Source organism: Pholcus phalangioides, unplaced genomic scaffold, assembly GCF_987345545.1.
Source record: "Pholcus phalangioides strain wild (caught in Gottingen) unplaced genomic scaffold, Ppha-v1.0 ptg000007l_1, whole genome shotgun sequence".
Classification (NCBI taxonomy): Eukaryota; Metazoa; Arthropoda; class Arachnida; order Araneae; family Pholcidae; genus Pholcus; species Pholcus phalangioides.
Window position 1 is genome coordinate 431,077 of NW_028301600.1, and position 288,358 is coordinate 719,434.

Here is a 288,358-nt window from a genome sequence, read left to right on the forward strand (position 1 = left end):
TTGTTTTAGTCTGCATAACTTGGAATTCCAGGCTGACGCTTGTATTTATTCGGCATCTTTCCAGTTTGGAAATGAAAACTTGAAATATGAAAGAAATTTAAAAAATAAATATAACTACACGATGCATAATTTTGTTTTTAAGTGTACCTTACCTCGTGAGCAGAAAATGACCGTGGTGCGACAAAAATGATCAAATACCTTACAAACAAATTACCAGGAAATGCAAGTGTGACGTTTTTCGGCTCATCAAAATGTTGGGACAAAGTACGGTCGTATTTTCGAGGTTATCGAATGTAGGTTATCACGTATTTTGAGAGCTTGAATTTTCAATAATTGTTTTTGGAAAAAAGGAAAGATTAAACGCGAAATTTTAATCATACTACGTTTAAAAGTACTGTATTTTGAATTGTGTTTTTAATTAGGCACCTACCCAACTTGGCAAAGCTGGATTACAATAACTATTATTACAATTTGGCTTTGCAGCATTGTCTTGTATAATGCAATGAAGCTAGATATACAAACCACTGTTTTTTTCTAGCTCAGATGCCAAAACGTAAGCTCTCGAAAGAATGAATTGTAGCGTCCTTCAGTTGACACAGGAAATTTTATAAGAAATTTCAACCGATAGGCCACTTGGGAAAAAGGGCACTCAAAGCAGAATAAAATGTGAATAGCGGGTGAATTTATGTTTCACGAATCAAACTATAATTTTTTTCAAGTTGAAAAAAATTGCATGATTCAAGAAAAACTATATAGGAGCAGATCTAAAAAGCATTTTTTCTATTGGTAGTTCCTTTCAAAAAAAAAAAAAATTCTCCCACTGGGTGATGAAAACTACGTTCCTTCTTGTTAATATTATTATCACCTCTATTAGTCAATTACACCCCTGACCGAAGATGTCTTGGCCATGCATTAGGAAGGAAGGTTTTGTGTTTGGCTAAACTGCAAAAAAGGAGCTAAGGAAAAAAAGGGGAGGGGGAACAAGGGGTCAGGCGGAAATGACTACTGCTCCCAGGGAAAGGAGTCGCGTGCTCAAAATTGAGTAAAATAATAAAATAAAACCATGAAGCTTCGTTTCTGACTCACTTGCTGGAGGTAAAAGGAAATAAATGTCACGAATGGGAAAAAAGGGACAGCTTTTCAAGGGTTCAAGTTGGGGAGAAAGAAAAAAATATCTGAGGGTATAACGCAGTCGTCTTTCAGTAATCGAACCCTTCCTTTGATCAGGGTATCGACGGGGTTGTTAGTTCGCAGATGACGTGAAGCAAATGGAAGTACTCGGGAGTCCAACGACGAATAGGGACATGCTTCACACAAACTTGAATATGATTGTAGCATGGACTAATTAATGGAGGTTGATCTTTAGTGTTGATACGAACATGGTCGCTTATTTTGGTTCTAACAACCCACGTTTCACTTACGAGTTGAATGGTATTACTATCCAGGATGCAACTAGGATCACCGATTTGGGAATTCTCATTCACGAGCACCTTAGGTTTTCTGAACATTGTTCAGAGGTGGTCAAAAAATCGAATAGAAGCTTGGCTTCATTTTCATAAAAGTCTCTTCGCGTTCTTCTAAAGTAATTCTTTCGCTTTCCCAAGGTTTAGCTCATCCTGACTGGAGTGTGCCGTACGGTTTTGGAGACCCTACCTACAGAGGGACGTAGACTTGGTTTAGGGGTGCAGAAAAAAGCTACGCGTGGTCTTGTTGGCACACAAGGCTTGAGCTATGAAGAAAGACTTGATTTCTTGAATATGCTTACATTAGAGGAACGCAGGTGTCGGGGATATGATTGAATTGTTTAAAATTTTCAAGGGGATGGATGGACCATAGTTTCCTAAACGTTTTGTTCCCCATCGCCCCTTCATCAACATTTTTTTTCTCGCATCGCCACCCAACTCAAGTGAACCCATAGGATCCTATGTTAAATCCGTAGTTTCTACCGCCCCCTTGGACCATTCCATCGCCTGCCAGGGGTGCGATATTGCCCACTTTGAGAAACACTGGGATAGAACATGCGTTATTAATATACCATCATTCACCTTCTTCGACAAAGGAACACCAGTATCGTTTAGTAAGGGACAATCCAAGTTGTGGTGTCACGGGCAGTTTTCCGCCAATACGGTTGTTAAGGGGTCGTGAATTCTAACACAATTGACACATTTAAAAAGAAGTACGATGAATATAATTGGATAAATCGAGAAGCTATCCATACTTAGATTAAGACAAACCATAATCTTTTTATGCGCAATGTAATACATAGTACTACTTATTAGTTTTTCCTTTCGTGATACAGTATTACACAAGGGGAAAATATTATTTAGCCGTAAAAAAAGAGGTGACCGCATCTGAGACGTGTCCGTTAGGGGGGGGGGGGGTTTACTGTATATTACTGGGACGGGATTCACCTGAATAGAAGAGGGTCTAGGAGCTTTAGGATAATTTAGATCAGGTTTTCTACTCCCACACCGGGTAGACGCAAATGTGGGTTAGATAATGATATCAGTATTGACGGGGAACTACCTGCTTCTGACTTGGATGACTTCTCGATGTACAGTACCCACAACTTTTAACCGAACGATGGCGATATCTTGCGTTCTAAAAGTTGTAGAATGAAGCGATTTCCACCAAAATTTATGGTTCGTGATTTTCTACCCGATTATGTGTAATTCGTCTTGATGAGGGGTCATCTACATATTTATTATTGTTCAAAATTTTCAATGTAAACCCTTATTTTTTTCCATATTATCTAATTTATCGCATTGCACTTATCCTAAAAATAAAATTTCATCGCCGTAAGTATAAAAATGAGAGAGGTATGAGTGAAAATGTGTTTGGGGACGCTCTCAACATTGAGAAACTGAATTTCTCAAGGTTGATTGCAGGGGGAAAAACACACACCAAACAAGTTTCGAACGATAAATACTGCATATGTTACGCGAGTGCTTGGATTTAGTGCTGCTAAAAAATAAATAGCTTTTATTTTATGGAGGTGAAAAACAAACTTTTTTTTTATTACTCTTCATTTTAGTGACTTTATATCCGTGATTGAACGAATATTCATACCATAATTATTTCAAACGATGTGTGTCACAAAGCAATTGTTTGTGACGACAATTTCATCAATTCAGAAAAAAGAATATAAGAATTTTCCGCTGAACATTGCACTATTTTATATTATAATTTTGTTTCATTTTGCAATTCCTCAATTTTTAATAATGCTAAAAAAATACAGATGAAACAAAATGCCGTGGTTTTAGCAGAAACGACTCCAACAATAGACACTACCCTACACTTGGCGCACACTAAGATGATTTACGCTATTGGGAGAACCGTTATTTATTGATTATTATCTCCATAAATATTAACATCAATCTAATTGTATGGTATTAATTTGTGAATTCTTTGCACGTTATTATATTACCATTTCAGCTCATGAATATTGTCTAAGGAATGAAACGAAATTCTGAAATAGTGAAAATTTTCAAAATTTCATTGTTTATTTGTTTACTCGAATTTTTAAAAAGAAAAAAGAATGTTTGAAAAAAAAAACTGGATGGATGACTTATTTATCGTATCACCATATACTTAAAAGAATAATTACCCATTTCAGTAAAGTTATGAGCTTCATATTTAAACATTTCCGCATAATTTTTCATGAGAAATTTTTTAATGAGCTTCAAATTTATATCTAGTATATGGTCCCTAAAAGTGGTAATTTTCATATAATCGCTCATATCTCGCGAAATAGAGGTCAGATTGGATTGAAAATTGATTCTGTTGGATTTTCGACTATGCCGATTCGAATGAAGTAAAAATTAATGTATGCTTCTATTCACAAATTTTTAAAATATGTTTTAATAATTCATAACTCATATTTAAAAAAAAGCCAAATTCAAAATGAGTAACAAAATTATGTTTGGCTCGTTAGAATCTATCATGTAAAATAAAAATTAATGAGATACCTATATTATTGCAGCAATTATGCTCAAAAACAAGATGTTTCTGTTTAACACATTAAGTCACTCGTTTTTCAATAACTAAACTAACTGTGACTAACTGTTCGTTCGAAATTGATGAAATTTGGTATTTCGGCATTTCTTGAGATTCTAAATCCAAATATGGAAGAAAAAAATGGGGTTACTATTGAACTTTCAAAAGTTGGATCTTGTTTCAACATCTAGATGACTCCTTAAGAAAAAATTAACTTAGTACACTTATGGAAGATCTTAAACGAAGAAGAATGCTACTTTTCTTTTTTTTTACAACAAATACAACCCAAGATATCGCCATCGTTCGGTTAAAAGTTGTGGGTACTGTACATTAAATCACAAGGAAAATTAAAATGTATGCTAATAAATACCAAAAGCTTGGGTAATAAGAAAGATTTTTTAGAAAATATGATAGCTGTGAGGGCCTGGACCTTATAGCCATTACAGAATCTTGGGTAAACGATGGCGATGAATCTTTCTTACACATCTCGGGAACACCATGGTGCTCTCTGAACCACTCGGAGTGCTCAACGATTGTGTCCGATTAGGTGCTCGTGAGCACTTGATCAACGTTCCAAATAACACCTTATAAAAATTGCATTCAAGGATTGAAATTATACTGATTTCATGCATTTGTACGTCAAACATGCCGTAAGGGTGCTCTTCTTTTCATGATGAGTATAGGCAGTGCTCACCACTAGAAAAATGTTGAAGACCTCTAGTATAGAAAATGTAACGTACAGAGGAGTGATATTGAAACTATATGGATTGAGTTTAAAAAACAAAGCGTCACAAGCTTATTGTATGAGTTTGCTAATACTCACCGAATCGAGATCCAAACTATACCTCCAAGCTTCATGAAGAAATTTCGTACATGTGTAAACATAAGAGGGTAGTAATATTAGGGGATTTTTTAATTATCCTGGTATCGATTGGAATAACCTATCGACTAGGGATTATGAGAGATTATTTATTTATTCAAGTCATAAAAAGTACATATACAATTGAAGAGTTGCCACTACAATACCAACTACACTTTTTCCATTACAACCTCTACATTTTTTTATCGGTTGTCCGATCGTTTAATCAGTGGTCTGGGACCAGCGGACCGCCAATGATTTTGAACGCTGATACAGTTGTTTATATGGTTGCTTAAATAAATATTTTGCGATAATTAAATACTTACGTACCCCTTGCTATTTTTTGGTGGTCGGCTGAAGTTGGTTTTCTGTGGTTCCCAACTTCAAGGCGCAAATGCGAGCCGATCTCCCCGTTAAAAAGTCTCGCCACAGAGAGCAACAGTCCTACAACGATAAATCATTCAATCATAACACTTCACTCATAGTTAGAAAAACTGGTGGCAGATGACAGCACTACACATAACAAGCATTACACAGAAACAAACTTTACGTCAGGTTGCACTACACGTACACGCACATTCCCGCATGTACCTATTCGTTGGGTGTTCCGCGGGGGGGGTGTGGGTGGGGTGCATGTGTGGTGTAGCAGTAGCAGGTAGGTCCTCCAAAAAATGGCTCGGGGATCCATGATGTTCTTAAGTCAGCCACCTCGTTGGGCAATTTGCCTGTTGTGGCGTTGTATTTGTGTTTGTATTAGAAGTTCCACAGAGGAATATGGACGAGGTACATGTGTGGTGTAGTAGTGGTACTACTTTACATCTTCCATGCGATTTTTTCAGAGACTCTAGTCAAAATGTGTCTCACTCAGATTTCGTCCTGAGACTTTGCAGAAAGGTGTCTGAACTGTGTCCAGTTCCTTCTAGCCACCATAGTTCAGCCAGCCAGACATACCAGCCCAGCCAGCCATCCATCCATCATCTTCAAGATCTGATGAAATGAATATCATTGAAAGGCACAGCAGCAATTTAGTTAGATCATCTCGGTGAAATATTTTTTGACATTGGCTTGAAAGAATGGAGTTACACTGTAATGAAAACAACGGTAGAAAGAGAGTGTGATATAATAATTCACATGTGGTATATAAGGACGTTAGTCCTGACTGCAGCTGGATTGCCAGAACCAATCATCAAGGAAAGCACATCTCAGAAATTAACATATCAATTTGATCAATAAATATGCAAAAAAAAAAAATTCATGATATAATTTGTCTTATTCTCATTTGTTTTATATCAACAGCAGCTAACAAAACGAGCAGTAAAACTCTTTGAAGCCAGTAAAGTTCAGGTTCTCAAATCAATTCATCACTTTGTGGTCTGCATGATTAAACTTTTATATACATATTTTTCTCGATTATAATATATGGTTAGAATCAAGGGGGGAATTTATGAAACAAATGACAACATATCTTTAAATGCATCCTCATGCTACCTCCTCCTTCCACCATCTTCCCTTGTTACTTCCTCTCCGTCGGGTTCCTTGGTGTCTTGGCAGTCCCTTTATTTTCTTCATGACGCCATCTTCCCCAAGTGGGTTCTTTTGATAGATCTGAACCTCAAAAAGCCTTAAATTATATTGATCCTCTGAAAGAAATAAAAAATGCAGATCTGGATGCTCTCACACAGAATGCATATTTTTTTCCTAGACACTTTTATCTGTATTCATTTAGAAATTCCTATTGAAGAATTTTTTCATACGAATAGGTGTATATAACAATTCTTTTTTCATTATACATGTATTCATCAAAGTCTGAAAAAAAACAAAAGTTCGGAAACATGTTTTTGCTCATACATGTGAAGTTTATGCATTATAAAAAGGAGATACTCAATACTGTACTTGGGTGATGACCTTGAAGAATTAAAAAAATTCTCTTTATTAACTGAGCAAGATAGCCAAATATTTCCAAACAGAAAGGTGAGCATCTTTTAATTAGTATGTACCCAAGATGGTGAAAAATTAAGAGTATGGATATAATAATGTTGCAAAAGTTACAAGTTTTATATCCTTCGTCGGGTGTGATGGAAAAGATCAGTATTGACAAACACAACCCTTAAAAAAAGTATTTAATAATGGGACGAGGAAATCAAAATGATCAACAGAAACATCACAAACTAGTGAATGAACGAAATGAAATTTATAGAATAAGAGTGAGAGCCCTGAAAATGATTTCGAATGAGTTCGAACCCCACAGTGGTGGTCGGCTGAAGTTGGTTTTCTGTGGTTCCCAACTTCAAGGCGCAAATGCGAGCCGCTCACCCCGTTAAAAAGTCTCGCCACAGAGAGCAACAGTCCTACAACGATAAATCATTCAATCATAACACTTCACTCATAGTTAGAAAAACTGGTGGCAGATGGCAGCACTACACATAACAAGCATTACAGAGAAACAAAAGAACTTCACGTCAGGTTTCACTACACGTACACGCACATTCCCGCATGTACCGATTCGTTGGGTGTTCCGCGGGAAGGGGGGGGGGTGTGGGTGGGGTGCATGTGTGGTGTAGCAGTAGCAGGTAGGTCCTCCAAAAAATGGCTCGGGGATCCATGATGCTCTTAAGTCAGCCACCTCGTTGGGCAATTTGCCTGTTGTGGCGTTGTATTTGTATAAAGAACGCAACTTTTTAGAAAAAACACTTTAGATATTCTTAACTGTGGTGCACAGCTGTGGACAAATTTCACCTAATTTATAAAAAAAAACCAACAGAGTTCAATTTTGGTAGGACCCGAAGATCATCGAGTACGAATACATAGATTCGAATCAAACCTAACTGAATCTGAAGAAAACACGGAAAAAAGAACAGATATTACTTATAGAAACATAGAATTTTTATATAAGATTCTGCATTTAGTATTTCATGGTACAAACAAAATGAACAGGATTTCCAGTCACACAAAACAGGAATTCATAGTATCTCTATCAAAAACATACGAGGAGAAACGTAACTCAGGTAATTCGTCATACTTTATTTTTAGGGCAGGGGTTTTTATAAAAAAATTCCCTTGCTATTTTTTTGGATTTACGTAAAAATTTAACAGCGTTGACCACAAAATACTTTTGGACAAAATTTAAAAGACTGGTATAAGAGGAAAAATACACGTTTTCAAAAAATACAAGTTTTTTTAACGAATAGATAACAGGCAATTAAAATTAAAAATGAAGCAGGATCTTTTATGCAAGTAGCAAGCGGTGTTCCACAGTAATCGGTACTCGGAGCGAAACTCTTTTCGATTTATGTAAACGATATACAGGGTGGGCAAAATGTCCGTAAAAACTTTAAAAATTTATAAAAAATGGAAAAATAACCGAAATAAAAAACGGTTTGCAGAGTTAGCATCGCTAGGTCACGGGAATTTTCTAAGACAGGAAAAAAATAACTAAAAAAATAGCCGATAGGTGGTGCTGACGTACACAAGTCACAGAAAAGATATGCAAATAACGAACAGAATGCTTCCAAATTATTTGTTACAGCAGTATGTGTTCCACGTGACCATCACCACAGGCGATAACACATTGCAGGTGAGTCATAAATCCAGCAACGGCAGAGTGCAGCAGGACCGGATCTATACATGACACCTCTCGGAGGATCGCATCTTTCAGTTCCGACAGATTGGATGGACCGGATCGATACATCCGGGATTTCAAATATCCCCATAACCAGAAGTCTGCCGGTGTCAAATCTAAACACCGAGGAGGTTAATGATTTTGTCTTCCCCGAACGTCTGTATCAGGAATGCCTTGACCGGAGTAGCAGCGTGACTAGTTGCTCCATCTTGCATAAACGTAACGGTAGAAAGCGCATCTCAAAATCGCAAACATGGCACGACCTTCTCGCGCAGAAGCGTTAAATAACGCTGCGCACATTCACCGTAGCCGTTTTATATTTATTATTTATTTATTTATTCCCGTCTCAACAGGCAAGGATTGCCCAATTACAGAGATGGAAGAGGGAAGAGAAATACAAAAACACAAATACAACAAACTACACAAAAAAAAAAAACAAAAAAAAACGGGTGGAACAATAGAAAAAAATACATACGGAAAAAGCATAATAACATGAATATTCAATACTCACATATAACTTTTAAGAAATTCTCTTATAGTTGAATTGAACATATCGGGTTTCACATCGCACTGATTATATAAATTGCACATATATTGCACAAAATAGGGAACCGTCGTAAAATATTTGTTCGGGGTTTAGGGAGGCAAAAAGTTCGCCGAACAGGCCTATTTCCAATTGGCACAGAAAATTCAACAAGTTGAAGAAGGTAGCAGTCATCAATTATATTATTGACAATTTTATACAAAAAGCGAAGGTAATTTCTTCTTCTTCGGCATTTCAATGATCGGAAATCCATTCATTTTACTGGGCACTGCGTTTCAAAGAAGGGTCCTATGATGAACGAACCTGCTAATTCACACCACACTGTCACTTTTGGGGAATGGAATGGTTTCTGCCTGTACTCACGTGGATTAGACGTCACCCAGATGCGACAGTTATGTGTGTTAACGTCGCCATGAAGTGAAAAATGAGCTTCATCTGTCCACAAGATGTTGAAGACCCAGGTGGAATTCTGTTCGTTTTTGGAGAAAGCCCACCTCGCAAATGCTTACCACTGTACGGTATCCGCTGGTAAAAGTTCATGGCACGACTGCAATCTGTATGGGTACAGATCAAGGATTCCATGAAGAATATTGCGTATCGAGGATGGTAAGCCCAAGCGTCTGGCAGCTTCACGAGCACTGCTGGTCCCTGCAGCTGATTCGGACTCTAATGCTTCCATTTCGGCTGCAACACGTGGTGAACGTGCCTTCCTTGGCACGTTCCTTGGACTGGTCAAACATGGTCGTCCGGCTCTCTTACACGATGTCTCAGTTTCCTCAAACCACTAAACAAGCTTTATGAAGCCTGTCGCTGTTAAAGGCCCTTTTCCAGTCCTCAAATTCTTCTGAACTCAGAATTTACGCAAAGCAATGGTCGCCGATTCCTGGTTCACGTAAAACAACTACACCAGCAAAGCGTTATTCCTCGCACTCAGCATCCTTGTTCACATACACGGTTTACAACGGTGAATTGATTGTGGATTAGGAGCGCAAGTTCTTATAACCGTCTCATTTCCATATTCCCCTCCCCCCGAATTCGCTCGTACCAGCGCCATCTATCGGCTTTTTAGTTAATTTTTCCAGTCTTAAAAAAATTCCCGTGACCTAGCGATGCTAACCTTGCAAACCGTTTTTTATTTCGGTTATTTTTCCGGTTTTTATGAATTTTTAAAGTTTCTACGGACTTCTTGCCGACCCTGTACAGCACTTACAAATGAATGGAAATGTTATAAGTTACGCAGATGACACAGTGCTATTTATTTCCGATGATGATATTCTAAACCCCAAATATAACGTTGAAAATGACATGACTATAGTTTCACAATGGCTAACATACAATAAATTGACTCTTAACCTAAATAAATTCATGCATTTGCAATTATACGAAAGTTTTTAACAGCTGGCTGATGCGAAGATATCTTTAAGGAAAAATAGAAAATTCAACTGCTTTGCGGGGAATCGATCCCACGTTCTTTCGTTTTCCGGTTGAACGCACTAGACTACAAAGGCAATGAATATCTCAATCTTTCCTTGGAACTCGTGTGCACTGAATGAAACCGCGCATGGACGGTCGGACCTAACTCAGGCCAAAGCTCCCAATTGCTGACACTGCCAGCAGATGGCGAATTATCCAAGGATGATGTCACTCTCCGCTATCCATACGAAGGTTTTTAACAGCTGGCTGATACTAAGATATGTTTTAGGAAATGAAAGGATGTGGGCAAGGGCAGTAGAATTTTCTCTTTTTCCTAAAAGATATCTTCCAGCCAGCTGTTAAAAACCTTCGTATGGATAGCAGAGAGTGACATCATCCTCGGATTTCCAATTATATAGGCCTAATAACAGAAACGTAGAACCAATAACAATAGAATATCATGTAGGACATTGCTCACGTAATAATTGTCGCTGCATCGAAATATCTGAATCCGATGAAATAATCCGATATCTGTTCTTGCAGTCACATAGAAAGAGAAAGAGAATATAACTATTTAGGTGTAGAGCATCACTATATATATATAGGTTATACAAGACGATCTAAAATGGAATATCCATTCTATCAATGTCTGTAATACGATAAGAAAACAAATTGCAGCTAAATAAATAGCACTGTGTCATCTTCGTAACTTATAACGTTTCCATTCATTTGTAAGTGTTGTACAGGGTGGGCAAAAAGTCCGCGTAGAAACTTTAAAAATTCATAAAAACTGGAAAAATAACCGAAATAAAAAGCGGTTTGGAAGGTTAGCATCGCTAGGTTATACAAGACGGTCTAAAATGGAATAGCCATTCTAACAATGTCTGTAATACGATAAGAAAACAAATTGCAACTTTATATAGATTAAGAGACATTGTAAGTCCGGAACTCCTTAAAACAGGATTCAATGCTTTGATCCAATCAAAAGTAACTTACTTGTGGGGAGGTGCCTACCACGATAACGTCACGAACTTAATTAACATCTATAATCGCATAAAACGTAAGGTAATAACATTTAATAATCCAGATCTACTGAAATCAGAAATTTTAATACTTGATCTAAGGCAAATTTATGTTTATAAAATGATAATTTTTATGACTAAAAACCATAATTTATTTCTTAAAACTAATAACGATAGAATCTCAAATAGATACAACTTCTTGTATTTAACTCCAATAACAAATAAATACCTTGTTCAATATATATATATAGAATTTTTTTAAGCTCTAGAACGGACCAAATGGGTCCTTAAGAGCTGTATAGTGTATGTTTTGTCTTTTGTTCTGTTGTCTTCATTTATTTTGTATATTATTCGTATTCTGTATTCATGTATTTATGTGTGCTGTTTTGCAATAATTAAAAAACAAATAAAAATTATCTAGGAAAAAATCGTTTTTGATAAAAACCTTAAATGGAAGTCTCAAGCTGTGATAATAAGTAATGAACTAAAATACAGTGGAACTTTGGTTAACTAGCAATTCGCATAACGAGCAAAAAGTTTGAACAAATTTTGACTCGGTTTACGAGCGATGATTCGCATTACGAGCAAAAATTTCGTGCTTTATTTATTTTTACGTTATCGGAACTGAGATGACGGTTTTTGCTTTCGACCACACACGTGTTAATGAATTGTGAGTAATATTCTCCCTCAAAGTCTCCGGTAAGCGTGGCTCATTCTAAGAATTAACACACGTGCGAGTGAATACTTTCACGATACAAAACTAGATGTAGCATTGTAGACATGCGTATGTGCGCTTGAAGTTATTTTTTAAATTTTGCTTGGAGAGAACTGTGGGCTGATTGCATTATTGAACGTGGACATCTTTATGGGCATATTTTTCCACAGCCACCTCGGAGGGCATTTTGCCTCTTGTGGCTTTGTATTTGTGACTTTGAGGGTCTAGCTCATGAAAAAGAGCCACTACTTGTCGAAGAGATTGTGTACTTGGAGGAAGATCATGGACTGGAGTGCATGAGTATGGCATTCAAGAACTAATGGTGAAAAATGTCTTGGAGTTGACGGTAGATGGAGTAATGAATCTTTTTTGCACGCCCCAGCATGAGTTTATGGACGGTATCTCATGTGAGGAAGAGAGAAGTGTCTCACATAAAATGAAATTAGAAAGATGTGTAGAATGTGGGGGAATCTGTCTGTGCAAAACTCTGTAGAAAAAACACCCAAATAAAGCTGTAGCAGTGTGCGAGCAATGAATCGGCCCAACGAACACTGCAATTTCCCATTTCCTAGAAATCCAAAAAAATTAGGCAAAAGCAAGCGTGATTTCATAAGGTTCTTTTTGAAAGTCACGCAAAAACAGAATAAGTTTGCAAACAACAGTGAGTCTTAAATCGTCCTAAACGGTAGTTTTCCTCTCTTTTGTCGTTTAGAGTAAGTTGATTTGTAAACATTAGCGTATTGATGTTTATTTATGGCGTTATTTATATTAAACTGAAGAGCCAAAAAAACTGGTATGCAAATAAAGAGATATGGAACCAATCACAGTACGGCGCTGCGGTCGGCAACGCCTATATAACACAACAAATGTGTGGCATAGTTGTTAGATCGGTTACTGCTGCTACAATGGCAGGTTATCGAGATTTGCGACACCCCACACGTCCAGAATTGTTACAAAGTGGCTCCAGGAACACTCTTCTGACTTCAGACACTTCCGCTGGCCACCTAAATCCCCAGACATGAACATTATTGAACATATCTAGGATGCCTTGCAACGTGCTGTTCAGAAGAGATCTCCACCCCCTCTTACTCTTACGGATTTATGGACAGCCCTGCAGGATTCATGGTGTCAATTACCTCCAGCACTACTTCAGACATTAGTCGAGTCCAAGCCACGTCTTGTTGCGGCACTTCTGTGGGCTCGCGGGGGCCCTACACGATATTAGGCAGGTGAACCAGTTTTTTTGGCTCTTCAGTGTATGTGTATTTTATTGTAGTATATATATTATTGTGTTTACTTATTGATTGAATGCCGTTTTTATTAGTCATTTTTATGTGAATTGTGACGAATTATCCGAGTTTCCATTATTTCCTATGGGGAAGTGCGATTCTAATAACGAGCTATTCGTATAACGAGCACGTCGGTGGAAAGAATTAAGCTCGTTAACCGAAGTTCCACTATATATCAATACCAGGATTTACAGCTTGAAAAAATATCACTATCCTCTAAATTTCTTTGTACAATTTATTTCGCATGGATTTTGCCAGTCATACAATATGGTATATCGGTATGGGGCGGTGATTATGATTCAAATAAAAATATAATAAGAAACAGTCTGGGAAAAAGGTTGTAAATAATATATCTAAAAAAATTAATATAATCCAAGACTGTCACAATGATTATAGATTTAACACATTAATAAACTATATATTTACAAAATATTATTTTTTATTCAGAAAAATCTCGATTCGTTCGAAATCAAACGTCAACGGAGACGAACAAGACCACATGGAGTTCAATATGACGTACCTAAACCAAACAAAACAAAAACAATTCGTATACATAGCACCTAAGGAATATAATAAATTCAATGACGAAATAGAATCAAAAAAACTGCACAAATTTAAAAAACTACTAATAAACAAAATCAACTAAATCGAATAATGATTTATATTTACATTGTTTTTTCTCTTTACGAATGTAATGAGGACTGAATATTACATCATTGGTCTGTGTCAACCCCTAATATATATAGTATCAATATGCCTTGGACGGATTATGTAATCCCTTGGGCTAATACATAAATGGTAATATATATGTTTTTGTATATTGTGTTTGTATTGTATATGTATTTTGTTTTTGTGTGTACTATTTATGTTATGTTGTATATGTGTGTGTGTAATAAATTTCAAATTTAACTAGGGAACTTTTATGTATCTTAATGCAACCAGAAAAAATAACTTACCCATTTTTTAGAATATTGTATGAGAATGAATGTTTTAGATGCCCATCAAATCGAAAAAAATTTTCTTATAAGAAAAGAAAACCCCAACAAATTACGTGATACCGAACGTACGCGAGTTATTCAATTATATTATTATCCATACGCCTGTAGTTGCCTCATATCAATTGTTATTATATCAAATGCTACTGTTATGTGAACATGTATTTCAGTATAATTGTTACAAAAATTTATCCAAATTCATTTTATTATTTAACTTTATTTTTTATTATAAGTTTTGTGTTATTTTTTGTTTCTTTCGTCTTTACCTTTAATTAGTTGCTCTGTACAGGCTCAGGCCTCTAGAGCAGTGGTTTTCAACCGGGGGCCATATGGCCCCCTAGCGGTACTGGGATACTTCAAGGGGGCCACGGAAGAAAATTTAGAAAGGGTGACAGGTGGTTTGGAGGGCTGCAGAGAGCCGAGAAGAAAAATTAAGGGGTGAAGAAATAAAGCTTTTATATTAGTGACTATACACTTACAGAATCCAACAAAGCCATCCATAAAACCGGGACCGTCTTAGGGCGTGGACCCACCCGGGCCTCACCACTTACATTTTGCAGCAAGTTCCCTAGGATGGGGTTTTTCACAGGCCCCTCCTCTATATTAAATTTATAGTGTGAAAAACAAAAAATGATGAAAGCCCCGGGCTGCAGCTCTGTCAGTCCCACTCTTGTGAGGGGTCATGCCCGGGGGTCTCATGTCCATAAGTGACCCCCCTTATGATATTTTGTATAGTACAATAAATTTTGAAAATAAGTAGGAAATATGTAGGCTGTTTATTTCCTGCTAAGTATGGGACTACCATAGCATCACTATGCCTAGGGGGGCTCATGCTATTGGGACGGTCCTGAATAGAACTCGGATTAGCGGGGAGCTCAATAAATTCTAGGCCAGTGGTCTGGAGGCCAATCTTATTTGCAAAATTTTCATTCAGTATAAATTCACTGGAAAAATCAAATATATATGAAGGATCTTGTTTGTAGATGAGGGTCGAACACTCTGGGTAAGACAGGGGGGCCACGGGCAAAAAAAGGTTAAGAAACGCTGCTCTAGACGACAAACATTGTGATTTGACTGTTTCATGTATTATTTAACTTTGGAAACAAATAAAATATAAAAAAAACGTGAAAGAATCGTATACGTAGGATTGTTTCTTAGCTGACAGTGCTCATGTTTAAATAATGTGAAGTGTGTTATCGACAAAAAATTAAAGAATGAAAATCCGGGATTCAGAAATTTGTAGATCAATTTTCGCATGCAAAATTAACCGATCGATTAGAACGATTAACTTCTAATAAATTTGTTTGTTTTTTCAAATCAAATCACTTGAGGAAATTTACTTTTATTTTTGTCTCATCATAAAGACAGCGAGATAAGTATGAAGAGGTGATATATAATACACAGAGAGCAAGTGAGCCTAATTTTAAAGCTGAATAAGGAAGATTTAGTCGTGGTGGCGCGGGCAAGTTCTTCGCATCCATGGCAACGCGGGCGGGCGGGCGGGCGGGCGGTCGCCAGATGCGGCTACAAACCGCCATGACGCTCCAGGTCGTCCTGGCCTTGTTCGAGGGAAGTGATATGACCCCCTGTGTGTGTCACGCAGGGGGCCTCGTCCAAAGATCCCACCGTTGACAAAGAGACATCACATTGGATTAATGTCATTGTCATAATCTACCGCTGAAAGGTAATTCTTCAGGTAAGTTTAATAGCACAATCGTTTCTTCTTACACCGTTCATCTTTTTTAAATTTATTTTAATTATACAACGTGCGTAGGTAGAGTAATTCTCGTATACGTCTCCGATTTTTGGTGGCGCAATCGCGTTCAGGCTCGCGGGTCAACTATTGAGTGAGATTCGTTCAGAGCTTACCTGAATGAATCTCGCGCTGTTTTTATTGAGTGGTGTATCGTCAACCGAGAATCGTCTCAACATTTATATTTACATAACCAACAGATCATAAACATTTTTTTTGTCATTCAGTGACATTAGTGAAACATATTCCTTGGGAAAAAAATAGTTTAACTGCATAAATTAGGATTTACATTTCCTAGCTTCACAGTGAAACATATTCCAACACACGTTTAACATTTCAAGATGCACAAAAATTCTTTCAATTTTCACTGTCGTAATGCAAATTTTTGCAAAAGGAATGTTCTTATGCATCAACAACAAAGCTTTTTCGATTCTTATCACCAATGTGTAGTAACCTCACTTTCGAGAATGAAAATAACTCTTTTGCCGACGATAATTATCCGTTACTTTTATTGAAAAAATAAATTCAGTAGTTTGTATTTATTATGGAAAATTTTTGTATTAGGATAAAATAATTTCGTAACATAACCTAAAAGTTTGTGTTGCGAAATATTGTGAGAAGTTGAAAATTAAGGCACAAAATTTTATTTGGAAGTTTCTGTATTCAATAAAAATTGTTTATCCGCGTGCTAGCAAATAATAATTTTTGAAACTTTGAAGTGATGCGAGATTAAAAAGAAATCGTGCACATAATACAAATGCAAAGGCTACAACAGGCAAATTGTCCATCGAGGTGGCTGAAAAAAGATGTTCAAAAGAATATGGATGTCAAATATAACTAAAATACAGCAACTCAGTATAAGAGCATATATCAGAAAAAACTAATAATTAATAATATAAATGTATAATACACTGTCCATAAAAAAGATTATGGTTGCCTTATCTAAGTATGGATAGCTCTGGATTCCCCGTATTATAAGCATCTTATTTCTTTTTAAACGTGCCAATTGTGTCAGAATTTACGACCTCTGGAGGTAAGCTATTCCATTTATTCAAAACCTTATTAGAAAAAAATTCTCTGCGACACACACGCACCACAACATGGAGTTGTCTCTTACTAAAAGAAACTGGTATCCCCTTGTCGAAGCAGTTGATTAACGGTGTATGAATAACTCTGGGGTTCCCAACCTGTTCTGCGCCAAAGATATCTTGGTGCTCCGCGAAGAGATCAGAAAGTTAATAAATCATTTTCCCACAAGCATTTTAAAAATTTACCTTTACACCAGGTTAAAACTTATCTCCTTTTTTGCACCAACGAAAACAAACGTTATTTTTAATACGGTATGATAAAATCTATTGAAGCAAACATCGGAGAATTTTCGGTTTTTGAACTAAACTGCATTTATCCGACCAGGGCGCGAAAAATTTCTTCCCGGGTTAAGCCCATGCCTCTGCATCATGCCATCATCGAATCACGATGAGTTTGTACGATTTCAATGTGGCATGTTGGATCATAGTTTCATGCTGGCTCCACCCAGTGCCGCTCACTTCACTTCATGGCCCCCACATGGGGGGGGGGGGTTGCTGACAGGGCTCCAGCCCGGGAGTCAAGGGGGCCCATGGGATGACCTTTTTTTTTTTCCTTTCAGATATGTCCCATAGGAGAAAACAGAGGACATTTTAACATCAGTCGTATCAATTTGCATGCGTATCAGCGGATATCTTTAACTAAGTATTTCTATTTCTATTCTTTTTATTGCAATTTTTTTAACATGTATACGTAACTGAAGAAAAGAACAATTTACACGGCACCGCTCTCTCGGAGTTCTTCTCCGAGGAAGGAAGAAAAGCTATTCTGTGATTATATCGTTCAACGAAGGCTACTGATAACCGCAGTATTTTCCCTACACCAGCATCGGGGGGGTGTGTGACCTCAGGGCTATAATGTGACCCCTGCTGTTTCAATGCGTAGAATAGAAGGCCATAATGAAATGAAAATTTCCATGAACACAGATGTCCACAGTTAAATGCCTGTTGATGCCGATAAAGCACATGACACTCCCCCCCCCCAATCCTAGAATAGGGCCTCCCTCTAAAGTGAATACATAGTATGGAAAATCAATCAATCCCACTCTCATAGTCGTACCATGATAAAGCGACAGCTTTACTGCAAGCTTTTGTATAACAACACCCTCCCTCCCCCAGTCCGAAAAAAGCAAGGGGTTTCTTTTCCTTGTTTCTGAAAAAATGTTACATTCCGCATCGGTCTTTTTTAAGGCACTGTACTATTTTGAGAACGTATCTCCCCGCAAAACTTCTGGGTTGAACCGAAAAATATTTATCGTTCATATCTGACATTGGATTGTTTGAAATATTTTAGTAAGTTAGTTGTACGTGGAGTGCGTACATAAGAATTAATTTTTTTCCACGTTAATGAATTTTCAACATGGTTTCTTCTAACCCAAAGGAACGGTAAGCAACACTGAAAATATACATTTTTGATAAATTTTATTTTGAGCATCTCTAGTTAATCTCTAGTGACAACAAAAGACTGGTTCCTTGTTTTCGAAGAACTAACTTTGATGTTTTGAGAGGAAGGTTAGCGGAAGTTTTCAAAGACCGGTTGGAATCAGTAGGGGTGGTAAGTCAATGGGAAGAATTTAGTACGAAGGTGTCCTCTGTTTTGCACGACGCCATACCCTTTGTTCGAAAAAAGCGTGTTTGTACATCGTACCCTCTATGGTTCACGGATAGCGTGCGTAACCTTTATCTTGAAAAGAAAAGAGCATTCAGAGAGTATAAAAGGGGGGGGGGAGGTGACCTATCATTGTTTACTGATAAAAGAAGAGTGTTGAAGAAAGCGATAAGGGATAGTAAAAAGGAAGTTGAATCTAGGTTGGCAGATAACATTGGCTCTGACCCAAATAATTTTTTCGATACGTCAATAATGGATGTAAGGGAACAGTTGGCCCCCCTCTCGATAGGAGGCTCTAGGTTAGAGAGCAATGTAGGCATGTGTAGTGCTTTCAATGACTTTTTCGCGTCGGTTTTTAATGGAGATAATGATATTCGATATACGGGTGTTGCATGGGGTAATAAAACCCTCAACGATATTCAAATAGAAGACGTGGAGGTCCTAAATCTTCTAAGAAATGTATGTGCAAGCAAAGCACCAGGACCAGATGATATCTATCCCAGGGTCCTCAGGGAATGCGCTAATGAATTGTTGGGTCTTTCATCTAGAGATCAGTATGAAAGAGAGTTTCTTAAGTTGGTGCTCGAAAATAGTTTTGTATTAGCATTTATCAGAAGCCACTAGGGGTACTGCTGTTTTGGATTTAGTTCTCACTAGTTCTGAGAATCTTGTTGAACATGTTTCGGTAGAGGATGAGTTTTCTTCCAGTGATCATCGTATCGTCAGATTTCACTGTAACTTTTCCTCGGGTAAGGTTGATAACAAAAGACTGGTTCGTTGTTTTCGGAGAACTAACTTTGATGTTCTGAGAAGAAGGTTAGCGGAAGTTTTCAAACACCGGTTGGAATCAGTAGGGGTGGTAAGTCAATGGGAGGAATTTAGTACAAAACTGTCCTCTGTTTGGCACGACGTCATACCCTTTGTTCGAAAAAGGCGTGTTTGTACATCGCTACCTCTATGGTTCACGGACAGCGTGCGTAACCTCTATCTTGAAAAGAAAAGAGCATTCAGGGAGTATAAAAGTGGACGACGTGACCTATCATTGTTTACTGAGAAAAGAAGAGTGTTGAAGAAAGCGATAAGGGATAGTAAAAAGGAAGTTGAATCTAGGTTGGCAGATAACATTGGCTCTGATCCGAAATAATTTTTTCGATACGTCAATAATGGATGTAAGGGGACAGTTGGCCCCCTCTCGATAGGAGGGTTTAGGTTAGAGAGCAATGTAGGCATGTGTAGTGCTTTCAATGACTTTTTCGCGTCGGTTTTTAATGGAGATAATGATATTCGATATACGGGTGTTGCATGGGGTAATAAAACCCTCAACGATATTCAAATAGAAGACGTGGAGGTCCTAAATCTTCTAAGAAATGTATGTGCAAGCAAAGCACCAGGACCAGATGATATCTATCCCAGGGTCCTCAGGGAATGCGCTAATGAATTGTTGGGTCTTTCATCTAGAGATCAGTATGAAAGAGAGTTTCTTAAGTTGGTGCTCGAAAATAGTTTTGTATTAGCATTTATCAGAAGCCACTAGGGGTACTGCTGTTTTGGATTTAGTTCTCACTAGTTCTGAGAATCTTGTTGAACATGTTTCGGTAGAGGATGAGTTTTCTTCCAGTGATCATCGTATCGTCAGATTTCACTGTAACTTTTCCTCGGGTAAGGTTGATAACAAAAGACTGGTTCGTTGTTTTCGGAGAACTAACTTTGATGTTCTGAGAAGAAGGTTAGCGGAAGTTTTCAAACACCGGTTGGAATCAGTAGGGGTGGTAAGTCAATGGGAGGAATTTAGTACAAAACTGTCCTCTGTTTGGCACGACGTCATACCCTTTGTTCGAAAAAGGCGTGTTTGTACATCGCTACCTCTATGGTTCACGGACAGCGTGCGTAACCTCTATCTTGAAAAGAAAAGAGCATTCAGGGAGTATAAAAGTGGACGACGTGACCTATCATTGTTTACTGAGAAAAGAAGAGTGTTGAAGAAAGCGATAAGGGATAGTAAAAAGGAAGTTGAATCTAGGTTGGCAGATAACATTGGCTCTGATCCGAAATAATTTTTTCGATACGTCAATAATGGATGTAAGGGGACAGTTGGCCCCCTCTCGATAGGAGGGTTTAGGTTAGAGAGCAATGTTGACATGTGTAGTGCTTTCAATGATTTTTTCTCGTCGGTTTTTAACAGAGATAATGATATTCAATATGCGGGTGTTGCATGGGGAAATAAAATCCTCAACGATATTCAAGTGGAAGATGTGGAGGTCCTAAATCTTCTAAGAAATGTATGTGCAAGCAAAGCACCAGGACCAGATGATATCTATCCCAGGGTCCTCAGGGAATGTGCTAATGAATTGTTCGGGCCAGTCGCACAGATATACAGGAGTATTGTTGCTGAGGGTATCGTCCCAAGAGATTGGAAACTTGCTAACGTTGTTCAGATATTTAAGAAGGGTAGTAGAGAAGCGGTGTCAAATTATCGTCCAGTGAGTTTGACGAGCTCCCTCTCGAAAATTTTGGAAATTATCATCAAAAGGCAGTTTGTGAAGTGGATAGACGAGAATATTGTATTGTCAGATAATCAGCATGGGTTCAGGAAGGGGAAGTCATGTGTAACTAACCTCCTTTGCTTCTATGATCACGGGACTAAGGCTTTGGGTAAGAGCAAAAATGCAGATGTTGTTTACCTTGATTTCCAGAAGGCATTCGATCGGGTCCAACATGGTAAACTCTTGAAGCGTTTACACGAGATTGGAATTGGGGGCAACTTGATGAATTGGATAGAATCGTGGTTAAGAGATAGGTCACAACGAGTTATGGTGAACGTGGAATTCTCTGGTTGGACAGGCGTCACAAGTGGAGTTCCTCAAGGAAGTGTCCTTGGCCCCATTCTTTTTGCACTTTTTATCGATAATTTCGATCAGGGTATCGATAGGATTACTAGCAAATTCGCAGATGATGTGAAGCTAATGGGGGTAATCAGGAATCAAAGCGATAGGGAGTTGCTCCAGACCAACTTAAACAGGATTGCAGCATGGGCAAATGAATGGAGCATGACGTTTAGTGTTGATAAGTGCATGGTCGCTCATGTTGGTTCGAACAACCCACGGTTCTCTTACGAGTTGAATGGTGTCACTATCCCGGATGCAACTAGGGTCACCGATTTGGGAATTCTCATTGACGAGCGGCTTAGGTTTTCTGAACATTGTTCAGCGGTGGTAAAAAAAAAAGCGAATAGAATGCTCCTAAAGTCATTCTTCCGTTTTTTCGAGGGTTAGTTCGCAATGGACTGGAGTATGCTATAAGGTTTTGGAGACCATACCTACAGAAGGGCATAGACTTGGTTGAAGGGATGCAGAGAAGAGCTACGCGTATCCTTATTGGCACAAGGGGCTTGAGTTATGAAAAGAGACTTCATTTTTTGAATATGTTTACATTGGATGAACGCAGGTGTCGAGGAGATATGATCGAAGTGTTCAAAATTTTCAATGGGATGGATAGGATGGACCATGAACTTTTTATACCGCCAATCGATTGCTTTTACAAGGGGACACCAGTATCGATTGGTGAGGGACAACGCAAGGTTATGGTGTCGCAGGGAATTTTTCTCTAATAGGGTTGTTAATGATTGGAATAGCTTACCCCCGGAGGTAGTAAATTGTAACGCTATTGACACGTTTAAAAAGAAATACGATAAACATGTTGGGGTAAATCGAGAAGCTCTAGAATAAGACAACCATAAGTATTCTTAGTGGGCATTGTATAATATTTTATCACGCGTATATATTGTTTATAATTTTTATTAATTGCACTTTTAATTGGGTTGCTGTTTTCTTGAAATATACATTATGACATCCATATTTTTATGGGCATCTTTTTCTTAGCCACCTCATTGGGCATTTTGCCTGTTGTGGCGTTGTATTTGTATTAACTGTGATAAATCTACGGCTGGAAAGTTGAAGTGTGTTTCCAGAGCCACAACTGAGGGGGGGGGGATATGAGCAGTTGGGATCTGGTGCCCTTGGTGGAGGCGCAAATTTGACACTTTAATCTCTCCTTCAACGTTTTAAGGGAGCACCAACATGCGTTCTTGTCCCCGCTGACCAAGCATCTAGTTGCGGTCCTGTGTGTTTCATAAAGTATAAAACGTTTATTTACAATAGGCCATATCTACAAATTAACAGAATTGTCAAAAAGCTAGTGCTTAGCTGAATAGGTAGAGTGAACATAACTTATTATTATGCTAAACAAATGTAAATATTTGTGGCGGCCCCATTCGGCTCGGGATCAAGGAGCAGTGCCCCGGTTGCCCCAGCCTATTTACGGCCCCGCCATTTACTCTTTAATTCAATAAATTCATTTTTTTTTCTGGACGCTTATAGCGAATCGCCTGGCATAACGGAATCGCTTTGTTTTATCCAAAAAAGCATTGTATAGAAAATTCACGTATAAGAGGAATAAACTTTGATTTTTTTCCTAAATCAAAAGAAAATTGAAAGTTTGGATAGAAATTTTGTTTTGTGTAAAAGACGGTTCAAAGTGGTTCGTTATGTAGAGACTCTACAGTTTCATGCATGTGTTAGAGGGTTTCTCTCCCGTTATTAATAAAATGCAACCGGAAAACTCCCGGGAATCTGAACTCATTTTTCGAATCCCTGAATACGGTTGAATCCCTGAATCCCTGAATACGGTTGAATCCCTGAATCCCTATACGGTTGAACTAGATTACATATTTCTATACACAACAACTGAACTAGGCGTACCTACACAATTTTTATCACCAGAAGCTTGCATTTTAGAAGCTGCAATCATTAAATTTTGAATAAAATTTATTGTGCAAGATTTACAGAAAACTGAATGTTGTGAATCTTGTAAATCTTGCATTAACAAGTGAAGAGCGATATCATGTCATATAAAATAGATCTTATTAGATAAATTATTAAATTGCACACAATGTCAAGGAAATATTTTCTGGATATTATGATGGGATGAACTCGTAAAGAAAAGTCATCTTGTCTCCGCCGGGACTCTCGAACCCAGGCCCTCTTGCATACCAGTAAAGTATGCTACCATCGACACCGCTGGAGACACGACCCGCCTTCCTTATTTCACGCACTGTGCGCACTGTGGCGTAAGGTGCTGAAGTAGAAGCATTAGCAGCCTCTCTTAACTTCAGGAAATGCCCCTCCTCCCTCAGGTGGGACGGTAGAAAAAGATAGACAGCTTTTTTCAGCCCAAGATATCAAGGAAACATATTTTCTGGATATTATGCTGAGGTGAACTCGAAAAGAAATGTCATCTTGTCTCCACCGGGACTCAAACCCAGGCCCTTTTGCATACCGGCGCACAGTGTATTTAACCTTTTTTGCGGCATTGACGAGATGTTTAGTGAATCTCTCTCTTTTCCCTTATTTTAGCATTGACAAGCCCAGACATTTTGAAATGTTGAAAAAATTTCTATTAATTCGATGGGCAGTAAGAATCTGGAATAAAATAAATAACTTGAATTAGGTCTTTATTTTTCATTCATTTGAATTCATTCATTAACTAGTGGGCCACCGTAAGTTCAGGACGTGAAACCTTTTTTTTTGCAACAGCAAATCTCTGTTTCAAAACTAAGTCAATAAAATGTTTTGTTTTTTTAATTTTGAAATATAAAATGTGCAGTGATCTGATCTCTCACTTAAGCGTCGGCGCAAGAGAACAAGAAAAAAAGTCGCATAAGTGAGAGAAGCGTATAATGGAATAGCATATCTGACTGAGAGCGCAGAAAATCCTCTTATTATTTTTTTTTATTGAACAAACATCACAATGGACAAAACAGGAAAAAAAAAATTATAAACGAACACTTTTCGACCCAAAGGGATATAAAAACCTTCCATATATAATTTTGGTCGTATTAATAAATTACATAGAACCAGGGTTGGCAAGGTTTTGGACAGTACTGTCCAAAACCCTCCTGTCCAAAACTGTCCAAAACCTCATATTTATAACTAAGTGAAAAACTTTGCAATTTGATGAAGAGGTAACTTCCTGTAATCAAATAATAAACTTTATTTTATATAAATTATATTATAATATTAAAATTACATAAAATATAAAATTTTGAAATTCAAAACAGTATGTGCAAAGGGTTATATGACTGATATCAGGTTATCAAACGATTGAAACTGAACTGTCTTGAGGTTAGATATTAGATTTATGAAAACATGAAAGATACAAGAATGGGATAAAAAGTTGTTGCATGGAAATCAGAAAAAACAATAAATATGACTACAGAAGGAAATTAAACTTACGTAATAATCGAGCACTAATAATCAAGCGCAGCTGCACCTTTTAACATTCGATATAACACATAAATAATTTAGCTGCCCTATCTGTTCCAAAATGATTTCTAAGATAACAAAATTTGAAAATATTCTTTCAATTGATGCATAAGTTGGGCGACATGAAAATAAAAAAACGATGTGTTAAAGACAGTCTTTTGATAAGCCTTCTTCCAGTGTTCTTCGTATTGCTGTCCCCCATATGATAGAACTGTAAATATAGCTTGAATTTATTCGGTAAAATATTAACTTCTAGCCTCATAACCGCAGCAATTTAAATTTAACAAAAACTTTGGGTCTTGAAGTCTTTTATCATCATATAGGCGTAATCAGTGTTTGTGAAATTGTATAGTCATGAGTAGGTGCTACATAGTGGCCTCATTTTCTTCAGATATATTTTCTTTTATTTATAATTAGTTTTTAAAAATTGAGAATGTAAAATAGAAAGATCAATTTAAAATTGAAAAAAAAGTTTGAAAAGTCAAAACAGAACAATTTGCATCAAATAAACACTACACCATTGATATATATTCACATCATTATATTGCTATCTAATAAAAAATAATATTTATTTTGAGTTTCACAATAATGCAATGATTATAACTGTGGCTATGCATATTTGGTACCTTCAATATAATATATTTTTTAAAGGAAAGTGTTTGGAGAGATTCGGCAGGGTTTTGGACAATCACTGTACTAAATACAGTACCTGCTTCATAATCATACATGAAAAATAAGATGTGAAGTAGAAATAACATTTATGACAAACTAAAAAACTGAAAACAGTGTTTATATTTAAACAGTTATATACGTGATATTAATTTACTATCAGATTTCCAACTTAAAACCATCAATTTGGTGAGAGTTTACTTAGGAAAAAAAAACAAATGACACCTTTTTGAAATATTTTTGATTTAGTTTTATTTTCTGCTAGTATTTTTTGTAATATGTTAGTATCATGAAAAAAAACAAAAAATCCAAAAGGTTTCCACATAACATTTTGAAACTTGGAGGTTTTAGACAGTTTCAGACACTTTTGGACAGTTTTAGACAGTTTTGGACAGTTTATCCCGCGTGTCCTGTCCAAAACCAGTTTCGGACGTCCAAAACCCCAACCCTGCATAGAACATTTCTGGGCAACATACAAAGGTATATTTTACTACAATTGCTGCAGGCAAGTCACACCAAATATATTGCTTTCAGATGTTATACTATTGTCTGATGTGTTACATTACAGATATATTTTCCTACAACAAACATATAAACAAACTTCACTCCTTAAAATTTACAATTTCATTAACTATCGAATGAAACGATTTTTCCAGTACGATCCAAAAATTTCCAGTATACGATCTTTTATAGCCTTTTTTAAGATATAAAATGATTGCTGCTGTCTAATAATATCATCAAATTCTCTACATATTCTTGGAGCAAGAAAACTGTTTTCTTGAACAATTTTCAAAAAATCAATATGTTTTAAACATATTGATTTTTTGAAAATTGTTTTTTTAGGTAACGGTATATGATATAGATATTGTGATCTCATAGTGCTTCTTTGCATATTCACTCTGGAATACCAATCGGGGTTCTTATGCATGAATAGTAAAACTTTATACAGATAAAGTTGACGTATATTAAATTGGATTAATGATACTCTATTGTGTGAAGAACTGTTGGTTTGCCGAATGTCACGTCGAAAACAGTCATAAAGATTATCTATAGTATAGATTGAATTTTTATATGTTCCCCTCCCCCCCCAAACTTGTAGTCCATATAAAATATGTGGGAACACCCATGCAAAAAACACTTCTCTCAAACTTTGGTGTGAGATGATAGCCTTCAATTTATACGTCATTGCTGTAATTGCACGTAATTTATTGACATTTTAGCCGAAATAATAATTCCAAGATATTTATAATGCTGTACTCTTTCAATGTATGAACAGTTGCATACAGTATTTAAAGGAAAGTCGTTACATTCACGAAATTTCATTAAATCTGTCTGTGTGCTTTTTATTTATTGTATAGATGTCTTTTTCCAAATTTTTTACCAGTTCCTCAGTTGTTTCAGCGGAGGAAACCAGAACTGTATCATCTGCGAATGAAACAAGTTGACCGGAAATATTGATATTATGAATTTCATTAATGTAAATAGAAAAAGTATTGGGCCCCAGGACCGATCCCTCAGGTACGCCTGTATCTGTTGCCTTTACCCGACTTATCACATTGCCTACTTAACAGTCTGTCTCCTATTTGTTATAAAAGATCTGGACCAATCGACCGGGAGCCCTCTTACTCCAATATTTTTAGTTTTCCCAATAAGATATCCCAGTTTACGTATCAAACGCTTTACTGATATCTATAAATACAGCTGCTACTTTTTTGTTTTTATTTTGTATATAGTCCATTAATTGAATCTCATAGCCATTTCAGTATTCCTTTTTCCCTGAAACCAAATTGATGATGTGACTAGTAGGCAATAGCGTGTAAATAACTATTAAGTTGTTGTTTTACCCATTTTCTCTAATATTTTCGACATAATAGGTAAAATAGGTTTATAATTTGTGTTAATTGCATTTTTAATTGGATTGCTGTATTTTTTAAATATATGACATCCATATTTTTATGGGCATCTTTTTATCAGCCACCTCGTTGGGCATTTTGCCTGTTGTGGCGTTGTATTTGTATTTGTATTTAATCGAAATTGGTCTGTGATTGTTCATGTCATCTTTGTTACCTTTCTTGTATATAGACGTCAATCAACTTTTTTAATTCATTATAAAATATTCCAGTATCTAGAGATTTATTAATCAGATGGGTTATTAGTGATGGGTGGTGACGACAGATAATTTTAATCATTCTTGGTGTCAGACCATCACTTCCTGCTGGCTTATTAATATTAATTGAGTTAATTAAGCTTCAGTTTGTGGTAAGTCAATTTCATGAAGAACAATGGAATTGAGATGAAAACTTTCGTTATTTACAAAGTCATTTATTTGATTGTTTACTTCAGTATCCTTCGTACAATTTATGAAATTATCATTAAAAACGTTAGCTACAGTCGGCCCCCCGTATTCGCGGGGGTTACGTTCCGGGGGTGACCGCGAATACGGAAATTCATGAATAACCGAAACCATAGGTTTTTTTACATATCTTGTTTATTGAACATCATAAGAAAGAGCAGGGTGACACAGAGGTAGAAGGGAATGTAAAAGAGGGTGTCGCAATTGTTGGCTATATTTTCTGAAAGAACATTTTGATTTCTGTTTGCCATTACTTCATATCATCAAGTATTTAGACCATTCTCAAATCTCTCCCACTTCAACATGTCGACTTCTTCTTCTTACTTGTCCCACAAGTCTTTTTCACACTTCTTTCGAAATCCCAGACTGCGGTCTCCGGCCCTTATGTGCCACTGGGCGCACGTGCAATTCTTTCTAGTCATTGGGTTCAGCTATCCATTTTAGTCAAATGGCTAGTACGCTACATCGAGTTGATAGCTGTCTTCATGGGGAGAACGACGCGAGTGATTTGATACTTGCGAGCACGGGGCTGGGGGGGGGGCACTGTTACAAATCTTTGCTAACTTTTACCGACACAACACTGCCTCTTTTGAGGTAACGGATTAAGTTGCTTTGCATCAATCTGAAGTTGCGAGCGGCTCTATCTATCTATGAAAAACCACCCTTTAGGTGCATAAAATTCTGATGAAATCGACGTTTCACCCGATCTTTCCTTTATAGAAAAGTACATTTTTTTCGGCTTTTCCGTTATAAAATCACAATCAATTGGAATACCTTTTTTGTAGCAATCTTGTACTCACAAAAAAAAACAAAAAAAACCACAGAATTTTCTGTACGAGAAAAACATGGATCCCGTAGGCGATGCAATGTTTTCGCTGACAAAGGTGTAGCTACAGCCACGGTTGCTCGAATTTCAGATTCCTTTTTTTTGATACATCTTACCGTAGATTAGTTGATTCCGTAGGCGAGCCACAGCAGCAATTGACTTACTTTCGCCAAGCATAGTCAATATATCCAATTTTTCTTGTAAAGTTTTCCCTTTTTTTAGCCTTTCCAAAGCATTATCAGTAGCACTAGAAAAATGAGCCATCCTAAACACGCACAACTCAAATTTTGTAAGCGAAATACGTGAATGAAGATTGCTGAGTGTTATACAAATACAAATACAAATACAACGCCACAACAGGCAAAATGCCCAACGAGGTGGCTGATAAAAAGATGCCCATAAAAATATGGTTGTCATATGTTTCAAAAATACAGCAACCCAATTAAAAATGCAATTAACACAAATTACAAACAATATATACACATGATAAAATATTATACAATGCCCATAAAGAATACTTATGGTTGTCTTATTCTAAGAATGGATAGCTTCTCGATTTACCCCAACATGTTTATCGTATTTCTTTTTAAACGTGTCAATTGTGTTACAATTTACTACCTCCGGGGGTAAGCTATTCCATTTATTAACAACCCTATTGGAGAAAAATTCCCTGCGACACCATAACCTTGCATTGTCCCTCACCAATCGATACTGGTGTCCCCTTGTAAAAGCAGTCGATTGGCGGTGTACTAAAAGTTCATGGTCCATCCTATCCATCCCATTGAAAATTTTGAACACTTTGATCATATCTCCTCGACACCTGCGTTCATCCAATGTAAACATATTCAAAAAATGAAGTCTTTCTTCATAACTCAAGCCCTGTGTGCCAATAAGGACACGCGTAGCTCTTCTCTGCACCCCTTCAACCAAGTCTATGTCCCTCTGTAGGTATGGTCTCCAAAACCTTACAGCATACTCCAGTCCAGGACGAACTAAGCCTCGAAAAAGCGGAAGAATGACTTTAGGAGAACGCGAAGAGACCTTTTTGAAAATGAGACCAAGCATTCTATTCGCTTTTTTGACAACCGCTGAACAATGTTTAGAAAACTTAAGTCGCTCGTCAATGAGAATTCCCAAATCGGTGACTCTAGTTGCATCCGGGATAGTGACACCATTCAACTCGTAAGAGAACCGTGGGTTGTTCGAACCAAAATGAGCGACCATGCACTTATCTACGCTAAACGTCATGCTCCATTCATTTGCCCATGCTGCAATCTTGTTTAAGTTGGTCTGGAGCAACTCCCTATCGCTTTCATTTCCGATTACCCCCATTAGCTTCACATCATCTGCGAATTTGCTAGTAATTCCATCGATACCCTGATCGAGTTTGTCGATAAAAAGTGAAAAAAGTATGGGGCCAAGGACACTTCCCTGAGGAACTCCACTTGTGACGTCTGTCCAACCAGAGAATTCCCCGTTCACCATAACTCGTTGCGACCTATCTCTTAACCACGATTCTATCCAATTCAGCAAGTTGCCCCCTATTCCAATCTCGTGTAAACGCTTCAAGAGTTTGCCATGTTGGACCCGATCGAATGCCTTCTGGAAATCAAGGTAAACAACGTCGACATTTTTGCTCTTACCCAAAGCCTTAGTCACGTAATCATAGAAGCAAAGGAGGTTAGTTACACATGACTTCCCCTTCCTGAACCCATGCTGATTATCCGACAATACATTATTCTCGTCTATCCACTTCACAAACTGCCTTTTGATGATAATTTCCAAAATTTTCGAGAGGGAGCTCGTGAAACTGACTGGACGGTAATTGGACAAAGCTTTTCTACTACCCTTCTTAAATATCGGAACAACATTAGCAAGTTTCCAATCTCTCGGGACGATACCCTCAGCAACACTACTCCTGTATATCTGTGCGACTGGCCCCAACAATTCATTAGCACCTTCCCTGAGAACCCTGGGATAGATATCATCTCGTCCTGGTGCTTTGCTTGCACATACATTTCTTAGAAGATTTAGGACCTCCACGTCTTCAACTTGAATATCGTTGAGCGTTTTATCACCCCATGCAACACCCGTATATCGAATATCATTATCTCCATTAAAAACCGACGCGAAAAAGTCATTGAAAGCACTACACATGCCTACATTGCTCTCTATTTTTGAGCCTCCTATCGAGAGGGGGCCAACTGTCCCCTTACATCCATTATTGACGTATCGAAAAAATTATTTCGGATCAGAGCCAATGTTATCTGCCAACCTAGATTCAACTTCCTTTTTACTATCCCTTATCGCTTTCTTCAACACTCTTCTTTTCTCAGTAAACAATGATAGGTCACGTCGTCCACTTTTATACTCCCTGAATGCTCTTTTCTTTTCAAGATAAAGGTTCCGCACGCTATCCGTGAACCATAGAGGGTGTGATGTACAAACACGCTTTTTTCGAACAAAGGGTATGACGTCGTGCAAAACAGAGGACAGCTTCGTACTAAATTCTTCCCATTGACTTACAACCCCTACTGATTCCAACCGGTCTTTGAAAACTTCCGCTAACCTTCTTCGCAAAACCTCAAAGTTAGTTCTCCGAAAACAAGGAACCAGTCTTTTGTTATCAATCTTACCCGAGGAAAAGTTACAGTGAAATCTGACGATACGATGATCACTGGAAGAAAACTCTTCCCCCACCGAAACATGTTCAACTAGATCCTCAGAACTAGTAAGAACTAAATCCAAAATAGCAGTACCCCTAGTGGCTTCTGATACATGCTGATACAAAAAATTTTCGAGCACCAACTTAAGAAAGTCTCTTTCATACTGATTTCCAGATGAAAGTTTCTCCCAATCAATACCCGGGTAATTGAAATCCCCTAGTATGAGAACCCTCTTTCGCTTACACATGTAGGAAATTTCATCATGCATTTTGGCGATGTAGTTTTGATCCCTATTCGGTGGATTGTAACAAACCCCAACAATAAGCTTATGACGTGTTTTGTTCTCAACCTCAACCCATATGGTTTCAATATCACTTCTCTGCACGTTACACTCTCTAGCCTTCAAACATGATTTCACGTATATCAACACTCCACCCCCTTTCCTATCAGATCTATTTCTCAAAAAATTATCGTATCCGGAGATGTGTAAGAAAGATTCATCCCCATCGTTTGCCCAAGATTCTGTAATGGCTATAAGATCCAAGTCCTCCACAACTATCATAGTTTCTAAAAAATCTTTCTTGTTACCCAAGCTCCTGGCATTTATTAACAAACATTTTAATTTGCCCGGTGGTTTGTTGTCAATCGAGAAGCCATCCAAGTCAGAGGTGGGTAATTCCCCGTCAGTACTGTTGTGATTATCATTAACTAACCCGCATTCCCGACTACGTGGTCTGGGAGTAAAAAATCTAACCTAAGACTATCGTAAACCTCCCAGACCCCTCTCTTATTTAGATGGATCCCATCCGAACGAAGCCACCTATCGGTAAATGCAGGAAGCTCCAAGAACGTGACCCCAAGTGAGGAGCAAATGTCCTTCAGGCCTATATTGAATTGGTGGATCCTACTTCTATATCCCCTACTACCCCTTGGCAGCACTGGAATCACTATACCATAAAAAAAAAATTCCAATAAAGGGGAAAAAAAACCGCGAATACGGGGGGGGGGACAACTGTAGTTTGTTTTGATCATCATAATTGGGTAATTTCATAATTTTTTGTTGTTTACAAAATGGTTTATGAATTTCCACTGTTTTCTTTTATTTGATCCCAAATTGATAAACTTTTTCCTAAAATAATCTCATCTTTCTGTTTTTGATTACTTTCTTTAAATTAAAATTATATTGTTTATATTTGATTTCATAATCATGTCTGAATGGATTTTTACGATGCTTCATATACAGTTTTTCCTTAATGTTTATCATTTTAATTAGGTCATCCATATAATCCATTCATTAAACTTTGCCCTATTTCTATCTTTAAACTTTTTTTTATAAATAAGTTTGAATTTAATTTAAGGATGTCAATAAAAAAAATACAAATACAACGCCACAACAGGCAAAATGCCCATCGATAACCCGCGTGAAATCAACACCTCTAATAACTCGTTCAAATAATTCATAATTTATCAAGTTTTTTCTATATAATTTAAATTGTTATCATTATTATATGGTGAAAATTTTCTTATGTAAGATCTAACCAATTAGTGGATGATGATCAGTAATTCCCGCATCATATACGCCCATTTTACACTATAAATTATTTTTTAGCGAACGGTAAAAAACATGGTCAACATCAGTTGAATCAGTAACTCCGATTCTTGTAACACATTTTTCAAATGAAGAAAAACCATTTAAACAGAATAAATTCAAATATTCATTAATATGTATGTCATTATCATCGAATAGGTTAACATTCATGTCGCCCATAATTACCATATGCGAGTTTTTAAATTTGTTCAAATATATATTCTAAGTTCATCATTAAATTATTCAATGGTATAATTATGAGATCTATAAAATAACGAAAAAATAATATTGAAATCACAAATTTTTAGTGTTAAAATTTCTGCTGTCTGAAATTGACTAGAAATTAAATTAGCTTTTATACCTTCTCTAATGTATATATAAACCCATCCTGATTTGTTATATCACGACAATTATAAAAACTATAATAACCTGGGATTGTATACATATTCACTTCACATTCCTTAATCCAGATTTCAGTTACACATATGACATCAAAATCTTCATTAGTATATTTTAAAAATACCATAAAATTATCAAAGTTTTTCCTCATACTTCTCACATTACAAACAATATATTTCAGTGCCTTATCACAAGCTGTTTCATCGGCATTTATAAAGTCTTTTATAGAATTAGGCGAATCTAAGACAGTCACTCTCTCTACCGTTGTTCATTTCTATATAGTTTTCAGTTACTAAGTCAAACATTGTTTACAAGCATTTTTCCAATTCTTGTGTTTCTTATCCTTAATACTCTGTGGATGTTTCCGTCTGCCTTAAAAACACCTTCCATTTTTTAGTCCAGGCAAACTGGTAGTTTAGTTCATACTTGAATTTCCTTACAGCATAAAACAGTTGCTTGATGTGTCGAGTCAAATGTTCGTTGATGTAAATTCTCTGAGAAGTAAAATTATTATTGATGATATCAGTATCTAAGGATGGGTGCTTTTTAACAGCATCAATCCAAGTCGTCTTTGATGATTCCTTCTTGAATCTGACAATAATTGGATTTGGTTCCCCTCTTTGTGAATGATAGTACCCTATGTCTTTTCTGAATTTCGGTATCTTGGGTGATGTTGAACACATCCTTTATGTTGTTCAACATTTTAACAATGTTTTCATTTTTCTCTTTAGGAATAGGCCTACCATTTATTTCGATATTATTTGCTTTACTCCTATATTACAAGTCTGAAAGTGATTCTTTTAGTTCAAAAATGTCTCTATGCAGTTGAATATTTTCGTTGTTTAATTGATAGTTTTCATCTCGCAAATGGGCTATCTCATTCGGTAAATTTTGAACCTTGTCTCCTTTAATGATTCTACACTGGTGTAAGAAATTAAGAGAATTTGCAGACTTGGTCGATTATCTCTAGAACTACTGTACCGATTTTAATGAAATTTGATATGTACATACATTGATACAATACAAAACAAATAACCATTCAATAATTGTAATACACACGCATGATCGTGCGTAACACTCGTTGGAGTCGGAAGGTATGAAACAGCGATTGCAGAATAAACAAAAAAATGGGTTAATAGGGGGTGTGGTCCCCCCTTACAGATATACAGGTCTCGCAGCGTGATTTCATACTTGAAATAAGGCAGTTTATCATTTCCTGTGGCAATTGGTCCCACTCGTTCAGCAACGCTGTTTTCATTCCCTGGATGGTTAACGGAGGGGGGTTGCGAGTTGCAATTGCCCTCCCCAGAGCGTCCCAGACATGCTCTATAGGGTTAAAGTCTGGAGATCTGGCTGGCCAATCCATCCGGCGAATATCCTCACTCTCTAGAAAATCGTCGAGCAGAAGAGCTCTATGTGGCCTCGCGTTTTCGTCCAGTAAAATGAACTCAGGGCCAACTGCACCCCTGAAAAGGCGAACATAGGGCTCCAAGACCTCATCCCTATACCTCACACCAGTCACAGTGCCTCTTTCAAAGACATGGAGAGGTGTGCGGCCATCCAACATGATGCCTGCCCAGACCATTAAACCTCCTCCGCCATAATGGTCGATTTCGCGGACATTGGAGGGTAGGTAGCGGGTCCCTGGTTCTCTCCATATGAACGTACGGCGAGAATAGGTGCTTAGGCTGAACCGGGACTCATCAGTGAAGAGAACGGTCGCCCATTGATCCATACTCTAATCTCTATGCTCTCTGCACCATGATAAACGGATTCTCCTGTCCGTAGAAGTGAGCGGGACGCAAACAGCAGGTCTTCTTGCAAACAACCCTCTCTCATCAAGTCTTTTGGAAACAGTCACCCTTGATACACGGGTTCCTGTGGCTGCATACAAGTCACGAGAGAGCTCAGAAGCTGTAGCACTCCTGTTACGCCTCGCTATAATCGACAAATGGCGATCTTCTCTGGCCGTCGTGGATCTTGGACGAACCGGATCTGTTTCCATAAGTTACACACGACGCTGGGCGTTAAATTGAATTCTCTACAAATCTGGACTTGAGATTGGCGTGCTTCTAGCCTCCCCACAATTCGCCACCTCATTCCATCATCAAAACGTTGGTGGTTACTCATTTTTACTGTTACAATTTGAAATTAACCGATTGCTGCAAAATAACACCAAGAAATTCGCCGAGGTGTGCTAGCGAACGAAATGCGTCTTAACTTACGCGCGCTTATAAAGCCTGTTTCTCTACTGGCTCCGCCTACTACGTATTTGACGTACAAGATTTGCATTTTTGTCTAGAAGCAGTGGTTATACATTCAGTTCAGTTCTTTTCATGAAATTCGATAAAATATGCAAATTCTCTTAATTTATTTCATCAGTGTATATGAAACTCTAAGCTTTTATATAGTAATGTCGCCTATATCTTTTTTGCATTCCTTCATGGTATCCCGAATTGAAAGCCATGTTATTTGGGATCATAGTTTCCATCTCTTGCTTAATTGATCCAAGACGTTTTTAACGTTTCGATGAGTACCCTCAGACCCCTCACTGGGCTCAACACAATTTTTGCATACATAATTTTTTTCGACTCTTTGTTCATTTTACTGAAAGCAGCTTCAGTTTTCCCTATGCAGATTGGATGGAATAATTTTGAACAGCACTTGTATTTCAGCACCTCACTAATATCATATATCGTTAGTGGCAGAGCAAACGTTGCAGTTCATCGTGCAATATTTTTTTCAAGTGTTTATTTTTTTTAAATATAGATGGCGACTTAATCGTTTGTCATTTAGATTTAGGGTTAAATCCAATTTTATTTATTTCATTTGCATCTTAATTAACGCAGCTAATTGTACAAACGATGTTAATTTTCATTTATTGACATAGTTAAATATATTCTGCGTCACTCACCGTATTTAGTAATCGAATAAAAAAGTAATCGAAAAATTTTTTTAGCAGCGTCACACGGGCGTTTGTAAACAACAGTGACTGTTGCCACTGAACAAGTTGCCACACACATAACCGAGAGAAACGTATAAGTGAGAGGGTGTATAGGTGAGAGATCACTTACCTCTAGCTCAAATCGTTTGAAAAAGATTGTTCTATAAATACTGAAATTACTCCGAAAGAAAAAAAAATCGATTTTTCTCTGTAGTTAAGTAAGAGTTTTTCTAAATAATTGCTTTTTATAAAATTAGATTATTTCCAACAATATTGCAGAATAGTATGAGTATACTTGCTTGATGAGCAAAGAAACTGATTAGATGCTGTGGATATCTTATCTGAGAGAAACTAAGGGTAAATTTGACACTGTGTATATTCATAATAAAACTAAGTGAAATCTCGATATACAACGATATTCTGTGGACGAAGAAAAATATCATAGTAGAGCTGTTATCGTTAAATTGAAAGACTTTGGAGTTGAATACCGACCACCAGGGCCGCAACTAGATGCTTGCCCACTGAGGCAAGCACACATTTTATCACCTCCATTTAATGTTCAACGAGACGTTAAACGGTGAAATTTGCGCCCCCTTCCCCTCACCCCACTTATGGCCCTGTGACCATGGACCACCGGAAACTTCCATACTATAAAATGATTTAGTGCACAGCCCTTTTGTGTACTACAAACATTGTGTATATATTGTTTACAATTTTTGTTAATTGCATTTTTAATTGGGTTGCTATATTTTTGAAATATATGACATCCATATTTTTTTATGGGCATCTTTTTCTCAGCCACCTCGTTGGGCATTTTGCCTGTTGTGGCGTTGTATTTGTATTTGTACACAGAAAGTAGCTTCTCGGTAATTCAAACACTTTCGAAAGGTAGATAGTGCAAAATACCAATGTTTATTAAACACGCTCGAAAGAAAAAAAAAAACTGTTGAAAAATTTAAAAATATATAGCAGGGGAATTTGGAGCGAAATATAAAAAAAATATCTTTGTATATATATATATATACTGGTTTTTCAAATTCTATAAAACTATATCGTTATAGAGGGGATTTATTGTAGTGCAGGATATCTCTGTATCGATAGTTGAACATTATACTAGGCAATTCCAAACAAGATTTAAAAAATATCATTGTAGAGGCATTTAATCATCGAGTGTCGTTGTAGTGAGGTTTTACTGTGTATACAAACTTCGTAGCGTACGTAGGATTTTCTCATCGGGGGGGGGGGGCATAGGAGGAGATAGACTTGGAAGTCTGGGAGGGCACGATGATGATGATGATGTCAATTCATATATACATTAGATCAGTCGACTCCACCTTTAACACCCCACGCCCTCCCGTATCTCCCCCATGGGGGGGGGGGTACATTCAATCAGCATTTTTTTCCTTCCCGAAAGAGGTTTCGTTTTTTTTACTGTAAAAATAAACCATAATGTCAGCTCAGGGGGGGGGGCGAGGGGGGCCCGTGAAAAATCCTGGCCTGGGGGCCCCCGGCACTAGCATGTGGGGGCATGGCGGTCTTAACTCATGGGCCCACTCGGGCACCTCGATTGCAGAGGGGGGTGGGGCATCATTAAAATGAGGTCTCGCTAAAATTTTTGAATGTTACGTTAACGTTGTCACACAGTTGGGGGCCTCAGAAAAATCACTTCAGCCACGCAACAGCCTAGTATAGTTGGAAATGGGACTAGTCATTTCATGCTCTTTGCTCCTAATTGCCGATTCACCGATAGTCCGTTCACTATGTTTTCTAGCCTATAGCTCCCAAAAATTCCCATTATAAGCGTATATATTAGTCTGGCTCAGGGTAATAAGAAAAATCTTTCTTATTACCCAAGCTCTTGGCATTTAAAATGTTCAGTGCGATTACTTGCTTTCAGCGAAGGTACCCTTGAATTTGCGGCTCCTGAATCCCATACGGTAAAGTGTACATCACATGGTCCATATACAGACTATCCCACTGTACTCCTCATTCAGCTGGGTGGTAATCTGATTTGAATGACTGACGTCGATAACAACGTACGATCTAGCTCAGCGATTTCCGATAGCGATCGCCCAAGGCTACTCTAATTGTACGACTCTGATTTTCCCCACTCGTTTCATCTACTCCCCGAAACACTTGCCACTGCCGCACGAGAAAAGCCCAGTTCTAGATACTAATTAGTAACTCAAATGTGTAGGCAGAGTGCTGGATCGTCATTGTGAGGATCCAGGTTCGAATCCCGTTTATGACACAATGGTAGTCGGCAGAAGTTGGTTTCCTGCTGTTCTCCAACTTTGAGGCACGAATACATATGGAAAAGCAGAGCCGTACAGTGAACGGTGCAAAACAAACACATAGGGTGAGGGAGCAGCATAGAAAATCAAATATCAAAACAAAATGCAGACATACGGAAGAACAAAGCAGTACAGGGGACGGCCGCTGTGATGGCCGAATGGTCATAGTGACGGTTTCACACCGTGAGGACCCAGGTTCGAACTCCACCGGCGTCACAATGGTGGTTGGCTGAAGTTGGTTTTCTGTGGTTCCTAAAGTCTTGCCACAGAGAGCTACAGGCTTACAACGGTACAAATATTCAATCATTACACTTCATTCACTTCACTTCTGAAATATAGATGGTAGCACTGAAAAACCAGATACAACACTATATGCGCACTCAGACTGTTAGGTACACACACACACACTCCCACTTCCGGCACAGTTCACTCGGTGGCAAATTGCTCATGGCGATAGACCGGTGTTGTGCATAACAAATGCACGAAGCCATAGACAGTTAAAGAAGAAGAAATGGTGCAAATAAAAAAGACGATATTTATTAATGGGGGGGGGGTATAGGAGAGGGGAGCACAGAAAATTGTACATCAAAACACAGTGCAGACATATGAAAAAATAAAGTAGTACAGAGGATGGTATATAACAAATATATGCAAGGGCCACAGAAAAATGCGACTATGGAAGCAAAAGCGTCCCACGTAAGTTGAGAGACATACATGTCAAGTAACTCCGTCGATCTCTCTCTCATGCCCTTGTGTGGCACCACGGGGCCACCAGTGAGTCAGTTATGTCATCGTTGTCAGTGAAATCTTCTGTATCTTCATGCTCTGGCAACGTGTCTTGGAAGGTTGGAAGGGAGGGACCGGTTGTTTATCATGAACTTAGTCTAGGTTTTCCTGAAGAAAGCTCGTGGGATCCTTCAGACCAATCTTAGTTGACCGTTGATCCCTCGCCATCCTGTGGTATCATTCCACGATTAATTCGATTCCCGATTCCTCGGTTTCATCGAGTAGAATTAGATTGCGTGTGGGCATACACTTGTGTAATGAAGTTGGCTGCCCACAGCCCCGCACTGGCATTTGTTGTAGCTAGTCTTTTTAAACTGCTCCAAGTAGGCAATGGTGTGAGAGAAACAGAATTTTTTCTCTGGCTCATTCCACTGGTTTTAGATTTACCTTTGGCAGCACTAGATGAATGACCCTATCCTTGGTCTCCAGATCATCTCAGAACTTCTGCCACCTTGTCGACGTCCTTCCACAAAAATGTTGCGGAAACCCTCGAATATGAAGTATTTTTTGGGAAAAAACAGGTAGAATTTTTGTATGAAAATTGGCGCAAAAAACAACAACTTGTCAGTACAGGAAACGAGCAATTCAACAAATAAAAAAAAAATCATTTAATTAAATTACTTTAATTTTCCTGAAACGGGATATTTTTGTTGAAATCAGGACGCATGATCATGACACGTATTAACTTCTGGCGTCTCTGTGAGCGTTAGTGCTCCACGATGAACTTTTCGCTTAAAAAGTGCTCCGTGACTTGCCAAGTCTGAGAAACACTGGAATAACCCATAACCTATCCTATTCATTCCGTTGAAAGTTTTAAACACTTCGATCATGTCCCCCAACACACCTGCGTTCCTCTAATGTAAACATATTCAAGAAATCAAGTCTTTCTTCATAGCTCAAGACTTGTGTCAACAAGAGCACGCGTAGCTCTTCTCTGCACCCCCTCAATCAATTCTATTTCCCTCTGTAGGTATGGTCTCCAAAACCTTCCAGCATACTCCAGTCTAGCACGAACCAAGCCTCGGAAAAGCGAAAGAATGACTTTAGGAGAACGCGAAGAGACCTTTTCAAGAATGAAAAAGAGCAGTCCATGCTCTTGACAATGAGCGACCATGCACTTTCCAACGCTGAAAGTCATGCTCCATTCATTAGCACATGCTTCAATCATTAAAGTTCGTCTGGAACATCTCCTTATGGCTTGGATTCCCGACTACTCCCGACTCCCATTACCTTCATGTCATTACCGCGAATTTGTTAACAATCTCATTGATACCCTGATCAAGTTCATCGATCAGGAGAAGTTTACAGGATGTAGTCGTATCTTTATACACCTTTTATCTTTTGAACCGTTGGTGATAGAAATACTTTCAATTAGAAAAAAATACTCAAATAACGTGAGTTTTTTCTATTCATTTCACTTCATAGATTTGCCATTCATTTCACTAGAGTCGTATTTACACTCAGCTACAGAAATTGATTTTTTATAAGATCCTCTGTCCTCTAGCTCCCGATTAAAAAGTTTTTGCGTTGTCTCTCATAAGCTTAAAAAAAAAACAACGTGTTTTTAATTTTTAAGTGCAATATTCACTGAGATATTGTTGACTGGAAGTAAAGGAGGAAAGTTGGAAACGTTTTAATAAGTTGCCACTGCAAAAGAATGTGTTTAGAATTTTTTTGAATTTCTCTTAACATATGCTGCTAATATTGCGCTTAGAACGTGGACTCTTTTGTTGGGCTCAGGCAACACCATTTATAGCAGAAGGCCTCCGCAAGAAGCTCGTGACGTCACTGAAGAAGGTCATCTCACCTATAGCCATTGTATTATTTTATATTTATATATCTATCTTTACCCTTTTTGTAATATATCCAATGGCTATAGGTGAGATGACCTTCTTCAGTGACGTCACAAGCTTCGCGTGGAAGCCTTCTGCTACAGATGATGTTGGCTTAGGAGAGATAGGACAACAAATTTTTATTGGATGTTAGAGATCAGGGGGACTGTATAAAAATCAAATTTTCTATCTCAGTACATATACGGCCCCTAGTAGAAGAAATGGCATAACTAAAATTGATAGGTTATTTTTGAGTACGTTTTTGATTTGGAAGTATGTTTATATCACCAACAGTTCAAAAGATTGTGGGGTTTGCCACCAAGTAAAAACCCGACAGATGGCAGCACGGATACTGGCAGAAGGAGAAAGTCTTTCTATGAGGACACAATATATCTGTCGACACCACAAATCTGCGAACGTTGATAGTTGTTCGTCTTCAACCGTTGAGTTCACAATGTGCCATCAACGCCGTCGCATTTCTTTTTCTGTGTAAATATGTTTTAATAAATAATAATATTCATTCCCGTGCCGCTCTCGCCTCAGTGGTGACCACAGGACTCGAAACACGTACCATCGACATCAATGGAAACGACATTGAGGCCAAGACTAGAGGACAATTTGTGAAGCCAATTCACGCGGGAACTCGCGTCAGAACCATGTATAAAGGAACTTTAAATTTCCGTTTTACATAAAGTCGAGGTCCTCGCATATATTATTTTATTACGAAGTTGTGTATATTGTATCATTCTTTCGCTATCAGCAATATGCCTGTCACTAACGCCGAGGGTGCCGCTGCTCAAATCGATTGTATAGGTCTAAAAATGCGACCTTTTTGGCGTCAGAACATCGCTTTATGGTTTTCCCAAGTCGAGGCGTCGTTTCTTTTAATACAAATACAAATACAACGCCACAACAAGCAAAATGCCCAACGAGGTGGCTGATAAAAAGATGCCCATAAAAATATGGATGTCATATATTTCAAAAATACAGCAACCCAATTAAAAATGCAATTAACAAAAATTATAAACAATATATACACATGACAAAATATTATACAACGCCCATAAAGAATACTTATGGTTGTCTTATTCTAAGAATAGATAGCTTCTCGATTTACCCCAACATGTTTATCGTATTTCTTTTTAAACGTGTCAATTGTGTTACAATTTACTACCTCCGGGGGTAAGCTATTCCATTTATTAACAACCCTATTAGAGAAAAATTCCCTGCGACACCATAACCTTGCATTGTCCCTCACCAATCGATGTCCCCTTGTAAAAGCAGTCGATTGGCGGTGTACTAAAAGTTCATGGTCCATCCTATCCATCCCATTGAAAATTTTGAACACTTTGATCATATCTCCTCGACACCTGCATTCATCCAATGTAAACATATTCAAAAAATGAAATCTCTCTTCATAACTCAAGCCCTGTGTGCCAATAAGGACACGCGTAGCTCTTCTCTGCACCCCCTTCAACCAACTCTCTGTCCCTCTGTAGGTATGGTCTCCAAAACCTTACAGCATACTCCAGTCCAAGACGAACTAAGCCTCGAAAAAGCGGAAGAATGACTAGGAGAACGCAAAGAGACCTTTTTGAAAATGAGACCAAGCATTCTATTCGCTTTTTGACCAACGCTGAACAATGTTCAGAAGCCTAAGCAGCTCGTCAATGAGAATTCCCAAAGTGGTGAATCTACTTGCATCCGGGATAGAGACACCATTCAACTCGTAAGAGAACCGTGGGTTGTTCGAACCAAAATGAGCGACCATGCACTTATCAACGCTAAACGTCATACTCCATTCATTTGCCCATGCTGCAATCCTGTTTAAGTTGGTCTGGAGCAACTCCCTATCGCTTTCATTCCCGATTACCCCCATTAGCGGGTATTTATACCCATTGTACCCATTTGTACCCATTTATCGGGTATCACGCGAGACGAAACTAAATATGCCGCGCTCATTGCCTCAATCGACGCAGATACTTTATCTCACGTTTCTGATTTCGTTTTCCAACCTCCGGAAACAAACAAATACGAGGCATTGAAACGAAGATTAATCTCAGAATTTGCTGATTCGGAAGCCACACGAATACGTAAACTTTTGGGGGACCTACAGTTGGGCGACAACAAACCGTCATTTCCGCTCCGTCAAATGCGAGAGTTATCAAGGGACAAAATTGACGATGACTTTTTGAAGAACCTATGGCTCCAGCGGTTGCCTACGACCACTCAATCTATTCTTTCCACCTCCACCGAGGAGTTGACGCAGCTTGCCACGCTGGCAGATAAAATCTACGAAGTTGCTTTTGATCCACGAGTGACATATTCTCTCGCGACCGATAACAAATCTTCAAATGCTGTTGCCGTGATTTCGCCTCCCATAACGGACTTGTAAAAACAAGTTTCCAAATCGACAGATCAGGTTAATCATCTAAAATTTCGACGCTCACGACGCACCTCTCGCGACCGACGTTCATTTTCTAGGGGCTCCAATACGTCGCAACAGCCACGTCAAAATTTTGCATCGGAACTGAACGACGGACACTGTTATTATCATGCCCGTTTCGGAAATTTAGCTCGCAAATGCAGAGATCCTTGCACTTTCTCGAAGTCGGGAAACGAGTAGCAGCTGCCACTCAGCAGCCAGTGGGTGGTAGCTTACCTCTTTCCATAAGTCACAGGCTACACGTTTACGACAAGACCACAAATCGTCGATATTTGATCGATACCGGCAGTGACGTATCATACGTTCCGGTAGGTCGCAACTCGCAAAATCACAATCCCGATCCACTCGAACTGTATGCCCCAAATCAATCCAGGATCAAAACTTATGGTACCGAACTCATTAACTTAGACCTTGGGCTCAGGAGGTGCTTCAAGTGGAACTTGAAGAGCGCAAGTAGCCGTTCCCATAATTGGTGCTGATTTTCTTCGACATTTCTGCCTCTTGGTCGATCTCAAAAAGAAACGTCTGGTCGACTCTATCACCAACCTCAGCATCTCCTGCATATCTCAAGCTTGTTCCCAGTGTTCGTGTGATTGACGACTCCTCTCGCTACCATACCATTTTGAAGGAGTGTCCAGAGTTAACTAATCCATCTGAAACTTTTCGCTCTGTGAAACACAACACCGTTCATTATATTCAGACCACTGGCCCACCCATACACAGCCGGCCTCGAAGGTTGAATCCGCAGGTGCTTGATACAGTTAAAAAAGAATTCGAGTACATGGTAGAACAGGGCATTTGCAGGCCTCCCCATTACACATTGTGCCGAAAGCTAATGGTGCAATTCGTCCTGTTGGAGATTATCGACGGCTGAATGCGCAAACCGTCCCTGACCGTTATCCGATACCTCATCTCCAGGACTTTTCACATGCTCTTCATGCTATGAACATCTTTTCAAAATTAGACATCTTACGAGCATACTACGCTATTCCAGTCAACGAACCGGACATTCACAAAACCGCTATCATCACTCCTTTTGGACTGTTCGAGTTTCCGTTCCTGAATTTCGGTCTGTGCAACGCTGCCCAGTCCTTTCAACGTTTCATTAATGAAATTCTCCGTGACCTTCCGAACTGTTTCGCTTACCTGGATGACATACTCGTTTTTTCAACCGACGAAGATTCGCATGTATCCCATCTCCGACAAATTTTTCTACAGCTAGACCAATATGGTATAAAGCTCAACGTATCCAAGTGTGAATTCGGAGTGTCGGAACTTTCGTTTCTCGGCCATAAGGTTTCTGCAGCCGGCATTGGACCTCTATCCGAAAAAGTACAAATTATCCTAGACTACCCGTTGCTGAAGACCATCAAAGATCTGAAACAATTTCTAGGACTTTTAAATTTTTATCGAAGGTTCTTTCCACACGCTGCACACAAGCAAGCCAGATTAACTGCTTTTCTCAAAGGCTCTAATAAAAACGAAAAAAAGGATATACCTTGGACAGAAGAAGATGGACAGGTGTTCACAGAAACCAAGCAGCAGTTAGCTCAGGCGACACTACTCGTGCACCCTAATCCAGACGCTCAGATAGCCTTGTGTATTGATGCATCGGATTACGTTATTGGGGGCGCACTTCACCAGATCAACAACAATAAAATCGAGCCACTCGGTTTTTTCTCGAGAAAACTGAGTGAGACAGAACAAAAGTACAGCGCCTATGACCGAGAATTGCTTGCTGCGTTCGCTGTTACGAAACATTTCCAGTTCATGCTTGAAGGAAGGCAATTTTGCATATTCACAGACCATAGGACATTAACGTTTGCCTTCAATCAAAAACCGGAAAAAACTTCTCCTCGACAAACACGACAGCTTTCGTTCATTTCACAATTTACGACTGACATTCGTTACGTGAAAGGTTCTGACAATCAGGTTGCTGATGCTCTCTCCCGAATAAATGCGATTGAAATTTCCAGCCAAATCGATTACGAAGCAATTGCTCAAGCACAGACGACCGATCCAGGGTTGCAGATGAATTCTTCATTGCAGCTTCAGAAACTTCTCCTACCTGGAACTTCACCGACGTTTTATGCGACATCTCCGACGGAAGAGTCAGACCGTATATACCAAAGGACTTTCGACTACAAGTCTTCAAGGTAACTCACGGACTCTCGCATCCAGGAGTGAAAGCAACGCAACGACTCATTATTGAGCGCTTCGTCTGGCCGTCGGTCAAGAAAGACTGTAAAACATGGGTGACATCATGCATACCATGTCAACGGGCGAAAGTGCAACGTCACACGGTCAGCGACTCCGGAACATTCTTGCTGCCGAACGCAAGGTTCGACCACGTACACATCGATATCATCGGACCACTTCCACAAAGCCAGGGCAACCGATACGCAATAACGATGATTGACAGATTCACACGCTGGCCGGAAGTAGTGCCTGTTGCAGATATCTCGGCAGAAACCGTTGCAAGATCTTTTGTGTAAACTTGGGTTTCCCGATTCGGCGTACCTAGCAAAATCACCACCGACAGAGGTCGACAGTTCGAAGCACAGTTATTCCAAGAACTGGCGCAGCTGCTAGGAATACAAAAAATTCGAACGACATCATTTCATCCTCAAGGCAATGGCCTTGTCGAAAACTTCCATCGGCCACTAAAGGCAGCTCTAAAGTGCCAAGGGGTGTAATGTGATAGGCTTCCTCGTGGTGCACTCTGGGTAACGCCAAATCTATCACACGTCATTGTCTTCGCATATTTGTGCTCATATCATTCACATTTCAATAGCCTTACATGTTAATTTCCATACACCTTACAATACTTGTCTTGCGTCTGTCTGTCCTGTACATGTCCTTGTCTTTTGTGTCCATTGTGGTCTTGTCTATTGTGGGCCCCGCTCAGGTGGGGAGGGGTCCTCCCGGATGGGGCATTGCTTCTAGCGTATGTCCCATCTGGGACGCTGTCTACCTGCGTGTTTGCCGTGCGTGGAGACCCGTAAGGCTGGAGATGGGAATCCTGGTTAGCCTGATGCGCTAGCTTTGGCCTCGGATTCAGTCGAAGCGGGAGGCCTGGATTAGCCCCGTCTGGGTCAATCGGCTGGTCGCCTCGGTGGCTGAAGGGGGGGGGGGCTACACTACTGGGCAGGTAGAGGGGCCGGGCCTGCCGGACTTCGTGAGGTTTCTTGGTGCTGCTTCACGTCGCTCTTGGATCTGAAACGCGTCGGCTCGCCTGTTTCGGTGGTGTATAGTTCCTACGTAACCTGGCGTTGCCACTAACCTTCATCAGTTACGTGTGCGCGTCCCCTTGTAGGGCTCCATGGTGGGCATGGTCGGTAGGGGCCGAACAAATTATCTCCGAAATGGGGGAAAATACAAATGCACCAAAACGTCAACGTATAGCTATGAGCGAAACAATTGTCACTGAACCTGCTCCTACTGTTTCATTTTTCTTCTTGCATTCTTCTGACGCTGATAAACCTCTGACCAAAGCATCACCATTCTTAATAGATAAAGCTCTCTATGGTGCAATAGGCACATCAAAATCAGTGAAGGCTCTTCGTTCAGGAGACCTTCTAATTGAAACTAACACACCGAAACAATCCGAACTCATTCAAAAGCTCACATCTCTCGGAGACATTTCAATAACGGTCAAAATCCATCCCACGTTGAATTATTCACGTGGTGTAATTTCAGATACTAACTTGATTAACATGGATGAAGAACTACTAACAGAAGAGCTGGCGTCTCAAGGCGTAACATCTGCCAAGCATATCATGAGCCGCAAAGATGGCAACCCAGCTCCATCACGTAATATAATCCTGACATTCTCATCACCAACATTACCGGAAGATATCAAGATCGGTTATTACAGTCTCAAAATCCGGCCATACATCCCTAACCCTGTAAGATGCTTCAACTGCCAGAAATTCGGTCATTTACGAACGGCGTGCCGAGGTCAAACCACCTGCGCAAAGTGCGGTGAGGAGGACCACATTTCGGACAGCTGCACTAATTCACCATTCAAGTGCGTCAATTGCGGTGGCGAACACTCCGCATTTGACAGAAAATGTCCGAGATGGAACGAAGAAAAAGAGATCCAGAAGATCAAGGTCCTCAATAACATCTCGTATATCGAAGCATGCCGTCGTTTAACCTCTAACCAAGCTCCAATAGTTGCAAGATCATACGCGAATATGGCAAACACACTATCATTAGCTAAGACTAACAATGTCACCAAAGTATCCATAACAACTCAAACCGAACCCATAGCTGAAACATCAACTCAAACATCATCTAACCAACCATGTAATAGTTGTGGCTACTGTTGCTCTGCTGGATTCCGGAGGGTGTCCACTACCTCCGAAGAAGAAGCGGGACTAGCAACAGCAAACACATTAAAGATCTCTACAGGTACTAAACCTAAAACTATTTCTAGTAATAAAACAAAAAAAAAACTTATCAAAACACTGGATATTCCCGAAAAGCAATACAAAGAGCGCTGAAATATCCATCAGTGAAAAATGTGTCATTAATTGATGACACATCAATTGGTGACATGGAGCTTGACAATCGATCCGATTCCGGTACAACTCGCCGTAAACTAGACCGGAATAAATTCAAAGACCTTGAACCGTCTACTTCTATTTAATTCTTTAGTTTATGGCCAACATAATTCAATGGAACATTCGTGGTCTTAGATCCAATTATGAAGATCTCAAGGATTTGATCAATCGTTATCATCCTGTTTGCGTGGCACTCCAGGAAACTTTCACGAAGCCCTCGGAGACATGGAACATCAGGCAACATTCCCTGTTCCGTATTGACTACGATGACGGGAGTATGGCTTGCCGCGGTGTTGCTCTGCTGGTTCCTCATCACGTGTCGTCGCGCGTTTTAACGCTGCGCACGAACCTGCAAGCCATCGCGGTGGAAATCTCTACAGGCCTAAGAGTTACCATCTGTTCCATTTATTTGCCACCAAATGACATCATCTTACAGAGAGATCTAAAGGAACTGATTGATCAATTACCACCGCCATTTTTTTCTTCTTGGAGACTTCAATGCACATAATATGATTTGGGGTTCTAACAGTAACACAGTAAATGGTTGAACGACTGTTAGACGACATGGACCTCGCCATTATGAATGATGGCAGTTTTACCCATTTCCATGCCCCAAACAATAGTTTCACTGCAATAGATCTATCCTTATGTTCACCTACACTCTTGCCCAACTGGTCTTGGTCGGTTGATCCGGATCTCCACGGGAGCAATCATTTTCCTCTAGTGGTTAAGTGCCTTGATCGACGCCATAGCATACCTGAGGGACCTCCCCGGTGGAAGCTTGTGGCCGCCCGTTGGGCTGACTTCACGATCAAGGCAGAAATCGCAACCCGACGTCGACCACTGTGTCGACCTTGTGACCAGTTGCATGATCTCTGCAGCAAATGAAACAATTCCGAAAATCTCCTCGAAACTTCCTAAATTTCCTAAACCTTGGTGGAACCACGAATGTAGTCTTACAATTAAAGCGCAAAAGAAAGCATGGAGAGATTCCGGCGGTACCCTACCCATGATAATAAGTTGGCATTTTTAAAAGCAAAGGCGATAGCAAGAAGAACCAGGCGCCGGGTTCAACGTGAGTCCTGGCAAAAGTTTACGACGGGAATCAATTCATCAACTTCATCCAAAATCATTTGGGACCGGATCCGAAAAATCAATGGTCATTATCAGTCTCATCCACTCACCATTCTAAATACCAATGGCGCTATCATTAGCGATGTGAGGGATATTGCGGACACCATCGCTGCCCATTTCGCCGCTGTTTCCAGTGATGCGAACTACCCCCCATCGTTTCATCCCATTAAATCATCAGTCGAACGTACATCATACACCTTCCGGCCTTTTACACCGGAGGGGTACAATTCATTGTTCACCCTTCATGAACTGACGACGGCCTTACAGCGAAGTCCTGACTCGACTGTAGGGCCCGATGCTATTCATTATTCCATGATTCGGCATCTCTCACCAGAATCACTGTCACATTTACTCATTTTATTTAATCGGATCTGGGTCAGTCATTCATTTCCTGACACCTGGCGAGCAGCCATAGTTCTTGCATTCCCGAAGCCTGGCAAAAATCCTCAACAGTTACAGACCTATTGCTTTGACCAGTTGTTTATGTAAGCTCCTGGAACGCATGGTCAACTATCGCCTTATGCACTACCTTGAGGTTAACAATATTTTATCGAAACATCAAAGCGGCTTTAGACGGCTCAGGTCTACAACATGCAATCTGTTACGCCTTGAGACATCAATAAGACAAGCGTTTGTGAAGAGGGAGCATATGCTAGCCATATTTTTCGACATAGAAAAGGACTACGACCGTACTTGGAGGCACGGAATTCTTTCCGACCTCTATAATTGCGGCTTGCGGGGCAACTTGCCCATTTTCATTAAGAACTTTCTTGCTCGCCGCATCTTCCAGGTACGGATCGGAAGCACATTATCAGCTCCCCAAATTCAAGAACAAGGTGTACCTCAAGGTAGCATTTTAAGTGTAACACTTTTTATTTTAAGACTCAACGGGGTGCTGAACCAACTCCCATTGTCTGTCACTGGCGCACTCTACGTGGATGATCTGTTGATATCATATCAATCAGTGAATATGAGGTCAGCCGAGAGACAATTGCAAACCGCTCTCAACAAGATCAGCAAGTGGGCTCATGATAATGGCTTCTCTTTCTCCGCCGACAAGACTGTCGCTGTGCACTTTTGTCGGCGTCAAGACCTTCATGATGACCCACAATTGTTCTTAAACAATAATCAAATACCAATAGCAGAAAACACTAAATTCCTCGGCATCACATTTGACAATAAACTCACTTTCAAACCTCAAATTGCGCAACTAAGAGCTCGTTGCATGAAGACGATGAACCTCTTGAAGGTCATCTCTTCTACATCGTGGGGAGCTGACCGTACGTCGCTCCTTCACTGATATAAAGCTTTAATAAGATCGAAGCTCGACTACGGCTCCATTGTATACGGGTCGGCACCTCGGAGGTATCTGAGTGTGCTCGACCCAGTTCACCATCTCGCTTTTCGGATTTGTTCTGGAGCTTTCCGGACGTCTGCAATCGAGAGCCTGCATGTCGAATGCAACGAGATATCACTGACATCAAGACGCCAGCAACTTTCCTTGAAATATTTTATCAAGATGAAGTCTTTTCTAGATCATCCACTTCATCGTGTCATTTTTAATCCCTCATTTCATCGACTTTTTGCTACTCGCCCTTCATGTGTTCCATCTTACGGTCTTCGTATGAGGGCACTTGTGGAAGAACTACAATTAGACATCAGTCGTGTGGCCCCAGTTGCTTGGCAACTGGCACCATGGGAGCAGTCTCTGCCAGATGTCTCTCTTTCGTTATCATTATACCCTAGAGCCACCACAGCAGATGTCATATATCGACAGATATTCTTTAGGCACAGGGGTAGATACAGCAGGTACTTCCCCATATATACCGACGGCTCTAAGAGCCCTGGGCATGTCGGTTGTGCCTACATCTGCTGTGAGGAGACAGCTTTCAAACTTCACGACACATTCTCTATTTATTCGGCAGAACTGTACGCAATCCTTCAGGCTCTACGTCATATAAGACGCAAACGCCACCGACGATGCATTGTTTATAGTGACTCTCTCAGCGCATTGCAAACACTGTGTTCCTTCAGTTTTCACACGCATCCATTCATTCATACCATTTTTCATGAACTGCATCACCTCATCCATCACGGTACCACAGTAAAATTTTACTGGGTACCAGGTCATGTAGGAATACCGGGCAACGAAAAAGCAGACACCGCAACTCGAACAACAACTAACCTTGACAATAGCCTTTTGGTTCCTGCCAGTGACAACTTCTCAATCCTCCGGGAAGTGATGCATCGCCGCCGGCAGGATCATTGGAATAACCAAGTAAATAATAAATTACATGGCATCAAGCCCACACCTGGCCATTGGCGTTCGAGCTGCAGGACTAATCGAAAGGAGGAAGTTCTGCTTGCCCGGTTACGCATAGGACACAGTCGCCTCACGCAATCATATCTATTATTACGGGAGAGTCAACCAGAGTGCTCTCATTCTCAAAGTCCATTGACCATTGCTCATGCTTTTACTTGTTCACATCACCGTCATCATTTTACGACCGCTTTTGGTCATAGTCATCTTTCACTTCATGACATTTTAAATGACGATAGCGATGCATCTCGCATTTTTAAATTCATCAAGGCCATTGGTTTTTATAACAAATTTTAGTTTTACAATTCATGTCATTGTTTTACGTTTCATGCTGCTTTTTATCAAGCGCCTTTTTAATTTTTTGACATGACAAAAGGACAATCTTTTTTATAATCATGTGTTTTGGCGCAGTTTGACCAAACTGGTCCTTTCGCCAATAAACCTAAAATCCAATCCTAAAGTGCCAACTCACCGATCGATGGGTGGATGTCTTACCAATTGTTCTCCTTGGCCTCCGCTCAACCCGAACTCAAGGCCACATGTGCAGAACTGCTCTATGGTGCCACACTGCGGTTACCCGCGGAGTTCTTGGTTCCGAGTACCGAGCAGCCCACGGATCCGCTAACATTCGCAGCGCAACTAGCGAACACCATGCGTAATATTGCACCCGTTCCTACTGCTAACCACAATAAACTGAAGGTCTTCATTCATCCAGCACTTCAGACATCGACTCACGTGTTTGTGCGCAGAGATGCCGTGAAGCCTCCGCTCCAGTGCGCTATGATGGCCCGTTTCAAGTCATGATGCAGACGCCCAAATACTTCGTGTTACGGATTAAAGATAAACATGAAACGGTGTCCATAGACCAACTAAAGCCAGCATTTTTGCTGCAGGAAGAAGTGCTACCACAAAACTTTCTGCCAGTGAAAACGACCACCGAACCTACCACTCGTAGTGGGAGAAAAGTCCAATTCCCTGATCGCTATAAATCGTGACTGAAGTCACTGGTGGGGGAGTACTGTGGGGTTTGCCACCAAGTAAAAACCCGACAGATGGCAGCACGGATACTGGCAGAAGGAGAAAGTCTTTCTGTGAAGATACAATGTATCTGTCGACACCACTAATCTGCAATCTGCGAACGTTGATAGTTGTTCGTCTTCAACCGTTGAGTTCGCCATGTGCCATCGACGCCGTCGCATTTCTCTTTCTGTGTAAATATGTTTTAATAAATAATAATATTCATTCCCGTGCCGCTCTCGCCTCAAGATCAAGGGTGTTGAAGGATAAGACTTCAAACCCTTATATAGATTTATTTAATAGTGATTTAATTATAGCGATACAATTCACTAGATATTTGTTATATCAAACTCTAAATTTCATCTGGTTTTAGTTATAAATTGAAAGTCCATGCTGTGTTGAAGTTTATTGTATCTCAGAGTATAGAAAACAAATTGTGGTTGGTTATCCAATAAATTACGTACTTTTTACAAAAATAGACCTGGCAGGAAAGAAGGTGGGGGGGCCTTGATTTACGTGATATGTTTGCAGGCTCGAGAGTGTAACATGCAGAGTAGGGATATTGAAAACTACATGGGTTTAGCTTTAAAAAACAAATCGTGTCATAAGCTTATGGTAGGAGTTTCTTATAATCTACAGAATAAGGATCCGAACTACATCTCCAAACTTTATGAGGAAATTTCCTACATGTGTAAACATAAGAGGATAGTAATATTAGAGGATTTCAATTACACGGGTATCGATTGGGAGAACCTCTCGGCTAGAGATTGAAATGAGAAAGGCTGCTTAAGTTTGTGCTCGATAATTTTTTGCATTAGCAGGTATCAGAAGCCACTAGGGGTGTACTTCTATTTTGGATTTAGTTTTCACTAATTCCAAGGATCTTGTCGAACATGTTTCGGTGGGGGACGAGTTTTGTTAAAGAGATCATCGTTTTGATTAGTTTTCTCTGTAACATTTCTTCGAGCAAAGCTGATAATAGAGGAATGGGTAATTGTTTGCGAAGAACCAACTTTGATATTTTGGAAGATAGTTTTCAAGACCGGTTTGAATCAGTTAGTGTGGTACACATGAATGGGAAGAATTTAGGGCAAAACTATATTCTGTGTGCATGACGACGTCATAACCTTCGTATGTAAAAAACACGTTTGTTTGTCGCACCCCCTCTGGTTCACTGATAACGTGCGTAATCTTTATCTTGAAAAAAAGGACATTTATAGAAGCACAAATTACCTGAAGCACAGGTGACCTATCAATATTTACTGAAAAAAAGAAGGGCATTGAGGAGGGTGATTAGGGAAAGTAAAAAGGAAGTTGAATCTTGGCCGGCAGATAACATTGGAAAACCATTTTTCAAGTGTGCCGGCAATGGATGTAAGGCGTAAAGGGACAGTTGGTCCCCTCTCGATAGAATGATCTAGAGTAGAGAGCAATGTGTGTAGCCATGTCTGTTGCTTTCAATGACTTTTTCGCATCGATTTTTAATAGAAGGTGATATCCAAAGTACGCGCGTGTCATGGGGTGAAAAAGTCTTTCTCGATATTCCAGTGGACGATGTGGAAGTTCTAAAACTTCTAAAAAATGTATGTGCAAGCAAAGCACCAGGATTAAGGTTTCCCGGTGAAATTCCCGCCCGTTCTTGGGAATTTTTCACAATTTCCAATTCTCGAAATCCCGAGAAAAACTCCCGAGAATCGGTGGAAAATACTGTTACAGCACAATAATACCTGCAATGGAATATAAAAAATTTTCAAAAAAAGGGAAATATTCGTTAAAAAATAAAATTAATTTTCTCTAGCATTGCTTGGAAAAGAAATAGAGGAAAGAAAAATACATGGGAGGAGGAGTTCCTGTTTCCGATTCTAAAAACTGTACAAGCACACAACCGTACCTACTATAAAATCCCAATACTGAAAGAACTACAGAAAGAGCCTGAAGCAAAAAGTCCCTATTTCCTCTTTCATTTTATGACCCTTTTCGGGAGATGTCGTGCCCTGTGCGACCGTGCTCTGTGCGATCCGTGCCCTGAGCGGCCAAGATGGATATCGTCGTGCCCTGAGCGAGCAAATCCTTCTCCATTCTTTACTTGGACAAATCCTTTCTTTTGTGATATCTTGGTGAATAGAGTAAGCTTTCGATTATATTTCCTTTCTTCCTTTGTATTGAAACTTCTCTCATATCGGTTACGTGCCCTGTGCGACCGTGCTCTGTGCGACCAAGGAAAAATCGTGCCCTGTTCGACCAAGATAAATATTGTCGTGCCCTGTGCGACCAAATCCTTTTCTATTGTTCACTTCCACAACAAGGGGCCATCCCTCATGTCTTGGCATTATAATTGAATTGCTATTCTATTTCTGTAATCCATTTACTATAGAGATTATGTAATATTTAGTTTAGATGGCAGCAAAAATCCTTTTTTTAGTTTATTTAAAATCGTTTTTATATTTTTTCATACCGTTCAAATCGTATGAGCTAATTTAGTTCATCGAGACGGAAACTTGGATATCCAATTGATAAAATAAATACACTAACAGGGTTTTCGAAAAGGGAACCGCTGTGTGTGCATTTGAGGGTGATACGAAACATCTTGAGAGTAACATTATACAGTAAGACTTCAGTATAACGTTGACCACGTTTAACGTCATCCTACCTATAGCGTCAGTTTTTTTTGGTCCTGCTAGTACAATTTGTAAAACATTTTATTCGAAGGGGGACGTTATACCGAATTATGGCTGTAACATCAACTAAGACAGTAGTTTCCAACGGTATGTCGCGTGTCACGTTAGGCCCTCCTCACACGGGGAAACTAAAATCGAGCTCGAGTTGCTTCAACTTGAGAGTTGAGTTGACTAGAACGAGTCGAGTTGGCCGTTCTCCCTCACACGGCGCTACTAAAAAAATATTCAAAGCCCGGGAAACTGAGTAAAAAAACAGCACAGTCTATAGTTTTCCTTCTTATCTTCCGGTACTATCTTGTTAACCGGTAACCAGGTTAGGAAAAATCGAAACAAATAAATAAGAAAAATAATTTATAATAAATGTGAAATTGCTACAGAATTTCAGCTCACAGGTAAATACAAAATTTCATTATTTAAATTGATATCATTTTGAAATGACAATAAAATGGTAAAAATTAGATAATTTTTTAGTATAATTTCATTTCATTTGGAAAAAAAATCGTCTGTTTTTCCCTCTATAAATGTGCCTTTCAGTACCTATATATGTTGGATTTAATATATTTTTATTTTTTATTAGTTAAAATATTGTCACGCAGAATTTTAAGTAGTTTCATGAGATGAAACGACGAAAGCTGGTTCCCAGAGGCAAAAAATAAACTATGGGCAAAACTAGAGACAAACAACACATGAATTGTTGTTATTCTTTTGGTGGGCAATTAATGCTGTTTTTTCCCAACTATCCTCCGTTTTTCGAATTCGAATATTTGATCGAATATTGCATTTATAAAAGTGTATTTTTTGTAGGCATCATGAGGGGGAAGAGACAGGGCAGCAACTTTTGTTTTTTTGTACACACGTTGTCCGTATAAAAAGTTAATTTTTTTAATAAGTATATAACCACCAACAACATGAATGACGTGCGTGTATATATGAGTTACACACGTTGTTTGCATACTTTTCATAATTGGAAGTATGCCTCTAGGATCAACGGTTCGCCAGTAAAATGCGTCAAGCTGTTACCCATGCACCCTGTATATACAGTATATTGATTCATTGATTCTCTTTTGGAGGAAAATATAAATAAAAGTGCTCAAAGAAGCACAGTACTGCTTTGAATATGAAAAATTGGGAAATAAACAAATCTGAATCCTTAATCCGGAATCACCGGCATGGCGTGGAGACATGAATCTTGTACACAAACATGTGTAATGTCTTCCGCAGGATTCTGTGCGTGCTGGATGGCGTGATTCCGGATTCAGCTGCAAGTGTGCGGGCAGATTTATTCGGATGACGCTCAATAACTGCAGCAAGTGTCGTTGCTTTTTCAGGTGTAACGACGGAGTGAGTGGGACCCACATTTCTGACTAACGCATCGGCCACGTTGCCTGTCTCTTGAAATGTTTTTAATAGCTCACGAATTAATTTCCCATCTGAACCTTTTGCGACTTGAAATCGCGTTTGAAAACTTTTCCTTGTGGCAGCAGGGCTGTGATTTAATCGGTGGTACTTCAACACAATAAACACACGTTCTTCCATGGAATACATCACTTCCGGAATTTCTTTCACTATACGCTAATAGCGGTCACGTTTCGACGACTGATTGCTCTCGGCGTCTGAACTCTCTTTATAGGAATAGGTAATGCCGCCTGTGGCGCCATCTATCGGCACAATTTGTAACTAAATTTTTGATGTTTCTGTATCAGATTCTTACGGTTTTTTTTAATAAACATACCACTAGTTTTATGCTTCTATCTATCACCGTTTCCGAGTTATTTATTTTCAAAATTAGGGGTCCTTCGTGAAACATCCAGTACATACCACATACCTTACTATGGCATACCTTAAATCACCGTAAAAGAGTCCTTGAGTTATAGATGAGTTAATTAGGTTTTCATTACATCCACGTGATAATGAGCAATTATTTTCATCATCTTATGAGTTATGTGGTCATATCCACTCTTGCTTTATTAGTTTTTAATTCTGATATAATGTCGTTAATTTCGAAGAAATACATTAGAGCTGTTGGCATTAGTTATTGTTTGCTCATCTTCACAATCACAAACTGTGCTTAATTCTATTTCTTCCAAGTTTCTTGTAATAAAGTCTTCGTTAATTTCGTTGCTAAATGTTTTATGGTTATCAGAGATTGTAATTATATTTTGCTTTGCATTTTTATTCAGTATATTGTGATTGATACATTTCAATTGCACACACACATTTTTTTGTTATTCTCACATTTCCTAATAGTATCTCTAATATACTCCTGTTTTATTTTTCTAATATACTTTTTGAGTTCTTTATAATATTCCTTGTACTCTTGCTCGTATGAAATAATACGTATTTGGGTACTTTTTGTATTTTTTGTATAAATTTTCTTTATGATTTATTCTATTTACACTGCTGGCCACCGTAAATGCCACACCCTGAAGGAAGCATGCAAATAATATGAAATTTACAACATGCATTAGCGGAGGTGAGATATGCAAATGATTAGAATTTCAGCGCAGATGCACATCACGCGCGCCTGTGGCGCCACTTCAAAGCGCTATTTAAGGCTTGGAGATTTCGACGATTTGAAGTACGGCAATTGTGTTTTTCTTGTGGTTTTTTCAAAAAAACGACCAATTATGCCTCGTGGAAAACAGCGATCATCTTTTGATCAAGTATCCGAGTTCGACAGAGGAAGGATAGTGGCCTACCGAGATTGTGGATTATCTTTCAGGGAAATCGGTAGTCGTGTTGGACGAAACCAAACAACTGTAATGCGGATATGTGATCGTTGGATGCAGGAGGGTACGACGGACCGACGTGTTCGATCGCATCCACCTCAGTGCACCACTTCACGTGATGACAGGCGTATTGTGCGTATGGCAGTGACGGATCGCTCAGCCACATCACGAACCATAGCACAGCACATTCAGTCTGTACCGCATCATCCAGTGTCTGCGCGTACCATTCGACGCCGTTTACAGCAGAGTGGTCTGTCCGCAAGACGTCCATTGCTTCGTCTACCCTTGACGCAGAACCACAGACGTCTCCGCCGCCAATGGTGCGATGAAATAAGGATGTGGACGGCACAATGGAATGAAATTGTCTTTACTGACGAGTCACGCTTCTGTCTGCAACACCACGATGGTCGGATTCGAGTCTGGAGACACCGTGGAGAGAGGATGCTGAACAGCTGCGTTATGCACCGCCACACTGGTCCTGCACCGGGTATTATGGTATGGGGCAGTATTGGATATCACTCTCGCACTCCTCTAGTACGCATTGCCGGTACTTTAAAAAGCCAGCGCTACATCTCCGAGGTGTTGGAGCCAGTTGTCCTTCCTTACCTTCAGGGCTTGCCCACAGCCATATTTCAAGAGGATAATGCGCGACCACACGTGGCACGCATTGTCCAAAGGTTCTTCGTCAATCGCCAGATTGAATTGCTTCCCTGGCCAGCTCGCTCTCCGGATCTTTCGCCGATAGAAAACATGTGGTCCATGGTTGCTCAACGATTGACCCAGATTACATCCCCAGCTGCCACACCAGATCAACTTTGGCAACGCGTGGAAGCTGCTTGGTCTGCTGTACCCCAAGAACACATCCAAAGTCTCTTTGAATCAATGCCGAGGCGTGTGGCAGCGGTGATCTCCAACAATGGCGGCTACTCTGACTACTGATTTTGGCAGGAACCACACTTCACAGAAGTCTATAAATTTAATCATTTGATGCTTGGTCAACATGTTATCTACAAATAAATATTGTTGCGATATCTCTTGTCTTTCTTGGTGTTGCAATTTGGGTGGCCAGCAGTGTATTATTTCTTTTGTGATCCAGTTTATTTATTTATTTTTTTTTTGGGGTTTCATCTTAACTTGTTTCGTCCATAGATGAGAGTTTGATTTTATGATATCCACGAATCGTTTGTATTTATTTTGTACACATCTTTCTTCCAGGACATTAACAAAATTTATATTTTCAATGAGTTTTTCAAATTTATTAGAATTTATTATTTTTAAATGTTTGTTTTGATCATTTTCTTTTTGTATCCTATAAGTTTATGTATCCAATTACTGAATAGTGATCTGTTATATGAGTTTTATATACTGCGAATTTTTCTATTGTATTTATTTTTGATCTATAGAATATATGGTCTAAACATGTTTTAGTTTCATTTGTTTCTCTTGTTATATTTTGCTTTATATTTTTCTCTTGTTATGTACCTCGTTGGGCATTTTGCCTGTTGTGGCCTTGTATTTGTATTTATTTTTGTGGAGGGGGACAAGTCCATTTATTGCCATTATATTAAGATATTGAAAATTTTCGTTATCATTACCATGTAAATTTATATTAACATCATCAACTATTAAAGTATTTTGTTTCAATTTCTGTATATTTTGTTCTAATTCATCATTAAAATGTGAGATGGAATGAGTGCGAACGCTATAAGAGTAATATATTAATGTCATAATTACGGAGGTATATACATAATTCCTCAGCAGTTAAAAAATTAACTTTTTTTGTACCGATTTGATATTTTTATTCATATGCATTATTACTCCTCCGGCCCTATTGTATGTTCTGCTGTTTGTATAGCAATGAAATCTATTATTCCCTCAAGATCGTCAATATAATAATTAAACAATTCTTCTCTTTCAATCCATATTTCACTTAGGCATATGATATATATATTGATTCATTTAAAGTTCTAAGAAATACCACTAAACTATCAAAATTTGCTCTTATCCTTTGAATATTTAATGTAAGAAACGTCAATTTTGTATTTGGTTCACAGGGGTGGTTAATAAAAAATTTTACATCATTAAAATGTCCTCCAGAGGCTGTTGATTCTGCATCTCGAGAAAGTTATGTGTTCATTTGTACTGAAGATTGATTTGTTATACCCGGATTACTCTTGAAGTTTCAACCCTTCGGAGAAATATTGTGCCTTCCTTTGTCCACGCTAACTTTAAATTCAGCTTATTTTTCGTTTTTCTTGCCAGGTGAAAAAATTGTTTGCTTGGTATGAGTAAATGTTCATTCCCATATATTCGGACATCTTGAAAGTTTGGGTTTATTTTATCTGCTGTAAGGGTATTCTGACGCTTAGCCTATTGTATCCAGATGTTTTTCATATTTCATTCTATTGAATCTTATTATAATTGGTTTGTGTATATTATCATTTCCTGTTGGAACTCTGTGAGTACTTTTTTTCTCAATTTCGGTTTTTTTCAGGTGTTTTCAGTTATATTTATACTGCTTGAATAGTTCCATGTATGTTCTCATTTGAGCTTACTGGTATTTCATTTATCTCAATGTTATTTCGTCTCTCATTTTGTTTCGTAATTCATTCATGTGATAGCTCAAATTTCCTATTTCTGCTTTCGTGATTTTGTTTTCTATCTTGAGTTCTTGATTTTCTTTGCATATTTGTCGAACCATGTCTTTGAAGTTTTCTACTTGCTTTGAAAAATCTCTCATTCGACTTTGAGTTGTATTCTATTGACTTTATTATCTCCTTCATTTCATTTTCCATTGCTTCTTGTCAAAATCAAATCAATGAGCATGGATCCATGACAACACAAATATGGTTGCAATTACAATAGAGCTGCGATATCATTAAAAACATGGGATTACGAAGTATAAATTAGTAAAGACAAGATATAAAGTTAAAAACAAGATATGAATAACTAAGAACACAAAATAAAAATTACTAAGTATAAAAACTATTTACATGTGCAAAACAAAACAAATGAAAGACTCAAGTAAATACGTCTGGAAGATTGTGTATGGGGAATCGGTCAAACAAAGAACGAAAATTACAAATGGTACGGAAAAAGCAGAAGATACTATTATAACTAATTGTGAGGTCATTAATGTAGGTTACTATATCGTCGATCGAGACCTGTCCCAGAAAATGTGCAATTTGAATCCACATTTGCGCAGATTTTATTTTTACTAAAATAAATGATGTGGAAGCCAAAACGTAGTTGGATTATCAATCGTTTTATATGGATACCTGTTGAGGAGAGGAGATACGACTTGATTTACGAATTCTTTTTTAATGCTTTTGTAAAGTGGGAGCTAAACCGTGCCACATATTTTAACTATATCGGACTAATAACTCTGATCTTTCAGTGTTAAGTTTACAAGAGGGAAAAAATGTTAAAAGGCAGTCGCATCATGTATAAACGATTGAGAAAATTGAAGCCAGTCTCATCCAAAATTCTCCAAACATTGGATAACCAGTTGCATGAATTATTAGCGTCGAAATACATACAAACATATGATTTATTTGAGGCAAAGCCTCGGCAATCTATCGTCATTCATTCCAATATACGAATATACATCGGCAGAATGGCTTTCTTCAACTGTATTGACAAAGAAGGCTTATTTTGCCAAAATTGTTTTGGTGTTTATCACTCACCGCTGTGGATCCTTCACCTTGTTCATTTTCAGTTTTAACATGTGTATTTGCTTTTTTTATCTTTCGCCATCCTCCTAAACGCCGATTCATTGTATCCAGCGCAAACGGTGTGTACATATTGTTTACACACTATACAAAAGAAAAATTCGTTCACGTCTATTATTTTGTCATTACATTACTTGCCACTATAATATTTTCATAAATATGCTTATCAAATTTTCACACATCCCTTTGATAAAAATAATTATTCATACATTTTTTTTGCAAAATAACAATTAGAGAATTTCTTCAGATTTCGTTTTTGAATCTTCATCTTGCATCATATTCACTCCTGGACCCTTCTCAAAGGCCTTGACTTGTTTTTCCATGAATTACAAGTCATGATAAAAAATTTTGACGCTGTTGATGTGACCATTAAAGACCATCAGCTAACCTGCTTAAAAAGTGTAGCTCCCTCCAAAATATCGTCTCAAAGACAGGCAGCACCCTTCCCTCCCTCCTCTCTTCTCTTTACAAACATTTGAGAGTCGTATACAACTGTGAACAAATTATTCTCTCACTTGTATTATGGTGTTTTCGGCATTTAAAACGCCAACAAGGATCACCCCACTTTTGAAAAAAGTAAATTAAAAAATTAAAAGTACCCGAATCACTCTTTCTTCACTAAGGGGGGATGGGGGGGGGTGTTGCTTCGGACCCTTGTCCAACACATTTTCATCCCATGCTGATTTTTATCTGTCTTGACAATCGCTTAAAAAACAGGGTGTTGTTATATCAGGGCTATATAATGTATAGACCCCTGTAATCCTCCTTTTTCCCTTCACATTTTTGGCCTCTCTGCTTACAATTGCGAAACAACCTGTCATTGTGATGTGGACGGGAAAGTAAAATTAATCGAAGAAATCAAAAAAGGCAGTAATTTTAACTTACTACTGTATTTGCTGTCTAGGAGGGTATTTACCAAACTCTCTGTACTTAAAACGCAATACTTCTTTCAAGATCTTATCTCGTATTCATCTCTACTGTTCCCGAACTACTTACATTCTTATCACCGTACCTTTTATACTGTTTTACTCTTTTATTTGTTTTTTTCCTTCCCTTTTTCTAATGTGGGGTTAGGTTAGAACAAGGTTACTATATTTATTGTCGATCAGTCAAATAGAGAGAATCCGAATTTCTTGCCAATTCGCTTGTAATATTTTGTTTTTATTTCACTATTTGTTTTTGATTTCTTAAAGCATTTGAGATGAGCTTACACACCCCTGGCGTAGTGGTAGATCCTATGGCAGGCAGCAAAGCGGCAATCAATATTCGGAAGGAAAGATTTCTTTTCATCGACCCCAACCAAGCCGAGTCGCCATGATGCCCTTAATTCCTGACCTTGGTCCAAAATCAACGATTAGAATTAATACGCGGCATGTGTGTGCGCGCACGTGTGTGTGTTCTATCAAAGTAACCCAATCAATCTCACATAATCAACAAGTCACTTCTGATTTCTCAATTCTCTTCCACAACCACGGATTAATGAAATTTATTTGATAGCTAGAGTAATATGTATAGCGCAGTGTTTCTTACCCTTTCTTGTCTTGAGGACCAGTAAAATTCCTGAAAAAATTCAACGGACCATTAACTCACTGAATAAGGGTCTAATTTTTCATTTCAATCCATGTGAATGTTAATAACATTTGTGGCATATAAATATTTTTTCTATTGAATTATTTCTATTTACTTAAATTATACTTCCGCGTCTGTCTGCGGACCACTTGTCGAATCCTCACGGATCATAGTTTGAGAAACGCTGATGTAGCGTATTCCTCAGAAAATTCTCGAAGTCATGCCACTTAACACATAGTACAGTAACCACTGGTTATAAGATTCAACCACTTATAAGAATCAAATCGGCAAAATGAAAATCATACGTCGAACTCCGTTGTAGCACCCCCCACTATAGCGCCAACCCCGCTTAGCACCACAAATTTTCAGCGAACGAATCTTGCATTTAGGGATTATAATGTATGAAACTCGTTTTAACGCCAACTATTATGTTTGGATGTCAATGCCAATGTCAAAGTCAATGTGTCATTATGAAAGAATACCCTCATTTCTTCTCCCACCTCATTTTGCTTTTTTTTTTCTCGAGAGGAGTTGAGTTAATTTATCCTTTTCATTTTCAGTTTATAAAGGCCATACAAGGCCACATCAGGCGAAATGCCCAACGAGGTGGCTAAGAAAAAGATGCCCATAACAAATATGGATGTCATATATGTGTAAAATACAGCACCCATCTCCAATTAAAAATGCAATTACAAAAACTAAAAATTATATATACATGATATGATATTATACAATGCCCATAAAAAATATTTATGGTTGTTTTATTCTAAGTATGGATAGGCTCTCGATTTACCCCAACATGCGTATCGTATTTCTATAGAGACGTGTCAATTGTGTTAGAATTTACTACCCCCCAGGGGTAAGCTATTCCATTTATTAACAATCCTATTAGAGAAAAATTCCCTGCGACACCACATCCTAGAATTGTCTCTTATTAATAGATATTGGTGTCCCTTGTCAAAGCAGTCGATTGACGGCGTATTAATAATTTATGTCCCATCCTATCCATCCCGTTGAAAATTTTGAACACTTCGATCGTATCCCCCCAACACCTGCGTTCATCCAATATAAACATTGAAAAAATGAAGTTTCTCTTCATATTTCGACGGGTGGTGGACCAAAGATTTAGAGGTGGCTAGACGGAAATGCAGGGCCAGTAAGAGAAGGTATCTAGCGGCAAACCCAGATAATAAGGAGGTATTGAGAATCATTTTCCACCGTAACAGGGCCTTATATTCAAAATTAATCAGGAAAACAAAAAGAAACCCCTGGAAGGAATTATGTAACTCAGCTACAAATCCATGCGGTATATTTTACAAAGCAACGGTGAAATAATCTTCTCTGTCCCCAAACTGATACAAACGAGAATTTGACTGTCATGGAACAAGCCCAAAGGCAACTTCAAGAATTTTTCTCTGAGGCTAACTATCCTACCAATCGTCAAATAAACTTATCAATGACTAATTTGGTGCCTCATGAACCGGATAATAAATAATAATAAGGAATGATTCTCTCTCTCAATTAATAATGTAACCCTTAAAGCTCTGTACTGCAAAGCTTTCCCGGGGTGTTCTCCGAATTATTTAATAAATGCCTTAAATTTGAACATTTTCCACGACATTTTAAGATTAGCAATGTCCTCTTCTTCCTCAAAAAAAGACAAAGATCCAACATTAACTATATCATATATATAGCCCCATTCATTTGTTATCAACATTGGGTAAATTGTTCGAAAAAGTCATCTGCTAGAGAGTTATCTTCTTCTTGGAAAAATCTAATGTCATCAGGTCCCTTTAATATGGATTTCGCCATGGGAGGTCGGTAGATCAAGCTCTCATGGACATTGTCGTAGAGATAAAAAATCAAAGAATTAAAAAACGTAACGTCATAATGATTACCTTGGTCATCTGGGGAGCTTTTGATCTCATCAATCGTAATATCATCAGGGAAAAATTGCTTAATCTGCCTATACCATCTAATCTATCCAATATCCTGATAAGCATGCTCCAAAACAGGGTGGTACAGATCCAGACACCATTAGGAACAGTTCGACATAGAATGACAAGGGGATGCCCTCAAGAATCGTGTTCCGGGCCACTACTTTGGAACTTATTCCTTAATGATCTCCTCCTTAAGAGGTGGCCGAAGAATGTCAGGGTCCAGGCCTACGCCGATGACATTACGGTAATGGCCTCGGGCCCTACGGTAGAAGGCACAGATAGGCTAGCCACATATATGCTGAATGAAATCCATCATTGGTTAGACACCAACACCGACTCAGCATCGGTATGGATAAAACCAAATTTTTGTGGCTATCTTCCAAAAGACCACCATCGGTAAAAATTGGCGACAAATTCACCAAGAAACGATCTAATATCAAGATTCTGGGGGTTACATTTGATTACCAACTCAATTGGTACAGCCATATCACTACAATTTCGACGAAAATTAATGCCCTCATGCCAAGATTATGGTGCTTTACCGGAAAGGAATGGGGCATCACCACGTCGATGCGAAGAATCCTATATATGACAGTGGCTGAGAGGATCATCGCGTATGGCACCCCAGCCTGGATATCAGATTAACGGAGGAATAGGGTAGACGCCTTGATTCTATCCAACGTGGTTGCTTATTGTACATCCTCAAAGCTTCATGTTATATTTTTAGATTCGGGCCTATGAAAAACCCTTCCAACAGAGGACAAAATGAGAGGAATTGGTGTCGCAGATCGGCTGATGGTCGGGGACAGAGTACAGTGATGAAGGCGGATGGCTCGGCGGGTGATCCGCTCGTGCTCCTTGGTGGCCGGCGGGGGTTTCAGGGGCTTTGATAGGCTTGATTGCCGCGAGTTGGAGGCGATGGGAGCCTCGGCGGAGTTGGGTCCTGTGGCTTACGGCCCGGGGATGCTTGTCGGGCCCGGATATCAAGAGAGTTTTTCGAGCATGGCCAACCACTAGGTAATCTGCTTCAGAGCGGGGGATATGTTTGGTGTTTGTGGTCCTTTGCGTGGGTAGGAGTTCCGGTGACCCTAGTTACATCCGGGATAGTGACACCATTAAACTCGTAAGAGAACCGTGGGTTGTTCGAACCAAAATGAGCGACCATGCACTTATCAACGCTAAACGTCATGCTCCATTGATTTGCCCGTGCTGCAATGCTGTTTAAGTTGGTCTGGAGCAACTCCCTATCGCTTTGATTCAAGTCTACGCCTATTAACTTCATGTCACGTGCGAATTTTTTTAAAAATCCCATTGATACCCTGATCGAGTTTATCGATAAAAAGTGAAAAAAAAGTATGGGGCCAAGGACACTCTTGGCTTTTTTAAAAAAGTATCGTACCCGGAGATGTGTAAGAAAGATTCATCCCCATCGTTTGCTCAAGATCCTGTAATGGCTACAAGGCCGCTGTGGTGGTCGAGTGGTCATAGTGACGGACTTGCGTCATGAGGTCCCGGGTTCGAACCCCACCGTCGCCACAGTGGTGGTTAGCAGAAATTTGTTTTCTGTTGTTCTCAACTTCAAGGCGCGAATGCGAGCCGATCTGCCCTTTGAAAAGGCGAGCAACAGACCTACAAACAGTACAAATGTAATTCAATCATAACATTTCACTTCTGAAATATAGACGGCAGCACGGAAAAATCAAACAACACTACATACGCACTCGGACTGTTAGGTACACACAGTTACATTTCCGGCACAACTCACTAGGTAGTAAATCGCCCGCATAGATGGTGATAGGCCTGAGTTGTGCTCGGTTTGAAAGAAAGAAGAAAGAAATGGCTACACACAAGGTCTAAGCCCTCCACAGCTATATCATAGTTTCTAAAGAATCTTTCTTATTACCCGAGCTCCTGGTATTTATTAGCTCACATTTTAATTTACCCTGTGATTTATTGTCTATCGAGAAGCCATCCAAGTCAGAGGTGGGTAATTCCCCGTCTATACTGTTGTGATTATCATTAACTAACTAAGTTTAGAGAAAAAAGCTTAAAAAATGAAGAATGGTGTGGTCGGGGGAAAGGGAGTTCTAAAAGGCACATTTTTCATGAATATCTGAACGTGTATATTTGGACTTTAAAGCTAAAAAACCAACCTATTCAAAGAAACTAATTTATTGATAAAAGAAAGTGTACAACAGGCACAAGTTTGTTCAACGTTGCCAAGATAAGTTTTTAGTAGATATAGTGCATGTTTTTTACTCGCTGGTCATTAGATTTCAAGTGGTATGGGCTAGAATTAGATGCTTGGTCAGCCGGGGCAAGCACGAATTTTGGCACGTCCTTGTAATGTTGAAGAAGAGGTTAAAGGAACAATTTTGCTCTCCGGAGCCCGGAGCACCAGACCGCTTGCTTTCCCCTCCAAATTCTGACCCTGGTCATTAAGAAATCATCTTCCTCGAGATTTGCTCTATTCAATCATGTTAAAAACAGTTGTTCATTCAATATCAGAAAAACAGGGAAGTTTTTTATTATAAAACCAATACGGACTAAAAAAGCAATGCTACCATTATTTCTCTTTGCTTATATTTTGTTTTTGCACTAATAAAATGCATAGCTAAATTTACGCAGAATTAAAATAATTTCAGTGGTAAGTGCATGTGTTTCTGTCAAGTTTTTTATATGCAGAAAAATATAAGTAATTGTGCAGTGCTTACAGTTTTATAAATTTTATCAACTTAAAATTGAACGCGTATAAAATAGGTTGTTTTATTCATGGAGTAACACTAATAAGGCATTGAAATAAACTGTTAGGAACCGCACAAAGCAGCAAAGGCTTGTTGAGTAAGAGTGAAAACATAGACATTCGGAATAACATGTAAACCGCATGTTTCGTCATAATTAGCCTTCGTGTATTTAAAATGAGCGGGAAATTAATTTTTAATTTAATTATAAGACTGAGGTTATATTATAAGATATTTCTGATATAATTATTGTTGCCTGTCATTTTATGTGCACACTAGCGTGTTCAATGTTCTATTGCCGAAACTAAAAGGGCAATGATTAAAATAACACTCTATATAACAACCACTTAAATGCCTGAATAATTTAGATATATCTTTTCACGATAAATGTAGTTATAAAAATTTCATGTTTTTGTGTTCATAGTAAATCAGATGCGTATAATTTTTTAATATAGATGTCAAATTCCCAGGCCACACCTAGTGGAAGTCGGAGTCTCAAGTCTCCGTCAAGTGCACAAACGTGTCAGATTGTTGCTACACATCATCCACGAAAGCGGTTTTCACAAAGCAATGACCAGGATTCGAGAAAAGCATTTGGGAGAGCAGAGAGTGGTCAGATTTTACGGACTGAGAAATTTCCACAAGCCTCTGTTTCTAAAGAAAAAAAACTATCTTTGCCATCTTTTTCTCAATTACAGTCGCCATCGTCGAAGGAAACAGTTGTTGTGTCACGGGAAACAAAAAATAAAACTTATCCAGACGACATCTCAAAAGAACTACCGGTGCAACGTACCTCTCCGTCTTCATCATCATCTCCAATAAGTGTTCATCGTTTATTTCTTTCTTTTAAGGATATTTCATGCGCACAATCTTCAAATCCCAAATATTCAGGGACGATAGAGCAGGAAATATTTACACGCGTACCTGAACTCGTACCAGAAATCCCGGAACTCAAAAAAGTAGGGATCGTGAACGATATTACACCAAAAATGATTTCACTTCACCAGACACATACTGTCAAGTCGAATGCAGTGGATTCATCGATTTTCTCTGCAGAAAATGGGACCAAAGTCGAAGCAACTCAGTTGACTCTAACAGAAACTAAATCTCCATTCCCATCTCCAGAAAGTGATTCCGATTCCTTCGGTGACAAAGAAACTGAAGACCAAAGTTACTTCGTTACTGACCATGGAACAATACGAGGATACGAACAAGTCTCTAAGACGATCTTAAGAAAAACTGACGTTAAAAGTACTTCAGAACAGATATCAAACGAGAGCAAAACAGTATCCGAACGTGAATGTGAACATGTTCAGTTGCGACAGGGAAAGGATGGTAAAGAAAGGGTATCTATGGTAGAGGATTCGCATCGTGTGATAAAGAAACGGAAAAGTGACTTGAAACACGAATCGAGTAAAGATATCACTTTGAAAGAGAAGAAAATTGATTATTCGCAAACAATCGAAGAACGGTTGACTAATACTGTGATTAGGAGACATGTCAAGACGAAACTTCCAGATTCCCTAGAACAAAAAAAACGTTCCGTTCCCGAAAGTATAAATTCAACGATTGGTGCCGATACCAGAAGCATAGAAATAACGAATCCAACAACTTCAACTTCACTAGAGGATTTCGGGGACGTAAAAAGTACTCTTTCAGAAAAACAAAGTTTAAATAGAGAACTTGAAGTACCGATGTCTCCAAAAAATCAACAAGAAATTTCTGAAGAAAAACGAGTAGTACTGCCTGAATCAAATTTGAATACAGTTCTCAATCAAAAGGAAATTAGTTCGAAATGTGATGTGAATCAATTAGTGGGTAGTGCCACAAATGTTGCTCAAACTTCTGTCGAGAAAGAGAGCTCTTTAATTGATTTAGAAGAGCGACGATTAACCGATACAGATTTTAGTCGATCGAGGCCTGAAATAGTAACGGCACCCATTACTTCTAACAAAGCATCGTCGATAGTATGTTCTTCGCCAGTGGTCCAACAAAAGAGCACCGAATCTGCGTCGACGAAACGATCCCCTTTCTGGTGCAAATCAAAATCAACTGTTCGAGAAAAACAAGAGGCTCTAGTCGAAAAGCCAACGGAGACATCTGTATCAGAAGACGATGAAGCTAAAGAAAAATCGCCAAACGACAACAAATTCAACGATTTACCGCATCACAAGCGCAACAGATCTTGCTGCTTCTGCTGGTGTTGTTGTTGCAGTTGTTCTTGGTAAGATAATTTATAACTATGATAAAAGATAACTTCGCTCTTAAATGCTCTCATGCCATCTATAAATTGAATGATTTTTTTCTCTTCATATTTTTCGAAACATGGTATCGTTATTGGAATACTATCATAACTGAATGGTAATTACTTCTCTACACTTTCAATTCACTTAAAACCATAGCAACAAACCTTGCACAAGCAGATGGTATACACAAATACAAAATCTAAATTTACAACAGGAAAATTACAAAACAAAGTTTCCTTTGTTTCAAAAAACTGATTCATCCTGAAACTTGTTTAAAAAAATTAGAATATTTGAATAAAAATGGATCATCAAGTGAAATATTTTCATGCAAATGAACATATAAACTTGTTTAGATAAATGTTTTACGTCTTCTCTGATTATGTGAGTGAGCCTACAACAGTCTGACCTCAGAATTAAAAGTACAAAAAGAAGAAACCTCTACAAACGCAAAATTACGTGTGTATTTTCTTGGGGAGCACGAGAAAACACGTGCTGGATATCGTAAGAATGTATTGTACTATGGCCATCTCTGGCTTTAACTACAGAATTTATGCATCAAGTCATTGAATCGATTAGTCTTCGGCACGGATCTTGATTTGATCCCAACCATGGACTAAATCGTCGTTGGTGTCAAGCTGCTGGCTTGCATTTGGAGAGTTTCTTTTTTTTCGTGTGTCATCACAATATCTTGATAGAATCAAGGTACCATCATTAGATATCCATCACAAAGGCCCTGAAGCATCGATGAAGTTTGATAGGCAAGGCCGAATTCTTTATCGAAACTGCATTCTTCATTTTCAGACAACGCGTTCAGCTGCTGGGACCAAAAAATAAAGACAAATGCATCAGACCTCTCTGGATGCAGGTGTGAACTAGGCTGGCTCTCCACCATTTGATTCCAGAAGACTTCCAGAAGTAATCAAGATTTCACCCCCATGTTCAAGAAGCTGTGTCAATGCTGCAGCAATTCACATCATCAAAATCTTGATGGCCAATGAAATTGTAATCTCTTACAAGTCTCAATACCTGGAATCACAGGTACAGTATACACAAGCATCTAGCCACTTTACAATCAAAGGACGTAATATTGCGTCCAAATGCCAGTGGAATAAATTCAAACAATTTCACTGTTTTCTTTCCTCTCTCCCGATCATCCCGAAGCTTTCTTGCAACCTTAATTTTTTTTATTTTTGGTTTTTTGTATATCCTGATAGTGATTTTTTCCCTCACATATGTGTATTTTTCTTATAAAAGTGAAAGAGAACAGGTACGGTGAGGGTGAAAAGAAATCTAACTTTGTACCTACATTCTTATCACCCCCTTATATATATTTATACGGTCTTACTTTTTTTCATTTGTTTTTTTTCTAACGTACGGTTAGATTAGGACAAGGTTACTATATTTATTGCCGATCCATCAAATAGAGAGCATCCAAATTTCTGGCCAATTCGCTTGTAAGCGAAGGAGCTAGACAAGTCTTCTGATGCATTGGTCTCTATTTTTTGGTTCAAGCAGCTGAACACTTTACTGAAACAAACAAGGCTTTTCCGGGGCCATTATGTACTGAAAAATTTATAGTTTTTTGGATATTTAAATAGAATGTACTGAAAAATTTTTGGACCTGATGAAAAGTTTTATCTTTTTCGACGTTTTGTTCACACGGGTGGCGAACATTTTCAAGGAAGTCTTATGTGGCGGGACGAAGCTACTACAGTCGAACTTGGTTAATTAGAATTGTGGAAAATTCTATCTATTCTTACGAATAGGATAGAAAAACTCACCTGGAGTTTTCTATACAAATGCCACAACAGACGAAATGCCCAACGATGTGGCTGAAAAAATATGCTCATAAAAAATACGGATGTCAAATATATATCTAAACTATATCAAAAAATACAGCAACCCAATAAGAGCAATAAAAAAACCAATCATTAAGACAAAATATAAATATACTGCTTATAAAAAATTATGGTTGTCTCATCTAAGTATGGATAGCTTCTCGATTTATCCCAATATGTTTTTCGTATTTCTTTTTAAAAATGTCAATCATGTTAAAATTCACGAAACCCGGAGGTGAGATGTACCATTTATTCACATCCCCATCAGCGAAAAACTCTCTGCGACATCACAACCTAGAATTGTCAATTCCTTATCAATCGATACTGGTGGCCCTTGTCGAAGCAGCTGATTGACTGTGTATATTAATAACTTATGGTCCATTTTATTCATCTCATTTAAAATGAGAACTGAGATGCTACACGGTAGAGAAATCTATAAACAGTGTACTTGAAAAACAGGAACATCTACGAAAGGATATTGAAGATATCAAACAAATCGATAAATTTCAATGCTGCATCCATAAAGGACCTCCGAAACGAGCTCAATAAGACAAAAACAACGATTAACAACGTCGAAAAATGCCTGCATTTTCAAGCGGAAAACAATTCTCTCAAACGGGCATTGTACGAGATGAGCGATAGATCAACTTCATTGGAAACGAAAAGCCGATCATGTAATATCGAGATAAATGGAATGCCTTAGAACAGAGATGAAAATATATTGAACACATTGTGCAAACCATAAAAATTGGACTGGGGATTACCAACCCAACACATATACGTTTAAGTAATGCATCGGGTTTAAACTCGAGTAAAAAACGAACCCAAGCCGATTATAGTGTGATTTTCATCGGAACAATGCAGAACGAAATGGATAAGTAAAGCAAAGGATGTAAATGAACATCTACCCGTACCTGTGAAGAAATTGTTCTATTGTACAAAGCAATTTAAAATTAACGACGATTGCGCTTACGCCTGGGTTAAGGAAGGAAAAATCTACATTCGGAAAAATCCAACGTCTTAAGTGATACGAGTATGGAACGAGGACTTTTTGGATCAACTAAAAATCAAAGATGATGAAAAAAATGCCTCTGAACAATCGGAGAAATCCATACCATTGCAAGGTAATGAATGAAATTCAGACAGCATTTTTGTTTACATTTTGATTTATTTATCTTCCTATGTAACTAGAAAAAACTGCGTGTTTAGGTAAAATGGGGAAAAAGGGCAGGGTAATCCAAATTTTTAGTTTGTTACGCAAAATAATATTTTTTTTCATAACATACTGTAAATATTCCATATTAGAAAATAATATATTCATATTTCAGCCGAACAGACATCAAGTACTGATCAATTTGATGTTGATTCGACTTATATACAGGGTGGTAACTATCGACCGCCCAATAATTACACACGCGATTCCTTGTGAAAAACTAATATGGAAAAGTGTTTTTCGTTCGGACGAATATTAAGTGAGTTATAAGCTTTTAAAATTTTGTGACGTGTCATTTTTCTAACGGTCAGTTATATGTCAAACACTGAACCAAAGTGCATTTCTCCGCCAGCAGCGGATGCCACTTCTTAAAAATGCACTGAAATATTCAATCCCATTATAGAAGCCAAGTTCGGCCTTCTTCTTTCACGATTGGCGCTTTTACTCTCAATGCAGTGTGATAGTATAACCTTGTTGTTACGTGTAATTACGTATTAGTTTCATCCACTATATTGGCAAATTTATCACCAGATTTTTAAAGTGTTAGCCAAATGAGATCTACTTGAATTTTTTTTTAACCAAATCAATACTTTTTTGCCAAAATGTGGTAATTTGTTCTCTTTCCCTATCAAGTCAAAATTTTTTGGGGAAGGTGCATACAGTGCGTTCTGTTTACTACGCGATCGTTTTTATACGCTGTCGTTTTAATCAGATTACATATTGATCAATGAAACAGGACAATATTTTTTGAGTTATTTTAAAATCTCATCAAACAGTCATGTGTAATAAACTTCAGAGAAGATTGCAAAAATGGTAGTTTGACGAAGGTGACTTGTGAAAACACTAAAATAATAACAACGCTTCGATCAGAAACTTTCAATCAAACTAGTCATTTTATGAATTGGCATATTAAAAATAATTAGTGGTTTCTCGGATATTTTCTATTGATTATTAATCGAGTCACATTTTCATACCGATTAATTGTTAAACTGTAATCGTGACAATTTGTAACTCATCGATTTCATTCATTATGTTTGTTGTGTTACTCAGTTAATTGTGTTGCATAATTTCAATCAAAAGTTGTGATGCAACATGTAAATCTTCCAGAACTTCTGAATTGGAACTGGAAAAAAAAAATCTCATCTTAAAATTGCTGGAGATGATTTAAGGGGTATCATGACCCCTGAAGTCGAATTTTCAAACATGACTTTAAAAAATATTTCATTCAATCGTGAAAATCAGATTTTTCTTGTCGATCGGGTTAATTTTTTTTTTCAAAATAAAATTAAAAATTAATGAATTATAGCGTAAAAATGTGAACAAGAAAAAACGTTTTGAACGCGATTTTCACAAATTGCAGTTTTTTTGAGCTCATCCGTTTAAGATTTGAAAGAAACCTACATATATATACTACACCAAAAATTATGAAATTTTGCAGAAATATTTATATGGCATTTTTTAGTGAGATGAATCTTGAACTTCGATGTTTGATCATCCGTTAGAATTTTACGAATGTTAAAGTTTGAAAAAATGTATAAATTTTCAAAAATATGAGAAAATATTCAATATTTGTTTCAAAAAAATACTAGGATTAACTTCGAAATCCGAGGTTCATTTCACTAAACATCGCAAGTAACACATTTGAGCAAAATTTCAGCATTTTCGGGGTGGCAGTAGCTTTTTTTAATCTTATGGATGAACTCAAAAACATGTGCAACCTTATAAAATCGTAATAATTAACACCCACTTAAAAATTTGAAAAGTGTGCACACAAAACAACAACAAAAGGTAGAAAAGAAAATGGTTTACTTTCTCGATTGCATAGGGTTATATCATTGTGTAGTTAAAAAAAACGCCATTTGGTGTACGTTTGTGAATTTGGCCGGATTTTGAAGTGACGTCATCAATTTTTAAAGCGTTATAACTCATTAATTATGGGTGAGATCAAAAAACGGAAAACACTTTTACACATTAGTTTTTCACAAGGAATCACGTGTGTAATTATTGTGCGGTCGATAGTTACCACCCTGTATATATAGATCCGCAATCAGCTACAAATTTTTCCAAATATTGGAATACGAGAGTAATGGTGATGATGTTATTAGATTTTTAAATTTGAATATCCGAAGCATCCGAAAAAACTGATGAATTTCTGGTATTTTTAAAACCGATTGAAGTACAAATTGATGCAATCTGTCTTACTGAGATATGGGCTCAGGAAGATGAAATATCAACATATGATATAAATTATTGTTTGCTTTGCCGAGTATGATTATTTTGTTAAATTTAGAGATTACAATAGATCTCTGTGTGGAGGTGTTATTATATATATGTTTGTTAGACATGAACTTGGTGCTATGGAAAAATTGGTGAAATTCAAAAGGCCTGAATTCATAAATGCGTATATATACATATATATTGACAATATAAAACTAGATATTTTGTTGATCTATAGATCACATCTGTTCACCATGAGTTCAACTCACAATTGAATCCTCACAAAACAAAGGAAACATGTTAATCATTGGAGACTGTAATATGAATATTCTTGCTCATAAACCGATGTCAATTACTACAAAGATACAATGTGCATAAACGGATTTAACCCATTAATAAATCAAATTACCAGAGAATTCAGAGATGGGGGCACTTGTATAGATCACGTTTATTATAGAACAAAAATGAATACACATCAAACATTTATTGTGTATAAATACTAAAATAACTGATCACTTTCCAATATTGGGATACATTTCTAAGAAACCCGAGATAAAATCTCTCCAAAAAATGCATAACAAAACAATAATAAATTACAAAACATTTGAGAAATTTATGGCAAATATAAACCTTAACAACGTATATGAAGATAATGATATTTGCAATAAATACAAACGAATCCATGATATTACGATAAGGGATAGTAAAAAGCAAGTTGAATCTAGGTTGGCAGATAACATTGGCTCTGACCCAAAATCATTTTTTCGATACGTCAATAATGGATGTAAGGGGACAGTTGGCCCCCTCTCGATAGGAGGCTCAAAAGTAGAGAGCAATGTAGGCATGTGTAGTGCCTTCAATGACTTTTTCGCGTCGGTTTTTAATGGAGATAATGATATTCGATATACGGGTGTTGCATGGGGTAATAAAACGCTCAACGATATTCAAGTGGAAGACGTGGAGGTCCTAAATCTTCTAAGAAATGTATGTGCAAGCAAAGCACCAGGACCAGATGATATCTATCCCAGGGTTCTCAGGGAAGGTGCTAATGAATTGTTGGGGCCAGTCGCACAGATATACAGGAGTAGTGTTGCTGAGGGTATCGTCCCGAGAGATTGGAAACTGGCTAACGTTGTTCCGATATTTAAGAAGGGTAGTAGAGAAGTGGTGTCTAATTATCGTCCAGTGAGTTTGACGAGCTCCCTCTCGAAAATTTTGGAAATTATCATCAAAAGGCAGTTTGTGAAGTGGATAGACGAGAATAATGTATTGTCGGATAATCAGCATGGGTTCAGGAAGGGGAAGTCATGTGTAACTAACCTCCTTTGCTTCTATGATTACGTGACTAAGGCTTTGGGTAAGAGTAAAAATGTCGACGTTGTTTACCTTGATTTCCAGAAGGCATTCGATCGGGTCCAACATGGCAAACTCTTGAAGCGTTTACACGAGATTGGAATAGGGGGCAACTTGCTGAATTGGATAGAATCGTGGTTAAGAGATAGGTCGCAACGAGTTATGGTGAACGGGGAATTCTCTGGTTGGACAGACGTCACAAGTGGAGTTCCTCAGGGAAGTGTCCTTGGCCCCATACTTTTTTCACTTTTTATCGACAAACTCGATCAGGGTATCGATGGGATTACTAGCAAATTCGCAGATGATGTGAAGCTAATGGGGGTAATCGGAAATGAAAGCGATAGGGAGTTGCTCCAGACCAACTTAAACAAGATTGCAGCATGGGCAAATGAATGGAGCATGACGTTTAGCGTAGATAAGTGCATGGTCGCTCATTTTGGTTCGAACAACCCACGGTTCTCTTACGAGTTGAATGGTGTCACTATCCCGGATGCAACTAGAGTCACCGATTTGGGAATTCTCATTGACGAGCGACTTAAGTTTTCTGAACATTGTTCAGCGGTTGTCAAAAAAGCGAATAGAACGCAGGTGTCGAGGAGATATGATCGAAGTGTTCAAAATTTTCAATGGGATGGATAGGATGGACCATGAACTTTTAGTACACCGCCAATCGACTGCTTTTACAAGGGGACACCAGTATCGATTGGTGAGGGACAATGCAAGGTTATGGTGTCGCAGGGAATTTTTCTCCAATAGGGTTGTTAATAAATGGAATAGCTTACCCCCGGAGGTAGTAAATTGTAACACAATTGACACGTTTAAAAAGAAATACGATAAACATGTTGGGGTAAATCGAGAAGCTATCCATTCTTAGAATAAGACAACCATAAGTATTCTTTATGGGCATTGTATAATATTTTATCATGTGTATATATTGTTTGTAATTTGTGTTAATTGCATTTTTAATTGGGTTGCTGTATTTTTGAAACATATGACATGCATATTTTTATGGGCATCTTTTTATCAGCCACCTCGTTGGGCATTTTGCCTGTTGTGGCGTTGTATTTGTATTTGTATTTGTATTACGTTGAATAAAAACCTATGGGAGACAACGAAAAAATGATAAAAATTGGATCAACAAACATTTAATAAATAAAATTAATATCAAAGGAAAACGCTACAAAAAAAAAATATACCCCCACGTTAATATACAAATACAACGCCACAACAGGCAAAATGCTCAACCAGGTGGCTGAGAAAAAGATGCCCATAAAAATATGGATGTCATATACGTATTTCGAACAATATATTGTTTGTAATTTCTTCTCGTATTGTATAATTTCTCGATTTACCCCAACACGTTAATCGTATTTCTTTTTAAACATGTCAATTGTGTTACCATTTACTACCTCCGGGGGTAAGCTATTCCATTTATTAACAACCCTATTAGAGAAAACTTCCCTGCGACACCATAACCTCGCATTGTCGCTTACCAATCCATACTAGTGTCCCCTTGTAAAAGCAGTCGATTGACGGTGTACTAATAATTCATGGTCCATCCTATCCATCCCGCTGAAAATCTTGAACACTTCGATCATATCTCCCTGACACCTGCGTTCATCCAGTGTAAACATATTCAGAAGATGAAGTATCTCTTCATAACTCAAGCCCCGTGTGCCGATAAAAAAACGCGTAGCTCTTCTCTGCACCCCTTCAACCAAGTCTATGTCCCTCTGTATGTATGGTCTCCAAAACTTTACAGCATACTCCAGTCCAGGACGAACTAAGCCTCGAAAAAGCGGAAGAATTACTTTAGGAGAACGCGAAGAGACTTTTTTGAAAATGAGACCAAGCATTCTATTCGCTTTTTTGAACACCGCTGAACAATGTTAAGAAGCCTAAGCCGCTCGTCAATGAGAATTCCCAAATCGGTGACCCTAGTTGCATCCGGGATAGTGACACCATTCAACTCGTAAGAGAACCGTGGGTTGTTCGAACCAAAATGAGCGACCATGCACTTATCAACGCTAAACGTCATGCTCCATTTATTTGCCCATGCTGCAATTCTGTTTAAGTTGGTCTGTCTGGAGCAACTCCCTATCGCTTTAATTCCCGATTACCCCCCATTAGCTTCACATCATCTGCGAATTTGCCAGTAATCCTATCGATACCCTGATCGAGTTTATCGATAAAAAGTAAAAAAAGAATGGGGCCAAGGACACTTCCTTGAGTAACTTCACTTGTGACGCCTGTCCAACCAGAGAATTCCCCGTTCACCATAACTCGTTGCGACTTATCTCTTAACCACGATTCTATCAAATTCATCAAGTTGCCCCCAATTCCAATCTCGTGTAAACGCTTCAAGAGTTTGCCATGCTGGACCCGATCCAATGCCTTCTGGAAATCAAGGTAGACAACGTCTACATTTTTGCTCTTACCCAAAGCCTTAGTCACGTGATCATAGAAGCAAAGGAGGTTAGTTACACATGACTTCCCCTTCCCGAACCTATGCTGATTTTCCGACAATACATTATTCTCGTCTATCCACTTCACAAACTGCCTTTTAATGATAATTTCCAAAATTTTCGAGAGGGAGCTCGTGAAACTGACTGGACGGTAATTGGACAAAGCTTTTCTACTACCCTTCTTAAATATCGGAACAACATTAGCAAGTTTCCAATACCTACACATGTCTACATTGCTCTCTAACCTAGACCCTCCTATCGAGAGGGGACCAACTGTACCCTTACATCCATTATTGATGTATCGAAAAAATGATTTTGGGTCAGAGCCAATGTTATCTGCCAACCTAGATTCAACTTCCTTTTTACTATCCCTTATCGCTTTCTTCAACAGGCTTCTTTTATCAGTAAACAATGATAGATCACCTCGTCCACTTTTATACTCTCTAAATGCTCTTTTCTTTTCAAGATAAAGGTTCCGCACGTTATCCGTGAACCGTAGAGGGTGCGATGTACAAACATGCTTTTTTCGAACAAAGGGTATGACGTCGTGCAAAACAGAGGACAGCTTGGAACGAAATTTTTTCCATTGCCTTACTACCCCTACAGATTCCAACCGGTCTTTGAAAACTTTTTTTTTGCCCTTATCCAAAGACTTCGTCACGTGATCATAGAAAAAAAGGAGGTTAGGCATGACTTTTCCTTCCTGAACCCATGCTGATTATCCGGCAATACATTATTCTCGTCTATCCACTTCGCCAATTGCCTTTTGATAATAATTTCCAAAATTTTCGACAGGGAGCTCGTCAAACTCATTGGACGATAATTGGACACAGCTTCTCTACTACCCTTCTTAAGTATCGGAACAACATTAGCAAGTTTCCAATCCCTTGGGACGATACCCTCAGCAACACTACTCTTGTATATCTGTGCGACTGGCCCCAACAATTCAGTAGAAAATTCCCTGAGGATCTGGGATAGATATCATCTGGTCCTGGTGCTTTGCTTGCGCATACATTTCTTAGAAGATTTAGGACCTCCACGTCTTCTACTTGAATATCGTTGAGGGTTTTATTACCCCATGCAACACCCGTATATCGAATACCATTATCTCCATTAAAAACCGACGCGAAAAAGTCATTGAAAGTAAGTCATTAAGTACTATGAAGATACGTATAAAAAAATTTTTTTTTCGAAAAAGCTCTGAAACAGGAGACTACAGGAAAAAGTTTTTAAATTTTAACAATGATATCCGTAAACAATGACAATTTATAAACAAAACTATAAGGAATAAAAATAGGGAAATTACCCTACCAGATACACAGCAAACCGCAAACAATTGGCACAAAACTTTATTGCAGATTTTATGAATCGAAACTTAGATAGTGAGGATTCTAATATGGGAGCTTCTCCAAATTGTGATAGCAATGCATCGATATCTTCAATGATGATATCTGGCGTTGGAAACAATGACCTACACAAGATAATATCTGAACCAAATAAACATAAAGCGAGAGGATATGATGATGTAATAATAAAAATGATCAAAATCATAGCCAAATATCATAATGACTTGTCTTACTATACGTAATAAATACTTCACTAATCGAAGGAATTTTTATCCCGAACGCAAAGTATCTATAGTGTATCCAATTTTTAAAAAATTTGATAAAAACCTTTTAGAAAATTATAGACCTATTTCAGCACTCCCGGTTTTTTCAAAAATAGTTGAGGAAAGTATGAAAACAAAATTGATTAGTTACTTGAAACGTATAAACTTGTTCACTGAGAATCAATACGTTTTTCAAACAGGAAAAAGCACTGAAATGGCAATCGCAAAAGTAAATGAATACCTAAACCAGAGCTTCAACAACAATAATTATTCAATATTAGTTTTTATTGACTTAAAAAGAGCTTTTGATAATGTAGACCCAACTCTGTTATTACATAAGATGGAGAGAGCTGGAATTCGTAGTGAACTGTTGCGGTGGTTCGAGATGTACTGTTATGGACGAATACAGGCAGTCCATATAGAAAATGAAAAAGTGATTCTCTTGAAATAACAAAAGAAATACCTCAGGGAACAGCGTAGCCGGTCAATTTGTCACACTCAACTTGTCGCGCTCAACTCATCACGCCTCAATTTGTCGCGCTACAAATTTGTCGCGCTACAAATTCGCCGCAGTGCCAATTCGTCGCGATACAAGTTCGCCGCTGTGTCAATTCGTCGTGATGTCAATTTATATATTACAGCGCAGGTTTTTTTCTTGTACGTGAAGTGAAAAACATGAACACGCAGTTAACTGAAAATAATTATTTTTTGTCAATGCGGAAAGGTCATCGAAACAAAAATTACAATATCAATTACATTTAAAAATTTAACTGCATATAAAAATTTAACTATATTTGAAAGTTCAGTTATAAAAATTTGAAATGTTAAATAATTGATTTTTTTTTGTAATAAAATTTCGATATCGTGTGGGAAAATTTCGGTTTTTATGATATTCCCCAAATTACAGTGAGCCTACCCTTAATGGTACATCTGCCCCATGGGCTCGAGAGTTTCTCCCTCCCCCTTCGAGAGTCACCACCATTTACCATTACAGTATCTCCTAAGAACTTGAAATATTTAATTAATTAATAATTCAATTAAATTAATATTTAATTTTCACCGTATAAGCCGCACTTCCCGCTTTTGTTGGGATTTCTATTTCTCACAGCGAAGGGAGTTTGGCGCAGATCAAGGGTAGAAATGTACAGTGCTTATGAATGACGATTCGATGAAGTTTTTATATTGCACACAGGATGAGCACCGACAAAGACCATGTAATCACCAATAAGAAAGACGACTATCGGTCACAGTCGCATAGATATAATATAACCATTAATCTCATGTTTATAATCAATCGCATATCTTTGGCTGGCTTGTTTTTGAATATTTTCACATAGTTTTCATTAGCGTCTAAGCTTTTGGTACAAGGTTTGTGTGCTTGGTCTACATATTTCTATTGGCAAAAACATGGAATATTGCAAAACCGAACGTGGAAATGATATGTTGGTTTGTGTGTGTGTGTTTAAAAGTTTGCCCCCATAATTGATGTTCCGAAATTAGAAAAACTTTTAATGCAATTGAATGAATTAGCCCTATAATTAATTTTCTTTATTTGAGTTTTTGTTGTATCATAAGATAGAGATACAGATTATACGGATGACAAAAAATAATGTAGTATTTTTTAATTTAAATTGTTTGAATTCAATTTAAATTGCAATAAATTTAAATCTTGTCCTACGTATCGTTAAAAAAAAAGAAAAAAATTGTGATAGTTTCAAATAGCATCAGTTGTTATTCTATTAATCATCTGGCTTTTCTTTTTATTGCGATATTCACGTTAGACAAGTGTTTAAATAAAATGTTACTCAAAGGCACTGAAAATAAATAAATGTTTAGATATTGTGGAATGTTTATATGTACAATACGAATTGTTTTTAAAATTGAAATTATCCTAATAAATGTAGGGCTATAATCAGAGGCGGATTTAGTTTTCCCACCTGTGGTTATTCAAACCTTGCCTCCCTTCTCCCTTTCTAATTCATGTTCTTGATCACCAATTACTCAATTTTGGTTACGCCCTTTCACTTGAACTTGTCATCTTGGGATAAAGCCCGCAGACTCCCTCCCCACCCAGGGAATATACCTCTGAATATAATCTTATATTGTCTGTTAATGTTAATTCACTTGTGTTGTAAGAAGAAATTTTTACTAATCGTTGACTGTAGCCGTATGAGTGCCATGTACATGAAGTTACATACAATGGGCTAATTAAAAGTCTGATTTCATTCTTTTTACTTGAGAGTTGTTACTTTAGAATTGAAAAAAAAAATCTATTGACATTTGCAGTGGTGTCACAGACAGGGATGCTGTGAGTGCCCACGGTACTTTATGGAATGGGTATGAGCACCCAGAGAAATGATTCAGAAATCAAAATTTCCTACTTCAAGATCAAGACAAGAACCCACAAGTTCCAAACACTTGCGGCATCCTTGGCCAGTCAAAGGCGCCGACATGAAGGAAATATTGAGGAAGGAGGGGGCTGAAAATCGCCATTCATTCCTTATATAAGGGACTCAAACCCGTACTCAGAAGGCGAAATGGTACATTGCATTGTATATTCATGAGTTATTGGAGTGAGGAGGGACGCAAATGGCAGCCCCCAGTTTCTGGCGGCTATGGTCGGAGTGTTTGAATATTATTTCAATGTGATAATACTAAGTGATTTGGATGTACATTGCATTGCAAAAAAATAATTTGAAAATAAGACTTTTCGCAGCTGTTACACATAAAACTTAAATACATTGTCGATAAAAATTACTTAAAGATATATTCTATGCATGGATACATTTAATAGTGAATTACGGAAATCGTGCTGGGGGCATATTAATAGCAAATTATTGTTTCGATGTGCACCCCCCAACAACGCCCCTCGCTGCAAGAAATGGAAATCCCTACAGAGAGGGGGAAGCGCGGCCTATACGATGGAAACTAAATTTTCAAAATTTATTTGATCCCAATTTATTATTTGGGTGAGCTCCCCAACGCCCATCACCTGCGAGAAATGGAAATCCCGACAAAAAAAGTGGGAAATGCGGTTTATACGGTGGAAATTAAATTTTAAAAATTTATTGGATCCCAATTTGTTATCTTGGTGTACGTTTCAATGTCCCTCGATGACTTGAATGAATACTTCATTTGTTAAAAATTAAAACAGAGATGGGAAGGGGGAACATTTCCAATAAATGAGAAAATAAATTAATTCAATTTTTTACGCATAAAGCAACTACCCTATATTTATAAGATCACAACAAACATATGAATTTTAAAGCAATTTAAATTTGTCGCGACGAATTGACATCGCGACGAAATGACTTCGCTACAACTTTTTACAGCGACGAAATGAGCCTGCTACAAATTTGTATCGCAACGAAATGAGCCTGCGACAAATTTGTACCGCGACGAGTTTGTAGCACGACGAATTGACGCTGCGACAAATTGAACGCGACAAATTGTCCCGCGACAAGTTGAGCGCGACGAATTGACCTAGACCCCAAGAAATCGAGTTTTTCTTCATAGTTCAAGCCTTGTGTGCCAACAAGAGCACGCGTAGATCTTCTCTGCATCCCCTCATCCAAGTCTATGTCCGTTTGTAGGTATGGGGTCTCCAAAACATTACGGCATGCTCCAGTGCAGGACGAATTAAGCCTCGTAAAAGCGGAAGAATGGCTTTAGGAGAACGCGAAGAGACCTTTTTAAGAATGAAACCGAGCATCCTATTTGGTTTTCTGACCACCTCTAAACATCTAAACAATATTCAGAAAACCTAAGCCGTTCGTCAATGAGAATTCCCAAATCGGTTGACCCTAATTGCATCCGTGATAGTGATACCATTCAACTCGTAAGAGAAACGTGGGCTGTTCGAAACAAAATGAGCGACCATGTACTTGTCAACACTAAAGGTCATGCTCCAATCGTTAGCCCATCCTGCAATCATATTCAAGTTCATCTGGGGCTGTACTATGTGCTCGTGATTATTCTCATCCCATCCGAATTATAAGCATAGGTTCATAACAAATACAACGCATGACTAAGAATAATCCGAAAAACCCTAACAAGGAACGATTATTAGGCTCACTACTTAAGGTCATGTGACGCGAAAGAGGAAAAATTAAAAGAAATTGCTTTCCATTCAAGGAAAGCGATATTTCCCTTTGGAGGATCGAGCGCTGCCAATCAAAATTAAGCTTGGGATATACAACAACTATATACATTTACTGAATTTTTTGTTCAGCGATGGTGGTAACGTAAATTCATTTTTGATGCACGTGCAGAAGATTTTTTTTCATATTCTTTAACATTAAAAATGGAATGTGTTAGAGGGGCTATTGCCTAGATATTTTTTCCCCTTTTTTTAATGGGGAAGATGGGAAACAGGGAGTACATGAAGAGTTATTTTTATAATTAAACATATTTTTCAGCGTGTATAAATATTATTCACGAGGATATTTCAGCATTATAATTAATTTATCGAGGTTCTTCAGTTCATAAGGAACTACCAAAATCACATCGGAATAACAAATGCATTGTTGTCCTACATTGCCTATTTTGATGGACTTGGGTGAGAGAGAGAGATATTATTTTGCTGCACTTATATTTTTCATACATATATAATATAATTTTAGGATAACAAATTATATCATCGAGTACTGTACAGTGAAATCTCGATATAACGATACTCTGTGGACCAAGAAAAAATATCGTTTTAGAGAGGTTATCGTTATATCGAGAGGCAGAAGTTAGAGTATAAGCATTTTCAAACAAGGCTTGAAAAAATGTAGTTGTAGAGGTTTTCATCGTTATATTGAGTATCGTTGTAGCGAGGTTTCACTGTATACTACACTTGGTAATGTGTAAATTTCTAATTGAATCCAATTAATTGGAAAAGGCTGACAAAAATGAATCGTTTTCTTTCAAGAAAAAACACTACTTAAGTCATTGTAATAAATTTTCAAGTCAAAGAAATATATTTTTCACTAAACCGGCGCCATCCAACACCAGGCCTCCGCACGAAGCTCGCCACGTCACTGAAGAAGGCCATTTCACCTATTGCCATTGGATATAGCAGGCCGACGCATGCAATATCTTTACCTTTTTTTGCAGTATATCCAATGGCAATAGGAGAAATGGCCTTCTTCACTGACGTCACAAGCTTCGTGCGGAGGCCTTGTTCTATAGGTGGCGTTGCGCCATCGCGAGTAGAAAATACTACCATCCGATGCTGAAGGAGCGTCTCTCCCCTATCCGTATCTTCCTACGAATATTCGGAGAAAAACGGTGCTTGGAGGGGGAACGCCGATAGTACAAAAATTTCCCTTTTATGCTTATATTACCGTAATTGGAGCGTATACGGATCGAATTCCTGATAAGCATGAGCAGATAGCACAACCCCAGAAGCCCTACCATTCCCACATGCTTGTAAAAGGATATGCGAGAGAAACTTTTACGTCTAGCGCTCGCGATTACTATAGGTGTCCATTCTGAGAGCGCAGAGAAAAACAGATGTTCGAGAATGCATATATTTAATTACGAGCGGTTAAACTCAATTGTGGAGCAGTTGGTGCGACGACGACGACGCGCAATCGTGGATCGAATTCTGCCCATTTTTATCGGAACTTTTTTCCCTGTTTTATCTTGCATCTTTAATTTTTTGAACGATTATATTTATTTATTTATTATTGACTTGCACTCAAAGCTGTTATTAATCAGAAAAAAATATTTTTTGTTTATGAAATCACTAGATTTTTTTTTCTTGAACGTGTGAGATTCCAAACTCAGTTTACAAAGCAAAAATTTCCATCATTTCAACACATATATGTGCTATCAATTTTTTTCAATTACCTATTTTTTTAGAAAGAATAAAATTTATTTCTTTTGTTTTTAATGTTAATGTTGTTTCTATGGACATAAATAAGCAAGTCCACGAAACATACAGAAATACATTTTCATGAATTTTTTGATTAATATATCTAAACTGAAGGATCCGAAGGGGAAAGAAAACGGAAAAATTGTAAAAATCAATCCAAATTTGAATTCAGCCGTTAAAACGTTAAACGTTCCGACATTCCCGGAGATGTGTGGGATCAAGATGCGCTTGATGCAGGGGATGGCGTATCGGCCAGCCGCCCTGCACACGTTTTGTTACTTTTCGCATAGTAAAATGAAATGAATGGCGAGAGAACCGGTTTCAACTAGTGCAGCGAATTTCAATTACTCAAGGACTAGTAAAACCGCTCACTAGATGAGCGAGCATTTCTTTTCTTTCCCTTCCTTTTTGCGTATTGTCGTCTTTCTCTTTTGCTGCGAGCCAAAGCGAAAGGAGATAAAAGTAGCCACGCCCATATTGCACCCCAGAGATAATAAAAACGCCGGCTAGTAGCGAGAAAAGTGGCCTACCTTTCAACTTTTCTCGCACTAGCAAAGCGAGCGGTGATTTTACTTGCTAACGTTATTACACAGAGCGAGTTTAGTAGCAGCGAGTAAAACCGCAAGCGAGTAGCTAGTAAACTCGCCCAATCTAATTGAGCGAGTTAGTCAGGAGAAATGTGCGCCATTAGTCCGAGTCTGATTCTTCGACGTATCGTTGATGTCTTTTTACCAGCCCAGCTGAGCGTCTTGCTCCATAGCGATGGTGATGGGCCCCTCCTCATCTAGGTCTGGTCCGATCATCTTAGCTTTGTCTGGGTTGTCTCGCAGGAATCTGATAAGACTAGTTTTCTCAGGGCCGCAACTAGATGCTTGGTCACCCGGGGAAAGTGTGCATTTTGGCGCCCCCTTGTAATGTTGAAAGAGAGGTTTGAGAATAAAATTTTCACCCACTTTGGTCCAGTGCCCGGGGCACGAGACCCGCCTGCTCCCTCCTAGTTGCGGCCCTGAGTTTTCTCGTCGGTTCCGGTCTTTTTAATACATTGGCCATCCATGTTGCTTCCATGGCTTCCGAGGAACGTCCTAAGTGGAATTCTTTAGTATGTCGACAAGATGTGGCACAGCAAAATTTCGTTCCACGTCCATCACAGCTGCAGCGATCGTTAAGAATGGACTTGAACCTTTTGAGGTTAGCAGAGAATGGGTCGTGTGTCCAGTAATGAACATGATCAGCTCTTTACACCACTTGCTGTTAGGGGCGGCTGGCTGATACGCCATCCCCCGCAGCAAGCGCATCATGACCCCACACACTTTCAGGAATGTCGAGAAGTTTAATAACAGCTTTGAGTGCAAGTGAAAAATAAAAAAAAAATTAATATATATAATCATTCAAAAAATTGAAGATCTAAGGTAAAACAGGGAAAAAATAGCGTTACGGGGGCGGTATTCAAACCACGAACCTTTCGGTTGCTTTCGATTTTGCGTCGCCGTGGTATCAACTGCTCAACAGCTGCTGCTGGTCGTCCCTAATTACATATATGCATTCTCGAACATCTGTTTTTCTCTAATGCGCTCTCAGAATGGACACCTATAGTAATCTCGAGTGCTAGACGTAAGTCTCTCTCGGATATCTTTTTGTAAGCATGGGGATGGTAGAGTCCCAGCTGGGGCTGTACTATCTGCTCATGCTTATTTCGAATCCATTATTATCCCATCCATATTATAAGCATGACTAAAAGAATAATTTGAAAAACGATACCAAGGAATTATTTTTAGGCTCACTCCTTAACGTCACGTGACGCGAAAGAGGAAAAATCAAAAGAAATCGCTTTCCACACAGGAAAAAGCGATTTTTCCCTTTGGCCGATCGACCACTGACCAATCAAAATTAAGCTTGGGATATAAGAGCCAAAAAAACTGGTACACCTGCCTAATATCGTGTAGGGCCCCCGCGAGCACGCAGAAGTGCCGCAACACGACGTGGCATGGACTCGACTAATGTCCGAAGTAGTGCTGGAGGTAATTGACACCATGAATCCTGCAGGGCTGTCCATAAATCCGTAGGAGTAAGAGGGGGGTGGAGATCTCTTCTGAACAGCACGTTGCAAGGCATCCCAGATATGTTCAATAATATTCATGTCTGGGGATTTAGGTGGCCAGCGGGAGTGTCTAAAGTCAGAAGAGTGTTCGTGGAGCCACTTTGTAGCAGTTCTGGACGTGTGGGGTGTCGCATTGTCCTACTGAAATTGTCCAAGTCCGTTGGAATGCACAATGGACATGAATGGGTGCAGGTGATCAGACAGGATGCTTACGTACCTGTCACCTGTCAGAGTCGTATCAGGGGTCCCATATCACGCCAACTGCACACGCCCCATACCATCACATAGCCTCCACCAGCTCGAACAGTCCCCTGTTGACATGTAGGGTCCATGGATTCATGATGTTGTCTCCATACCCGTACACGTCCATCAGCTCGAAGCAATTGGAACCGAGACTCGTCAGACCAGGCAACGTGTTTCCAGTCCTCAACAGTCCAATGTCGGTGTTATCGGGCCCAGGTGAGGCGTAAAGCTTTGTGTCGTGCAGTCATCAAGGGTACACGAGTGGGCCTTCGGCTCCGAAAGCCCATATCGATGATGTTTCGTTGAATGGTTCGCACGCTGACACTTGCTGATGGCCCAGCATTGAAATCTGCAGCAATTTGCGGAAGGGTTGCACGTCTGTCACGTTTAATGATTCTCGTCAGTCGTCGTTGGTCCCGTTCTTGCATGATCTTTTTGCGGCTGCAGCGATGTCGTAGATTTAATTTTTTACCGGATTCCCGATATTCACGGTACACTCGTGAAATGGTCGTACGTGAAAATCCAAATTTCATCGCTACCTCGGAGATGCTATGTCCCATCTCTCGTGCGCCGACTATAACACCACGTTCAAACTTACTTAAATCTCGATAACCTGCCATTGTAGCAGCAGTAACCGATCTAACAATTATGCCAGACACTTGTTGTGTTATATAGGTGTTGCCGACCGCAGCGCCGTACTCTGATTGGTTCCATATCTTTTTATTTGTATACGCATGCCTACCAGTTTTTTTGGCTCTTCAGTTTATAACTACTACAAAGATTTACTGAATTTTTTGTTCAGCGACGATGGCAACGCAAATTCATTTTTGATGTACGTGCGGAATATTTGTTATTGTTTCTTTTTTCACATTCTTTAACGTTAAAAATGGAAGGTATTAGCGGGGCTATTTGCTATAGATATTTTTTTCCCTTTTTTTAAATGGGTAGGGTGGAAAACAGAAGGATTACGTGAAGAGTTATTTTTATAATTAAATATATTTTTCAGCGTGTATAAATATTATTTACGAGGATATTTCAGCATTATAATTGATTTATTGAAGTTCTTTAAGCCGCACTTCAGTTCATAAGGAACTACCAAAATCACATTGGAATAAAAATGTATTGTCCTTCATTGCCTATTTTGATGGATGTGGGTGAGGGAGAGAGATTTTTACTTTGCTTCATATATTTTTTTATGTATATAATTTTAGGATAATACAATTATATCATCGAGAAATATACAGTGAAATCTCGATATAATACTCTGTGGACCAGGGGAAAAATATTGTTTTAGAGAGATTATCGTTATATCGAGAGGCAGAGAGTATATGCGTTTTCAAACAAGACTCGAAAAATGTACTTGTACGGGGATTTATCGTTCTATCGTTGTAGCGAGCTTTCACTGTATACCACACTTGGTAATGAGCAAATTTCTAATTGAATCCAATCAATTGTAAAAGGCCGACGAAATTGCAGTTTTCTTTCAAGGAAAAACACCACTTGAGTCATCGTAATTAATTTTCAAGTCAAAGAATTAAATTTTTCGCTAAACCGGTGCCATCGCGAGTAGAAAATACTATCATTTGATGCTTAAGGAATGGGTCTCCCGTATCCGTATCTTCCTCCGAATATTCGGAGAAAAGCGAAGCTTGTTTTCGGAGAGGAAACACCTATAGTACAAAAATTTTAATCTTTTATGCTAATATTGTCATAATCAGCGCGGATACGGACCGGATTCCCGATAAGCATGAGTAGTTAGTTACCTGGGGCTGTACTATCTCTTCATGCTTATCGGGAATCTAATCCGTATCCCCGCCGATTATGACAATGTAAGCATTGATAAGCGGAAATTTCGGTACTAGCGGCATTCTCCCTCCGAAAACAAGCATCGTATTTCTCCGAATATTCGGATGACGATAAGGATAGGGAAGACCCACTTCTTAAGCATCGGATGATGCAATGAAAAATTTATTTCTTGGACTTGGAAATTTATTACGATGACTTAAGTGGTGTTTTTCCTTGAAAGAAAACTATTCAATTTCGTCGGCCTTTTGCAATTGATTGGATGGATTCAATTAGAAATCCAAGTGTAGTATACAGTGGAACCTCGCTACAACGATACTCGATATAACGATAACTCCCTCTATAGCTATATTTTTTCGAGATTTTTTTTCACGGTATATTTCTCGACGATATAATTATATTATCCTAAAATTATATACATATATATATATACACACTGCTCAAAACAATTAGGGGAGCACATGGTTTTAACAAAGATGTATACCGATAAGTAACATAAAATGAATCATCCGTAATTTAAAGCCTAGCAGGAAACGGAAGAAGAAAACTTCATATGCAAATCAAAGTTCATGACGTCAACAACCAGAAAAAGGAGATAAGGGCAGAAATCGGGATGTTCCAGAAACGTCTGTTTTACTGCCGTAACTGTGAAATTCGATTGCGCAGTATTTTTTTTTTTGAGACAAGGTGACTTGAGGATGTCTCAACAACGTGATTTACCGGAATCCATGGCATGGCGTGTTATAGGCAGACTGGAATCCGGGCAAACACAACGTAGTGTCGCGGACGCTGTTGGAGTCGCCAGAAGTGTTGTTGCAAGGCTGTGGAATCGATTCCAAGAAACAGGAAATGCTAGACGTCGACCAGGGCAAGGTCGGCCACGCGCCACTACAGCAACTGATGACCGGTATATACGGTTAACAGCCCGTCGAAACAGAACAGAGAATGCTACGCAGCTGCAAAGACGGTTGCTCTTGGCAACAGGACGAAGGGTGTCCAGCCAAACAGTACGTAATCGGCTTCATGAGGGAGGGCTTTATGCACGTAGGCCAATGGTCTGCATTCCGTTGACCCCACGCCACCGTGCGGCCCGAAGAACATGGGCTGCTGAACATCGAGATTGGGAGCAACATGATTGGAGACAAGTGCTGTTTACAGACGAGTCCCGATTCAGTCTGGAGTGTGACACCCGACGTGTTCTGGTATGGAGCGACAGGGGCACTCGAAATAACCCCGCATTCGTTCGTGAAAGGTCACAATACAGACGAGCTGGTTGGATGGTATGGGGTGGAATCAGCATAGGCGGACGTACGGACCTGCATATCATTCGGAATGGCACTTTGAAGGCCCGAAGGTATGCAGACGAGATACTGCGACCTCATGTCATCCCTTACGCTGGAGCCATTGGAGATTCCTTTGTTTTCCAGGATGATAATGCCCGACCGCATAGAGCTCGTCTGGTGGAGAACATGCTTGAAGCTGAAACAATACAGCGTATGGAATGGCCAGCGTGCTCTCCTGACCTGAATCCAATCAATCGAGCATGTTTGGGACATGCTCGGACGACGCAACCAAGGCCGCCTGTTACTGTCCGAGACTTGCAGATTGCACTTCTTGAGGAGTGGAACAGTATTCCCCAAAGTCTGATCGATAACCTCATCGCATCCATGGCAAACAGGTGTGCAGCAGTCTTAGCTGTTCGAGGAGACCACACGCCCTATTAAAACTCATGCATCATGTCTAAACAGTACTTTTTTTTATCGTTTACATGTAACCAAATTGTTGCCCTAAATCATCTTTTCATGTTTTTTCATATTTTCAAAGAATTAAAGCTTAATTCCAAATTTTTTTACGTCTTTTTTCTGTATTGCGCATTGATACGTGTGTTCTATCCATTGTATGCCAATACGTGGCTGTCTCGCACGGTTTTCTTCACTTTTTTGCTTGCTCCCCTAATTGTTTTGAGTAGTGTATATAAAATAAATGAAGCAAAGTAATAATCACCCACGTCCATCAAATTGGCAATGGAGGGCAATACATTATTATCCCAATGTGATTTCGGTAGTTCCTTATGAAGTACGGCTTAAAAAGAACTTCAATAAATTAATTAGAATGCTGAAATATCTTTCTGAATAACATTTACATGCTGAAAAGTATATTTTAATTATAGAAATAAGTCTTCATATACTCTTATTTTCCATCCTCCCCATTTAAAAAAATAAAAAAAAGTATCTAGCCGATAGCCCCGCAAACAACTTCCATTTTTAACGTTAAAGAATGTGAAAAAAAAACCCAACAACAAATGTTCTGCACGTGCATTAAAACTGAATTGCGTTGCCACCGTCGTTGAACAAAAAATTCAGTAAATGTATAGTAGTAGTTGTATACCCCAAGCTTAATTTTGATTGGTCAGTGGTCGATCGGCCTAAGGGAAAAATCGCTTTTCCCTGTGTAGAAAGCGATTTCTTTGATTTTCCCTCTTTCACGTCACGTGACGTTAAGGAGTGAGCCTACGAATAATTCCTTGGTATCGTTTTTCGGATTATTCTCAACGTCATGCTTATGAACCGATGCTTATAATTCGGATCGGATGAGAATAAGCATGAGCAGGTAGTACAGCCCCTGGAGCCTCTGCTTTTCACTATATTTACATTTGCATTATTTGTGAATGGCAGGTTGGCACTGACATCACAAAGAGGGGGGGGGGGAAGAGACACACACACATAAAAACAAATAAACAGACAAACGAATAAAATAAAATGAACAAGCAAGTAAAAAATAATAAAAATAATAACAAATATTCTACAACTATTAAAAGAGGTGAATGTAAAATTACGTAAAAGAATACAATTGATAAGTTAAAACCCCAATGACATAACAATAGCCGGCCTAGAAATGATGAAAACAGTGAAAATTCTTCGTAAAAAAAATTAAAAATTAAAAAGCATAGCATCGAAGATGTAAAGACAGATCATGGTTTCTAAGGTGGCTTTGAACTGATGGATTGTAGGCTTCTTCACAATCTCACCGGATAATGAGTTCCATGTGTGGGCTGTGCGAATGAAAAAACTATGGTATCTTGTATTATTTCGACAGAATGGAATTCTGATAGTAAATTCATGGACTCTTGTTGTTGAGTTGATGTTAGTGAAGGGGATCGACTGCTATGAATGTCAGTCCTCTCTGTATTTTGTAGAGCAATACTAGATCAAGGAAGAGTCGGTGCCATTCGAGCGAGTGCTGATTCATGTGTTCCTGTTTTTCTCCATGGGATTTTTCGCGGAGACCAGGTAGGTTCTTTGTATCTTTTTTTATGACTGTTGAAGCATTTTGATCTCTCCCACTCTTGGTAGGAGAACCATACAGGTGAAGCATATTCTAGCACAGGTCTTACAAATGTGTTGAACGACTGAATACGAGCCAAGTTGTTTCATTTGCGATATGTATGAAAAATCAAATATGATAGCCTCTTAGTATGAGCTGAGATTCCACCGTAATGGCATGAAAAATTCAAGGGGTTATTTATATGGATGCTGAGATCACGGTGTTTAGTGACCGATGGAAGGCAGATGTTACCAATAGAATGCTGGCAGACCGGGTTGCTGTGCCCGAGATTAAGAACCACAGTTTTTGAGAGTGATATAGGAAGCTCGGTGGATTGACACCATGTGCAAAGCCCGTCACAAGAAGACTGAAGGTTGAAGCACGAATTGAAAACATGCATGTGCGTATAAAATTTTATATCCTGTGCATACATGGAAAATTTTATGGAACCCAATGCAGGTGGGAGGTCGTGAACGAAAACTGTAAAAAGCACAGCCCCGAGAACGGAACCTTGAGTCGTAAAAAAATTAAAAATTACGACTATTAAAAATAACAACTGACGAAGTCTAACAATTGCAGTTTAAAATTTTTACGGCATCTCATTTATGTTATGAATGTGCGTATGGAACAGTAAGCCCCTACTCAAAACTATATTTAGAAGAACAAATAGTAAAAAGACGGTTTTCGTTTTGAAAATCGAAAGGGGGGGGGGCGCATGATTTTTCGGAAAAAATTAAGAAAAGAAATATATATAAGAGCATCTCTCTCTCTCTCACACACACACAAGGGGGCGGCAAAATTAGTAGTACCTGGGTTGGTAACAGCCTGAAGTCCATTTCACTTAAGACGGGAATTAAACACTATGCACTGTATGCACCTCCCCTCCAAAAGTTTTCACTAAACTATTAAGGAGAGTAAATTACCACATTTCGGCAAAAAAAAAGTGTTGATTTGGTTAAAAAGATTTTCAAATAGATCTCATTTGACTAACACTTTACAAATCTAGTGATAAATTTGCCAATATAGTTGACGAAGCTAATACGTCGTTACACCTACATGTAATAACAAGGTTATAATATCATACTACATTGAGCGAGAAAGTGCCAATCGTGAAAGAAAAAGGTCGAACTCAGCTTCTATCGGGATTGAATGTTTCAGTTCATTTTCAAGAAGTGGCAACCCGCTGCTGGCGGAGAAATTTATTTTCTTAGGGTGTTTGGCATGTAACTGACCGTTAGAAAAATAAAACGTCACAAAAGTTAAAAATGTTATAAATCCTTTAAAATTCGTCCGAGAGATTCTAAAACGGAAAACACTTTTATTCGTTTTTCACAAGAAATCACGTGTGTAATTATTGGGCGGTCGATAGTTACCATCCTGTATATATAACCCTCACACAGTTCATTTAAATATGTTAAAAATTCAATAAAATCTGTATAATATTCTTTATCGGGATGGATATATGGAAAAAAAGAGGCATCTTTCGATATTAATAAAATTACATTCCATAATTATAAAAAAATTTCGTTTTTTCTGAACAATATGCGCATTCGTAAACGATTTTCTATTATAATGTAAACAAAATGCCACCATTAGCACGACCAAAACCGACTGTTTAACTGCAGGTTGATCAATAAATCGGACATTTGATTTAGGAATATCTACGGTATTTATAAATACCACGTTTCAACCACGCAAAATGCTTGATACGAGAACAACCGTTTTAAAAATGAGGAAAAATGCCTTGGCTTTTTAAAAACCTTCAACATTTAAAAAATTTGTAATTAAAACTATTTCACATCATACTTACTGTATTAGATCTTACATTATCGACCTCATTCCTGTTACGTGGGGTTCACTAATGCTAAACCGGCTGAACATTCAGTGCGACATTAGATTCACAAGATCCACCGTACGACCGTTTAAGTCGAGTCATTGGGTTGAGTTACGATCATATCGATGAATTTGACCCGAACAGAACAGAGTTTTATACTTAATCACGCCACTAGATCCTAATGATTGTGCAAATTGGCGCAGTTTAGTTCAAATAATTCTCGTACGATGGCAAAAATCCAGGGGCGTAGCCAGAAATTTCGTTCGGAGGGGAACCATTTTCATTTCGGGGGGAGGGGAGAGACCAAAGTGATAGAACAATAGATTTAGTCATCTTTTTCCCTTTTTTCGGTAATTTTCTCACATTTCGGGGGAGGGGGGAGGACGAGACCCTCAAGTCCCCCTCGCCCTGCAAGGGCATCGTTTGATCGGTTTCGGAGTTTCGACGTTTTCAAAGTATGAAAAAGGTAATTACAAATGATCAAACTTCCCATGCGATGCTTCTATCGAACTTGATATCACATTACAGACGGTCAGCACAAATCTTAATTTTGAGAGTTCCGAATCATTTACTGTTTCATTTTTCTCTTCGGCGATACCGGAAAACACCAGATTTTCTCATCTCGAGTGAACTTCCAAATCGTCAAGCTTCTTCGATAGCACGGCAGCAGCAAGCGATGGATCAACATGAGATTTTTCTACTGCTGTTATTCTTTCATCCATGCATCTGATCATCGACTCAACCTCCCCTATCTTGATTGTATTTTTCCGGTATTCTTCTCGATTCTCATTAGGTTTTTAACCAAGTACACGTGTAATGACAACAACTTCATGTCCCTACTGTCAAAATTTTCATCTGATTGCTCCTGCAAGTTTTTTTTATCTCTTCCACGTAGCGTCTGCTTTTTTTTATTTTCAAATTAGAGGCCAAAAGGTTCTGTGGGTGTGAGGAACGATCCTTTCGTTTTTCGCCGGTGCTTGAACATGGAGTCACTTGATCCGGGTTTACTGTCTGTTGAGATATGTCCAACTGACGGTCAGCCATATTATCTCGCGGCCGATGCAACACAAAACAGTCAGTATATTTCCAACCCGCTTTCTCGTTTGAAGGCATAGACGCAGTTGGAACAGGATCAGCAGAAGCGTTATGGAAAGTTGAGATACATTTTATACTACAAGATATACGGAAGACTGGATGTTGTGAAGATATTTATTATTTTAGATGTTAATTTTTCAAGGAAGGAAAAAACTCATCTCTGCCTCTACCGGGAGTCGAACCCGGGTCCCTCGATTGCCGGACGAGTGCTCTGACCACTAAGCTACAGAGGAGATAGAGATTTTCCTTCGCTAGAGCGTATATATGCCGAACGGAACCGTGCAATGGACGGTGAAACCGATCAGCTAATAGCTCATGGACGACGAGCCACCAGAGGGCTATATATATGACATGAATGTCGCTCTCCACTTGTTAATACAAGATATACGGATATAAGTCCGTATATCTTGTATTAACAAGTGGAGAGCGACATTCATGTCATACATTTTATACTATCCTTTAACTCAACGTTAGTCTCACATTTTCCGTAATTAATTATATAATTTTTCCAAAACTCGAGGGAAAATTAAAATGAAAAAAAAAAGATTAAATAAAAATCGCGGTAATTTAGGCTTAGTGGGGAGCGAATCTTCAGTGCGTGTTATCGCTCGGTGCAATTCATATGCGAATATGATGTGCGATCGCGGCGCTTTACTGAAGAAGGAACAGACCCCTTCTCTCCGAAGATGACCGAATAGATATTAATACTGTGAACGTTTTACACGATTTTCTAACTTTAATTTATTTACGGTTTGATGGTAGGTCATAAATTACATCAAAAATTGTTCGACTAGTTTTATGTCAAATACACTGTTTTTTTTTTACTTCCCTAATAATGAAACCCATCACTTGTATAAATCAACTTAATTAGGTGGTCATTATGTTTCCTGATTGTGTGCCGTCCAGCACATTGCGCCCGAACTCGACGGTCAACATATTGCGCTGATCCAGGATGATGTGTTGTGAGGGGCATCTTTCCTATCGCCCGTTTCCTCCTTTGAATCTGCCTAAGCAAAGGCAGGCATCTTCAGCTGTGAATGGAGAAAAGGCAGACATTTTCAGCTGCGAATGAAGCGGAGGCACCGATATCTTCAGCTTTGAATGGAGCAAAGACAGACATCTTCAGCTGCGAATGGAGAGGAGGCAGGTGGATATAGGCGATGTGTCGGGGCAGCGACTTAAGGTGGATACACACTACTATGACGTGACGTCAGATGGCGCGGGATCATATCGGACATTATACGGTGTGCCCACTGGTGTGATGCATTAAGACCGAAACACACTACGATGTCGAATTTGTGAAATCTTATTCGTGGAAATTCACGTCTCTGACATGACGTGAAATCACGCCACGTCAGAGACCCAAAGTGATAAAAAAACCAAAGTCAAACAACTACAAAAACACTCCCTCCTTCTCTCTCTCTCTCTTACAATCTACGAACTCTAAAATTCGCGTCTGCTTGTGCCGACTATTGACATGTAACGTCTATTGAATTGATAGAAGTGACAGCTGTCGGATTAATAACCAACACCACTTGGTAACGGAGAGAGTTCGTTTGGTGCTATGCAGTAGACCTTTCTTATTTAGCCATCCTGGCAGTGCTAGCTCTCCATTAACTACCTTTATTTAAAATCATAGGGGAAAGGGCCTTTAGTTGCCAATATCCCTAGTAATTTTTAAGATTGGAATAGGAACAGCAATACCCTTCGAAACAGCCGGCTGTAATACATATGGAGGCTGTAATACTATACCCGAAAAGCAGTGAAGTGTTTTAAAAATGTTGGTGCGTGCTTAGGCGGAGATATGCCCCCCAGCGTCAAAGTTGGAGTCGACTGATCTAATGTATTTGTGTATATATGAATTGACATCATGCCCCCCCCCCTCCAGACTTTCATGTCTATATCCGCCTATGGCTGCGTGACTCGAATTTTTTGTGAGAGAAATAAAAATTAATTTTATTTTTCAACTCTGAGGGGTGCTCGTACTCGTGTCATAAAATGGTGGGTGATAGAGTATACATAGCACCTCGTTTTTGACGCCCACTGGCTGAAAGCACCGACCTGTCAACCAAAGTTCAACAAATGGATATTTTTACCACTTGTAGCCATAATATTGTAAGTACAAACTTTGAAATTACTCCTTTTATATAAGATAAAACATTAAAAAAAAATTCCAAATGAGTTATGTCTGATGAATATAGTCGGACCCCGATATAATAATAAATTTTACGATCGTGCCCCGATATAATGATACAATACATGTATGAATTATTATGTATATCATATAGTACGTTTTATCATGTTTAACAACGACGCGACGCATGGTTATTATGCATAATCGCCAGTAAAAGCTACAATTTTTGATTAGTTATTAAATTTATCAATGATGCTTGGGTACTATGAATAATCACCGTAAAAGTGAGAAATTTAGGGCAATTTATCAATCTCACCAAGACGATTAGTAAGTACGTAATAATCAGTTATTATGTATAATAACCGCATGTATCAAATTTACCGTAACGTATATATTTATTAATATCATATTCAAATACACTTGTTTAATTTTACAATTTCAGACTAAATAAATAATTTGTTTACTGACTTGAAACTTCATGTTTTTCTCCGATCTCGTCCCAAACATTTCTCTGTGCATTTTGATTTCTATATTCTCGGTGGGTAGGGCATAGAGCAGAGAATTTGACCAAACGTGTTCGATCGGTTGCTCTTCCATCAACACGAACAAAAACAAATTAAATGAAAATATGTGTGTGTATACAATATATTGTTCACAAATTTTGTTAATTGCATTTTTAATTGGATTGTTATATTTTTGAAATATATTGCATCCATATTTTTATGGGCATCTTTTTCTCAGCCACCTCGTTGGGAATTTTGCCTGTTGTGGTGGTGTATTTGTATTTCAAAATACTAAAAAAATTTAAATCAAAACGCGAACAAAAAACAAAATTGATCAAACACGAACGAAGCAAAAAGAACGAGGAAAACAAATATGGTGTTTTCACATGCCATCACACGACTGACGAAAATTTGAACGATTTGATTTTTTTGTGACACGTAATAAGGCGTGTTACGTCGGATTTCATAATGCGACACATTCACGCGTCGCGTCAGCACAGTGTGAACGAACCTGCAGAAGGCTCATAGGTGGAATTTATATCTCACGCATTTTTACGTCGTCCCACGTCACGTCAGAGTAGTGTGCACGGATTTTTGCGTGTTATGTCAAATAACATCATCACAGACTTTACCACGTTGCGTCAGCACAGTGTGAACGTACCTACAGAAGACTCGTTGGTGGAACTTTATATCGCACGCATTAACGTGTGGTAACACGCCACGTCAGTGTAGTGTGTATCCGCCTTTATTGTGTAGGCGCATTAGATCATCCCGTATTTCTTGAGACAGAAAAATTCCTCGAATATTATTCGGCTCTAGGGAAGGGGGATCGCCCACATCACCCCCCTCTGGATCCACGCTTGAACAGAACGAGAAGATATTCTATTATGTTGAAGGTATTGCAGTGAAGAATAGCTGAATGCCCAGCTGTGCCTGGCTCGAACATCTCCAAGTGAAGATGGAGTACAAAAAAGCCGGAATTATAATAATAATAAGATATGTTAATTTTTTTCTATGGAGAAGTAGGAATTTAGTTAAAAATGGAATACAAAAAATTTGAAATCTACATTTTTAAATTTATAATATAACACCATGCATCGCTTAGATAAATTTTAAAAACGAAGACTCGTGCTAGCAGATTTTTGTTCTTGCACATTTTTAATTTGTAGAAAAAAATACATAAGCCAAAAATTAATTTAAAAGCATCAAAAATATATTTTTCCTTAACCTGTGCGCGCGCGTTGCACCTTTTGTACTCCTCAAAAGGGCCATCCTAACACATAGGTGCAATCGGTTAATGCCTCGGAGCCGTCGTGAAACGAATGATTCCACGATAACCTTCAAATGCAACTACACTGGTGTAAGAAATTAAGTGAATATGCAGACTTGGTCGATTATCTCTAGAACTACTGTACCGATTTTAATGAAATTTGATATGTACATACATTGATACAATACAAAACAAATAACCATTCAATAATTGTGTAATACACACGCATGATCGTGCGTAACACTCGTTGGAGTCGGAAGGTATGAAACAGCGGTTGCAGAATAAACAAAAAAATGGGTTAATAAATGGGTTAATAGGGGGTATGGCCCTCTCTTACAGATATACAGGTCTCGCAGCGTGATTTCATACTTGAAATAAGGCAGTTTATCATTTCCTGTGGCAATTGGACCCACTCGTTCAGCAACGCTATTTTCATTCCCTGGATGGTTCCCGGAGGGGGGGGGGGTTGCGAGTTGCAATTGCCCTCCCCAGAGCATCCCAGACATGCTCTATAGGGTTAAAGTCTGGAGATCTGGCTGGCCTATCCATCCAATATCTTCACTCTCTAGAAAATCGTCGACCAGAAGAGCTCTATGTGGTCTCGCGTTATCGTCCATTAAAATGAACTCGGGGCCAACTGCACCCCTGAAAAGGCGAACATAGGGCTCCAAGACCTCATCCCTATACCTCACACCAGTCACAGTGCCTCTTTCAAAGACATGGAGAGGTGTGCGGCCATCCAACATGATGCCTGCCCAGACCATTAAACCTCCTCCGCCATAATGATCGATTTCGCGGACATTGGAGGGTAGGTAGCGGGTCCCTGGTTCTCTCCATATGAACGTACGGTGAGAATCGGTGCTGAGGCTGAACCGGGGCTCATCAGTGAAGAGAACGGTCACCCATTGATCCATACTCCAATCTCTATGCTCTCTGCACCATTATAAACGGATTCTCCTGTCCGTAGAAGTGAGCGGGACGCAAACAGCAGGTCTTCTTGCAAACAACCCTCTCTCATCAAGTCTTTTGGAAACAGTCACCCTTGATACACGGGTTCCTGTGGCTGCATACAAGTCACGAGAGAGCTCAGAAGCTGTAGCACTCCTGTTACGCCTCGCTATAATCGACAAATGGCGATCTTCTCTGGCCGTCGTGGCTCTTTGATGACCTTGCCCAGGCTTTCTCCCGATGGATCCGGTATCCTGGAACTGTTTCCATAAGGCCCCTTTCACACGGAGCGGATGCGGACGCGGGTCCGCATACCCTTTCAGACGAGCACTAAAGATGCGGGTGTTAGTTTGAAATTCGTGCATAAAATATATTTTTTCGCAATTTTTGTAATCATTTTTCTCCTTCACCCCTGATTCAGTGCCTAGAGGCATTCTTTTGTGGGGTTTAATCTTGAGCCCCATAGAATATGTGTATAAAGATGGCTTCATTCCGATCCTCACAATTAGTCGATGGGAGAAATATCTTAAAATATTTTCAAAAAATTTTGAAAAAAAATCTGTCTTTTCGGAAAAATATGTTCGAAAAATCCAATCCAAAAACATCCGAAACATTCGATGTTCCAAAAAAAAAAAAAAAAAATTCAGGAGATATCAAAGAATTTGTAAAAAAAGAAGTAGAAAAAAGGGTAGGGGTGGAGACTTCCAAAATGTCTGTGCTTAGAAATATTCACATCACAATTCTGTATTAGGCCGGGATTACACTATAAAAGTTTGATAAAAGTTCGTTTATAAAACATGAAAAATGCAATCAATAGGCGGATCAGTTAAGTTCGCTCGAATGTAACAGATGTGTTTATTGGTTACATTTTTCAAGTTTTATAAAATAATTTTTAATCAAAGTTTTATAGGATAATACCAGCCTTAGGCCGGGATTACACCATAAAAGTTTTGTAAAAGCTCTTTGATCAAATGTGAGAAATTCAACCCATAAGATCACCGGTTGCCTTTGCTTGAATGCAACTGAGCACCTATTGGTTGAGTTTTTCAACTTTTATAAAAGATCTTTTATAAAACTTTGAAGTATAATCCTGGCCTTAAGCCCGAGTTACACTATGAAAATTTTATAATAATTCTTTTAAAAATGCAGCCAATAAGCTAATCAGTTGTATTTGCTCGAATGCAATCGATAAATTTATTGGTTGCTTTTTTCAAGTTTTATAAAATAACTTTCATAAACCTTTTATAGTGAAATCCCATCCTTAGATTAGTCACCTCTGAAATATAAATTTGCATTTTTTTCAGTTTATAGACTGCATATTGAGTAGAATATACTTGTAAGTATCGGGGAAACCACCAAAAATATTCAAGTGCTTTGGGCCTTCAAACGTCTTAATCCGGCCCTGAGTGAACAATAACTGAGTGATAACATTGTTTAATAAAAGTATTTTTTTTTAAGTTTAAAAAAATTAAAAGATTAAAAATTTAAAAAAATAATAAATATTTATATTTTTTAAAATAATTTTTAATATTTAAAAAGAAAAAAATTAAAATTTTTAAATTAAGTTTAAAAGTTATTAAAGTATGTAGTCAATTAAATATTCGTAATGAACAGAACGGCTTATAATTTTGGTCCCGTCAGTGGCCGTTGTTGTCAGGTTTTATTGTATAAAATTGTAAACTATGGACAAAAGGCAGTTAAAGTTGCTATATCTCCATCTCAGAAGGAAACGGAGGGATACACGTATGTAGGTACATTATATTAATGAGCAGGGAGCATCATATGGTGTTTTTAAGGGTAGTTATGGCAAATAATTAAAAAAATTCTGTGAAAAATCACCTTCAAAAAGTAGCCAAAGATGCGGACGAATTCGCTCCGCATCCGCATCGTTTGAATAGCGCCGAATAAACCTATTGTCAAAACTTGTACGTGCAGATGCGGAGCCCGCACTTAGGTTTTGACACATGCGGACGACGTCCGGACCCGCATGAATATTTCCTAGGTGCGGAGATATTTCTGCTCGTCTGAAAGGCTCAGTATATTCCAATTGTTAAAACTTCTTCCAGACCCGCATCCGCTCCGTGTGAAAGGCCTCTTAAGTTACACACGACACTAGGCGTTAAATTGAACTCTCTCCAAATCTGGACTTCAGATTGGCCTGCTTCTAGCCTCCCCACAATTCGCCACCTCATTTCATCATCTAAATGTTGGTGGTTACTCATTTTTACTGTTACAATTTGAAATTAAGCGATTGCTGCAAAATAACACCAAGAAATTCGCCGAGGTGTGCTAGCGAACGAAATGCGTCTTAACTTACGCGCGCTTATAAAGCCTGTTTCTCTACTGGCTCCGCCTACACACACGTGTACGCTTACGTATTTGACGTACAAGATTTTGTCTAGAAGCAGTGGTTTTACATTCAGTTCAGTTCTTTTCATGAAATTCGATAAAATATGCAAATTCTCTTAATTTATTTCACCAGTGTAAGCATCAATGCATGGGCGGAGATACGGGCGTCAAAGGTGGAGTCGAGTGATCTAATGTGTATATGAATTGACATCATCATCATCGTCCCCCCCCAGACTTCCAAGTCTATCTCCGCCTATGCATCAATGGTATCGGTCTGTGAGAGGAACCGAGTACATTCATACTGTTAAAATCGTGTCCGGAAAATTCACCGCCAGCAATTCACCGATAATAATAAACCGCCGGAAAATTCACCGACCAACAATTCACCGCTAGGAAAATTCACCGACCAACAATTCACCGCTAGGAAAATCCATCGCCCTAAAATTCACCGACAACAGTTTGATGCGAGGGAGTAAACGATTGAGTGAGTGAGTATGTAAGTGAGTAACCTAATGAGTATGTGAATGAGTGAACTAGTGAGTATGTGAGTGAGTATGTAAGTGAGTAACCTAATGAGTATGTGAGTGAGTGACCTAGTGAGTATGTGAGTTAGTGATTGAATAAGTTAGATAGTTTTAACCCAGTAGTGTCACAAAAAAAATCCGATATTGTTCTATATTATATCGTCTAAATTACAATATTGACCTAATGGTACATTTATAGCTTCAACGGTTTCGGCTCGGCGTGATTGCAACGTATGACCACCTCCATTATTATACAAATAAATACAAATACAACGCCACAACAGGCAAAATGCCCAATGAGGTGGCTGAGAAAAAGATGCCCATAAAAAATATGCATGTCATATATTTCAAAAATACAGCAACCCAATTAAAAATGCAATTACCACAAATTATAAACAATATATCACGTGATAAAATGTTATACAACGCCCATAAAGAATACTTATGGTTGTCTTATTCTAAGTATGGATAGCTTCTCGATTTACCCCAACATGTTTATCGTATTTCTTTTTAAACGTGTCAATTGTGTTACAATTTACTACCTCCGGGGGTAAGCTATTCCATTTATTAACAACCCAACCATAACCTTGCATTGTCCCTCACCAATCGATACTGGTGTCCCCTTGTAAATGCAGTCGATTGGCGGTGTACTAAAAGTTCATGGTCCATCCCGTTGAAAATTTTGAACACTTCGATCATATCTCCTCGCACCTGCGTTCATCGAATGTAAACATACTCAAAAAATGAAGTCTCTCTTCATAACTCGTGTGATAATAAGGACACGCGTAGCTCTTCTCTGCACCCCTTCAACCAAGTCTATGTCCCTCTGTAGGTATGGTCTTCATTGAACCCCCTTATGACTCCCTGGGGGTCGAATATGGAAAAATCTTTTTTAGCGAGTCTTGTCTTCACGTCGTGAAACAAAACTATTCGTAAAATTTGATATTTATAGCTTCAGCGGTTTCGGTTCGGCGATGATGAATCAGTGTTTTCAGGACATGTTATTTTATATACAGTATATAGATGTAGATACGCACTAAGACGGCATTTCTGAAAGTTCATCACCTATGATGAGTGAACACCTATGAACACCTCATGATCTGGGGATAGGAATATACCATGGATCAAGTGGTATAGGAAAAATAATCAATTGGTTACTGATGATCAACAATGTTTTTTATAACATCAAAGTGATAACAGGAGATGATTTTGAACATTTTAGGGGGTTAATACACATCGCCTATCCACTTACTTTATTATCTTTTACTTCTGTTATTATTCCTTTTAACGTTTCGTTAGAAGATTCTGAGTAAAACATAGAGTTAATAGAATTATTGAATATACTCTCTTGTGTGCAACAGCAATTGGTTATTTCTTCCGTATCTAAATTTCTTCTAATAAAGTCATTGTTAAAACTCTCCACCATATCTTTAGGATCACTCACTAGGTCACTTACTCACTAGGTCACTTACTCACTGAGTCACTCACTCACTCGCTTTCTCCACTCTACATTATTCACTTACTCGCTTTCTCCACTCACTAGATCATTCACTCACTCACTCACTAGATCATTCACTCACTCACTCACTAGATCATTCACTCACTCACTCACTAGATCATTCACTCACTCACTCACTCACTAGATCATTCACTCACTCACTCACTCACTAGATCATTCACTCACTCACTCACTAGATCATTCACGCAATCACTAAATTATCATCAAAAGGCAGTTTGTGAAGTGGATAGACGAGAATAATGTATTGTCGGATAATCAGCATGGGTTCAGGAAGGGGAAGTCACGTGTAACTAATCTCCTTTGCTTCTATGATCACGTGAATAAGGCTTTGGGTAAGGGCAAAAATGTAGATGTTGTTTACCTTGATTTCCAGAAGGCATTCGATTGGGACCAACATGGTGAACTCTTGAAGCGTTTCCACGAGATTGGAATTGGGGGCAACTTGATGAATTGGATAGAATCGTGGTTAAGAGATAGGTCGCAACGAGTTATGGGGAACGGGGAATCTTCTGGTTGGACAGGCGTCACAAGTGGAGTTCCTCAAGGAAGTGTCCTTGGCCCTATACTTTTTTCACTTTTATCGATAAACTCGATCAGGGTATCGATGGGATTACTAGCAAATTCGCAGATGATGTGAAGTTAATGCGGGTAATCGGGAATCAAAGCGATAGGGAGCCGTTCCAGCCCAGTGTAAACAGGATTGCATTTAGGTGGGGGGAACAAAGAAGACTGTTATATAAAATTATCAAATTTTGAAGCTGTGGGGCGATAAAACTCTTAGTTACGACCCTGCTGAAAGTACCCCCCATGCTAGTTGTTCTCAAAGTGTGCGTCGCAGCTTTCTGGGGCATCGCAACAAGTTGGTTTATTGATGTGTGCCGATTCAAGACGGTGGGTTTGAAGTGGTTTTATTTAAACTATTCTAGGGAGTCGAGGTTAAACAGTGACAAAGATAAAACAGCCGTGGGTGGAAAAAGTTTGAGAAATGCCATCCTACGCCCACAAAACTACTAGTTATGGGGGGAGGAGCAAGCGAACTAACAAATATGAAAAAAATGTGTCGCGAGACCTAACAGGTTAATACACGCACTGTTATACACACAGGACTGCCTTTATCGTACACGGAGCTCGATGCGAAAATTATTTCGGATCTCTTAACCCCCCCCCCCCCCCGATTTTATATATTTTGGAGGGGGAGAATCGGGCATTCAAAGATTCATGCATTACCACAGAATATGTATACAGGAATACTGAAAGAAATATAAACACATTAAATCTGTAAATTAACACAAAAATTAATTAAAATTTTAAATCGATGAAAATTTTGAACTAACGAGAGGAAAAAATCACAGGATTAAACTCTGAATCGATTGAAATTCAGAATTGATGGAAGAAAAAATCTCAGAATTGATGAAAATGTAAAAAATTAATTTAAAAAATCCCAAAATTTATGAAAATTCAGAATTAATGAAAGAAATAATTCCATAATTGATAAAAATTCCAGAATCAAATCAGTTGGAGCTCAGACAACTTGTTTACTACAAAAAAAATATGCAGTCAATTCCGCTTATAACGTTCCCGTTTAAAAAGACTTATAATCGTGGTCTCAATCCTAACTAATTCTGAATAGAATTTCCCGTTTACAGCGTTTTCCCACTTACGTTTTCCATGACGGTTTTTCGGAAACGTTATCAGCGAGATCGACTGTATACATATTTGGCGCATGTAAATATTTTCGCACTTCTATTACAGTAAGTGAGGTATCGCCTAAATCACGGCTCCCGGTGCTACAACACCTTTCGCACACCCTTAAGGGCGGCTCTGGCTGTACACACAACATTATGTACTACTGCACATATAGTGTAGCTCAGTGATTTCCAAACATTTTCGGTTCACGGTGCCGCTTGTACTACCGCTGAAAAAAATTTTTTAATAACTTTTTCCAGACCCAGTCCAGCCTAACAAAAAATAGAACTCTAATACTTCCTCCGAGGCTTGCACCAGGTCTGCGATACACTGCAACACAGTGCCGTAACTAGCTATTGCTGTGCCCTGTGCAAGAATTTGGGCCCTCTTCCAAGTGGGCCCTCCTAGAATTATCTAAGAGGCAACGAGTGCACCTGTTCCACCTGCCTAGTTACGACACTGCTGCAACATTTTCTTTTTTGCCCACCCAGTCAGTGTATATGAACTTTTCTGTTTCAAAAAAAAACAAAAAAAAAACTGTTGCTGTACTAATCAAAAATTCTTGTTTCTTGACTCTAGATTTGTCAATATTGGGTTTTATTTCTGCGTTAGCCCTGACCAGGCGTGTGAATTTATTCTCTTTCTCTCGCTTATTCTTTTTTCGTTTCGCGAAATTTTTCGCACATTTTCACCTGTCCACAAATGTGAAAAGGTTTAAGAATACTGATGTACAGTTTTTGTACATTAATGATGTAATGTTTTAATAAATCGCACCATTTTTTGTATTACTGAATGGATCATAATATCATGGTACCACGGCACATGATTTGGAAACCACTGGTACAGTAAATCTAAGCCTTTTGTTCTCTGCGGACCAAGAAAATATTTCGCTGAAGAGTAGTCGCCCTTACCGTTTTCTCCATCCCGTACTTCAAGTGCAGTATGACTTACCTTCCTGCATGTCCTTGAATAATCAATTTTCTATTCGTTATTTCTTTTCTGCAATCAATTACATTAATGATCTGCATTAATCTATTTTTATAAACCCCTTTACTTATTATTCAATTTCTTTTTTTTCGGCTAGAAATAACATTTATTTTTTGGCTTCTTTTTTTTCAATAATTTCAAAAACTAAACTAAAAAAGTTACTGTTTTATAACATTTTTCGAAATTTGGGAAACAGTTTCAATGAATTGTTCTTTCCTTATTGATTCCAGCTGGTACAACAATATATACAGGGTGTCCTTTATGTCCTTTTTTCAGGGGGCCCTTAGCTCATCAAGCGTTCGTCGTTAAAAAAAATCACCATGTACCAATTTTCAGAGTGAAATTAAGAACCACTACTGTAGAGGGATTACCGTTACACGGGGGGGAGGGGCAGTTTACGTAAGCCCCGTTCACATGTGCAAATATTGCGATAGCATTGGGAGTTCTAGCACCTGCTTGACGACTTTTTTTCCTTCGTAAGGAAAGAAATGGACAGCAGTTATTGGTGAAAATTCCATTTCCCATGAGAACGATGTTTTAGACTGCGGGCATTTCCAAACAAGAAAAAATATCGTGGAAGGGTGATTTATCTGGTTACCGAGTGTCATTGAAGTAAGGCTTCACAAAAAAGTATTGTTGGCATGAGACACTATCCCAGGGTATGAGAGACAGAATACACTATTACAAAGGTAATAATGCAATACATAAAGTAGTTTAGATAAAAGTCAACTCACATGAGGTATAAAATCTGCTACCCTTCATCAATGACGATATGCAATTTCTTTGAGAAAAAAAATATAAGTATACATATATATTTCTCTTTTCTGCTCTACGTGAGAACTTCCCATAATAACCAGTTACCAATAATAAACACTGATGTCGGATATATATATATCATATGGTTATGAAAATGCGTATATCTGAAGCAAAGGCAAGTAAAAATAAGGTCGATTTTTTAACTTATCTCAAAACTGCTTGTCATTGGACAGAGAAAATTCGGGGGGGGGGGGGGGAAGATCACCATCAGAAAGCCCAAAATTTATCGAACATGCAGGAACATGGGTTTAACAAAAAGCTATTTCTCAACTGAAGTTTTTCTCCCGCCATATGGTTACCACCGAATTCGGAGGCTGGTGGAATACTGGCCTGGAGGGAGGTCTATCCAGTCTTTCTTTTTAATTGTTTAGTTTGCAGAAGTCTTTTCCGGCGACATTCCTGTGGTTCTCAATGACGGATGAGTAATGCCGGGATCTGACTGCGGCGCGGTTGCTGGCGGTTGAGGTTGGAGGGGAAGGCATCATCTATAGATTTATTCTGTCAGCGCACAGATACAACCGAGAAAATCCATTTTTTTTGGACGGTTGGGGTAACCGTGAAGCTGCCATCATCTATTGAAAAGGTTTGAACACCCTGATTACGGTTCGGCTGGACTCGCGGTTGCTGCCTTCCATTGTCTATTAAGTGGTTTTACAAGGAGGGTGATGGGATTTCGGTTGCACTGGACAAAGGAATTGCTCTTCTCAGGTTGCCATGGAAAAAAGAGGGGAAAAAGACAAATTCGAGGAACTGAATGGTGATTATCTTCATCTATCATTGTCTATTAGACTAACTGCACACTACGGTTTGGCTGGTGCGGTTGATCTTACCAGCAACCGTGGAATTTCGCGTAGAACATCCACTGCTGTTAGCAACCAGGGTGTTTTACTTTTATTGTCACGTGACATCTCTCGGTATTGGCTAAATTTTTTTCGCCAAGCTGAAGTTAGCTACGATTACCAACCGCGTTCGAACAACCAACGGTTCTCTTACGAGTTGAATGGTGTCACTATCCCGGATGCAACTAGAGTCACCGATTTGGGAATTCTCATTGACGAGCGACTTAAGTTTTCTGAACATTGTTCAGCGGTTGTCAAAAAATCGAATAGAATGCTTGGTCTCATTTTCAAAAAGGTCTCTTCGCGTTCTCCTAAAGTCATTCTTCCTCTTTTTCGAGGCTTAGTTCGTCCTGGACTGGAGTATGCTGTAAGGTTTTGGAGACCATACCTACAGAGGGACATAGACTTGGTTGAAGGGGTGCAGAGAAGAGCTACGCGTGTCCTTATTGGCACACAGGGCTTGAGTTATGAAGAAAGACTTCATTTTTTGAATATGTTTACATTGGATGAACGCAGGTGTCGAGGAGATATGATCGAAGTGTTCAAAATTTTCAATGGGATGGATAGGATGGACCATGAACTTTTAGTACACCGCCAATCGACTGCTTTTACAAGGGGACACCAGTATCGATTGGTGAGGGACAATGCAAGGTTATGGTGTCGCAGGGAATTTTTCTCCAATAGGGTTGTTAATAAATGGAATAGCTTACCCCCGGAGGTAGTAAATTGTAACACAATTGACACGTTTAAAAAGAAATACGATAAACATGTTGGGGTAAATCGAGAAGCTATCCATTCTTAGAATAAGACAACCATAAGTAATCTTTATGGGCATCGTATAATATTTTATCATGTGTATATATTGTTTGTAATTTGTGTTAATTGCATTTTTAATTGGGTTGCTGTATTTTTGAAACATATGACAACCATATTTTTATGGGCATCTTTTTATCAGCCACCTCGTTGGGCATTTTGCCTGTTGTGGCGTTGTATTTGTATTTGTATTTGTATAAGTTGCATTGAAATACAACCCCCCTTAACGGACACCCCTCAGATGCGGTCACCCCCTCTTTTACGGCCAAATAATAATTTAAAGCTTGGCAAAATAATTTAGTCAATCCCGAGATATATGACATCCATATTTGTTATGGGCATCTTTTTCTCAGCCACCTCGTTGGGCATTTTGCCTGTTGTGGCATTGTATTTGTATGTCACGTGACATTAAAAATAAAAAACCCCGGTTGCTAACAGCAGTGTGTGTTCCACGCGAAATTCTGCGGTTGCTGATAAGATCAACCGCACCCACCAGCCGAACCGTAGTGTGCAGTTAAACAGGATTGCGGCATGGGCAAATGAATGGAGCATGACGTTTAGCGTTGATAAGTGCATGGTAGCTCATTTTGGTTCGAGCAACGCACGGTTCTCTTACGAGTTGAATGGTGTCACTCTCCCGGATGCAAATAGGGTCACCGATTTGGGAATTCTCATTGACGAGCGGATTAGGTTTTCTGAACATTGTTCAGCGGTGGTCAAAAAAGCGAATAGAATGCTTGGTCTCATTTTCAAAAAGGTCTCTTCGCGTTCTCCTAAAGTCATTCTTCCGCTTTTTCGAGGGTTAGTTCGTCCTGTAAGGTTTTGGAGACCATACCTACAGAGGGACATAGACTTGGTTGAAGGGGTGCAGAGGACAGCTACACGTATCCTTATTGGAACGCGGGGCTTGAGTTATGAAGAGAGACTTCATTTTTTGAATATGTTTACATTGGATGAACGCAGATGTCGAGGAGATATGATCGAAATGTTCAAAATTTTCAATGAGATGGATAGAATGGACCATGAACTTTTAGTACACCGCCAATCGACTGCTTTTACAAGGGGACACCAGTATCCATTGGTAAGGGACAATGCAAGGTTATGGTGTCGCAGGGAATTTTTCTCTAATAGGGTTGTTAATAAATGGAATAGCTTACCCACGGAGGTAGTAAATTGTAACACCATTGACACATTTAAAAAGAAGTATGATAAACATGTTGGGGTAAATCGAGAAGCTATTCATACTTAGAATAAGACAACTATAAGTATTCTTTATGGGCGTTGTATAATATTTTATCATGTGTATATATTGTTTATAATGTTTCTAATTACATTTTTAATTGGGTTGCTTTATTTTTGAAATATATGACATCCACATTTGTTATGGGCATTTTGCCTGTTGTGGTGTTGTATTTGTTAGCCATATGCCCTTTCCTGTATTAGGCTAACTGCACAGTAAGGTTCGGTTGCTGCAGTTGATCTTATCAGCAACCGTGGAATTTCGCGTAGAACATCCACTGCTGTTAGCAACCAGGGTGTTTTATTTTTAATGTCACGTGACATCTCGGGATTGACTAAATTATTTTCGCCAGGCTGAAGTTGGCTACGATTATCATGCAAATTCGTGCTCGTAAGTGGCATTGCAGTAAAACCTCTCGTAACGGACACCCCTCAGATGCGGTCACCCCCTCTTTTACGGCCAAATAATAATTTACAGTTGTATAATATATAAAGGTATGTATTTCAAACCCCTGATTAACGGTCACCCCTCTTTCACGGACGAATTTTTTAGTCCTGTCGGTGTCCGCAAAAGAGGGGTTCCACTGTAGCCTATATACTAATAAACATTTTCAGGTAATTAAATTATTTCTGTAACATTATTTGCCGTTTGAAATTAATTCGGAGTTTAAGAAAGATAGCGTACAAGCTGACCCATTTTTGACCGCTCTTACAATTCGTGACCAAATCGCACAATTTATATATATATATATATATATGATGACTGGCTATTTAAATAACATATCTTTGAAGATGGAAAAAAATTGACATGAATTTAGCACGTTTTTTTGTAATTAAAGTAAATTTCCAATTAATTAAACTTCTAATGAATGGAAGTTAATCATAATGATTATAATTTTGGGAAACCCCATGTGACAAAAAAAAATAAGGAAGAATTATTTTCTCCAGTCAAAAAAAAAATTATTTCTGTTGATGGTCAGGGAAAAAAAATTCAGATAGAATATGAGAATGGAATTTCTGAGAATTTCATGTTTAAAAAAAACTCTAAAAAATCAAATTTCATTGTAAACAAATTTTAGAACACACTACGATACTCATTAGACCTTTTAGTTCCCAAAAATATTCATTTCATGAAAACATGTATGTACACAGACGTACTGTTCCGAGACCATTCGGTGTTAGCGAAGGATCGATTTCCCCTTCCTTTTGGATCTGCACCTGTCCCAGGGAGTTCCAGCGACCGACATTTTTATATATACATTTGTGCAATACATTTCGCTTTGACTAAATTCAATTTCACAAGGAGAAAGGGTCTCGCTCTTGGATGAGGTAGAAGGTCCTGGAGAAAGGTGGTGGGGGGGGGGGCAGCACGAGAAGAAAATATGGTGCAAAGGGCCATTGGCTAACAAAAAATTTGACAACCATGGGCCATATATGATATTTTCTTTTGATTTAAAAATTCTTTTAATTTATTCAATCATGATATAACGCTGTATAATAATATTTATAAGAGCTCCATCAATGGATCAACTCGTAAGAGAAACGTGGGTTGTTCAAACCAAAATGAATGACCATGCACTTGTTGACGGTAAACGTCATGCTCCATTCATTTTCCCATGCTCCAATCCTGTTTAAGTTGGTCTGGAGCAACTCCCTATCCCTTTAATTCCCGATTACCCCCATTAGCTTCATGTCACCTGCGAATTTTCTGAAAATCCCATCGATACCCTGATCGAGTTTATTGACAAAAAGTGAAAAAGTATGGGGCCAAGGACACTTCCTTGAGGGACTCCACTTTTGACTCCTGTCCAATCAGAAAAAATTCCCCGTTCACCATGGCCCATTGTACCTTTCTCATAACCACAATTCTATCCAATTCAACAAGTTTTCCCAATCTCAATCTTGTGTAAACGCTTCCAATTTACTATGTTGGACCCAATCGAATAGCTTCTGAAAATCACGATAAACAACGTCGACATTTTTGCCCTTACCCAAAGCATTCGTCACGTGATCACAGAAGCAAAGGAGGTAAGGAGGTTAGTCACACATGACTTCCTCTTCCTGAACCCATACTGCTTATCCGACAATACATACTCTTCTAGCCACTTCACAAACTGCCTTTTGATGATAACTTCCAAAATTCTCGAGAGGGAACTCGTCAAACTCACTGGATGATAATTGGACACCGCTTCTCTACTACCCTTCTTAAATATCGGAACAACATTAGCAAGTTTCCAATCCCTTGGGACGATACCCTCAGCAACAATACTCCTGTAAATCTGCGCGACTGGCCCCAACAATTCATTAGCACATTCTATTCGGTCTTTCATCAGTTTCTTTGTTTCTTCTGTTATTTTCTTCACCGGTTTGATTTCTTTTTCTCCAGTGACGTCTTTTGCTATTTCTTTTAGGGTAGTGGTTTTGGGAAGTTTTTTTCATCGTGGTGACATCTTGTCCATCCTCAGTGGTGTTATATAGCAAATCAAATCGGTTCTTCAGCTCTAACTGGAATTTATATCGATGTTCTTGAAGGTTTACCGTATCGATGACAGTTTTTGTATTTTTCATAAGTTTCGCTCTTTCCATTCTAGTGTTAAGCCTCATTCTACATCTTACTAGTCCATGATCACTTCTTGTATTGAATTTGTTGAGAACACTGCAGTCTTGGTTCATATGCTTCTTATTAGACAGGATATAGTTATCTCACTTGTTGTTACAGTTGGACTTCTCCAGGTTCACTTTCTTTGGGGGTTCTCCTTAAAAAATGAATTCATGATGAATAACTTTTCGCTTTCTGCAAATTCGACGAGTCAGTTTCCTCTCTCGTTTTGTACACCGTAACCATGACTTCCAACTGAGCTTTCACCATTTCTTCTTTCTCCAATTCTGGCATTGAAGTCACCCATTACTATTTTGACATGATGGTTTCTTTTACTATGCAGCTCGTCTAATTCTTCATAAAAGTCTTCTAATTCTTCCTCAGAATAGCTTGTTGTTGGTGCATAGACTTGTATAATCTGTACCTGGTATCTGCTTGATATTTGCATAACAAACTTTGCAACTGTATCAGATATACTATCTAACTGAACGATGTGATTTTTCCACTTTTTATGAATAAGAAATCTTACTCCACTGGTTCTTCCATTATCTGTTCCTATGTAGTAAAATACATGTCCACTGGCAAGTTAGATTTTCTCCACTCCTTTTCTTTTTACTTCACAGATGCCTAATATATCCCAATTTATTCTTTCGAGTACTTCCAACTCCTGCAAACAATTTTCTGAAGAAAGAGATCATTCGTTATACGTAGCCAAGGTCATCTTATGGCAGCCTGATCCCACCCAGAGATTCTTAGCACCCTGTGTCTTCATGTCTTGCTGGTTGCTGCCGTAACCAGGGACACTCAGACTCCTGGGGACTGAGGGCCTTAGTTTCTAGACCGAGTTCATATTTATTTTTAGAGGGATTTAGGCCGTAATCCTCCACACTGGCCAGTGCGGGTTGGAGGAAACCTATCCGCGTCTGTTCATCATGTGTTAAACATGGCTACTTACAGGCTGCGCCACGAGAAGGTGTGGATTGGACTTTAAGCCTCTACTCCTAGTCGATTCCTTCAAGTCCTTATAATGAGGCAATTAAAGGTCTTCTCTTAGTTAACAAGTAAAGACTATTCAACAGCCCAAAAGTACAAATACAAATACAACGCCACAACAGACAAAATGCCCAACGAGGTGGCTGATAAAAAGATGCCCATAAAAATATGGATGTCATATATTTCAAAAATACAGCAACCCAATTAAAAATGCAATTAACAAAAATTATAAACAATATATACACATGATAAACTATTATACAACGCCCATAAAGAATACTTATGGTTGTCTTATTCTAAGAATGGATAGCTTCTCGATTTACCCCAACATATTTATCGTATTTCTTTTTAAACGTGTGTCAATTGTGTTACAATTTACTACCTCCGTGGGTAAGCTATTCCATTTATTAACAACCCTATTAGAGAAAAATTCCCTGCGACACCATAACCTTGCATTGTCCCTCACCAATCGATACTGGTGTCCCCTTGTAAAAAGCAGTCGATTGGCGGTGTACTAAAAGTTCATGGTCCATCTTATCCATCCCGTTGAAAATTTTGAACACTTCGATCATATCTCCTCGACACCTGCGTTCATCTACAGCAGAAGGCCTCCGCACGAATCTCCTGACGTCACTGAAGATAGTCATCTCACCTATAGCCATTGGATAGACTACAAAAATTCATATTCACACTTACCTTGTATTTTTATGTTCTTGTCACACTACGGTGCAGATACCCAGGCGGCGCGTGTTCCAAAAAATAGGCTATTTTATCTATACTCGTATGTCGTTTATAAATTGTTTTTGGTACCGCTTTCGTGTCGTACCTATCGTCTGTCACTTTTGTACTTTTAAGGTAGGCTACTCCAAGTTATATACAACATTCATCAAAGTACAATGTTATCAAATTTTTTCACGCATATAATCGCTCTCGGTAAAAATGAACGTTTTTCTGTAAGAGAAATTTATTTATACTAAGAGATGAATGTCATTTCTTTCATCACTTTCACATTTCCATATCTATGGGAAAATTTACGATATCATTAGTGAAATAACTTTCTCCCCCTCCCTTTTTAGTTTGTCTGTTGTACATAACAAGAAAAGCGAAGAGCTCAAACGTCTCAAGAAAATAGCAGCGTATTTACAGAGTCATTATGCTGGAGAAGATCAAATGTAAGTTATTCTCTTTGCATTCACTAATCCAGAATATCTCTCAAAATATAAATACATTTATTTAGTTTTAACGCACATTTATTTAACGCAGATTTTTATAGACTGGGAAAAAATATTTTTTTTATTTAATTCGTGTAATTAACTTCATTTGAATGAAATACTTTTCCACTTTCATAGTGGAAAAGTATTGAAGAGAGAAGCATTGATTAAAAATGAATTTATTATTGCACTCGTATTGTTACTAGTATTTAACTTCTAAAGCTTGACGTCGTGTATGATTATTTATGCCTCCAAAATGCCAAAAATAAGAGAAAAAGCCCATAAAAATATGATTACCATAGCCTACAGTAACTCAAAGTTAGGAATAATTCAGAAAAACAAGAAAAAACTATTGAAGGTATGTCCACAAAAATATGGTTGTCACTCATATAAGTATGGATAGTTTCTTGATTCCTTCCACCAAGCTTATCATATTTCTTATTAGAGATGTATATCTGAGAAATTAACTACATTAGAAGATAAGCTATTCCATGCATTTACAACCCTATTGAAAAAAAACTCCTTTCCACAATTCCACGCAACAACCTAGAATTGTCCCTAACCAACCGAAACTGGTGTCTTTGAGTCGGAGCATTTGAATGACAGCGTAACAATATTTCATAGTCCATCATATCAATCTCCTTGAAGATATTAAATACGTCAGTCAAATCTTCACTACGCCTACGTTATTCTAAAAATCATATTCTATGAATGAAGTCTCTATTCATAGCTCAAACCTTGCATACCCATTTGTGGTCTAGTGTGTCTTTTCTATGCAGTCCTGCAAAACCAAGTCTATATCTTTCTGAAGAGATATGGTCTTTTAAAACCGTACAGCATATACAGTACTGTATTCTAGGCCAGGACGAACCAAGCTTTATAAAAGCAGAAGCATGACTTTAGAAGAATGCGTAAAAACCTTTTAAGAATGACACCAAGCACTTTATTTGCTTTTTTGACCACCGCAGAATAATGTTCAAAAAACCTACGCTGATGTTCTTCATCGATTGTTTCACCAGCATGTCATACAACAAACTGATCTGCCTTTTTTCCCAAAAATTTTGAAACACTATTTTTATTCCATGTACTAGAAAAACCTATCTATTTTCTGCATTCTGGAAAACTTTTTTTTTTTTTTGACGGTATAAAATTCCATGCACAAATTCAAGGTATAACGAAGGACACATGTTACTCAAGTGCGCTTGCTAACCTATTTCTTTATTTCTATGATTAAAAATTCAAGGTTCTATATAATTTCATTAGTTTTCGCTGCACGGATGATCTCAACATTTTTAGTAGTATCTTCCCTAACATCTACCTGAACAGGTCTCTCTCAAGAAACCAGAGAGAGCTACTAAGAGCTTTCTAAGAGACCTACACGCAAACTAAAACACATTTTGAAAGGACGGACAAAATCCTATAAGATGACATAATTTTCATCGGAATATCTGGATTTATTGGCGAGCTACAAGCGGTGAAAGATCCCAAGTAGCACAAAGATATAGATCTATATCATAAAATTTCAGTTTCCAATATAGATCTATATCGGGCCACGATATCGTTCTGGCTAAAAAAGGCATAGTCGGAGATAAATAGATCTATGTCGTGAATGTGATATATTCAAATAATTCAAATTTTGGACGATAGATGGGGCCCTTTTGGAAGAAATAAAAAAAGTGTAATTGGAGGTGGGTGGGTTTGAACCCATGCACCCTGAACTCTTCCCATCACAAACCCCGTATCTTACTAACCCACCACTACAGCACTGGTTATTGGTTAATTTACAAGTTAATTTACAAGTAACATTAATTTTTTTACTTTCAAATTTATTCATTTTCATGTATGCACAAAAATTACAAAATAGAAATTGTGAGACATATTTATCATTTTGAGGCAGATAATTGAAAAATTATATTATAATTAAGGAAATTATATATAATACAAGAAACAAATTAATGTATTGTGTAGTATATTATTTATTTAAAATTATTAATTTATATGCTAATAAAACAAAAAATACAGAATAAAAAATATGCATCACAAAAGAGTTAAAATTCTCAAAGTATGGTAAAAAATGAAAACATCAAAGGAAAAAAATAAATAATTTTAAGAAAAACACACATACAACAAAAACAAGGGCAATTTTTTTAAAATTAAAAAATATGTGCAATTATAAAGTGGCAATTAAAGTTACGGTGGATAAGTTCTTGCTACTCCTAAAATACCAACATCTACGATGTAAAACATACACAGTAAGAATTCAATTATAACTGACGAAATGATTTTGATATATCAACATAATTAATCCTATTAAAATCAAAATTTCATATAAAATTATTCATTCAAACGTTTTTAATTTCAATTCAAACAAAAAATTGTACGCTCAACTTTAAATTTTCTCCAAATTTTTATTTGAAGGCAATATTTTTATTTAAAGGCACACAATATGTTGATATATCAGCATATTGTGTATCTGATATATATCTTTGTCAGGTTCCCGATATAGAGCTATGTCTTCTTTGACAGATCTATATCAGGTCTATATCGAGAATCTGATATAGATCTTTGTCAGGTGCACGATATAGATCTATGTTTTTCAAACTATATTAAAATAATTTATTGCCCCAAGTTGCTGTCCTTCAACGTAAAGATTATTCATATGGAATCAAATACATATTCGGCTGAAAAATTAAAGACTTGATCAATTAACATCATAAATAATTTGCACCATATAAGACGAGATCGTTCTATATCATAGTTATGACATCTGATATTCCTCTGACATTTCGATATATAACGATATGGTCCAAATATTGTACTATATCGTTGTGCTACTGGGGATTGGCGAAGTTCAAAAGTAATTTGATCCAGTTTTATCAATTCTCCTGATGATGCCAACCACTAGTGTTGGAGGAACGTTGAGAACCAACTCAAACGGACGACGGTCTTCGAATCCGGACAAACAATTTTCATCAAATGATGGCCACGAAAGCCTCATAAACTATTAGAGGAATGTTGCCGGCGTCCATCGCACGGAGCCATTCAGCATATATATACGCTCCAAGGAGGGAATATTCCCTCTGCTTTATAGTTTAGAGCAGAAGTCTTCAACCTTTTACTAATCCAGAGCACTGCCTCATCATCAAAAGCAGAGCACCCTTACAGCAAGTTTGACATACGAATGCATGAAATTAGGATGATTTCAATCCTTGAATACAATGGGTACTATGTGTTTAATTGGAATTGTTGATCAAGTGCTCACGAGTACGAAATCGGACACGAGCATCGATCACTCTGGGTGGTTCAGGGAGCACTGTGGTGCTCGCGAGCAACGGGTTGAAGATGCTGGTTTAGATCAGTGTTTCTCAAAGTGTGCGTCGCGGTTCTTAGTGGCACCGCGGTGAGCTGGAGATATTGATTCGTGCGCCTATTTATGCTTCGAAATAGTTCTTTTATATGGGAAAATATCTACTCAACTATTCTGGGGAGCAACAGATGAACCATGAATTGGGCAAGGGAGTCACGGTTGACTGAAGTTTGAGAACCGCTGGCTTAGAGGTAGAGTACTCGTCCGGCGTCCGAGCGATCGGGGTTCGAGTCCCCGTGAGGACAGAAATGAATTTTCCTTTCCTAAGCATCGGTATCTCTTCACAAAGCCAGTTTTCATATACAGTATATTGTATTTAGCAAAGTAGAAAATGTTGTGTTCTCTCTCTCCATTACTATATTAATTCACTATTATTACTTTTATAAATTTTTATTTAAAAAATTTAAATAAAACTTCATATAAAACAAGAGAGCACAGTTGTGAGACTTCTGTCTAAATGTGGTGGACTTGAATCCCATGTAGGAAGATGGAAAGTTGTTGCCACTCAAGATACTCGTTTAATCAGAAAAAGGTTTCAGAAAAGGTTTGGGGTGGCAAACAGCCAATTGTATGTAAACACGTGCGTGCTATCGGCTTGCGAATATTTTTCGACTTCTAGGTATCTGAAAGGTTATTCATCAGAAGTAGTTGATTGAAGCTCATGGAGAATGTGAAAAATAAAACTAATGATTAGATATGTGAAAAATAGTACATGTAAAATTCATTACTGTAATAATGTGCAATGAAAAAGCCAAGCAACGTGAAGCGATAGTGCCGCCATCTATACGAAATATTTCACACTAAATACTCTTTATGTAAGAGAAATTAAGATATACTTGAAGATTGGATATAAAAAATATTGAAGAATGAATAAATTCGAGTGTGTTAGTTGCCGGGACAAATCTAATGATGAGACTGAATTTCTGCAGTGCAAAAGGTGTAGACGACACATACATCCTGTATGTGAGGGGATAAAGGAAGCGTCTTTCAGAAAAATGGCAAGAAATAAGGATGAATACAGATGTAAACAATGTGAAAATAAACAAACAGGTCAAGAAACAACAACTGAAGGAACTGCAAGGTTAACTGATCATAACATCATGCTGGGAGAGATGGAAAGTATCATCAGAAAATTGGAAAATGAGATGGAAGAAGTCTTTCAAGTAGCCATAAATAATGTAATCCAAAAGCAGAATCGCCTTACAACAGAAATTCAAGAAGTAGTAAAGGCGATAGAATTTAATTCTTAACAGATGGAAGACTTTGGGAGAAAACTAGAAAATATGAGGGAACTAGTGGAACAGGTGAATAAAGAAAATGAAGAAATAAAGATCGAGAATATGCATATAAAGGAGGAGATATCATATCTGAAATACAGAATGAACGGTTTAGAAACACTGAAGCAGGAAAAACAATATAGAAATCAGTGGAATCCCAGAAATGAGGAATGAAAATATTTTTGAAATAATAGAAACAGTACGGGGCCATCTGAAGATTCAAGAAACACTCGAAATAGGGAGTACACACCGGTTTCCCACGAAAAGCAGCAACAAACCAAGGCCTATAATAGTGCGATTTGAAAAGGAAAAATCGAAAAGCATTTGGATACAAAATGCCAAAAAGCAACGTATCACATCTGAAAAACTGAATCTAGATTTTCAAAATGTCAAAATATATATTAATGAACATTTAACACCACACACACACAGAAAATAAGAAATTGTTTTAACGGATGAGACAAACTAAAGAAAGGATTGCATACAAATTCGCCTGGGTGAAAGAAGGCAAGCTATTCCTCCGAAAAGATGAAAACTCCAAAATAATAAGGATAACCAACTCCAAAAGCTTGAGTTTAATGCCAGCAACAACAGAAACTGAAGACTATGAGAGCTCTACACAGAGCCCTTACCTACTGGAGGAAATTGAAGAAGTAAGGAGAATTCTCAGTATTCCTAAGGCAGGAAATGAAACACTGACTTTTCTGGTTTTGAATATCAAAAGTTTAAGAACTAATTTTGACAATTTTTTGATTTTCCTAAGAACTTAAGCATATAACATCAATTTGTTTATTTAAACTGAAATATGGATAGAAAAGGAAGAAAAATTTAATGAATATTATTCATATATTAATTGTAGAAAATACAATAGATCAGGTGGTGTATAAATAATTATATTGTATCAAACAAAAAAGAAAAGGGAGTCAAGGCTGAAGAACTACATATACATTTCCCAGAATATAACTTAGATGTTTTGCTCTTGTATAGATCTTATTCATATACTAGTACTCAATTCAATGAAGAACTGGATTATATTTAAAAAATGTGAACACAAATTTATTAATTGTTGGTGATATTAACATTGATTTGTTCAATAGAAATAGCATAACGTCACAATATCTTGATGTATTAGCAACAAATGGATTAGTCCCTTTATATGAAAAAATTACTAGACAAACAGACATAACACAAACATGTATTGATCATGTTTTTTATGGAAATAAACAAAACTGTGCACATGAATTTACTGTTTTTAAAACCCAAATTACAGATCGCTATCCTGTATTGGGATACATAGATTTTCTGCAGAAAAAAAATGAGTAGTATAAATGAGAGGAAAGTAAATATATTAAAATCATAAATTATGAAAAATTTGAAACATTGAAGATGTTAATGCTCATAACAAATATAAGCGATTTATGGATATTTTAATGTTGAATTCAAATTTATGGACCAGGACAGTAAAACAAAAGCCTAAAAAAGATAAGAAAAACTGGATAAATGAATACAAATACAACGCCACAACAGGCAAAATGCCCAAAGAGGTGGCTGATAAAAAGATGCCCATAAAAATATTCTTGCAGCATCATTCCTAAGATATCGCTGTTCCATACCATACATATACAGGGTGATCAGCGAATAAGCCCTTATTTCAAAATTGAATATATCTACAACAAAGATCAATAGAATTATGCGGTAAACGGTACGTTTATTAGCAAAACTGTAAGAATGTTGTACAGAAATTTCGAAAATTTAGTTTTTTTTTTTATTTTTTAAAATTTAAAAAAACAAAAACAAAACTGTAGATTTTGGGGTTCCCAAAATTCTTATTTGTGTGAAGAGAAACCACTGCATTCGCCTTAAGTTACTGCATGGGCTGCGGTATGCGCCATGCGTGCTGACAAATTGTTCCAAAATTGTAACGTAACGTTCAGTAGTAATCGTTTCTCGCACGAAGAAGGGGCCGATAATGCCTCTGGCGCATACCGCAGCCCATGCAGTAACTTTAGGCGAATGCAGTGGTTTCTCTTCACACAAATGAGGATTATCGGAACCCCAAAATCTCCGGTTTTTTTTAAAATTTTAAAAAGTTAAAAAAAAAAACTAAATTTTCGAAATTTCTGTACAACATTCTTACAGTTTTGCTAATAAACGTACCGTTTACCGCATCATTCTATTGATCTTTGTTGTAGAGATATTTAATTTTGAAATAAGGGCTTATTCGCTGATCAGCCTGTAGATATATTAAAAAGAATAAATTATAAAGAAAAACTCTACAAAAAATACAAAAAGAATCCTCAAATGGTCTCGTACAAATTGGAATACAAGGAATATGAAACAAATTTGAAAAAAATATATACAAAAAATTAAACAAGAATATATTAAAAACAACTTTAAAGAAATTATAAACGATAAACGCAGACAATGGAAATACATTGTAGCGATATTATTGTATAGCCACCAATAATCCAGCAGATGGCGTTAGTCATCCATGATTGTCGCTGTGAATACTGTGAGTGTATACTTATATATGTATATGTGTAATACCAACAGAGAGAGTGGAGACTTCTAAATGTCCGGATGTGTTTGTACTCGACTGCGATGCAAATAGTTAAGTTTAACCAACAGTAATTTTAATTGTGATAAATTTATATAATAAAATATTTTAAGTCAACATGTGCAAATATATAGTGAATTCTTACACTATAACATAAATGAAAATATTTTAAACAAAAATATTGGACATAACGTTCTTCCAAACTTTCAAGATCCAATGGATGTGGCCATTAAATTCAATAATGACTTTATTACGAGGAATTTAAATACTAATGAACAAAATAATTTTTGTACCCATTGTTTGGAACAAAATAATGCTACTAGCAATTCAATCAATTCCATGTTTTATACTGATATAAATCAAGAACAGTTAAAACTTGTTATAAGGGATTTAAAGGAAGATAAAGCAAGTGGTTATGATGGATTGACCCCTCAAATGATTAAAATAATTGCAAAATACCACTTAAGTGCAATAAAAAATTTAATTGAAAATTCTGTATTGAATGGAATATTCTACCATGGGTTTTAAATACTCTCTAGTCCATCCCATATATAAAGCAGGAGATGATTTGACAAATTACAGACTAATATCAGACTAATTACAGACAAATATCAATACTTCCCGTCTTCTCAAAAATAATTGAAAAATGTGTGAAAAACCAACTACTTGATTTCCTAAATAGACAAAACAATTTCTCAACTAACCAATATGGATTTCAAAAAAATAAAAATGCAGAAATGGCGATATTTGATTTAACTAACTATTTAAACAATGGATTCAATGATGATAAATGTTCCATAACTGTGTTCCTAGATTTGAAAAAAGCATTCGATTTTGTGGATTTGGACATTTTAACAAATAAACTATTTGAAATAGGAGTGAAAGGAAACATACTTGAATGGTTTAAATCATACTATTGCAACAGGAAACAGGCAGTTGTTATTCAAAAAGAAGTACTTTTCAAGAAGTGAAAAAGGGGGTATCTCAGGGTTCTGTTTTGGGTCCGATATTATTTTTGATATATATAAATGATTTATGTAACTTGAGATTGAATGGAAAAATTATAACCTTTGCAGATGATACAGTGCTTGATGTAGAAGATACTGATACAGAAATTTTAATTAGAAAAGTAGATGATCAAATGAATATTAATATCTGGTTAATTAAACATAAATTAAAACTTAACAATCAAAAAACAAAATTTATTTATATGAAGACAAGAAATATAAATTATAACACAAACATACACCTATGAATACATAATCATTGTCAGTGCCTGGAGAAGAATCAATGTCATTGCCAAGAAATAGATATTGTTCCGGAGTACAATTATTTAGGTATCACAATACAGAATGATCTTAAATGGAACAGGCACTGTGATATTTTAATAAAAAAAATTAGAAAATATGCAGTGATCATTTACAAAATGAAAAACTTGATTGATGAAAATTTTTTGAAAGATTTATTCTATGCTTGGATATATTCAATTGTAAAATACAAATAAACACAAATACTAATACAACGCCACAACAGACAAAATGGCATACGAGGTGGCTGAGAAAAAGATGCTCATAAAAATATGGATGTCATATATTTCAAAAATTTAGCAACCCAATTAAAAATGCAATTAACAAAAATTGTAAACAATATATACACATAAAATATTATACAACGCCCATAAATAATACTTATGGTTGTCTTATTCTAAGTATGGATAGCTTCTCGATTTACCCCAACATGTTTATCGTATTTCTTTTTAAACGTGTCAATTATGTTACAATTTACTACCTCCGGGGGTAAGCTATTCCATTTATTAACAACCCTATTAGAGAAAAATTCCCTGCGACACCATAACCTTGCATTGTCCCTCACCAATCGATACTGGTGTCCCCTTGTAAAAGAAGTCGATTGGCGGTGTACTAAAAGTTCATGGTCCATCCTATCCATCCCATTGAAAATTTTGAACACTTCGATCATATCTCCTCGACACCTCCAATGTAAACATATTCAGAAAATGAAGTTTGTGCCAACAAGGACACGCGTAGCTCTTCTCTGCACCCCTTCAACCAAGTCTATGTCCCTCTGCAGGTATGGTCTCCAAAACCTTACAGCATACTCCAGTCCAGGACGAACTAATCCTCGAAAAAGCGGAAGAATGACTTTAGGAGAACGCGAAAGAGACCTTTTTGAAAATGAGACCAAGCATTCTATTCGCTTTTTTGACCACCACTGAACAATGTTCAGAAAACCTAAGTCGCTCGTCAATGAGAATTCCCAAATCGGTCACCCTAGTTGCATCCGGGATACTGACACTATTCAACTCGTAAGAGAACCGTGAGTTGTTCGAACCAAAATGAGCGATCATGCACTTATCAACGCTACTAAACGTCATGCTCCATTCATTTGCCCATACTGCAATCCTGTTTAAGTTGGTCTGAAGCAACTCCCTATCGCTTTAATTCCTGATTACCGCCATTAGCTTCACATCATCTGCGAATTTGCTAGTAATCCCATCGATACCCTGATCGAGGTTATCGATAAAAAGTGAAAAGAGTATGGGGCCAATTACCATAGAGGGTGCGATGTACAAACACGTTTTTTTCGAACAAAGGGTATGACGTAGTGCAAAACAGAGGACAGCTTCGTACTAAATTCTTCCCATTGACTTACCACCCCTACTGATTCCAACCGGTCTTTGAAAACTTCCGTTAACCTTCCTCTCAAAACATCAAAATTAGTTCTCCGAAAACAAGGAACCAATCTTTTGTTATCAACCTTACCCGAGGAAAAGTTAGTGAAATCTGACGATACGATGATCACTGGAGGAAAACTCTTCCCCCACCGAAACATGTTCAACAAGATCCTCAGAACTAGTAAGAACTAAATCCAAAATAGCACTACCCCTAGTGGCTTCTGATACATGCTGATACAAAAAAATTTCGAGCACCAACTTAAAAAAGTCTCTTTCATACTGATTTCCAGATGAAAGGTTCTCCCAATCAATACCTGGGTAATTGAAATCGCCTAGTATGAGAACCCTCTTACGCTTACACATGTAGGAAATTATGCAGTCAGTGCTTTGGGAGGAGCATATTACGAGAATATTCGGAAATTAGATAATATATATAACAGAATAAGATTTAAAATATTAATCGATAGTTGTAAAATACAATGCCATACTGTAACTTTGAGACAAAACTTTTTGTACAGAGTTATCAAATTTTCGCGATTAAATGAAAATTACTTAACGAAAAATCAAAATAGAACTACAGATAGATATAACCGAGTTTATCAAGTACTAAAACCAAATAAAACATTATATAAAAAGAGCTTTTCTTTCATTGCCCCAAAGATATTAAACATTTTTCACACTGAAAATAAATTGAATAATAATAAAAACATAAATCATGTGATTTTTGGTTTCGTCAGACGCATAAATTACGAAACCATTTAGATGAAAGTATTGAAAGAGCATAATAATAAATAAGAGAAGTAGTGTACGATGGTTGTATTATATTGAGCTTCACGAAAAGGAACTTAATTGTGAACATTATTCAGATACATAGATAAGCGAAAATACACTTGAACACATATCTAATAAATATAATAATGCTGTTGCAAGAGAAAGAAAAAATATTCTATAGCTTATTCCTATAGGCCTGCTGGAAGGACTTTTCAGTCCCTTGAGGCTACAAAGTGTTTGTTTGTAATAGGTGTGCATCCATTTTTTTGTGTATTATATGTTTGTATTTGTGCAACATAGGTCTAGATTTATGTACTGCATTCTAGTATTCGAGTAACACATGTTTGTATTCGTGTAAAACATGTCTGAATTTGTGTATTATATGTTTGTATTTGTGAAATAAAAAAAAAATCGTTTACATTATTAAATTTTTTCTGATAAGGGAAATTTATGAAAAGAGGTTTTTAAAAATTTTATTACTTACATTTGAAATCAAAAAGAAAAAAATTAACTTTTTACTTAATTTTTTTTTTTATCAAAAATTTCAATGCATGCGATATTACCATGCAAATTAATTTCTAAATGAAGAGATCAGCTATATTAAGGTCATTATTGGTTCTCTTAAATGTTCAATCTACAGGATAAATTTACTCACACTGTGTGTTTGTTTATGAACATTTTCATTTTTAACAAGTCGCATGCCACGAATACTATCACTTCTATCGAAGGATTATCTGTAACATCAGTGCGCCATTTTGTATTTTTCTTTCTCGTGAGTTTTATTTAGCGTGTTTATTTTTTGGATCAAACACTGCGGTGTTTTCTTTATTTTTCCAGATTGTGAGTTTATTTTCTTTAGTTTGATTTTGTCACTGGATTTTTAGGACTTCCATTGCTGGATTTGCGAAATAAGTGTTTTTTCTTATTGCTCTCAAATTCATAATTTTCGTTGTGTATTTTCGGTCCACTTAAATTTTATATTCCACTCTCATTTAACTCGAGGTCAAAGCGTTACGAGAGCCGATTATTACGGAGCCACCTGTCGATGAAGAAGCAATCTCCACGAACAAGGACAATTTAGAGGGCGATTGGGTGGTGAGGGATGAGGTAGAGAGGGATAGTCATAGGAGTTTAATCATCGGTGATTCTATGGTCAGGGAATTGGGGAATAGAGCGTGTAGGAATTTTCGGGGTTTCGAGCGCTGTTGTGTTCCTGGGGGGAAGATCATCGCTGAAAGTTGACCTGGCGGGTAATCCTGTGGCTGGGAACGAATCAGGTAGGAGCGAATATTAGTGAGTCTCTGTCAGAGTACCGGGATTTACTATTATCCGCTAAGGAGGGGGGGGGGGGGTTCAGATGTGGCAGTGATTCCAGTGCTGCCAACGGGTAGTAGGGGGTATAGGAGTAGGATCCACCAATTCAATATAGGCCTGAAGGACATTCGCTCCTCACTTGGGATCACGTTCTTGGAGCTTTCCGCATTTACCGATAGGTGGCTTCGTTCGGATAGGATCCATCTAAATAAGAGGGGGTCTGGGAGGTTTACGATAGTCTTAGGTTAGATTTTTTACTCCCAGACCACGTAGTCGGGAATGCGGGTTAGTTAATGATAATCACAACAGTACTGACGGGGAATTACCCACCTCCGACTTGGATGGCTTCTCGATTGACACTAAATCACAGGACAAATTAAAATATGTGCTAATAAACGCCAGGAGCGTGGGAAATAAGAAATTTTTTAGAAACTATGATAGTTGTGGAGGGCCTGGATCTTATAGCGATTATTGAATCTTGGGCAAACGATGGGGATGAATTTTTCTTACACATCTCAGGATACGATACTTTTTTGAGAAATAGATCTGATAGGAAAGGGGGTGGAGTGTTGATATACGTGAAATCATGTTTGAGGGCTAAAGAGTGTAACGTGCAGAGAAGTGATATTGACACTATATGGGTTGAGCATGTGAACCAAAGAAATCATACGCTTATTGTTGGGGTTTGTTAGGGGTTGTCGAATAGAGATGCAAACTACATCGCCAAATTGCATGATGAAATTTCCTACATGTGTAAGCATAAGAGGGTTATCATACTAGGGGATTTCAATTACCCAGGTATTGATTGGGAGAACCTTTCATCTGGAAATAAGTATGAGAGAGACTTTCTTAAGTTGTTGCTCGAAAATTTTTTTTATCAGCATGTATCAGAAGCCACTGGGGGCACTGCTATTTTGGATTTAGTTCTAACTAGTTGCGAGGATCTTGTTGAACATGCTTCGGTGGGGAAAGAGTTTTCTTCCAGTGATCATCGTACAGTCAGATTTCACTAACTTTTCCTCAGGTAAGGTTGATAACAAAAGACTGGTTCCTTGTTTTCGGAGAACTAACTTTGATTTTTTTGAGAGGAAGGTTAGCGGAAGTTTTCAAAGACCGATTGGAATCAGTGGGGGTGGTAAGTCAATGGGAAGAATTTAGTACGAAGCTGTCCTCTGTTTTCTCTGTTTTGCACGACGTCCTACCCTTTGTTCGAAAAAAGCGTGTTTGTACATCGTACCCTCTATGGTTCACGGATAGCTTGCGTAACCTTTATCTTAAAAAGAAAAGAGCATTCAGATAGGTCACCTCGTCCACTTTTATACTATCATTGTTTACTGATTAAAGAAGCCTGTTGAAGAAAGTGATAAGGGATAGTAAAAAGGAAGTTGAATCTAGGTTGGCGGATAACATTGGCTCTGACCCAAAATCATTTTTTAGATACGTCAATAATGGATATAAGGGTACAGTTGGCCCCCTTTCGATAGGAGGGTCTAGGTTAGAGAGCAATGTAGACGTGTAGTGCTTTCAATGACTTTTTCGCGTCGGTTTTTAAGGAGGTCCTGAATCTTCTAAAAAATGTATGTGCAAGCAAGGCACCAGAACCAGATGATATCTATCCCAGGGTCCGCAGGGAATGTGCTAATGAATTGATGGGCCAGTCGCACAGATATACAGGAGTAGTGTTGCTGAGGGTATCGTCCCAAGGGATTGGAAACTTGCTAATGTTGTTCCGATATTTAAGAAGGGTAGTAGAGAAGCTGTGTCTAATTATCATCCAGTGAGTTTGACGAGTTCCCTCTCGAGAATTTTGGAAGTTATCATCAAAAGGCAATTTGTGAAGTGGCTAGAAGAGAATAATGTATTGTCGGATAATCAGCATGAGTTCCGTAAGGGGAAGTCATGTATAACTAACCTCCTTTGCTTCTATGATCACGTGACTAAGGCTTCTGGTAAAAGCAAAAATATTGATGTTGTTTTCCAGAAGGCATTCGATCGGGTCCAACATGGCAAACTATTGAAGCGTTTACACGACATTGGGATTGGGGGCAACTTGCTGAATTGGATAGAATCGTGGTTAAGAGATAAGTCGCAACGAGTTATGGTGAACGGGGAATTCTCTGGTTGGACAGGCGTCACAAGTGCAGTTCCTCAAAGAAGTGTCCTTGGCCCCCATACTTGTTTTCACTTTTTATCGATAATCTCGATCAGGGTATCGATGGGATTGCAAATTCACAGATGACGTGAAGCTAATGGGGGCAATCGGGAATTAAAGCGATAGGGAGTTACTCCAGAGAGACAAACTTAAACAGAATTGCAGCATGGGCAAATTAATGGAGCATGACGTTTAGCGTTGATAAGTGCATGGTCGCTCATTTTGGTTCGAACAACCCACGGTTCTCTTACGAGTTGAATGGTGTCACTATCCCGGATACAACTAGGGTCACCGATTTGGGAATTCTCATTGACGAGCATCTTAGGTTTTCTGAACATTGTTCAGCGGTGGTCAAAAAAGCGAGTAGAATGCTTGGTCTCATTTTCAAAAAGGTCTCTTCGCGTTCTCCTAAAGTGATTCTTCCTCTTTTTCGAGGCTTAGTTCGTCCGGGACTGGCGTATGCTGTAAGGTTTTGGAGACCATATCTACAGAGAGACATAGATTTGGTTGAAGGGGTGCGTGTCCTTATTGGTACGGGACTTGAGTTATGGAAACACCAAACATGGCCTCCGCTCTGTCCCTTGTGGGATATAAGCAGGCTACTTTGCGGCTGGGCCATGCTGGAGAAAGAAAAAGCCCCGCCAGCCACCAAGACCACTGGTCGACCTCCAACCCACTACAAACACTAACACCAAACATGACCCAGCTCTGAAGCAGATTACCTAGCGGCTGGACCATGCTGGAGAAACTCTCTTGATGTCCGGGCCTGGCAGGCACCCCCGGCTCGTAAGCCACAGGACCCAACTCCGCCGGGGCCCTCACGGCAATCATACCCACAAAGTCCCCGAAAACCACATCCGGCCGCCATGGAATCCGGGCGGATCGCCCGCAAGAGACCAATGAAAACATTCCGAGCTATTCGCCTTCATCACCGTACTCTGTCCCCAACCATCAGCCAATCTGCAACACCAAGTTCTCTCATCTTGTCTTCTGTTGGAAGGGTTTTTTCATAGGTCCGAACCTGAAATTAGAACATGAAAAACAGGATACACACATGTACAATGAACTATAAATGTGTAAGTGGGAATTATCGATACCGACCAATTGCTGGTAATAATATCACAAGACTGAAGGAGTTGGGGGGAAATTTTCATTGCCAGTTAGAGACATATTTAGATATGGATATTATAGTCCAAATGATGAGATCATGTCCGGAGAAATTTCAAAGTTCACTTGAATATATAAAGTTCAGTTGTGCACTAGTGGATTCACCGGGGGTATACACTCGAACACATGAATATATTGATGAATAACAATAATTATGGAGTTTCGTATAGCAGTTGAGAAAGTATATATAATGTTTTTATAAGTAAGTGTGACCGGGTACAACGTCAGAGTTTTCATAACAGATGGGCTCTGGGAATGATCTAGACAAAAAGCGATGCCACGAAACGTAAGATATATAGAATACATACATGATGATACGATGTAAACATTGTATAGTATATAGCATATGCGTAGTAAATATACATGAAATTAGATAAAATTTAATTATATATGCGTATAGGACAACATCCACAAACTATGCATGATTCAATAATAAAAATTCAGTCAACAATTCAATCAAAAATAAAAATTCAATCAACAATGCAATCAATAATAAAATGCAATCAACAATTGCACTCAGCCCAGCAAAGCAGAGTAGCAAAATTCAAACAAGATCTTATTAAACATTGAATCTGAAGTATATGCTTTGGATAAATAATATATCATATATGAACATGGAAAGAATACATATTGGCATCACTGACAATGACAATGTCATCAAAAATATCACTATATATTTTATAGCATATGGGGTTAGGAAAGACGTCGCAATTAAGGTACATGGTCTGAGTACGAATCAGATTCCAAGGGATCTTCTCTGTCTTGATATGCCATAATTCTTTTTTGATTGTTTCCCATAAAGTTAGGGATTATTAAATCATTACCAGGATTTTGGAAGACCTTCAATTTCCGAGACTGTATCAGCAACAGGGATTTGTAAGTGGAAGTCTGTGGGAAGAAGTAAGTGGGGGACGTCGATGAGTAAATATTTGGTGAATTCATAGTTTCCTGCCGAGCATGAAAGTGACATGAAACATCAATTTTTTGTGAATACGCATAAATCAAATAGAAGAATAATATGCTGTCAGTAGGGACTTATAATCAAGACCTGATGTTGGTATTTACCTTCGAAAGCTGGATATTTATGTACCATTTATGCGATTTTCTCTATTGAAAAGTGTAGATTTCTTTTGATTCATTAGTTTTGATAAGACCTTTCAAATTTCCCGCAAGTGCGGAGCTATGTGCTGCTGCAGCTTTAACCCATCTCTGGGGGGGGGGGAGGCTCTGAATACCGGACGAAATATATAAGTAAATAATACGGCGAATTCAAACATTTAGATGATTTGATTTTTTTTGCAGTGTCCCTGAATATATAATCAACTGGGTTGATACAAACGAAAATAGGTAAGTCAAGGAACTGTAACATAACGTCAAAATGAACAGTTATTTCATCACACATAATATTATTTAACAAAATCACAAATTATATTTGATTTTATGCAGCACTTCATATGATTTCTGAGAACAGAAAATGTGCGTATAGTAAAAGTTATGTTCGCTTGTTTTCTTTACGAAATTATTTTAAGTACATCCCCCTAGCCAAATACAAATACAACGCCAAAACAGGCAAAATGCCCAACGAGGTGGCTGAGAAAAAGATGCCCATAAAAATATGCATGTCATATATTTCAAAAATACAGCAACCCAATCAAAAATGCAATTAATAAAAATTATAAACAATATATGCACGTGATAAAATATTATACAATGCCCATAAAGAATTCTTATGGTTGTCTCAACAACGTTCAGAAAACCTAAGCCGCTCGTCAATGAGAATTCCCAAATCGGTGACCCTAGTTGCATCCGAAATAGTGAAACCATTGAACTCGTAAGAGAACCGTTGGTTGTTGGAACCAAAATGAGCGACCATGCACTTATCTACGCTAAACGCCATGCTCCATTCATTTGCCCATGCTGCAATCCTGTTTAAGTTGGTCTGGAGCAACTCCCTATCGCTTTGATTCCCGATTACCCCCATTAGCTTCTCATCATCTGCGAATTTGCTAGTAATCCCATCGATACACTGATCGAGTTTATCGATAAAAAGTGAAAAAAGTATAGGGCCGAGGACACTTCCTTGAGGAACTCCACTTGTGACGTCTGTCCAACCAGAGAATTTCCCGTTCACCATAAATCGTTGCGACTTATCTCTTAACCACAATTCTATCCAATTCAGCAAGTTGCCCTCAATTTCAATCACGTGTAAACGCTTCAAGAGTTTGAGATGTTGGACCCGATCGAATGCCTTCTGGAAATCAAGGTAAACAACGTCTACATTTTTGCTCTTACCCAAAGCCTTAGTCACGTGATCATAGAAGCAAAGGAGGTTAGTTACACATGACTTCCCCTTCCTGAACCTATGCTGATTTGCCGATAATACATTATTCTTGTCTTCACAAATTGCCTTTTGATGATAATTTCCAAAATTTTCGACAGGGAGCTCGTCAAACTCACTGGACGATAATTGGACACAGCTTCTCTACTACCCTTCTTAAATATCGGAACAACATTAGCAAGTTTCCAATCCCTTGGGACGATACCCTCAGCAACACTACTCTGGTATATCCGTGCGACTGGCCCCAACAATTCAGTAGAAAATTCCCTGAGGATCTGGGATAGATATCATCTGGTCCTGGGGCTTTGCTTGCACATACATTTCTTAGAAGATTTAGGACCTCCACGTCTTCTACTTGGATATCGTTGAGGGTTTTATTACCCCATGCAACACCCGTATATCGAATACCGTTATCTCCATTAAAAACCGACGTGAAAAAGTAATTGAAAGCACTACACTTGCCTACATTGCCCTCTAACCTAGAGCCTCCTATGGAGAGGGGGCCAACTGTTCCCTTACATCCATTATTAACGTATCGAAAAAATGATTTTGCGTCAGAGCCAATGTTATCTGCCAACCTATATTCAACTTCCTTTTTACTATCCCTTATCGCTTTCTTCAACACTCTTCTTTTATCAGTAAAGAACGATAGGTCATCTCGTCTGCTTATTCTCTCTGAATGCTCTTTTCTTTTCAAGATAAACGTTACGCAAGCTATCCGTGAACCATAGGAGGTGCGATGTACAAACACGCTTTTTTCCAACAAAGGGTATGACGTCGTGCAAAACAGAGGACAGCTTCATACTAAATTCTTTTCATTGACTTACCACACCTACTGATTCTAACCTGTCTTTATAAACTTCCGCTATCCTTCCTCTCAAAACATCAAAGTTAGTTCTCCGAAAACAAGGATCCATTCTTTTGTTATCAACCTTACCCCAGGAAAAGTTAGTGAAATCTGACTACGCGATGATCACTGGAAGAAAAAACTGTTCCCCCACCGAAATATGTTCAACAAGATCCTCAGAACCAGTAAGAACTAAATCCACAATAGCAGTGCCCCCAGTGGCTTCTGATACATGCTGATAAAAAAAATTTTCGAGCAACAACTTAAGAAAGTCTCTCTCATACTTATTTCCAGATGAAAGGTTCTCCCAATCAATACCTGGGTAATTGAAATCCCCTAGTATGATAACCCTCTTATGCTTACACATGTAGGAAATTTCATCATGCAATTTGGCGATGTAGTTTGCATCTCTATTCGACAACCCCTAACAAACCCCAACAATAAGCGTATGATTTCTTTGGTTCACATGCTCAACCCATATAGTGTCAATATCACTTCTCTGCACGTTACACTCTCTAGCCTTCAAACATGATTTCACGTATATCAACACTCCACCCCCTTTCCTATCAGATCTATTTCTCAAAAAAGCATCGCATCCTGAGATGTGTAAGAAAGATTCATCCCCATCGTTTGCCCAAGATTCCGTAATGGCTATAAGATCCAAGCCCTCCACAACTATCATAGTTTCTAGAAAAATCTTTCTTTTTACCCAAGCTCCTGGCATTTATTAGACAAAAACAAGGCGGAAAAAAGACGATATTGAGTGAAAAAAGAACGTGTTTTTAATCTCTCCGACGAGACGTTTTAGGGTTGCTTTGTTAGGTGCACACGCACGTAACACTAGTAGTGCCGGAATGGTGATTTTATTTCTTCCATTGCTCTCTTGACGTAATATTACGTCAGAAACACCGGACTGGTTAAAATAATGAATTCATCTATACATTTAAAGCCTACAATTTGATGTAGTGTGATAATTTTTGTTTCATAAAAATGTAAAATAATATACTTCTCGCATTGTTTTACTTACAGCCCTACTACAGAAGAGATCATTGCTTGGGGAGAATCATTCGACAAACTCATGAAATCTTCTAGTGAGTCATTTTCACTTTTTTCGAGTAAAAATGCAAAATGATAGTCGTATTCCATTTAGGAGATGAGATGAAGTTCAAAAAAATTCTATAGCTTTTTTTCCAAAATATTTGTGGGTAGAACGCAAGAAAACTCGTCATTATTAAGAACTAAAGATTATTTCTTACGTATAAATATTGTATAAACACTGTTATACGAAAAACAACAAACAAAAATAAAATTATATCAAAATCAATAGCACCACAATACACAAAAAGAAATAAATAAATAAAAATTGGAGGAACATGGAAGAGCAAGTCATCGAAAAATATATATCAAAATTTAGGAATTCCCGGGGTATCTTAATTGCTACTAATTTGTAGCGAGATATCCCGGAGCCTCCTATTAACAAATCGCCGGTGGAACCTCGGTTTATGAGCACAATGAACAGTATGAACAATGATTTCAATATCAATTCAAAACTAATTTCCATTAATCAGTCGTGATTCGGAAAACGGTCTCAGATAGACCAATCACGAAATTAAAAGTTCCACTCATGTATATCAATAGCAAGGGGTTTTAAACGACCCATTACGTTTAAAAGAAAACCAATATCAAGTGGTCAAATCGTCTAAAGTTTGATATACAAATATTTATTGATCAGAAAATATCTATATCTAAATTATCGAATTTGAGAAACAAAATATCACCAAATTAATACAAAGCAACGCTTACCACAAAAAATGTTTTTCCAAAAAAAAGGTTCAAAAGAAGAATCAAATTAAAATCATCCATTATGACACTTTTTACGAGTAATATGTCCGTGAAACAATACTGAGAAATTTCAAAACATAATACCAATTAATCAATTTAATCCTAAGGAATTAAAATTTATTCAGAGATTGAAATGCCTTGCATTATACTATAACTATATGCACAATGCATTAAGAACCATAGCGTTTGACTAAACAATAGTAATAAAAGACGAATGATCACATAAAACGCTAGAAAATTTCAAAATCTTCATCAAGTCAAGCGAACAACCTGCTCGCGACAGAAAAAAAAATCCCCTCAACTTTCGGGGTTTTATAAACAAAAAGAAAAATTATACAACAAATCAACAAATTCACCGTGTCAAAATAAATACGTAATATAAACCCGTAAAAACTTTTGGGATAACTTAAAAATATATAACTTAAATAAAAATGTCACGAAATTCAGTATTCACATATTATTATTCACAATATAGTTAGGAAAAGTTCTTTCCTCCTTTTTCTTCTCCACCTCCACAACTGCTCAACAATACTCGAGATTAATTGATTTTCTGATGACTCTTATGCAAAACTCATACCATCGACTCGACCCCTCTTGTGTATCTATCAATTAATGTCAGACAATATCGAAAATTTAAAATGGTCGGTAGAGGACCAATTAAGTCTAAATGAACGTGCTGAAATCTACCATTCGGCACTGGTATGCGTCCCAATGCTTTAACGGTATGCCTGTGAACTTCAGCCTTTTGGCAAGCAATACAAGTCCGGCACCATTCAGCCACGTTTTCCCAAACACAAGGACAAACATATTTACTTGTTATTTGCCTTAATGTGGATCTTGTACCAACATGCGCTAAATTACGAACAGAAAGAAAAATATTTTTCCTTAATACTTCGGGCACAAATAGACATACAAATTTACTAGAAATATCACAATAAACTGGTTCACTAAAATTAGGTAAATCTACAAGTTACAAATTTAAATTAGATTGACTAGAATTTTCTAGGAGAGAATTCAATTCGGGATCAGCCCGCTGCTATGCCACAAAATTTTCAAAATTAATATTTACAGGAAATTCAATACTTTCAATCCTTGACATCTGCCACAAGATTTTCACAACCAGATACATGACGCACGTCAGTAGTGAATTGAAAAATAAACTCAAGATGACGCAAGCGTCTGGGTGAACATTTTTCGAAATTCTGGCCAAACGCACACGTCAATGATTTTTGATCTGTGTACACACAAAAATTACTTCCTTCTAACATATACCTAAAATGAATAATTGATAAATATATTATAAGTAATTCTTTATCAAACGCAGAATATTTACAATGAGCATTATTTAGTTTCTTAGAAAAAAATGACAAAGGTACAAAATCCATTTTAGTGACTTTATGCAAAGCATCAGCTACTGCAATGTCGCTAGCATCTGTAAACAAAGCTAATTCACAGTCAGGCTCCGGATGGGCAATTGTGTAACAATTACAATAGCATCTTTACATTTTTCAAAAGCAATCACTAGCTCAGAAGTCCATGTTATAGGTTTGTTATTTTTTTTCCTACCACGGAATAATTATGAGTGCATGAAGTACAGCTGAGTGTGATACAAATCAGCGGTAAAAATTTACACATCCCCAAAAATCTACGCAATTCTTTTAAATAGCGAGGTTGTGGGTAATTTGCAATTATTTCGATCTTTTCGAGCAAAGGCCTACAACCATTAGCATCTACTACATGACCTAAAAATGAAACTTCTGAGGCTCCAAATTTACATTTTCATACATTAATTGTTAAGCCATATTTTTGCAATCTTTGGAAGACTAATTTTAAATGATTCATATGTTCTATTTCATTTTGACTGGCCACCAATATATCGTCCAGGTACACAAAAACAAAATCAAGACTAATACAAATATAAATACAACGCCACAACAGGCAAAATGCCCAACGAGGTGGCTGAGAAAAATACAAATACAACGCCACAACAGCCAAATTGCCCAACGAGGTGGCTGACTTAAGAACATCATGGATCCCCGAGCCATTTTTTGGAGGCCCTACCTACTACTACACCACACATGCGCCCCGCCCACAACCCCCCCCCCCCGGAACCCCCCAACGAATCGTTACATGCGGGAATGTGCGTGTACGTGTAGTGAAACCTGATGTGAAGGTTTTTGTTGTTTCTCTGTAATGCTTGTTATGTGTAGTGCTGCCATCTGCCACTAGTTTTTCTAACTATGACTGAAGTGTTATGATTGAATGATTTATTGTTGTAGGACTGTTGCTCTCTGTGGCGAGACTTTTTAACGGGGAGATCGGCTCGCACTTGCGCCTTGAAGTTGGGAACCACAGAAAACCAACTTCAGCCGAACACCACTGTGGGGTTCGAACCCGGATCCTCGCATCGCGAGTCCGTCACTATAACCACTCGACCACCACAGCGGCAAAAAGATGCCCATAAAAATATGGATGTCATATATTTCAAAAATAAAGCAACCCAATTAAAAATGCAATTAATAAAAATTATAAACTATATATACACGTGATAAAAATATTATACAATGCCCATAAAGAATACTTATGGTTGTCTTATTCTAAGTATGGATAGCTTCTCGATTCACCCCAACATGTTTATCGTATTTCTTTTTAAACGTGTCAATTGTGTTACAATTTACTATCTCCGGGGGTAAGCTATTCCATTCATTAACAATCCTATTAGAGAAAAATTCCCTGCGACACCATAGCCTTGCATTGTCCCTTACCAATCGATACTGGTGTCCCCTTGTAAAAACAGTCGATTGGTGGTATACTAAAAGTTCATGGTCCTCCTATCCATCACATTGAAAATTTTGAACACTTCGATCATATCTCCTCGACACATGCGTTCATCCAATGTAAACATATTCAAAAAATGAAGTATCTCTTCATAACTCAAGCCCCGTGTGCCAATAAGAACACGCGCAGCTTTTCTCTGCACCCCTCAACCAAGTCTATGTCCCTCTGTAGGTATGGGCTCCAAAACCTTACAGCATACTCCAGTCCAGGACGCACTAAGCGTCGAAAAAGCGAAAGAATGACTTTTGGAGAACGCGGAGAGACCTTTTTGAAAATGAGACCAAGCATTCTATTCGATTTTTTGACCACCGCTGAACAGTGTTCAGAAAACCTAAGACGCTCTTCAATGAGAATTCCCAAATTGGTGACCCTAGTTGCATCCGGGATAGTGACACCATTCAACTCGTAAGAGAACCGTTGGTTGTTCGAACCAAAATGAGCGACCATGCACTTATCTACGCTAAACGTCATGCCCCATTCATTTGCCCATGCTGCAATTCTGTTTAAGTTTGTCTCTCTGGAGTAACTCCCTATCGCTTTGATTCCCGATTTTCCCCTATAGCTTCACATCATCTGCGAATTTGCTAGTAATCCCATCGATACCCTGATCGAGTTTATTGATAAAAAGTGAAAAAAGGATGGGGCCAAGGACACTTCCTTGAGGAACTCCACTTGTGACGCCTGTCCAACCAGAGAATTCCCCGTTCACCATAACTGGTTGCGCCCTATCTCTTAACCACGATTCTATCCAATTCAGCAAGTTGCCCCCAATTCCAATCTCGTGTAAACGCTTCAAGAGTTTGCCATGTTAGACCCGATCGAATGCCTTCTGGAAATCAAGGTAAACAACGTCTACATTTTTGCTCTTACCCAAAGCCTTAGTCACGTGATCATAGAAGCAAAGGAGGTTAGTTACACATGACTTCTCCTTCCTGAACCCATGCTGATTATCCGACAATACATTATTCACGTCTATCCACTTCACAAACTGCCTTTTGATAATAATTTCCAAAATTTTCGAGAGCGGGCTCGTCAAACTCATTGGACGATAATTTGACACCGCTTCTCTACTACCCTTCTTAAATATCGGAACAACGTTAGCAAGTTTCGAATCTCTTGGGTCGATACCCTCAGCTACACTACTCCTGTATATCTGTGCGACTAGCCCCAACAATTCATTAGCACATTCCAAATACAAATACAAATACAACGCCACAACAGGCAAAACGCCCAACGAGGTGGCTGAGAAAAAGATGTCCATAAAATATCCATATACAACAGCTATAAAAAAGTATAACCTGGAAGCCAAGGCCATTTGTGCCCCCCCCCCAGTAATTCATGAATATACAATGCAATGCACCATTCCGCCTCCTGCGTACAGGTTTGAGTCCCGTATATACGGGACGAATGGTCATTTTCAGTCCCCCCCCCCTCAATGTTTTCATGTCGACGCCTCTGACTAAGAGCGCGGAAAGTGTTTGGAACTTGTGGGTTCGTCTTGATCTTTACGTAGGAGAAATTGATTTCTGAATCAATTTTCTGGATGCTCAAACTCATTCCGTGACTACCGTGAGCACCTACGGCATCACGTTCTCTGACGCCACTGCAAATGCCAATAGAGTTGTTTTTTTTTCAACTCTAAAAGTGGTTTTTAACTAATTCATTTAATTCATTAAAGTTCTTGTAATTTTGGAACATGAAATATTTAGGAAAAACTTTTAAATATACCAATTACGCTACATACAGATAGCAAGCTTAAAAAGTATTTGAAAATAATTAGGTCTTCTAGCGCTCTTACTGAGCGACCATTCAGACTCCTGAAGCTGAACGTTTCTACAGCAAGAACTTAAATATTTAAGTGTATTTAGATCATCGAAAAACTGCTCAAAATACTCTAGATTCGCTCGTCGTCTCGATAAACTCGACAAAGAAGCGAGTCCCCTATGACACCCCTCAATGGCGTTATTTGTTTTCGGCATACTTTCTTTCACCGCCACAAGCAAGTTCCATATATCATGAGTAGAGGACCCTGAGGACCCTGGGATAGATATTATCTGGTCCTGGTGCATTGCTTGCGCATACATTTATTAGATGATTTAGGACCTCCACGACTTCTACTTGAATATTGTTGAGGATTTTATTACCCCATGCAACACCCGTATATCGAATACCGTTATCTCCATTAAAAACCGACGTGAAAAAGTAATTGAAAGCACTACACTTGCCTACATTGCCCTCTAACCTAGAGCCTCCTATGGAGAGGGGGCCAACTGTTCCCTTACATCCATTATTAACGTATCGAAAAAATGATTTTGCGTCAGAGCCAATGTTATCTGCCAACCTATATTCAACTTCCTTTTTACTATCCCTTATCGCTTTCTTCAACACTCTTCTTTTATCAGTAAAGAACGATAGGTCATCTCGTCTGCTTATTCTCTCTGAATGCTCTTTTCTTTTCAAGATAAACGTTACGCAAGCTATCCGTGAACCATAGGAGGTGCGATGTACAAACACGCTTTTTTCCAACAAAGGGTATGACGTCGTGCAAAACAGAGGACAGCTTCATACTAAATTCTTTTCATTGACTTACCACCCCTACTGATTCTAACCTGTCTTTATAAACTTCCGCTATCCTTCCTCTCAAAACATCAAAGTTAGTTCTCCGAAAACAAGGATCCATTCTTTTGTTATCAACCTTACCCCAGGAAAAGTTAGTGAAATCTGACTACGCGATGATCACTGGAAGAAAAAACTGTTCCCCCACCGAAATATGTTCAACAAGATCCTCAGAACCAGTAAGAACTAAATCCACAATAGCAGTGCCCCTAGTGGCTTCTGATACATGCTGAAAAAAATAACTTTCGAGCACAAACTTAAGAAAGTCTCTTTCATACTGATCTCTAGATGAAAGGTTCTCCCAATCAATACCTGGGTAGTTGAAATCCCCTAGTATGAGAACCCTCTTACGCTTACACATGTAGGAAATTTCATCATGCAATTTGGCAATGTAGTTTGAATCCTTATTCGGTGGATTGTAACAAACCCCAACAATAAGTTTATGACGTCTTTTGTTCTCAAGTTCAACCCATATGGTTTCAATATCACTTCTCTGCACGTTACACTCTCTAGCCTTCAAACATGATTTCACGTATATCAACACTCCACCCCCTTTCCTATCAGATCTATTTCTCAAAAAAGTATTGTATCCTGAGATGTGCAAGAAAGATTCATCTCCATCGTTTGCCCAAGATTCTGTAATGGCTATAAGATCCAAGCGCTCCACAACTATCATAGTTTCTAAAAAAATCTTTCTTATTACCCAAGCTCCTGGCATTTATTGACACACATTTTAATTTGCCCGGTGGTTTAGTGTCAATCGAGAAGCCATCCAAGTCAGAGGTGGGTAATTCCCCGTCAGTACTGTTGTGATTACCATAAACTAACCCGCATTCCCAACAACGTGGTCTGGGAGTAAAAAACCTGACCTAAGACTATCGTAAACCTCCCAGACCCCTCTGTTATTTAGATGAATCCCATCCGAACGAAGCCACCTATCGGTAAATGCGGGAAGCTCCACGAACGTGACCCCAAGTGAGGAGCAAATGTCCTTCAGGCCTATATTGAATTGGTGGATCCTATTCCTATACCTCCTACTACCCCTTGGCAGCACTGGAATCACTGCCACATCTGACCCCCCTCCCTAGCGGATAATAGTAAATCCCGGTACTCTGACAGAGACTCACAAATATTTGCTCCTACCTGATTTGTTCCCACCCACAGAATCACCCGCAAGGGCAACTTTCGGCGATGAAAAACGTCTCGAACGTTGCCAATCTTCCCCCCAGGAAGACAACAGCGCTCGAAACCCCGAAAATCCCTACACACTCGGTTCCCAAGGTCCCTAACCATAGAATCGACGATGATTAAACCCCTATCACTATCCCCCTCTACCTCATCCACGACCACCCATTCGCCCTCTAAACTGTCGTTGTTCGTGGAGATTGCTTCTTCATCAACAGGTGGCTCGACGACCAGAGGCTCCGTTATAACCGAGCTCTCTAGCACCCTAACTTTTTCCCGTAAAGCTTCGACCTCGAGTTCCAGCCTTTTCCTATCCAAGCACCCTTTACAGTTGAAACTATCAGCTACTATACCCCTAGACCAGGGAAACCTCCTGTGGCAAGCTCTACACAACACTAGTCGAGGTCGAGGCGTACTAACACTATTGCTAAAGCTAGTAATTGCTAATAATAATTAAAAATAGGAAAATGAAAAACGTTAACAGGAAACTAAAATAATGTAAAATACATTACTATGCGAAATATACGTAAGAGATTGTACGAAAAAATTACGTAAAATAGAATGTGCGAAAAAATTACGTAAAATAGAATGCTCAACACTAAATCACGAAGAATAAAATAAATATGTAAATAAAGAATAGAACACACTCTAAAAAAGTATTAAGCTACAAAGTACAATTTTTACTTCTTAGAATTAGCTAACTATCTCAAATCACACTAACACTACAACAATAGGCCCAAGTGGAAGGAAAAACAAAGTTCTTGAGAGAACCTGGGAAAACGTATACACTGTTTGCTAACCCTAACGTCCAAAAAACCTACGAATTTATATCAGAGAAGCAAGGAAACACAAACCAGGAAAAAATTCAATAAAAATGAAATGCGAACGAGGAAAAAAATTTTAATTCGATCGAAAATACACAACGAAAATTAAAAAAAAATTGATAGCAATATAATAAAAAAAACCACTTATCTCGCAATCCAGCGTGTGCTAGAAGAAAAACGAAGAAAAACAGAAAGAAAGACACAAAATGGCTCACTGACGTGGCGGATAATCCTTCGGTAATCCCCCGGCAACGGTTTCAGATAAAACTTCTTCTATTCGTCGGTGAGCGGAGCGCGATAAAAGCACGTCCGTTCCCAACCATGGCGAAGACGAGAATGATATATATACGATATATATATTTCTCGCTTCTTTGATATACAAATACAAATACAACGCCACAACAGGCAAAATGCCCAACGAGGTGGCTGATAAAAAGATGCCCATAAAAATATGGATGTCATATGTTTCAAAAATACAGCAACCCAATTAAAAATGCAATTAACACAAATTACAAACAATATATACACATGATAAAATATTATACAATGCCCATAAAGAATACTTATGGTTGTCTTATTCTAAGAATGGATAGCTTCTCGATTTACCCCAACATGTTTATCGTATTTCTTTTTAAACGTGTCAATTGTGTTACAATTTACTACCTCCGGGGGTAAGCTATTCCATTTATTAACAACCCTATTGGAGAAAAATTCCCTGCGACACCATAACCTTGCATTGTCCCTCACCAATCGATACTGGTGTCCCCTTGTAAAAGCAGTCGATTGGCGGTGTACTAAAAGTTCATGGTCCATCCTATCCATCCCATTGAAAATTTTGAACACTTCGATCATATCTCCTCGACACCTGCGTTCATCCAATGTGAACATATTCAAAAAATGAAGTCTTTCTTAGATAGTCTTTCTTTCATAAATTCGTAGGTTTTTGGAAGTTATTGTTAGCAAACAGTGTATAATTTTTCCCGGGTACTCTCAATAACTTTGTGCCTATTGTTGTAGTGTTAGTGATTTGAGATAGTTAGCTAATTCTAATAAGTATAAATTGTACTTTGTATATTTATTGTATTCTTTATATACATATATATTTTATTTTTCGTGATTTAGTGTTGAGCATTCTATTTTACGTAATTTTTTCGTATAATCTCTTACGTATATTTTGCATAGTAATGTATTTTACATTGTTTCAATTTCCAGTTAACGTATCTCATTTTCCTATTTTTAAGTATTATTATTATCTAGCTTTGGCATTAGTGTTAGTATGCTTCGACCTCCACTAGTGTTGTGTAGAGCTTGCGACGGGAGGTTTCCCTCGTCTAGGGATATAGTAGCTGACGGTTTCAATTGTAAAGGGTGCTTGGATAGGACAAGGCTGGAACTCGAGGTCGAAGATTTACGGGAAAACGTTAGGGTGATAGAGGGCCCGGTTATAACGGAGCCTCTGGTCGTCGAGCCACCTGTTGATGAAGAAGCAATCTCCACGAACAACAACAGTTGAGAGGGCGAATCGGTAGTCGTGAATGAGATAGAGGGGGATAGTGATAGGGGTTTAATCATCGGCGATTCTATGGTTAGGGAATCTTAAGAACTTATAACAGAAGAGTGTTGCAGAAAGCGATAAGGGATAGTAAAAAGGAAGTTGAATCTAGGTTGGCAGATAACATTGGCTCTGACCTAAAATCATTTTTCCGATACGTCAATAATGGATGTAAGGGGACAGTTGGCGCCCTCTCGATAGGAGGCTCTAAATTAGAGGGCAATGTAGGCATGTGTAGTGCTTTGAATGACGTTTTCGCGTCGGTTTTTAATAGAGATAATGATATTCGATATACGGGTGTTGCATGGTGTTATAAAACCCTCAACGATATTCAAGTATAAGACGTGGAGGTCCTAAATCATCTAAGAAATGTATGTGCAAGCAAAGCACCAGGACCAGATGATATGTATCCCAGGGTCGTCAGGGAATGTGCTAATGAATTGTTGGGGCCAGTCGCACAGATATACATGAGTAGTGTTGCTGAGGGATTGGAAACTTGCTAATGTTGTTCCGATATTTAAGAAGGGTAGTAGAGAAGCGGTGTCCAATTATCGTCCAGTGAGTTTGACGAGTTCCCTCTCAAGAATTTTGGAAATTATCATCAAAAGGAAGTTTGTGAAGTGGATAGATGAGAATAATGTATTGTCGGATAATCAGCATGGGTTCAGGAAGGGGAAGTCATGTGTAACTAACCTCCTTTGCTTCTATGATCACGTGACGAAGACTTTGGGTAAGGGCAAAAATGTAGATGTTGTTTACCTTGATTTCCAGAAGGCATTAGATCGTGTCCAACATGGTAAACTCTTGAAGCGTTTACACGAGATTGGAATCGTGGTGAAGAGATAGGTCGCAACGAGTTATGGTGAACGGGGAATTCTCCGGTTGGACAGACGTCACAAGTGGAGTTCCTCAAGGAAGTGTCCATGGCCCCATACTTTTTTCACTTTTTATCGATAAACTCGATCAGGGTATCGATGGGATTACTAGCAAATTCGCAGATGATGTGAAGCTATAGGGGAAAATCGGGAATCAAAGCTGGAGTTGCTCCAGACCAACTTGAACAGGATTGCAGCATGGGCAAATGAATGGAGCATGACGTTTAGCGTTGATAAGTGCATGGTCGCTCATTTTGGTTCGAACAACCCACGGTTCTCTTACGAGTTGAATGGTGTCACTATCCCGGATGCAACTAGGGTCACCAATTTGGGAATTCTCATTGAAGAGCGTCTTAGGTTTTCTGAACACTGTTCAGCGGTGGTCAAAAAATCGAATAGAATGCTTGGTCTCATTTTCAAAAAGGTCTCTCCGCGTTCTCCAAAAGTCATTCTTTCGCTTTTTCGACGCTTAGTGCGTCCTGGACTGGAGTATGCTGTAAGGTTTTGGAGACCATACCTACAGAGGGACATAGACTTGGTTGAAGGGGTGCAGAGAAGAGCTACGCGTGTCCTTGTTGGCACACGGGGCTTGAGTTATGAAGAGAGACTTCATTTTTTGAATATGTTTACATTGGATGAACGTGTGGTCGAGGAGATATGTGTCGAAGTGTTCAAAATTTTCAATGGGATGAATAGAATGGACCATGAACTTTTAGTACACCGCCAATCGACTTCTTTTACAAGGGGACACCAGTATCGATTGGTAAGGGACAATGCAAGGCTATGGTGTCGCAGGGAATTTTTCTCTAATAGGGTTGTTAATGAATGGAATAGCTCACCCCCTGAGGTAGTAAATTGTAACTGAATTGACACGTTTAAAAAGAAATACGATAAACATGTTGGGGTAAATCGAGAACCTATCCATACTTAGAATAAGACAACCATAAGTATTCTTTATGCGCATTGTATAATATTTTATCATGTGTATATATTGTTTACATTTATTTATTTTTGTTAATTGCATTTTAATTGCATAGTCTTGAGCAATCTGGCAAAAACAAATATGCCTATGTGTCAGAATTTTTGAAATATATGACATCCATATTTTTATGGGCATCTTTTTCTCAGCCACCTCGTATGGCATTTTGCCTGTTGTGGCGTTGTATTTGTATTTCTATTTGGACACAGCTTCTCTACTACCCTTCTTAAATATCGGAACAACATTAGCAAGTTTCCAATCGCTTGGGACGATACCCTCAGCAACACTACTCCTGTATATCTGCGCGACTGGCCCATCAATGCATTAGCACATTCCCTGCGGACCCTGGGATAGATATCATCTGGTTCTGGTGCCTTGCTTGCACATTCATTTTTTAGAAGATTCAGGACCTCCTTGAAAACCGACGCGAAAACGTCATTGAAAGCACTACAGATGTCTACATTGCTCTCTAACCTAGACCCTCCTATCGAGAGGGGGCCAACTGTACCCTTACATCCATTATTGACGTATCGAAAAAATGATTTTGGGTCAGAGCCAATGTTATCTGCCAACCTAGATTCAACTTGCTTTTTACTATCCCTTATCGCTTTCTTCAACAGTCTTCTTTTATCAGTAAACAATGATAGGTCACCTCGTCCACTTTTATACTCCCTGAATGCTCTTTTCTTTTCAAGATAAAGGTTCCGCACGCTATCCGTGAACCATAGAGGGTGTGATGTACAAACACGCTTTTTTCGAACAAAGGGTATGACGTCGTGCAAAACAGAGGACAGCTTCGTACTAAATTCTTTTCATGGACTTAGCATCCCTGCTAATTCTAACCGGTCTTTATAAACTTCCGCTATCCTTCCTCTCAAAACATCAAAGTTCTCCAAAAACAAGGAACCAGTCTTTTGTTATCCACCTTACCCGAGGAAAAGTTACAGTGAAATCTGACTATACGATGATCACTGGAAGAAAAACTCTTCCCGCACCGAAACATGTTCAACAAGATCCTCAGAACCAGTAAGAACTAAATCCAAAATAGCAGTACCCCTAGTGGCTTCTGATACATGCTGAAAAAAAAAAATTTCGAGCACCACCCCAAACGAGTTCAGCCGGTCTCTTTGAAAACTTCTCCTAACCTTTCTCTCAAAACATAGAAGTTAGTTCTCCGAAAACAAGAAACCTGTTTTTTCTTATCAACCTTATCCGAATAAAAGTTACAGTGAAAACGGACGATACGATGATCACTAGAAGAAAACTGGTCCACCTCCAAAACATGTTCAACAAGATCCTCGGAACCAGTAAGAACTAAACCCAATCCAAAATAGCAGTATATAGCAGGAAATTTCAGTATGAAGTTCGGCGATGTAGTTTGAATCCCTATTCGGTGGATTGTAACAAACTCCAAGAATAAGTTTATGACGTCTTTTGTTTGCAATCTCTACCCATATAGTTTCAATATCACTTCTGTTCACGTTACACTCTCTAGCTTTCATACATGATTTCACGTATATCAACACTCCACCCCCTTTCCTATCAGATCTATTTCTCAAAAAAGCATCGCATCCTGAGATGTGTAAGAAAGATTCATCCCCATCGTTTGCCCAAGATTCTGTAATGGCTATAAGATCCAGGCCCTCCACAACTATCATGGTTTCTAAAAAATCTTTCTTATTACCCAAGCTCCTGGCATTTATTAGCACACATTTTAATTTGCCCGGTGATTTAGTGTCAATCGAGAAGCCATCCAAGTCAGAGGTGGGTAATTCCCCGTCAGTATTGTTGTGATTATCATTAACTAACCCGCAGTCACATTTGTCTGTTCGGCGGCGTTTCCGTTCGTGTAGATATGTAGGGAATGGGCCGTGTCCTGTTATGAAGATAGTCACCCATAGCCGCAACTAGATGCGGGGCGAGCACGCATTTTGGTGCCCCCTGATAATGTCGAAGGAGAGGTTAGAGTGAAATTTTCGTTCCTTCTAGTCCGGCGCCCGGGCACCAGACCCGCCAGCACCACCCTAGTTGCGGCCCTGTAGTCACCTCCCAATTCCAGTTTAGTGATTTGTATGTTTCTCGAGGGACAATTTCGTGCACTTTCCTAGCTCTGTTGTTCTTTTGTCCTAAATTTGCTGCCATTTCTGGGGTTTGCTTGTTTAAGTTGTCTCTTTAGGAGCGTTAATGGGAAAAGGTTTATCAAGTTTATTGTCACAGTTGATGGCAGCCTTGGCTAGAGAGTCTGCTCTCTCGTTTCGAAGATTACCTACATCGGCCTTGGTCCAACCTAGGAAAATTTTTGGGTTATCTAATAAACGCCGCCTCAATACACGTACTATTGTGTTTCTATTTGTTGGATCTAGAAGTACTTGAAGGGAGGAGCGGGGCTATCAGTTATTATTAAAACTCGTTCTTCTGTTCCCGTTGCGTATTGTGTAGCTGCTTCTACCGCTAACAACTCTGCTTGAAAGATAAAATTGTTTTTATCTAGCGCCGCTTGCCACGTTTGCTTTGCTGTATTGTTTGTGTGTGTATACACAATTGGCTGCCCCGACTCCTACATAGGTTTTGGAGCCATCTGTGTATATGTGGGTGTTTGCTACTTTCATATCGTGGCCGTCACTCGAAATTTGATTGGGGATAGCTGAGCAGGAGAGGTGGTGGTGCCAGCCATGCTACCGTGCTTCAAAGTTATTGGGGTTGAAGTCTAGAAGTTCTGGTTGAATGTTTTTCCTAAACCTAACTGCGTTTGTGTAGACTGCTTCGATTTGGAGCTTTAGGTGTGATGGGCAGGTGCCTGTGATCACCTGGAGTCCAGGTGTGGCTGTGGTGTCGTAGGCCCCGGTTATCTATTAAAGAAATTTCCTCTGTGCGCTATCTTGGGCTTGTGTTGTTTTTTTGGTTGGATGCTTATACCAAGCGGAGGCGCTATGGGCTAAGAATCTCTCGACTACCGTTTTGTAGATGGTGTTTCTAATGCTTTGTGAGATGCCTCAGGACTTGCCTGCTATTTTAGTTAGTTTCAAATGGAAGCGAGTCGCTTTTTTAATTTTCGTTCATTGATGTGCGCTTCCCAGCTAATGTCTTTTTAGATAGTTACGCCCAAATATTTGAGATTGTTTACATATTTAATATTTGTTCCATTAATTTTAATCCTGGGGGATGTTTATTTTTTGTGAAACAGAGAAATTGTGTTTTTTCTGTTGAGATTTTGAGGTTATGTTCGTTAAGCCAATTCGAAAAATCGATAAGGATTTTAGTTGCCTTTGTCGGTAGCTGTGATACATTAACTGACCCTATCATAAAGGCAAAATCATCAGCGAAGGCCTGGATATGGGCATCTTCCGAGAGAGGAATTTTTAGGGCTTTATATTGGCCTCAAGATTGAACAAAGCCGGCCCGCTACACGAACCCTGTGGACAGCCAATATCCTGTTTTAACCACCAGGCCTTCCGAAGTTGTGATTAAGACATGTCTATTTGCTAGGAGGTCCGAAAACATTGATTTAATGTTGTTAGGGAGAGGAGCTTTGGACAGTTCTTGGTTGATTGACGAATATGTCAGGTTGTTAAAAGCTCCTTTAATATCAATACTTATAAAAGCAACACCCAGTTCTTTGCTCTTGAGTTCGTTAATTAAGAGTATTAGGTTGAGGGCATCGTCTATTGCAGGGTTTTCCAACGTGAAAGCTCGCGCGGAACCCTTCATGATTTTAGGCTATTCCGCGGAACCCTTAACAAATTTTGAAAATTTCTTCAATATACAGGGTGTCCCAAAAGTCTACATTCACTTGGCGGAACAAGAATCCTTACTTGTAGGAGATAAAAGTAGCGAAAAATATTTGTGAGTTACTATTAGTGTGACCATATTGTTCCTATTTTACGGGACAAAATTATTTTTTTCATAATATTTGACTATTTCATCGTTTTAATGAAGATGTTTTTGTCAAGCTTGCTAAAAGCACCCACTTTGAAATTTTTAAATCGTAAATTCGTTATTTTATATAACATGAGCTATGTATCAATGAAAATGTCCGTTTTTTTTGTTTTTTTTTTCATTTGGTCATCTTAGTTATACACATAGCTTCCGGATAGCGAAAAACATGCTCATTTAATCTTTTTTCCTCCACCACTTTCATTTTCTGCTCAATAGGGCTAATTAGAGTTATTTATACAGTTCCCAACTGATTCGGAACTGCATTTCTATGTTTCTCACCGAGAGGTTCATACGCCAAATGTTTGTTGTGCAGAGTTTTTTCAATAGCAATGTGCTTCTTGATCATCATCTCATCGCGCTGTTTTTGCAATTGTTTCTTGCACCAGGAAAGGCACTGGCAAGAGGGCATACGACACCTCTGAGCATCTTGTGGCCGAGTTCGCGAGTATGTTATCGACCTGGTCTACCATATTCCACTGCCATGAAAGTAGTATTCCACAAATACCCACGGTTTTTTAATCATGACAACTGATATACAAGTATCACTGATTTTTCGTTCAAGTATTCACATTAAAATTCACGAAATGCAAGAAGCTGTCAAAAAAAAGACAATCGTAAAAGAAAAAAGTTTGATGAAATCTGGGCCGGAACTAGAGGGAGAGCAACTGTTCCGGGTGCCAAATTTTGAGGAGTGGCAAACATCAGAAAAACACAAAAATACTGTTATAATTATATTAATAATAATCGTTATTTAGATTACTTTTGTAGACCTACTGAAAGGACACCTTAGTCCCTTGGGGTCACATAGTGAATGTTCTTAATATATGTATTTATATGTGTTTTTTTGTTTCTGTTGCAATATTTTCTGTTTTTGTATTAGATTGTACTAGAAGTGTGTTACTGTCAAATTAAACAAAAAATCATTGGAATTTGAAATGGAAGGGGCGGCAAAAACACTTTTGCCCCTCCTCACAAAAATCTTAGTTACGACCCTGGATGAAATGGTGTTTAACGATAAATAAACAATATTCTCATAACAAAATACAGAACAAGAGAAAAAAAAATTACTACTTACTATACTTGGTCAACCGCGTTGAGTGTGAATTTTGGTATACACCATTGCCATCCGAAATATAGAACGAGAGGTCAAAGGAAGAGAAAGAGTGAATTCCCTCCCCCCCCCCCCAACTCCCACGGTCCAGTATGCCAAACCAGAACCAGCAATAGTAAATATGAACAAAAACTATTTATTCTCACGCTTTTGCAGAGTAAAACAAGACGAGCTGAGGCACAGACTTCACCATAATCGCTTAATCATTTCTCCTCTGATGAAAGACAGTACAAACTCTGAAATCGTGGTCTCAGAGGAGGAAAAAATTCCAACTTGAGCACAAACATAAAACATTGTGGAAGGATAGTCGGTTTTCAGCGATTCACCATGTAGGTTTTTTTTCCTGAAGCATGTTGAATTTTTGCTTGTCAGGTGATGTTATATGAACAGCACTGATTGGACCAGCAATGGAGTGCGGAATCTTGAAATTTTTGGTGAACTCACCAGAACAATGACGGTCAATCGTGGGAAATTTCCCTTGCGCTTTCCTTTCAATATTAATAAGAAAAAAAAATACCGTTCAATGTCAATGCCTTTCTTGAGTTCTTCCGATGAGTGGTGGTTCTTCTCATGTGGTTCAAATGACTGGAGTCTCTCACAGACAAGGTCGGGAACAAAAAAAGGAGACAACAGGACATTTATGTCTCAAAAACTTTAATAGCTGGACGTTTTCACTTCAACTCGAACTCCAAATGTTTGGAAAATCATCATTTCTATGCATTGAATAGATGTAATTGTGGATTACAAAAATGTGTGGCTATTAAACGTGGTTCATTACATATTCTCACCTCAAAAGCCCTAAACTTTAATGATCGACTAATTAACTGATTGTTGACAGAGATACGGTATCAAGACCACAACCAGATGCTTGGTCAGCCGTGACAAGTACGCATTTAGGCAACCCCTTTTAATATTGAGGGAGAAGCCAAAGTGTGAAATTTGCACCCTCTCTGGTCCGGCGCCCGGGTCAACAGAACTCCCAGGTTCCTCCCTAGTTGCAACCCTGCCCAGAATAGTTAAAAAAACCCACTCGTTTAAAACACTAAACAGGCAATCAGCAATGTCGACATCTTACAGTGACGCCCTGGACAAAGGTTGGTTATGCCCATGTGAGCCGCGACGCATGGTTTGAGAAACACTGATATCCAATATTTCTGTTTTTTCTTTTGAATCACTTTTAAAGAGTTGGGCTTGATATACACCGCTGGCCACCCAAATTGCAACACCAAGAAAGACAAGAGATATCGCAACAATATTTATTTTGTAGCTAACATGTTGACCAAGCATCAAATGATTAAATTTATAGACTTCTGTGAAGTGTGGTTTCTGCCAAAATCAGTAGCCAGAGTAGCCGCCATTGTTGGAGATCACCGCTGTTACTTACTCTTCATTGATGAGCCGTAAGTAACACTAAAAATTTAAAAAAACATAGCAATATTTTTCTGCAATATTTCCCTTCCCTCTGAAATTTATTTACAAAAAAAATCCAAACAATATTATGAAAGCAACGTATAATTTTAAAGTACTGTATATTAGCCATGGCTCTGAAAAAAACTTGGGGATTTTTTTAATTTTTTCTTTAAATTATATGGGAAAAATTAATATTAAATAAAATTGTTGAAGCCAATCAAACAAAAAAAATTAAGAAGCAGATTAACCCTGTTTTCACGTGTAAATGTAGGAATAGCACCAAATAATAATAATGATACGGAAAAGTTTGGATTTTTTTACTCGCCGAAATTTCCGTCGCTCGACCTCACCATACGTCGATGTCACTTGTTTTCACGACAGTTTTAGTCTTTGTTACGGTTGATGTGCTGCTCGTGGTTATTACGGATGATTCTTATCGAAAGAATAAAACCACAAACCAAAAATATAGTATTCAGGAATGGAAGAGCAGAGAACTTTAGCGTGGCTATCTCTGGAGGAAATAAAGATACAACTGCCACATAAAAGATGAAAGCCCAAATTTATTATTTTATCTGAATAGACACTAAAGAAAAGGGGCAGCTGGAGAAACAGGTGGGTGGAAGATGGCGTCCGTTCGTGTTGAGTGGAAGACGCAACTCGTGTCAACACTCTCCGTGATTGGAAACTAAAACTATCCCGTAAACATGCCAAAAAATAAATAATTAAAAAAAAAGGAGGACCAAAAACCAAAACTTCTGCACCCATAGAGGGCCTCTCACAATAGTATCTGCGCTCTCGTGGAAGAGAAACACTTCTTGTAATCTATGATTGAATATAGTCCTCAGATCAGGAGAAGAGTTATCGGAAGGCCCTTCCCTGGAGAGAGTCCATTTCAGCGCGGGGAAAAGGTAATAATTATAATTATCCTAGGTTGCTAGTACACTGTCTTGGCGCAAATCGGTTTTCGTCGCCAAGTCTTCCGCTGTTCCGTGAGTTTGGGTTTTGTTTTCGAAACGTGCTCTTTGTGAACCTCGAGTTCGCTGTATAAAATATTATTTATACTTTCTGAAATTTGTTGTTTTCAAAACATTTCAAGATGTCTTCAAAAAGATGGACTCTTTATTTTTCAGAAAGAAAGATCATAGAAAATATCACGAAATTTCGTGAAAAAGAAGCGGAAGTAGGTGAGCTCTTTCGATACCTCTTTCGCAAGTACGGAAACGTGCTGCTGCTTTCGCTGGCGTTTCTTTGACAACTATCAGGCTGATTAAGAAAGAAAGTGCCATCGCTTGTGAGGGCAAGTTATCAACACAAATTAATAGTTAAATTACTTAAAATTAATAATTTAATACGAAGAGAGTATTAATAATTATTATTTATTACTATTGTAAATCATGTGACATTTCTTTCGGTTTACCGCTGCAAGAGAAGGCCACCTGTGACAGCAACTATAAAGCTATATTAAAATTATAGCTTGTTGGGAATCAGTGTATGAGTGTATGTGTGTGGGAAGGTGGTTTTTTTTTTTCATATATTTTGCGGTAGCAAATTTGATCCAGACGATTGTGAGTCATTTGCGAGATCCCTCTCCCTCTGTGTTTTGTTTTTTTCTTCGTCTGTACAGGGGTTGAAGCGAGTTTAATAAAGGCCCGTTTACACGAGGCACGTTTAAGCGACTCTTTCGGCTAGAAAGGAAACAGTTTTTTTTGAATGTGCGAAGAGAATTTTTATGGCATGTATCGTATCAATAGACAACTGCGTTTGCTTCTCGAGTAGAGATGCACTGTTGACAGAATGAACCCTTCATAGCATAGCCCTTCTATGTCAGTTTAGCTTTTCTTATCGCCTTTACATGGTCTTTTTTTTTTACTTTCTCCACAGATGCTACTCATATTGGCTTTTCAAAGAGGTGACAAATAAAAAAATAAAAACATTGAACATGCATGCTTGTCAAGCTTATAGTTACGTGAGTAGGGTGGCTACACATAAGCGTGGAACGCTCAAGCTGCAATTGGAATCTCCCACCGCCGGTCTACAGTGAACAGTGTGAAACAAAAAAAAAAATATATTAAGCGGCAGTTCCACGAGAGCTTGTGGGACTGATCCTTAAGAATTCTTCAGGGTTGGAGCCTTGTCATCTCCATCGTTCTCGGGGGGACAAAGTCGGAATTGTTTTATTGGTGTAGCCGTTTGGCTTCAGCTTGATGGATGAAACTGAATATTAAAAAAAAAGAATGGAGTTTTCGATCCCTTCTGCAGAATAAACAAAGTATATTTTTGTATTAAAATAATATACTGTAAGTGCTCGAGCAGCAGGGCACATCATGGGCGGCCCCCGGGCCAAGTGGTTTTTATGAGCCCTTTACACGTAAATTCTGGAAAATTTCAACTAGATCTTATTTTTGTGTGGTCCATTTCCTCTTGAGTCCCGGGTGGGCCCACCATGCCTTAAGACGGCACTGTCCAACAACCGGTGTTTACGTAACACAAACACTGCTATGACGACATTATCGAGTGCACTGCCGTGGCGCTTTTAGTGAAATTTCTTGGAGGCGAAAATAGCGCTAAAGATGCCAAGCGAGAAAGCGCCGCTGCTAGTGCGATATTCTCGATGCGCAGTCGCTTTACCTAAAACAGAATAATAGACTCGTCCGACGTGACGTAGCCAGTGTTCTTCTCGTGGTCGGCGGACTATATCTGAACTCACTGAAGCCTATTATTGGGAGAAAATAAAATTGATTGAATATTCGTGTTTATGTGTAAGCCTATAACTGCATGTAAAACTGAATGAAAAATTGTATCGTTATGGAAAATTTAACCAAAAAAACTAACGGAAAAAAAATATATACAGTATATAATTGTGTAACGGAAAAAACACGACAGTGATATTGGCGGAGAAAATTTCTAGGATATCGCGCCAGAATGTCGTTGCTATGGATTTTTAACAATGGTAACCAATATTTTTAATAATTTAAAAATTTTAAACAAGTAAACATCGGTCAAAACGATATTTTTTCAGTATTTTTTTCAAAATCATAGAAAAAATTGAAATATTCTGTATAAAGGATCATCGTAAACCTCCGATATATGAGAACTATATTTTGCGGCGAAGGAATACACTCTCTACCTTTTTCTTCACTGCAAAGTTAACCTGAAACAGACTATAGTTAGATACATACATATATATATAACTAAGTATCTAAACCTTCTTCTTTTAGGAGAAGGAAAAAAACCAAACAAGTACACTATATACATTACATGGAAGAACTACAGGATGGCTATCCAACTACGAGGGCGGAGAAAACTCGAATAAAAATTGCAGCGAAGAACTAAATACTAGCTATCTATCTGGCAGATGGAAATCTTAACAAAGCAAAATGGCGCTAGGAAAAATAGAAATGGATTACCTTTTGAGTTTGATAATACGATTAAATAATCGACGTTTGGGTGTACCCAAAATTCCAAAACGAATACGGCTATACGCGTTTCGGAACTATATGAAGTTCCTTCATCAGTAGCAGAAACAAAGAAGAAAGAAAATATTGAAAAAACTCCTTATTGCGAGAGTTACTCGCTGTTGTAGACAAGCAGTGACGTCGGAGCCGGGGGTGCTGTGGGTGTTCGAGCACCCACGGAAGTTTGTAGAACGGGTCCGAGCACCCACAGAATTGATTCAAAAATCGAAATTTCCTACATGAATCTCAAGACGTGCACCCACAGGTTCGAAACACTTCCGACGCCCCTGTAGACAAGAGTCAAATTCAAAAATGTATAAGCCTGAAAAATACATAAAAACGTGGAGACAAAAAACGGTACGAAATGAAAAAATAAAATGTATATATACGTAACGCCGCTGTGGTGGTCGAGTGGTTATAGTGACGGACTCGCGATGCGAGGATCCGGGTTCGAACCCCACAGTGGTGGTCGGCTGAAGGTGGTTTTCTGTGGTTCCCAACTTCAAGGCGCAAATGCGAGCCGATCTCCCCGTTAAAAAGTCTCGCCACAGAGAGCAACAGTCCTACAACGATAAATCATTCAATCATAACACTTCATAGTTAGAAAAACTGGTGGCAGATGGCAGCACTACACATAACAAAACATTACACAGAAACAAAACTTTACGTCAGGTTGCACTACACGTACATTCCCGCATGTACTGATTCGTTGGGTGGTTCGTTGGGGGGGGGGGGGTTCCGCGGGGGGAGGGTGCATTTGTGGTGTAGCAGTAGTAGGTAGGGCCTCCAAAAAATGGCTCGGGGATCCATGATGTTCTTAAGTCAGCCACCTCGTTGGGCAATTTGCCTGTTGTGGCGTTGTATTTGTAACAAACAAGAGGATTAAAAATAAAAATTTAATCAAACAGTGACCTCTATTGAAATGGCATCGAAAAATTAAAGTTTCGGCTAAGCGTACGCATATAACATAATATTATATAAACACTAACCTGGATATATTCCGGGACGCGAAGTACTTCTACATTGATTAATTTAAAAAAAACCAACACAGAATAATTGTTCCTTTAAAATTTTCCGGTATCGTGCAGTTTAGCCGTGATGCTGTTGTCGAGATCACAACACTTGAATTGTGCAATCCCACAGCTATTATTAACGCATTTATGCAAGCGATGCATGATGCCAATGAAAATATCAAAATGGCGCCGGCTACCACGCTAAAAGTTGGTTAACGTAAAAAGGGGAATTTTTTCCCCAGGAGTGTAGCAGATACTCGCCGCTAGCGCTGTGACCGTTTGTGCGTCAACCACGTGGCCTTCCTCTACGGAGGTCAGCAGAGGAGTTTATTTTTTTATCGACAGAAGACCATACCCATAGTGTATCGAAATGCATTAGAAATTTTGTATTTCCCTTATATTTGCCTTATTCGTTGCTGATTTTCTGAGTAAATTCGTTTCTTTGCTGCTACTACTGTGTTTTTTTATTTTCTATTTGTGTCAGATTTAACAAATTTTCACAAATAATGAAAATTTTTTTTATATTTTCTTATTTTCTCCAGTTGGAAGGAAACTTTTCCGAGAGTATCTGCAAAGCGAGTATAGTGAAGAGAATATTCTTTTTTGGTTGGCATGTGAAGAATTCAAAACAGAGACAAAGCCAGAAGTTATTCAAGAGAGAGCGAGAATCATTTACGAAGATTTCATTTCTATTCTCTCACCGAGAGAGGTAAAGTTTTTCTTTTCGTCATCACAAAATTATTACCAGATTACACAAATTCATCATTTTGTTTGTAGAAAAGCAAAACAAATGGAGATTTTGCCTTTTCACTGTAAAACGCCACAAATACAGCGCCACGTTGTCAAGGGGGAATGCTAACCTTCTCTCCTTTCATGCAACACCTACAGCGTCACCTGTCATCCAAGTAATTATCTGTTTCTCGCTAAGAAATCCCATGACCCTAGTTGATCACTCGATATCAAAGCTGCATTAAGAGTTTAAACTTTCAAGCGGCTTTGCTCGATATCGTCGACTTAGTTTCAGTCAGGCTGTGTAATTATGATGCATATGATTATGTTTTACTATAATGGAAAGATTGCGGGTTGTCGTGAATGTGTGAACGATTTCAACGTTTCACTTGATCAATGTTTTCACTTCAGACAATTTTTTTTTTGCTCTCAGCTCATAACACATCAAAGATTTATGGAAATTAATACTCGGACAAACTGAGGTAATACTCGCCAGCATGAATGCGAGCCTTGTTAATCCTATTAAAAAGTTTCTGCACTGATTCCTTCAAAGAGGAATCATTTGATTTCTCTACAACACTGTTGTCAACAATGATCACTGCAACATTTGAAATTCACACATAATTAGTTATGAACAAGAATAAAAAAACAACTGAGTTGTTTACTTCCGAAATTCACACCTTGAACACATAAATAAGCCCCCCGAATGAAACTTCATCTGAAAAAATGACTAAGTTCTGCGTGAATCACGTAGGTTGATATAAATTTCGAAGTCATCAAAATCTTTCTTGTAAAAAAGGTAAAGTAAAAATTTATTTTCTGCGTAATAAAAATCAGTTGCAGTCACAAAGAAATGAAATTTTTTTATTGCAGCATGTAATAAAATTTTCAAGTGTTAAAAATTTTCAACGGATGGATAGGATGGACCATGAGTTATTTGTGCACCGTCAATCGATTGCTTTTACAATGGGACACCACTATCGATTAATAAGGGACAATGCGTGGTTATGGTGCCACAGGTAACTTTTCTCTAATAGGGTTATTAATAAATAGAATAGATTATCCACCTAGGAAGTTACCCACTCTAACACAATTGACACGTTTAAAAAGAAATATTATAAACATGTTGGGGGTAAAGCGAGAAGTTATCCATACTTAGAATAAGACAACCGTAAGTATTTTATGGGCATTGTATAATATTTCATCATGTATATATATTGTTTGTAATTACATTTTTAATTGGGTCACTGTATTTTTGAAATATAATGACATCCGTATTTATTATGGGCATCTTTTTCTCAGCTACCTCATTGGGCATTTTGCCTTTTGTGGTTGTATTTGTATGAAAATATGACTGAATGAATAATCAATAGAAAATATCCGAAACAGCTAATTATTTTGAATGTTAATTCATAAAATTATTAGTTTGATTAAAATTTTCTGATGAATAGTTATTGTAATTTTACTGCTTCCACCAGTCACTTTCGTCACGCTACCATTTTTACATCTGTTGGGGATTTAAGTACAGATATAGTTTGAAAGCATAAAAAAAAAACAAAAAAAAAACTACTCATCATTTAAACAATAACTGAATAACTATTCAATGTAAAGCAGAGATATTAACATGACGTGCACGGAAACATAACTCGAGGACCACGCTACAGCGACTAACTAGTAACTAACTTCTGGCGGAAAACACACAGTAACCTACTGTAGTAGCGCCGCCACAACTGAGTTACAGAGAAGGAATGAGGGTGAAGAAAACCTTACAGTAAACACCTCAACAACATCGTTCCATTGAAGCTTCTTACGAGTAACAGTTTCAACGAAATTTAAAATTGAAAAAATATTGCCCTGTTTTATTGGATTGGATTTTAATTTTTTTTGGCGCAAGGACCAATTTGGTCAAACTGCGCCTGCCCTGTTTTATTGACCAACATGCGATTAAATTCGAAAGACAGAAAAAACACAATTGCTTAGTATGCATTGTATGCCCCTTCCCTCAAAAAATTTAACTTGACAGTGAAGGAAAAGAAATCATACGTCTGCCTGCTATATCCAATGGTTACAGGTGAGATTAAGACGTCTTCATATACCAGCGGATCCGTCAGCCATTTTGGTCCTCGCTGAGGTCCTACAGGGTTGCTGCACTCAATTTTCGCTCGACCGTCAAACACAGCAAAAAAGGATCACGTCTCGGAGACTTGGCATGGCAACCTAACAGAATTCCCCCGCACTGAAAATGGGGGAATCAAATCAGCACCTCCTAGAGATAGAAGACCTCTGCACTGTTTGCCATAAACGTCATTCAGACTACCTAGCAAGTTTGCCACATTTTCAAACACAGCATCCTATTTCGTTTCTTCTTATTTTGGCGCAGAATCTTCCTGATTGGCTCACAAATAGCGATTGGATGTGAGGCATAGAAATCGCCAATTCTGAGCCCGATCATTTATTTTCCTCACAACGATGATACTGACACGAGCAGGGAATTTCTTTCCCTGAATATTCTGAGGGAAAATGGACTACTTACTGACGTCACAAGCCGACTCTGCGGAGGCCTTCTATCTCTAAGAGGTGCTGCACAAATGCGCATGAAAAATTAGATTTAAGGGAAAAATGATAAATGTGAATGATCGAATTTACTGTGGGAAATAGAATGTGTATGGCCCCGAGTGGAATTCGTTACAGTTCGTGCGATGTAAAATTCAATTAAATACTAATAGTTTATAGCAATAATATTCATATTTACTTTTGAACTTAATTTTTTTTACTGTTTTAGCAAAAATGATACATACAGAAATATTTAAGATGAAAAAAAGGGAGGGTGAAATTCATTCCCTCCCCCCCGATCTTTAATTTTAAGGCGGGGGGTCGGCACAAAAAAAAATAATAAACACTTATTAACAGAAATGACAATTCAGATTACATGAAGGAGAAATAACTTCAGAAACATTAAAAACCCAGAAGAAAAGGAGTTCACAAATGGACACTACTGACTCTGAATATTGTAATATTTATTACAAAATTCATAAAAATTTTAGAAGCATGTTTGATTATCATTTCATTTGAATTTTCTTTAAATGCTGAATAGCACACACAGGTTCAATAATTTCAATGAGTGAATAAATTTATTTAATGAAAAAATATATGTACACACATAATTAATGTAAACTGAAGAGCCAAAAAAACTGGTACAGGCATGCGTATGCAAATAAAGAGATATGGAACCAATCAGGCGCTGCGGTCGGAAACGCCTATATAACACAACAAGTGTCTGGCATAGTGGTTAGATCGGTTACTGCTGCTACAATGGCAGGTTATCGAGATTTAAGTGAGTTTGAACGTGGTGTTATAGTCGGCGCACGAGAGATGGGACATAGCATCTCCGAGGTAGCGATGAAATTTGGATTTTCACGTACGACCATTTCACGAGTGTGCCGTGAATATCGGGAATCCGGTAAAAAATTAAATCTACGACATCGCTGCGGCCGCAAAAAGATCATGCAAGAACGGGACCAACGACGACTGACGAGAATCATTAAACGTGACAGACGTGCAACCCTTCCGCAAATTGCTGCAGATTTCAATGCTGCGCCATCAACAAGTGTCAGCGTGCGAACCATTCAACAAAACATCATCGATATGGGCTTTCGGAGCCGAAGGCCCACTCGTGTACCCTTGATGGCTGCACGACACAAAGCTTTGCACCTCGCCTGGGCCCGACAACACCGACATTGGACTGTTGAGGACTGGAAACACGTTGCCTCGTCTGACGAGTCTCGGTTCTAATTGTTTCGAGCTGATGGACGTGTACGGGTATGGAGACAACCTCATGAATCCATGGACCCTACATGTCATCAGGGGACTGTTCAAGCTGGTGGAGGCTCTGTGATGGTATGGGGCGTGTGCAGTTGGCGTGATATGGGACCCCTGATACGTCTAGATACGACTCTGACAGGTGACAGGTACGTAAGCATCCTGTCTGATCACCTGCACCCATTCATGTCCATTGTGCATTCCGACGGACTTGGACAATTTCAGCAGGACAATGCGACACCCCACACGTCCAGAATTGCTACAAAGTGGCTCCAGGAACACTCTTCTGACTTCAGACACTTCCGCTGGCCACCTAAATCCCCAGACATGAACATTATTGAACATATCTGGGATACCTTGCAACGTGCTGTTCAGAAGAGATCTCCATCCCCTCTTACTCCTACGGATTTATGGACAGCCCTGCAGGATTCATGGTGTCAATTACCTCCAGCACTACTCCAGACATTAGTCGAGTCCGTGCCACGTCGTGTTGCGGCACTTCTGCGGGCTCGCGGGGACCCTACACGATATTAGGCAGGTTCACCAGTTTTTTTGGCTCTTCAGTGTACATCACTTATGAAAAAGCAAGACTACAAATATAGTACAGTCGAATCCCATTATAACGAACGCCGAGAGACCGAAGGAATCACTTCGTGAAAACGAAATTTCGTTATAAAGGAATTCCAAGTTACCTAGCATTGTTCCTATGTAAACTTATTTGGGGGATTAGAAAAGTGTTCGTTAAAACGAGATTTTTGCTATAACGGTATTCGTTAAAACGGGACTCGACTGTATTCATAACACCACACGTTTCTACACTATATAATCAACTACCACCCTACTTTAGAGGATTTAGCCAGTAAATTTTAAATTACAGAAAAATCTTTAATAACAGATCAGGAAATTTGGAATGATATTGGACCATGTCATTGCAGACAACTTACTGAGAAATGAATATAAATGATATGTATATATAGATAGTTCTTTGCTCCAAACTGCGTGACCCAACAGCAATTCATCTGGAAAAAAATAAAAAATAAAAAATATTCAGATCACACAAGCAATTATTTCTGGTAAGGATCCAGTGTTCATGGGGGTTTGGATTATGTGCAATACAAGAACATTCTATGCATGACACAGTGTTGAGCTTCCATAAGTGTTGCTACAGAATTGCTTCAGCACCAATTATTTGGTGAAGGAATGCAGAATGATTCCTGGTAGGAATCCACAATGACCATGGGTGTTTCGATCATACGCAACACAAGAGCATCTAAAAAACTCTAAACATGGTGCCCAACTCAAAACCAGAGAAAAAGTAACTTTTATAAATACAAATACAAATACAACGCCACAACAGACAAAATGCCCAACGAGGTGGCTGATAAAAAGATGCCCATAAAAATATGGATGTCATATATTTCAAAAATACAGCAACCCCATTAACAATGCAATTAACCCAAATTATAAATAATATATACACATGATAAAATATTATACAATGCCCGTAAAGAATACTTATGGTTGTCTTATTCTAAGTATGGATAGCTTCTCGATTTACCCCAACATGTTTATCGTACTTCTTTTTAAACGTGTCAATTGTGTTACAATTTACTACCTCCGGGGGTAAGCCATTGCATTTATTAACGACTCTATTAGAGAAAAATCCCCTGCGACACCATAGCCTTGCATTGTCCCTCACCAATCGATACTGGCGTCCCCTTGTAAAAGCAGTCGATTGGCGGTGTACTAAAAGTTCATGGTCCATTCTATCCATCCCATTGAAAATTTTAAACACTTCGATCATATCTCCTCGACACCTGCGTTCATCCAATGTAAACATATTCAAAAAATGAAGTCTCTCTTCATAACTCAAGCCCCGTGTGCCAATAAGGACACGCGTAGCTCTTCTCTGCACCCCTTCAACCAAGTCAATGTCCCTCTGTAGGTATGGTCTCCAAAACCTTACAGCATACTCCAGTCCAGGACGAACTAAGCCTCGAAAAAGCGGAAGAATGATTTTAGGAGAACGCGAAGAGACCTTTTTGAAAATGAGACCAAGCATTCTATTCGCTATTTCGACCACCGCTGAGCAATGTTCAGAAATTTTGTTTTGAGAGTTTTGTTTTGGTAGAAATTCAATGTTTTGCAATATATAGTCTTTTTCCTCCCTTCTATACTCGCAATACTTGCCTGAGAGTCTTTTTTCTTCTCTCATTTAGTTGAAGGAAAAACCATTACTTACACAAGGCTTGACAAATCTCAAGTGCCAAGTCCATATGACAACTATAAAGTCTATATTGGCACTTATAATTTTCTTCGTGACGGCTAAATTGGAGTCTATTTTTTGATTTTCAAGTCTTTGAACATAAACATATAAGAACATTTCTCTCTTTTAACATAAAAAAAAGGATATAAAGTCCTGAAAAAGTAAAACAAAATATTTAGGACTGTTTTTCTTGAGATTAAGATCAGCCTGGTTGTCTCCTAAGAAATTTGGCTGGCGCATAAATTTTTTTTTGATTTGTCAAGTCCTGACCTACACCTTTTTTTTATTTATATTTGCATTTCGTATATGTGTATCATAAAGTCCATAGTTTACTTTTGAGTTACATTACGAGTTTATTATTATTTGTTTCTTGTTCAGTGAAATCGAGAGAGAGAGAGTGTGCGATGGTAAAGGAAAACATAACAATGGGAATATATTGAACATACAAGAAAGATTGAACTTGTGCGCATGCAACAGTTCATATCTTCAGTGAACACATCATTAGTGTGATTACAATCTGGACAATGAATACAAAACCATTTTCATGAAACCGGAGAAATTTCATAAAATACATATTTACATGTAGTATTGTTATGTGTGATTAGTTGTGACATCAGAAATAAGTGTCCACCAGTGAATGAGAGAAACATGATTTTTCATAATGTTTTACTTGCAATCATAATAATGTGTTATGCACTTTTATAATGAGATTTGTTGATGATAGTTGTCGAAAACTTTCCCACCTTCTAAATCTTTTGCACACATTGGACACCTTAATGCTTATTTTATGAAATAATTGTATATATATTCCTATTTTTTTGTATTACACTTACCACGATATACCAAAATGTCACTCTTAAAAAAAACCCAATAGCACTAAGGATGCTTTTTTTAACCACAAAGTCAAAAATTAACAAATCAATGATTATAATGCCAACTAACTTTTTTTGTCAGTTTTCTTATATCAGTTGCTAATTTCCCTTAAATATTACTCACAGAACATATTAAATGTAAAATACAGACTGCAAAATAAATTGAGTTTTTGCTGCATTAGTTCTGAAATCTAACTTTTTTTAACTTGCTGTGTATTGAGCATTTGAAGCTGCAGGCTTTTCCAAGCATTAAATGCCAAATTAAAGAAAGAAAACATGCTGGCAATATTGAAAACTAATAATAATTTTGAATATTGAGGTTATTTTCATGTATCTGGTATGGTTTTGAGTTTGAGGAAAAAATAATTTCATCAAAATTCATACGTCACAATCTTTAATGCATTCTTCGCAAAATGTCAATTTTTGCCATTGTGCACACGATTACACAAAAATGGTTAGACCAATCATTATGTAATTTTCTACACTTATTAAACTATCTTAGGGCTATAGAATGAACTATGATCTTTGATTTTCATTGGAAATTAAAAATTTTGAAAATAGTGAAAAATTTTTAAATTTTAAAATCAAAATAAAAAAGTACTTTCCTTCATAATTTTAAAACCCTTAGTTCATTGAAATTTGACATTCATATCCTTGAGAAAGAAGCACAAGCCATAGGTCTAAGTAAGAATTTTAAAATTTTAAATTTTATGGGCATCTTTTTATCAGCCACCTCGTTGGGCATTTTGCCTGTTGTGGCGTTGTATTTGTAATTACTCATGTAATCATGCGTGCAAAACACCTATGTTTTTGCAGAGGCAAAGTTTAATGCACAAGTTTTTGCTTCAAAACTCATAGTGTGAATGAAAAATTCAAAAGCATTTTCCATGCAAGATAATGATACAAGCTAAACATACGATTGCATTTCAAAACATTATCATTAAACTAATTCTAAATTAATTTGTAGAGAGTAATCACTGCATATACCTTGCATGAAATCCTGTGTCCCCTTGAGGATATGAACTGCACTAAATGAAACAGTTAATTGTTCATTTTCTGGCTTTATAATAAAGAGAAAATAAGGTTATTCGAACACATTACATACAAAATCATTGCTCAGGACTTTTTCCTTTGGGAAAGAGCATAAATCATCCCAAGATGGTCTCTCTGGGCTGTCAGTGGTCGTCTTTCTGTCTGCTCAGAACTTTTGGAAGGCCTATATTCTTTTTCTGTTGAGGAGCGAGAGGTTTTGGAACGTTGGGAACCTGGAACTATGGGGCACAGCAGATTGCATCAACTTCTTCCAGTCATCTTGCCTTTTGAGCTCAAATTAGCTTTCTTTGAAATGTAGGTACATTTTTTGCAGACCAAAATGGCGAATGCGTCGGCCTGTATATAAAGGGGTTCTAGGTGAGATGTGACATTCTTCAGCGACGACATGAGCTTCGCGCGAAGGCCTTCTGCTATAGATGGTGTTGCCGAAACACGCTACAGTGGCGTAACGTGATAATCACGTCAGTGTATCGTGCTTTCGCCTTTATGCGAGCAACGCTTTAACGCGACATCGGATTGTTATGAAACACGTCTAATCGCATTAGGGTGGATTCACATCTATAGACACTTATCGCGTCGTGTCAGACAAGCAACCATTCTGTAACATAAAAAATGTCTGTCTGCGCCTACGCAGCCAGATATGATAGATATGAATACGTTCATTGGTTTTATGATAAAAAATGTTTGCCATGTCTGACACGACACGGTGTTTGTATGTAGATGTGAATGCACCCTTACACTCGTAGAAAAAGTGTATATTCCAACAATATTTGCACATGCCATCGGAATGATTAGTTTTATTGAAAATATTTTTATTTTTTCAGGTGAGTCTGGACTCCAGAGTGAGAGACGTTATAAATAAGAACATGATGAATCCAACTATTTCAACATTCGACGAAGCTCAGCTACAAATTTATACCCTGATGCATCGTGATTCTTATCCAAGATTTGTCGGTTCTCCAATATATCGCCAATTAGCTCAGTTGGCCAGTTTTAGTCTAGGAAGCGCCAACTAAAAAACACAAACGTACATTGTGTTGAAGTGATAAAGTCACTTCAATTCTGATGTTCGGGTTTTTATACATATAAAGTGTTTTTAATTATATAATTTTTTTACTATGCATTAACAACTTCAACAAACTATTAAAAAATACCATTTTCTGTTCTTCCCGTTATGTGCAGCGATCTCAAGTGGATTGGTAGGAAAACAGTAGGTCTCGATGTATGGGCAAACCTCTGAAAAGCCGGGGTGGTGCACATATCTTTGAATTCATCAAATCCTTGTTCCGAAAAAAGAAAATACGATTGGATGACTAAGGGTGTGAACATAGTGCGACCATATCTCAGATTCTGAAAACGCGTGTCGTTTCCGATTGATTAAAAACCGGAATTTCAATTTTTTTTTCAACTTAAAATTCGAGTTTTCAACCAATCGGAGACGAAGCGGGTTTCAAGAATCTGAAATACGGACGCACTATGTTCACACCCTCACAAGTGGTTTCCGAGCTATATTAGGCCATGATCTCTAAAATATTTTATTCCTGACGTTTTGCCAACATTTGTGGCAGGCATCTTCTGAAATCAAACGGACGTAGGTTTCTGCGGCAAGCGACGTACGAACCCTTTCTGGTTTGTCGCAGAAACCTACGTCCGTTTAACATCAGAAGATGCCTGCCACAGATGTGGGCGATACGTTAGGAAGAAAATGCTTTAGACCATGGCGTAATAGACCAGAAACCGCTCGTAAGTCATTGAACGCGGACCACGAAAGCCTCAGACGAGTGGATATTTGCCCGAAACTATAACTGCAGGCAAAATTAAACGATAAATTATATACACTGCTGGCCACCGTAAATGCAACACCCTGAAGGAAGCATGCAAATAATATGAAATTTACAACATGCATTAGCGGAGGTGAGATATGCAAATGATTAGAATTTCAGCGCAGACGCACATCGCACGCGCCTGTGGCGCCACTTCAAAGCGCTATTTAAGGCTAGGAGATTTCGACGATTTGAAGTACGGCAATTTTGTTTATCTTGTGGTTTTTTCAAAAAAACGATCAATTATCATCAACGTATTTGTGTTGGACGAAACCAAACAACTGTAATGCGGATATGTGATCGTTGGATGCAGGAGGGTACGACGGACCGACGTGTTCGATCGCATCCACCTCAGTGCACCACTTCACGTGATGACAGGCGTATTGTGCGTATGGTAGTGACGGATCGCTCAGCCACATCACGAACCATAGCACAGCACATTCAGTCTTTACCGCATCATCCAGTGTCTGCGCGTACCATTCGACGCCGTTTACAGCAGAGTGGTCTGTCCGCAAGACGTCCATTGCTTCGTCTACCCTTGACGCAGAACCACAGACGTCTCCGCCACCAATGGTGCCATGAAAGAAGGATGTGGACGGCACAATGGAATGAAATTGTCTTTACTGACGAGTCACGCTTCTGTCTGCAACACCACGATGGTCGGATTCGAGTCTGGAGACACCGTGGAGAGAGGATGCTGAACAGCTGCGTTATGCACCGCCACACTGGTCCTGCACCGGGTATTATGGTATGGGGCGGTATTGGATATCGCTCTCGCACTCCTTTAGTACGCATTGCCGGTACTTTAAAAAGCCAGCGCTACATCTCCGAGGTGTTGGAGCCAGTTGTCCTTCCTTACCTTCAGGGCTTGCCCACAGCCATATTTCAACAGGATAATGCACGACCACACGTGGCACGCATTGTCCAAAGGTTCCTCGTCAGTCGCCAGATTGAATTGCTTCCCTGGCCAGCTCGCTCTCCGGATCTTTCGCCGATAGAAAACATGTGGTCCATGGTTGCTCAACGATTGACCCAGATTACATCCCCAGCTGCCACACCAGATCAACTTTGGCAACGCGTGGAAGCTGCTTGGTCTGCTGTACCCCAAGAACACATCCAAAGTCTCTTTGAATCAATGCCGATGCGTGTGGCAGCGGTGATCTCCAACAATGGCGGCTACTCTGGCTACTGATTTTGGCAGGAACCACACTTCACAGAAGTCTATAAATTTAATCATTTGATGCTTGGTCAACATGTTATCTACAAAATAAATATTGTTGCGATATCTCTTGTCTTTCTTGGTGTTGCAATTTGGGTGGCCAGCATTGTATATATCGTATGTAGCTTTTTATTATTTTTTAAATCGACAAATAAACGAAAACATAATTATAGCGAAACACAGATAAGTAGAGCTCGGATTATATGTACTGAAAAGAAATGAAATATATTTTTTAAAGAGCGGTGGTGTTGCACACGTTTCGGCACACAACACGACACAGGGTCAATAACGTCAAAAAAACATTTCCGTTGTATAAACCCGCAAAAACCCAGGCCACCAGATAGCAAATTCGACCTATGGTTACAATGACTACACTCAGACCCAAAGTCGAGCATAACAGTGGCCCGGCGGCTGAGAAACACTGCTGTAAATTATGTAAGTATGCACTAAAAATGTGAAAATATGCATTAAAAATCACAAAGTATGTACTAAAACTGGGAAAATGTGCGTTAAAAACAAACAACCACGCAAAACCTTAATGCGTTTTTAAAATGCATATCTCTCTCTCTCTTAGTGCATACTTTCAGTTATGAAAAATATTCTCATGAAAATAACTTCTACATGTTTTAATTTAAGAATTCCTAGTTACTAGTAGATGCTCACTAATAGGAAAAGAATTTTGCTGTAAAGAGAAATGACGTAGACATTCACACCAGACTGTAATGTGACACCAATTGTATAAATGTGATTGAGCTTTCGTAAAACTTCAAAAATATGTGCAATTATTCCTAAAATTCTTCAGCTTTATGCATATATATTTACCAATGCTAAAAAAAGTCCAAAATATGCAAATGCACGTACGCGGGCTCGAAACAAAACAACAGCGATAGTGTAGAACAAAATTTTGAGGATATAGCTCCAAAAATTGTGAAAGAAGTTGTTACGAATATTGATAATGGTGACCCCAATATTGTATTCTAAGATTCAACTTAGAAATTAATTATATATAGCTCTAAATGATATAAATTTTTCAGTATTTCTTTTCGAAAAATATACAAACATTGAAAATTGATGTATACAAATTAACTTGATTTGTTCTCTGTCAAACGAAAGGAAATGATGGACTAGCCCAAGAGGAACATGAAACACCCTACCAACCCTGTCCTCTCTCGTACCGTTTTCGAGTTATCTTGGATAATCGATTATGGGGAAAAATGCGTCAAAGCTGAAAAAAACCCAAATGTATAAAGTTTCTGTGAGACCTATAAGGGCGGTATTCACAGTGCAGTGGATCAAACCATGGATCGTCTAAACCCTGGTCGAGGTTCAAACGAAATTTGGTATTCTCGTTCGATCACCGTTCGTGGATTAAGCGATCCGTAGTTCAGCTGGCGATGTTTGCTTGGCGGCGGTCAGTGACAGCATTCTTTGATGCTGATTGGACTAATTGTTAGATGAAGTAAACGACTCGACTATGAAATTGCATTGTTTACCTTTTGGGGTTTTCGTGTTTTTTTTATTGAAAACAGAGGTCGCCATACACATATTTTTTTTCAAATGACATACAGTAATATAAACGCGTACTGGGGTGATTATTTTGTCAACAAATATCACTTTTGAAGCGATCTTTGGGTATCGCAGCCAACTATTCAATCAATATAAATTTCCTTATTTATTGGTAGCTAAAAAAATTAAATTAATATGGTCTATAATCTCGGTGGTTATAGAAATTTTATAAGATTTTTTAAGAAATTCTATTAAAATCTGACGTTTTAAATCCATTTTTATTTAAATTACGGAAAAAAACCCCGAAATTTCGACGCTCCATCAAATATTTAAAGAGATTGATTATCATAACCATTTTTCAATTAAAGTAGATCTCGCTTAGTACGACTTATATTTTAGTGGTCCCACTTCTTTATAATATTCATCAAGATTTTTTCCCCGTTTAAAGCGTTTTTCCGCTAATGGCGTTTCTTCCCCATGACGTTTTTTTTTTAATTTTTTGAAAAACAAAGTGTTTTTGTGTACACTGCACATATGTTGAGATATAAATAAATCATTAATCGTTTTGAAAAATATTAATGTAAAATCTGGACGAATCCCTTCTAGCTACGTATTTAAAAACGATATTTTTTGGCGATTTTTTTCTAAATATATGAAACCAAAAATGGAATTTTATAGCATTCATAATGATATATGTAATTTAATATTGAAACTATTATAAATTTTATCATGTTTTGATCATAATAACATACCAAATGTACTCAAGATTGATAGTGTATAAGGAAGGCAGATTCATGTCTAGCGGTTTACATGGTGTGTAGTCCACATGCCCGGTTTGCAAGAAGACCTGGGTTCAATTTCCGGTATAGACAAAACTACTTTTCTTTTGGAGTTCACTTCATCATAATATGCGGAAAAAGTCTATTTCCTTGAACTCAAGATAACTTGAACTTTGACATAAATAAATCACATAAATCAAAATATGCTAAAAATTGGTTCATAAAATATAATAATGACCGGAGACATTGTTAAAAAATGACCACAAAAAGTTGATAAAACATAATTTATATTTATATATAACATATATTTACATGTGCAATATTTTCATATTTTTTAAATCAGTGTGACAACATGCTCATTAAAATTAATATTTTTTTTAGAAACGAGCATTATATTTATTGAAAATTTGATGAGGTCGCAGACACACACACGGCTCATCCTTATCTTCATTGCATTCGCTTGATAAATTCTTACGTTGATGGTAATATATGATGGTGTTCGGGTGATCAATTTTGAACCTGTAAAATTACAAACTTTATTTGATCTGCAGGGAAAAAAACCATATGCGTTGTATAATTTCACTATGAACCACACAAACTTAAATTATATAGTCAAAAACAACAAACAAAAATGCAAAATCTGTAGTTTCTTTAATTATTTATTTCGTATGAAAAGAAAAATTTATATTTTATACACATGTGAAATTCAAAAATAGCGAGATCGTCACCATGGTCCCCACGCTCCTGAGCAGAGCCCCTAGGCTGAAAACTTTAGTGGCCCCCAAACTTACCACAGGCCCTTCTATAGTGAATTTATAGCATAAGAAAAAAATTATAGTAATTGTCTCGGGCCCCAGGACTGGAGCCCTGTCAGCCCAACTCTTGTGGGGGTCATGATAATCATTTTTTTAAACTTTTTATTTGGGAATTAATTAACTATAAATAAATTTGAAATTTAAACAAAGAAAATTGAAAAAAATAAAAGGGGTGGAAGATTTAGCTGCCCCCCCCCCCACGGTCAAATTCGATAATTTATAACCGTTATAAATATGATTTTATAACGGTATTTTTGTTCCCACCTAAAATTAGCCACCTCCTAAATTTTGTCTCCCGCGTTGGTTGCCCCCCCCCCGTCTCCTCTAGTTCCGGCCCTGTTTCCAGGGCACCTTGAATTGCCATCACATACTGATTGGGAGTCATAGCCCTATTAACACGTGCAGTATAATTTTATAAACAAAATATCCCACGGCAATTCACAACGATCACGGCACCCGGTTTCGGAGAATCGCTGCTATAGTATTTTCAATATAAACCCAGTACATTCAAAATAATTAGTTTCCATACGAGCTAAACAATTGACGAGCATCGAATTTTATCCATAGAGCAAAGTATCAGAGGATGAAACAATAGAATCATTTTTTTTTATAATTATTATATATGTATATCAGCGATGGGTTTTTTTTATCGTACGAATGTTAAATTTTCGTACGATTACCATTATTCTGTCATAATTATTTATCATGAAATTTGCTCAGAATTCGATATCCGATCATAAACTTTACTATAATTCCACTAGCAAATAATGTTCGTTATTTATTGAAATCACAAAACATATCGTCACTCACCTTTTTTCAGCACTTGTCGGAGGGCTTCAAAAATATCTGCAAGGCTGAATCAACGTCCATATCCTCTACCTCAGAGAAGACTGTGATCCGATATGAGAAAATTATTGCTCCAAAATAATCGTTTCATTTTCAAATAAAGTATTCCATTCCTACAATCTCGAAATAACTCAAACAACGCGGATGACGGGCATTATTTTTTGTTTACGAGCCCTCACTCCGCATGCGTTAGACCGTGGTTCGTGTACTGATCCACCAAATACGGTGGTTTAGATCCAGCCACCAAAATTTGTTTTTAAGCCATGGTTGAGGCGCGGAGAATACCGTTTTTGAAGTGAACCTCACTGTAACCTGCGATCGTGGTTTAAACCGTGCCGGTGAATACGGCCCTAAGTAAACTAAGCACACATTTGGAAAGAAAAGGAAATGTCTTATAATGTGGCAACATTTTCATCAGGATATATGGATCAAATGCCTACACAAGCGCTGAAAGATTGGCAAAGTTCAAAATCGAATTGTCGCCAACATTTTTAATTGCCGATTCCGCAAACACCCTTCTAGCTACAATCGAGCAAATTTACGAAAACTTGTCCATTACACCAACTTTCGAAAGAGTCTACAGTTAACCATATCAGTGTTCTGGTTCAGAAGAAATTTAGCCTTTTGTTTGCAATACATCATTGAAATCAGCGGTTGTCAAAGTAGATAGATATTCGGTGAAAATTCGGAATTGCGGTTAGGGATTTTTGGTGATAATTCAATGTTGTAGAAAAAGTCCTAAAGGCACCACCTCTATCAGGATAATTGTTTTTTATGGCGAGCTACAAGCGCTGAGAGACATGCGAATAGGAAAATTGGTAGACTTATCGCCAATATCTACAAAAACGTCTACTTCGGCAAACGCTTATTTCAGTGATGTATTGCAATAGAAAGGCTAAATTTCTTCTTAACCAGAACACTGATATGGTTTACTGTAGACTCTTTCGGAAGCTGGTGCAATGGACAGTTTTTTGGTAAATTTGCTCGATTGTAGCTAGAAGGGTGTTTGCGGAATCGGCGATTAAAAACATTAGCGACAATTCGATTTTGAACTTTGCCAATCTTTCAGCGCTTAGAGCTCGTCATTAAATTCAGATATTCTGATGAAATGATGCCATCTTATAGGGCATTTTCTGTTCTTTGAAAATTTGTGCTTAGTTTACGTGTAGGTCTATCAGAAACTACATAAATTTGGAGTTTTTCAGATTTGAGAGCATTTTTCTTCCATAATCGATTATCCACCATAACTAGAAAACAAGGCCGCAACTAGATGTTTGGTCACCCGGGGCAAGTGCGCATTTTGCCGTCCCCTTGTAATGTTGAAGGTGAGATTTGAGAATAAAATTTGTGCCCCCTCTGGTCCAGCGCCCGGGGCACGAGATCCGCCTGCTCCTCCAGGTTGCGTCTGTGCTCGAAAACGATGAGACAGCGGACAGGGTTGATAGGGTGTTTCATGCAGCGTCATCTTAACGCATGGCTACAAAAATGAGAAGCGTTTGAAATTTTCTCGAATTTTCCAGGTAGGGCCTCAAAAACATCACTTGGAACGGGGGCCCATGATGCTGTTAAGACGGCCCTGGTTTCATGTTACACTTGGGCTAGTTTATTTCCCCTTTCATATGGCAGAATAGGTCACGCTCACTCTATACATGCTTTTGATCAACCTCCTCAGTGAAAATTATATTCTGTAGCCCGAAGATACATTCTCCACTTTTTCACTGTCAACTTAACTACTAACGGACTACAGAACGTTTCGTTTCTGCTGTTAACTACCAAACTGATCCTACACATTGCTTTGTCTGCATACAAAATAGACACTTATTTCTAAGCAAACTCATTGCCACATACTTTTCTCCAACTTATTGTTTTGCGAGTCATATATATATATAACTCTTTTCAGTAATTTCATCCGATTAAGATGATTCGTGATTGATGACTCGTTTCATTTTGTCAATTTCCTCGTCTCATTAATTTTTAAGGGATTATATGTACGTATAATATGATGATCGCGTGGTGATTAGTGTTATAACCGATATTATAAAAGGTAAATATGCCGAGTTATGACTAAATAGCAAGACGTCTTTTGTCTGTATGTTTGTTGAAAATATGTAATATATATTTTTTAAATTCCATATTTTAATAATGTTGATCGTTTGCACTTGCACTCACATACTTTTATCCGAGGTAGGTAGAGCAATGAGAAAGATATTTATGGCCAATCAAGATTTCTTCAATGAAACAAAATATTAAGTTTGAATTTTTAAAACTTATCGGAGAAAAGTAGCTTATTTCATATATATAGCCACTGCGGCTTTATTTTTATCTGAGGCACCAATGAGTTTTTACGCTCAAACAATTTTGATTAACCTTCAACACAGGGTTTCTTGCTAAATAGGAGCTTTTTTGTCCCTTATGTGTGGAAATGCACTCAAGCTGAACATTAATAAAATGTTTTAAGCTTCTCAACTGGAAACTGTATTTTTGAACATACAAGAATTCTTGGCGGCATATAGGGTGTATTTAAAATAAGCAAATTTCTGATGTACCTACAAATGATGATTGAACAATACAATTCAAGAAATCCTACATTTTTTTTAAAAATCTGATCCTTATTCTGACAGTAATGATGATGACAATCGAGCGATACTGACTGTGGAGTATCATGTGGGTCAGTTTGAAGTTGTTTATCGCTGTTTCTCTCACTTGGCAGCCATGTCTGAAGGCGTAATAACACACCAGCATTCCGTATTACCCGACTAATTTCATAATACTCGAATTTTATATTTTTAAATGTACTATAATGCCATTCATTTAGTAAATCTACTTAGTGGGTCGTATTGTCACGGTGCTCACAAAATATAACTGATCACGAACCCCAGGACACCACGGTGCATAGATTGGAACCACAGGTGTAAAACCACCCCACCGTCGCCATAATGGTGGTCGGCTGAAGTTGGTTTTCTGTGGTTCCCAACTTCGAGGCGCGAATGCAAGCCGATCTCCAGTTAAAAAGTCTCACCACAGAGAGCAACAGGCCTACACACACACAGCAATACAATTATTCAATCATTACACTTCACTCATAGTTAGAAAAATTCATGGCAGATAGAAGCACTACACACTACAAGCATTACACTGAAACAAACTTCACATCAGATCCACCACACATTCCAACATGCACCAATTCGTTACAAGTTCAGCAGAGGAATATGGACGAGGTGCATGTGTGGTTCAGAGTAGTAGTAGTAGATGTAAACCCGTCGGTGTACAGAACCAGGTATTTGATAATAGGTAAACCTTTTGGAACCATAGCAGTGACAAGAAGGTAATGCGACAAACGGATACTCTCGAACATGCAGAGTGATTCAGACAAGGCCACAACTAGGGTGTGCAGGCGGGTCTGGTGCCCCGGACTAATAGGGGCGCAAATTTCACTCTTTAACCTCTCCTTCAACATTGTGAGGGGGCGTCAAAATGCGTGCTTGCCCCGGCTGACCAAGCATCTAGTTGCGGCACTGGATTCAGAAAAGATGGGGAAAACTAAGAGGTGATAGTACACACCAATACAAACAGTTGTCCCGAAAGAATACATGGTCTAACATCGAAACGGCCGCTCCGCAACTGTTAGAACGGCATTCCCGTTGAAATTTATCAGGAGAAAAAGAACACACCATGCGTGCATGCGAATGTAACCTGGGGAAGAAGAAGAAACCGTATCAAATCTGCGTCACAGTGAATAAAAGGCGCGGAAGAAAGTCCTGTGAAGTTATTCCAGCGTGCAACCGTTCTAACAGTTGTAACGTACGGGAAAATGGGGCGCTTTAGTAATACTGAAAAAGCAGACATGCATTTATGCAATCATTACGCAGACAGGTATTTCATTTATGCAATCATTCTGCAGACAGGTATTTCATTCATGCACGTCTGCTTTTTCAGTATTACTGAAGTGCGGCATTATCCCTTACGTTACAAATTTTTGAACAGTTGCACGCTGGAATAACTTTTAGGGCTGGCGTCCACGCCTTTTATTCACTGTGACGTCGATTTGCATACGGTTTCTTTTTCCCCAGGTTACATTTACATGCATGCACGCATGGTGTTCTTTTTCTCCCGATAAATTTCAACAGGAATGTCGTGAGAGCGTTTTCGCACTATTTAAGTATTTTTAATTCCTTTTAATGAATCATGGAATTGGAAACTTTTGTCTGAGGCTTGCCTTTACTTCTTATCTTCGGCGAAAGCCTTTAAAAGTTCATTTACTGACTTGCTGTATTTTTCACATGGTGACTGCCGTCACATTGTAAACATTTTCCCTTCTGTCTCGTTCCCACGTTTGTATGACGCGTGATCCCAATCAGAAAATAGCATCTCTCTCTCTGTCAGATCGCTCTAAATCTAAGTGTATCACACACTTCTTGACAGGGAGGTCCGGACCGACCCGAATTGCTTGGAAATTCAATTTAAAAACGTAATAAATTAGAATATAAGAATTTTCCTGCCACGGGGTGCTTCCAAGGGCTGGGAATGATGGTGGGTGAGTGTTGTGCTTTTTTTTTGTATATTGAGTGGCTTTTGGTGAGAGTTCGCTTTTATTATAATTTCTATTTGAGCGGCTTTTTAATATGATCCTTTCCGTAATATGAATTTGCTTTTTGTTTTAATTGATTTCCTATATAACGACCGACATCGCTGGTTAGCAATTAAAATGATACGTTTATATTTTGTTTGTATGAAGCTTAATTGTTTTGAAGAATAAATAATTAAAATTTAATTGCGGAACAACGTAATAAAGTCGCCTCAGTATACTAAATGTGTATTGTTTATTTTCGCTTTTTCTAATTTGATTGTGTTGTGATCCGGCCTCACAACAGGAATGCCGTTTTACCGTTTGCGGAGCGGCCGTTTCGAAACGCGCTAGCGCTTCATATCTCGCGCTTTAGTTGGTAACTTAATTTAAACTTACCGATTCTTCTTGAAACTGTCCACACGATAAGTGGTAAGTAGGCGCTCATTGGATAATTTTTACGGAGGTGAGCGCAGTTAGCGCATGCGCGCTTCAGTCTACTCAAATCCACGGGGAGAGAGAGACGCACAACGCGCGGGAGAATAATAGTAATAATTTTTTATTTATCTGTCATTCAGAGAGGTGCTTTTTTTAAAGCTCATAGCTTTCGTAACGATGGATGAAGATGATCAGGTAGAAGTTAAGAATACTGTGATCAGAGCCACATTATATGATATTTTTTTTAAAGAATATAAATTTATTCATTTTCACTTACTCAAGGGGGGTATAGTTATATGATACACATTGAGGACGATGTATATTCTGACTCCAATTGAAGAAACGGTTGATAATATTTAAGTTCATTTAATTTTAAAAAACTATTTACATAGGTTAACAATATTAATTCCACATAATAAAAAAGGAGAAACTCTTTTCTCACTTGCGCGAGAGCAACACACTGAGCAAGAAGTAGGTCACGCAAGGGAAACAGTTCGCTTGTCCCCTTTTTTCGCCTCTGCACTCACGTAAGGGGGGCGAGAGATGACGCCACAGGGGGAAAAAGAACACACAACATATTATAAACTTAAGAAGTCATCGAGAAGAAATATAAGATTTCTATATTTCTCCTCTAAGTTGTAAATATCGATTATATGATATTTTAATCGAAGTTGAAGAGGAGATAAATTATGAATTATATGTAAGCCGAAAATATGGGAGAAGATTCTTGGCATTCGTAGGAAATTCTAAGGGTTAAAAATTAAATAATAAAAATTCATTAAACAAAAATTATTTCCAAATTTTCGAAATCATTATTATTTTTTAATTTGATCTATAGAGATGATATCTTTATGTTAAATATTTGATCGTGTATTTTGACAACAGATGGCAGCAAATTCGTTCTGGACGAGAGAAATATTCGAAACCCCCCTCTCCAGTTTTTAATATATAAATCCTCCCCACCAGATAAAAAAAATTGAAGGTTGAAAAATATATAACTCCTGACATCACGTCGACAGAATATTCCATAGCTTTTCCCAACATCGAATAATTTTAGCTTGTTTGAACAAGGTAATTTCTATTTCAATAGTTCAACAAACATTCATGGCGAAGATATTTTTCAATAAACTTGAAGATTGTGTCCTCTGGCCACCTCACCATCCAATATTTCGGCGGAATTCTAGCGAAACTTCAGGAGACGACGGAGTATGAACAGGTTCACGCTTGAGATCAAAATAAACCCCTCCGTGAGAGAGCAAAAAGACCCCTCCAGAGCGGCAGGTCACGCCCACTGGCGCATGCGCATAGGTCTACTTAACCGGAAAAAATAGAACCGTTCTTATCTCACTTACCAACTAAATCACTTCTGCACTTGCGCACTTGCCAACTAAAGCCGTGTAAACGGCCCTTATCGTCTGCATACATTGTATCGTACTTGGCAACTAAAAATTAAGTTACCAACTAAAGCGCTTGCCTCGTGTAAACGGGCCTTTAGACCATGCATTCTTTGGTGACAATTGTTTGTATTGGTGTGTACCTCTTAGAGAGAGAGAGAGTTTTCTCCATCTTTTCTGAATCACCTTGTATAAGGGACTTGAGTGACGGTATCGCTATAAACTCCCCAGCGCGACCCAACTCGCAAGGGTAAAAGGCTTATATCCCGGGAGGGACAGAGCCTGGGTCGTGTGTGGTCTGTCGGTATCGCTATAATAGTGCAGTTGAGTAAAATAACGAGTTTTGTTAGTTTAAAAAACCCCCATAAAAAGCAGAGATATCTGAACGGGGACCCTGGCCATACCCGCTTCCAAAGTATATCCAGGCGCCGTATATAACGGGGTTTTACAAACTTTTTGCTACAGTAGAACGTGGATAATTCGAACTTTTGCAAACTCTTCTTGAGTTTTATATCTAAATTAATGTTAAAATTTCTTGCTTAGTTCGAACTTTTTCTGAATTTTTTGGATCACTCGAAGTTGGAGGGGAAAAAATCATGATTTTTGTATAGGTAAATTTAGTTTGGTTGCTTTTCCCGATCAAGTTCTTAAACAACAAAATTTTAAAGACTAATAAATGTTTAAAAATTCTGTTTTTCCTCTACTGTTTTTTTTTGATAATTTAATGTCCATTTTAACACTGCTCAAAATCTGAATTTTTTATTATCGTTATTAAGAGTATAGAAAGTATCGGAATATTCAGATTGTAATACGTTAATGAAAGTATATTTCCTTCACAGCATATGCATGATAAGCAAAATTTGGGAGACAGTTTCATAATGGATGATTATGAACTGTTTCTGTAAATCAGGCTTTGGACATGGTCAAGAAATTCTGCAGTGATGCTCATTCCAGAACAGTGCAATAATGTAGCAGCTAAGATTCAATTATTATAATTCATAAATTATTAAAATTTGGAAAACAGTTTCGTAACAAATGATAAAATTTTAATAATTGAGTTGCAATTTGTAGTAATTTTACAGGTGCAGGAAACAAAAATTGGATAATTCGAACTTTTTCCCGGTGACTTTGGACTTCTAATTAACCAAATTTGACTGTATATGAAATAAGTGACTAGAAAATGCTGCAAATTTTTTGATGGAAGTGTTAACTTGAACTTTTGATCAAGTGATTAACTTGAAAACTAATGCTTGAAACCACCCCGAGAAACTCTCGTAATCATTATCAGTCTTGTGAAATTCTTCAAAACAGGTACTCGGGGAATTAAAAAAAAAAGCAATCGCGGTTTTCAAAATATTTAATGTAACACATGATTTCAAATATTTAATTAACAATGTAAAAGGAGCAATAGTTACACCGATCTTTTATTTGGGGATAAATACGTCGAAACGTCTTTTTTATCAAAATTAAATTTTTTTTCTCACTTGTGTTCTTCTCCCTTAAAAAATTTGAGAAATACGAATCTTAGAACGTTGTCTCAGTTTTGGATATACAAATATGTGTCAATGAACAGTGTCAATTATTTATTTATTTATTCAATATTGTTTGGCCGAGGCCTATATAAGAGGATGCGAAGTTATGTATGACGAAAATGACGTAATATGATAATTATGTAATTATAAAAAATTTGAAATAAAATAATTCAGTTACGCGGGATGATTAATTTACATTACTAGTTTCGGTTTGCATCGTTCAGACTGATGAAAGCGTTTAGATAGACGATGGTGATCGTGAAAGACATTAACACCTGTTAAATTTGAAACGATTCGATCACAAAAATCACGGTACACCTAAGACTCAAAGACAAGAAAATATTATTTGAAGCAATTTTATATGACTTTCTAGTATATAAAAAAATGGTGACTTTAAAATTCCACCTCGAACAAAATAATTGTATAAAAAATTTCAATCCTTATTCATCAAACTAGAAGAATTTCTAATAAAATGAAAGTTATTCTCGCTGTACATAAAATCGTAACCAGAATAACCGTTGAAAAAAGATGTCTGAACCGATTCAGCTCGGACTAGGGTTTTCAGGCGAGGATTCTCGCCCGCCCGTTCTCGGGGATTTTTTGCGATTTCTCGTTCTCGAAATTCCGAAAAAAATTCTCGGGAAATTCTTCTATAGCATATCATTGCTTGAGAAAGAGATGGGGGGGGGGAGTGGAAGAATAGATCGGGAAAAAAACGTGGAGGGGAGGGGGCTTGCAGTTCGTGTAAACTGCACTAGCAAAAACCCTGCCTACTATAAAATACTAATACTGTTTTCGGGAAGTGGAAACACGAGAGATGAACGAAGGATCGATGAATAAAATCTGTAAAAAGGACATGATGTTACGATTCCGGGTCTGCTGTGATTTCTAATGTGTTATAGCACGTCAACAGTTATCCTAGTTATTCTATGTGTGGGGTTCCTCCATTTCTGAAAAAGACGGAAGCTTTCTGCTATTCAAAGTCAAACATGCTTAATACGTAATATATTTTCTTCACTCATCAGCACGCGTTACTTTATGGTTTTACTTATTAAGGCCCCTTTTTCCTTGGTGAATAATTGCGTAATACCTTCCAATACTTTCTTGCCTTTCCTCTTTTCGTATAATCACCTGCTTGAGAGAGGAAGTTTTATGGCGTTACGCTGCCCAATTTTCGTGCATCCCTTCCATGGGAAAATTTGTCGTTCACAACCAAACCCCTGTTTTTTTAAACAATGCTTTTACTTTCAAGTGCAATGACCACTGACCACGATTGCCTTTCAATCTGAATGGCTTTAAATGCCAAAAAAAAAGACCGTGATCTACAAGTGGGGTAAAAATCACTTTATACAGTCGAAGCTACAAATTTCAAACGTTTAGACGCAGTTTAAAACGCCAGAATTCTCGAACTTCTGCGTTAGTAGGTATGAATTATTATATTTATCAGTAGTGATTAAGAGTGATGTGTAAGCATGTGATCAATATAATTGGAATGAAGCCATCTCAATGCTGCATAGGCAAGTTGTTATTCAAACTATACAAAAGGTAAGGCATTTTTTTTTTCCTTTGCTAACTGTGGGGAAATTAGAGAAAATAAAATTTCATGCTGCGTAAATTTAATTTAATCTGTAATAGGAAAAATGTGAAATCGTATAAGTTTTGCGGAGAGCAATCGAGGCTGATTATAACGTCGTATAAATGAAATGAGTTGTGTAAACGGGGTTTAACTGTAAATAAGTGATTTTGAGAATTCCGGGAAATCCGAGATTTGTCGGGAAATACGATTTCCCGTTCCCGATAACTTCAAAATGTCGGGAATTCGGAAACCCTAGCTTTTGGACAAATAACTTCATTTTTAAATGAAGCAAACTATTGAAGTATATTCTTTCGTAATCACTTCAAATAGTAATACATAACTGGTAAAAACTGATATCAGTCATAATATTTAATATTGGGTTTCAGCGATTTCTTCACTTCGTTCAATTTCTCGATGCTTAGAATTAGTAAAATTAGATGCATGAGTACTTCAAATGAATATGATACTGTTAAAAAAAGATAAATCTTTCATAACATTTTATTAATAGTATTCAAAAAATTTCAAGTTGAATTTGAAATATCTGAATTTTATCCTCAACTTAAATTGCACACATTTTTTGAATTAATTTAAAGTTTCAAAATGTGTTATGTTACGATATTATGTATGTTACGATGCATATGTTCCGGTAAATGTAAGATGAATTGGTTATTATGCATACTTACCAATCGTTTTGTTAAGTTTGATAAATTTATCACTTTAACCGGCAAAGATCCTTAATACCCAAGTGTCGTTGGTGAATTTACTAAATACTCGAAATTTACCGCCCTTCATCTATGATTATGCATAACACCCTAGTGCAGTGTTCCTAACCGGTGTGCTCCGGCATCCTAGGGTGCCACGATATCGGCTGAGGGGTGCCGCGAGATATTATGGAGACAAATAAAAAACAAGTGGCAGTCCACTTAAGGTCTTAAAATTTTTTTCACGTCGAATTGATTGCTCTCATGCATGACAACTCATCGGATAAGTCACCATCTGGTGGCAGTGTCAACAATGTGCCGCTGTGGTAGTCGAGTGGTCATGGTGACGGACTCGCATCGGGAGGACCCAGGTTCTATCCCCACCATCGCCACAGTGAATCCCAACTTCGAGGCGCAAAAATGTGAGCCGATGTCCCCGTTAAAAAAGTCTCGCCACAGAGAGCAACAGGCCTACAAACAGTGCAATTATTTAGTTATTACACTTCACTCATTTCACTTCTGAAATATAGATGGCAGCACTGAAAAATCATACACAACACTCACTCAGACTGTTAGGTATACACACTTACACTTCCGGCACAACTCACTATGTAGTAAATTGCCCATGGCGATAGATCTGAGTTGTGTTCGGTTTGAAAAAAAGTGTCAATAATGTGAGCTCTGGCTTGGGTTAGGTCTGGCTGTCCTCGCACGACCCCGTTCAGTCAACACCATCTATAGCAGAAAGCCTCCGTGCGAGGCTCGTGACGTTTTCGAGGAGGTCCATTTCACCTGTAGTCATTGGATATATTGCAAAAAAGGGTAAAGATATCGCATGCGTCGCCCTGTGGCTATATCCAATAGCTACAGGTGAAATGGACTTCAGCGACGTTAACGCTTCGCGCGGAGGCCTTCTGCTGTAGATGGTGTTGGTTCAGCGCACACGAGCTTAAGGAAAAGGACTCGTTGGCTTTGTAGTTTAATAGTGCTCACCCGACAAGTTAGAGGACGTGGGTTCGATTCTCCGCAAGGCGAATTGAATTTTCTTTCTTGGATTCATCTTAGCATCAGCCAGCTGTCGAAACCTTCGTAGTAATTGCGTAGAGTGACATCATCTTCGGATAAGCTGAAAGATTTCATTTCTCAACATTAATCAAGATTGCAAGATGCAATAGATACGCACTTTGCATCTTTTTTCACTGAGAATCTTGACTGGGTTGTCTCACCATTTGATTTCATAGACAGTGCGGAGGAAATAGATTTCACGGCTTGCGAACAAGATCAATTTGTTGATCTTTGCGCCAATTGCACATTCAAAGGTAACTTCACAAAGAGTGAAACGTCGGTGGATGCTTTTTGGCTTGGACTGAGAGAGGAGTATCTTAATCTAACGAATACTAACGCACTTTTGTCCTTTTCAACATCATATCTATGCGAGTAAGCCTTCTCTGCTCTGGCGACAATAAAATACAAAGCAAGAAATAAACTACTACTACTACTCAACCGTACATGCAGCTTGTACACATACCTCTACGGAATCTCTAACGAATTGGTACATTCTGGAATGTGCGTGTATATGTTGTGAATCTAATGTGAAGTTTGTTTCTGTATAATGCTTCTTATGCGTATTGCTGCCATCTGTCAAGAAATAGACTGCAAGACCTTGAGGACAATGTACGTGTTTCGTTGCCAACTATAAGGCCTAATTTCAAGTATTTGTGCTCTAAGCATCAATCACAAGTTTCATATTAATTAATGATTAATCGAACAAAACTTTATAGATGTATTTTTACTCGGTGATTTTTGTTGTAGTAAAGTGCATTCTGTATTCAAGGAAGGGTGCCCCAAGTTTTTAAAGTTATTCCCGAGGGGTGCCGCGAACTTCAAAGGTTGGGAAACGCTGCTCTAGTGTAATATGTGAATTTGATAAATATGAAACATTTCAAACGAGTCTAGTGCGATTAATCTAGTCAGTCCCCGATATTATGATAAAAAATTTTACGATTATACCCTGATATAATGATGCAATACGTGTATGAATTACAATGAAACGATGAACCTATCCGCTAGTTATACTAAGTACAGATGACTGGATAGCAAGCGAAGGTAATTGGAAAGAAAAGTCACATTTCTCTGTGGGGAATCGAACCACCAACCTCTCACTTTGCGGACGTGTGCTCCACCATTAAGCTACAGAGGACAGACATTTTCTTTCCTGAGAGCACTGTGTTCCTTTGGGCTGAACGGGACTGCGCAATAGACACCCTTCTAAGTCAACAAAAGCTCGGAACGAAATTAGCCCCCAGATGGCGACATAGAACGAAGGCTGTCTATTGCGCAGTCCCGTTCAGCCCAAAGAAACACAGTGTTCTCAAGAAAGAAAATGTCTGTACTCTGTATCTTAATGGTAGAACACGCGCCCGCAAAGTGCGAGGTTGGTTCGATTCCCACACAGAGGAATGTGACTTTTTTTTCTAATTTTCCTCACTTGGTATCGTCATTTGTACCATGTATGAAACCATCATGTGTATATAGTACGACTTATGTTCACCAACGACACGACGCACAGTGGTGCGTTTTGCGAAAAACGTGGTCAAAACTATTTACTCGCCTTGAAATTCGTTGCATATTCTTGAAAACTGTTTGGAACAATAAATATTATGCTTTTTTAACGACAGGGCGCAGATTATATGATTAAAGAGATTTTAAGGATATGAAATGGATAAAATATGATATGTTTGCATTATGGCTATTGATAGAATTGCGATAAAAAACATAGCATGGATTTGTTCATGATATCTCATCATTATATATATGACATTTGAATTGCAGTAACATGTAAGAATATTGCTGAGATGCATTAAAAAACTTATAATAACATAAAAATGCTGCATAAAAATATTAATTAAGAATCGAAAAAGAAGTAAAAACAGGAAATTAAAATAAGCATAAAACGTAATTTAAACACAGAAATTTATGATAAAAGTTTGTAATGAATGGAAAAATGTTTCTGGTCGTGGTCTGGGTGTAAAATCTTATGGTCACTACTATATGTTAATTGTGTATCATAATTTTATAATCATAATTATCATTTATTAACAACTAGCTATAATAGCCGGCGTTGCCCAGGTTTTCTCAACATACTGCGAGTATTGAAGAAGTGACAAACCATTGTAAAGGAATAAACATGTTTGAGGCGCATTGTTAGGGAACCACGGTGAATAAAGTAAACATTCCGAAAGTCATTGTTGAGACCCAAGAACCATTCTTGCCTGATAATTTCGGGCATTTGACTTGTTTTGTCGAACTTTTACAGTGACCTATCGTTCAAGTCGGGTCCTGTATCGTTTACGAGTATACGTAAAATTTGGTAACGATCGATCTAAAAATTGGGGATTTTTAGAGAGAACATATACACAGGCAGATACACAGAAAATCAATTTTACATATATAGATATCGCTCAAATAGTCAAAACTAGTTTTGGGTTATTGAAGACGTTTTGCGGCAATCTTAAACTTTTTTTTCGTTGTTTCCCCCATGCTAGATATGAATGGATGAGAAAAAGTTATTAATTCGCGCATCACATCTTGCGAATTTTTGCAAGAAACTTTTTCGAATTTATTCAAGTTTTTGATGTATGTCCTTAATGAATCAGTTATTGTCCTTTTTGTTCTCTTATTATAGTCTCAGCAAATTCTGATATGTGTTCACCACCGATTCTTTGTGTGTACAGTACTTCGCAGAAAATGAGAACGTTTGTTAAGATCAGTCAAGATTTGCAATTCATTTTTTTACGATTTCTGTACACCTTTCAAATTTTACTTAACTTAACCATTTAAAACGTCATTATGTGTTCATTTCTTTACGCGATTTTCTAAATCGGTGCATTGCTGCCTAAAATTTGAGCTATGATCCTTTATAAGTATTTCGTTAAAAAATCTAAATTTTTTTCAGAGTGGAGCACCCTGAGTTTTAAACTAAAAAAGACAAAAAGAATCTGATTCATGTTTTGCAGCTTTCAATGTTAAAGCTCAAATAATCTGCGGCTATCAGAGCAATAAACACTTCTATTTTTAAAGAAATTTTCTCAAATTCAAATCTATTCCGCCTTTGTATAGGCAAGCCTCAGCTATGGCATGTTGAAGAAAAGTCGCTGGTGTCAGCGGAGTAGCAGATATTAGCAGCTAATTTCACCTTTTTCATAAACTAAACATGTTAAAGTATGTTGAGAAATGAATTTCAGGAGGACACATCAGGACACTTTTTTCTATCGCCACTCAAAAATGACTTGATATTAACAATAATTTATTTTTTAATAAAAATATCAAAAACGAAATTCAAAATGTATTTATAAATTACTAAACACTTGAAAGAAAAGAAATAACTGCCTAAAATTCCCCGGAGAGCTACGAAATTTCTGAACGAGAGCGACTTTGTAAAAGGTTTAGATTGATGTGCGGTATACTGCTACTTGAATAACCACATTGGAGCTCCTTCTGGGCAAAAACTAAGAGGTGATGAACGAAAAAAATGTACGTCAGAAGCCGGGGGTTATTCACTCTTCATCTGTGAAAAAATCAGGGTCGAACGGCAAAACTTTTTTTTGGGGTTTGGCCACGATTTTCGCAAAACGCACCACTGTGCCACGCTTGGGTCGATCAATTTAAAGAAATTTATCAAACTTACGAAAATGCTTCGTAAGTGTGTATAATAACCGCATTTTTATCACATTTACCGTAACACATGTATAACATTTTTATCATCAAACACACACACTTACATTACCGCGATTCTTAAAATAATTTGGCAACTGTGCCGAGACTTAAAATGGTCTTTTTATGTTTTTTGTGTCGCTGAGAAATCAAAATGATTCACCATTTTTTCCCCATCCATTCATTCACAATCGATGGCCATATCTAATAGCAACCAGTTTTTAAAAGTCAAAAACTACTTCAAAGTGGTTGGGTTTTAAACAAAAATTTTGGCTAGTTAAAAGCGAAAAAGTGCCAAAATAAGAGTAGTACATCAACTCCCACCGCTGTATAAAAGAGAGTTATCACGTTCATACATTAAAAAAAAATTAGAATTTCAATTTGCCTTTCAAAGATCAGAGATGCAAGATTTTGTGTTCAACTATATGCGATAAGTATTTCAGAAAATTTGAAAGTACAAAATAACGAAAGCAATGATGCTGAAAGATGCATCATATGGTTTCTTGTGTCCATACTTAACGTTCTGTCCGTAGAAAAAGTATAAACGCTTATTTGATAAATATGTTTCAGTTGTGTTATATATTCTATCCAAAGAATCAATATTATTCTACTTTTTCATAGCCATTATGAGGAGAAAGACTTTGAATATATATGAATTCAAGGTATAGCTGTATCTGTCTTTAATAATTTATTATCTATAAAAATAAAAAAGAACATTTTTGTTTACTTTACGATGATGTCACTGTAAATTATGTGCAAGTTTCCTGTCATAATTTGTTCTCTGAAACATTAGTTAAAAATTATCTTACAAACTCGTACCTGAATAATAAAGATTTCTTTATGAATTTTTGTTGTGCTTTCCAGCTTCATGTTTTGATGTGTTTTTTTTGTCATTTAGAAGACGTGTTAAATAAAGTAAAGAGTACGTATAAATAACTAATTATAAATTAAATGTCTTAAACATCGTCGTTAAATTCGACAATATAAAAACATGTTAAGCTTTCACGGTCATCGTTTTCACTATCGGGAAAGGGTTTTGGACTATCGTGCATGAGTGATAGAAATCGACTTTCAGCTTGTACGAGTGATGAACAGCTTCAGGAGACTGTGATCAAGTGATGCAAAGTTGCCGTTTCCGTGAATGCATCGCAAGTGAGAGATTGAGACCTCAGTCCCTGGCCAACACCCCCTAACCCTCTTTACACTAACACCCTCTTCTTTAGGGGGTGTTGCCCTGGCCATATAACAAGGGCTGTCTCATGAGACTCTGGAGTGTACCGACTCCAGCGTCTCATGGCTCCCACATCCTGGAGCAGGGCCCCCGACCAGACTTTCACGGGGCCCCCTTTATGATGAATTTATAGCGTGAAAAGCAAAAAAATTGTGAAAATTGTCCCGGGCCCCAAGGCTGGAGCCTTGTCAGCCTACCCCTTTGTGGGGGGCCATGTCGGTGCTAGCTGACGTCACGTCCTGCAAAACTGAGTTAGCCCGCTACTTTGTCTACTGAATTATTTCGAAAATTATTTTTTCGATTATTTTCACTAATATTTGTATATTTATTGACTTGCTTCGTTCAACCATTTAGAATAAGAAATGTTGCATTTGCTTATGAGGTAACTTCCACTAAGAATATTTTGCTCGGATCAATTTAGGTGAATCACGTATGTTAGATAACTTTTATTAAATAAATTGAAAGCCAACTCGAGACAGGTAATCAGTGATGGATCTAAGTATTTTGCGTCCCTCTAAAACTGGTTATACCATTTTCCCCAGTGTCCGTGAGCATCCTGGTGTGCGCCAGGTTGACACTTGCAGGGCCGACCCGAGAGCACCAGAGCAAAGTGATATTTTTAAGGCCTTATCTGGCTAGAAATGCTTGTCCGTGCAACTCATTATGCAACCACTTTTCACCCGTAGACATATCTCTCGATTAACTTTCCTTTCCAAAACCCTTCATGGCCATTTTCATATCGACACTTCCAATTTTCTAACTCCAGCTTCATGCTTTTCAAAAAGAATTAACCATTCACAAAAATTGAAACCCATCTTTGCATCCACAGATTGTTTCAAATTTAGTTTCTTTGCTCGAACAATAACCGACTGGAGTAATCTCCCATCAAACATTGTTGATTGTACAACAGTTTCTGATTTCCTTTGTAACATCAATTGTCTCCTCTGTCAACATTCCCCACCGCATTCCCTTGTATAGGCTTCGGCCAAGCAATATTGTATAAATAAATAAATTTTAACCGAATCTCATTTTTATGAGCCCCCACTGCTCTTGACGCCCCCGGGTCGCCACTACACACTGGCACCCTACCCTGACTATCACAAACTACTATTTCATGGTAATAAGGAAGTCATTCGGTAATAAATTATTTTGACATCTCTCCCTCTGCTCAGTGAAAATGTTGCAGGTGTGTCTCCAGGGACACTGCTCTGCAGTATCTGCATGCAGATACCATAGGGGAAGGGGTGTCGGGGCTAGAGAATCGAGCATCTCTTTAAGCCGGAGCAAGCGCACATTTTCTCCCCGTGTAATTTTGTATAAATTTCAATAATTCGTTAAAGGAGGAATTCAGCGCCCCCCTCTGGTTCAGCACTAGGCTTATTGGGGGTGGGGGGGGGGGTCAGTCAAAGCCCTAGTTCTGAGGGCTCAATGTCTGAATATCAAGGGCTCCCTGCCTTGAACAAAGGTATAAGCTATTAAGTAATTTAGAAATTAAATTTAAAATGCAATCAAAAATGCAAGCATTTTTATCCCGTTTTGTGGCCCCTAAAATATGACGGCCAGATGCCGCCACACCTTTCGCACCTGCTCAAGTCCAGTCCTGCAGATAATTTCAATTATTTTTTAAACTTCCTAGTATTTAAATTACCTTTTTTTGTTTTCGTTTCAATTAGGTGTAGCTTCAAGAAACGTTGACTTCGTTACTACCTATACAATTGTAACATAAAAACATGGGAAGCCAGTGGAGTCGGAGCCGGGCGTGCTGTGGGGTGCTCGAGCACCCACAGTAATTCATAGCATGGGTCTGAGCAACCACTGAATTGATTCAGAAAGCTAAATTTCCTATGTAAAGATCAAGACGAGCACTCACAAGTTCCTAACAATTCCAACGCCCTGTGAGAAGCAAATATAAAAAAAAATCCTAATATACGTTTGAAGTTATTGTTATTTTTGAATGTTAATATATAAAAGAAATGATAACTCACCGACCATTACTTGGATTTAATTCATTTCTTAGCTCACAGATTATAAAAAGATTATGAAGATACTACATGCGCATACCTGGGACACTAAAACGACAGTGTAAATGAGAAATCAATCTCTCAATCGTATGCTGAGGCCGTCTGCTATAAAAAAGTAGCAGGGCCGTAACATCATACAGCACTTTGCAAACCACGCCCGCTGAGCCAAAGCGGCAAGCGCAATATAGAGATAAAACAGCCCTTACTACATATCTCTGCCTCAGTCCAACCTCGGCTGACTGGAATACAACTCATCCTCCAGCTTCAAGTTTTTCTGTAGGCCGTTTACATGTGCAATATTGCGGTAGCATTGGGAGTTCTAGCACCCGCTTGACGACTTTTTTCCTTCTTAAGGAAAAAAATGAAGAGCAGTCATTCGCGAAAAATTCTTGAAGCGGGCTTTAAACCCGCAGTGGTGTGTTCACATTTCGAAACCAAGGCAAAAGAGACGGTGTTTAAAATCGATATTTTTTCTTTCCCTTTTCTTATAATTTAAGTTGGCGAAAGAGTATACAGGGTTTAGCGAGATATACACTGCTGGCCACCCAAATTGCAACACCAAGAAAGACAAGAGATATCGCAACAATATTTATTTTGTAGATAACATGTTGACCAAGCATCAAATGATTAAATTTATAGACTTCTGTGAAGTGTGGTTCCTGCCAAAATCAGTAGTCAGAGTAGCCGCCATTGTTGGAGATCACCGCTGCCACACGCCTCGGCATTGATTCAAAGAGACTTTGGATGTGTTCTTGGGGTACAGCAGACCAAGCAGCTTCCACGCGTTGCCAAAGTTGATCTGGTGTGGCAGCTGGGGATGTAATCTGGGTCAATCGTTGAGCAACCATGGACCACATGTTTTCTATCGGCGAAAGATCCGGAGAGCGAGCTGGCCAGGGAAGCAATTCAATCTGGCGATTGACGAAGAACCTTTGGACAATACGTGCCACGTGTGGTCGCGCATTATCCTGTTGAAATATGGCTGTGGGCAAGCCCTGAAGGTAAGGAAGGACAACTGGCTTCAACACCTAGGAGATGTAGCGCTGGCTTTTTAAAGTACCGGCAATGCGTACTACAATGCGTTCATTGTTTACTGATAAAAGAAGACTGTTGAAGAAAGCGATAAGGGATAGTAAAAAGCAAGTTGAATCTAGGTTGGCAGATAACATTGGCTCTGACCCAAAATCATTTTTTCGATACGTCAATAATGGATGTAAGGGGACAGTTGGCCCCCTCTCGATAGGAGGCTCAAAAGTAGAGAGCAATGTAGGCATGTGTAGTGCTTTCAATGACCTTTTCGCGTCGGTTTTTAATGGAGATAATGATATTCGATATACGGGTGTTGCATGGGGTAATAAAACGCTCAACGATATTCAAGTGGAAGACGTGGAGGTCCTAAATCTTCTAAGAAATGTATGTGCAAGCAAAGCACCAGGACCAGATGATATCTATCCCAGGGTTCTCAGGGAAGGTGCTAATGAATTGTTGGGGCCAGTCGCACAGATATACAGGAGTAGTGTTGCTGAGGGTATCGTCCCGAGAGATTGGAAACTGGCTAACGTTGTTCCGATATTTAAGAAGGGTAGTAGAGAAGTGGTGTCTAATTATCGTCCAGTGAGTTTGACGAGCTCCCTCTCGAAAATTTTGGAAATTATCATCAAAAGGCAGTTTGTGAAGTGGATAGACGAGAATAATGTATTGTCGGATAATCAGCATGGGTTCAGGAAGGGGAAGTCATGTGTAACTAACCTCCTTTGCTTCTATGATTACGTGACTAAGGCTTTGGGTAAGAGCAAAAATGTCGACGTTGTTTACCTTGATTTCCAGAAGGCATTCGATCGGGTCCAACATGGCAAACTCTTGAAGCGTTTACACGAGATTGGAATAGGGGGCAACTTGCTGAATTGGATAGAATCGTGGTTAAGAGACAGGTCGCAACGAGTTATGGTGAACGGGGAATTCTCTGGTTGGACAGACGTCACAAGTGGAGTTCCTCAGGGAAGTGTCCTTGGCCCCATACTTTTTTCACTTTTTATCGACAAACTCGATCAGGGTATCGATGGAATTACTAGCAAATTCGCAGATGATGTGAAGCTAATGGGGGTAATCGGAAATGAAAGCGATAGGGAGTTGCTCCAGACCAACTTAAACAAGATTGCAGCATGGGCAAATGAATGGAGCATGACGTTTAGCGTAGATAAGTGCATGGTCGCTCATTTTGGTTCGAACAACCCACGGTTCTCTTACGAGTTGAATGGTGTCACTATCCCGGATGCAACTAGAGTCACCGATTTGGGAATTCTCATTGACGAGCGACTTAAGTTTTCTGAACATTGTTCAGCGGTTGTCAAAAAAGCGAATAGAATGCTTGGTCTCATTTTCAAAAAGGTCTCTTCGCGTTCTCCTAAAGTCATTCTTCCGCTTTTTCGAGGCTTAGTTCGTCCTGGACTGGAGTATGCTGTAAGGTTTTGGAGACCATACCTACAGAGGGACATAGACTTGGTTGAAGGGGTGCAGAGAAGAGCTACGCGTGTCCTTATTGGCACACAGGGCTTGAGTTATGAAGAAAGACTTCATTTTTTGAATATGTTTACATTGAATGAACGCAGGTGTCGAGGAGATATGATCGAAGTGTTCAAAATTTTCAATGGGATGGATAGGATGGACCATGAACTTTTAGTACACCGCCAATCAACTGCTTTTACAAGGGGACACCAGTATCGATTGGTGAGGGACAATGCAAGGTTATGGTGTCACAGGGAATTTTTCTCCAATAGGGTTGTTAATAAATGGAATAGCTTACCCCCGGAGGTAGTAAATTGTAACACAATTGACACGTTTAAAAAGAAATACGATAAACATGTTGGGGTAAATCGAGAAGCTATCCATTCTTAGAATAAGACAACCATAAGTATTCTTTATGGGCATTGTATAATATTTTATCATGTGTATATATTGTTTGTAATTTGTGTTAATTGCATTTTTAATTGGGTTGCTGTGTTTTTGAAACATATGACATCCATATTTTTATGGGCATCTTTTTATCAGCCACCTCGTTGGGCATTTTGCCTGTTGTGGCGTTGTATTTGTATTTGTATTTGTATTAGAGGAGTGCGAGAGTGATATCCAATACCGCCCATACCATAATACCCGGTGCAGGACCAGTGTGGCGGTGCATAACGCAGCTGTTCAGCATCCTCTCTCCACGGTGTCTCCAGACTCGAATCCGACCATCGTGGTGTTGCAGACAGAAGCGTGACTCGTCAGTAAAGACAATTTCATTCCATTGTGCCGTCCACATCCTTCTTTCATCGCACCATTGGCGGCGGAGACGTCTGTGGTTCTGCGTCAAGGGTAGACGAAGCAATGGACGTCTTGCGGACAGACCACTCTGCTGTAAACGGCGTCGAATGGTACGCGCAGACACTGGATGATGCGGTACAGACTGAATGTGCTGTGCTATGGTTCGTGATGTGGCTGAGCGATCCGTCACTGCCATACGCCTGTCATCACGTGAAGTGGTGCACTGAGGTGGATGCGATCGAACACGTCGGTCCGTCGTACCCTCCTGCATCCACAATCTCGGTAGGCCACTATCCTTCCTCTGTCGAACTCGGATACTTGATCAAAAGATGATCGCTGTTTTCTACGAGGCATAATTGATCGTTTTTTTGAAAAAACCACAAGAAAAACACAATTGCCGTACTTCAAATCGTCGAAATCTCCAAGCCCTAAATAGCGCTTTGAAGTGGCGCCACAGCCGCGCGTGATGTGCATCTGCGCTGAAATTCTAATCATTTGCATATCTCACCTCCGCTAATGCATGTTGTAAATTTCATATTATTTGCATGCTTCCTTCAGGGTGTTGAGTTTACGGTGGCCAGCAGTGTAGATGGCTTCTTTCTCAGCCAGAGATATAAAGGAAACAGTTATTTTCCGGATATTATGCTGAGGTGAGCTCGGAAAGAAAATCCATCCAGCCATCTATATCCGGAAAATAACTGTTTCCTTTATATCTCTGGCTGAGAAAGAAGCCATCTATATCTCTCTAAACCGTCCCACCCGGGGGCCATTTCCTGAAGTTAAGAGAGGCTACTAATGCCTCTACTTCAGCGCCTCACGACACAGTGCGTGAAATTAGGAAGGCAGATTCATGTGTCTTCAGTGGTGTAGATGGTAGCATGCTTGCCCGGTATGCAAGAGGGCCTGGATTCGAGTCTCGGCGGAGACGTGATGGCTTTTCTTTCCGAGCTCAACTCAGCATAATATCCGGAAAATAACTGTTTCCGTGAGTATACAGGGTGTTCCGTTAATGGACCGACAAACTCAGAGGGGTGTTAGTAGACATCAAGAGGAACGAAAATTGCAATAGAATATGGTGTCGCAAACCACATTGACTGGGTGAAAATCTCGAAAAACGCATGCAGGTTTCGACGTCACGCTGGAACGACAAAAAGTACAATAATAACTACAAAAAGATTTATTTGATTAATTGTTACAGGAGTTGTTGGAAGTGGTGGCCGCTTACGTCATTGCACAGTCTACAACGACGTTAAAATGATTACCGGACACGCTTGAAGATACCAGGTATGCTTTTGATGTCTGCCGCAGCGACGACAATCCGCGCTATGAGATCCTCCAGTGTGTCCACAGTCGTCGCATAAACGAGTGATTTAAGGTGATCCCATAGGAAAAAGTCACACGGATTGAAATCCGGCGAACGTGGAGCCCAAGCAACGGGTCCCGCGCGTCCAATCCACCTCCTCTGGACTAAAATCCTGCATGCGTTTTTCGTGATTTTCACCCTCTCAACCTGGTTTGCGACACCATGTTCCATTGCAATTTTTGTTCCTCTTGATAGCTACTAACAACCCTCTGAGTTTGTCGGTGCATTAACAGAATACCCTGTATAATAACTCTGATTGGACAGGTGTCACAAGTGGAGTCCCTCAACTTCACTGTTTATCGATAAACTCGATCGATGGGAGTATTATCTAATTTGCAGATGACGTGAAGTTAATGGGAGTAATCGGGAATGAAAGCTATAGGAAGTTGCTCCAGACCAACCTAAACAGAATTGCAGCGTAGGCAAGTGAATGGAGCATGACGTTTTACCGTACATGGTCGCTCATTTTAGTTCGAACTGAGGTCGTGGTTTAACCCTTTCTGTCACGCTACCCTTTAAAGTTGGAATTTTAAAAGAAAAATTTGTAGGCAGTCTATTTTCAGGCCTAGAGGAATACGCATGTATAATTTTGTAAAGATTGCACTTACCGTTATAACTTCGTGGTTGTGCCCAAAGAGGCACACCTTGAATTCGGAAACTCGATTTTAGACAAGCTTTCAATGTAAAAAGTTAACACTTATACAGAATAAAGAGATTAGCGTACAACCAACAAAATAACATATAAAAAGTATTTCTGGAAAGAAATTTCTATCAAAAATTTTTTTTTTTAAATTTGAATCAATTTCTTTGAAAAATAAGGGTTTTCAAAAAATAAACACAGGCCGAAACTATGAATCGGCATGTGTGGTACTGTTGTCTAGGGTTGATAAAAATGGTTCAAAATGTAATCTCTAAACTAATTTTCATTTTATTTATCGTTTATTTTCAGTGTTTGAAAAGGGAATTTTTAATGGGAACTGGGCACACTGAGTCGGAAAAGGTTAAAGAAAGCATTTACCAATGATTGAAATTCACCAACATTTATTCGATTAATAAACATCCGTGCTAACAGGTCATCGTCACATGATATCGTATCATCCCATTTACGGGAGAAACAAGATAGAAACATGACGTCATAAAAACAAAAACAAAACATGACGTCATCTGACAAGTTCAAATTATTTGCATGCGCTTGTACGCTCTCTGAATACCAACATATCTCCACCTGCGAACAGAGCATGCAAAAATCAAAACACATTTTTTTAAGCACAGTTACAACAAACAAATTTTCTTCAAACACCAAATCAACTTGTCGGTGGGTACACGCTTTGTTAAAAAAAATCAGCAAATCATTTTTATCGCACCACGGTAATTTTCTGCACACGAGGGATAATTAGACCGGGACCTACAATTTATTGCCGATTCCGAACGGCAGGCTTGTTTTTTATACTCATCGAGAGGTTGGTGCGCTAACCCCTCGATGGAGGACTCCCTGCGGTAGCAATTTTTTGCTGCGGTCAAGTCGCCGTTTTGTTTTTTGTTGTGTACCCCTGTGTCAGGAAAGTTTTCTGACAAGGACGAACCGGGTATCGAACTCGCGACACCTCTAAACATCCTTCGGTACTTTAGGCGAGTATCTTATCGACCGGGCTACCGCGCCCAATCATCAAATCAGTCGATATAAATATTTTAGATCAATAATTTTTTTCGCTCAAAAGATCTTTTACAAAATGAAACCTTAAATTTACATGACGGATTCTCGTCATGTAAATCTAGCACCATTACACCAATCAATAGCTGCTTGATTATCAGAATTTATGATTACAGGAGTAATCAAAAATTTTACACAGTTCACTTCTCTTGTAATAAATTATACATCCAAAGAATATTTTTAACACATTCTATTATGGAATATAATTTCACTTCACAGGTCAATAGTTCAACAATTTTTTGTTTCATGGTTTTTCACATAATCAGAGAAGATCCAACTTTAATAAGGGATGCTGAGAGAAGGATTTCCCTTTCTCTCCTTCTGCATTACCCCAACTTGCATCAGCATGTCTCAAGATAACCAAATTGATTGCAATTACCGTAAAATATAATTTTTATTCCCATTTAGATATTTTTTTTTTTTTTTTTTTTAATATATATATATATATAAATCAAATTTATTGTTATCATATAACAGTACAAAAAGAAAAAATTTACCAAGGAGTCAATCAAAAAAATGACCCATTCTGGTAAATGCTAGTAAAGATTAGTATGGAAAACAGAATAGTCAACTAAAAAAAAAAAATCAAAATTATTCAAATTAAAATAAAAATTAATGGCAACAGAGGAGTGCAATTTAAAAACAGTTCTACATGCTGCAACTGAAAATATAATTTTTTTAGATGTTGGAATGAAAGCAAAAACGACTAGATGCAGCATGTAGTTAAATTAAACTGTTACGTTATTTAAGGATTATATGAGCAAGTGAAAAAAAAACATTAAAACAAATTTTCTATACCATCTAGTGAGAATATGTATTGCTTGACACACTTTTTAAAGGATGATAAATTAGTATTGTGAGTGATTTCTGGTGGTAATGTATTGTAGAATTTTGGGATAAGGTAAGTAAAATGTTTCTTCAACAGTGTTTTATGAGGCAGCGGAAGTGAATACATATTATTTAATCGATTTGAAGATCGAGATGTATTTAAAGGCAAGGTATTTATTTATGCATCCTCTTGATAATAGCAAAATGTTTCTTTTCTAAATTTTGATTAAAAGAGACAAATAACTTACAACGCAAGTCGGGTCGTGTTCTATTGGCTAGGCATATATATATTATATATAGGAGAGTTCACCAATTATTTCTATATATATATATTTTTGGATTCTAATGATGCCTATTTCAATGATGCATCTTTTTTCCTTGCACATAGGCGTTTTGACATAACTGCAATTATTCATCCCGTGCTTCAGTAAAATTGATTCAATATAATATATCTGACTTAAATCTACATTTGAATCATTTTCAGTTATTTCTAGTCCTAAAAATGTATTTTTACTAGTTGTTTCATTAAGATCAAAATACACATTCAGTTTCTTGATAATGTCATCAGAAACTCTGGGGTTGTGCCAAGTCATCTACATAAATGTACAGAGCAATGAAATCATTTGAATTATCAAACACAAATATGCAATTATCGGAAGCCAACTGTTTGAATCCAACTTCTAATAAAACACTTCTACGTTTAAAATGCCAATTTCCGCCAGACTATGGCAAATCAGTACTTCGTTGTAACTTGCAAACTTTATTATCCGTAATGATTTTCAAATCCTGGGGTAATCATTAAATAAACAGTTTCACTTATATTTTCCGTATAAGTATGCGGTTTTCACGCTGAAAAATGTCATTTTTAGTTCCGGAACTAATGCAAGAAGTAAACGGAGTGATTCTATAGTTATTACTGGAGAATATGATTTATCATAATCCCTTTGTAAGCCGCGTCCATAGTATCAAAGTGATGTCCATAAGCCGCTGCTACTAAACTAGCTTTATGTCTAACTTCATGTGAATTTCATTTTATGGAAAAAACCTATTGCTCAGAATTATTTTTTCATTCTCAGGTTTATCCACGATTTCGAAAACATTATGTGCATTCAAGGAATTCATCGCCTCCATCATCGCTTGTTCCCGTTCGGGCCAACCGTCCCGCAGCTTTGCTTCGTCGACCGTTTTGGATTTTTATTTTCGATCAAATTTGCGTGTACGTTTTCAAACCCTTTAACCGGTTTTTAAAATTTTCCTGATCCACATTATATAAATTCCACATTTGAAATTGTGAAACCTTCGTAAATTGTCACCTATTTTCAAGAAGAATTATTCTTTTTTTTCGATCCGATTCGTTCTTTTTTCGAGCTGATAACTGCTTTCCCCCAACAAGAACATTTACTCCGCCCATCGCTTTTATTTCCCTCACAATGATACAAAAACACCTTCCATGACGTGTGTGGCTTTTTATAGGAAGAGAAATATTTTTTTGGGGGAAAAATAATCTTATTGTATTATTTATACTGAGTGTGTATTTTGTTATGTTGATATTTGGATTAACTCACAAGTTTGATTTGATTTTAGACTTAGGGAATTAGCCGTGATGAGAGGAGTGGGTATCATCCAAAGTACTCAGGTTCGTAACATCTGAAAATCTGACATAAAAAAAACGAGACGCAACCTCAACAAAAAACGATGCCATAAGTCCATGCAACAATATGAAATTTAAATCACGAAATTTTAATGCCCGAAAAATTGGTATGAAATCTTAGGGGCCCCTATTATTATGTGGCGTGTTTTTGTGTGATTTTACATCATATGATGGGAGGAAATTATGTGTGTAGGTGTGAAAATTTGTCAATTTCAAAATACTAACACAATATAACAATTCTCAGCCTCACTGAAACATATAATAATAAATAATAATGATCGAGTAATTAATGACTGTGTGGGTAGTGTTTGTTTTTACTTTTGGGACACATACGAATAGGGAGTATATTTAAGTGTGCATGATGAATGAGTGGAATAAATAATATTTTTTATTTATTCACAGTCGTCCTTTTTTTTCGCCAATTATTTATTTATTTACATATATAGACAAGACAAAATCAAAAACATACAAGACAGAAAGACAAAAAGAAAACTACAAAACAAACACTATTTTACACATGGTACATTTTCCTTCAATTTCTATGGTATGTAACAAAATAATAATAATGATGGTGGCACTACACCTTCCATTTTTCTCATTCAATTTTTTTCAATTTCAATTTCAAATTTATTCATCACATCAACAAACTTACATTGCGCAAAACGAAGAAAATCCATCCCCCTACTGGTGGACACGATAACTATTGAGTTAATTTTCAAACACGAATAGTAGATAATACTAATAAACTAATCATAATTAAAAATAAATAAAAAAATAAATAACAAAACCAAGACAAAACGCAAGACAGAGAAATCATCTATGAATATGCATATACATACACACAACATATACGCAGGCACAAAATATTACATTGATTTGAATCAAGATGGGCGATGTTTTATTCCTATAAATAAAATAAATTATAAACGAAGCAAATAATTAGTATTAAAATAAATAATGAGTGTGGCAACAACGGAAGGTGCGATTCAGAAGTTTTTGAGTGATGGGGTAGTGTTTTCTTTTTTTGCGAGAGCTCAATAAAAAATAGCTTTCAATATCATTTATAGAGAGCAGATATTGTTTGAGACGTTTTTTTTAATACAAATAATGAAGTGCAGTCAAGAATGTCAGATGGCTGATTGTTGTAAAATTTCGGAACAAGAAACGTAAAGTGATTTCTCTTTACTGTTTTATGAATAAGTGGTATAGATAATGTATTGCTAAATCTCTAATCGGATGTTCTTGAAGTATTGAAGGATAGATCGAGTTAATTTTTATGTAGAAGAATTATCGATCTGTGAAAATATGGATAACGAAGCGGTATAGGTATATTTTTAGGTGAAGAAAAAGTTCGTATTAATCGTTAGTAATTTCTCTAATTATTATTTTTTTTGTATTTGAATAATGGGGCGTAAAGAGAGCTTATATGTAATCGCTTCCCCATACAGTCAGGCCATATAATATATGTGAATGAATAACGGCATAATAAAATGACAGTAGAAAAGGTCTATTGATAAGATATTTTCCCTAACGAACTCGAGGCGACCACCGATAGACAGCGCCTTCACTCCCAACCCATCTCACTAATGGCAGTAAATTGCACTATAGCGATATGGCCAGAGTTGGTGTTTGGTGAAGTAGTAGTAGAAAAGGTCGATTTGCATATTGCTTAAGGTAATAGAATTTGTATAGGGTGTATCGAAGTTTTGATTGTATGTGTTTTCTATGTGTTTTCCATTTTAGGTTTTTATCTATATGTACATCAAGATTTTAAAGAAGATACTTGTTTCAAAGATGAGCATGAAAAAATGCACGATTAAAGCACGAAAAGTTACATGGGCAGTTTTGGCTATGAAAAATAATATTGTATCTAATTTCTGTATTGTTATGCAAAGAAAAGCTCATAAATTTTGTTTTTGATGCATTAGTTTCTAGATTATTTGCAGAAAACCAGTTGCGAACTTTAATTAAGTCATGATTTATGGTGTTCGTTAAAGATTGATGATCCATTGCTGGATAAAGTAATGCAGTATCATCAGCGAATGTTATAATTTTATCAAATAAATCAAGGTTACAGAAATCATTGATAAATATAGTAAAAAGAAGTGGTCCTAAAGTAGATCCTCGAGGTATTCCTTTCTTCATGGACATCGGAGTACTAATGTATTTGCACATTTAACTCTTTGGAACCTGTTCTTAAAGTATGATTTAAACAGGCTATGTACGTTACATTTAATTCTATGCAGTTGCAGTTTATTAAGTAAAATGGTATGGTCAAATGCTGTCGAACCATTTCCGTATATCCAGGAAGACAACTATTGTTTTCTTTCATTTTTTTTTTCTATATTTATTTATTCAATATTGGTTGGCCGAGGGAATGCGGTGATGAAGTTAGACAGAGATGATTGATGTCACAAAGAAAATCGGAAATTGTTTCACAATCAATAATGTTTGGGGGAAGGTTGTTCCAGTCGCTTATTGTTCGAGGAAAGAAACTAAATTTGAAACAATCTGTGGATGCAAATACAAATACAACGCCACAACAGGCAAAATGCCCGACGAGATGAAAAAGATGCCCATAAAAAAATATGGATGTCATATATTTCAAAAATACAGCAACCCAATTAAAAACACAATCACAAAAATTATAAACAATATATACACATGATATAAGAATATTATGGTTGTCTTATTCTAAGTATGGATAGCTTCTTGGATTTACCCCAACATGTTTATCGTATTTCTTCTTAAACGTGTCAATTGTGTTACAATTTACTACCTCCGGGGGTAAGCTATTCCATTTATTAACAACCCTATTAGAGAAAAATTCCCTGCGACACCATAACCTTGCATTGTCCCTCACCAATCGATACTGGTGTCCCCTTGTAAATGCAGTCGATTGGCGGTGTACTAAAAGTTCATGGTCCATCCTATCCATCCCATTGAAAATTTTTAACACTTCGATCATATCTCCTCGACACCTGCGTTCATCCAATGTAAACGTATTCGAAAAATGAAGTCTCTCTTCATAACTCAAGCCCCGTGTGCCAATAAGGACACGCGTAGCTCTTCTCTGCACCTCTTCAACCAAGTCTATGTCCCTCTGTAGGTATGGTCTCCAAAACCTTACAGCATACTCCAGTCCAGGACGAACTAAGCCTCGAAAAAGCGGAAGAATGACTTTAGGAGAACGCGAAAGAGACCTTTTTGAAAATGAGACCAAGCATTCCATTCGCTTTTTTGACCACCGCTGAACAATGTTCAGAAAACCTAAGACGCTCTCAATGAAAATTCCCAAATCGGTGACCCTAGTTGCATCCGCGGGATAGTGACACCATTCAACTCGTAAGAGAACCGTGAGTTGTTCGAACCAAAATGAGCGATCATGCACTTATAAACGCTAAACGTCATGCTCCATTCATTTGCCCATGCTGCAATCCTGTTTAAGTCGGTCTGGAGCAACTCCCTATCGCTTTGATTCCCGATTACCCCCATTAGCTTCACATCATCTGCGAATTTGCTAGTAATCCCATCGATACCCTCATCGAGTTTATCGATAAAAAGTGAAAAAAGTATGGGGCCAAGGACACTTCCTTGAGGAACTCCACTTGTGACGTCTGTCCAACCAGAGAATTCCCCGTTCACCATAACTCGTTGCGATCTGTCTTAACCCCGATTCTATCCAATTCAGCAAGTTGCCCCCAATTCCAATCTCGTGTAAACGCTTCAAGCGTTTACACAAGATTGGAATTGGGGGAATTCATCAGAAGCAAGTTACGCTTCAAGCGTTTAAAATGTTGGACCCGATCGAATGCCTTCTGGAGAGTCCATCAGCGCAATCATTGATAAGTCTTTTCTTCCAGTCAAGAGAAATGACGATGATGATACTCACAGAGCCATCCGGTCTGGTGCTGCACTTCCATTCGAAACAGCTGATGATGTGCCTTTTACACTTGATGAGGTGAATGGTGTTGTTAAGAAATTGAAACTGCGGAAGTCTCCGGGTCTTGACGGAATCGAAAATGACATTATTAAGCATTTCAACCAGGGGCGTAGCCAGAAATTTCGTTCGGGGGGGGACCACTTTCATTTCGGGGGGGGGACCAAAGTGACAGAACAATAGATTTGGCCATCTTTTTCCCTTTTTTCGGTCATTTTCTCACATTTCGGGGGGGGGGGACCAGACCCCCAAGTCCCCCCCCCCCCTGGCTACGCCCTTGATTTCAACCAATCTTTCCCGACGCTATTGCATCTCTTATTCAACAAATGTTTACAACTCGGCATATTTGCTCTATCGTGGAAAAGAGCGAGGGTACCTATACCAAAAAAAAAAGAGCATCTAGAACTGAAATCAATAATATCGGATGCATCAGTCTTCTGTCTTGCCTGGGCAAATGACTGGAGAAATTATTCACTGTGCGTCTGAGATGGCATTTTTCGAAGACGGGTCTACTGAGTGATGACCAGTTTGGATTCACTCGTAAGAAGAGAAAAATGAAAAAGATGTATACAATTTTATGTTTCTTAGACTTACAGGGAGCTTTTGATAACGCTGGGCGCCTGGGATCTTGCATCTGCTTAGGAAAGGTGGAACTCCAAAGTACATTTACTTGCTGGTCAAAAGTTTTTTGAAAAATCGTTCAGCAGAAATTTCTCTCGGCAATGCTTCCTGAGTCCTTTACCCGCAAAAAGGATGTCCGAAGTGATCGGTATCTGGACCTCTTCTGTGGAACTTGATAATAAATGATCTCCTGCGTGTGTTTTCAAATTACGAATATTGTTCAACGATTGATTGTGTGCTTTTGCTGATGATCTACTTTTGATTGTTCAACGGAAGAATTTTACTGATGCTTGCGGAAATTCTCAGATAATTCTTGATTTCGTTACTTCTTGGGCCAAATCTTACAAGATGGAATTCAATCCTAAAAAAGTAAAATTATGATGGTGCATAAAAAAATGTCCGGATGAAGGTGGAATCAATGTAACTATGGATGGAGTGGCAGGTGAAGAAGTTGAAAATATATGAATGAAATATCTAGGAATCATTGTCTACAAAAAATTCCAGTGGAAAAAACACATCTTATATCTCTCTAAAAATGTGAAAGTGTTTTGAATGACCTTTTTCAGTCGAATATGTATTTGATTCCATATGAATAATCTTTATTTTGAAGGACAACAACTTGGGACAATGAATTATTTTAATATAGTTTGAAATACATAGATCTATATCGTGAACCTGACAAATATCTATATCAGATTCGCAATATAGGCTTGATATAGATCTATCTTAGGAGACATAGCTCTATATCCTGAACATGACATAGATCTATATCGCGAACCTGACAAAGATATATATCAGACACACAATATTCTGATATATGAACATATTGTGTGCCTTCAAATAAAAATATTGTCTTCAAATAAAAATTTGGAGAAAATTTAAAGTCAAAGTGTACAATTTTTTGTTTGAATGGAAATTAAAAATGTTTGAATGATATATACACACACAAGGATATATATACAAATACAAATACAACGCCACAACAGGCAAATTGCCCAACGAGGTGGCTGACTTAAGAACATCATGGATCCCCGAGCCATTTTTTGGAGGCCCTACCTACTGCTACACCACACATGCGTATACACAAGGGTATATATATACACTCTTTGCTTTGATTAAAAAAGTTAACCTCTCTCTCTCTCTTATGGGTATCTTTTCTCGGTCATCTCGTTGGACATTCCGCCTGTTGTGGCCTTGTATTTGTATTTAAATCTTCCAAACCTATTAATCTTCCACCGGTGGATGTCCTAGAGCATAGTTTCTCAACCTTTTTGTCCCATCGCCCCCTTCTTCAGATTTTTTTTCTCCCATCGCCCCCCAGGGGGCGTTAATGCCCACGTTGGGAATCACTGTCCTAGAGCATTGGAAAGCAAAAAGACATCCTTTTTCGGGCAAGTTTTTTCTCTGAAATACGTTTTCACTGTCGGCCTGAACCCTTCCACATACTGCAGCAGGGCTCGTAGTCTTCGATCTTTGGCGGGCAAAAATTTTTTACATGCCCAACTATACCGTAAAATGGGATGGAATTTTGCTAGTTGGGGTGAGAGTACCATCGTGAGATTCAGCAAAAAAGTATCTTCAAGTGGCGTCCTGTTAACGTTTCTCATTTTCCTATTTTTAATTATTATTATTATTATCTTGGATTTTTCTCTGAGATCTCTTCAAAGACATGCAAAATTATTCTATTTTCTGCACTTCTCAGTCGCTTACTTTGCTGGTGTTTTAAGCCCTATGTGCCAGGAACAGATTCTGACATGTTAATTAATTAGAAAATTACGTTGGAAATAAAAAAAAGGTTAAAATTATCTCTAAATATGATACATAAAAATTTATCATCAAATATAGTCAAAAATTAATTTTCTAAATTATTATGTACAGAAGACAAAAAAAAAAAAGGGAAATAGATTGTGAACAAACAAAACAGTGTGCTACTCAAGAGAGCTGTTTGAGCAATACTGCGAAGTTTTTGCGAATGCACTCGTTACGATAAGTAATCCCCCACCCCTATCCCTTCGAGTTTCGTAGCGCAGGGGTAAAAAGAAGAAAAAAAACAATCTTGTTTACCCCTACGAAATTTTTGTTGTTTAGTTATAGGCACCTAATAAAACGCAGCTGCAAATGATATTTCAACTGGCTTTTCGAAACTAGACACGCACATATATGTTGGCAAAGCGAGATCTCTTGAAGTGTATACTGTTTTACGACTATAGCGAGGAAACGTTCTGTTGACAGCAAAGCTGCATTAAGAGTAACTTTTCAAGCGGCTTTGGTTGACAGCCAGAGCAGCAGTGGAGAGAGGAGGGCGTATTCTTCTGACACCCACCGTAAAGTCACAATGGCAAAAATGCTTTGACCTATCTCTAACAAATTTATTTTTTTCCTTCCTCCAGATAACGCCTAACTAACACGAAAAAAAAAAAAAATTATGAGGTATTTTATGGAATCAGGGGCAAACGACAAAGGGCTATATTTTTGGCGGTATTGTACTGTAAGAAAGGTGAAATGGTCTTCAACCAATCATTTTGAGTATCGCACACGTGCTTTTGTTTACAGCAGGACCCAAGTTAGAGCGAATAGAGGTTAGCAATAGTGTTGGTATGCCTCGACCTCGACTAATGTTGTGTAGAGCTTGCGACGGGAGGTTTCCCTGATCTAAAGGTATAGTAGCTGATAGTTTCAATTGTAAAGGGTGCTTGGATAGGGCAAGGCTGGAACTCGAGGTCGAAGCTTTACGGGAAAAAGTTAGGGTGCTAGAGGGCTCGGTTATAACAGAGCCTCTGGTCGTCGAGCCACCTGTTGATGAAGAAGCACTCTCCACGAACAACGACAGTTTAGAGGGTGAATGGGTGGTCGTGGATGAGGTAGAGGGGGATAATGATAGGGGTTTAATCATCGGCGATTCTATGGTAAGGGAACTTGGGAACAGAGTGTGTAGGGATTTTCGGGGTTTCGCATCCACTGAAACGAATTTGTATTCGAGTTGGATAAATCTTCGTCAGCCGAAAAACTCGTAAGCCAAGGCGTTCGTTAGCCCAGGTATCACTAGTAGGTATATTAGGAAAAAAAAGTTTTTCCTTCTTTGAGCATATCGAATATAACAATTTCATCATGTTCTGGCGCCATCTAACAACAAATTTATACAATATTATCTTCGCGGATTTAGAAGATTTGTCTTTTTATTATGTATCTTATTCATTAAAAAAAAGTGATATATTCACCACACTATTTTTTTTGAATTGGTGTGTGAGCATTGCTTTTTATAATTATGAAATTTCTGCAAATTTTAAAGATGTGGAACATTCTTTAATTAAAAACACCAATCCGACTGCGAGTTTCTGTTCAAACTCTGCTATATCAAACGCCCCACTAAGTATGCTACGTTCATAGGCGGATATAGACTTGGAAGTCTGGTGGGGGCATGGTCATTAACGATGGGGGGCACGATGATGATGATGATGTCAATTCATATATACATTAGATCAGTCAACTCCACCTTTGACGCTGGGGGGCAATGCCTCCCCTCCCGTATCTCTCCTCATGGCTACGTTCCTTGCTCGTGGCTATATTCCAATCTCGCTTCTCTTCCTTTTCATTCGTTGCTTTGTTCGCCGCCCCACTATGTTCTTAGCCTTAGGGGGTGTTGTTCGAGTCCTCACAGATCGCGCTCGAACGATACTTCACGAAAGTGGTTCACTCCATGTGTTGGTCATCTTCGTGTTTTTAGATGCATCGTGTATTTTCATTCCCCAAAAATGTTTCGTACAAAACTAGATTCATCAGGCAGATGAATCTAGTTAGAGGAATTATGTTAGGATAGTCCAGAGAGGGAAATGGAAATCGTGTTTATGATATCGACAAAAAAAAATTGTTGTAGAGTCGCGATCGGTTAAATTCAATGAATCGATCATGAGAAGTAAATTTTTAGATCGCAAAACTGAACAATCAGTTGTGTGGGACATGGATAGTTTGATTTTTGAAAATGAGGGACAATAATGACGATTCCGGTATCGCGCGTGCTCATCATTTTGCTCAATAAGAGCAAAATCAACACCGAAGCCGGATAGACCATTGGGTTTCACAAAAGAAAAATGTACAGAAGCAAACACAGAGCGCGAATACTCAAGGAAGAACGGCTCTTAGAACTGGGTTTGAGACGATCAGAACGATTAACCCTTTGAGCGGCAATCCCATCCCGACATATCTTGTCAAACTTGATCTACTTTATTTCAGCCATCCTGAAATATTTAGTCTTCTAAAAACGCGGTGTGTGAAGGTGTTTTTCAGTAAAACACATTTTCCACCCCCCTTCCCAACCAATCAACTGTCCTGGGCGGAATTAGCTCTTGTTCGAGGTTAGACAAGAGAAAAAGGGATTGCGTGTGTTTTTGCAGTTTCTTTCAGCTCAATAAAGAAATTGTTATGGAGAATGAAATAAAAAAAAACGATTTTTTTGCTGAAATAAAAAACAATGAATGTTTGCTGAAATAAAAAAAATCATAAATAATTTAAAAACTCTCCTTCAGTTACATCCTCTGATTCAATTAATGCAAAAGTTTGGAAACATATTCCGGATAATGTTCTACATATATTTTCTAGGCTTATCAATGATAGTTTGGAACATGGAATTTTTCCGGAATCATTAAAAAATGCCGTCATAACCCCAATCTACAAAGCAGGTGACAAAAATGACTTGCTCAATTATAGACCCGTTTCGGTTCTATAATTTATAAATTATGGAAACAATTATGACAGACTATTTTCCTATTTTTAAATGTGCATAATTTATTTCAAACAACCAACACGAATTTCTTCCAAATAGAAATATAGAAACTCCACTTCTTGAATTTAGTAACTATATTGTTGATAATATCGATTCAATAAACTTCTTTTTCTCAAATCAACACGGCTTTCGACCATCTTTATCTGAGTAACTACCCAATTAGCTCTTTTCATACATGATTTATCAAGCAGTATCAACAAAAACGTCCAAACGGATGTAATTTTCATGGATTTCTCTAAAGCTTTTGACAGGGTACCCCACAATAAACTTCTTCTTAAACTCCAAAACCTTGGCCTACGTGTTTAGCTGCTTAAATGGGTGGAAGCCTTCCTTACCAACCGTAGTCAGTTTGTCTCCTTCAAGGACAAGAACTCCTCACTTCTCCAAGTTGAGTCTGACACACCCCAGGGTTCGGTACTACTTCACCGCCTCCGATCATATATCGCCATACAGCAATTTCCAACCAGTGGAGTTGAGAGGGAAATGAAGACTCCATCCATCGGTGGTTGCCCCAGGTTCGGTAGGTAAAGATCTTGCTTCTGATGTTCTATGCCCGGATTCGAACCCATGCACCTTGATGGTAACCTTCATAGTGGAAGACCAGCATCTTTACCACTGCGCCACTCGGGCACAGGGTTCGGTACTCACGCCATTATTGTTTTTGATTTACATTAACGATCACCCAAACTCCATCAATTGTCATATTAGACTCTTTGCAGATGAGTGCGTCATCCAACACACGGTGCACAACGACTCATAGCAAGCATTTCTCCAAAATAATCTCAACATTGCCTCTCAATGGTGATCGTCCTGGCAATTACCCCTTACTTCTTCAAAAACAGTTTTTATGAGAATTTCTCCAGTCATTTGCCCAGGCAAGACAGAAGACTGATGCATCCGATATTATTGATTTCAGTTCTAGATGCTCTTTTTTTTTGGTATAGGTACCCTCGCTCTTTTCCACGATAGAGCAAATATGCCGAGTTGTAAACATTTGTTGAATAAGAGATGCAATAGCGTCGGGAAAGATTGGTTGAAATGCTTAATAATGTCATTTTCGATTCCGTCAAGACCCGGAGACTTCCTCAGTTTCAATTTATTAACAACACCATTCACCTCATCAAGTGTAAAAGGCACATCATCAGCTGTTTCGAATGGAAGTGCAGCACCAGACCGGATGGCTCTGTGAGTATCATCATCGTCATTTCTCTTGACTGGAAGAAAAGACTTATCAATGATTGCGCTGATGGACTCTCCAGAAGGCATTCGATCGGGTCCAACATTTTAAACGCTTGAAGCGTAACTTGCTTCTGATGAATTCCCCCAATTCCAATCTTGTGGATTGGAATCTCCAAGATTGGAATTGGGGGCAACTTGCTGAATTGGATAGAATCGGGGTTAAGACAGATCGCAACGAGTTATGGTGAACGGGGAATTCTCTGGTTGGACAGACGTCACAAGTGGAGTTCCTCAAGGAAGTGTCCTTGGCCCCATACTTTTTTCACTTTTTATCGATAAACTCGATGAGGGTATCGATGGGATTACTAGCAAATTCGCAGATGATGTGAAGCTAATGGGGGTAATCGGGAATCAAAGCGATAGGGAGTTCCTCCAGACCGACTTAAACAGGATTGCAGCATGGGCAAATGAATGGAGCATGACGTTTAGCGTTTATAAGTGCATGATCGCTCATTTTGGTTCGAACAACTCACGGTTCTCTTACGAGTTGAATGGTGTCACTATCCCGCGGATGCAACTAGGGTCACCGATTTGGGAATTTTCATTGAGAGCGTCTTAGGTTTTCTGAACATTGTTCAGCTGTGGTCAAAAAATCGAATAGAATGCTTGGTCTCATTTTCAAAAAAGTCTCTTCGCGTTCTCCTAAAGTCATTCTTCGGCTTTTTCGAGGCTTAGTTCGTCCTGGGCTGTAAGGTTTTGGAGACCATACCTACAGAGGGAATTGGTTGAAGAGTTGCAGAGAAGAGCTACGCGTGTCCTTGTTGGCACACGGGGCTTGAGTTATGAAGAGAGACTTCATTTTTAGAATATGTTTACATTGAATGAACGCAGGTGTCGAGGAGATATGATCGAAGTGCTCAAAATTTTCAATGGGATGGATAGGATGGACCATAAACACCGCCAATCGACTGCTTTTATAAGGGGACACCAGTATCGATTGGTGAGGGACAATGCAAGGCTATGGTGTCGCAGGGAATTTTTCTCTAATAGGGTTGTTAATAAATGGAATAGCTTACCCCCGGAGGTAGTAAATTGTAACACAATTGACACGTTTAAAAAGAAATACGATAAACATGTTGGGGTAAATCGAGAAGCTATCCATTCTTAGAATAAGACAACCATAATATTCTTATATCATGTGTATATATTGTTTATAATTTTTGTGATTGTGTTTTTAATTGGGTTGCTGTATTTTTGAAATATATGACATCCATATTTTTTTATGGGCATCTTTTTCTCAGCCACCTCGTTGGGAATTTTTGCCTGTTGTGGCCTTGTATTTGTATATAATTTGATTTTTGATGCATTTTTGAATTCTCCAGCAAAGAGACAGGGGCCAGCTTTTGACAAGCTTACATTGGATAGCCTTTGAAGGGCTGGAAGAAGACTGCGTTGCAAGTAAAAGTAAAAACGTTTTGTGAAATATAACAAATTTTTAAATAATAAAGAATTGTTATTAGTTTGTTTATCCTTCTTCAAGTTCTTCATTTAGTTGTGAGGCTATTCATCTTCCAGTCTTTGGTTAGTTTTTGTCGGTTTTTTAGTGCTTACTGTTTTACAAAACTGATCTTCAAATTTTGGGTGATATTCGGAACGAATTAAACGATTGCACAAAGAAACTCATGGGAAATCGTGTTTCGGCTAACGAACGTAGTTTCAGAACGATTTATCTTTGTTAGCCGAGGTAGTACTGTACAATACGGTACGTACGAAGGTTTTTTTTAACATCCGGCTGATGCGAAGATATATTTCCAGGTGAACTCATCTCAATCTTTCCTTGGAGCTTGTGTGCTCTGAACGGGACCGTACATGGTCGGATCCATCCATCGAGGAGAAATATAAGTACAGGGAGAAAGAGAGCCCATTCAACACGCGCCCTTCCGACCGGGTTCTCAGAGTGTACCACGGGACTTATATAAGTAAAGCTGTCATATTTGGTGGTTCTCTTATGCGCTTCGTAATTTGGCGAGTTTGTAATCGCACACTTTATGTCAGACATTTTGCCAGAGGAGCTTTTTGACGTGGTACGCCGAGTATCTTCAGAAAATGGATGAAAACTATGGAAGACGATTAATTCTAGAATTAATGAAAAAATATTGGATTTAATGAAAGAAATAATTCTGAAATTGACGAAAATTCAGAATGTTCGAAAGAAATAATTTTTCAGAAGTTAAAATTTTATTCTAATTTACGATAAAAATGTTTGTCCTGAAATTATTTTTTTAACAAAAAAAAATATTTTTCCCTTTTTTTGTTACGTGATATTTCCCCCAGTCACAATGTTAAATTATTTTAAGTGGATACTGTTGAATAGTTTGTATCGGTTAAAAAGTTGAATGTAAAGTTAAATGATTAAAAACCTTCACAGATTAAGCTTACAAAGATTAAGTTACCACATTAAGAAAACTTTGAATACTCATGAAACATTAAACCTCGAGAGCGATATACATAAAAAACATAATACACAGTGAAGAACACTTTATTAGATGATATTGTGTGTGTGTGGCACCAACTTATTTCACAAATAATGATTGGTTCAAAAGCGTATTGTTAGCGAATATGCATAATCAAACGAGGAAAGATAGAAGGAATGTTTTAAGTGGGTTGAAAAAAGTTTGATTACCAATAATTCGATTAATTTCGAGCGATTAAATTCTGCTAATTTTCGCAAGGCTTGTGAGGACTCCCTTCTCAAGGCAGTTGAAAATCGTACCTACGCTCAGGTGTGTACTGTGCCGCCATCTATCACGCCTTTAGTAAAACAAGACCAACGATTGTCACAAACGTGTGATTTATTTCAGTCCAAATGAAGGTCAGAAATGCTCTTCGGACGAGGTCAAAAAACTTATCAAAGAGCAAATAAATCCGCGAGAGGTTGGGATTGCAATCCATGGGCTGAGAAAAATGCCTAATGATAAAGTTGTGATGACTTATTGTTGGGGTTTGTTACAATCTACCGAATAGGGATCCAAACTACATCGCCAAATTGCATGATGAAATTTCCTACATGTGTAAGCGTAAGAGGTTTCTCAAACTAGGGAATTTCAATTACCCAGGTATTCAATGGGAGAACCTTTCATCTAGAGATCAGTATGAAAGAGAGTTTCTTAAGTTGGTGCTCGAAAATAGTTTTGTATTAGCATTTATCTGAAGCCACTAGGGGTACTGCTGTTTTGGATTTAGTTCTCACTAGTTCTGAGAATCTTGTTGAACATGTTTCGGTAGAGGATGAGTTTTCTTCCAGTGATCATCGTATCGTCAGATTTCACTGTAACTTTTCCTCGGGTAAGGTTGATAACAAAAGACTGGTTCGTTGTTTTCGGAGAACTAACTTTGATGTTCTGAGAAGAAGGTTAGCGGAAGTTTTCAAACACCGGTTGGAATCAGTAGGGGTGGTAAGTCAATGGGAGGAATTTAGTACAAAACTGTCCTCTGTTTGGCACGACGTCATACCCTTTGTTCGAAAAAGGCGTGTTTGTACATCGCTACCTCTATGGTTCACGGACAGCGTGCGTAACCTCTATCTTGAAAAGAAAACAGCATTCAGGGAGTATAAAAGTGGACGACGTGACCTATCATTGTTTACTGAGAAAAGAAGAGTGTTGAAGAAAGCGATAAGGGATAGTAAAAAGGAAGTTGAATCTAGGTTGGCAGATAACATTGGCTCTGATCCGAAATAATTTTTTCGATACGTCAATAATGGATGTAAGGGGACAGTTGGCCCCCTCTCGATAGGAGGGTTTAGGTTAGAGAGCAATGTTGATATGTGTAGTGCTTTCAATGATTTTTTCTCGTCGGTTTTTAACAGAGATAATGATATTCAATATGCGGGTGTTGCATGGGGAAATAAAATCCTCAACGATATTCAAGTGGAAGATGTGGAGGTCCTAAATCTTCTAAGAAATGTATGTGCAAGCAAAGCACCAGGACCAGATGATATCTATCCCAGGGTCCTCAGGGAATGTGCTAATGAATTGTTCGGGCCAGTCGCACAGATATACAGGAGTATTGTTGCTGAGGGTATCGTCCCAAGGGATTGGAAACTTGCTAATGTTGTTCCGATATTTAAGAAGGGTAGTAGAGAAGCGGTGTCCAATTATCATCCAGTGAGTTTGACGAGTTCCCTCTCGAGAATTTTGGAAGTTATCATCAAAAGGCAGTTTGTGAAGTGGCTAGAAGAGAATAATGTATTGTCGGATAATCAGCATGAGTTCCGGAAGGGGAAGTCATGTGTAACTAACCTCCTTTGCTTCTATGAGCACGTGACGTAGGCTTTGGGTAAGATCAAAAATTTAGATGTTGTTTACCTTGATTTCCAGAAGGCATTAGATCGGGTCCAGCATGCTAAACTATTGAAATGTTTACACGAGATTGGAATTGGGGGCAACTTGCTGAATTGGATAGAATCGTGGTTAAGAAATAGGTCGCAACAAGTTATGGTGAACGGGGAATTCTCTGGTTGGACAGGCGTCACAAGTGGAGTTCCTCAAGGAAGTGTCCTGGGCCCCATACTTTTTTCACTTTTTATCGATAAACTCGATCAGGGTATCGATGGGATTACTAGCAAATTCGCAGATGATGTGAAGCTAATGTGGGTAATCGGGAATCAAAGCGATAGGGAGTTGCTCCAGACCAACTTAACAGGATTGCAGCATGGGCAAATGAATGGAGCATAACGTTTAGCGTTTATAAGTGCATGATCGCTCATTTTGGTTCGAACAACCCATGGTTCTCTTACGAGTTGAAAGGTTTCACTATCTCGGATGCAACTAGCGTCACCGATTTGGGAATTCTCATTGACGAGCGACTTAGGTTTTCTGAACATTGTTCAGCGGTGGTCAAAAAAGCGAATAGAATGCTTGGTCTTATTTTCAAAAAAGTCTCTTCGCGTTCTCCTAAAGTCATTCTTCCGCTTTTTCGAGGCTTAGTTCGTCCTGGACTGAAGTATGCTGTAAGGTTTTGGAGACCATACCTACAGAGGGACAACATAGACTTGGTTGAAGGGGTGCGAGAAGAGCTACGCGTGTCGTTATTGACACACAGGGCTTGAGTTATGAAGAGAGACTTCATTTTTTGGATATGTTTACATTGGAAGAACGCGGGTGTCGAGGAGATACGATCGAAGTGTTCAAAATTTTCAATGGGAGGGATAGGATGGACTATGAACTTTTAGTACACCGCCAATCGACTGCTTTTACAAGGGGGACACCAATATCGATTGGTGAGGGACAATGCAAGGTTATGGTGTCGCAGGGAATTTTTCTCTAATAGGGTTGTTAATAAATGGAATAGCTTACCCCCGGAGGTAGTAAATTGTAACACAATTGACACGTTTAAAAAGAAATACGATAAACATGTTGGGGTAAATCGAGAAGCTATCCATTCTTAGAATAAGACAACCATAAGTATTCTTTATGGGCATTGCATAATATTTTATCATGTGTATATATTGTTTACAATTCTTGTTAATTGCACTTTTAATTTGGTTGCTATATGTTTGAAATATATGACATCACAAGTTCTGCTGCTGGACCAGGCAATGAAAACTGTAAGAAAGGAACTAACGACTATCAGAAAAAACAAGTAGTTTTGAGTTTATAGTCTAATGAAGGAAAAATGTTTATTTTCAGGATTTTAGGAATTGGTTCTGAAAATTTTTATATGGCACTGAACTATGTGTATACAACATGTACAGTTGGTAACATCTAACTATTAAATGGCTACAAGAGAGAGTCACTTTTTCCAAAAAATTGAGTTGTTCCCATTCTGGAGTCTCGTTCGTCAAAACTTTGGAACGTGACAAAATTTCGTCTATCTCTCTCGGTTTATGACGAACCAACGGAGGCAAATTGCTATAAGTTAAAAAGCCGCAGTATCACATTTTTACAAAATATTCTTTACAAATTTTGACCTCGTGAAATTTTGAAAAAGTGACTTATTACATTTTGCCATCTGAGCACAGAAATGAGAATATTGAAAAAAAAATTTAACATGGACATACATAAAATATAAATGATAAACAAAAAATTTAATTACATATACCTTCAATACTTGTGTAAATTTCTATAATGATTTCTGTAGTTTTTAATTGCCTCTCTTTTCATTCATATTTGCAGTCTTTCACGAATAATTACCATGTTTTACAAAGTCGGTAAAAATACTATTCGGAAAAACTTTTGAGATTTGGATTTCTTTTCATTTCATTAGGCTAATAATTTTTTTTTTGTTTCAAATCTAAAACTTTAACTTCTTCGACATTTTCAAGAAAAGTCAAAAATCACACAATCAAAATGTGTTCTGGTGCATTTGTGCATTACTCACAACTTAGCGAAAAAACTGTATTGACGTGACCATACATGAAATAAGAGATTTGCAAGCACTGTTGACCAAGTTGATTTTCATTGGTTAGCTTATTTACAAAACTAGAGAAGGAAAGAAGGAAATAATAAAAATTTCTTATAAATATATGCCATACCTAAATTCTTCACTCTGACAATGAACTTAATTCATTTGAAACCAAAAAAAACTTCGGCTTAAAAGAAGAAAACTTCAACTCAAGCAGATATTTGACTCATCAGAATGAAACTGATCGAAAATTGACTGTAGGTCCTTCTCACCGCATGAAAAATGCAACCATACCTCTAACATATTAGAAGTAGCATCAGAGATTAAAGACTTTTTCCTCGTGATTTCCAGCATTTCTTGAAGAGAATTGACTTTTGTCTCGACTTTCTTCTTTTTTCTGCCCAATATTGTAATTTAGCTGTTATTAGCTTATTTTCGGGTTAGCTGTTTTCAAAGCTTCAGTAGATTATGGGCTATCATACCATCATACCAGATCTCATACCATCAGAGAACCAAAATCTCCAAGGTAGTATTTCTTTTTGTTTTTGGCAACTGCAAAATATGTTAACAGTAAAATTAGTGACAAGCATCAGTTTCATGTCAATCAACAGAGAAACATGTCCACGAGTTTTCGCATCTGCATTTTGAGATATTTTTCTGATGACAGACTAGAATTGAATTCATTTATGAAAAAATAGTTTAACCTAGATTACAATAGAAAACTAAATGTTATTGTTTTTTTACCTGCATTACTCGTACTACGATCATTGAATTTTTCATCAGTTCTCTTTGGTGACTTTCTAACAAGCTTTTATAGCCCTGTGCCTCCAAACTTCTCCCGATCAAAACTGTCTTCCGTAAAATGCTTGGAGCAAATTTTGGAGTAATCAGAGGCCTTCTCTCCGAAGATCGATTTCCCAAACTGCCTTCTTTCATGATATTTAGGAAAACTGAAAAATAAAATATATTTTTTTGTGTCAGTTCAAGGTGAAAAAACGAGACAGTTTTTACTATTGGAATACAAATCCAAATAACATGTTAAAACTGTTATTGTTATAATTATTAACAAATTATGTTTAAGCAGTACTGTATTTCTTTTTTTCCCTTCAGCTACTACTTTGAAAATTCCTTTACTGTGGCCTCTGAATCTATATTTCTATAAACCCATTCATGACTCATTTGGCTATGTTTAAAAAATTTTTCAAGTAATTTTCATACAAATTTTTGCAAGAAGTCAGGGCCATCATTAACTTCTTCCGGGGGAGGGTGAAGAACATATACCCAATATATGTATATAATTCACCTTGTTTCTCCACTTCTATTGTACTTAATTATACTTTTTTTTTTATTTACTTTAATTATTTATACTTAAAATTTTTTTTTTATTTATTTATTTTCATTTATTGTTACTTTTTAAATTTTTATAAAAGCTGGGGGTGGGGAAATTGCCCCCTCCAAGAAATTATCATTTTAGGAAATAGAAAAGTATGATGAAGGTCATACTATTTAAAAAAAATGTACAAAGAAATTCACTTTGATTTTTCAAAAATCAAAATCCATATAATTTTTGATAGAAAATTTTTAAAAAATAAAAATATTCAATTTTTCCTTTTTTATCACGTATGATATGAAGTTTCTCATAATCATGGTTATTAATTCTTTTAATTCTCAATTTCTTATCGCTTTCCTCCTCCAACAACATTCATACCTTGTGGGCCACTTTCAAATCGACAATTCTCAAATGCTTAGCTACAGTTCCCAGTAAGAATGTGTCCTGCAAAGACGTGGCCCAGCACCTGGGCTGGCCAGCTAGGACTTAGTCAGAGGGTCGGGGGTGCCGGGACGGGGGCCCTTCTGGTGATTCACCGGCGGGTGTAGGGTGCACACTTGCACGTGCCATGTCATGTCAGTGTCTGCAAATTTTGATCAGGTTATTTGAGGTTTCTTTCCAAAAAAAATTATTTGTCTCTTCCAGATGGGTAACTGGAACTTGCGACTGAACATTCTGCACGTATCAAATACAAATAAAAACACAAAGGCCACGGCAGAAAAATTGCCTAACGATGTGGCTTAAAAGAGAGATGCGCATAGAAAATATGGACGCCAAATATAACCAAAAGACAGCAACCCAATATAAAAGTACATATATCATGAAAAAAAAAACCAATATTTGTTTTTGCATTTGTGGTGTAGCAGCAGTAGGTAAGGCCTCCAAAAAATGGCTCGGGGATCCATGATGTTCTTAAGTCAGCCACCTCGTTGGGCAATTTGCCTGTTGTGGCGTTGTATTTGTATTTGTATAATTCTTTATGTTGATATATAAAAATCACAATTTTTTTTCATTGATTTTTATCCAACCTTCTTCTTTAAAGTTGGTTTAACGTGGCTTGACCCAGCGGATCAAAAATAGATTTTTTCATAAGCGTTTCACAACAAGCGTCCGATTTAGAAATGTCCGTCACAATAGACAAACTGCCTCAAACTTTCGCCCAGTCACTTTGACCTCTTCAAAATAATCATTTTAGAAAGGACGTTTTTTTAGACTCACGCAAATCCGGAATTTTTATTCGTGTGAAGTGCCCCCGACATTTCGTCCCCGGTACATTTGGAAATTTCGCCCCTGGCATCTCACCCCGGTACATTTGGCCCCCCGGACATTTCGCCTGCCCTGACCATACCAGTGACTCAGTGAGTAATCAAGTAAATCGGAAATTTATTTCTGATATTTCGCCTGCCCTGATCGTACGCGTGATTGTATGAGTGAACATATGAATGATGGTACAAGTGACCAAGTGAGTGGATACATGAGTGATCGAGAGAACTGAAAATTTACCCCCGGACATTTAACCTGCCGTGACCATATGAATGACCCAGTGAGTGATCATATGAGTTACTCAGTGAGTAATCAAGCGAATCGGAAATTGACCCCCCTGTCATTTTGTCTACCTTGATCGTACGCGTGACCGTATGAGTAAACATATGAATGATGGTACGAGGGACCAAGAGAGTGACCACATGAGTGATCAAGTGAATGAATATATGAGTGATCAAGTGAATGAATATATGAGTGATCAAGTGAATGAATATATGAGTGATCAAGTGAATGAATATATGAGTGATCAAGTGAATGAATATATGAGTGATCAAGTGAATGAATATATGAGTGATCAAGTGAATGAATATATGAGTGATCAAGTGAATGAATATATGAGTGAACATATGAATGATGGTACAAGTGACCAAGTGAGTGAATACATGAGTGATCGAGTGAATTGAAAATGAAATTAAATAAATTTAATGAAAATTTATCCCTCGGACATTTCACCTGCCCTGACCCAGTGAGTGATCATATAAGTGCAATAAATTGCAATTTTTGGCAAAATTTAGTGATAAGCCGTATTCAGCATAGCAATTTCCTGCATTGTCCTCGATGATGCATGGTGAACCTAAGTATGAAGGTTTTTATTTAAACCCATCTGGGGATATCTAGGAACGTGAGGGAATGATTTTTATGTTTTCGTTCAGGAAGCGGTAATACCTCTTCTTATATTGAAAAATTTCGCAGCAACGTAAATTTGGGAAAAATATTTTATGCTTCAACTGAAAATTCCAAATTCTCAGGATCCATTAAAGTGTGAGTCACTTGGTCACTCAATGCTACGTAACCACCTATAAAATGGAGGGGATGAGGAGGATCATCTTTGCAGACACTCCACCATCGCACTTTGTCAATCGCTCACTTTGTCAATCACTCAATCGCTCACTTTGTCAATCACTCAATCGCTCACTTTGTCAATCACTCAATCGCTCACTTTGTCAATCACTCAATCGCTCACTTTGTCAATCACTCAATCGCTCACTGGGTCAATCATACGGTCATTTACTTTATCAATCTTTCGGTCACTCATGCAGCCACTCAATTGGTCATTCACTAATGCGTTCCATCACTCAGTAACTCCCTTGGTCACTCACACGGTCAGTCCCTTGATCACTCACTTGGACACTCGTACCGTCACTCACCTGGTCACATATACAGTCACTCACTTGGTCACTCATGCAGTTAACCACTCGGTTACCCATGCGGTCATTCACTTGGTGACTAATACGGCCATTCGGTCAGACACTCGGTCACTCATACAGTTAATCACTCGGTCCCTCATGCGGTCATTCACTTTGTCACTTATGCGGCCATTCGGTCAGTCACTCGGTCATTCATACGGTTAATCACTCAGTCTCTCCCTTGATCACTCATATGCTCAATCACTCAGTCACTCGGAAATTTATTCAAGCATTCACTCAGTATTTCGTTCCGTCAGCCACTCGGTCACTGATACGCTCAATCACCCACTAGGAAACTTACACCAGTATTTAATTAGTCACTCACTTGCTCACTCATTCGGTCAGTCACTTTTTCACTCAAACGTTCCATCACTCAGTAACTCCCTTTGTCACTCACACAGTCAATCCCTCGATCACTCACTTGATCACTCATACAGTTAATCACTCATACAGTTAATCACTCATACAGTATTCACTTGGTCGCTCATTCGGTCATTCACTTGGTTACTCATACGTCCATTTGGTCAGTCACTCGGTCGCTCATATGCTCAATCACTCAGTCACTTACTTGGAACATTACACAAGATTTAATCGGTCACTCACTCTTGGTCACTCATTCACTCAAACGTTCCATCGCTCAGTAACTCCCTTGGTCACTCACACGGTCAATCCCTGGATCACTCACTTGATCGCTCATACAGTTAATCATTTGGTCGCTCATGCGGTCATTCATTTGGTCACTCATACGGCCATTCGGTCAGTCACGTGGTCACTCATACGATCATTCACTCATAAAGCCAATTGCACACTAGTTGATACGGTCACTCACGTGGTGAGTCATTCTTCCACTCGCTTAGTCATTTGTACGGTCACTAACGCACTCCTACAGTCCATTTCAGACTCACTTGGTCACTCACACGGTCACTCGATCACTCACACGGTCACTTGATCACTTACACGGTCATTCGATCACTCATACAGTCAATCACTCATACGGTCAATCATACGTTCAGGGCAGGTGAAATGTCAGGTGTGAATTTTTCGGGGACCAAATGCACCAGGGGCGAAATGTACCGGGGCGAAATTTCCGGGGGCCAAATGTAACGGGGACGAAACGTTCCAGGGGCGAGATGTCGGGGGCGAAAGTTCCGGATCCCGTGTGCACTTTTTCAGCCTCGACCCAAAATCAACAACATGATCGACTTCGCGACCCATCGACTGTTTTTACTTTGAAAATTCTTGTTACCTAAATATTTCTGATTAACAAAATGTTTCGTTTTCGAACCAAGTAAAACCCAGTTCGTGTGTCTTAACAGGTGGGCTTAGGGCTCCGAATCAAACAGAAGGCTCCAAGTTAATGAGAGCCTTCAGTAATTAAAATTATTTCTTTCATATAAATTCTGAATTTTCATTAGTTCTGAAATTATATATATATATATATATATATATATATATATATATATATTTCTTTCTTTAATTTTCAATTTTATTTCATTCATTTTAAAATTATTCTTGAATTATTCTTTATTAATTCTTGAATTATTTTTCATCAAATCTGAAATCTTTTTTTCATCAGGAAGTAATTTTCGTTAATCCTGGATTGTGAGTGAATTCTTATGACCCATCTCAAGAGCCACTGTGACCCAAGTTTGGGTAGCGACCCATAGGTTAAGAACCCCTAGTGTAATGTGTATGTGTTTGTGGATGGTCTGTTATTTTCGTTAAAATCAACAAATCTATACCTCAGTGGTTTTCATCCGTGCTATCCGAAATCGTGCAGAAATTCTGGATTTTACATTAAACACAGAGTCTTTCAGCATACTCTTATCGGGACATAAATCTTTTCTTTCTTCATTTTGAAAATATTGGCTGCTTCAGTAGTTATGAAATTCGATTGCGTAGCAGTATCGAAAATAACTCTGGGTAGACGTTTTACGTTTTGAGAGTCCCTGACATAAACTCTGGCAGTATTAATCAGAACATATTTTTCGGAAGGATTTGTCTTCAAGTATCCTCAAAAAGAACCGATTGTCCTTTGGTGGGAAAGAAAGAAACATTACTATCTTCCATACTTTGGTGGGTCAGAAACGTTACTATATCTTTCACTGTTGCCGGAACTACTTATCACAGTCAATTCCTGAAAATTTGGAGTCTGCACTTTAGACCACAGGTTTCCAATTGGTGTTCCTCGGAAACCTGGGGAACGATGAAACACCTTTCGAACTATGAAAAAATCCCGGAACCTCTAGAGCGTTTAAAGAATGAAAATTTGCCACTGATACTCATGAAGTTGTTTTTTAGTTTCAATTTTAACGAGATAGTTTCATTTCAAAAAATTTAGACTATATGGATTACTAACACGTGAGAAAAAAACCGGAATTCCAATAATTTTCTCTTCCGATGTTTCTGATATGCACCTCATCGAACTTTTTTTCTTCAAATTATTCTTTTGTTTAATTATATTGTTTCGCAATATTGTTTTATTATTCTTTTGTTAAAAGCAAAACATCTGGGAAATTTTTCTCACGAGTGACCATCACTGCACGTGAGTGAGCGCACTGAAAATTTAGTGGGTGAGAGGCTTTACACCTCAGTTAATGTACGTACCACGTGTCAGCTTTCACCGTCCAATTGACACTTGCCATAAAACATCACATGATAAGGATCCTTTTTCACACTGTCACATCCAGTTTTATTGGTATGTGTAATTTGTTGGAGTTTTCAAATGTTTAAATTTTTAATCAGCAGTTGGTTCCAACTTCGGGTGACAGATAAGACCTCATAAATACAGTATTATTTTTGGTTGTATCTAGAAATTATAAGTCACAAAAAAAGATGGATTGTTTCTTGGAAAATTTTTCATCTGCTGGGGTTGAGGATCCACAGAACTCACGTATACTTTTAGGGACATCATGTATGTAAGTGAAATATTAAAAAAAAAAAAAATTGTGTTCCGTAGAAGTGTCATAATTTTTTTACAAGAGAACGTTTACGTAGGAAACATCTGGTATAGAGGGAACATTCATGTACAATAGAATATGAGGACTTCACGTTTTACAGATGGAACATTTGAACTTGCTTTTGTACGACGTTAATTTTGACTTGGTAAGCGACCGATGATTCGCATTACGAGCAAAAGTTTTGCACTATTTATTTTCACGTTATCAATAATAATTGAGCCAATGATTTTTCGTTTTCAGGCCCGCTTACACGCATCAAGTGATCTAGTAATTAACTAAATTTTAAGTTATTAAATACACTATAAAATATATGCAGACGATAAGGACCGTTTACACGTCGTTTAGTTGGTAAGTGATTTAGTTGTTTAGTAATTTAGTAACTAAACCCAATTATATTTTTTCGGTTAAATAGACCTATGTGCATGCACCAGTGGGCCTCCTAGGAAAATCATCCAATCAGCGTTCACTAAATTCACTTAACGTGTTGACACTTTTTGAGAACTTGCCAACTTAAAATTTAGTTAACCACTAAATCACTTAACGCGTGTAAACAGACCTTTAGTCCACACACGTACTGTTATATTTTCCCCTACAACTCCGGTCAGCGTGCCTCACTCAAAAAATGAACACATGTGCGAGTGTTACTGCTTTTTTTTATGATACGAAACTAGATGTAGCACTATAACCACTCGAATGTGCGCTTGAAGTTTTAAAATTCGTTTGGAGAAAACTGTGGGCTGCATTATTGAACGTGCCTTTGAGGAACTAGCTTATGAATAGGAGCCTACATTTATTGAAGAGATCGTGTTCTTGGGGAAGACCATTGGAATGGATGTCAATGAGTGATATTCAAGGACTAGTGGTAGAACATGGCCAGGAGTGGACAGTAGATGAACTGATCTCTTTTGTACGCAACAGCAAGAGTTTATGGACAGTATCTCGTCTGAGGAAGTGAGAGGCAAGAAGAAGTTCCTCACTTCAAATGAGATTAGAGAGATTTATAGAATGTGTGTGGGAATCTGTGCAAAATTTCATAGAAAACAACCAATCAAATGAAGATGTCGCAAAGCGAGCAATGAATCTGTCCAATGACAATGCAATTTCCCATCTCAAAGAAATTCTGAAAAGAAGCCAGAAAAAAATGTCATTGGATAGGTTCCTTTCCAAAGTCACCAAAAAACAAGAATAAGTTTGCAAACATCAGTGAGTCCGTAAATCGTCCTAAACTAGTGATGGGCAAACTACGAACCGCCAAAAGTGTTCTAGCAGAGAAGTATCAATACACATAACACAATAAATACCTTGGCTGACCATATTTCCTTCATAAAAATATGGAAAATAGAAAATCGGGATCCATATGGGATATCACAACATTATCGCTAAAAATTGCCAAAGGCAAGTTAAGTTGCTATTTATAGCCAAAAAATTCCAAAGGCAAGTAAAGTCGTTAACTAGCGCTGAACTTGCTTATAAATCGTCAATGGCGAGAAGTAGGAAGCTTCCACGAGACTCAATGGGTGAAAATTTATAATTCACCTATTTGAGTCCCGTGGAGATAGTGGAGATTGAGTATTTATAATGTACCTATATGTTTGACAAATATGTGAGATGAATGTTTATACATACAGTATATGTTATATATAAGCATATGTTGATATGTTATATATATGCTATAATTATATGTAACTATATATAATTGACTTATATATATATTAATTAGGATATAAACTATATTATGATAATTATGACTAAGTCATGAAAAAAAATCTTAATTCTTGATTTCAAAAGTTCAGGTAAGCCTCATTGAAAATGAAAGAGAAAACCTAAAATTGTATAAAAAAGTTTGGACGTCCAAAATTACGGAAATGTCCCGTAAAATACAGGCAATATGGTCACAGATATACATACAAGCCCGCGGACTGAAAAGCTCGCGCATAACTGTCCTAAACGACAGTCTTCCTCTTCCTCGTCGTGCACAGGTCTTCAACCATTTTCTAGTCACGAGCACTGCCTCTACCCATCATCAGAAGATCACACTGAAGGCAAGTTTGACATACCAAATGCATAAAATCCGGGTGATTTCAATCCTCGAATGAAATTTGCACAAGGTGTTTAATTAGAACGTTGATCAAGTGCTCGCGAGCACCAAATGAGACACGATCATCGTGCACTCTGGGCGCTTCAGGGAGCACCATGGTGCTCGCGAGCAACGGGTTGAAGATGGCTGGTTTAGAGCAAGTTAGTTTGTAAAAATTTATCGTATATTGATGTTTATATATATGACGTTATTATATTATGAATATAATATGAATATTACATTATTTATATATTATATTATTACTGCATTGTGTCATTAATTGAATGCCGTTTATATTAGTCATTTTTATGTGAACAGATAATTGTGGAACGAAATATCCGAGTTTCCATGGAGAAGTTTGATTTGGTATACGAGCGATTCGGATAACAAGCACGTTGGCGGAAAAAATTAAGCTCATTAACCGAAGTTCCAATGCATTCCAACAGATCCGTGTGGTCTGTCCGGGGAATCTCTCTCAGTGTAATTAGAAAAATTTGCCCGAACTTTGATTCGAACCCAGATCTTAATAGCCAAAGGCTCGCATGTATTCGAAATGCTTCTTCAGAAAATAAATTCAGAAGTTAGAGAAAAATCGTAATTTTTTTATCATAAACTCGTCTTTACTTTTAATGAAAATTTTAATTTTGAAGACCGTGAGTGTTGTTCTTTTGTTGAAAGGAACGTACGTAAATAAGAAAAACAAAAACGAATGCATTTCCCGGTGCTTAGAATTTCTTACACGTACCCACCATAAATAACAAAAGACTGCATAAACTTTCCTTTCTGATAAGCAGGTGGACTTGTATTGATTCAAAATTGCGACGGACATTTTATTTCCTCTTTCGAGCTATTTAATCTGTGTTTATTCCATTAAAGGTTAGAGGTAACATCACATACACAAGATCAACTTCTTGTATTCTACTAATACGTCCAACCCCCGGTTTACGAACAGCTTGATTTGCGAACAATTCGGTTTACGAACCACACAAATGATTCGATTTACGAACACACAACACGGCGAAAAGCAAGTTGTGCATGTGCACATGTATGCTTGTCGAGCTTGAAGTTACGTCTGTAGCCACCTTTTTAATTCGACAGAAGATTTGGTTGAATTTCATGAGAGTAAAGCTCCATTTCCAAATATCACTCTTGTTCCCCATCCCATGGATCAACAGGTCATTTTAAACTTTAAGAATATTCATTGCTGTATATGTATACAGCAGTGAATACCGGTTTCGGTTTATCGGAAAAAGATGTGATTGGTGTGAACATTCTGGAAGGTTCCGCCTCTCCAGACAGTGGCTCAACTTCTCCGTACGCCGCCAACTTGGAAACTGAAATAGAAATTTGTGGAATGTTCTTTTTCTCGAAGTTTCGACTGGAGCTATAAATATCAAAAGAAATACGATAAACATGTTGGGGTGAATCGAGAAGGTATCCATACTTAGAATAGGACAACCATAAGTATTTTTTATGAGCATTGTATAATATTTTATCATTGCTATTGATGATATTGAAATTATACAAAACTCATTTATGCGATATTTGTATTTTAAGAAATTTAGAGCATATGACATTACAATTTCGACAACTTTTCTCCGACAAATTTTTTTAATTACCAGTCTCCAAAAGAGAAGAAATTTCATTCTTTTGAAATTTTTCTGGAAGTTGGTTAATGGTAATATCGATTGTTCTTTTCTTTTATCAAAAATTGGATTCTTGGTCACACGGTACAACACAAGATCAAATAAATTATTCTATGTAGCTCACTTTAGGACATTGATTGGTCTGTCTTGTGCTATTAACAGATTTTGTATTTTGTATAATAGTTTACCTGATGAATTTGACATATTTGCGACACCTATTGGTATATTCAAAGAGCTTCTTCTCTGCGTTTGATCAGCGATTTTTTTATATATTTAAATGGTGATTTCTTGTATTTGACTGTTAAATATTTAGTTTTTCTTTGTTTATTCATTTTTCAATTTTTTAATCGTCTCGTGTGTTTTTATTTATTTTCATTTTTAATTGATCCGGTGATACCATTTATACAGACCTTTATTTTACTTATTTGGTATTGACTAGTGTTTGTTTTTATATGTTTCATATCTGTGTATTGCATTCTATTCTGTTTGATTTTATTATATTTACAATGTTTCGGTCATACCTTGCTGTAATTGAATTGTTTTCTGTGCGTGGTATTAAATAAATAAATAAATCATGTGTATACAATTTTTTGTTAATTGCATGTTTAATTGGGTTGCTATATTTTTGAAATATATGACATCCATATTTTTATGGGCATCTTTTTCTCAGCCACCTCGTTGGGCATTTTGCCTGTTGTGGCGTTGTATTTGTATAAGAAGCTCCACATACCAGAGATTTTTTTGCTAATAGTTCTTATTCACAAAGCGTGGCAGCTACTGTCTTACAGAACCATGAATTTGGTTGTCAGATATTTTTAGGGCTCCGTCACTAAGATTATAGATGGCAACGAACATGGCCCTGTCATAATTTTCATTTAATCCATTTCATACCTTTGGTTTCATACCTTTCAGTGGTTCACGGGAACTGTTGTAAAAATTCACTCTAGAAATTTTCGTTGTCCCAAGAACAGATTAATTCATTTTACATTGACTCCTATGGGAGAAATTATTTTAGTTTGAGAACAATTCGGTCAACGGACGCACTTACGGAACGAATTAAGTTCGTAAACCGGGGGCTGACTGTACGTGTTTTTTCTTTATTTTGATGATAAAAATTCCTGTGCCGCGATCTAACGCGTTTTTGTGTTTCCAACAACAACAACGTGGTGTTAATATTACTTTTTTCTGGTATGGTTCGTCACAAATCCATTTGAAATGTTATATAATCGGATTTTTTTCTTAATTGGTCATTCTCATAAAAAATACAAATACAAAATCCACGCCACAACAGCCAACTAATTGCTCAACAAAGTGGATGAAGCAAAAAAAAAAAAAAAAAGAAAGAAAAAAACAAACACCACCAGACACACAGATATAAATACAGTTGACTTTCGACTATCCGTCTCGCGACTATCCGGCCTAGTTAAATAATAATAATAATTCTCCGTGATAAAATATTAGGAATAATTTACATTGCACAAGGCGTTATAAGTGTTATCAATGTGTAATCATTTGTCAATGAACAGTAAAATAAATTTTAATAATTTTTATAAGAATTAAACCTACATTAGTATTTTGTTTATTTTAAAAGTTTACGTATTCATAACTGTACAGCAGGGACACTCATGGTCCGCTGGCCACATTTGACCCTCGGAGCTTTTTGTCTAGAACTAATGAAAGAAATAATTTCCCGGAATTAATGCAAGAAACAATTTCAGAATTAGTGAAAACAACAACTTACAAATCAATAAGAGAAATAAGATCGTAATTTGTGATAGAAATTATTTCACAATTAATAAATGGATAATTGCATAATTATTTAAATAAAATGATTTCAAGATACATCGCGAAGGAAATAATTTCTCAATTTTTGAATATAATAATTAAAGAATCATTTAAAGTGATTTCAGATTAAAATCAATCGTAATAAATATAATTAATCAATAATCAATCAGAAACTTTTCCAGAATTGGTGAAAAAAGTAATTTCAGAGCCAATTAAAAAAAGTTGATAATAACTAATAAAATATACTCTCAGAATAAATTAGTCTTCACAATTATTTTTTCCACAATACAACTCGGGGCCCCATTGTTCCCTTTAAGATATCACTGTAAATTGCATGAGTAAGCTCTTGTAAAAATCTGTGTGTGTGGATTCTTCTTACAATTACAGTCGAATCTCGTTTTAACGAATAACGTTATAGCGAAAATCTTGTTTTAACGAACACTTTTTTAATCCCCCGAATAAGTTTATATAGGAACAATGCTAGGTAATCTGGATTTCCTTTATAACGAAAATTCATTTTAACAAAGTGATTCTTCCGGTCTGTTGGCGTTAGTTATAACGGAATTCGACTGTATAAATAACCCAGTATGTGTTGGTGGCCCGAGGGCTTCTTGGACAATTTAAATCAGGCCCGCGGTGTCTGAAAAACCCCTGCTGTACAGTTTACATGAGTTTGACGAGTTCCCTCTCGAAAATTTTGGAAATTATCATCAAAAGGCAGTTTGTGAAGTGGATAGACGAGAATAATGTATTGTCGGATAATCAGCATGGGTTCAGGAAGGGGAAGTCATGTGTAACTAACCTCCTTTGCTTCTATGATCACGTGACGAAGGCTTTGGGTTGGAGCAAAAATGTAGATGTTGTTTACCTTGATTTCCAGAAGGCATTCAATCGGGTCCAGCATGGTAAACTATTGAAGCGTTTACACGAGATTGGAATTGGGGGCAACTTGCTGAATTGGATAGAATCGGGGTTAAGAGATAAGTTGCAACGAGTTATGGTGAACGGGGAATTCTCTGGTTGGACAGGCGTCAGAAGTGGAGTTCCTCAAGGAAGTGTCCTTGGCCCCATACCTTTTTTCACTTTTTATCGATAAACTCGATCAGGGTATCGATGGTATTACTAGCAAATTCGCAGATGATGTGAAGCTAATGGGGGTAATCGGGAATGAAAGCGATAGGGAGTCGGTCCAGACCAACTTAAACAGGATTGCAGCATGGGCGAATGAATGGAGCATGACGTTTAGCGTAGATAAGTGCATGGTCGCTCATTTTGATTCGAACTGTCACGTTTAATGATTCTCGTCAGTCGTCGTTGGTCCCGTTCTTGCATGATCTTTTTGCGGCCGCAGCGATGTCGTAGATTTAATTTTTTACCGGATTCCCGATATTCACGGTACTCTCGTGAAATGGTCGTACGTGAAAATCCAAATTTCATCGCTACCTCGGAGATGCTATGTCCCATCTCTCGTGCGCCGACTATAACACCACGTTCAAACTCACTTAAATCTCGATAACCTTCCATTGTAGCAGCAGTAACCGATCTAACAATTATGCCAGACACTTGTTGTGTTATATAGGCGTTGCCGACCGCAGCGCCGTACTCTGATTGGTTCCATATCTTTTTATTTGCATACGCATGCCTGTACCAGTTTTTTTGGCTCTTCAGTTTATATATACATAGTGTCCCACACACACACGCACACGCACACACACACACACACACACGCACACACACAATCGACTGACATTTTCAAAATGGGTTAGCAAGAAGACGGTAACAGATATCAAAGTCATTCTTGTGGAATATAAATGTGCAAAGTCAGGAATTTCAGATACACCATTCATGTTACAAGGGGATGTATAGTTATTAAAATAAAATAAAAAAATTATACAGACACCCGGTGCTGAAGAACTCAATTACAAAATTGTTGCTCTGTCTCTCCTGATGCCAACAAAAAATAATTCCAGGTTTTAAGTGCAATATTCACTGCGATATTGGAAAAACAGGAAAGTTCGGAAAAAACAGCGTTAACTGCGTGTATAAAACGGTTTACCGGTATTTAACGCTGTTTTTTCCCAAGTTTCCTCCGTTTTTGAATTCCAATATCTCATTGATTATTGCACATGGAAACGTGGAATTTTTTTGCTGGCGTCAAGAAAGACGAGGAAACAACTTTAGTTATAGTTTTATTTTATAACTTAGTTATAAAATAAAAATGTTAACTTTTCATAGGAACACCCTTTGTCCAAAAACTCAGAAAGTTGTTGCCCTGTCTTTCCTGTCACCAAGAAAAAAAAATCCACCTTTCTAAGTGCAATATTCGTTGAGATATTTTTGAATTAAAAACATCGGAGGAAAGTTTGGAAAGAAGCGTTGTCCGTTAGTTTTTGCTGTGTTCTTTCCCAACTTTCCTGAGAATTTTCAACTATCTTTGCGAATATTCGCTTAGAAACGCGAATTTTTTTTCTTTGTTGGCATCAGGAGAGACAGGGTGACAACTTTCTAATTGGGTTTTCGGGCACAAAATGTCCGTATAAAAAGTTACGTTTTTTATTTTAATAACTATACATCCCCTTGCAACACGAGTGACGTATCTGAAATTTCTGAGTGCACATTTGTATTCCGCGAGAATGACTTTAATATTTGTCATCGTTTTCATACTATCTCAATTTCAAAACCGTCAGTGGATTGTGGGACACTGCGCATTATGTACCAAGTTTCACCAAAATACCTCCATTAGGTGCTACATACGTCTGTAACCACCCTGTACTTACAGTATTCCATATTATCCGACACACCATCTGTGAAAAAATAGCATTACATCTAAACGGAGAAAATCGCTAACTAAAAATAAGCACATCACACACAATAAAATACAACACTTGGGATGTGTACTTAGTTTCGAATTATTGGGTACATTTAAAATAATTAACAGACTCTTTTGAAAACGTGCCCGAGTAAATTTCTGGAAGTGGAAAAACCAAATGTTCTCCTATAATAGCCGTGATGATGGTGACAACCGTGAGACACTGACTCTATAGCATTATGGTGGCATTTTGAAATAGGTCATTACTGTCCCATTTGATGGTCACCCGTGGACGAGAAGAAAATCGTTTATTCCATATTACCCGACTCTTCCATAATCCCTGCATTTCCTACACGTAAATGCCGTGCAATTTTAGTTTTCATACTGTTATTTTTTAACATAGGATATAAATACAGTGAAACTTCGATATAACAATACTCCGCGAATCAAGAAAAAATATCGTAGTCGTGGGATTATCACTATATCGAGAGGCAGAAGTTTAACATAGTATAGACATTTCCAAACAAGTCTTGAAAAAATATCGTTGTGGTGGGATTTATCGTTATATAGAGTATCGTTGTAGCAAGGTCTCACTGTATCTGAATTGATACCATATCTTTTGCCTTTTATTTGTGCTTATGTAATTTCCACATTTAAAATAAAAAGACTGATTTTTCGATGAATTCTTTACGAGAATCCTCCATTGTGCCTCTAAGATTTTATTGAAATGTATTTTATACCATCCTTATACGTAGATCTGATCATCGCAATCTCAAAGACGACGACAATCATGCTGAATCAGGTGAATTTCTGATTGACTACTTACTTCTGGCCACTTATATATTCGTTTCGCTTCTAATATGTATTACGGCAATCTCAGTTTTAATTTCCTTTTTTGAATGTACGTAATTCCGAAAAACTTTCGGTCCGGTTGCCTGATTGCCAATAATTTTACATAAACAAAATAACATAAACAAAGTGACAGGCGTATTTAAACGTATTTTGCATGGAAAATACCGATTACTATCTATAAATCCAAAATCTAAGATTAATCTATAAATCCAAAAGTATCACTTGAAAAAAAATGTCGTTGAATTACCTGAATAATTTCAAAGAGTCACGCATGTCATTCATGTTTTTTCAAGAGCTTCCATTTTGCAAGTAAATATATTTTATAAACATTTACTCCTATCTAAGGTTTCCCAATGAACCACTCCAAAATAGAAGAAAAATACTGAAGAACTTCCACATATGTGTGTGTCTGTTCTGTTTGTGATCAGAATTATATTAGACTCATTAATTTATTATACAAGATGGTTATATAATTAAACTGACACTACTCAGACCTATGTGGCACCTATTCTGGTGGACGCATTTCGTTGGAACATGGTATATACGTTGTATGGACCATGTGAGAAAAGAAAAGTGCAATAAAAAATAGTTCAATTTTTGATCACCAGGTGAAAAAGTGGCCTTTTTTATCAGTTTTTTCCTAGGTAAACATAGGTTTGAGTAGTGTCAGTTAAAGTAAGACAACTCAGAGTAGTGTCATTAAATGTTCTTTTCTTGAATGCTCTCAGGTTTTTCGACTTCCCAATCAGACAGTGGTTCTCGCATATTTGTTATTCACTTACCTCAGTCAAAGTTTATTCGCGGCTCCCCAGAAAAGGCAAACAGATAACCATTTCAAAGCACTTAACAGGCACACATCGATATTGATAGCTCTCCTCGACACCTCTGACATAGATTGACGATGCTCCTGGTAGCCGCAACATCCCTGACATAAGTTGGCGACGCGAAAACGTTTTACTCGCATCTAACGCTGTTTATTCCCAACTTTTCTCCGTTTTTCGAATTCAATTATCTTAGTGAATATTGCACTTACAGGGAAAGGGTCCAAAGTTGCCATCCTCAAAAAATTTCGAAAAAATTACCACTTATTCTACTCATTTAAATATGCACAAAAATATAAAAATATGCAACGGAATTATTATGGGTCACTCAAAAAAAATCGCTAATAACAATATTTCGAACGCCAATAGAGGCCAAGAATGAAATTAAAAATCCCGCAACCCTAGAGTGACGTCATTCAAATAATACAAGATTAGATACAGCACAGACAAAGGCCGGGATTACACTATAAAAGTTTTGTAAAAGCTCTTTGATAAAACGTGAAAAATTCAACCAATAAGATCAGCGGTTGCATTTGCTTGAATGCAACCGATGCACCTATTGGTTGAATTTTTCAACTTTTACGAAAGATATTTTATACCATTTTATAGTGTAATCCCGGCGAAAGAGGGAAATAAAAGAGAAGCAACTAGAGTTTCTAGGGGGAAAAAAAGCTGGAGAAAAAAGGGAAAAGAAGTATTTTATAGATATCGCCAAGAAGTGCCATAGATGATGAGTAGCCAACTGTTGCCATTTTTAATAATTTTTTGTAGCTTTAATAATGACATTCCACCGCTAATTTTTTGTTTTTATGTGCTTCTGGGTGAGATCAATATACTTAAATTTTTTCATAAATTTTTGGGGATGATACCTTCGGACCATTTTTTTGTTAGTGTGGAACTTTTTGTTGGCATCAGAAGAGAACGGGCTACAAATACAAATACAACGAAACAACAGGCAAAATGCCCAACGTGCTGGCTGAGAAAAAGATGCCCATAAAAATATGGATGTCATATATTTCAAAAATACAGCTACCCAATTAAAAATGCAATTAACAAAAATTATAAACAATATATACCCATGATAAAATATTATACAATGCCCATAAAGAATATCCCAATTACAACTTTGTAATTGGGTTTCTGAGCACAGGGTGATCGTATGAAAAGTTAATTTTTATATCTTAATAATTACACAACACCTTGGAACATGAATGACATACTGAATACTACACGTTATTTGCATACTTTTCTAATTGGAAGTATGCCTCTAGGATCAACGCGGTTCACCAGTAAAATACCTTACGTCCTGTTACCTATGCACCCTGTATATAAAATAAAATGTCTTGACGGATTCATTCATCATCGCCGAGACAAAACTACTGAAGCTATAAATATTAAATTCGGTCAGTAGTTTTATTTTTTAGTGACTCCTTAAGAGGGATATTTTCGTAATTTAACCCCCTAAAAGGGTCACGAGGAGGTTCAAAGTTTATATGGAGAAACTCTAAAGCTATAAATATGAAATTTGGTCAGTTGTTTCATTTTATAACGTACAGACTCACTAAAAAGGGATTTTTCAACCCCTAAAAGAGTTTTAAGAAAGAATTTTCTTAGATTACCAAAATCCACGCGAGCGAAGTCGCGAGTAACGGCTAGTACTACAAATACAAATACCGATACAAATGTTTTATTATAATTTTAATTTTTGTAAAATATTTTTCTTGGTTCTATTCCTTCATGGTTCTGAATAGGCAATCTGCTGACGGGCGAATGTTATTTATTGTTAGATACTTCTCATTAGCGTTCGCATTCACTATACTTTGACAAAAAAAGAGATATATTAATGCATGTAAAAAGTGAAATTGATGAAATTTCGACGAAGCTTCCGAATAGCTATCCGGATGACATGAATCTCTATACAGAGATTCATGGTCATCTCAGACATTTTGGCACGGTCTTGAGCTATTGTCATGAATGATTTCAGTTGAATGTTGGTTACACGCATCTTTTAGGAATATGATTTCATCTTTTTATCTCTCTTTTCTTTTTGAATATTTTGTTTTTTTTAGGTGTGGTTAAGAGGAAGTTTAAACCACTCCTGTTTTATTTATTATTATTGTATTTGAGAGTTGGTGATTCTGGGACAAGCCACGTCTGGAAACATTTATTCGACCACACCCTCAGGGACAAGAACTTTTGATCGTTCCACCTACGCCTACAGGCACAGGAACGAAAAACATTCACACCAGACGTGTCTTTCAGTAACCGCTTCAAGATATATTTTAACATTTCTTGTCCTCTTTTAGATTAACTCCCACTACATTACATAATCTAGAGCAGGGGTCTTCAACGCATGGCCCGCGAGCCACATTGGGCCCTCAGAGCTTTTTGTCGTCGCCCGCCGCTCATTTTCAGAAAATGGTTGAAAACATTGAAAAACGATTAATTCTAGAATTGGAAGAAATAATTTCGGAAATGATGAAAGAAATAATTCTAAAATGAATGAAAGAAAAAATTTTCTAGAATAAATGAAAGAAAAAATTTTCTAGAATAAATGAAAGAAAAAATTTTCTAGAATAAATGAAAGAAACAATTTTCTAGAATAAATGAAAGAAAAAATTTTCTAGAATAAATGAAAGAAACAATTTTCTAGAATAAATGAAAGAAACAATTTTCGAACAAATTATGGAAAATTCAGAGTTAATGAAAATTGTGTAAAATTCGCAATTAATGAATGAACGTAATGATTACTGAAATTTTTTGATCTTTTAAATTTTTGGAACAAACAATTTTAGAATTTTTGGAACAAACAATTTTAGAATTTTTGAAACAAACAATTTCAGAATTAGACAAAAAAATAACGTGAATCAATGAGATAAATAATTTCGCAATCAATAAAAAAATAATTGCATAATTATTGAAAGAAGCTTCATATTACAGAATCATTTAAAGTGATTTCAGATTAAAATTTATCTCGGAATTAATCAAATTAATTAATCAGTAAATAATTGGGTATTAAATTAATTCACTATTTTAATTATTTTTTCATTAAAATAATTAATAAATTTAATTAATTAGTTCAGTACCTAATCAAACGCTTTTTCAGAATCAGTGAAAAAAAATTATTTCAGAACTAATCAAAATCGATAATTTATATAAAAGAATAATTTTAGAATTTAAGAATTTTTTTGTCGTCGTTTAACTCGGGGCTCTATTGACCATTCGATTAACATGTCACTAAATTATATGAGTTAGTGGATCGGGGCGGGCTTCGTGGGAAGTTTCAATATGGCCCACCGTGTCTGAAATGTTGGAGACCCCTGATCTAGCGATACTATTTTAACAGGATTAAAAATAATATGGCACGGGAGTTTCAGATACTTGAAGATACTTGAATACAAAACAACTTTAGATATGCAGCTATTTTTGCAGTAAATCAAAACAGTTTTTTGTTTGGAATTTTGTTTTCATCTTTTCAGGCTTTTTGCGAGTGTGTTGTGTCACTCCAAACGGTTCAGCGAAGGCAAGGTATTCTATTTTATTTTCACTTTTATGAGCGATACCAATCTACTTTTTCTTAATTTATTTTCCATTGATCATTTGCACTCGTTTCCACGGGATGTAAAAATTCATATCTGACAATTCTTTATCCACATTTTTCATGTATTTAAATATTTAAAAAAGGCTTGAGATTTATCGTTAATAATAATTATAATTTATATTTATTTATGCCAGGGTCGCCAGTAGGGCCTGCACATGAGGCTTCGCACCCGGGCGGCAGGTAAGCTCGATCCGCCCCTGTATTGGGACTTCCTCTAAGATTGACACCACATCTTTAAAGTTTTTTTAATCGATACTGTAATGCTTCCTTCTAACTGCCCTACTACTGGCCTGCACCATCCTAAATAATTTCAATGCAATTTTCTTATCCTGCAAGAACAATGTTGTGGACATTAGAAAAAAAATTCTAAAAAGGCGTATGACTACATTTAAGCAATTTAAATCCGTTTATTAGAGACTTACTGCATCTGCTGATTTCTAAAAAAAGTGCAATAAATTCTCACGTAAGTCTTCACTTTGAAATGTCCATAACCCGCTCAATGCGTCTCTTTGTGTCTGTCAACCTAAAATTTATGGTTTTTAGTGTTGATAAATCGTCGTTGCACGTTTCTAAGTGCAATATTCACCGAGATATGCGAATTCAAAAAATTGAGGAAATTTGGGAAAAAACAGCATTCGATGCGGGTAAAATGGTTTCCCCTCATTTAATGCTGTTTTTTTCCAACTTTCTTCGAATATCTCAGTGAAAATTTGAGCTTAGACACGTTGAATTTTCTTGTTGGAGACCAGGAAACAACTTTCCAATTGGGTTTTGGGGCACAGGGTGTCCGCATAAAAAGTTAAAATTTTTATTTAAATAACTATGTAACCCCTGGCAACATGAATCAAATATCTGAGTATTACACATTATTCGGGTACTTTTTCCAATTGGAAGTATGCCTCTAGGACAAATGGTTCGCCAGTGAAATGCCATATGCCCCGTTACCTATGCGCCCTGTATATTAAATATAGTACGGACTGTTACGTAAAATATTGTGTTGTGTTGACACGCACGTTGCTTCGTTCGTCTGCGAGAGAGCGTTCTCATTATGAACCAAAAAGCCACTCGAAGGTAGCTTGTCATCCAACGAAATATCAGATTTTGACCGTATCAAAATTGAAGTCAACAAACTGATAATTTTCTTATTTGAAAATCTGATTATTTATATTTTCCGATGGGCTTGAAATTCTGATAATGAATCATTATTATTTTCACACGAACAGTTTTGTCCCTGCGTATATGATTTCTCTGAAATGAATGGTTCAAACAAATATTAAAAAAGTTTTTGCAAGTATTTTAGTTCATTTTTTTAAATTCATAGTAGGGATACAACATGAACCTATATCCTTGATACATATATTATTGTTGAAAACGATGTGGAAGGTTGAACTTTTCAATTGGGATTCATTTGTGAGTGTGGCTACTCCCTCATTACTACTTTTATCCGCACGAAGAGAATAAAATTAACAAAACTGCTTGCTACCACTTTTGGCGATTTTTATCATTATAAGAATGCATATTTTGGAAGCTACAACTGCCATTTCTCAATGAAACCATAATCTTTCACACAAAAAAAAAAAAAAAAAAAAACTAATTTGGAAATAATAAAAATTTCATCCAGTAAAGAGTAACTTGATGACATTGTGCCGTCTTCAAGCGCAGAGTTTATATTGATTGAAAATATATTTTTTTTAAATTGGACTGACACAACATGTAAAACATACAAATCAAACTGAGAAAAACATAAAACAATAAACTTCACGAAAAGTAACATTACGATGATACAGACACTTTGTGACCCCAAGGGGGTTTATTCTATTTTTACTGTATTCTATTATGTTTATTTTGCTTTTTCGTTATTCTCATAAATTAAAAATTAATCAAATTAAATTCAAAAATATTTATACTTCAGAAAATTTTTGAATAACTATCTTCTAATGGGAAAATGGGGGGGGGGGAGAAAGGAAGGGGGAGTAGAAAATTATTCGTGTTCGCAAGGGGGCCACAGGAATGAGAAATGGTTGAAAGGGGGCCATGGACAAAAAAAGGTTGAGAACCACTGCTCTAGCCCACAAAAGCCGTTTTGCAGCGAAATCAAAGGGACTCTTGTTGGTCGCCGGCTATTAAAACCAATTCGTTTTAAGATCTATCTTGTAGAGCTTACGATATGCTTTGCAATTATTCTAAGTTGAATTGCGCTGCAATTTGTTGCGTTGTAGCTCTTCTGTTGCTGCACACAATGCGTGTCGGTTGCCTCTCGCCTGGCGCCCATTTCGTTCACAAGTGATTTCCGTCCACTATTCCGCTTTCTGCTCGAAGTTTTTGGATTAGCTGCCATTCTTTGTAGACTCGAGATACTGTTGTACGAGAAAAGCCAAGAAGGTTAGCTGCTTCGGAAATACTGGAATCGCCTCTTCTGCCACCCACAATCATGCCGCGTTCAAAGTCACTGAAATCTCTTGTTTTTCCCATGAACAGGCAAATTGCACCGTTAACTGGTGCTTCTGACCTGGGGCAAGCTATTTATTAGCAAATCCGGTTTATCACGTTCGCGCGCGTGCTGCACGGACGAGTCGAAGTTTGAGTGAGGGGTGTTCCTAGTCTTTTGGGTGCTGAGCGTACGATTCAGAGAAACTAAAAATTGCAATACAGTGTAATACAAAAAGAAAAAGAAAAATCAAATCAATATATGCAATAACAGCATACGGATGCAATTCGAAAGCGCAATGTAGCACCAGTGTATGCCATGAGGTAACAATGAAAATATTAAAAGAAAAATAGATTTTTACACGCAATACATACATAAACAGATAAATATACGACCACGCATATGTACAGGGTTCATAGCAAACAGTATGGTATTTTACTATCGAACCGTTAATGCTATAGGTGTACTTCTAATTAGAAAATGTTTTCAAATAACGCGTAGCACTCAGATATGCCATTCATGTTTCAAGGAGTGTTGTATAGCTATTAAAATAGAAAAAAAACCAACTTTTTATGCAGTCGCCTGTGCCCCAAGACCCAGTTAGATAGTTTTTGCTCTGTCTCTCCTGGTGTCAACAAAAATAGTCAATGTTTTCAAGTGCAATATTAACTGAAATATTCAAATTTGAAAAACGGAGGAAAGTTGAGAAAAAACAGCGTTGAATGCGAGTAAAACGGTTTTTTCCGCATTTAACGCTTTTTTCCACAATTTTCCTCCGTTTTTCGAATTCGAATATTTATTTGAATATTGTACTTAGAAACATGGAATTCTTTTGTTGGCATCAGGAGAGACAGAGCAACAAATTTCTAACTGGGTCTTGGGGCACACGAAGGCTGTATAAAAAGTTAATTTTTTTAAAACTATACACCTCTTTGAAACATGAATGAAATGCCTGAGTACTACACGTTAATTGAAAACTTTTTCCGATTGCAAGTATACCTCTAGGATCAACGGTTCGCCAGTAAAATGCCATACTTTCTGTTTGCTATGCACCCTGTGTATATTAAAGTAGTAAGTACAGATTAAATTCAAATAATAAATAAGTAATAAAAAAGCAAAAAATAGTAATTATAATGAAAAATTAGATTAATTATTCAAAACTAAAAAACAGCACTTGCAAAGAAAATGAGAAAGTACACATGTACACACTGTAAATAAAAGTAACAAAAAAAACCAAATCATTGTTCCACAAAGTTATTTGGTGCATATAATTTTAGAATGCTTAGGATTTCCTTTGATCTGACTAAATCAGACAATACAGGCGGCCCAAAAATAGTTCCCTAAGTTCTCTTCAGAGATGAAGAAAACTTAGAAACTTATCTCTCTTTTGTGAGATTTTTGCATAAGAGAAGATGCATGGGATCTTCTTCATCAGTTCCACATGTACACAACGAAATACTGGCCAGTTTCATTCTGGCGACATAGCTTTGAAAGTTCCCAACCAGTAATAAATTGAGTCAAGTGGAAGTTGGTGGAGAAATGATGACATTGCATTCTCGCTGAAATACAGATACAAATACAACGCCACAACAGACAAAATGCCCAACGAGGTGGCTGATAAAAAGATGCGCATAAAAATATGGTTGTCATATATTTCAAAAATACAGCAACCCAATTAAAAACGCAATTAACACAAATTATAAACAATATATACACATGATAAAATATTATACAACGCCCATAAAGAATACTTATGGTTGTCTTATTCTAAGAATGGATAGCTTCTCGATTTACCCCAACATGTTTATCGTACTTCTTTTTAAACGTGTCAATTGTGTTACAATATACTACCTCCGGGGATAAGCTATTCCATTTATTAGTCGCTCGTCAATGAGAATTCCCAAATCGGTGACCCTAGTTGAATCCGGGATAGTGACACCACTCAACTCGTAAGAGAACCGTGGGTTGTTCAAGCCAAAATGAGCGACCATGCACTTATCTACGCTAAATGTCATGCTCCATTCATTTGCCCATGCGGCAATCCTGTTTAAGTTGGTCTGGAGCAACTCCCTATCACTTTGATTCCCGATTACCCCCATTAGCTTCACATCATCTGCGTATTTGCTAGTAATCCCATCGATACCCTGATCGAGTTTGTCGATAAAAAGTGAAAAAAGTACGGGGCCAAGGACACTTCCCTGAGGAACTCCACTTGTGACGTCTGTTCAACCAGAGAATTCCCCGTTCACCATAACTCTTTGCGACCTATCTCTTAACCACGATTCTATCCAATTCAGCAAGTTGCCCCCAATTCCAATCTCGTGTAAACGCTTCAATAGTTTGCCATGTTGGACCCGATCGAATGCCTTCAATGAAATTGAAGGAAAGAATCTCTTTTTACGGTCCTAGCATTTTTAGAACTGAGATATTTCGAGTTCCACTGATGAATTGATTTATTTTGATAAACATACTTATAGTAAGATTATGGAGCTTTCACATTTTCTCTAGCATCAAGGAGTGTAGTAGACTGTGCGAGTGCATCTGCCCTTTCATTCCAAATGATGCCACAGTGACTTTGAACGTGTGTGAAATCGATTATATATATTTTCTTTTTAAGAACATTTATACGACATTGTAAATCCGCGACAAATTTTCTAGTTGAATTTATGTTTTGCAGAGTTTTCAAGGAAGAGAGCAAATCTGAAAACATCCGCGTACTATCATTATTGTTTCTAACACAAGATGGAAATCCACAAGGTACATGCAAAGGATCTCGGCGTGAAAGACAGAACAGTTATTTTCTAATCTGAATTGGCGAAACAGGAGCACCCTTTTGACACAAAGTAAGCGAGGCCCACTTTGCCATCTATTTTATTGCCATCAGTGTAACATTGAGATCATACTTTGGAGAAAAAAGACTCTTCGTTGTAAGTTACAAGTGCAATAGCAGCTCGTGTCACTAGGTGCGGAAGAGATGAAAAAGGAACTATACTCAAAAAAGGGAATCATCACAATTTCTTGAAACTTTGTTCTTAGCCACGTTACTGTAGAGAATAAGGATGTCAATAGGTGTTTGTCCAGAAATAGTAAATGGTACCTCGTAGCTAATTGAACGATATCCTCTAACAATTCTCAGGAAAAATCTCCGCTGAATTTCCAGAATATTCTTATGTGATTGATTTTCTTTTTTCAGGGAATCACTCCAAACCCTTGTTGCATATGAAAAGTGAGGACGATGACTTGAATGTATATTAAACACAAGACATCAGATTTCAATCCAAACGTATTTTGAGAGACTCTCAAAAGGCCATTCAAAACACTTTCACATTTTTAGAGAGATGTGTTTTTTCCACTGGAATTTTTTGTCGACAATGTGTGTGATTCCTAGATATTTAGTTTCTTCAAATTCTTCAACTGCCACTTCATCCAGAGTTACATTGATTCGACCTTCGTCCGGAAATTTTTTATGCACCATCATAACCTTACTTTTTTTTCGGATTGAATTCCATCTTGTAAGATTTGTCCCAAGAAATGACCAAATCGAGGATTACCTGAGAAGTTCCGCAAGCATCAGTAAAAGTCTTCAGTTGAACAATCAAAAGCAGATCATCAGCAAAAGCAATCGTTGAACAATATTCGGAATTTGAAAGCATACTCTGGAGGTTATTTATTAATAAGTTCCGCAGAACAGGTCCAGATACCGCAAGAGGAAATACGCCGATTTGTAAACATTTGTTGATTAAGAAATAGCTACGAAAAAGATTTCTGAAAATGCTTAATAATGTCATTGTCGATTCCGTCAAGACCCGGAGACTTCCCAAGTTTCAAATTTTTGACAACCCCATTTACCTCATCAAGCATAAAGGGCACATCATACAAATCGCGCATCAGCCATTTCGAATGAAAGTGTAGCATCAGACCGGATGGCTCTGTGAGTGTCATCATCGTCATTTCTCTGATCTGGAGGAAAAAACTTATCAATGGTTGATTGATGGACTCTCCATACGTTGCCATGAAAAAACTCGATGTAATTTTAATACCAGATACTTCAACAATCATTATGAGTATTAATATCAGATAGAAATCTCTTTTTTTTCCAGGAGGTTAGTTTTTCTTCCTTTAGTTTGAGGTTATGATTATATCTGGTTTCAAGATATTTTCTCCTGTAGATATCTTTAATAAGCAAAGTTGTGTCTCTTTGGAATCTTCGCCTATTAGCATTAAGCTGCTTTTTCAAACAAGAAATTTCAACTGTCCACCAAGAAACAATGTGTTCTTTTATTCTCTGAAAAGGGATGGAAGCATTTGCTGCACTTACGATTAAGTTACGGAGACTCTCAACTGTAACTTCCAACAGTTCAGCATCAAAACAATCATGTAAACTTCGAACAAAATCCTTTCAAAATGTGAACAAAGGGTTTTGAAACGGCTCTACTTTGCTATCTTGGTGTCAAAAAGTTTCGTCATCAAAGGAGGTAGTGGATTTCTTCTGTTTGAGAGAAGTATTTTGAGAGCAATCATTCTGTGATCAGACATTATACACGTTTCTTTTTAAAATATTAGAACGTTCCAGAAATTTATGAGTGCAGTTAGCAAAAAAGCAGTGGTTCTCAAATTTTTGTCACCCGCGACTCCCTTGCCCAATTCATGGTTCCTCTGCTGCACCCCAGAATAGTTTGGTAAATATTTTCACTTGTAAAAGAACCACTTCAAAGCATAAATAGCCACACCGATAACTATTTACAGCTCGCCGCAACGCCTCTGACAAAGTCTGGCGGAACCGCGATGCGCACTTTGAGAAACATTGTGATAAAGTGAGGAAGCCCAAATTTACTGTGTATAATTTGCATTTTTATCTTCTAAGAGGTTTTCTTTAGTATATCAATGGTAATTAATTTGCATAAAGTAGATTGAACGTGCCTGTTAAAATGTCAAATTATTTTTTTCCTTGTTTCAAAATATTAGAACATCTTGGAAACTCTTTTTAAAACATTAGGACATCCTGAAACTTGTTTAAAAAAATTAGAGCTTCCGGATAAAAATGAATTATTACACGTGAATATTTACATGCAAATGAACCAACTTGATCAAAAAAGTGTTATACGCCTTCTCTGGTTGTACCGTATATGTAAACTTAGAATAGAGTTCAATTTTAACACTACAGGGTGGTACAAAAAGAGGAAAATCGTCAGATATCGCGAAAATATCCTAAGTTTTAATGAATTGTGATGGGCACGGCTGAATTCTTAAAAAAAACCTTCATTTTCCATCTCAAAAAAAGAAGTCTCCATCTGCGCGAACCAGAAAATGCAGAACAATGCATCAGAAGACTTCTCTGGATGCGCATTTACGTTGCTTTCGAACTTTTCATTTCAGAAATTGAGGACGTATGGTGATGGTAATATTTCGTTTGCCGTTAATGCGAATTGCTGCAGCTTCTTGGCTGCAGCTTCTTGGAATACAGCTTCTTGGACATGGATGAATTCTTGGAATCAAAAGGCAGAGAGCAGCATAATGTACACCTGCATCCAAAGCAGCCTTCCGGTATAGTAGTCTGTATTTTCTGATTCAAATAGCTGAAGACTTTTTTGAAGATAGAAAATGAAGTTTCCTTCGAGATCTTGCATTTTTGATTCGGAGAGAAGTTAGAATTGCATACGAAATACATATCTAGACTAGTTTGAACCAACATTTCCGTACTAAAACCACATGGTTAGACCGAATTTTCGCAGAATTGAAATTATTTTATTATTTGTATCTGACATAAATTAGCATATTCAATACCCTATTCTACAGAAATGTTTCATTAGACAATTACCATCCATTATAATTTCTTTACATCTCGAGTTGTTCATCAACTGAGAACAGTTTGGTTGTTCCATAACATGAAAAATGATGACATTTTCAAAGTAGAGTAGAGTTTTTTCACTCGCATCATTATTTTCGCCTTCTATTCTCTACTCGTTCCTGAAATCAGGTAAAATCGTGGCGGCGACATACATCACCCAGCTGGAAGCAATAAATATCAAATTACAAGTATAATATTAATCATCAGAGACGGAGTTTCACCGAGACTGCGTGTCTGAAACAATAGTCTCAAAATTACGCAGGTTGCACTACGAGACTTTTTCTCTTCAAACCATTACTCTCTAGACTTTTCTTCAACTGACTATTACTTTCTCCAGCATTTGGATCATTTTTTGGCAGAGAAAAAGATTCAACAATGAAGCATTGAACAAAAGCACTCAGAGACGATTCACTAAGTACTTGCCTTACTTATACGATACTTCATATTGTGAACGTCTGCGGATTTCGGATGAACATTTTTTGGAATGGCACTGTCTAGTTATTGACTTACGCACCATGTATAAAATAATTAACGGTCTCATATATGCTTCATGTTTTTCAGAGATAGTAGAAGTAACAAACTCTCTCGCACCAGAAGCCATTCATTGTACATACGCATCCCTTTCGCAAGTAAAAAACTGCCCGAAGTAGGGCCACCCGGGGTAAGTATGGTAGCAGGCCGTAATTTTTTTAAATAACCTTGTACCTCCGTATCAAGCATATTTTACTTTATAGTAAGTTCTGAGGTCTTTATATATTAATTCATAAGTCAGTGGCACACACACGCACGCACAGATAAACATATTTATTTTTGTCTCACAAAATGATACTACCAAGGAATTTCAATTTCGAATTCAGCGTTTGTTTATTCAAACTCTAATATTTTCTGCCGTAAAAAAGTAATTACATTAAATCTTTACTAAAATACTTTGTAGGATTTTATTTACATCCTATAGAGAAGGGTATAATCAGTTTCATTTTTTAATTATTAGTAATGAAATAAACTAGGGTGTGCCACACTTACTCCGTGTAAAAATATACGATGGGTCAAGTGTGGCACATCAGCAGGGAAAAATGTTGGACTTGCGAGCATTTAATATTTTTTAAGTAATAAATTTTTATCAACACATTTGTATAAACCTTCACATGTGCAATTAATTTATCCACTACTTGTGATAACTGCATTTAATGTGCATAAAGAAAAGCATTTATGAAATTCCATATTAGACAAACACAAATGTCCACCTACAAGTTATGCAAAAGAAAATTGATGGATGATTGCAACACTCTTTCTTTAAGGATTCAAAAATTCATATCTAAAGGTAGTTACAGCTCGTCCAAATCTTCTTATCCATAATGTAAATGTATAGCATATGACCTATTGAATTAGTTGAAACTACTATATCATCTCAAATGTAAGGATTCTGAAGCAACCTTTCCATATTTCTCCATCTTTGGAATTCTCACATATTGCAGTTTTACGTTGAAGTTCATCGATACAATACTTTATGTCTGACTATTCCACTGTATTGCAAGCATTTGAATTACTACAACAATGGCTCATACGTTTCCTTCATTCCATTTGAGCACATACTGGTCTGTAAGATATCTCTTATCAGATACCAATGGAAATATTTGCTAGAATTCATAACATCTTTAACAGAATAGGCATCTTTTTCTCAGCCACCTCGTTGGGCATTTTGCTTGTTGTGGCGTTGTATTTGTATTTAAATTTTTTATCTAAATAACATGCATGTCTACAAAACACTAATTCATTTTCTCCAAAATATGCTTCTTTTTGTTATATTCATGCTTATCTTTTAACTGTGCAGCTATTAAAAGGTGTTTGTTTCTGGTAGTACATTAAGTTTTTTTTCAGGATTTTTGTATTTGACACACGTTTTATTCATATTTGGGAGACTATTTATCATTTGAGGTATGCAAAAAAATTATTGTTGGGAGAAAACAATATGAACGTCGGTGAAAGAATCCATAGACACACATTATGTATAATATAAACATTTACTACACATAATAAAGTAAAGCGGGATTAACAAAGATACAAACGTGCGTACGGTATGAGGGCCAAAAAGCAACTGACAAATAGTCCACATTACCGCGTGAGGGCGCTGAGCTCAATACGGAAATTGCATTCCATAACATCAACACTCCCCCTGAATGCAAATTTCGATTGCTTACAAAAAATTATAATTCAGAAATATTACGTACACCAAGCAATTTCAGACAGTTGACATGTTTACATTGTGAGAGACCTTTGGTTAAAATATCACCTCCCATCTTAGTCGTGGGCACATATTCTAATGATATAATATTTTCATTTAAAGCATCTCTAACAAAATGATGTCGGATATCGATATGCTTAGTACGACTATGATACACAGAGTTTTCAGCTAATTTTATGGAACTACGATTATCAACAAATATTTTAGTTTCACATATATCATGTATTCCTAACTCTGAAATCACTTTTTGTAAATAAATGGCTTCCTTAACTCCTTCTGTGAGTGCCATGTATTCTGCTTCAGTTGAACTTAAAGCAACAGTATTTTGCCTACGGGATTCTCATGAAATTACAGTTCCACTTAGTACAAAACAATATCCAGTATAAGATTTACGATCATTGTTATCATTTCCCAATCTGCATCTGTATATCCATATAAATAATCATTGCAACATTCAAAAATTAAACCATAATTAATTGTTTTCTTCAAATATCTAAATACACGTTTTGCAGCAATACAGTGAGAATTATCAAAACATGTTAAATATTGACTTAGGTTACTGACTGCGTGAGCAATATCTGGTCTAGTACAAACAGCTAAATACATCAAAGCCCCAACTACACTGCTCAAAACAATTAGGGGAGCACATGGTTTTAACAAAATTACGCAAAGATGTATACCAATAAGTAACATAAAATGAATCATCCATAATTTAAAGCCTAGCAGGAAACGGAAGAAGAAAACTTCATATGCAAATCAAAGTTCATGACGTCAAAAACCAGAAAAAGGAGATAAGGGCAGAAATCGGGATGTTTCAGAAACGTCTGTTTTACTGCCGTAACTGTGAAATTCGATTGCGCAGTATTTTTTTTTGAGACAAGGTGACTTGAGGATGTCTCAACAACGTGATTTACCGGAATCCATGGCATGGCGTGTTATAGGCAGACTGGAATCCGGGCAAACACAACGTAGTGTCGCGGAGGTCGCCAGAAGTGTTGTTGCAAGGCTGTGGAATCGATTCCAAGAAACAGGAAATGTTAGACGTCGACCAGGGCAAGGTCGGCCACGCGCCACTACAGCAACTGATGACCGGTATGTACGGTTAACAGCCCGTCCAAACAGAACAGAGAATGCTACGCAGCTGCAAAGACGGTTGCTCTTGGCAACAGGACGAAGGCTGTCCAGCCAAACAGTACGTAATCGGCTTCACGAGGGATTGCTCTATGCACGTAGGCCAATGGTCTGCATTCCGTTGACCCCACGCCACCGTGCGGCCCGAAGATGATGGGCTGCTGAACATCGAGATTGGGAGCAACATGATTGGAGACAAGTGCTGTTTACAGACGAGTCCCGATTCAGTCTGGAGTGTGACACCCGACGTGTTCTGGTATGGAGGGACAGGGGCACTCGAAATAACCCCGCATTCGTTCGTGAAAGGTCACAATACAGACGAGCTGGTTGGATGGTATGGGGTGGAATCAGCATAGGCGGACGTACGGACCTGCATATCATTCGGAATGGCACTTTGACGGCCCGAAGGTATGCAGACGAGATACTGCGACCTCATGTCATCCCTTACGCTGGAGCCATTGGAGATTCCTTTGTTTTCCAGGATGATAATGCCCGACCGCATAGAGCTCGTCTGGTGGAGAACATGCTTGAAGCTGAAACAATACAGCGTATGGAATGGCCAGCGTGCTCTCCTGACCTGAATCCGGACGACGCATTGCAGCGCGACCAAGGCCGCCTGTTATTGTCCGAGACTTGCAGATTGCACTTCTTGAGGAGTGGAACAGTATTCCCCAAAGTCTGATCGATAACCTCATCGCATCCATGGCAAACAGGTGTGCAGCAGTCTTAGCTATTCGAGGAGACCACACGCCCTATTAAAACTCATGCATCATGTCTAAACAGTACTTTTTTTTATCGTTTACATGTAACCAAATTGTTGCCCTAAATCATCTTTTCATGTTTTAGGGAAGATGTTTTAAGAATTAAAGCTTAATTCCAAATTTTTTTACGTCTTTTTTCTGTATTGCGCATTGATACGTGTGTTCTATCCATTGTATGCCAATATGTGGCTGTCTCGCACGGTTTTCTTCACTTTTTTGCTTGCTCCCCTAATTGTTTTGAGCAGTGTAGTTCTAAAAATATTTTTTAATATTGATTCGAAAGAAGTTTCTGATTAATTACTGATTAAATTAATTAATTCTAAGATTAATTTTAATCTGAAATTACGTACAATGATTCTTTGATTATTTATTCAGGTATAAGGGAAGTGACGTATAATGAGATACTTGCCTAATATATGAGATAGCCCTTTATCTCTTTTTTACGGTGGTAAAATCTGTTGTTAGAGGCATATACTATTAGCTCGACGGTAGATAGAGCTGCCAACAACATAACCTTACTCATTTGCATGCGGCTTTAACTGCGCAGCCTGCACAAAAGTTTTAGAACTTATTTTTCGACGGGTTTTATAGCGCACAATGTAAGTCATTTTTAAGCATTTCGTTATTAGTACATACTCAGCATTACATGTAGTTTCATATTCATGTATCGATTTCTCAATTCTTTTGCTTATTTCTTGATTTATTTGATGATATTTCTTAAACATTGGTTGTGCTCAATATGAGATATAATGAATTCCCTAATATGGGATATCACATATTGAGATCTCATTTTGTAGACAACGCCTAAAAGTACCACTTTTTCTTATTTATTTCCAGTGATCTTAAAGCAAATTAACATTTTTGAGATGGCTCCTGTAAAGCAAAAGAAATGGTCCCGAGAAGCGATGGTGGAAGCAGTTAATGCTGTTAAGGAGAAGCGAGTGGGTTATCTCAAGGCAGCAAAAGAATTTGGCGTTCCAAAAGGCACAATTGAAATGTATGTCAAAGATGCAATATTGGTCGAGCAAGTAGTTACAGTAAGTCTCGTTATGAGACTGTTTGCAGTAGCCTACACAAAAGCCGCGACAATGGAAAATTCAGTGAACGCCTTCAGAAAGACGGGGCTTTTTCCGTGTGACCGCCACGTTTTTGAAGCGGAGTTGGGTTCAGGCCTGGAAGCAGATTTGGCAACCACTCCAGGAGCAGATTCTCCATCTTCAAGTTCTAATTTTTCAGCCATCCTTGGACCTTCTGGTGTAGCGGTGAAACCGTCAGACATTAGCCCTGTCCCCTCAAGGCCTAGTACATCGTCTTCTTCACGGTCGGGTTCAGCAATATTGCTGACCAACTCACCATACCAGAAACAGCTTGAGAAATCTCGAGTCAAGCAACAAAAGGAACAAAAAAAAGGTACAAAGCAAACTGGGGCTGACAAGAGAAAAAAAGCAAAAGAAAACCATGAAAGAGTAGGCGAAATCCAAGAAGAAAAGATTTGAATGAAGACGAAATGTGCGATGATTAAGAACCACCTTTACAGAACTCAAATGATTCAGATTTTAATTACGATGAGTCGGATCCAAAATGCATGTTCTGTTCAACCCGATTTTCATAGGTCACCCATTTAGAGAAGTGGGCAAGATGTATGCTATGCTATCGATGGTCTCACGAGGATTGAGGAGAAATTAAGGAGACAGTATTTTTGTACAATGTTTGTTGTTCGTATAAAAAAGTTTTAATTTGTTATACTATCTTTTCAATTTTAACGATTAGTTAAATTTAATAAATAACTTTTTTCATGAAAAAGTTTCTTTCTCGGTATGACCGCACAATATGAGATAGTGTCTAATATTAGGAACACTTGATGTCTCATATTGGGCAGCCTGTTCCAAAAACACCTGATTCCAACATTTTAATAAAATCATTTTTTGAGTGTGTGCTTGCAATATTTTTTTCTGAAAATTCAATCAGTATTTCGAATCAGGTATATTTATAGTGTACAAAATCAATTTTAGGATTACTAAATTGTTTATCAGGGAATCAGAAAAGCTATTTTAGAAAAAGTATCTCATTATAGGTCACTTTCCCGTATAATTCTGAAATTATTTTACTTCTCAATATACTGTATCTTACAATCATTTCTTTCAATAATTATGCAATTATTCTTTTATTTTTCATCTCATTGATTTATAAGTTATTTTTTTCACTAATTCTGAAATTATTTGTTAAAAAAATTCTAGAATTATTTGTTTCAAAAATTCTATAAAGTTATTTCTTTCATTAATTCAAGAATTATTTCCTTCATTTATTCTATATAGTTTTTTCATCAATTTCGAAATTATTTCTTTCATTAATTATAGAATTAATCGTTTTGCAACCATTTTCTGAAAATGATCGGCGGGCCACGGCAAAAGCTCCAAAGGCCAAATGTAGCCCGCGGGTCACGCGTTGAAGAGGTGAAGACCCTTGGGCTAGAGGATTGCCTCAATTTCGATGTGAGTCTCTCGATTAAAATATTACTAACGCACCTTCGTCTCCAATGTAATAAGATCCCTCTAAATAAAAAAAAACATGAAATTCACCCTGATATTTGCACTATCTATATATACAGAAACTTTAAGAATGAATAAAAACCGGAAAAATAACCGAAATAAAAAACGGTTTGCAGGGTTAGCATCGCTAGGTCACGGGAATTTGAGGGAAAAAACCCCAAAAAACAGCCGATAGGTGGCTCTGGTACGAGCGATTTCGGTGGAAATATGCAAATAGGACGGTTATAAGAACTTGCGCTCTTAATCCACAACCAGTTCACCGTTGTAAACCGTCTATGCGGATCTGCTGTACTACTCTGCCGTTGCTGGATTTGGGACTCAACTGCAATGTGTTATTCCCTGTGGTGATGGTCATGTGGAACACATACTGCTGTAATAAACGATTTGGAGGCATTATGTTCGTTATTTGTGTATCTTTTCTTTGACTTGTGTAAGTCAGCGCCACCTATCGGCTGTTCTTTTTTGAGTTATTTTTTTCCGTCTTAAAAAAAATTCCCGTGATCTAGCGATGCTAACCCTACATACTGTTTTTTATTTCGGTTATTTTTTCGGTTTTTATTCATTTTCAAAGTTTTTACGAACTTTTTGCCCACCTTGTATATAATGACATGTCCTGACTGACTGATTCATTACCGCCGAGCCGAAACCACTGGAGTTATGAATATGAAATTCGGTCAGAGTTTTATTTCATGAAGTAAAGACCCACTGACTTGGATGGCTTTTCGATTGACACTAAATCACCTGGCAAATTAAAATGTGTGTTAATAAATGACAGGAGCTTGGGTAATAAGAAAGATTTTTTAGAAACTATGATAGTTGTGGAGGACTTGGATCTTATAGCCATTAGAGAATCTTGGGCAAACGACGGGGATGAATCTTTCTTACACATCTCAGGATACGATACTTTTTTGAGAAATAGATCTGATAGGAAAGGGGGTGGAGTGCTGAAATACGTGAAATCATGTTTGAAGGCTAGAGAGTGTAACGTGCAGAGAAGTGATATTGAAACCATATGGGTTGAGGTTGAGAGCAAAAGACGTCATAAGCTTATTGTTGGGGTTTGTTACAATCCACCGAATAGGGATCAAAACTACATCGCCAAATTGCATGATGAAATTTCCTACATGTATAAGCGAAAGACGGTTCTCATACTAGGGTATTTCAATTACCCGGGTATTGATTGGGAGAACCTTTCATCTGGAAATCAGTATGAAAGAGACTTTCTTAAGTTGGTGCTCGAAAATTTTTTGTATCAGAAGCCACTAGGGGTACTGCTATTTTGGATTTAGTTCTTACTAGTTCTGAGGATCTAGTTGAACATGTTTCGGTGGGGGAAGAGTTTTCTTCCAGTGATCATCGTATCGTCAGATTTCACTGTAACTTTTCCTCGGGTACGGTTGATAACAAAAGACTGGTTCCTTGTTTTCGGAGAACTAACTTTGATGTTCTGAGAAGAAGGTTAGCGGAAGTTTTCAAAGACCGGTTGGAATCAGTAGGGGTGGTAAGTCAATGGGAAGAATTTAGTACAAAGCTGTCCTCTGTTTTGCATGACGTCATACCCTTTGTTCGAAAAAAGCGTGTTTGTACATCGCACCCTCTATGGTTAACGGATAGCGTGCGGAACCTTTATCTTGAAAAGAAAAGAGCATTCAGAGAGTATAAAAGTGGACGACGTGACCTATCATTGTTTACTGATAAAAGAAGACTGTTGAAGAAAGCGATAAGGGATAGTAAAAAGGAAGTTGAATCTAGGTTGGCAGATAACATTAGCTCTGACCCAAAATCATTTTTTCAATAAGTCAATAATGGATGTAAGGAGACAGTTGGCCCCCTCTCGATAGGAGGCTCTAGGGTAGAGAGCAATGTAGGCATGTGTAGAGCTTTCAATGACTTTTCGTGTCGGTTTTTAATGGAGATAATGATATTCGATATACGGGTGTTGCATGGGGTAATAAAACCCTCAACGATATTCAAGTAGAAGACGTGGAGGTCCTAAATCTTCTAAGAAATGTATGTGCAAGCAAAGCACCAGGACCAGATGATATCTATCCCAGGGTCCTCAGGGAATGTGCTAATGAATTGTTAGGGCCAGTGGCACACATCTACAGGAGTAGTGTTGCAGAGGGTACAGTCCCAAAAGATTGGAAATTTGCTAACGTTCTTCCGATATTTAAGAAGGGTAGTAGAGAAGCGGCGTCAAATTATCGTCCAGTGAGTTTGACGAGCTCCCTCTCGAAAATTTTGGAAATTATCATCAAAAGGCAGGTTGTGAAGTGGATAGACGAGAATAATGTATTGTCGGACGGATAATCAGCATGGGTTCAGGAAGGGGAAGTCATGTGTAACTAACCTCCTTTGCTTCTATGATCACGTGACTAAGGCTTTGGGTAAGAGCAAAAATGTCGACGTTGTTTACCTTGATTTCCAGAAGGCATTCGATTGGGTCCAACATGGCAAACTATTGAAGCGTTTACACGAGATTGGAATTGGGGGCAACTTGCTGAATTGGATAGAATCGTGGTTAAGAGCTAGGTCGCAAAGAGTTATGGTGAACGGGGAATTCTCTGGTTGAACAGACGTCACAAGTGGAGTTCCTCAGGGAAGTGTCCTTGGCCCCGTACTTTTTTCACTTCTTATCGACAAACTCGATCAGGGTATCGATGGGATTACTAGCAAATACGCAGATGATGTGAAGCTAATGAGGGTAATCGGGAATGAAAGCGATAGGGAGTTGCTCCAGACCAACTTAAACAGGATTGCAGCATGGGCAAATGAATGGAGCATGACGTTTATCGTAGATAAGTGCATGGTCGCTCATTTTGGTTTGAACAACCCATGGTTCTGTTACGAGTTGAATGGTGTCACTATCCCGGATTCAACTAGGGTCACCGATTTGGGAATTCTCATTGACGAGCGACTTAGGTTTTCTGAACATTGTTCAGTGGTGGTCAAAATAGCGAATAGAATGCTTGGTCTCATTTTCAAAAAGGTCTCTTCGCGTTCTCCTAAAATCATTCTTCCGCTTTTTCGAGGCTTAGTTCGTCCTGGACTGGAGTATGCTGTAAGGTTTTGGAGACCATACCTACAGAGGGACATAGACTTGGTTGTAGGGGTGCAGAGAAGAGCTACGCGTGTCCTTATTGGCACACAGGGCTTGAGTTATGAAGAGAGACTTCATTTTTTGAATATGTTTACATTGGATGAACGCAGGTGTTGAGGAGATATGATCGAAGTGTTTAAAATTTTCAATGGGATGGATAGGATGGACCATGAACTTTTAGTACACCGCCAATCGACTGCTTTTACAAGGGGACACCAGTATCGATTGGTGAGGGACAATGCAAGGTTATGGTGTCGCAGAGAATTTTTCTCGAATAGGGTTGTTAATAAATATAACAGTTTACCCCCGGAGGTAGTAAATTGTAACACAATTGACTCGTTTAAAAAGAAGTACGATAAATATGTTGTGGTAAATCGAGAAGCTATCCATTCTTAGAATAAGACAACCATAAGTATTCTTTATGGGCATTGTATAATATTTTATCATGTGTATATATTGTTTATAATTTGTGTTAATTGCATTTTTAATTGGGTTGCTGTATTTTTGAAATATATGACAACCATATTTTTATGGGCATCTTTTTATCAGCCACTCGTTGGGCATTTTGTCTGTTGTGGCGTTGTATTTGTATTTGTATTTATTTGTCACTAAGAAAGGGTTTTTCGAAATTCGACCCCTAAGGGGGTCATAAGGGGGTTCAAATGTTATACAGAGAAATCATGCCGAGCCGAAACCACTGGAGCAATATTTATGAAATTTGGTCGGAAGTTTTATTTTATGACATAGACTCACTCTAAAAAGGTTTTTCAAAATTCGACCCTTAAGGGGATTCATAAGGGGATCATGGCGAGTGAGAACCGCTGAAACTATAAATTTGAAATTTGGTCAGTATCTTCATTTTATGATGCAGACTCGCTGAGAAGGGATTTCTCAAAATTCTCTCTCTAAACCGGTCCAAGGAAGAATTTTCGGATTATTAAATTCACGCGGCGAAGCCGCGGGTAACAGCTAGTACGCAATAAAAATGAAGTAGAGACATGGCCCTGCATTATTTTTTCTTGCCCCATTTACGATGACTTAAGATGATATTTTCTTGGACCCGTTTAGACGAATAGATACTCTTTTGATTTTCTGAAAAAATTCAATGTTAACTACAGAAATTTGTATATATTTCTCATCAAAAGTTTGGACTCAAGTCCAGCATTACACTGAAAAGTTTTATAAAAGTTATTTTACAAAACGACCAATAAGTACTAACAACCAATAAGCCTCTTGGTTATATTCACTCGAATGTACCCAATACGCTTATTGGTTGCATTTTTCACGTTTTGTAAAAGAACGTTTATCAAACGTTTATATAGTAATGCCCGCCTTGGGCCAGTATTACACTATAAACGTTTGATAAAATCCCTTTTATAAAACTTGAAAAATGCTACCAATAAGCTGATAGGTTACATTCGAGCAAATGCAACCGATCAGTTTATTGATTGTATTTTTCCAGTTTTATAAAAGAACTTTTGCAAAACTTTTATAGTGTAATCCCAGCCTGCGGCCGGGATTAAACTATAAGACTTCGATTAAATATCTTATATTAAATGAATATTAAATATCAAAACTTTAAAAGGCAACCAACAAACCTGTTGGTAACATTCACTCACATGAATGAAATTGACACGTTTAAAAAGAAATACGATAAACATGTTGGGGTAAATCGAGAAGCTGTCCATTCTTAGAATAAGACAACCATAAGTATTCTTTATGGGCATTGTATAATATTTTATCATGTGTATATATTGTTTAGAATTTTTGTTAATTGCATTTTTAATTGGGTTGCTGTATTTTTGAAATATATGACATCCATATTTTTATGGGCATCTTTTTCTCAGCCACCTCGTTGGGCATTTTGCCTGTTGTGGCGTTGTATTTGTATTTGTAACCGATACACTTATAGGTTGCATTTTTCATGTTTTATAAAAGAATTTTTCTAAAACTTTTATAGTGTAATGCTGGCTTAAGAGATTTTTGCTTACTTTCATAGATGTTCTATTTTCCCAAACTGCATACAATGGTCTACTCTGTGCAAATTTTCAAGATTTGATTTGGTTTACTCTTTAACTAACAAACAGAATTTATCACCGTTAAAAATGTGACTTCTGTTACAGTGAAACCTCGTTTATACGACGTTCAAGAGGCCAGGGGGTCTATTACGCTCATGTCGTTATACAACGAGGTCGTTAGTGACGTCACGCCCTTAACGCAAATTCTCAACGAGCCTCATAACGCAAATCTCAGCGACCATTGTCAAAAACTTGATTTTTCTCAGCAACCCGCGGTATGTCGTTATCTATTTTACGAAAAACTCCCTGGTCCGAGAGTTGCGTTAGCTCCGAAAGGGATGGACCAATCGGATAATTTTCTCCGCTGCTGATAATCATCATCACTATCAACGAGTGTTGCAGCACGTGCGTTATTATTATTTTATTTACTCGTGCGGTTGGTTGTCCCTGATTTTCTAAGCTGCATTTTTTTTTTTAATTCATCCGGATTATTTTTATTTTCATCAAATATTTGAGAAAAAGGTAGGCCATGCACGCACATGATACTGGCGCGGGGAAATTTTCTAAATTATTACGTTTAAAAAATGATTTTCTATTGAAGTTCAATGATGCTATGAATTTCCTAAACGACTATCAAAAATATCATATCTTACCATGTTTTTAACACATTTATCTACCGTCTTGTTATTAAGTCAAAATCAAGAACAAGTAACCTTTTATTTACATCATTAATTAGACAATTGGTTTCCTTGTTTCACACATGAAAATGAAGTGCCACCAAATCTACACTGTTGTTGACATCTTTTTTATACTCCGATCAGAAAATGCACTCAAGGATTAGAAAAAATTTATTTGTTGATTAATAAAATTTACTTTGATTTTTTATAGTGTGTGTAATGGTGTTTACTGCATTACACTTTTGTGTACTGCACAGAAAGTAGCAATACTTAATTGATATCACAAAATATCAATGTTATTAAACGAATTAAGAAGGGGAAAATCTGGAGACGTTTAAATATATATTGACGTCGATTTTAAACGAGGTGTAAAAAAAATATTGAGCGTATTTCAAAATGTCTTGAAAACATCGCGATAGAGAGATTTACCAGTTAAATAATATTCTTATATTGAGATGAGTTTAAGATTAGAATAAAGGCATTTCCATGTAAGATTAAAAAAAAAAAAACCCGTTTTGTAGAGTGATTTATCTTTGTACCGAGTATAATAATTTATAACGATTTACCACTATGAATAATTTTTTCCAATCAATATGTGTACAGATAACATTTTAAACGATAATGCTGTCTCTAAATCATGTTACTAAATTAAGGAACGTAATTCAGAGAATTATTATTCATTATAATGAACAACTTGATAAATTAATAATGAATGAATAATTTCCAATTCTAACTAATTTGTCTCCGTTGCTCTCACCTTCATCGAAAAATGTACGCGCGAGCGGCCATGTTTATTTCCGTAACGAGAACATAACGAGTGGTCGCCGGTTCTCGTTAGTTAACGTTTTACGTAGCGATGTCGATAACGAAAATCGCTAGTAACGATGTGAGAAAAATCAACCTTTAGCGATGATGACGTAAATCTATCCCACAATGCACCGCAAACCCCAAACACGTTTGAAACGCGGGCATAACGACATGAGCGTAATAGACCCCCAGGTAAAAACGTCGTATAAATGCGTAAGTCGCATGACTGGGACTTTCCCCCCTTTGGAAAAAGGCCCCCCCCCCTCTCCCCACAACGTGCAAAATATTCATCCCATTTATTTCAATATTTTCAAATAAATTCAATGTGCGAGGATGACGTCACTCTCCGCTATCCATACGAAGGTTTTTAACAGCCGGCTGATGCGAAGATATATTTTGGAAAGACAGAAAATATTCAACTGCCCCTGCGGGGAATCGAACCCACGTCCTTTCACTTTCCGGGTGAAGTTAAATTTTCTCTCTTTCCAAAATATATCTTCGCATCAGCCAGCTGTTAAAAACGTTTGTATAAATTCAATGTGTTTGGTTGTATATTGCGTTTTTACTTTTAACAGATATATGCTCAACCCATGGTCCGCGGAGTCATCTAATGTGGCCCATGGTATCAAACCTAGTTTTGTAAAAATAAACTACGCGACACATTACCAGATCACGTGAGTGACCCACAGCGCAGTTCCAGGACACAATGTCCCGGTGCATATTTTCAGGTAATTTAGATGACTCGCGCATATTCACAGATCACTTGAGTTACATGCGACAGTTCTAATGCCGCGGGTCACTTAAGCGCTCATTTGAAGGTTACCGCGGCACAATTTCAGAAAACTAAAGTAACCAATGGCCTGTTTACGGATCACTGCAACACAGTTTTAGAGCATTCAAGTGACCCGTGGCAAATTTAAAGATCATTTAGTGACCCACGGCGCATTCCCAGATCACTCAAGCGGCCCGCTTCACATTTAAAAGTCACTTAAGTGATCCGCAGCGCTGTTCCAGATCACTCAATTAAATGGTCGCAACACATTTCAAGTCAATGAAGTGTCTCGCACTCTCCTGAAGATTGAATGAATACCCTCGATCAACAGAAACTGCGTGCATTGGATGGATATAAATGACTTTTTTTTAAATAAAGATTTGGAGCTCGAGTCGAATAATTGAGGTTTAGTGACGAATAAATGAATTATTTTAACATTAAAATATATAGGGACCAATCGCGATCGAAGCTAAACGTGAAAATGTGAAAGCCGTATAACTGACCGACGTATAAACGAGGTTCCACTTCATTACATGCTTCGAAACATACAAAAATAAATCATCATTGAAAATTAGCAATCTTCTACAGGGCGAGTTAAAAAAAAATTCCTTATAATTTTGTAAAATGTTTGAAAATCGCAGTCGACCTTGAAAAACATTTTGGGCACAAGAAGTTTTTTTCGCTTCGACTTGAAAGTATAAAATTGTGCGCGTGTTGCGTTCACGTGGTCGAGATAAGGCTAAAACTTGGCTGCTGAGAAGCATAGCAATGAGCTGACCCTGACCGTCTTCCTACATTATCTTTGTTGAATCACTTGTAAGAAATTCTCTTTGTTGCCCTTTTCCCTCTTTACCGTCGTCCGGAGAATCATCTTATTTTGAAACATTGTGTTAAAGACGGACCCATGGGAACACGTGCCCGGTCGTTCCACTCTATTCGAAATATCGTCGTCTCTTTTTCACTCTTGAAAAAGAGAAAATTGAGGCCTGTTCGGGTCTAAGCCATTTTGTTATACAGTGAAGCCTCGATATAACGATATTCTGGGGACCAAGAAAAAATAACATTGTAGAGGGATAATCGTTATATCGATAGATTGCAGTTTAACATTAGAGTATAAACATTTTCAAACGAGACTTGAAAAAATATCGTTGTGGAGCAGGAGTCTTCAACTTTTCATTCACGGCAAACTCACAAATCCCGCTGGCCACCAACTCATGTAATTTAGTGACATCTGATAAAAAGGGACAAAAACAGTTGAAGACTCTTATTTATTTTGAAAATATTTCTCTTATTATCAATTTTGATTAGTTCTGATATAATTTTTTCACTATTTCTAAAATGTTTAATTACTGGACAAGTTAATTAGTTCTGCGAGTAATTTTAATCTGAAATCACTTTTTCTTAATTATTTATTTCGGTATTTTATGTCCTACCGTATTGTGGTTGGATTATACCACGGAAATGAACACCCGCCCAACCAAGTTTACCGTCTCTTTTATGAATGAGGAATAGAAAACACGCATTCTCCGTTTCCTGTCGGGAAAATGTGTTGGAAACTTTAATCCTCGTATCTCGATTCATAATACAGAGGAGAATGGTCAGCTTGCGTTCTAAGAGGTTCGGATAACAACGGAACCCTTGATCAGCGAGTGTACAGAATACCAACTCATCTGAAGATGATGTCACTCTCTGCTATTGATACGGAGGTTTCCATAGCTGGCTCGTGCGAAGATCAAGGAGAAACAATTCAAACACCTTTGAGGGGAATCGAACCCACATCCTCTCACTTGCCGGGTGAGTGTCCTCGATCAAATTATGAGTGCGAGGATGAAAAAGGAATGACATCTTGTATAAAATACATTTAATTTATCAAAATGTAATACGGTAAAAAATAACGAGGGCTAAAAAAACATTTTTCTGACGACAACAATCGCGGCCATTCACAAGCGTGTTCGAAAACCAACTCCCACTATTGTTGACGACCTTGACTCTGTGATTGGCTTTGACCGAGTCCCTACAGGTGGTTCCCCCATAACGATAGCGAGAGCATTACTTGCAGGCCAACCTGAACCTGACCGTCTACCAGAGCGGGCGGTCATGAAAGGTTGGTCCTTGTCGTTGGAAGTCTTTATTATTGGAAGCTGTTGGTCATAGAAAGCTTGTGGGCGGTGAAGGACAGGTCATCAATTTAATCGATTTGACTCTGTATATGTTTACAGACTTTGGTCGACCTTACATTAGTATTTGGTAGACCTTTTCCGATCTGACAGCACCTGGTAAGGTCCCTCGTACGGAAGTTCCAGGCACATTTCCTCACTTCTTCTGACCGTCTTTCTGTGCGTGCGAAGGAAGAGGTGCGTGCAAGAGCAAGAAAGCATGTCCTTGCGAGTTTTCCCATGGCGAGCCGTCTGTCTTGGACTTAGATTTTCCCATTGTGGCCTTCAGCTGATCGACAAAGCTTGATGGATCTGGGTGATGACGACTAGGTACGAACTCTCCTGGAAGTCGAATAGGTGCACCATACACCATATTCGCTGTAGTGGCTTGCGAGTGCTCCTCCCATTAAGCGGTAGGAGGGGGGCATAGCTGACGAAATTTTGTTGAGAAGGCAGAGGGGGGTCAAAAATGGCCAAAAATCTGTTGACGTATCATAAAATGGTACAACTTTGTGCCCCTTTTTCGAGGTTTTTAAAGAGTATCTCCTTCACACACACACACACACAATTATGCACTTATTTGTCTGAATGTTTTACTCATTATACCTATATATCTCACCTCTTGAATGATGTGTCGGAAAAAATCTATGTTTGATAAGAGAGGAGGGAGAATTTTTTTCATGCGGCACAATCTTGTACTCCTGCAGATTGCAACTTTGGTCCACCCTTTTTCTGCCTTTAAAATGTTATAAATTCAATCTGGGATATTCTCGTCACTGCTTTTATCGTTTGTAAGTTTTTATCTGCTTTAATAAAAAACCCCAAACATTATTTCCCCTATTAATTTCTTCTTTTCTATGTTTTTTTATAAATTGAGAAATAAAAAATGATAGAAAACAAGTTTAATTAAAATTCTTTTATTAAGGAACAGTTGGTAGGTTTCATACACATCTACCTTCAACAATTTTAAAGCCCTTTATGAAGAACACTCACGGCTTCATGTCAACTAGGTACATGCTATTGTCCGCATGTTTTGGTGGACTTATTTCACTTACAATTTGATTTTCGCGATACCAGATGATGTCTACAGGGTCTAGCCATATCCAATACTTTCCTTTCTTCACCATATATAGCGGAAACTAGTACATCTCTTTCGTCATCTAGCTTGGAAACCTTCAGTCCTGGATAAAATTTTCCACACTATTTCACAATAACGTGAAAATTTCCACCTTGTACACTCTCCTCTACATCATCAAATAAGTGAACACTCCCAACTTAATCTCGGCTTTCAACCCGATTAGAGAAAAAAAAAAAAGAGATAAAAATATGGAAATTGGGGTGGGGGAGGAAATTGGTGGCACCAAGTTCTGATTATTGATACTACGGGTAAACAAAAAACATTTAGAAACACCCAATGCACCAATTTGTAGTAGATAACATAGACATAAACATATGCGCTTCACTTAGATTTCTTAGGAAACCGTAAATGGGGTCTAACCAAAGGAGACTTTTCAAATTTTCATGAACACCAAAAACTTGCAAATCATCAATAATTTTCTGATAAACACGCGGTATAACTGGGAAGGTTATTCTTACCTAATATTACCTCTACATACGTGTACCTTCCTATCAGTATTTTTCCGAACTTCTACTTTCGCAAACCATTCACTGCTAGAACGAGTTGACGTTTGAAAATCATGTGTCGCACAATTTTGTAACCTTGGCACAAAGTTGTGCCATTTTACGGTTATGTTTGAATGGCCCCTAGAGAGAGAGGGGATCCGTTGCCTTCATAGTGCAGTGGTCTAGCACACCCATGAGAAAAGTGAGAGGACATGGGTTCGATTCCCCACAAAAACAGTTGAATTTTCTTTCCTTCACGATTCAGCGTTCATAGGCAGCCAGCCTTAGGTCGGGATTACACTATAAAAGTTTGATAAAAGTTCTTTTATAAAACTTGAGAAAAACAACCGATAATCGTATCGATTGCATTCGCTCCAATGTAACCGATGAGCTTATTGATGACATTTTTCAAGTTTTATAAAAGAACCTTTATCAAAGTTTTATAGTGTGATCCTGGCCTTAGGCAGGGATTACACTTCGAAAGTTTTGTAGAAGCTCTTTGATAAAACGGGAAAAATTCAAGCAATAAGATCACCGGTTCGCCTATTGGTTTAATTTTCAACTTTTATAAAAGATCTTTTATGAAACTTTACAATGTGATCCCGGCCACTAATTACACTATAAAAATTTTATAATAGTTCTTTTAAAAATGCAACCAATAAGCTGATCGGTTGCATTTGCTCGAATGCAATCGATAAATTTATTGGTTGCTTTTTTTTCAAGTTTTATAAAATAACTTTCATAAACCTTTTAGAGTGAAATCCCATCCTTAGATTAGTCTCAGTTCTGAAATATAAAATTTCATTTTTTTTCAGTTTATAGACTGCATATTGAGTAGAATATACTTGTAGGTATCGGGGAAACCACCAAAAATATTCAAGTGCTTTGGGCCTTCAAACGTCTTAATCCGGCCCTGAGTGCGTGGATAACATTGTTTAATAAAAGTATTTTTTTAAAGTTTAAAAAAATTAAGATTAAAAATTTAAAAAAATAATAAATATTTGAAATAATTTTAAATATTTATTTTTTTTAAATAATTTCAAATATTTAAAAAGAAAAACATTAAAATTTTTAAATTAAATTTTAAAGTTATGTAGTAGTTTAAAAGTATGTAGGCAATTAAATATTCGTAATGAACAGAACGGCTTATAATTTTGGTCCCGTTAGTGGCCGTTGTTGACACGTTTATTGTATAAAATTGTAAATTATGGACAAAAGGCAGTTAAAGTTTCTATATCTGCATTTCAGAAGGAAACGGAGGGATAGACGTGTGTGGGCACATATTATATTAATGAACAGGGACCTTTATATGGTGTTTTTATAAGTGTATTTATGGCAAATAATTAAAAAAATTCTGTGCAAAATCATCCTTAAAAAGTAGCCAAAGATGCTCCGAATAACCCAATTGTCAAAACTTGTATGTGCGGATGCGGAGCCCGCACTTAGGTTTTGACACATTTCCTAGGTGAGGAGAAATTTCGGCTCGTCTGAAAGGCTCAGTATATTCCAATTGTTAAAACTTCTTCCGGACCCGCATCCGCTCCGTGTGAAAGGCCTCTTAGCCAGCTGTCGAAACCTTCGTATTAATAGCGGAGAGTGACATCATCTTCGGACAAATTCCAACCGCTATGAACAGGTTCACTTAAATTATGAACCCCTGCATTTGTTTTTGATCTAAATTATTACGATACATTTCATTCTTTTCTGGGAATTTGTGAGTCGCTTTGCTAGAAGAGAAAATGATATATAAAGCAATTTTTTCTATCCGCAAAGCATTTCAGTTCGAAAAACAACACACGCAGGAACATCGGTATTTGAAGGCTTTATGAAGTTCTTAGTTTTATCATCCATCAGTAGGGTGAAATAACGATGGTTCCGCTGTTTTTCTTCATTGCCCCTTCGCATTAACGAACTCTCAGTAACTGCAGTAATACGAGCTTGACCTTTTTTGGCTTCTTGGGAGACACGGCCAGAAAGAAATGGTTTCGCATTTTCGGAGTTCCCGCCTTACCCATTGACCTCTCACCTTTTCTCATTGTCGTATAAACCTTGAGTAAACTTTACAAGGCAACAGTTTTAAACAATAAAAATGGTTTATTGCTAGCGTTTCCTACTTTGAATGGGTTTTGAACATTTCAAAGTAAACCTTTTAGAGTTTTCCTTGGAATTTGCCATTCATCCGAGATTCAAAACACAACCAAAGACAAAAAATAAGTATTTATTGCTTTGTCCTTGATAAGCTGCATCTTTTTAAAAGAATGCTAAATAAAACGGGAAAGTACTTTAAATAATATAATGTACATACACACGCAATACAAACAAAATTTTTATTCATTTTATTTTCGTTCATTCTTTATAACCGAAAACAAAAAGCGACGAATGATTATCATTCGCTATTTGTGCAAAATTAATACGTATGTTCCCAAAATGAAATGAAAGTTCGTGAAGAAGATCGTATCATTTGATCATCTTAAAATTAAAGATACCAAACACCGTAGACAGCAAAACGAGTTGAAGCGTGTGTTTTATGTTACTTTACTCTATTTTATTCATTTAAACCAGTGTTTCAACCTGGTGGGCGGTGAAATTGTCCAGGGGGGCGATAGAAGCCACGGGTATAACATAGAATCCTATGGATTCGATTGAGTTGGGGGGGGGGGGGGTTAGATAAAAAAATTATGAAGAAGGATGCGATGGAACAAAAAGTTTGGGAAATTATGATTTAAACAATTAAGATATTTTTTGAAATTGCAATTTGTTAAACACAAACACATCACAGTTAACACAGACACAAAACACGTTTTAGACTCTAAAGATTACACTCAAGGGATCGTTACGATCCGTCCAGGGTTCCATAATTTGTATGCACTTGACAACATACCTATGGTATAAGACAACCATAAGTATTCTTTATGGGCATTGTATAATATTTTATCATGTTTATATATTGTTTATAATTTGTGTTAATTGCATTTTTAATTGGGTTGCTGTTTTTTTTTTAAATATATGACATCCATATTTTTATGGGCATCTTTTTATCAGCCACCTCGTTGGGCATTTCGCCTGTTGTGGCCTTGTAATTGTATTTGTATTTGTATTCTATATTTGACATTATTCAAGTTATAATCATAAAACATGCGCACATTGGTTGCAATTTTCTACCCAACAGATCTTTGTTAATGTAATTAATTAATAGTCGTTTAAATTTTTTACTACATTTTTCTGATTTTATTTCATGATTTAAATTGTTATATTCTTTAGGTGGCAATGTATAAAAATTGTTTTTGAGTTACGGTTTTATAACTTCATATTAGATTCCAGTTTGTCTAGTTTCTCTGACTGTTTCTTTTATTTTTTGAACCACGCAGGGTTTTTCTGAATAAATAATACCATTTTGTGAAGGTAAAGTTTTTGAATATTGGATTTATAATCATTATTGAAATCCTGGAGATTTTTTGAGATATATTATTAATTACTTTTTTCAAAGCATTTTTGACCATGTCGATATTAGATTCACAGTCCCAACCCCAAACCGTAATAGCATATTGCATAATTGATGGAACCCAAGAGAACCCAAGCAAAATATATTGGTCTAAGAAAGATTCTAATATTGATGAATGTCAGTTTATTACTTATTTCTAGAGCCCGGAAGTTCAGGCAAAATGCCATAATATAAATGCCGTTTTTTGCCTATTTTCAAACTTTTTTTGGTAAAAATGCCTTTTTTGAATTTTCGTACCCATAAATGCCTATTTTAACAGTTTTAAGTTTATTAGTAAATTTCAGAAGCCACATAGTCTATAAAACGTGGGTATTTTGAGCATTCAGAACTTCAAAAGAACTGCTCTTTTTAAAATTTTCCAACTCTATGATTTTGGCTCTGACCATGAAATAATTTTTTAGATACGTCAATAATGCATGTAAGGGGACAGTTGACCCCTGTCGATAGGAGGCTCTAGGTTAGAGAGCAATGTAGGCATGTGTAGTGCTTTCAATGACTTTTTCGCGTCGGTTTTTAATGGAGGTAATGATATCCAATGCACGGGTGTTGCATGGTGTAATAAAATCCTCAACGATATTCAAGTGGAAGACGTGGAGGTTCTAAATCTTCTAAAAAATGTATGTGCAAGCAAAGCACCAGGACTAGATGATATCTATCCCAGGGTCCTCAGGGAATGTGCTAATGAATTGTTAGGGCCAGTGGCACACATCTACAGGAGTAGTGTTGCAGAGGGTACAGTCCCAAAGATTGGAAACTTGCTAACGTTGTTCCGATATTTAAGGAGGGTAGTAGAGAAGCGGTGTCCAATTATCGTCCAGTGAGTTTGACGAGCTCCCTGTCGAAAATTTTGGAAATTATTATCAAAAGGCAATTGGCGAAGTAGATAGACGAATACTGTATTGTCGGATAATAAGCATGGGTTCAGGAAGGAAAAGTCATGTGTGACTAACCTACTTTTGCTTCTATGATCACGTGACGAGGGCTTTGGGTAAAGGAAAAAATGTAGATGTTGTTTACCTTGATTTTCAGAAGGCATTCGATCGGGTCCAACGTGGTGAACTTTTGAAGCGTTTATACGAGACTGGGATTACGGGTAACTTGCTGAATTGGATAGAGTCGTGATTAAGAGATAGGTCGCAACGAGTTATGGTGAACGAGGAATTCTCTATTTGGATAGGCGTTTCAAGTGGAGTTCCTCAAGCAAGTGCCCTTGGCCCAATACTTTTTTTCCCTTTTCATCGATAAACTCGACCAGGGTATCAATGGGATTGCTAGCAAATTCGCAGATTACGTGAAGCTAATGGGGCGGGGGGGGGGGGGCGGGTAGTCGAGAATGATGTGAAGCTAATGGGAGTAATCGGGAATCAAAGCGATAGGGAGTTGCTCCAGACCAACTAAACAGGATTGCAGCATGGGCAAATTAATGGAGCATGACGTTTAGCGTTGACAAGTGCATGGTCACTCATTTTGGTTCGAACAACCCACGGTTCTCTTACGAGTTGAATGGTGTCACTATCCCGGATGCAACTAGGGTCACCGATTTGGGAACTCTCATTGACGAGCGGCTTAGGTTTTCTGAACATTGTTCAGAGGTGGTCAAAAAAGCGAATAGAATGCTTGGTCTCATCTCGTTCTCCTAAAGTCATTCTTCCGCTTTTTCGAGGCTTAGTTCGTCCTGGACTGGAGTATGCTGTAAGGTTTTGGAGACCATACCTACAGAGGGACATAGACTTGGTTGAAGGGATGCAGAGAAGAGCTGCGCGTGTCCTTATTGGCACACGGGGCTTGAGTTATGAAGAGAGACTTCATTTTTTGAATATATTTACTTTGGATGAACGCAGGTATCGGGGAGACATGATCGAAGTGTTCAAAATTTTAAGCGGGATAGGATGGACCATGAATTATTAGTACACCGTCAATTGAAAGCTTTTACAAGGGGACGTCAGTATCGATTGATAAGGGACAATGCAAGGTGTTGCAGAGAATTTTTCTCTAATAGGGTTGTTAATAAATGGAATAGCTTACCCCCGGAGGTAGTAAATTGTAACACAATTGACACGTTTAGAAAAAAAAACGATAAACATGTTGGAAAAATCGAGAAGCTATAGATACTTATGGGTGTTGTATAATATTTCATTATGTATATATATTGTTTTAATTGCATTTTTAATTGGGTTGCTGTATTTTTGAAATATATGACATCCATATTTATTATGGGTATCTTTTTCTCAGCCACCTCGTTGGGCATTTTGCTTGTTGTGGTGTTGTATTTGTATTTATTATCATCAGAAAGCCTCCTCCAGTTGATCTCGAATAAGTGATCTGAGAGATTGGTGTTGCCATGCATTACTTCGCTCTAACCGGATGGTGTCGGACATGAATGGGTTTGGTTCAGAGAAACGCAGCCCTTGTTACAAAAGCAGACGAAAGTAAGAAATTTTTGGTTTCCAAAGTCAAACGTTAACCAGAGTCACCCCCAGGGGTGTGCAACAGATACGGCCACACACGGCAACGCACTTGAAGGAGTCCCGCATACGTGGTAATATTTCACAAAAATAGAAAAAAATAGCCATGCTTATTATTATTATTCTTATGATTATTCCAAATATTATAACAAATACACGAGAATTATTCGCAACTCAAGGAGCCCCACAGATAATTTTCTCTACGGGCTCCGCGTCTTGTAATGGTGGCCCTGAAATTGGTCTAATTCTGAGGGTCTACTAACATTTTATTTTGGCTTGAAATCAATTCAACTTGGATAATAATGCAGTTATTATAAATTATAATTAAAACAATAGACGGATTTTGCAATCAATTTTTCAGCTACATAGTTTTTGGACCCTTAATACCTTTTTTGTTTTTAGTTATTTTTTCTTCTTTTCAATAATTACGAATGTTTTTTTTAGTGCCTGTTTTAGGCATATTTATTGCCTTTTTGCCTGCCTATTTCGCCCATTGTAGTGCCTAAACTTCCGGGCTCTACTTATTGAAATTGCATGGGATTTCCATTTAAGTTTTTTATTAATTGTAATACCCAAATGGTTTAATTCGTCGATTTCAACAAGATATCACATTCGGCTTTATTTTTGAGAGTTGATTGGTATTGATCTGAGATAACTATTGCTTTATCATCGGCATAACTTATGATGTTCCCATTTATTGTAAATATTGAATATCGTTTACATAGATTAGAAATAAAATGGGGCCGAGTACATATCCTTGAGGGATCCCAAAAATAATTTCCTTAAATGAACCGGTATGATTACCAATTTTAATTGCTTGCTTTCTATGAGTGAGATAACTTTCAAACCAATTATAAGCAATTACCCTAATTCCTGATTTATATATTTTTTCTAAGAGTATATTATGATCGACACTGTCAAATTCTTTGCGTAAATCCAGAAAAATTACAATAGTTTTTTTATTGTTATTAATATTTATATATATATACTTGGAAAGTTTCAAAATTGTTATTTCTGTATTTCTATTTTCAAGGGAGCCAAATTGATTTTCAACGAAGTATGCTTTAGATTTCAGGAAATTCATTACTTTACATTTAACTGCTTGTTCTATTATTTTGGACATGATCGGTAGAATTGCAACCCTATGAATGGAAGATATTGTCTTTCCTCAACGTTCTTTCTGTACTCCTGTGTTTTGTGATTCCCCCACTACAAATAATGTATCTTTCTACTATACATATGGAGAGGGTGAAAAGAACATATAGGGGAGGGTGAGAAAAAGAGAGTGAGGGAAAAAAAACTACTCTCTTGTTTCATGTACTGTTTTTCTTCCGTCTATTTCTTTTTTTTTTCTTTCTCTTTCTGCCGTCTCCTTCTTTTTAAAAGAACTGCGAACAAGTTAACCATTTTTTAGAATTACTGCTGATACTGCAAATAATGATCTCCAAATTTGTTACCAAAAGCCTGTACGTGAAAGGGTTGAATGAATCACTATCATATTTTTATGGGTTTTTCCAATATTTTATATTTATTTTTCTTCTTTTTCATTTTTTCCAGCCATTTTTGTAGTTTTTTGCCTGTTATGGCTGGTTTTGTATTTGTAAAAAAATGCCCATAACATAGTGATGTCATATATTTCTAAAATATAGCAATCCAATTAAAAGTGATCTTATAAAAATTAAAAACTATATATGCATGATAAAATTTGTACACTGCCCATAAAAATATATTTATAGTCGTCTTATCTAAGTATGGTTAGCTTCTCGATTTACCCCAATATATTTATCGTATTTCTGTTTAAACGTGTCAATTGTGTTAGAAGCAAAGATCCCCAGGGGTAAGCTATTCCATTTAGTAACAACCCTATTATAGAAAACTATCTGCGACACCGCAACCTGGAATTGTCCCTTACCAATCGATACTGGTGTCCCCTTGTCAAAGCATTCGATTGACGGCGTAATAATAATTCATGGTCAATCCTATCCATCTCGTTGAAAATTTTAAACACCTCGATCCCATGTCCCTCCGACACCTGCATTCCTTCTATGTGAACTCATTCAAGAAATCGAGTCTCTCTTCCCCGCTCAAGTCTTGTGTATCAACCAGAGCACGCGTAGCTCTTCTTTGCACCCCCTCAACCAAGTTTATTTCCCTCTGTAGGCAAAGTCTCCAAAACCTTACGGCATACTCCAGTCCAGGACGAAAAGAGCTCCGAAAATGTGGAAGAATGACTTCGGGATAACGTGAAGGCACCTTCGTAAGTATGAAACCTAGTATTCTGTTCGATTTTCTGACGACCGCTGAAAAGTGTCCAGGAAACCTAAGTCGCTCTTCAATAAGAATACTCAGAGTGGTGATCCTAGTTGCATCCGGACAAATAATACCACTAAACTCATAAGTGGCAGACGTGGCTGTTCGAATCAAAATTGCGACTATGCACTTGTCAACGCTAAACGTCATGCTAAATTCATTTGCCCATACTGCAATCTTGTTTGACCAATTCACGTGCAAGGGTTTGGCCAGAAATTTTGATTATCTCTATTTAACGAATCAGCGACAAATATGGTAACCTTGTCCTAACCAAACCACACGTTGGAAAAGGGAGGGGGGAGAATAAAAAAATATTAAAGGAAGAAGCTGTAGGTGTCGTTGTGAATGTTACGTTTTATGTTGTAACGTCATCGCACCTTGTGTTATATCGATGTGACATCACCGCTAGTGTTGTATAAAATGCGGTTGATGACTCGCTCTTTGCTCTTTTTCAGTATTTAACTTTTGCATTATGTATCCCCGTTATTCGTTTTAAGTTATATACATAAGTTTTAACATGTTATCCAGTTCTGAAGTTATGTTTTTAATAAATTAATTATTTGATTATCAAGATCTTGAGTAGTAACAATTCATGGAGTCAGATGAGTAAATTAAATAATTGTTATCACCATGCGGATCTAAATAAGTAAAACGAGGCCACATTAATGGTGGTACAAAATGGTAGACCCGAACTTACAAAATGATTCACCGGACTTCCAAATGGTCAAACCTGACTCGCAGATTGTGACGGTGACTACAGAAAGCCTGCTAAAATCTTTTTCATCGCTGCTCCAAGTCAACTAGTTATAAAGCGATTGTGTCCGTCGTCAACGTTGCCAAGTATTGTAGAAGGACAGTTTTTAGTCGGTAAGTGAAAGTTTTTTGGTCTTTTCTCGAGGCACGTGCCGGTCTCGGTTTTCGTTGTGGATAGCGGTTTTCGGTCTTGTTCGCTGGCCATCTCACTGAAATTATCTACCGTAGATAAATTTGTGTACAATCTCAAATTTATTTTGAATTCAAAAAAAAAATTGTTTTGCAAACAATGACAGATAAATCTGACACCGTGGTTGGAGCACCCGGTATTGCTCGCGTCGCTTTTCGCGCACCACCTTTTTTGGGATTCAGATCCTGACTTATGGTTCTTACAACTTGAAAGTCAATTTATCACAGCAGGAATCACTGCGGATCTGACGAAATTTCACTGCGTGGTATCAGCTTTAGATGCAAAGGTACTTTCGTACGTGAGCAATCTGGTTCGCTCTCCTCCCACTGAAAACTGTTACTTGACTCTAAAAGATCGAGTTTTGAGTTGTTTCGCACAGTCAGAATCTGCGAGATTGAAATTGCTATTTCAAGAGCTACAACTCGGCGATAAAAAGCCTTCGCAGCTCTTGAACGAAATGCGCAATTTGTAGGGGAATCAAGTTTCCGATGAGTCTTTAGTCACACTTTGGAAACAACGGCTACCAATAAATGTACAACAAATTCTCTCGGTGTGTCAGGACCCACTCAAATCATTCGCTGTTATAGCCGATAAAATTATCGATGCTTCTCCTTCACATTCAGTTGTATCTAGTGTAGGTCCATCAAGCACGACTCTTGAATCATTGCTGAGCCAAATCGAAAGGCTCTCTCGAACTCGTTCTCAAAGTCGAGATAATCGAAGTGACCGCAACCAATCAACTTCACGCAAAAATTTAACGATCGTTTACAAAAAGGATTTTTATGTTGGTACCACAAAAAATTTGGTCAAAAAGCCAATACATGCGTGCAACCATGTCAATATTCGAAAAACTGACTAGCACCCCCCCCCCCCCCTGTTAGTGCGACGGCAGGTCAATTCCAGGGGCAAAGTCGCCTTTTTGTTTGTGACAAAAATTCTGGCTTACGTGTCCTTGTTGACAGTGGTGCAGCTATTAGTTGTTATCCAAAGGCCTATACAAAAATTAATGAGCCGCAACAATCTTGTCTTTTTGCCGCCAACGGATCAAAAATCCTCACATATGGAAACAAGCAATTTGAGTTAGATCTAGGCTTACGCCGCAAATTTTCATTTGCATTTATTGTGGCAGATTTCTCGCATCCTATATTAGGAGCGGATTTTCTAGAAAAATTTGGACTTCTAGTAGATATCAAAAACAAATGTCTTATTGGCAAATTAACTAACTTGACCACTACTGGTCTAAAATGTTCAGGACCTAGTTTAGGACTCACCATAATTTCCGGAGCATCTCCATACCATAAATTGCTAGGAGAATTTCCTCAATTAACAAGATCTATTCTCAATTTTGATCCCAAATTCCATTGTGTCACTCACCATATCGAAACGAATGGTCCTCCTATCTTTGCTAAGGCCCGGCGACTATCGCCTGAAAAACTTTTAGCCGTAAAAAAGGAGTTTGACAGCTTAATTAAGCAGGGCATCGTTCGCCCGTCAAAAAGTTCATGGGCGAGCCCAATTCATCTCGTTCCCAAAAAGAATGGTGAGTGGCGGATTTGTGGAGATTATCGTAGGCTCAATGCCATAATTGTACCCGATCGTTACCCCCTACCGCATATTCAAGATTTTTCATTTGGTCTTGCAGGAAAATCTATTTTTTCTTACACCTCATAAAGGTCTATCACCAAATTCATGTCGAACCGAAAGATATTCAAAAAACAGCAGTAATCACACCTCACGGACTTTTCGAGTACATTCGCATGCCCTTTGAACTGCGAAATGCTGCTCAGACATTCCAGCGATTTATAGACAGCATTCTATCTGATCTAGATTTTGTGTATGCGTACTTAGACGATTTGCTCGTCGCATCCGCTGATGAAAGTCACAAAAGTGATCTCAAAAAAACTTTTTCAACGATTGAGCGATCATGATTTAGTCATTAATCCTGAAAAATGTGTTTTGGTGAACATGAAATCAATTTTTTGGGCGTAACTGTCAATGGTGAAGGGATTTCTCATATTCCCGATTTGGTTCAAGCATTACTTGATTTACCTCTGCCTAAAACTGTGGATGAGCTGAGAAGATTTCTCGCTTTGATTAATTTTTACCACAGATTTTTGAAAGGCGCTGCTCGTGCCCAGGCAAATTCACATGAACTCGTGAAAGGGAAACGCAAAAAAGATCTAACGCCGATCAGTTGGACGGATGAAACGAAAAATTCATTTTCATTGTGCAAAAAATTGATCGCTGATTGTGCCCTTTTGGCACACCCAGTACTAGATGCGCCTTTGATGGTTACACTCGATGCATCGGATACGTCCTTGGGAGTGGTTTTACATCAAGTGGTGAAAAAACAAGTCCAACCACTTGGATTTTTTTCACGTAAACTCACAGCAACTGAGAAAAGGTAGTGTGTGCGATTATGAATTTCTAGGCATTTACTCAGCAGTACGATATTTTCGTCACATGCTAGAAGGCCGTAACTTTTCCATGTACACAGACCATCGTCCTCTGGTATATGCCTTCACTCAGAAAACTGAGAAATGCTCCGCTCGCCAAATAAGACATCTCGATTACATAAGTCAATTTTCGACTGATATCAGACACGTGTCAGGTGAAAAAAATTCGGTCGCTGATGCTCTTTCGCGCATAGCCGAAATTAAAGTTTCTACTGTAATTGATTTTACTGGGATGGCTCGCGCGCAGGCTGGGGACGCTGATTTGCAATCGATTATCGATTCCGGTACCGGTCTTGAGCTTAGGCCGATGACTTTCGCTAATTCCGATGTTAAACTCTACTGTGACGTGTCGACTGAAAATGTGCGACCCTACGTTCCTAAAACATTTCAAAGACAAGTGTTTGATTCTGTTCATAGTTTATTCCATCCAGGTGCCAAGGCAACAGTGGAAATGATATCCAAACGATTCGTTTGGAAGTCTCTCGCCAAGGACTGCAAAGAATGGTGCAGGACATGTCTTCATTGCCAACGTTCTAAAGTTGGAAGGCATACTAAATCTCCTATAGGAGAGTTTGGCCTACCTTCAGCCAAATTCTCACATATTCATCTGGATACAGTCGGCCTTCTTCCTCCATCAAGAGACAACCATTATGTCTTAACGTGTTGTGACAGATTTTCTCGCTGGCTTGAGGCCTGAAGTGCTTACCACCGACCGCGGAACCCAGTTCGAATCCTAACTCTGCACGTCTCTAGCACGACTGCTTGGTGTTAACCGCATTCGCACGACAGCGTACCATCCACAGAGCAATGGCGCTGTTTAAAGGTTCCATCGATAACTCAAAGCTGCCATAATGTGTCATGCTACTGAACGATGGGTAGACGTCCTACCAGTGGTAATGCTTGGTGTTCGTTCCAGCTTCAAGGAGGACATAAGTTCCACTCCAGCCGAAATGGTCTATGGTACTATTGTACTTTACGTCTTTCATGCGATTTCTTCACAGACTCTAGTCAGAATGTGTCTCGCTCAGATTTCGTTCTGAGACTTCGCAAAAAGATGTCCGAACTGCGTCCAGTTCCTTCTAACCACCATAGTTTAGCCAAGGTGTTCATCAACAAGGACCTGGCGAAATCATCACACGTTTTCGTCCGAGTGAATTCCGTTCGCCGTCCTCTTCAGCAACCATATCAAGGACCTTACAAAGTTCTATCAAGGACTGATAAATTTTTCAAAGGACAAATTAATGATGATGTCAAAACTATTTCAATAGATAGGTTAAAACCTGCTCATATGTTCAATAATGAATTTGATCCTAAAATTTCAGATTCTGTTACTCAACCTAAGCCTTACGTCACGAGGTCCAGTCGTAAAGTTAGATTTGTGCTGAAATGATATAATTTTTCATGTACCGTCCTCCGGACTCGTGGGGGAGTATTGTAGGTATCGTTGTGAATGTTACGTTTTATGTTGTAACGTCATCGCACCTTGTGTTATATCGATGTGGCGTCACCGCTGGTGTTGTATAAAATGCGGTTGACGACTCGCTCCTCGCTCTTTTTCAGTATTTAACTTTTTACATTATGTATCCCTGTTATTCGTTTTAAGTTATATACACGTTAAGTTATATACGTTTTAAGTTTTAACATGTTAACCAGTTCTGAAGTTATGTTTTTAATAAATTAATTATTTGATTATCAAGATCTTGAGTAGTGACAATTCATGGAGTCAGATGAGTAAATTAAATAATTGTTATCACCATGCGGTTCTAAATAAGTTTCTTGAGGCCACATTCATGGTGGTACAAAGTATAATAGATAATATAGATCAGAGAGTTTTAGAGTTCTCTTCCGCTGTTACATTTGTATAATAGAAAGATACATTGTAAAGAAAGAAGGGAAATAAAAAGCAACTTCCGTAGATAATAAACAATCGTGATATCAGCGTTGCTATAAAGCTTTGCAATGGTGAAAAGAGAGGGAAGAAAACACAGAACACTTGTTTGAATTTATTCCACTGGTGTTTGGATGTGATATTACGCCCGTGATTGTGAAGAGGTTAAGATGGTCTAGAGCAATTGTCTATCGCCTTGATTCCCACATTGGCTTCACATCATCTGCGAATTTGCCAACAATCCCATCGATAGCCTGATCGAGTGTATCGATACAAAGTGAAGAGAATATAGGGCCAAGGACACTTGCTTGAAGGACTCCACTTTTGACTCCACACTGTCCAATCAGATTTTCCCATTCACCATAACTCCGTGACCTGTATCTCAACACACCACGATTCTATTCAATTCAGCAAGTTGTCAATCTCGTGTAAACACTTCAAGAGTTTACCATGTTCGACCCGATTGAATTCTTTCTAGAGAAATAATATAAAAACATCGACATTTTTGCCCTTACCCAACGCCTTACTCACGTGATCACGTGAGAAAGAAAACAGGTTAGCTACACGTGATTTCCCCTTCCCGAACCCATACAGATTATCCGACAATTCATTGTTCTCGTTAATCCACTTCGCCAATTGCCTTTTGATAATACCTTCCAAAATTTTCTAGACGGAGTTTGCCAAACTCACTGGATGATAATTGTGTGAACACAGTTTCTCTACTATCCTATTTAAGTTTCGGAACTATACTAGCAAGCTTCCAATCCCTTGGGACGACACCCTTAGCAACAATATTTCTGTAAGTTTGTGTGACTGGCCTCAACAATTCATTAGCACATTCCCTGAGGACTCTAGGATAGATATCATCTGGTCCTGGTACTTTGCTTGCACATAAATTGTTTAGAAGATTTTGGACCTCCTCTTCTACGAATATCGTCGAGGATTTTATAACGCTATGCAACACCTGTACATCGAATATCGTTTCTCTATTATGAACTGACGCGAAAAAAATAGTTGAATGCCTACACATGCTTGCATTACTCTCTACCCTAGATTCTTCTAATGAGGGGGGGGGGACCAACTATCTCCTTACATCCACTATTGACATACATGAAATATGATTTTGGGTCAGTGGCAATGCTATCTGCCAACCTAGATTCAACTTTCTTTTCACTATCCCCATCCCTTTCTTCAACGCCCTTCTTTTATCAGTAAACGATGACAGGTCACCTCGTCCACTTCAATACACTCTGATACACTCTGAATGCTCTTTTTTTTGAAGATATTTCTAGTTAATTGCCGCAAAACCCTTTCCTTTTTTATCTAATTCCTCTTAGTGAGATATTTTTCTTCCAATAAATTTGGGATTTTTCATGAGGTTGCTTCCTCGTGCAATAATTTCTCATGTGTTTTGTTTCGCTAGTTTAAACAGAACGGATCATTGGAAATTCTTCAAGGATTTACATTAGTGGTTCGGATAATTACGTTTGCGTAGGTAGAATGTGAGATGTATGAATGTGTAATTTGTGGTCAATTCACGTTGCAGGAAGGACGTCAAAAACGTTTTGTGATTTACTTCTATAAATAAAAATGAGTGTATCGAATGTAGAGTTGACCTTTAGGTATCAAATATTACAATTAAAAAAAAGAGTCGATACAAAGATACATAGAAAAAGGATTTTTCTCTCGCAATTTGATCTCCACCGCAACACGAAAATGGAACGAAGTGATTATAATTTTTTTTTACATCTCCAATATTTATGTCTTAATATGAGGTCAACGTATTGAAGAATGCTATCCGAAAAAAAAAATTGTCTGAGTCTTTACAAACTCTAAGATGCACCTTCTGAATTATGCGATCGAACATATATTTAAAGAAAAAAAACCTTTTGAATAACTTTATTTTGATAAAAAATAAAGTCAGTATTTGTGGACTCGTTGTGTGTGTCCTTCCAAAACAAATGCAAAACTTTCAAACCTATAAAAACCAATAAAAAATATGAATCTGACGTTACTGAGTTGAAGAACGGGTTTACGTCGGAAACGTAAGTACTGTAAGTGTAGATACATATTTTATGCACTCTGACAGGCATATGAGTGCGACAGATGACTGTTTGTTGTTCGGACTTTCTCTCCTCATATTTTTCTGGATTTGATTGCTTCGATAAAAATCTCAATTATATAAAATCCGCTAAATGTGAAGGGCGTTTTAGAATTTCCCATTCACAGTTAATGTTGCATAGCTATAAACACAGTGTGGAGAAAAAAACTCGTACATTCTTAAATTCTATTGCTGGTTTTGAAGGCTTTATAGTAAGACGACCATCCCCGCAATGAAGAGACTATAGAGAAAACATCATATTTTATTATAATAAAAAAAACCAATTAACTATGAGAACATATTAGCTGAAAAGGGAGGGCGCGTGATTCAAAATATCGTTACGTATTTATACACCAAGCAGCCTGATGTCGGTATTACGTCAGCACTAAAAATTTGCGGCTGTTGGCACATCACTCCCATCGGAAGTTTATACAAAGGCGGCAACAGACAAAATTCCCAATGAGGTGTCTGAAAAAAGATGTGCATAAAAATATGGTTGTCGAATATACATCAAAACCATATCAAAAATACAGCAACCCAATAAGAGCAATAAAAAACTATTATGATAAAATATAAATATACATACTTTATAAGCATAAAAAATTATGGTTATTCCATCTAAGTATGGATAGCTTCTCGATTTATCCCAATATGTTTATCGTAATTCTTTTTCAACGTGTCATTCGTGTTAGAAAACTCACTACCCCCAGAGGTATGCTATTCCATTTATTCACAACTTCATCTTAGAAAAACTCTTTCGACAACACAAGCTGCAGTTGTCCCTTACTAAAGGAAACTGGTATTCCCTTGTCGAAGCAATTTATATATATTGTCGGTATATGAAAAAATCATAGTAACTCCTATCCATCCTGTTGAGAATTTTAAACACTTCTATCATATCCCCCTGGCACCTGCCTTCGCATATTCAAGAAATCAAGTCCTTAACAATCGATATCAGTGTCCCGTCGTCGAAGTAGTTGACTGACGATGATAACTCGTTCCATCTTAACCATCCCGTTGAAATTTTAACCACTTCAATCAAATCCTGCCGACTCCCGCGCTCTTTCCCAATGTAAGCATTATAAAAATATTAAGTCTCTCTTCATAGCTTAAGCCCCGTGTGCTATCAAGAGCACGCGTTGCTCTTCTCCGCAACCCCTCGACGAGGTCAATGTCCCTCTGTAAGTATGGTCTCCAAAACCTAACATGCTCGAATGTAGGACGAACTAAGCCCCGGAAAAGTGGAAGGATCACTTTAGAAGAAAGCGAACAGACCTTTTGAGAATGATACCGAGCATTCTGTAAGTTTTTTTAACCACTACTGAACAATGCTCAAAAAACCAAAGACGCTCTTCAATGAGGATTCCCAAATCGGTGACCCTAGTTTCATCCGGAGGGGGGAGGAATAGTACGTAATATAATTCAACTCGTAAGCGAAACGTGGGTTGTTCGAACCAAAATGAGCGGCCAGGCACTTATCAACACTGAAGTTCTTGCTCCATTCACATTTGCGCACGCTGCAATCATATTCAAGTTCGTCTGGAGCATCTCTCTCTCTCTCTCTTAATATCGCTTTAATTCCCGACTACTCCCCCCCCCCCCAAGCTTCACGTCATCTGTGAATTTGCTCACAATCCCATAGATACGCTGATCAATAATTTCGATAAAAAGTGAAAAAAGTATAGGGCCAAAGACACTTTCTGTAAGGACTCCACTTGTGACATCCTTCGAATCAGAGAATTCGCCATTCACCATAACCCGTTGTGACCTATCTCTTAACCACGATTCTATCTAGTTCAACAAGTTGCCGCCAATCCCAATTTCGTATAAACGCTTCAAGAGTTTACCGACCCGATTCCGTTCCAGGGCTGGCAGATTCAGAAACGCACAGTACTACTACTTCGCGTGACGTAAGTTGGGGACTGCCCAGTTCTGACATTGTGCCCGAGTGGCACAGTGGTAATATGCTCGTCTTCCACTATGAAGGGGAGTTGATGCAGTGATAACCATTTCTGCTTCGTAGAAATCTGCAGCAGAAACACCTGCGGTGGACGTTTGAGCACCTGGTATGGGCCATCATATGTGGGCTATAGACTTTTGCGCACGGCATTGTTCCGGGCGCACACATGGGTGCACTTCCCCAATCGTTGGAATTGTACACCACCTGCTTTTTTGCATGATGTCGGTATCACGTCAGCACTCCAAATTTTCATGAGTTCACGCACGTTGTCACAACTGCAATTGTCGCTAAAAGTTAAATTTTAAAAAAGAATATTGGTGCGACTTCTTCAAATATATGCACTCGAAATAATGATTCTTCGATGTTTTAAACTGTTTTTTCCTTGAAAAACACAAAAATCTATAAAATGAGACTACGAAATGGGCATTGCATTTTTTGCCAGTGAAAGGGGAAAAGAAGAGGGCCTAGGTGTCGGGCTCATTATAGTCTCCCAGAAAGTGTTAAACCGAAAAATATAATTTTTGGCACAAACGCTACCAATAAAAATGTACCTAAGTTAACGAAGTTATAACACTGAAAGAATTTCAATTTTCATTTCAGTCACATCATCATTCAAAGGTTTTTAACAGATGGCGAAAATGAATAGCGGGGAGTGACATCATCCTCGGACATCATCATTCGTTTACGGATCTGTAGGGGGGAGCCAGTCACTATTTGGTACAGATTGATCAGGAGACGACGCAGTGGGCTATTGAGGAGGAGATGGTGTGGATGGATATTCAAAAGAGAGGATGTGTTGCTCTCAAGTGGTGGACAATTCTGAGCAGTGCGCAGTTCAGCCCGAAAAACAATTTTGCTTACAGCCATCTTCAATTTATACATTGGTCCTCGCGATGGAATTTTTTAACACTTTTCGCCAGACTCGGAAAAAACAAATCACATTCGTCGCGTTAATCATTGTATGAGGCAGCCGATGGATTTTGAAGACATTCAGCGCTCAAACGGTTGTTGTAGTCTTTCATAATTGTAACCGTTTGTTGCACACGGGTGACTCCAAGTGTTTTCTTCTAATTGCAGCTGGTTTGCGAAATGATGAGGAGTAGTTGGAGAGAGGGTGGACTCATTAACTATATGGAAGAACCCGCCGTAGGGGTTGTATTATCTGCCAATGATATTTTCTACTGATTGGTTCAACTGAAAACTAGGACTGGGAGACGTATCGACGTATAATAAATCACTGATGTAAGGCCCACATCGATATCCCGATTTCACGATTTTGAACACGGTGATGTATCGTTAATTCCGATATTACGGAATACCGATTAACGTTAATTCCATCTAACATCGTTGGAATCCGATGTAACAACATCGGAGTTGAAATGACGATGCTGATATAGAACATTCTTTACGAAAGGGGGCGGATACACTGGGAATAATTTAAAAAAATGATAAATTTAGTGTTTAATGGGATGGGGGTATGATTGGGTTTGAGGGAAAAATATTTATTTATTATTATTTTCAACTCTGCCTCACATAAAGTAGAATGTACGTTTTCACATTTCTTGTACAATATTTCAACACATACACACGTGAGCATGGGTGGATCTAGAGCTCGATGTGGGGGGATTTTACAAATTGCAAAAATTCGTCGCTCTGAATAAGGTAACTTTACGTCCCGTATTTTCCAGGACATTCCCAGCTTTTTGTTTTTTTTTCTTCTCCCGACTTTTTTTTGAGTCGTCCCGTTTTGCAGTCAAGGTTTTCTTGAATTTGTTATTCAATCAAAACGTTGATATAGGTAATTTTCAACGAATTGATTGAATGAAATACACATATAGAAGTTACGAAAATTTCATTAACTATCGCATTTCGTTCCCCTCCTCCCATAGATCAGCGTCTTCACGTGAGTTCGTTAAAACATTTATACTGTAGTAGATTCCCAAACAGGGTACCACGGCACTGGAAGCAGTGACGGATTAATGCAATTTTGTGGGTGGGTTGGTTGGAGGATGCAACAAACCGGGAGGGGGTTGGTATGCGATATCCCCCGAGAATATTTAATTTTTTTTACTCTCGGGGGGGGGGGGGTTGCGTCCTCTTTTAATCCGTCAGTGACTGGAAGGAAGGGGCAGTAACGCATGCAGGATTTTCTCAGGAGGGGGAGAGAAGGGCTTCATCTCTTCCTTTTCTTCCAAAAAGGTTTTTGTTTTTTACTAAAAAGAAACCCACTGCAATCTCGGCCAACCTCTTTCCTCCCACGTATGCCAGTGATAGGGTCGTGAAATATATTTCAAATCAAATTATATTGAAGATGACGGCAGGGCTTTGAGAGATTTCTAAACGGTGTGCCACGGCACCTTTGGGTGCTGTGCTATTTGTGCCGCAAATATACTGCGGATAGTTTTATTAACCAATGTAGTGGGCTGTGATTACGAATCAGTGAGTACTGAGTTTGTGTATAGTATACACATACTCGGTGACACGCCCCTAACCCAATCTCCTCACAATATAAAGATATATTGTGAGGAGAGAGAAAAGAGAATTATCTGTGATTTTAGTATGCCGTTTTGGCATAAAACTGTTTTTGTTACCAAATCATTTCTGTCATTTGGCTTTGGCTGGAGTCACTAATAGGATACTCCAGCCAAAGCCAATAATTAGTACCATGATAAAAAAATTAATTTAATTAAAAAAAAATTAATTTAATTTTTTAAAAAAAATAAAAAATTAATTTTTGAGTTCCCCCATAACGCTATTATTATGTTGTCTTATGGGGGTACCCTCCTCCTTGTAATACTTTTTCTAATTTTTTGAGTGGGAGCTATGCATATACCGACAAATCATTATATTGTGATGTAAAGTTGCCGGTGTAACACGATGTAAACTTTCAATATCGCCCAGTCTTATTGGGTACCCATTTGTGACAGGAGCAACTCAGTTGTGAGTCTGCTTCTTCATCTGGAAGTGAGGAAGGTTCTTCCTCGATTCCATCATCGGCCGGTTTCGTATTTGCATGAGTTCTGAAATAATAATTAGTAGGTATATGTCCGTAAAAAATAACCTTTGGGAGGACTGTGAAAGAAATTGTGCAGTATGAAACTTGTGTAAATATATTGTATTTTACAACTATGGAATTGCCAATTTTCTGCAGATCATCATGAATTTTTGTCTGTAATTATAGGAAATATGCTGGGCGTGTAAAGCTAACGCCTGACACTGCAAATAACTGGTGAATCGTTGATCCTAGAGCATTAGAAAAGTATCCAAATAGCGTGTAGACTTCAGATACGTCATTTATATAACAAGAAGTTGTATAATTATTTAAAAGAAACTTTTTAAATACGGACACCTTGTGCTCAAAAACATAATTAGAAAGTTGTTGCGCTGTCTCTCTCGAGGCCAACGAAAATATAAATATTTCACTTTTCCAAGTACAATTGCTGAGACATTTGAATTCAAAAAATGGAAAAAAGTTGTGGGGGAAAAAAACCAGTGTAAACTAAAGTTAAAATGTGTTTTCTTATTTATGTTGTTTTTTCACAATTTTTTCTTCTATATTTTCTTGAATTCAAATATTTCAGCACATTTTGCACTTTCAAATAGATATTTTCACCTCACATGGACTATCGAATACCTCACATGTAGCCATAGTCCTGTAAGTACAAACTTTGAAATGACTCCTATTATATACGACAAAACACCAAAGAAATGTTTGAACCATTTTTCGATGCATGTTAAGATTAAAACCAATCTGGTATTACATTTATGGAACATTAAGGGTTAAACATGTTTAATTTTTTCAATTCAATTAATATTCCAATGTAGTTCAACAAAATGTCCAATGTAAAACTTTGAAACATACTACGCGGATCAGACGAGGTGCGGTTGTGCGTGTTTGGACTTTTAATTTTCAATCATTTATTACTGATATTGCGTTGGCTCAAGGCTTTGTTGCAATTTATTTTAAAAATTGATTTCAACATAAATTTGTGTATGAAATGAACTTTTAGAAGGTCTTAAGAGCCATAGTATTTTTTTTTAATTTGTCAAAAGAAAATTTAATTTTTTATGACATTTCAAACATGAAATTTTTGGAAATTTTATCATTATTTTCGACCAATTTTTTTTCCGTGTC

At 37.9% G+C, this 288,358-nt stretch overlaps 2 protein-coding genes and 1 pseudogene across 4 annotated transcripts; 2 read left to right on the forward strand and 1 right to left on the reverse strand.

The window, feature by feature from the left end:
• Positions 1–16,027: 16,027 nt before the first annotated feature.
• Positions 16,028–204,875, forward strand: LOC149084775 (uncharacterized). 3 transcript variants are annotated; one of them, XM_089232523.1, is made up of 7 exons: positions 16,028–16,148; positions 68,905–70,673; positions 117,946–118,041; positions 137,592–137,653; positions 160,741–160,907; positions 202,377–202,516; positions 204,695–204,875. In XM_089232523.1, exons 2-7 carry the CDS (start codon positions 68,905–68,907, stop codon positions 204,723–204,725), a joined length of 2,265 nt encoding a protein of 754 aa, XP_089088649.1. In that variant the 5' UTR covers positions 16,028–16,148; the 3' UTR covers positions 204,726–204,875. The 3 variants fall into 3 exon arrangements, with proteins under 3 accessions (XP_089088649.1, XP_089088648.1, XP_089088647.1); XM_089232522.1 differs by lacking the exon at positions 204,695–204,875 and having other exon boundaries at positions 202,377–204,687; XM_089232521.1 differs by lacking the exons at positions 202,377–202,516; positions 204,695–204,875 and adding an exon at positions 169,762–170,291.
• LOC149084776 (U6atac minor spliceosomal RNA) lies at positions 160,974–161,080 on the reverse strand (annotated as a pseudogene).
• Positions 204,876–279,145: 74,270 nt separating the features above from the next.
• Positions 279,146–279,664, forward strand: LOC149084777 (uncharacterized). Its single transcript, XM_089233796.1, has one exon. It carries the CDS (start codon positions 279,146–279,148, stop codon positions 279,662–279,664), a length of 519 nt encoding a protein of 172 aa, XP_089089922.1.
• Positions 279,665–288,358: the final 8,694 nt, after the last annotated feature.

Coding starts and splice junctions, on each gene's coding strand:
- LOC149084775 (XM_089232521.1), top strand. CDS start 68,905: ATGTCAAATTCCCAGGCCACACCTAGTGGAAGTCGGAGTCTCAAGTCT. Junction 118,042..137,591: donor TATGCTGGAGAAGATCAAAT/GTAAGTTATTCT, acceptor TTTTACTTACAG/CCCTACTACAGAAGAGATCA. Junction 160,908..169,761: donor CTATTCTCTCACCGAGAGAG/GTAAAGTTTTTC, acceptor TTATTTTTTCAG/GTGAGTCTGGACTCCAGAGT.
- LOC149084777 (XM_089233796.1), top strand. CDS start 279,146: ATGGGTAGACGTCCTACCAGTGGTAATGCTTGGTGTTCGTTCCAGCTT.